A 235,625-nucleotide genomic window follows, 5' to 3' on the forward strand; every position below is an offset into this window, starting at 1 on the left:
TGTGCCACAAAACTACTCGCACCTTTATAAGAAATCAAGACTATTGTAACATATCAGAATCGATGTGCATCTAAACTCATATTGGATCCTCATGCATCACCCATACATCAGTGGTCCACAGTGCCTCCATTCTCCCACTAGAGGGGGCACTAAGCTTGGATAGATAAGGTAAAACAGTCATGTTCCGTTTAGCGTCCATATGGATGTTCTCAATAGACTTGATTATAGTTTTTGAAGTGTGATTCATATTATGCAAACCACTAATTGAACAACCTTTAAAAAAAGAGAGAGAGAGAGAGATCGGTTAAAATCATCATAAGTTTAAGACATTGTGTTTAGATGACTGCATGCAGTTCCAGTTTCCAAAGATTTCTCACATCACGAACCTCACTGAACTTAATGCCCTCGAACACAGTTTCGTGCATGACTTTGTGAAGGTTTTGTCTCACTGTGTCCCCTGGAGAGGACTTGTTTATTTATTCTGTAAGCAGAGATGTGGTATTGCACAAAACAAAACATCTGATCTGTAATCATTTCTCTGCCTCCGAGTGAAGGCAACAATATCAAAACTGGTCCTCGTCTGACCCATCTAGAACCCAAAAGACCTCAGTTTTGGATGCGACTGTCAATTGGATCGTAGCGCTATATCCGATTTCTTGGAGTAGCATTCCCCTTTAAGCCCCTAGTCCGACTGAAAGATAGCCTATTGTCTTAAGTCCACCCATCTGTGGGGGTGGCTCTGCGAAAGTTTGCAGGGGAAAGTTTTAAAGCTGTCACTGGCTGTCGGGAGAAGACTGATGGAGCACAGAGGGGACAGCTACTCGTAAGCAAACATTAACACCGAAATACAAACAAGCCAAAAAAGACTGAGAATGCAACAAAACCGCCCCGTGGAGGCAGACGATGTTCAGGCCTAAATTGAAGAAGTTTACTGGGACTGTCACAGTTTAAGTGGCTGCAACAAAGCGAAAAGTGCATCCAGCCCAAATGGAAATAATTTGAAATTAAAATCGACTCGGTGTTAGAAAGGCATTAAATGTTTATTAACTATAGGCTACCGTCCTGACAAAATGACCCGTTTTGACTGCGGGCTTCACGGAGCTTCTTTCATTCACTTCTGCATCGTACTTCTGACGGTCCTGGAAAGCTGCAAAACGTTTGGATTATCACATGAAACAGGTTAGTCGAGCTTGAAAACAAAGTTTTTAACACATTTGAATTCAAGGATCCATCCGTATTTTGCCGCGTTCTCTAGAATTGTGGCCGCTTTTCTTGTGCACATTTGCTCCACAGCGCATCTAATTCAGCCAGCAGTCCTCACGGTGGAGGGCAGGCCAGCTGTGACTTGTGTTTACAGAGTTCTGGGCTGACTGTAGCAATTAAGTCCAAGGTTTTGCAGCTTGGTCTGGGAGCTGGAGAGACCTTCTTTCCATTGAATCATCAGAGGTTCAAGTCCCATCTGCCCTTCTAAAGTGCCCTTGAGCAAAGCGAAGAATCCCAGCATAGTGCTGCTGCTGACACTGACCCCTGACCTCACCAGTGAAGGGCAGGAAACAGAATTTCACTTTGGTAATCTGCAGGGTGTGTTTATTATTCTCATAATGGAGTAGGTTTCTATTCTAGTTTGCTAAGAAAAACAGCTCTTCAGCTGTCAGGCCCAATGGTTATCATCATATAAGTGGATTTATCTTCTCATGTATTGTAGAATACACTCTGCACTTTCATCATCACAGTCTCTCCTTTTAGTTCATTGCTTGGATGTAACAAGTTAGGGCTCTCTTGAGACTGGAGAAACAAGCAGAACAAGGAGTCTGGATGCACTCTGTCTCATCCGGTGTAAATCAGCTGTGTGCACTTGAGAGGAAAAACTAAGCACTTTCAGGCAGTGTAGGCAAGGATATGTCACTGAGGGGAGGCAACCCCCCCAAATACTATCAGTTTCAGGTGATAAATGTTGGCGCTGGAATCCCAAATTTTATTTTTAAACTATCAAGAACCCAAAATAGAAAAACATTACAACACAGGCTTCCTCATGATGACAACTTTGGAGGATCTGTGAGGGTTTTTGTTTGAATTTTTACTTGCATAACCATATTAATTAAGTTACAGAAGTAAATGTGGAAAGGGGGAGCAGCCATCTTAATACCATATTCATTTGACAACTTATATTTGAAGTGCTTTAATAGGAACCTTATCACTAGAGGTGCAACAAGTAGTTGGTTAATTGATAAATTCATTGAAAGAAAATTAATCTTAAACTATTTGGATTATCAGTTAATCATTTAAGTCATTTTTTTTTCAAGCAAAAACACCTAACATGATAGCTCTAGGTTCTCGAATGTGAGAATTTGCCGCCTTTGGGGGTTTTGGACAGTTTGTTTGACAAAACAAGACATTTGATGACATCACCTCGTGCTCTAAGATACTGTGCTGGACATGTTCCCCGTTTTATGATGTTTTAGTGAGTTTTAATTGATGATTAATCAATTAATTGACAAATTAATCAGCAGATTAGTTGATAATGAAAATAATTGTTAGTGGCAGCACTACTAATCAATTCAAAAATAATTATGTGTATTTTGTTTTAAAACACTAACTGGAATCATTGTAGATGAGAGAAAATCATTTACATGTTATGAAATCCTTTCAGAAAAAGACTCCTCACATATGCAACTAGAAAACTCTCAGCTCCATCAAGGCCACATAACCCTACAAGGTTAGGTTTTACTTGGGAAATATTTAGAAATGTTGAAATGCTCTGGACCTGGATCTTCATGTAAAATACACACAATGAAAGCCAGTCGTGCTGATTGAGTGATGGTATCAATTTTTTTTGCAATAAATCAAATCCTTTTTAGGAATACTACCCTTTGTTGAAGGTTGAATTAAGACTCATGACCCCTGACTAATGGGTGTAACTAAAAACTTGAAAACATGAGAGTTTGTTTTTCTGATCTTTGTGCTCTGATGTATTCTTGAAAATATTTCTGCAGATAATCCTGTGCAATGCCGAATGCAGAGAGACCTCATCTTACCTTGTCATAAAATCATTAAATCATTGTTTGCATTCCGCTCATTGTTCGTGATTGACGTGAAGCTAATGACGGCATTTGTGTGGATTATGGAGCAGGTCTTTGCTTCCTGAAAAATTACACAATGGCAGCATGTCTGGAAATTATTATGCAACAAGGATTGCTTATTTATACTATGAGCCATGTAGAGTAAATGAGACATTATCGTGAAACAGCTGTTGTTTGGACATCTAATATTATTGTGATTTTTTTTTTTTTGGCAGACTCACATTGGCCATAATACTGGCCATTGGCCATTAATACTGTGTTTTCTTTATGTGCAAATATTATATTAATATAAAAATTCACATAGAAAATGAGCCCTAAAACATGATTTTACTTTGCAATATAATAGAATATATTCTGGTTATTGCATTATACATCTTGATGTTGGATAAAAGGCAAAACTGTCTTCATGATTACATGAGAGTCACATCCTGAAACTGCTGCTTCGGCACCATCCTTTGTTCTTTCTGTGTATTTTGGTACCACACATGGTTCACAAATGGCACTTAAGTGCAAGACACACATCAAATTTTTTCCTCTGTGCGTAGGTGTACTGAATGTTCATACTGATCCAAAACGTGGATTCTTCAGAGTGATGAACTAAATTGAACAGATGTGTAATGTTGCACAAGACTTAATTTCCTCTCAACAAAACAGTGGAGATGTATGTATGGATTAAAGGCTATAATTCCTCCTCTTAAGACACATTTTCTGCACTCTTGCTCACAAAAGTGTGTCTTTCTCACACTGCCTTTCATGCTGCTGATTCAGCTACTTCAAATCACAGGAAATTAAGTAGTATTGTTTTTATCAAAGGGATGACTTCCACCAACGTTATCAATCCTGCTGCACATGAGACAGAGTAAAAAGTAAAAAGAGGATAGTAGACAAGAATCCAGTTTGAAGCTGTGTTACCGTTACTCTGACAGACACCGTATACACTGCAGCTGTATTCAAACATAAAAATGACGGATGGGTTTGTTAAGAATTTCCCCAGTTTTGTTTACAGTTTAACAGCCAATTCATTATTTAATTATCCTCCTCTGTCCCATGATTTAATAACCCATCTTCTTTTACATCTTCTCTTCCCACCATGGCTCTGACAGAGAGATTTCTGCAGGATCTGCCTATGTATGAAGTGGTTCACCCCAGTAGAGTGGATGCCAGAGGTCACTTCCTGTCCAACTTCCTGTCTCATCATGCTCGCCGTGTACAGCGCCGGGAAGCCTCAGAGGAACCAGTAGACTTAGATCGTGTCTTCTACCAGTTGTGGCATGGCGGACACAGTCTGTACTTTAACCTAACTCTCAACCCACACCTGCTCGCTCCGGGCTTCCTGACGGAAAGGAGGTACGGTGGCCTGGATGGGGCCAAGATCCAACCTCCTGGATCTTCCCAGTGCCATTTCTTAGGGGAAGTGTGGGATGAGATCACTGTTAAAGGGAACGCAGCAATAAGTACCTGTGATGGACTGGTGAGTGGATTATATACAAACTATTTGAAATTACTTTGTTAATCTCTGTTTGCAGTTGTAATTCAGTGCATTTCATGTTGATTAGAAATGTGTCAGCTGCAACAGAGGGCAGCTTAGTTAAGTGTGTATAATGAGGCGTTAATACCAAAACTATGCACACCGATGTTCAGACCCCAGACTTATTTGACAACTCAAGGTTCATGCTGCAAGATATAGACGCCCTGGATGTATTTTTCAAAAACAGGTGCATATGAGTCTGCTATTCAGACTTCCTCTTCGCCTTGCATAAGATCCACTCCAGCCAAGAAATGTCTGACAATTTGTTATAACTACAGATTTTCTCCTCGAAGTTTGTGTCTTGAGGCAGTGGAGCATTTACAGACACACATGCAAAAACGGTTTTCTCTTTGCAGTGATGTTTGTTGCACTTCCGTACTCACCATGTAACTCTATCTGTGGCTGAAGAACAAAATAACACTTGCTGCAGTAAATCTGCATAGCAGGAATCCAAACTATAGTCCAAAACCTGCTCACCGGTATTCACAGACTGTTTGTGCAAAATGCAGTCGGCCATTTTTGCTCTACTCTGCCACGTGTGTTCATGAAGAAAAGAGTTTTTAGACAGCTAATGGATATCACAATGTTACAATAATATTGTGCCAGATTATATATGGTCCAGGACCATCAAAACTATTTCCATGTAGCATAAACACACACACTCTCCATTTCTCATTTTTTCTCTGAATTGGTAGATTATTAGAGTATGCGATTTATTTTGATCATCATTGAATTTTTTACAAACCCATTGGTGTATTGCTTTTACAAAATAACAAAATGGCAAATTTATTACACAGATGGGCTTGATGCATGGACTTCATCATTCTTAGATAAATCAATACGTCAGAATCTTGGCCACCTCGGAGGTGTGGGCCGAATGCTTTTAATTAAAAGAATCTGAATGTGCTGCTTGGAAAATAAGTTAAGCAACCTCTAACAAGGGTGTGAATGCAGAGATCTTTCTTCGCATGTCTTTTGACTATTAAAGTTAGGCAGCCATCAAAAGTTGCTATGGCCCAGTGTGAGCAGCAGTAGAGAATGCAAAAGTGCTTTAAGCAGACATGGTAATGTGCAAGTTTAACAGACACATACAGTACATGTATCCAGAGAGCTGCATTACATACAGTTTCTGCGTGAACCAGTTTCACCAGCTTCACTTCAGAGGTTAAAGGATAGGTTTGGGTTTTTTAAACTCTATCTTAATACAATACTGACATGCAAAATGGAAATGGGTCTTGGTCGTTGGAATCATTTCTACTCACCAGACGGACCCTGAAGCTATTTTTTCAGAATGCGACTACACCGTAAGAGATTAGGGACAAAATCTACATTTTAATCTTGTTCTGTGCAAAGATGTATTCGAGAATTTGGTTGAAGCTAAAATGAGGCCAGTCTGAGGCCTCAGCTCGTTGAGGAGTTTCATTCCGCTGAAACAAAAAAAGGGCATTTAGTTCTTAATAGACTGTAACTTTGGAAGATACCGGCTCGAGTTAGCATACTCAAACTGCTGAAGCATCATAAAAGCATCAACTGAACTTTGGAATATATTTTCTCACAGAACGAGGGCTGTGGATTGGTCTCCGTTTTTTACAGTGTAGTATTACGTTCAGGGGGGAATAGCTTCAGGGTCAGTAAGGAGAGTAAGAATTTGCTACAGCAACCAAGATCCATTTCCACGTACATAAGTGCACATCAGTGTTGAATTAAGACAGACTTGAATAAACCCAAACTTATCCTTTTAACTCACGCCCAGAATTAACACAGTTCACCACATGGGTAAAATGTGTTCTTAATAATGCATTTAATATTGATGATACTAATTTATGTTGGAAAGTAAAACCTTCCTGTGAGGCAACATTACAGATGAAATATTTCGCCTTTCTTTTTACACTCACTGTGCTTTACCATATTTATCTGTAAAGTGAACCCTGGTGGCAGTTAGTTGTTGTTTTATCGCCCATCACACTTCAAGCAAATAAACATTGCTTTACTGATTTAGCATTGCACTCTAGTAAATTATCAGACTCATTATGGACTGTTTTAAAAAAAAAAAAAAAAAAAATCGATGCAGCAGAGCCAGAAATGTCATCTTTTTTTTTTTTGTCCATGCATTGTTCTTCCTTGTCGAAACCTGGCGCCTACATCATAATGCAACATGACTTGTGACTGTAAAAATTCAGGTGCATGTAGCAGCAAATGTAGCCTCGAGCTGCTAGCCTCAAGCAAAGATGAGGACTGGGTTCCAGAGGTCTGGTAACCTCACTTCTTTCTAACTCCACACCCTAGATTCTTTTCATTTTTAAACTTGTAATCTCCAGCCCCAACTGACGTCAACTTAGGCAATTTATCAGACTGCACGCAACTCCCTCTTGAGCCACAAAAGGCTTTATACAACTTTTTCCTCATGTAATAGTACTCCCCCTGTGTAAAATCAATGGAGTTCCCCTTTAGAAGGAAAGGCATCATGTGAGGTGTTCGTTTGGGATGAAATCAATAAGGAGTCTGTTATAATTCCTTGAGGACGAATTCTGTTTTGCAATTTGTCACTTTTCTCTACACCAGTAAACCAGGCCTTGACACTGGAAAGTGTGCAGTCATGTCCCGAACAACCTGAGTCCTGGGAGATATGGATTCAGTGAGATGCCGGAAAAAAGCACTTGTTCAGCAGCAAAGTTTCAGTACAACATGATATACTAAGGAAACACAGCCCACTCTTGACACAATATAGGATATATGCATGAATTCATGTTGTTAAAACATTATGCTTGTCCTACTTTTCTCATGTCACAAGAAATTTGTCGGCCCACGTTCTGGAGATTGGTCTTTGTTTTTACACACATTTTCCATGATTCTTTGCCCACTTAACTGCCATGTTTTTCATCTCCGCTGACAGAAGGGGAACCAGACACAGTCTCACCACTGTTAGCTTACATGTGTCTGTCTTTGGTTTGGGAACTTCTAACAAAGCATTTCCACCAAGAGAAGCATCACTAACAGCATGTTTTTGTTCATCATACCTTTCTTTTTGAAATCTGTAAGCTACAGTGCACTAAAATTCCTAAACAAAAAGTGTGTTACTAAAAGACTGGAACCACCACATCTTGCACCAATTTATACCCAATTAAAGTCATATAGATGACTTACCAAGTCTAATGTATAATTGAAAAGTAACTGAATATCTTGACCCTGTGTCAATACTGTATATTAAGCTGCAGCTGCATGATTCACTGGAGTAGCTGGCTGTTTTACTGAGCAGGTATATTTAACAAGGAGGTCAATTAGCGTTCAAACCCAAGAATACAAGCGCAAATTAACATACAGTTTAATCCTCCCCAGTTTAAACAGTAGTTTGACCAAGAAAGATAAACCCAATCAGTGTCATTTTGTTTCATATTTGATTCAAAATCCTTTGCAGAGTTTCACATTCTGAAGCCTACAAATCATAGACATCAAAAGACACATGGTATCCACATTGATGGTGCCCTGCCAGACCGGTACTGCAGCCCGCTTCACTTCGTGCTTGTTTTGCTGACTTTTTTCCCTTTAGTCTGGTCTTCAGCAAGTGAAACACATGATCAGTTGGATTGAAGTCAGGTGATTGACGTGGACAGTTATATCCATTTAACTGTTGGGCCTTTAAAAACTCCTCGCCTGCTTTGGATTATTGTCCTAAAATTAAGGGATTTTGTATCAGAAAGGCTGCGCATCCTACACTGCTCACTTAATAGCCTATAAATGTTACTCAAACACCCATAAAGGGAATACACAGACCTATGAAAACTATGTCACTGTCAAAGTACTTAGATACTGCACAGTAGAACATTTGCCAGAACACTCTTGAAGATTATCCAGAGCCTTTTTGGCAAATTTTTAAGATTTGCATTTATGTTTTTTCTAGTCTGTAACTAATCACATTTCACACTTGTGTTTTTTTTGATGTAGGAGTAATAAATACTACTGACATATGAGGAGGGAAAGGCCTGCTGATAAGTTTTATACCGTTTGCGGATTCTTTGTGTCTCTGTGGATGATTCTCTGTCCTGCTGTTGGAGGCATTTTGGAGGAGATGACATGTCCCAGATTTTATACCTTTGGAAAACTTTTTTTTTTGACTGTTGGCTATTTTTGACATATTTGTCTGCACCCTTTATATACAAAGCTGAAGAAATGCAGCTTGGAGGAGCTGGCTGTTTTACGAGCAGGTGTACATGATGAGTAGTAAGTGTGATGAAGTATGTGTGTGTGTTCCTAAATGTTCTAAAGCATGAGAGCCAATCTCCATCTGCTTTATCTGTCAAGTCATAATAAGGTTTAAAAGATGTCATATTCACTTGAATAAACAATTTCAGTAATTCAGTAATCAGTAATCTTTAGTGCGGACTATCATGACCCGGCTCAGGAAGTCACAACAAAAAGGAGACCACTTTACCACACAAAATCACCAAATTAAAACAGATTAGAGGTGCCAATTAATCAGAATTAAAGAGGTGATAACTAATTTAAGTATGGTGTGTGGATGTCAGTGAAATCAGTATTATGTGTGAGGTTTTAATGATGTGTGCATGTAAATGTACGAGTGTGTGTATGGATGCGAAGAGCAAAATACTACAAGCAGGTGTCTGAAAAGGAGAGCCCAGGTGCACTGAGTTTCTGCAATCAGTCAGCTGCAGGGGAGAGACACAGATTAGAAACAGATACAAACTCTCATATGACACCACAGGGGCCATCACAGGGACACTTACTGTATAAGTACTTACGTATATATGTGTATAGGGATTTAGACCTAACTTAAGTATTAGAGTAATAAGTATTCAAACTCTATGATGTAAAAACCTTCATATCAGTCACTTTATGTCTGTTATTTTTCCCTTTAGTTAAACTTCTAGCAAGAGAATGAGTAATCAACCGTTTTCTTCTTCACTTTTATGAACAGTCTGAAAAAACACATATTTTCTCAAATGACAATGAGGGTGATTACCGACATAATCATACACAGAATAAGAGGCAGTGTAAATACACACTCATGTTAGTGAATCAGCATCCCCCCATCATAGCCTTCTGCAACTGATTACTGAGGGTATTGGGAATCCACAGATCATAGAGCCATGCTGTTTTCCAAAGAAATGGGAGGGACACATATCTGTCAGGATGGTGCAAAACAACACAACAATCTCTAATACAATGTTAGAGATCTTTTATGTAATAATGAGAAGCGAGGAAAAAGACATCACCTCCAGTAGTGAGCATGCGTGCAAGCCACAGGATGTTGACTACAGGTTATTTAATGCCCACAGGTGTCACTAATGAGAAGGAATTTCTGATTCCTACTTATTGAACCTTTAAGTCAGACCTTTGACTGAATGATATTGGAAACAGCAACGTATACATGTAGCTGCCCATTAATCCCACAGCAATTCTATACCCTCCTAGGTCTTTGTCATGCAAATTCGTAGTCTTTCCTCAACCACATAAATAAACCCTGTTAAGTTTATATTGTATGTGGCCAAGTAATCACATTTATCCAGCAGACTCCTACCTGTGTTCATCAAGTTCTTCTTAATTTAATCAGATTGCTAAAATAAATGGAAACGAACACAGTGAACTGCACTTTGCCTTTTAAAAAGTTTTGTTTTTTTGTGTCAGAGTAATTAATATTCCTCTTCTTAGCATATTAGCATACATGTACCAAAACACCTCCCATTTATTGTTTAGCATGTGTGCAACTTGTAATGCACTAGTACTACGCAGACACAGACCCTGTTGCTAGTTTCCTAGCGAGCATCAAGATTATTCATAATCAACCACTTACAAACACAATATGTTCAGAACCATTACTGTCCAATCTGTTCATTTATTTTTAGATGATGCATTGTGCTTTCCCTCAATTTGCATACTGTCTTTACAAAGCAAAACTGCTTGATTTTTATGAACACGAATTACAAGGTATTCAAGCATCTGCAGTTAGTATTGTCATCACATTTCAAGTGTCCTCAACATGAAAGAAAAGCAGTAAACAAGTCTGTTGTCGTACACTAAAGAGCTAATATCAGACATCCTGTTGGGATGCACAGCAGCACTTTTGATTCATACATGGATGGGCAGATGGTGATGAGGACCAGGTTAATGGTGCGGACAAAGCATTTCTCATTTTATTCATCAAAAGTGATCAATTAGTCAACCAAAACATGTCAATCACGCAATCTGAGTTACAAAATATGCACAACACTCTGTTGTCTAGCCCAAAATATCACATGAATATTCCTCCTTTTTTTACCTGAAATATTGTGTACATGAAATGCTTTTGGCTTAAAAGGAAAGGATTCTCTTCAGAATTATTGTTGTTGTTGTCCAACAATAACAAAGTGATACAATGAAAGTATCAGTGTCAGACTAAAGCTTTGGTGTGGTGCTACTTTTCTGAACCACAAAAAAGTGCAGAAGCTCAATATTTTTTTGCTGAAGCATTTGCTTAAAAAACAATCTGGAATTTATTCCTTGAAGAGGTGGGATGCCACATTGCTGCAACATTTGTGTCAGGCTAAAAATAAATAACATGAGAACTTAATGCAGAGTCACTGAAATAAAACAAAATAAGTGCTCCAGAGGTTTTGTTGGTCACAGTGGTGCGGATGCAACTTGACATTTACAGAGATTCACAGAACACACAAACACGGTGCGGGTATGACAGTTACTTACAGAGCAGAGGCAGTGCAAGGCACATAATGGAAAACAGTCTTAACTAAGTCATTCGATTAACTGTATATAACTCAACATGTCCTTGAAATCCTTGAAAGTTTGTGAATTCAATTAAATTTTCAATTCAGTTCAATTCAGTTTCATTTATAGAGCGCTAAATCACTACAAAAGTCATCTCAGGACATTTTTCACATAGAGCGGGTCTAGACTGTACTCTTTAATTTACAATGATCCAACAATTCCCCCATGACCAAGCATTTGGCAACAGTGGTAAGGAAAAACTCCTCTTTAACGAGGGGTGGGTGGGCGGGGGGACGGGACGGGATACACACACACAGAGAAGCAGAATAACAATAATAGTAGCAACAACATTAATAATAATAGATCTATGACTAGCAATAACAAATAGCAGCAATTGCTTGAGGAGGACATCCCCGCGGCAGAGGCTCACAGCCCGGATCCTGGGGTTTCCTGCGGATGAGACAGCACAAAGAACTCCGAGGAAGAAGCCAAGTTAGTAACATGCAGTAATGGTACATGAATACATGCAGATGGAGAGGAGGAGAGAGGAGTTCAGTGCATCATGGGAAGTCCCCTGGCAGTCTAGACCCGTAGTAGCATAACTAGGGGCTGGTCCAAGGCAAGCCTGGCCGGCCCTAACTATAAGCTTTATCAAAAAGGAAAGTTTTAAGCCTATTCTTAAAGGTAGAGCGGGTGTCTGCCCCCCGGACCGAATCTGGAAGATGGCTCCACAGGAGAGCTGAAGGCTCTGCCTCCCATTCTACTTTTGGAGACTGCAGGAACCACCAGTAAGCCTGCACTCTGGGAGCGCAGTGTTCTAGTGGAGTAATAGGGTACTATGAGCTCTTTAAGATATGATGGTGCCTGACCATTAAGAGCTTTGTAGGTGAGGAGAAGGTATTTAAATTCAGCTCTGGATTGTACAGGAAGCCAATGCAGCACAGCTAAAATGGGAGAAATATGATCTCTTTTTCAGGTTTTTGTCAGTACATGTGCAGCTGCATTCTGGACCAGCTGGAGAGACTTTAGAGACTTGTTAGGGCAGCCTGATAACAAGGAATTACAATAATCCAGCCTAGAAGTGACAACTATTTTTTCTGCATCTTTTTGAGAAAGAATGTGTGAATTTGAAAAATAATCATGGCCTTGAAAGTTTTTGAAAGTACACATAAATAGAAATGGGTCATTGAAAGTGCTTGAATTCATATATTTTGTGCAAGAATAGAATATTGTTTTGCTGTACTGTAAAGGCAAGAGACCACATAGTCTGTGAGCTTCTGTAAAGCCTGATAGTTCTCATTATAAAAGCTCTGTTTTGTAACAGTAATTAACCTTGAACCTATGCCATGTTGGGTCCTTGAATTTGAGGGAATTGGGCCTGGAAAGTCCTTGAAAAGTCCTTGAATTTGATGTTTAAGAAGGTGTGGGATCATTACAACATTACATTACATCAATTTACATTCCTTAGTGCAATGTGGTAATAGCAACAGTAAATATCTTATTTGTGTTTTCCTTGTGTATTGATGCTGAAAGCATGAGTCACATGACATAAATAATGAGAAAAAAAACCAACATAAATTGCTGCGGTGTCAAGTTGCGCAGACTTCCAGATACCACAATACCAAAGTACAAATCATAGGAAAAGAAAATCAGATAATCTGTAAGACATCATCAGGATAGTTCAGTGATTACTGACTTTTCACAGCATCATAGGAACATTTACTAAAACAACATAAGACAAATTTAAACAACTCAAAACATGACAGATAGAAATAGACAGTCAGCACATCTAGTCCTACATGTACATTTACAGTTTTATATCTGAAGGTTCTGAGATTTTTTTGTTCTCGTGGCAGAGGCAGAAAAGGAGATATGAGCTACAGTAACATAAGACAGGATGTGGGCTTCACCTGATTTCTGGTGTCTTGCACGGCGTCACTTCACTTGAGCTGGGTGGTGAAATCTGGGCCTGGTGTCCTCTTAACCGCAACAACCTTTAACTGACAGTTCACAGCCTGGTGTTGGTTTCAGTTCATTTTGGTTGATATATGCATGCAGACAGACAGAAACAAAGTAAAATTACTTCATAGATGAGGGCAAACATTCAATGTCCATCACAGTTTCAACAGGAGTTTTTTGCTTTTAGTCGATCCTACATTTTTAGATGTTAATCCCACTGTTTATAATTGAGGATGAGTTGCTCCATTAGAGGCAGTGTAAGGGTTTAGCTGAGGTTTGATTTATTTCTAGGGATAAGCAGGAATGGGGGCTGCTCCACAGCAATCTAAATGTGTGAGACTCTTTCTTCCCTTGACTTTACCCATGTGGTGCACAAGTTGCACCAACCCTGCTGTCTGGTCACTGGTGGCACCTGTGACTCTGAGACAGCTGAGGGAGAGGAAATAGGAGACTTAAGGTGGGTGGGAATTGAATATAGGGCAAGGATGGACAACAGAAAAAGGAGGGAGCTAATGGAATTTGGTTTTGGCACTGTGCCAACACGGTACAGTAAATTTTATGATATGTGATCTTGCCCCCTGTCACAGTCACACCCTGAACTACTGCTACTGTAGCTGCATGACCATAATCAGTGAGAGGTGGCACTTGAGCCACTGAAACTGAATTACTCCAATACCATTCGATGTCATCAATAGAAATGTTCTCAGGAAACCAGGCTGTTTTTACTGTTTCACTGTAACTTGCTGATTTTGTTTTTTGCGCGCTCAGGATAAGTCAGTCTTGTACGGTTCCACATTATGTTTTCAAGAGCTATTTTGATCAATTACAAACAACTTTTGAATACAAAATATGTAACACAACTGAGACAAACTATTGTATAAAACTCTGCAATTCAACAAAAAATGCAAAGAAGGAAAGATTCCTCTGTTTTGTGTTATTTTTAGTATTGAACTAGTATACTTTATATTGATAACAGGTTGTCTTAGGACAGCAGAGTGATTGATAAGTTCAGCATGAAGCTAAGGCAGCTGCAGAATTGGAAAAGGAACTACTTACCCTGATAACGTGTTGGGGAATTAAGATTGACCTGTGTTGCTATAATTTAGAGGTTTCCTTGTGTAAATCCACTAACAAAAATGTCTGAAAATAGCTTTTACCCTTCTTACTAACTAAATCGAAGCTACACGCTGTGACAAAGACAACACCTACAGCTTCTTTACAGCGACATCTATTATCACTTCTCTTCACTGGAGGGCTTTTACTGTGAAGTACCTGCAGGATGTGATGAGTTTGCATTAACAGCATAGTAACATATAAACGTTCTCACCTCATCATATGACAATGGTAGAGAGAAGGTGAACTTAACGAAAACAGGTTCACACATTTTTTTATCTATTGATACTGCGTTGGTTTCAGAGTTGCAACGATTTGTCGGCAACTATTTGGATAATTGACAAATAACTTTGAGTCATTTTTAAGGGACGAATGCCAAAATTCTCAGGTTACAACTTTTTTTTATATTATCATCAGAATATTTTCTGGTTTCTTTTGTCCTCTATGATAGTTTCTTTGGGTTGTTTGCTGTTGGTCAGGACAAAACAAGATATTTTTTGGTTGCGTCTTGGACTTTAGGAAACAGTGATTGAGATTTTTCACAATTTTTGGACATTTTTTAGACCAAAGAACTAATTGATAATAATAGAGATTAATTGATAATGAAAATAATCGTTAATTGTAGTCCCTGTTGGTTTGACTTAAATTCAGATATAAAAATACTGACAACAGAGTTTCTGATTCCTCTTCAGTACATACATGTATATCTACATTATGGTGACAAAAGGTCAACAGTTAATGGAAAAATACTGTTGCTAACATGTGTGTATGAAATATTGAACAGTTTTGGTAAAGCAGTGAAACAGTTCACACTTCAACTCCTCCTGTACTGATCCTAATTAAAAGAGTTAATGAAATATTTAGAGAAATGAAGAGAAAACTGACTTGCAGTCCTTCTTCTCCTCAGACAGGAATGTTCAAGTTGTCGGATCAAGAGTTCTTTATTCAGCCTCTGGAGAAATCAAACCATAAGACCTCGGCACCACAGGCGCACGCCATCTACAAACGCCACGCGTACCCCACCTCCTCGAGTCCAGTCGTGCAGCCCATCTCAGGGAAACAAGCTGCCAACGGTACCTGTGGAGTTGAAAGTAAATACCCGCCTTCCTCAAACACACACACACGCACACACATACTCAGTCACACCACTGTATAGAAAATGACACTTAAAAGTTTGACAATACTCAAAACTGAACCTCTTGACTGTTTCTTTCTTCTCTTGTAATAATGTAGAATGAGATAGCACATAAGAGAATCACTCAGCATAAGTAGCCCACATTATGCCAAGTCTTATCCACTATAAGACTTAGCATAATGTGGGCTACTTATGCTTATAAGACACTGAGCACTGAATAATGAGAATGAAGCTGATGACTGATCGAATTTTCTTGTCTTTGTCATGAGCTCCCGGTTAATAATCTCCAGAGGTCAGAAAAAGAAAAACATTAAAGTTTTAGTAGCTCATACATCAGCTACTTTAAATTCTGAGTGGGCTTAATTGACCCTGAAAGAAAACTGAGCATCCTAGAGAGATAAACAAGATGTACTTTGAAAAATCTTTCCTGTCTCTTCCTGGCATCAGTGCAGTGGTGTTTTGTTTGACTATGTATCAGTTTTAAAACTTTCAAAGGACTGATCAGGCTCAGATGTTAGATTATTTTTATTTTTTATGAGAACCAGCTGATGTGAAGGAAAGTGTTCACAGAAAAAAATGGAGCAAGTTTCAAGTATCAGCATAATTACCATAGCATGAGTCATACTGTAGGTATAGATTAGTTATACAGCATAAGAGCATAAGGCCCTTTTAGCTATTACAATAAAATAAGAGAAACAAAAGAACAGGAACAGAAAAACAAACAATAAATAAGAAATGTATTGAAGGCACAGTGTTTTGGTTTTTAGGTGACAGTGCAGATTATTCCATGAGACCCCTGTGGGCTGTAATTATGTAGGATGTTGCATTTGGATGTGTTTATCTGGCTAAAACAGACAAAACAACCATGTTCCGTTATTCAAAATGTGCAAACATTCTCCAACAAAGTTCTTAAAAATTTAATCAATTATTTTTTATTCATCATTTCTTATTTTAAGTCCCCCTCCACTGGAAAAACATGTTTTTCTTCTTGTTCCTTCAGTTGGATTTTGAACTTCACTGTGCAGAGTTTAATGCTGGAAGACTGTTTTCACATTCATCTTATATCTAATTTCAAGGGATGGGCTTACAAGCAGGATTTGTGACATCACAACTAGTTTGGAAGCCAATCCTGGTCCAGTATGCAATTTACACAAGTGTGATGTGGGAACTTGAAGCCTCCAGTGCACAAACACTGAGAATGGACTTTTCATTGAAATAGGAGACATCTTGCGTCCAGGACTTAAACTTTTTAAATGGAATACACTTGCATATTCATAGATTATGATATATTCAATGAGGGAGAGGGAGTAGATACCATTTTAAGGAATTTAACGTGGTAATTATACTTTTTTGTGGAAAAAACAAACACACATTATTGTTCCAAGCAGAGTATTTTTATATGTCTCAGTACATGTCCTGAGGGGATCTGTAAGCAATATGAATAACACCCACTGTATCATTTCTCAGCTTAAATATTTTATATAAAGATTTTTAGCCCTTGCTTTAGTCTACCAAGAAAAGCAGGTATATACAGTAGTGTATATTGTATGTGACAAGTTTAAAGTCAAACCTGCTGTGCTAACGTTGGCACACAGTGTGCCCAAGTAAGAAAGTACTAAATGTTTATTTTTGTCTCCTATCTCCAGATTCCCATCAAAGTTTTGAAGACACTGAGAGACAGCGGGAGCACTGGGAACACCGTCAGCAGAGAAGGAGGAGGATTCGTCCTCGCTCAGTCAGCAAAGAGAAGTGGGTGGAAACGCTGGTGGTGGCCGACCCAAAAATGGTGGAGTATCATGGCAGCAAAGCTGTGGAAAGCTACGTCCTTGCTGTCATGAACATTGTAAGTGTGTCGCATTCACATTAACATGACAGTCTCGTGTATCACAATCTGTTGGTTGAAGTGTAGTTTTATCAACACATTTGATCCTCTCCAAGCATTCACTATAACACAGAGAGTACGACATCTTGGAAAATACACTTCCACAATGTCCACGTAGGATGTTTAGCATAAGCAGCAAACTAGCAGCAGCAGCAGCTCAAGTTCTCTATTAATCAGTACATTTTTTAAGTAGTACTTCAGTATACTTGCAAGAGTTATACGCATAAACAATACAGCTTTACGTGTATGTTATTGCAATCTTCCTATGTGCATGACAAAACACTTGATAATAGTGTACAATTAGTCTTTTTTTTTAAAGTATGCTTTAATCTGTTTAGACATTAGCACAGTTAAGATCTCCTGTGTTTTGTCAGCGCTGAGATTTATGTGACACTGTAGTTATGTTCATAAAACAGAAGATTATAAGATGTTAAGACCTGAAGTGCAAAAATATGCTTTCAGTTTTGGTTACACACATTTAGACAGTTGTATTGATTACAATACGAGTGAATCTGTTATATCAAACGTGGCTGAAGCGCCTCGTGTAGACAAGCCGTTATTTGATTTCTTGCCAAGAATTAGAAAAGAAGATCAATACCACTTTGATTGAGCCAGGAAACGATTATCTTCACTTAGCGTATAGACTGGAAGCAGCAGGAAACAGCTAGTCTGTCTCTCTGCAAAGTTAAGAAAAATACACCCAGCAACACACCACTGCAACATGCTCTATCACATTTGTTTTATTCGTGCAAAAAAACAAAAGTTTAGTGTTACGTGCTGGAACTATTTCTCGGCCAGCTGCAGTGACTTCCTGGAATCCTGTCATAACTGTGAGGTTGCCAGGTAACCGTTTTTAAACATAGGTGAGCTAGGGTGACACCAGCTTAAGGGTTGCCAAAGAGGAGGAAGAAAACCTTTCTAATTAATTTCAGACAATACTGTTAAAAGTCTGTCTCACTAATATGTGCACTTTATATAAATCCAATGGTGGCACTTATATACACCAGAGTTTGAGAGGAGTCTTCAGGTTGACGCTATATGAGGACAGGCTGACATCTTCTTTCACTAATTAGCTATCATTCATTGAAACTGTCGGCTGTCACTTTTTTTGTGACCCATGCTTTATTTGCTCACACCGCTAAGAATCAGAAACATAAATAACCAGTTTATTCTACTTACAGTATGTTTCATGCCAACATCATATCCCACATATAATCAGAACTGGGATACTTCACATGGGTGTGTGCCCTCAACGGGGGTTGTGTGTTAGTTAATCAACTAAACAAAAGACATAATGCTAAAAGTTTTAATGATCTACACCCTAAAATTAAAGTGAAACTAATGATTGAGCTGATTTACAGGCTGCAGATCCAGTCCAGTCATTTTTGATTGATATATGGTAAGTAATGGCTTAGCCATATGTTCACTCTGTTAAAACTCTGAACACACAGACTCGTTAGGGAGTGAATCACAGAGCCACAAAATAAACACCCTGCAGCATTTTTAATTAATGATATGACAGCAAGCATCAGTGAGCAATTTGAATAGAGCTGCTTTGAGTTTTAAAAACAAATATTTGCAGGTGAACCACAGCTCTGTTGCTGAAAAACTTATTTAACAGTATTTTGTTGAGTAACTTAATAAAAAAAAAAAAAAATCCTCCTAAATGTTTTTAACACTGAGTTACAGGATATGTGAAAAACTTCCACCAGATGTTTTTGGTAACACTGATGTTTGAGACCAGATCCTGTTTCAGTTTTTCCATCCTTGTGTTAGGTAACACAATGGATGGATTAAACTCTTCTTGTCCATCTTTTTTTCAAGCATAACTCCCTCACCTTTTCACAATCACAATGTTATCACTACCTCCTAGTTTGGAGGTTAAGTAAACTGACTCCTTGACTGTCATTGATTAGCACATAAGTAGATTATTCCAAAATACAGCACATCTGCTCTGACCACAGCCACTGGAAGGGCTGTCAGAGGACAAAACATCAGGAAAAGGAATTCAGTGACAGAGAAGCTCACGGATTAACAGACAATAATACACGGAGGAAGCTGCCATTATTTCCCACTTCCTCTTATGGTTCTTTTTTTGAGTCCTCTACACTCAGGCTTTGAACTTTGAAACCCCAAATGATTTGGTTTTTGTGAAAACAATCTTGCTCAGCATGAAGGGAAACAACCTCTTAACCGTGTCCAAACAATAAGTATGGGCATCATCTTCCTCAACCACCAGCTGCTCCATTGTCTCATCGCAGACGCTGTCTTGAAGTTTTCAACTTCAGAAGGAGTTCATGTTTTTTGTTTTTTTTGTCCTGCTCTACTGTATGTTATGATTTACACACACATGTTACAGCCTGGACAGTAAATCTCAGCAGAAACAAATGGAAGCCCTTTCCCAAAAATAACTCCCTACTCACTTTCACATGTTGATCTCATGATAATTTATTATATTCTCTCTGGAATTTTTATTACAGCTGTATGTTAAACAAGCGGACCAAAATGACATAAAGAAAGATACAATGTGAATTTAAAAAGCACATTTTATCTGAAGGACTAGGTGCAACTGTAGAGCAAGTGGATTGAGAGGAAATTTGTACAATCTACAGCACATTGTTGAGAAAAAAATCCATGAGCTTAAAATAGCTGCTGCTCTATTTTTACTCACACGATAAACAATAAAGAGAAAATAAACTTAAAACAAAATGAATGCCACTGAGAAGCGTTAAAAATTGTTGCAAAGTTGATTCATTTACAAAATGTGCACCACAAATATCTGTGAATGAACACTACTGTACTATGAGAAACAAGGACCATAAAAAGAGTTTTTATGAATCAGGTCTTTTATGTGTTTCAAAGCTGTTCAGTCTGAAGTGCCTCAGTTACACAACTTGTACAGAGGCTTTAGTGTGTTGACGATTTGCCTGACATTAAGAGGAATGAATGGAGTCTGCCCCGTATTAACTAAGTGTTTCTTCTACGACTCTGTGTCGTGAGTGAGTTATCATCAGACTCCAGTGGTTTTTTATAAATGCAAGCATTTTTATTGCTTTATTAGATGCTCTCTTGTGCTCCTTGGCATCAAACTGTACAGTTCCTTAACTGTACTGTATATTTACCACTTACAGCATATTTCAATTCAAATAGCTTTATTGGCATGACCATAACAAAACATAGTATTGTATTGTATTTCACTGAGAAAGTATTGCAGGATCATGTTGGCTTCAGTCAAACAGTGAAGTCCTGAAGATATTTGTTGCATTGTGCTGTAGCTGTAAAGCAGGAGCTTCATGCATAATGAGGAAATTAATGAATGACTGAAAATGAAAACTTATGAACTGCATGAATGACAGTATTTTTTCAAGTATTTTTGCCTTAATTTGATAGTAGACAGTAGACAGATGACAGGAAATGCAGTGGGAAAGAGATTAGGGGATAATACACAACAAAAGTCCCTAGCGTGACTCAAACTGAGGATGTTAAGATTACATGGTCATAGTGTGTTTTTGTAAAAATGGATAACAAAGTTTATCTGAAGCTAATATGAGGTTTCAACAAATCTAAACAAGTCAAATCAAGTGGATATCCTCCAAAGTTAAAGTCTTTTTAGCACAAAATTGCCATTTTTGTTGGCTGGGGGTATACATAAAATGAACTAGTTCTTACCTACTGACACTTTTACAGTCGTCCCTTTTCTAGCATCCTTATGGTTGTAGTAGGGCTGAAATTAACGATTGATTTCACTATTGATTAATCAGCTGATGATTATTTTCTCGCTTAATCGTTTTGTCTATAAAATGTCAGAAAATTGTGAAAAATTATAATTTCCCAGAGACCAAGTGATGTCTTCTTTTGTCTGAGCTGTCTAAAATGGTCAATGGTATATGGACTGTACTTGTATAGCGCCTTTCTAGTCTTCCGACCACTCAAAGCGCTTTTACACTACGTGTCACATAAATCCATTCACACACATTCAAATGCTGAATGGGTACAGGGGCTACCATGCAAGGTCCCAATCTGTCCATCAGAGAGAACTAACTATTCACAATTTGGGGTTCAGTATCTTGCCCAAGGACACTTCAACATGCGGATTGGAGGAGCCGGGAATCAAACCCCTAAATGCAGAGATATTCAGTTAACTGTAATGTATGACATATAAAAGTTTCAAATCCTTCCATCCTAATTACCACAACCAGCAAATGTTTGGTATTTTTCCTTAAAGAAATTACTTAACAATTATTTGATTATCAGAATAGTTGCCGATTAATTTCCTTTTGACTGATTGATTAATTGACTAATCTTTGCAGCTCTAGTTTGTAGTAAATGCACTCAGTCATTTCTCTGTTACTTATTTGAAGTTTTTTTCTCCAGCTCCACCCATGTCTTCCCCATTTCAACTTTGTTTTGGGTTAACCACATGTCTGTTAACCACATCAAAAGATCGGCATTGTCAGTCTTAATTCAAGAACGTTTTCTGAGAAAATGCTGATAAGGTTGAATAGAAAATAATCCGATCTGCTAGCTGTGTGCTCATGAGTAAGAGAAGTGTTGGTTTTATTCCCTGATTTGCATGCTACAGAATCAGAGGGCAGTTCCTACAGCATGTAATGAGACCTTTTATAATAAAGGATCAACAGATAGAGCTTGGTGCTGCTTTGAGAAGACGTCTTTGTTGACTTAATTGCTAGTGATGCTCATCATCTTGCATCTCATCAGTGTGAAAGGTACTTAACAAGGCCTTTCACCTCTGACTTTGTTTCGTGGTTTTCAGTTCTCATTTCTCAATACGTTGACCTTGATCTTGCAGGTATAACCACACGTGACACCTTGGCTTTAGAAAACTAAAGTAAAAATGCAGAATTTAAATGATACCATTGAAGTTTTTGGTGAAATAACCAACTGAAAATAGGGTCTTAGCACACCATGTGATTTTGATAAAGGGGATTTGTTCTGACATTTTACTTTAAGTGTGAGTCACCCTCATTATAGGGTACATTGTGCTGATTCTAAAACTCTCAAAGTCTCTAAACTGCAGTGACTCAAACTAAACTCAGCGAAAGGTTTATTACATAACATATGTTGACATTTCACTAGTATACTATTACAGAAATAAAAGGGATTAAATTGACATAATTACAAGCAATAATTATAGATCAGTGGTCACCAACCCTGCTCCTGGAGAGCTACTACCCTGCATGCTTTAGTTATCTCCCCACTCTAACACACCTGGTTCTGATTATTAACTTGTTATCAAGGAGCTGAAGCTTATCAAGGGTTTGATAACAAATTGATAATTAGAATAATGTGTGGTAGAGTGGTGAGATACCTAAAACATCTCCAGGAGCAGGGTTGGTGACCACTGTTAGAGAGTGTTGGCCCTTTAAGGTCTGGGTTCTTAGGCCTTTAAGTAATAATTGGTGGAATAAACAGCTCTAAAAGTTTACATTTGGATAAATTGCGTTGTTATTAAAATGCTGCACTACATGAACCGTGTCTAATCTCTGTAGTCTGAGGTTGTTCGCTGTTTCCATCCCCAATAAACAGATTCCTCTGAATGACTCAAGTCATCTTGTGAATTTCTTGATGCATAAAAAGAAAGAATGTTCTCTATTTAGATAAAGAATATCCAAATAGAGAACAAGATGTTTCTGAAAAGGAAATGATTTCATTCATTGTTTCTTTTTGAGGACATTTATAAATGTCTTTAAGCGTGTGCATTGGCCTGAAAATGGAAATCCAGTTGTTAAATGACTCATAGAATCAGATGGGAGAGTAATAGCTCTGACATAATAGAAATACAGCATTCTTTCAATTCAAATATAAAAACCTGTTTTAAGGGTCTGACTGTTGAGTTTATTATTTATTTCTTGATCTAATCTTTTAAAATGAGTGTGATTTTTTTATTTATTTTAGTCTTTGTATTGGATTTATTATCTGAAGTGTTCTGAAGTTTCTACCACATCTAACTCATGGCAGCCACTTACCTGCCTCTGGTTTCTCTTAGCCATGGTCACACCATATAAAAATGCTTGTTATAAAGCTAATTATAAATCAACCGCCTACAAATTGTATACATTTTATTATTAAGATCATTTTGACCTATCAGCTGTCTTAAATATCATGTGACATCCAAATGTTTAAATGATTTGTGTGTGTGTGTGTGTGTGTGTGTGTGTGTGTGTGTGTGTGTGTGTGTGTGTGTGTGTGTGTGTGTGTGTGTGTGTGTGTTTTAGGTGGCGGGTCTCTTCCGAGATGCAAGTATTGGAAATGCAATCAACATTGTAGTTGTTCGACTCATCCTACTGGAGCAAGATGAGGTAAAATATTGTCTGTATTTTAGTGACATTGTGATGTGCAGTATATTTATACTTAAAAAAAAAAAGGTAAAAAAAACAACAACAGGTAGTTTGAATTAAGGGGGACGTCTAATGCACATTTCAAGGTCTATATTTATATTCTGGGGCTCTATTGGAATATCTTTTCATAATTTACAGTTAACAAAACTCCTTGTTTATCTTATATTGGCCCTTTATGCAGCCACTGAGTTCAGCCTCTATCTGGAACAGGCTGTTTTAATTCTTGTCTCTTTAAGGTCCCTCTCCTGATGAGCCCACTCTGTTCTTATTGGTTAGCTCCTGGAAGCTGCCTCTTGGCCGGCTATGTCAACAAACCATACAACAAACTATAGAAGTAGAATTTCACTTCTTTTCATCATCCTTTACTCAAAATGGAAACTCTCAAATACTTCCATATATGTTCAAGTCTGAATCTGATCCAAAATATGTGAGTGGACAACATGAACAACCCATAGAACAACCTTAGCAACAAAAGCTACAGAACTGACAGTCGTTTGTTGACATGTGTGAACAATCTGACGTCAGTTCGAGGAGGAAGTAGGGGTAACTTTACAAACGATGTGTTTAGTGTAGGCTGAAGCCCTGGCTTTTGACTTTCAGGGAGCATTTTTACAGATGTTCTATGTTTAACATAGACATCCAACATCATAGCGGCATAAAAATAACATAAAATCACAAAAAGGATGATATGTCCCCTTTAATTCAAATGCAACCCACATAGCCTAAGTTGTTTTGTTCATTTGAGTTGCCTCCTCTGCTTCACTTGAGTGAAAAGCGAACGTGACAAGCTAATGTTACATGAAGGCAGTTGAATTCTACTCAGCTGGATTTTACTCGGTCACCAAACAGCTTTAACTTTTGTCCACAATTTCTTCATCTGAGGAGTCGAATCCAAAATGATTCCAAACATTAGTTTTCTTACTTCTCAGTTTGGGGTTTGTTCAGCATGCATTGCTAACTTCTCCATTTTGCGTTCAGAGTTCAAAGATCAACAATAACCTAGTTTATGGAGGTCAACAGAGGATGCAATGGGTCTGCCCGGCAGTGTATTTTAGACCCCCCACCTCTGGAGTACAAAGCAGGGCCTGTTGTAGAGCTCTTCTAAGAGGGTCCAGTGACATAATGAAGTCCTCTGATGTGGGTGAATGCTCTGTTTTGGTGCTGCTGGATCTTAGTGCAGCTTTTGATAAAGTAGATCACAGCATCCTGATTGAAAGGATGAGGCAGTGGGGTGGGCATCTCTGGGAGTGCCCTGGACTGGTTCTCCTCCTATCTCTTGGATAGGAGTTTTTCTGTGTTTCTTGGTCCCAACATTTTTGCTGCTCTTTCCTGTGGTGTGCCCCAGGGTTCTGTCTTGGGTCCTATACTGTTTGCTCTGTATATGCTCTTCTTAAGTCATATTATTAGCAAATTTAAAGGTATCTCTTATCACTGTGAAACTGATGATATTTAGTGTCTCTTTTGCCTGATGAGACTGATAAACTATCCCTTTTGCATAATTGTCTGACTGCCATAAAGGACTGGATAGCTAACAACTTTTTACAACTACAACTTGCTTCAGATAGCATAGTTTCCAAGGGTCAGGTCCAAGGATGAGACTGTGCAGTTCGATCAACTTATCAAATTGTTAACCTTACATGTTTCTTCCATTTATGAAACCTTGCCAAACTCAGGTCTGTTTCTTGTTTTAACTTGAGCTAGAGACAATTATTCACGCTTTTATTTCTTTCCGGCTGGACAACTGCAATTCCCTTTTCAACTGCCTCAGCAAGTCATCTCTGGACCATCTATAGATGGTCCAGAATGCTGCTGCAAGGCTGTTGACCAGGTCCGGCAGGACGACTCACATCACACCCATCTTATCATCTTAACATGGGCTTCCCATCAAGTTTAGGATCGATTTTAAGGTTCTTGTTTTCACATATAGAGCCCTGCATGGTCAGGCACCTGTGTACATCTCTGACCTGCTCCATCGTTATATCACCAGTAGGTCACTCAGGTCTTCTGACCAGGGCTTACTGGTTGTCCCTCACGCTCAACTGAAAACAAAATGTGATCATGCCTTTAAAGTGGTGGCTCTGACAATGTGGAACACAGTACCTATAGACATATGATCTGTGGTCTCTGTTGACACCTTTAAAAAACAGCTGAAGACTAATTTATTCAAAGTGGCCTCTGTCTCGCCTCATAGTGTCTAGTGTTTGTATATTGTGTGTTTTTAAGATATGTTGTTGCTTATGTTTTATTGTTTGTTTCCTTTATTGTGTTTTATATTGTACTATTTTTATGGTCTTATTTCTTTAACAGTTTTACTCCTGTGAAGCACTTAGTGACCTTGCTCTGTGAAAGGTGCTATATTAAATACATTTTACTTACTTACTTACTTAATAAATAATAAAACACTGTGAATTCTGAATTCAAATATAGTACCAGTCAAAAGTTTGGACACACCTTCCCATTCAAAGTGTGTCCAAACAGTTTGACAGGTACTGTATATCAAATATTTACTTATTTTCCATGTAGCAAGTGTAGTTGAAACTTCAATTAAAATATGAAAGCCCCAATGCAAAGCAGATGAAAGGAATTACAGCTCAGACAGAGTTTTTATGTTTAAAAGCATGAATTATGAAGTCTTTTTCTTGCCACTTCGTGATACTTGGACAATTGGATAATTAAACCAAATGAGCTGTTAAATTATCTCGCTCAGATGTGTTGATTAAAGCATATGCCCCCTGTTTAGGGTTTATGGTGCCAATTAAATTAATTCAATTAAATTTAAGTAATTTTCTTCTAGATAAAAATAACTGTCTATGTGACATGACTTCAAAAAGTCAAATAAATGTCACACTGAAGATCATTTCTGTGTTTACAGCAACCAACACTTATCAGACAGTGTTTAAATGTCTGTATTTTCCCATACAGCAGCAGGGATTACATTGTAGATATGAATGGAGCAAATGTGAGTGTAACAAATGACTAAATTGACAATAATACAACAGTTAAGGCTAAAAGAAGATGCGCTTATGTGCATCACTACTTATTCTGATCATCAGGTGAATGAATGGAAAAGCATATGCACAGAAATTTCCTTTGATGGGAGAGTGGGGCAAATCAGTGGTACCAAAAGTTGAAGTATAAAACACAATGACATATAATGTTGTTGCCTTACTTTTGTCTGAATGGCTGTTATTAGGGCCCACTAGAAGGCTGCATTGGATGATAAAAGCAGTGATGGTGCACTTTAGCTGAACCTAAAGCAATTATTTTGTAGCATTTTCCATCAAATAGAACCTGTATTTTTCTCCTTGCTGTACATCAGAAATTGCATGTTTTGTTCACTTATGGTACAATTGCTGCAAAGATTTGATTTGTTTACTGTATGTTCTCTCCCCTTCATCTCAATGACTGTGGTGAACAGGATGACTTAAAGATTACACACCATGCTGACAACAGCTTGAACAGCTTCTGTAAATGGCAGAAACGACTCAACATGAAAGGAGACGATCACACGCTGCACCATGATGTAGCAGTTCTGCTCACCAGGTAAATAAAAACCTAATTGACACAGCTTTCAATTTCTTTCTCAACCGCACATAATTACATCTCCCGAGAGTGTCCATTCTTAATTTGTTTTTGTGGTGTTATTACAGAGAAGTTACTGATATACTGATTTAGATGGTTGCACACAAAAGAATCAAAGCTGCATGTATCTCTATCACAAAACTTCTCATTTTGTCTTATTTTGTGCTTCAAGTTGACAGTTGTCAACTGTAATGAACTGTATTAACTTAACATTGTAGTTAACCAATTAATAATCAGATGCCTCAATTGATATATCAGCAGGTATAAGTATGACCTAATTTAACAAATATTTGCAATGTATACTGAACTGTATATAAACAGTTGCTGCAAATTAATTTGTTTCATTTTTATTAATTTCTCTGTTGATCTTTTATTAAGGTTAATCCCCCTAAATATCACATTATTCACATTGTTAAGACAAGAGTTGATAAATGTCTACCTGAGGTTGAGGCTGAAGCAGCCCATTAGCTTAACTTAGCTTAGTTTGAAGACTGGAAGCAGGTCTGTCTAAAAATAAAAAATCTGCCCTCCAGCACCTCTAAAGCTCACTAAGTAACACATTATCTTTATTTAATCCATATAAAACTAAAATGTACAAACTGTAGATGTTATATAAAGATGGACGTGGCAAGGTTTGTCATCAACTACTGGTTTGCATTGGAGCCAGAGTTGCAGCTTATGGTCAGCCAGGACCTTCCAAGTAAGGAGTGCAGGGTGTTGCCTTTCATGCTCTGGAAACACACCTAGCTACCTCAAAGCGAAGCAAATGTTAGCTTACTGGGAACACTGAGCGGTGCACACCTGGGTTAACATTACCTACTCTAGCTAAATTGTGCTTACAGGGCAGGTATCAGATCATTTAACATTAAACTTATCGAAATAAGTCTTCAAATCTTATTAACAGAGCAACAATATCCAAAATGTCCACCAGCACAACTATTAGAGGCCTGAATTTAGCGGTCAAGACCAGGTCAAGACTTGTTGAAAAAAGTGATTGACTCATTATTTCTAGAGAAAAGTTGATGCTCTTTGAATGGGGGTCAATTGGAGCCAGTATCTTGCAGCTGTTGGTTGCATTGCACTTGAAGGGACATGTACTTCAGCCTCAAGCCTTAAGCTAATTGGCTCCCGCTCCATATTTAGCTCCCTAACATGAGACTGGTAATTGATCATCTCATGAAACTTTCAGCAAGAAAGTGAATAAAACACAAATATCAAAGCAGAAAGAGTAGAAAAGGATCAGATAAGATTTTGGAAAAAGAGAAGGTAGAAATGAGTTGGATGGGAGATCAAGAGAAGAGCAATTGCATTAGGGAGTTAGGTTAAAAGCAGGGTTGCTGGATGAAAGAGAGGAAACCAACACAGAAACAAGAGGTTCAGGGTGTGGAAATGGTTGATACTGACTTGTTGGCGGCTGGATAAAAGAGCCTAGAACCTTCGGGGAGTTTGTTAAAAGGTACAAGTTCAGTACAAATAAGTGATATCTTGCCTTTTTCCCATCTTATTTCACTCACTCGCTTCCTTCTTCGAATTTCTGTTATCACCTACCCCTTTCATGTTTTTGATGTTCACATCACCCCAAATCGCCTTCATGCTCCCTCTGTCCTCTTCTTCCTCCCTGGCTGATAAATCAGTCAATCTATATCTCTGCTCTGATTTCCAGCACTGCACATCTCGTAGTGTTTCTCCTTCTGTTTAATCCTCTATCAATATCTTGGCTTTTCACTGACCTTTTCTGTAACTTTCCAGATTTAAAGTAATAAAATCAAAGATGAGTTGAATTAATAAAATGACTGCTTTTGTATTAAATAATACAAAAATACCTGTAATAGTAGTTGGTATAATGGTCATGTAAAGATAATTAATTTTCCACTTATATACAGAGGTAGGAGCTTTTTTTGCACCCTGTCAGCTTTTCTTCTTCAATTTCTCTTTGACTTTGTTATATATTCTTTATCTGCTTGTTTTAAGATGTTTAATTTAACTGAGTGAATTATTAATACCCAAGATATCATGATTTAATGGCTGCATAATTACATGAAATAGAATTATTCTAAAGGTTTTGTGAATTATTTTGCACTCATTTCTATGCAAATAAGCCTGTCAAATTTAGTGTCTTTCAAAAGTCAAACCGTAATTTGAAATAAATGCCTGTGGGTTTCACTAATGCTTAGTTGAACAGCATCTAACAACTGATTCAATAATGTAGAAAAAAATTAGACCTTATATTTTGTGTTATATTTAGTTTTTAATTAAGATCCTGGTGGGAAGGAAGGGCTGCATATAAACAAACCCAGCATTATAATAATTACAGCAGTTACAGGAAAAAGTTTTTATTCTCTGTGAATGTTTTCATGTAAAACAAACTTTAACTATAACATTATCGGGAAATTTAAAGTGACATTGCAAATAGCGTGTGACAGTTTGTAATCCTGAAATCTGAAGGTATATATGAGCTATAGTCGCTTATTGTCAATGCTTTTTTTCGCTTGTTAATCCAGGCTGCTGATTAATTTGTTACACTGTGTAACATAAATGGTGACATATCATTATAATTTATTATCTGAATTATTATCTGAAGTTAGCAGCATGATCCCTTTTTTGTTTCCCACCAACTCTCTCCCCTGTTTTTTCATATTATCTGCTCTCCATCACCTCATAATTCAGGTATTCAATGCGTCGCCTTTTCATTTTGCTCTCTGTCTCAACCGATAGTTCACCGACAATCCCTCTTTTTCTTTTCACAGGAAGGACATCTGTGCAGCCATCAACATGCCTTGTGAGACACTGGGTCTGTCCCATGTGGCAGGGATGTGTCAGCCACATCGCAGCTGCAGCATCAGTGAAGACACCGGCCTCCCACTGGCCTTCACTGTAGCACACGAGCTGGGGCACAAGTAAGCGTCCAGTGCACACACACACGCATTATATCACATTATTTCAATTTATGTTCTCATTTTTTAAATAACCAATAGAACAGAAAGATGAATTTTGTCATGTTTCCAATGCCACCATTTAACTGATTAGATAACATAAGTGTAATGCTGTTAAGCTAATAAGCTAAAAGTGTTTCAAACTTAATGAGTTCAGTGAACCGTCAATATCATTTTAAGTCAGACTTGAGCTATTGGATGGTCAAAGTCAAGTCAATTTACTTATAGAACACAATTAAAAATAACAAATGTTGACAAGAGTGCTTTACAGAGAGATGAGAATTACCATCAAATAAAAACACAGACAAAATTATGTGGATCAAAAGAAAATGAATAAAAATAGAAAGTTTCAATAAAATTTTAAAATACAGCAGCATTGCACATGGTGGTGATGAGAATGGCCATGGACAATGAACAGCTATTCTAGTCTTTTCTGTTCCATTCGTTGGATATTATTACATTTAGAGTGTGAGTCTCACTTTTGAGTAACTGAGGTCATCTTTTTCTGTCTGTCTGGGTCAAATTGCACCACAGTCACAGAGGGAATGTGGTGAAAGCAGAACAATAGATGCTGTAATAAAAGTCCTGAAATTACGAATCAGTTGGATAAAACTTTCTCTCCAGCACAGTTTAGCTGATCATGATGTGGTACTGATTTCCTGCTTGTCTCTCACATTAGGGTTCTGTCTGTTTGAATGTGCAGCCACACACGCTGCTGAACCAGTTTATCTAAACTGAACTTCGTGTCTGTTGCTCATTAGTGCTGTTTCATCATAATTATTTCAGCCTCATAATTATCACTTCAGAAATGCGTGCTTGAGGATTTTTGAAGTCACTCTCACTTTAATTGCCCTCTCTGTGGGATCTGCTTCTATGTCACAGCTTTGGGATTCAGCATGATGGCAACGGTAATGACTGTGAACCCATTGGGAAACGACCTTTCGTCATGTCTCCACAGCTCCTGTACGGCACCTCGCTGCCCAGGTGGTCACGCTGCAGCCGCCAGTATATCACCCGCTTCCTTGAGTGAGTGCCACACATGTATTACCTTTTTGTACCACGCTGCTTTCTGAAAATATTTCTCTGAGTTTGTTGAAGTTCAAGGTTTTGTGCGCCCACAACGTTCTGAATGCAGCCATGTAATGGTTTTAAATTCAACTAATATATACAGTTTATGTACACGAAAAACGAAATCACGTTGCAAGTCCTGTGTCACATAGGATCTGGGAGAAAAGGCTGTTGCAGCAGACAACATGATGGATGGTAGGTGTCATACTGGGGCATTCGTGACTTTGTTCGTGTAATGACATGTGCATAGAGATAGTTGAAGGATAATACATGACAAGGTGCACGTCCCACAAATTGTAATTGGTGACTCAAGAGATGCAGGGATTCAGCTTTTTTTTTCTCCTGACACCCATTCCAATACCTAAACTCTCATGCATTGATCTGATCAGATACTGTTGATCTGATGTGCTCTATTTTTCTCAAATTCAAAATCTAGATACCAAAACTTTTACTACATGGAACTAATTAGAATCAGTCTTATGTAGGGTATCATGAGGCTGTAATTTCATAATACTTCTTAACTATAAGTGGAGACCTGAATACACCACCATTCTTTTCAGGCTTCATTAACCTTAACCTGAGGACAAACCAGTTAGCAGTTCCTGCTTAAGAACTGGTCTTTTACTGGTCTTTTGTACACAGAAGCCCCTTTTGGACCACAAAGTTCCAGGATTTTTGCAATCAGAGGAACTAATCTCTGGAATCAAACTAGAAAACATTTAACGCCTTTCCATTTGCGTTTCCACCACATCTGAAGAACTGTTTAGATTATGCAAATTACACCCATGGTGGATTTCGAACAACTTAGGCATTCGAAACACACTGTTCACACATGAGGAAACAACAATACAGCCATCCTGTTGTTTCATTGTATTTACTGTTGCGTGACTCTGATGGTTAGATGTAATGAATGATTAAAAGACTCCAGAGTGCCTGTCTCCACATAAAACAATTTGAAGAGTGTTTGATGGTTATTTACTTCTTTAGAACATAATGTTTTATATGTCCTTTTCACTCACTTTGTTCTCTTTACCACTGCTCCCTCTCTCTCTCTCTCTCTCTGAGTTCCTCAAAAGTTTCTTGGTCTCCAGGGAAAGCTGAGCAATAGTGATCAGAGCCACTATGGCTGCACTTGTTGTCCTCTGCGTGTCCATACCACAGCTAAAGGCGCCTTTTAGACTGTGCAACAACAATCGTAGGTTTATTGCATGTCACATTGTAAGATACCTATAATAAAATCTTGGTTGCAATCTGTGTCAGACTGTATGATATCAATATGAGGCATGTCAGATAGTGCACTCACTTTATGGTGAATCTTAGCGCTATGATGTAAATACAAAAAAAAATTGCGCTGCTCTGATGTTTTGAAACTGCAGCAAAAACACAAACTTTTTTTTTTGTTTCACCTCCATTGTCTTGGTTTTTGTGTGCCATGGTCGTATTAAGGAGAATGACCGTGTTTTCTCCCTAAACTTTATTTTTTAAAAACTGCACTTACAAAATATCCAGCCAGCGGATTCTGTGTCATTTCATGTCGTATTCTGATTGGTTGGTTTGTAGATGTGGGCTGTAGCACCGGTCACTTTATGAGAATTTATCTACAAATTTCTGACACTGTCAGAATTTTGCCTCAGGCTGTCTTTGGTCGCCAAAGCCCCACATCAGTTGTTAGTGGATGTGTCTCACAGTGCGATCTAGGATCACCATTTTGGATTTTACTACATTTCTCTCACTATTGTCAACTTTCATCCCAGGCAGCTCAAATTTGCACAATATAAAGGGGCCTTAAGGGAAAGGGCTGGAAATCTCTCTTCTCTTTAGTGGTGGAACTCGGCTCAGTCAACAGAATCCCTTTCCATTTTCAGAAATCACTTGAGGACGTACCTCTTCCTATAGAGCTATAGCTCTATATGCTCTTTCTCCATCTCTCAATCCTTAATGTACTAGGCACTTATAATGTTACTCTATGCACCTGCAAGCCTTGTGGCACTTGTGTCAGGTGGAACTAAGTGCTGAGGCACTTCTTCTTGAAGGCCTCTCCTTGATCTACTCTCTAGCTTGTATTGTACATTGTTTGTACGTCGCTTTGGGCAAAAGCGTCTGCCTAATTAATAAATGCAAATGTAAATGTGAAAGGCTTTTCTCAGTTTAAGTACATGTTTCTGCAGCTCTTCATTACACCACTTTACCTGTACATAACTCTATCTTTTTTCTTCTTTTTTCTCACAAATAAGAAGTGACCTGCTAAACTTTTTTTGTTTTGTTTTTTTTAACTACAGTTGCACAAGTTCATCTTTAATAAGATGTTATGTCAATAATTTTTTTTCTGAGCGTATCTCATTTTTTGAGCTTGTACTACTGAACATGTAATTAATTTTTCTGGACTGGCCTTGTGGTTACAGTACCGCATTTTGGTGACCACCCAGAATTCATAGAACGGTAGTTACATCTTTAACTCTTGTTTTTGGTGCCAAAGTAACATCATGACCTCAAAAAGACCCATGAAAATAACAGAATGACTTTACTGAGCAAAGGATTAAGGTCACTGTTGATTCATTAAATTTAGTAATTGGAATGTTTGTTCATTTTCAAGGAGTTTAGGAGTTTAAATGCCATTTTTTAGCCTACAGACAGTATGGTTGTAAAAGCATGTAGTTTTATCTATAGTTAGTTTGTTGGTTATTTATCCGTTGTGTCATGCACATACAAGTGTCCAGTTTACATGGACTTACAATACACCAAAATGCAGTTGCAGTGGTGAAACATTTGTCAAACACAGACAAGAACAAAAGTCTTACATCACATTGCAAACAAAGCACTTTCTGTACCATGCTCTACAAATAACATCAACCACACAAAAGGTTCCCTTCCTGAAACACAGCTCAAGTTTCTTATAATCATTCATCCAGGAAAACTCATCAGAAATAAAGAAAAATTTACTAAATATTGTAACCCATAAAGTGTTTTGTCTAATGAGCAATAAAAAACACCTTTTCTCTAAACTTCTTATGATTAATTCTTATGTATATGCTTTTATATATCTATCACAGTACTGTGTGTGTGAGGTGTGTGTGTGTGTGTGTGTGTGTGTGCCTGTCTATCAACTACACGATCACTATACAAGTCTCCAGCTGCTACCGTCACTAGCACAGTGAGTCTGGCCTCAACAGGACATGTGTTGAAATGTCTGAAATATTTCACCAGAGTTGCCCCAGTTTCTCAGCTCCAAGCATCTGGAATTCATTTAGTGGGTGTTCAGCTACTTGACAGCATTGGAGCGTCTTGACTCCATTGTGGACAAAACAGGGCCCAGCGGCAATATTTACAACCCGTGGGAGTTTGCAATACAAAGGCCAGTGGTTTTGTGTGTTTGTATGTGCATGTCTGAGTGATGGTTATTAGTATGAAGACAGACAGAGAGCTGTCTCGGTCCTGAAAAGCACTACTTTCCTCTGTTTCAAATGGAAGTTTGTGTAAAAAATGTGTGGCTTGACTATGTTACATAGGACTATAACTTTTAGCATGCTGGCATGCTAAATTAGCCATAAACTGAAATTGTTACTGTCAGTCCATTCAAAAGTTGTTTATATATTTCAGTTGGACCAAAGCATCAGACAGACTGTCTGCCTACATTCACATGCTGAAAGCCAAGTTGCTACCATGGCTTACAATTAGGGATAGTTAAATTATTCTAATGGACATCTCCTGTAAGAGTACCATCACATAATGAAGAACTAGTTTTCACAGCCAGGAGCCAGAGCTGTGCTTGGTACAGATATCCATGGTGCCCAGTAGATGAACAAAGATGATGACTTCAGTGATTCCCTGATTTTCATCTAGCACCACCAGCAGCTCAAAGTTTTCACTTATCCAGTACAACATCTTAACATCTACTAGATGTATTAGCTTAACATTTTGTGCAGAAATTCATGATTCCCAGACAATAAAGCTTTATGTCTGGGGACTTACTAGACCCAGTACTGAGGTTAACATCTGTGGTTTTAAGTAAAATATGCGACAACTATTGGATGGATTTCCTTTAATTTTGGTGCAATAACCCACGTTTCCTACGGTATAAATTGTAATAACTTCTGTGATCCTCTGACCTTTCATCTAGCGTCGATTATCAGGTCCAATACTTTGGTTTATTTCCTACAAAACTAATGACATTCCCATCAGCCTCAGCTGTACTTTGTATTGAGAGCAAGTTATCAGATATAAGCGTGCCAATATGCTAAACTCACCATGTTAGTATTGTCATTGTGAGCATGTTAGAGTGCTGACTTTAAGTCTTGTTTCCTTGCACAGGTATGGGTTTTATTACTGCTAATAAGTGTAGCAGTGCCACAGACTGAATGGAAATGTTTAATTAATTAAAATCTGTTTACTGCTGACGGAACACAACAGACATGAGACGTCAAAGAAAACAGCCACATTTAATTTGTATGTGATCCAGAATAAGTTGTCCTACATTATAACAAAAAGCATCTATGAGAAGCTTTTTCAATGACTGAGGCAAGAAAAGAGATCATGATAATGATGATGCCTTATTTCCTAGCCACCCATCCCCATCCCCTTGCTTGCCATGTCCCTGTTCTTGTTTTCTTTCTTCTTTCATCCTCTTTTTTTCTTGTCTTTTGATCTCTAGCAAGGCACTCCAAAACCGCCAAATCACCATTGATCATTTTCCTCACACACATCTATTGTACAAACTACTGATATGTGTCTTCCTATCTCCTTTCTCCCATTTTTTTTTCTCTGTTTTATCTCTTTCACTGACTGCAGGACAAGGCTTCTATTGTTGTTGGCCTTAGTTGTCCTTCAGGCTTCTACTGCTTGTGCTGCTTTGGTCCGTAGGTGTTATTTTATGTGGAATGTAGAGGGTCACACTGAGCTGAGTGGTTTAGATATTATCACACAGACAGGCTACACATAAACACTCTTTAATATCCAGAAGAGAATTCCTACAGTAGAAGGCCATAGAGGCCAAGTTGCAAAAAAAAAAAAAAAAAGAAAAAACCCAACAACCTAATTTCATGTGAATTTAATTGCTGCTTTGGAGAGCCGTGGAAGCTGCTGAACGGTTCCAGTCAGGAGAATAAATGCAATTTTCATAATTAACCACAACTCATATATTGATTGTGAATTAATTTTGAGGTGTATGGATGGATTCAGGAGACAATTCATTAACGAGCATAAACATTTCCAGGAAAGCTGCCTTTGACAAAGGCTGCAATAGAACCGAATTTGCCCTCTGAGCTTCCTTTCAGTAAAGCCCATGCAGTCCAGAGGCACTCATGGAGAACATTTTAATTGCTGCTGTTCAATAGTCAGTGTGAGGCCATCTCATATTAATGATTTTTGGTAACTGCTAAACAGTCAGCCTCTGTATTATTTAAATCTGATGTGCTGTATATCTTCTTAATATCCTGGTTAACAAACAGGGATAAAGGGTTTTTCTACAGACATGTGATGGAAATTAGAGTGTAGAAGTGTAAAACTTAAAAATGTAAACATTCACATTGTTTAGTGAGTTGGACTAAATTGGACAAATTTTCTGGCAAGACTAACCTGGGGTGAAGTAGTTGTTTATCTCTGACTCATTCTTATGACTGCCTTAGAGTTCACAGTGTGATCACAATATGGCTTCACATGTGGAAGATATTTGATTCAAGTTTGTTTTCAATTTTTTTGGGTCAAAGAAAAAAAAGGAGAATAAAAGAACACAAAACAAATTTGCACACAGTTTTCAATATAATATTTTTATTGCCACTGTACACACACAATGAACAGAAACATACCGTGTACGTTATTTGTATCTCGTTAGCAGACACACAGCCCACTGATTCGATTTTAGCTTCTCACGGTACATTTTCAGTCTTTACACTGTGCATTATCAGGGGTATTTAAGACTTACACCATCACTAGGCCTGACTTGATGTTCATTTTCAACAAAGACATATGAACTAAGAACATCTGCACACTTAACACTGTCACCAGTAAGCCGAACTTTTCCCCCACAGCTGTGGAGTGCTGAGAGCCAAAGCTCAATGATGGTTCTTCCACAACATATCAGCTTTATTCAGACCCTTTTTTTTTTTCCATTTTTCCATGCAATGAAACTTTCTCACATTTAATTCCAATTTTTTATCATCAGGATGATCCCAAATAGCATTTTTTAAGATTATTTTTGTGAAACATTATCCCGGATTAAGAAGAGTTTATCGCACAGTCAAACTCACTTGAACTTTCCATCATTTGTACTTGAACATCCCAGTGAGCTCTTTAACACGGTAGCGCCGTCTGTGAATCTGACTTCATAGTCACAGAGGACTTTAACACTGATGTCCAACATTTTTTCACTTCATCACTCTTGTCATAGTAACATTACAGATCAGGACACAACTTTTTTTTTCTCTTTTTGCTGCATGTGAGAAACAAACCTTAATGGACTGACTAAAACAAATAAACTATGACATATGAACATCTTCAGGTGTTATTGTAAATTACATTCAGCTTTACAATGCAGCATTAAATAAGGTCATGGATATTAATGAAAGTCATATCACGAAACTCACATTTATTTAATTACCACACGCTCATCACAATCCCATCCGAGCTCTCATTATGGAGATTTGAGTGTAGGCTCATTTTCTAAATGACAGCTCCAAAGGATCAAATGATTCATCTGGACATCAAAGAACTTGGTTCTTTGTTCTAGATGACATTAAACAAGTTCACATTGGAAGGCATTTGATACCAGCTGATACCAACAGGGCCTTTAAAGTGTAATTGTTTGTTTGTACAATCTGTAAATGCATGCCTTTTCTTTTTTCCAGTAGATTTTATGTATGTTGTACAGGCTTGATATTATGCATTTTTGTCATCTTTACCTCTATGAACTGATTGTCCACACAGCTGCATCACAGGAAATAATACATTGTTTCCTTTGTGCATGTACATTTAGCAAGTTATACATTATTAAAATGCTGTTGAGTTATTTTTTACTGTGTTATCATGTATCTTTGAGGTAATACAATGTGATGTTAATATATATTAACCTAATGAAACAATGTCGTGCTGGATTAGAGCATCTACCATATACAATAAATGCAAGATAAAATAGTGAATAGGAAGCTGAATATTATTCCTTTCATCAGTACAGATCACAGCCTTGTTACATTGAAGGAAATGAAACCCACTTATCCTCATCATTATATTCCTTCCCATAGCCAACCAGTCTATTAATATAACAGCGTGATACCATGAATTCATTTTCCTGGAAGAGTCCATTATAACAGAACATATTGGCCCCCAGTATTTTTTAATTGTTTTATCTATTATGGCCTCCCAAAGATTGAAATTGTGACCTTTCAATCAAAGCATTCCCTTCAAGCCAGTCAGTTTAATTTATGCCAGAACATGGAGCCAAAATACACAAGCTCTAATTACAGCCCTGCTATTAACTAGTCAGTGGAAGTGGTATGAATAGCTGTAAAAGCTTCTGGTCAACTTTAATTTTATTGGTAAGTTATAAAAACGTTTGATGCTATTGCATTTGCTATTGAATATACTAGCCTAGGAATAGTTCTTACTTTATAAGGATTACTGTTAAAGTGGTAATTCACCCTGATAATGTTTTACTTTAGCAATAAGAGATGAGGGGAGGCTGGTATTTGGATTTTGTATAGCCCAATATCACAAATCAAAAATTTGCCTCAGGTGGCTTTACAATCTGTGCAGCAATACAACATCCTCTTTTCTTAGACCCTCAATGCGTATAAGGAAAAACTCCCCAAAAAAACCTTTAACAGGGAAAAAAAATGAGAAAAACCATAGGAAGAGCAACAGAGGAGGGATCGTTCCTCCCTCCATTGGATGTTGCAAGTACAGAAGAGATCAGATAGCAAAATTTCAGAAATACAGTATGGAAAAACAGGATGACAAAATTATATATGAATTAGAAGGATGTCAAGCAACTTCCAGTGGTAAGTGGTGTGAATAGCTTTAGTTTCTTGTCAACCGGACTGTTATTTCAGCAGTTATTAAAACTTTTCTGCTTTGCTTTGCATTTACTGCTCTTATTTGGTGTAAAAGTGGTAATTCAACTTGTTAATGTTTTATTTTAGCACTAAAAGATCATTGCTGAAGTGTTGGTCCATTACTCTTTCCATATTGTGGGGAAGCTGACGTTTGGATTCTTGGTGCATTTTAATTTTTGTCTTTTCCACTATGAAAGCTGTCACTGACCATGTCTGCAAATATTACTATTCTACGATTTATTCCAAGCAAACCCTGTTGCTTCTGCCAGAAATGTCAGTACATTACAAGATTGCTACAGAATATTTCCTGGAAAAGACCTACCTGTATTTAGGTGTTAAGAATAACAAAGAATAACAGTCAACCTCAGATAAAGTAGAAAATTGTTAGATCATTTTTGCAGATTGTTACTTTTAAAAGAAACTCTTTGTGTGTATGCCACAGAGGCCTTTATGAAGTGTGCTCAGAAGACTGTTTGTTTTTCTCTATTTCTTTTTTTAACTATCCACCTCTTTCCTTAACCTCCCATTACAGTCGCGGTTGGGGTTGGTGCCTTGATGATGCCCCTGTGAAGGATAAACTGTCTCTAAACTCAGTGCTTCCTGGAGTTCTGTACAGCGCTGCCCATCAGTGCCGGCTACAGTATGGATCTGGGTCCCTGCTCTGCGATGACATGGACGTAAGGCTCTCTAGAACAACAAATACATCAAATCTCCTGTATTCTCTGAACTTTTTTCTTCTTTTGTACTCATTTGCTCTTTTCTCTTGCTTTCTTTTGTTGTCCTTTTCTCCCACATATCCTTGGTTTGACCCTAAGCTGTCATAACAACATTTTTTCTATCCATCCCCACAACATCTTCCATTCCTCCCTGATCCCATTCTGTCTTCAGTATGTTTGGCTACTTTACCATCTGTTGTACCATGTTGCTCATATCCTCTGGAGTACACCAATTCCACACAGCTTGAAGATTATGCTTTTGTTGTCATACAATTTATACAACAAAGTGCTGGTTGCCGTTTAGTCTTATTCCACTTGGAAAAGTAGCAATTAAACCATTATAGTCATACCATTTGAAAAGCCACAAGACAAACAAGTGTTTGAAAAAACTGCATCTTAATTCAAATTATTGAGTGACTCACTAGAGTTATTGAGTCATCGACCTTATAATCAAACAATATCCTGCAGGAGTCCAGAACACAATGTTAATTACAGTAGAGGTCAATGCCCTTTCTTACTGAGTCTTTACACATGACTTCTGCAATCTGCTCTGTCCACAAAATGCACTGCATGGATTATTTTAATATATCCTGGGACTGATGACATCTTTTTTATCATGGATGGACAACATGCGAGCAGATTAGGTGCAGGATTACTGTCAGCAAACCTGTTGTCCAGCTTCCACCATGTTTGCACATTAATATGTGGTCATTACTCATGTGGTCCTTATCACCACTTGAACACACCTGCTGACCGGCTCCACAGTGAATTATGTCTCCAGGATTCCTGCCTCTTCAATAATGATCCAATGCACATATTATGTCTATTTACAATATTTTTACCAGTCATAGTTCACATGCTAAGTTTGTATAAAAATATCTTCATGCTAGTGCCACAACGGTAAGTGGGTTTCAGCACTAGTACCAACACATACTATATATGCAGTATATGAATTACAGTACATGTATTGGTCCGTACTTGGATTAAATATTTTAAGCAATTATTGCTTGACACAGAAGGATGATCACTATATAATTTTATTTGTGAAAACAATGCCAAGTGTCAAAGACATTTCCAAACAGCATGAAGGAACAATAACAGAAAATGACAAAAAATAAAAACAAAAACGTGCTAATATGTGCTATTTTACCATTAGCAGTTCTTAACGATATTAATTCAGATACCACCTTAACAGTGGAATATGGCTTTTTAAATATTCAATCTTTGAGCAGCAAGTCTTTTAACTGTAATGATCTCATCTCACAATCTTACATCTCACCATTGAGGCCACCACAGTTAACACATCCTATTTTTTATAAACCTAAACAGAATGGAAACAGAGGTGGAGAGTAGCTCTGACTTTTGTGATAATTGTAAGACTGTGTTGAAGGCTGCATTCAGACTGACAGTATCTCAGCATTAGCAGACTGTAAGAGACTGCATTCCTGTGAGTGCTTTGCTAAGTAAATAGTACAACCTCTGATCTGTAGCCAGTAGGATTTTGTTTTGCCTCATGTTGAAGTACCTCTCAGCGGTTGTCTGAGGACTAAAGTATGTTCTTTCCACCTTGATTATAAGAAGCACTTTTTGATCACAAGTCAAGGATTTCATTACCATTACTGAATGTTTAACAAAGACAATTAGCATTTCACTGAACAGTGCAATCATTCTGAAGCAAAACCCTACTTTTGTGTGTTTCTTCGAACACATTAATAGAGTTACGTTACTCACAGTTTGAGCACGTCTACAGCTTGGATCGGCATGAAACTCTCCTGGATCAGTACAAAAGATGAACAACTATGTTAGAAAATATCTGCTTCTTTGATTAAAAAGTCAAAGGTACAAGACTGTGTACATAAAGATTTTGGGGCAGAAGTTAAGTATGGCTCCCAATGTGCATTTCGGGAAGAAACAAATCATCAAGCTTAATAGTCATGTACACCTCTAATGGCAGGCGTAAGCCAAAGATGACAGTGTTGAGAAAGCTGAATCAGTTCAAGTGTCATTTCTTGCCAAAAATTTAAGACGAAACATGTTTTCTCAGAAACAAAGTTGAAATGATTGAAGCAGGTGGTCATAATTTAAACCTATAGGATCGCTACATTATCTAGGAGATTCGTTATCATAAAAGAACATTTTTGAATGGGAATACAGAATGGGGGAAAAAACGTATGCGGAACCAGTGGCCCCCCACTTTACAACTCTATACGTGTCAAATCTCTTAAAATATCTACAGGCAGCTCAGCTTGGCCAGACAAACTGCCTTCCCTTTTTTAGCACAGGAAACCCCCCTCTCCTCATTCATTAATTCTAGATGACATGAACTAGATTTAAACTCACCGCTTAAGCAAAACTGACATCTTGCTGTGTAGCTGGCGGTGGTGCACAACATGGCATGAGGCAATTACAGAGATTCAGGGGAGTTTAACAAGCAGATGATTAACAAGTCTCAGTGTTTGATCTCACTGCTCAAGAACGAGGTATAGAATTGATGCACACACATTCTTTAACACATGATTTTCATATATTGACTCCTTATGGGGAGTTTCTCCTGCTTTATGTATGTGATTAAATCCTTTCTTTACCCAAAGCTTTGTGGCTGAAATGTTTGTAAGACCCCTGTGTGTTATGGCTAGGAGCAGATATAAATAATTTATATACTGCACAGCTCATGGGGCGAGAGCAATAGGAGCAGCGGAAGATTAGATAGATGGAGACCACACACGTATTTTTCCAGCAGCAATGTATTTCACTCAGAGCAGCCATATAATACACTTTGTTACCACATGTGCCGCTTTTACAAGCAGCTCCCCCACAATAGAAAAACAACTGTGGGATGCGTACAGATATACAGCACCATCGGCCTGCTCCTTTTAAAATCCACAAATTCAAGAAAACTCAATCCAGTCACAGCTTCCCCCTCACATATTTTGTTGAGTGAGAAATGTTGATGAGAAGAGCTGTGTATGTCTTGGGGTGGGTCCATTTTCCCTGTAAACAAACAGAGTTATATTCACATTTGGTGGTTCTCACCAAAACGCTTTGCATGAATCCTTGAGGCCCAACGTACGTGTTAAATACTTTCCCTTCTTCATAATACATTTCCACAGCCAATATTTATACTTTTCATCATTAATCCTGTATTTTTTACATCCATGTTTACATTATATGGCAGTCTTCTTTGTCATTTTCTAGCACATTGCTACATTTCGTGGCATGTTGCCACCATCAGCTATTGAGTTGTCATTTCACACCCATCATTTGATAAACATGATAAACACTTGATAAACATTTGATAAACACCAGTTTTTGAGGTAAACCATTCTCCAATTGACACGGTCTTTCTCTTTCATCTAGTTTCTTCCGTCCACCTACTTCTTCATGTCTCATGGCTAGCTTCCACTCCACATTTGCAGTCGGCTGGATTTATAGCATCAGCCACATGCGCACAAGTAGAACATGAGATACAAATAAAACAGGAAATGACACATAAATGTATTCCTCCATAGAAGAGAATTCTTTTATTGTAATTGCACAGAGTACAACGAAATTGAGTAGCAATCCTGACATTCACACACAACAAACAGCAATTAAAAATAGACAAGAGCTGACACAAGCTAAATATAGAAATAAAATATACATATTTGCTGTAACTTGTAAAACAGCAAGATATAAAACAATGTGATGAAAAAAGGAAAATCATTAGCAGCTGAGATATTGCACATTTGCTGAATTGCAGCGGCCCTTTACACAAGTAGTGCAGTGCAGGAAAATGTACATACAAAGGTGCTGTTGGCATGTAGACATTTGTACAGTTTTGTATAAATGTAACTGTAAGTATTGTAGTGCTGATAACAACACAGGTCCCAGACAATCATTGTCAGCATGTGGCAGTGTTCAGTTCTCACATGCCTCTGGGGTAGAAGCTGTTCTTAAGTCTGTTTGTCTGTGATTTGGTGGACCTGAAGCATCTACCAGAGAGCAGCAGGTCAAACAGATGATGTTCAGGGTGAGATGGGTTTTCTAGTATGTTGGCTGCTCTATGGAGGCAGCGAGAGCTGAATAAACAGCTGATGATCTTCTGGGCGGTATTGTTGACCCCCTGAGGGGCTCTCCTGTCCGCTGCTGAGTGCCATTAATGGTCACAATCTACAAAGGATACCTTTTTAAAATTGAATATTTGTAATCACAACATCTGACAGATGACAGGTCTGCTGTTTTCAGTAATATTGTAAAACAAATCCTCCAAATTAAACGACCTAATACATCGTTTGACTATGTGCACTCCAGAACGACACATAGGAGCATTTTCTAATCTAGTGCCCCTGTCAGCAGTCATTTGTTACAAACCACTTTTGAAAAATAATTGTGTTTCTTGATGCAGCAATGCCCAGGTTAAGGTCTGGGTAGATTTAGACACAAAAACACTTGGTTAGGTTTAGGGAAAAAACATAATTTGGCCTTTGTTAAAGGCATACTATGCAGGATTTTCCTAAAAAAAAACAATGTGTAGACTCACACAAAAATAATCCTTCGAAATCATCACTTATGACCAACTTGAAGTGTGAGGTCGTGTATGTATCTATAGAGACCACACCCTCTGCCTGTATTTTCTTTCTTTTCTTTTTTTTTTTGGAACATTTTGCTGTTTTCAGGACATTTCTGGGCGTTAACCTTTGGGCAAAAGAACAGTAGGCCATTCCGACATAATGATCTAATGATCTAGAGTGTAAATACAACCCGACACAAAAAACCTCACAAGAAATGCATGACAAATGTTTAGGAAGAATTCCAACTGAAAGGCTTTTCATTTGAAACAAATGTCACTACATTTAATACCTTGGCAGAGTGCAGAATATTTTACTGTTTATCTCACTTCTTAGTAAATTAATTAATTTATTCTAGATAACAACCATCCGCAAATCAAGTGCAATCAGTTTTCCTATTAATTGTGCATACAGTATGCCATTGCTTTACATATATTTTATAGTCTTATTGAATTAAAGCTTGCTTTGGTTTTTAAATTTACCTCCAAACTTGAGTTTGTTCCAGAAACTACAACTAAACTACTATTCTCACATTCACACAAAGCACAAACCAGGAACCAGAAATTTAAAATGCATGCCATGATGATGATTATGTCCATAATAATAGCTTGCAGCCCTCTTGCACACTTCTGCCCTTCAGCCATTGCTGCACACCCTCAACTGTTCTTGCTGCAGCTTCAGGAAATGGATTTAAGTCACTGGTTTGATACCATTTTAGATATCAATGTTCTACCTCAAAAGTGTGTAGGAAAATGCCAAAAATACTGTATGTCAACAAAGAATAAGGGGAAAGCCATTTGAACACAAAAGTAAACTTTCTGCCTTATTCATTTTATCAAGAGTTTATCATTTCTTTCCATTTTCAAGTAGTCTATAAGGGCGGAAATCCATTCAAAACCTTTGGAAAAAAGATGTGAAGAATTGTTGTGGTCCTTCATGTTTGGTCAATAGTTATTAATTGGTTAATGTATTACACCTGTGCACTCAATGGTCTCAATCAAATACTGTTTTACCCGTTGTTGTGTGAACCCAAAACTCCAGACTAAAGCTTTATGTGATGACTTTTTCACAATAAAATATTTACTTTGAATTCATCTCAGTGTTGTATTAGACAGATGTAATGCAGGTTTTTGCTTTTAGCTAAAGACCCTTCAGAAATGCACATTCTGATCTGCTGTGTGCTGGGTATTACACCGGGATGAAAATGTTGTGCTCCCCAAGATTATAATGCATTCGTCAATAATTAACAGAACTGATTTAAAAAAAAAAAAAAAAGGTTTTAGGGCGCTCCGGTGGCTCAATGGTTAAGCTGTATACCACATAACCAAAACGTCCACGGTTCATTGGAGGTCATACTCCTCTCTTTCCCCCTGTGTTTCCTGTCTCTCTCCATTGACTCGAATACAGGCAAAATGCCCCCAAAAAAAACAACTTAAAAAAACAAAACAAAACATGTTTTCTCGATCAAGGAAGCACACATGTGAACTGTCTTGTGTAAAAGGATACAGTTGTGAATTGTGACCATCTAAACAGGTGCTGCTCTTAATGCCAAGTTTCACATTGAGATTTAAACATGAAGTTACATTGACATTAGCTTTGTTAACCTGTATAACCTTCCACATCTACATACACTCCAAGGGCTACACTTCATCAGCATCAGTGGCACATTTGTGTCCTCGGTTAAAGGAATTTCGTAAGTTGCTTGAAACCTGGGTGATTTGGGGACTATGGAGGGTTTGTCTATTGATTGGTTTGTTTTTACATGTGATGCAGCCAGAGGATGATGTCAGGGCAAGCCCTGTTAAACCTCCTGACAGAGGTGGCTCAGCTAGCCATCTGTAAGGCCAGGAAAAATCAGATAGAGGTTACGGGCTAGGTTAACCATCTTTACATCAAAATTCCTGTGGAGTGTGTTGTTCCATCACTGTGACCTTTTCATGTCTTTTGAAAGTAAATCTCTGCTTTGAGAATTTTGTATGATTTTGTATGATATTGTATGATTTCCCAGCCTTTATGCTATCTGAAACAAACACTGGAGATTATTAATTGTAAAAGAAGTTAAATAATGCACACAAATCACTGCTAATTATTGCATTCGGAAAGTTCAAATGGTCAAATCATTTACATTATTCTAATCTACAGGATGAAGATTTGGACCAAAATGCAAAATGTCCTCCACATATTCATCAGAAATGTCAGGCAAAACAACAAGAATGGGCCTAGACCATTGTACCAATCTGCCCGAGAACTCCTTGATAAACAGTGCATTTGACCTTTTGGTGTTATCAGTTTTCCCAGACACACGTTTTAACAGTGTGGGAAATAAACACTTTCTCATTTGTCTCTTCATTCATTATTGCAACAAATATAAGCCAGACCTTTTTCTGTCTTTTTAACACCTCACAGATCTGGTATTGCTGTCGAACAGGGGATAAAAAAGGCAGTGCATATCTGCTTTGCCGTTTTGAATCTACAGACAGGTTTCAAAAATTTGTTCAAAAAAATATTTAATGCATGAGCTGTTACCTGTGATTACATCAGGCACACAGTTCAGGCAGAAATTATTAGGAAAGTGGCACCTTTGTTGACTTGTACTGCAGCACATTTGATTTTAAATTAAACAATGACCTTATGTTTAAAAGGAATAGTTCCATATTTCAGCTTTCTTGCCATGAGTGAGATGAGAAGATCAATACCTGTCTGTACGCTAAATATGGAGGTAAAGGCCACAAGTGGTTAGCTTAGCTTGGCATAAAGACTGGAATTGTGGGGTAACAGGTAGCCCGACTCTGTCCAAAGGTTAAAAAAAATCAGCTTACCAGCACCCTAAAGCTCTCTACTCAAAGGGGAAATACCATCTATTTTGTGATTTTCTGTTATTTGTAATATTGTTATGATGTTGGATGTCTGTTAAACATGGTCAAAGGTCCAAAACTTGAGGTGAACATATGTAAAAAATGCTCCATGTAAGTTGAAAGCCAGGGCTTCAGTCTGCTCTGAATGCTTCCTTTGGAAAGTTTCCTCTCCTTCCTCCTTGTCGTGATGACACCAGATTGTTCGTGCATGCCCATAAATGGCTGTCCTGTAGCCTTTGTTGCTAATATTTTGGATTGTTTGGGCTCAAACATGTACAGATGTATTTGAGAGGGTTCAATTTCGAGTAAAGAACAAGCAAAAATGACATCCAACTCCTACTGTTTGTTTACATAGCTTCGAAGGAACAGCTTCTGGAAGCTAACCAATCAGAACACATCTAAAAGCAGCTAAAGCAGCCAGTTTTTCAGACAGAGGCTGAACTGAGGGGCTGCATAAAGGGTCAGTATAAGATATATAAGGAGTTTGCAAATCATGTAAAGATATTTCAGTAGAGCCCCAGAATATAAATATAGATTTGGAAATGCGCATTATATGGCCCCTTTAACACATTATATCTTGTTTGTTTAATGTTTACTGTACAAAAAACAAAGTGGACTCTTGCTGTTACCACGAGGTTGCCAGGCAACCAGCAGAGACTCCAGGAAGTCACTGCTCGCTCCGTAAAACACCAACTTGGTCAGATTAAACAAGCAATATATATTGTGTTCATTTGTGAGCGGTAGAGGTTCTGGTCAATACTAGGCTAGCTGTCTCCCCTGTTTACAGTATTAACGCTAAGCTATACTTCTGGTGATAGCTTCACATTTAATCTACAGATATGAAGAGTGGTATCAATTTTCTCATCTAACTCGGCAAGAAAGCGAATGGGTGTATTTCCCAAAATGTCAAACTATTGCTTTAAAGTGCAGATTTAAATTTCAGCTTTCTGTGTGTAAAGATACACTTTACACACAGAAATGTCTTCAAAATCAGCATTTTTGAACTAAAAAACAACTTACTATGGCTACTGAACACTAGGATAAGAAATTAGATTAGAATTCAGCAGATATTGCCAAAGGCTGTCATTTCATGTAGAAGCGTCTTACTGTGATGGTTTTCTAGGAGATGGGGGATGCTGACTGTAATGCGTATCTGATCTGCTGTGTCTGAAGAGATGACACGTCTTATCACACAGAGCAAGAACACAGAGCAAGAACAAACACTAGGCTTTGCGAGTGGGGATATGTTTCATCCATCAATATTAATGACATCATTTTGTACTTGTACTGCTGAATTCAGGCGATTTAATCAGACAAATACTGTGAGCAAACATGCAGGAGCAAATCTGTATTGTCAGATGAGAAAATTAGACAAAGATCCATAGTACTTATGATATTTATCACTTAAAACTCCAGCAGAAACAGTTAAGAACTGGAGGATACCATGCATTATTTATTTGTAATGCAAAATGTTAAAACTCTGCTTTTGATGGTATTTCATCACCATTTATGCTGTATATTATTCAATACTCGTGTTTTCATTTCATTTAAGTTCGTATAGCCTTCATTGCTCGCTAGACCTTCTCTCCTCTGGCCTTCTACGGCATCTCTCTCCTCTTGATTATTTTCATTCTGTACTTCCATTCTGTATTTAGTGATAATAACCAACAACAGCATGTTTGAAAGGCACATTGTGGCAGTAAGATTTCTCTCTCTCTGCTTTCCTAGAACGTATGCAGCACTCTGTGGTGCACTGTGGGAACAACCTGCCACTCAAAGCTAGACGGGGCTGCGGATGGGACCAGTTGTGGCGAGGACAAGGTGAATCTTCCATTTCAGGAGACGTGGATTGTTATAAGGATGCAGGTTTTGATTTCTTTAGGGAAGTGCTTTGACATTGAGGGCCCTATTTTAATGATCTAAAGCGCACGGTCTGAAGCACAAGGCGCAAGTGCATGTAGGGTGTGTCCGAATCCACTTTTACTATTTTAACGGTGGAAAAAACTGTGGATGCACCAGGCGCATGGTTCAAAGGGGTTGTCCTTAGTCTCTTAATTAAAGTGTGTTTTCGGTGTAACATGCAATAAACCAATCAGAGTGTCATCTCCCATCCTCTATAAAAGCTAGGTGTGCTTGCACCTTGGCGGATTGCTATTATGATGGCACATTTTCCAAGTAGTAAGAAAGAGCGCTTCACTGCAGAGGAAACGGATCTGCTTGTGCACAAAGTGAAAGCACACAATCCATAACGAGCATACTGGCCCCTGCTGCTCCTGGAGCCTCCAGTGGCCAGTTTCAGACCACCAGTTTAAGATCCTGTTCATTAATTTGTTGTGAATGTATTTTCATTTGGTTTTTGAAAAGGTTCTTTTTTTTTTATTACAGCTTTGGTTTCTTTAAAATCGTTTTGTTCAGTCATGGAGTAACAGATAAAATCAGCTGGATTTTAATTGCCTGGAACCTGATTGCTTTACTCTCAAAAATCTTAAAGAATATTTGTTAAATATTGTTCAAAAATTAAATCATTCATTTTAATCATTTAAAGAATCATCAACACAGTTATCAGGACTTGATCAGCTCTCCAAGGTGCTGATCCTGCTGTTGGCAGCAACTAGAAACAGTCCAGATTTATTTTCTTCATTAGTTTAATCATTGTTGTCATCTCATTTATTTCCTCATGTCCTCTTGTATTGATGCAGCAGGAAAGTCGATCTGTGTCTGAGCCGCTGTTGTTCATCTGTTTAAATACCTACGTGTATTGCCACGATTTGGTCAAATAATTAGACAATTTTATCCGTCATTGCTGCGACTAGTTAATTCTGATAAATGTTATGACTAAGTATTATGACATGTATTTTTTAAATTATGCTCATGTACACAATATTAATCTTTAACATTGTAAGCCTTTTATTTGTAATCTATTGCATGTCTGTGCGCTGCTGCGTGTCCTGTGTGTGTAATAAGCAGGATTTATGTTGTTCACTCGTCTATGTAGGTGCATATTACTTTCTTGATAATGCGCCCTTAAAATAACAATGAAACATCGTGCCATTGACTTGAGACCAGGTTTTTGTCAGTCAATAGCGCAATCACTCTCTGCTGCCTCAAGATAGCAATGCGCCAACAATGCGCCTGACCACACCTCATTTTAAGACCAACACGCCCATGGGCGCTCTGATGGGCAAAAGTGCATTTGCTATTTAAACAATGTGGGTGCTGGACGGGAAAATGACAACTGCATCTGTCTTAAACTAAGACACTTGCGTTGCGCTTGGCACCACTTTGCGCTGGGTGTAAGATAGGGCCCATAGTGTTTTAGTTAATGGGAGTCATTCCTGTCTGCAGTATTTATTTTTACAAGTTGGATGTGACTAAGATCATAGAAGTCAACATGTGGAAGGGCTGGTGCAAGACTTCAGGGACCTCAGTGGAATATGATCCTGCAAACCTGTGTAAAGAGAGGACTTTCAATGATTAAATTATTGCAGAACAGCGTCCCTTAATAAAGATGAGTTAAACCAATAGATATTAGCTTTTTGCAGATACTGTATATTGTATTGATGTATATGTCAGCTGATAAGTAACAACGACTGACAGTACAGAAGTGCCAAAGATATGTTTCAGGTAATTTAGAAATATTGCCACCACAACAAAGGTTGTCCACCAGAGAGCTGTGACAAGTTTATTTTTTAACTGCAAAATGTTCTGCATAGAACATATCTCGGTCACAATTTAAGGGATCTCTATCAAAAAGGTTTGTGTGCGTTATGTGTTTATGTAAAAAAGAATATCAGGCAATATATCTCATAGACCTCTCTCGCAATAATTGGTATTAGCATTAAAATATCCTATATTGGTCAAAAGATAATTATTGTATATGGAAAATACCAAAACTAGCAAGTAACACTGCTTTAAAGGTGTTTTTAAATTGTATTATTTTTAATTAATTGAGTAAATGTGCAGAAGAGAAAAAAAACACTACTTGAAATAACTGAAAGTAAGACATTAAATTAACCTTGCAAGGCTTAAAATTATCTGCTCAGTACAGTTTCACTCTTATGGAAAGTCCAAGATAATCAGAAAATTAAAAAACTTCACTCACAATACAACGGTGCACTCAGACAGGATGTTCAGACAGCAACGTGGATGCTGCTTTTGCCCAAAGAACAAGAAAATTAAGCTTACAGTACATGTTATGTCATTTGATAATGTAAACTGTGCTGTTTTTTCACCAGTGGTGTATAAGTGGGGAGTGTGTAGCAGTTGGATATCACCCAGAGAGTGTAAATGGCGGCTGGGCGTCGTGGAGTGATTGGTCACCCTGTTCGAGGTCATGTGGGGCTGGAGTCCAGAGTGCCCAACGAGACTGTGATAACCCAGTGTAAGTTTTACATTTTATCCAGAAATACTTCAAGTTTTTTTTGTTTTTATTTATGGAGAATAAAAATCAGTGATAATGCTAATAACATGAGTGAAGCACACAGACAAGTGGTTCCCAACCTTTTTAGTATGACGTTCCCTCACAGGCAGATGAGCTCAAGTCCACCTTCATCAACACCACTCATCATGTTCCAAGTGTGTCATTTTGAATTAATTCTAAACTGGATGTTATGCAACAACATTAATTATATACAAGTGGATGTTGTTACAATAATTGTTTCCTATAAGACACAGTCATCCTGAAATTATCACTGTTCTGGCCTGTTTGTTCTCTTATTTTCTGTTTTCAGTAAGTTTAGTGAAGTTTGCATTTTTACTACCACTTAGAGAGCCCGAAGCTGCATTTCTCAACCATTTATCTATTATAACTATTTCAACTTCTCACATACTCTCAATCACAACATATGGTGTTTCTGTGTTACAACTGACTGAAGTCATTGACAAACTGAGGTGTGTCCTGTGCAAACAGCCTCAGTCATAGCTGGTAGTTTATTGAATATGGTGACGATGGATAGTACTAAAGATGACTCTCATACCAACTTGTTATCTTATTAGTGTTAATTATGGATATTTTTCTTATTAAAGCATAATTTCTAATTTTCCAAAGCAGCTGAGCTACTCCACAATCTTCCCATGTGCCCCCTGCAACTGCAAAAGTACTACTGGGTGGGAATCACTGGTGTAGAAACAACTAAATCTGTATTTAACTTTCTCTGGACAAGAAGAAGAAAAACATCACTCAGTTATTTATAAAAATTGCACCAATACTAATATATCCTTTAATATTAATTCTATAAACATGATATCAGTTGTGCCATTAAGGGTAAAAAACAGCTGAACTTTGCTTAGAAGATATGTTCAGTCTGTAATGTGTGAATAAGTGTTTTTGTATGAACAGGGAGAGATAACCTATTTTGTGAAATACATGGCAGATAGTTTGATTGACATATGGGTGATGAAAGGAGCATCGGGAAGTAATTCACACTTTTTATCCACATGTGGCCTGCCAGTAAGAGACAGAAGAGGTTATTATGTAATCTACATAGAAGTAATATATCAGTAAAAGATATTGGATAGGTATCACAGTATCAGTGTATATATTATTTAAAAAATGCAGTGCAGTAATTTGTGTTCTCTAGGCTGCATTTTTTGTATATTTGACTTTCATTTTTCTTACTTTTGCCAAAAATGTTCATTCTGTGTATTTACATAAAAAGACAAAAAAGGATATCAGTCTTTATGCCTTCAAGGGATTTTTTTTATCGTTCTCATATATTGATATCTGTATTGGCTTAAAAGTCCCTTTCTTGTTTAGACTTTGTTGGCTTAACTAAAATATGGTCTCAGTAAATCTTGAAAACAAAAGTAAAGTGTGGCAGTTTGTTTTGTCTGCCAGGGCTTGCTCCTTGTCAGAAGTTCGTGAGTTAAATTTAAAGATAAATGGACAATGTAATCAACAGGTTTCTCAAGTAAAATATCTCAACCTAATGTTAAAGTCTCACCTAAAATTTGAGAAGCATGTTAAAATGGTGATTGAAAAAGCAAACGTACATACATTTAGACTTATCAGAGATTGTTTACCTATATTATGCTGCAAACAGCTTTATGCATTCCATGATCTTTTCATAATTAACGTATTGTGTTACTTCTTGTTCACAAGCAGCATCTTCAACAATCAAGCCTCTTATGATGATTTATAATGGAGCAATTAAAAATCTAGACAGGAAGCCAATATTGAAGATTGCACAACTGACAATTATTAAATATGTTTTGTTCATTTTATTAAATTTACTAATCTTAAACTCATTTATAAATGCCTAAATACCCGGGCTCCTCTGGTGCCCAGTGACCTCTCATGGTTTCTGGCTCAGTAACATGAGATGCATCTACTGGGAATTGTAAGGAGCCCTTTTGTAAATCCTCACTTGGACAGACAGCTTTTTCTGTTCAGGGGATCAACATGTGGAACTCTTTATCCACAGATCTTAAAACGGATTATGACTGTGAACATTGTAACTCAAACTGAAACAGTTTTTAAAGGGGGATCATTCATGTAGTTATGAGTGTCTGGTGCTTGTTGTCTTATGAAACTTTTATGGTATTTGTGAGTTGTTTGTGTTTTGTGCTGCTTTGTATGCACTTTATCGTTGAGTTTCGTGTTTTTAATGTATTCATATGTATTGTTGAGGGGTTTTGTTGTGCTTTAATGTATGTATATGTATTGTTGAGTCTTGTGCAGTTCCATATGCATTTACTATTCAGTTTTATGTATTTTAAAGGTCCATCCAGGGATGGCAATTGCAAACTAGCTTAGGCTATAAATGTTGTAGTATGTGGCATTAGTTCATGCTATATACATCCCTATACAAATAAACATAAAACAAGAAAGAAAGAAAGAAAGAAAGAAAGGGGTATAATCTACATAATAGTAAGCATCTAAAAAGTAGTAGAAATTCAAAATATTTTCAATTAAGTTTATGTAAACTTTCCTGATATTGGGTTTGAATTGGGCGTGGTTATGCTCGGACATTTAGCCTAATACGAAAATCATGGAATAAATTCCACAAACCAATCATAAATAACGTGACGTGCTGCAGTAAGTGTATTGTCTCATTTGTGGTTGCCAGAGTTTCTGCGTCATTGGTAGCGTTTCTGCATCTCAACTCAGTTAATTTTGCTATATTCTTCATTACTGCAGCTATTTAGCCACTGTACATTTAAACATACACTAGTTCTGCTCAAGCACTCTTAGCGCTCTCCTTTAGCGACTTTCTTGCAAGTCACACAGTTGTTTACATGCTTTTCAGATCTGCTAAATACGTTAGCTTAGCAGTTAGCAATGGCTTCTCTCTCTCCCTCTCGCTCTCCTGCTCTCTTTTGTTCCATGTGTCTTATGTTTAGCTATTCCCCTGCCTCCTTTAGTGATACATGTAATAAATGTAATATATTTACTGTGTTGGACGCTAGGCACAGTGAGTTAGAAGTGAGGCTCCACGCCATGGAAACTCAGTCGTTAGCTACTGTATTTAGCTAGCCCCCAGTGGCCGGTGCAGGTGTCAATCAAAACATGATCTGCCAAACCTACACAGTCTTGAGAAATGGTCTAAACGGCAAAATGAGGGTTTTTTTTTAACTAGGTTTTCTAATAGTTATGGATGTTAATTTTCACTGAGGTTTTTGTGGATGCTTACTGAGACACTCAACTTTGATATCATATATGCATTTTTACTGTTTCAAGCCAAATTTACAGAGGCTTTAAGGGACAAGTCTTAAAACAGTGTTAGTTGCCCATATGGACACAGAAACTAAGGTTTTTTCTTGCTGCGATCATTCCTTCTGCTGGCCATTATAAGATCTGCTCCGAATAAGTTTCCAATGTAAGTAATGCAGGACAAAATCTGTAGTCCTCATTCCGTGCCTTCAAATGTTTTTCTGAAGATTATATGAGGCTTTTTATGAGGCACTTTTACACCAAACAGAGACAGTTGATATTGTCTCCCATCATTTACATTGGAATCTCATCAGAAGGGGACCTTTTAATGGTCAGTAACAGGCAAGCTAAACCTCTTTCAACGCTCAAGTGGGCGTCTGACAGTTGTTTTAAAACAGACTTGAAAAATTGCAAACCTATCCTTAAGGAATAAGTAGTGTTTGGGGATAATTAGCTTAGCCTTAGCCTAACTGTGTCTTATAAAAAACATCAGCTAGTGACCTAAATGAACCAAAGCTTTTCATCCTTGTTATGTACAAAGTTCGCTCAAATACATATCTGAATGCTGTCCTCTTTTCTCCGCCATATCACAGCTAAATATTATTCACTGGTAAAGAAAAGTCAATAAGCAGCATTGAAATAACATATTTGACTGTTTTACAGTCCTAAGTACAGAGGGAAGTATTGTCTGGGAGAGAGACGGAGGTACAAGATCTGTAACACAATGCCATGTCCCCACGAGCTGTCCTCCTTCAGAGACACCCAGTGTAGTCACTTCAACACCATGCCCTACAAGGGCAAGTTCTACAAGTGGGTCGCTGTCATCAACAGAGGTGAGGAGATTTAACTTGATTCAGGTTGACAGGATTTAGGTGTTTTGTGACCATGTTTAAAATAACTTACAACTTTGTGTCTTCTGTCTGTTGGACCTCTCTCCACACACGTTCAGTCAACCCCTGTGAACTGCACTGCCGTCCGCTGAATGAACATTTCTCTGAAAAGATGCGTGATGCCGTCACTGATGGGACGCCGTGCTTAGAGGGCAACAAAAGCCGAGATATGTGTATCAATGGCATCTGTAAGGTATCAACATTGAAACTACTGCTCCACATAATGAAACCATTGTGAAACTGTTTCATTACACTGCTGCTGTGTTAGTGATGCAGTAAATGTAGTTGACCCTCGCCTTGTTTTCTCTGGCTAGTGTCGAACATTTGACATTCTGCATGAAAATTAGCTTGTTGATATAAAAACGTTGGTGGCTGTTATCTCTCAAGATAGCTTTTGCCTATCACCCTGGGCTAAAATGCCAGTTACTGATACAGACACTGTTTGGATACAGAGTGGACAGCAATTACAGACTTTGGGCTATGATTTCATGACATTTTGTGACATTTTTGACAGCCGCCCACATGTTTTCTTCCTTCCTTGCCCCAAATTTTGTGTTATGGAGACTCCCATTGAACTTAAAGGCTATTCTGTCTATTCAAAATATACAGTACACATATATAAAAAAAACATTTTCTGTTTCTGTAGGCCTTAGAAATGTTTCAGAAAACAATAAATGTACAGATTAAGTTGCCTCGCTAGTCTTGACCGTAAAGCATATTTGACATCATAGCAGGTACCAATCCTATATTTTGTATTACGGCGTTGTGTAGCTGACCTGTTATTTGGATTATAGATCATGCCTTTAAGTGCACCCAGTGGGAGCAGAGGCACAGTATGATATTGAGGATTACTTGGATTTTCATTTGTATCACCATACCATATCAGAACAAGTCAAAGGCATATGAGGCAAGGGGAGGCAGGGTTATGTTCTGTGCTGTTGTTGTAGCTTTTATAAAGTAGTGAGCACATTAAGTCTTTCCAAATCTTTATGTGGAAGATAAACTGAAAAAATTGGCTTTGATCTAAATCCCCAATGTCCAACCCTCAAATTGCAGCATTATGTCTTTAATTTAATTTAGCCTTTGCTGTGTAATCACTGTAAATTTCATTCTAAATCATGTATTGCATGTGTGTTACAGAATATAGGCTGTGACTATGTGATTGAATCCACTGCTGTAGAGGATCGCTGTGGGGTGTGTCTTGGTAATGGCTCCACCTGTACGACTGTGAGGAGAACCTTTGAGGAGACTGAAGGACTTGGTACGTTTCTTACTGATATTTTAGGAATTTTAGTTCAAGAACATCTTTGCCGCAATAAGAGGGATGTTTGTCATTATATATACTGATTAAGATCACATCAAGTCTCGATCAAGTCTCTATTAGGATTGAAAAAGGAGCTTTCCAGGTCTAAATACTGTATTGATTATATTTTGTCGATACTATGGTCACAGAAAATACTTGTTTCCCTGATCTAACAAGGTGTGAGAATGAAGATTTAAACACAGCCTTTGGTTTATAGTCATGGTATAAGTGTAACAGTGAACTCTGAGGTGGTGCTTCTCACCTCCACTTCGTCCATCACTCACCAAGCACTTAATTACAAACACTTGTGGAACCTAATGCAATCCAATACGACAGCGCTTCCATAAATTCTACTTTTACGAAGCCTATACATTTTCAGTTCTTGTTGACATTGTCAGAAAGGTATGTTAATGGGGTGGACAACATATTAGGAACCCTTTTCAATTTATTGCACTCCAGTATTCCACCACCACCCACTACGACCTCAATAATAAACATCAAGTAGAATTATCACCTTGCTGACAATGTCAACAAAAACTGAAAACGTAGAAGCTTCGTAAAAGTAGAATTTATGGCAGAGCTGAGAGAGAGTTGTATTGTATTGCATTGGATTCCACAGGATTTTCTTAATAAAGTGCTCAGTGAGTGTATGCTGTAATCAGGACCACGTTGTGCATTATCACTCACATACAATGTATTCTGTTCAAGGCTATGTAGACATTGGACTGATCCCAGAGGGTGCGTGGGACATCCGGATCGAGGAGGTGGCTGAAGCTGGGAATTTCTTGGCCTTACGAAGTGACAACCCAAACAAGTATTATCTGAATGGTGGCTGGACTATCCAGTGGAACGGAGAGTACAAGGCAGCTGGGACAGTGTTCACCTATGAAAGAACAGGACATCTAGAGAACTTGACTTCACCTGGGCCTACCATGGAACCACTGTGGATTCAGGTAGGACTAACAGGGGAAAAAGTTTGTAAGTTTAAATGACAGTTTTGAGATTATTTTGCTTCCTCTCATGATGCCTATCAGCAAGCTTGTGGTTAAATTAGAACAAACAGGTATTTTCAGGTATTAAGCATTCAGATAAAGCAACTTAAACTTAAGACAGACAAAGAGAGAGAGAGAGAGTGGGCTGATGAGAGGGAAAGCAACTAAAATGAAACATGACCTACTCTGTACACTGTTAAAACACTCAGCAGACTGTCACTAGTTTAGCAACGAGCCTCCAGCCCTTCTGACACCTTTCAAGCACCACTGAGTCAGTAAATTACAGACAGCAGCACGATGACTCTGTGTTGTTTTTTCAAAACATATGCAGATTGTGTCTCGAATGAAGCTGTCCTTTATTCTTTAATGTTCTAATTTGCTCAATCCTCACAGATTTTTCAGCTGCAGTGGAAACACAAATGGGAAACATGTCTTTTTTTATCCATGATTTAGTTCCTGGAGCTACTTAATTTCTAGTTGACTCTCTTTTTTGATGTTTTTCAGGATTTGTCAGATAGTCTCTTGTGTTTTACAGCTTCTCTTTCAGGAGACCAATCCAGGAGTGCGCTACGAGTACACAATCAGTCAAAATGTGTCAGAAGATGACGACATTTCCGCCTCAGTTTTCTTCTGGAAATATGGTTCTTGGACTGAATGTAGTGTCACCTGTGGAACAGGTAAGAGAACAATTTAAGATTATACTTTAGATAGGTAGGTGGGTAGATAAAAGGGAGAGAAAGAGAGGTTCGTATCAGACTGGTATCTCTGACTCAGACAGGAACAGACAAGCTGTATTCCAAGTGCATCTTGAATCCGTCATTTGATCGATGACCTTTATTGAATCACACTGGGGCCTATTTTTATGGCAGCACAAACACAATCAGTATTATGACATATCGTTTCTGTGATTATCTGACCTTGAAATTAATTTTGCGCGCTTGGCATTCTTGGGCCTTTGATGTTGCACAAGTTATGCTGTCAGTGCAGCATCACTCATTTGATAATGTGGTCATTCTGTCGGGAAGAACGACTGGACTGAAGAGCATCTTTGATAATAATGCTGAATAAAGCAATTATACATCCTCTGACAAAAATATCAAATCCTTGACCATTCTAATTCTGAATCAGAAAGTTTACAGTTCACACACAACTATTCAAAGTCACATTTGTATATTATATAAAAAAACAACCTTGTTAAATTATTCAGGAGGTTACAAAAGAAGAAACAAATTAAAACTCAAAATGAGAAGAGATCATTTATGCCATATTTAGCCAGTAGCTAATTTCCATCTGTAATCCCTGGACAGGTACACACAGAACAATTACCAGATATTAAAAACATTCTTTTTCATGCAACACCATTACATAGTCTCTATCACACCAACAATTATACAGACAAATCTAAAAACACACATCAACATATAAATACCAGCACATCCAGTACAATTATAAGTTCTACTGGATGAATGTATCCAGTTTAATGAATGTATATTTAATTCCACAGAATTACACTATACTATACATAATTCATTCATATTCATTCATATATTCAAAATAGAGAGGCAAGAAAAAAGAACATATTCCCACATCCATTTATCCCTTTATATATTTTCATCGACCCCTCTTGACTTAACACTGAATACTCTTTATAGTGTACAAGTGAGACTTGAATGACTTATTTCCAGTAAGTTGAAAAGGGAAATGGCTCCTTCCTGAGAAAAGTTTTTGAATTTACTGAACCTTAACCCAGAATATGAAAGTGAATATATTTAAAGTTTATTTAAAGTTCTGAATGTATTATTAGTTTTCTACAAACTTTAATCTTTAGCTTTCAGCGGCACATTCAACAGAATTTTAAACAAGGTGATGAGATGTTTCTTTCCACTGTGCTTCATGGGAGTCATAGTTGACCTCTCCAATTTTTTATGTACACAAGCGTGTACCTTTTTATCAAAAAACTGGAAATTTTCAAATGCAGCGGGTGAAAGGACAATACAAACACTACTAAGCTGAACAGAAGGATGTCTCAATAATTAAGCAAGTCAACTCTAAACACATTTAGTTTGCACTGTTTACAAATCTGTATCAAGCTATTTATGAAGCTGAGACTCTTTCAGTGTGGAGTTTGGTTCTCTCTAATCTACCATAAGAGCTGCATGACGGAGCTTGAAGATCAATTTGGGACTTTACAGTGTAAATCAAAGGAAAACAATGAAACTGTTGGCTTATCCTGCTGAATGAATATAGGATTTTAAAGTCATGTGGCTAAACAGTTAACCTTTTCTGAAACTAGCATAGTATAAAAACACATTCAAGTCTGTGGTTTCAAAGACTTTCCAGAGAAAATAGTAAAACCTGATATTTTAAAGTTCATAAAAAGGATTTTATATCTCACACCAGACTGGAGTCTTTGATGTTGGTGTGGTTGCTCTATTCACCTCGCTCGCCACTGACATCAATGTAACTGTACTCATCCAGTCTTTTATTTATACTGCTGCTATCAAAGCTCTATTAAACATCACCACAAGTAAACACTGCACTGAAACAAATGATTGCATCCTTTGAGATAATACAGATAATACAGAATCAGAATTAACACACTTTGCACCTTCAAGATAACATGACTACTAGGCTTTAAATCACCTCTAAAATGACACGTTGAATATACAATATATTACAGTTCATATAAACTACTAGTATTTGATATATAATATGTCATTAAATGGTAACGTACTGTAAAAAGTACGTGTATTGTGTGTACTGTCACACTACCATGACTTACTGAGACACTTGAATAAAACAGAGCCATCATTAATCATCATGCTTTTCCTTCTATGACAAGTCACAATGTCTGCTGTGTAAACTGTCTATTTCTTTGCTTGTCAGTGCAGAACGCAGCATACGTCAATTGAAAAGGGAAACTGTTTTTTATAGATATCCCTTTCTGTGTTTGTACATTCGAGAATTCTTGTTTTCATGGAATTTCGGGGGTTACCTAGAGATGCAACTCTAATCATTGCTTACCTGTCATCCAGTATGTTGTCCTCTGTGTTTACAGTATGTATTAAAGTAGCTTCACATGTCAACTCCAGACATATTTTGTTTGCACTTTCTACAACTCTCTATTAAAGGATAAGGTACACAATTTTCTATATTTTTCTTATTGCCAACAAATCTCATGTGCAGAGCCAACAATGAGCTGATCCTACTTACAAGTATTGTGTGAGTATCCAAAGCCTTATATGCGTTATTCCTCTGTACGCCTCTGTTGTTGTCCAAACACTATTAAAAACACATCAGTGAGCCACTCCGTTGCACCAGATGACATGTTCCTTCACCCCGAAGATTATGATCACGTTAGTTTGTTTAAAAAATCATGTTTTCATTCTCCAGAGAGCATTTCCTTGTACGGCAAACACCACAGAGCATGCACGAGAACGCAGTTCCATTTACAGTGCTTTGCAAGCTTGTTGCGCTACATATCACAACCTCTTTTGACTTTTCCAGGTCTACGGCACAGAGGAATAAGATATATCAGGCTTTGGATACACGCACAATACGTAATTAGGATCAACACATTGTTGGTTTGGTGCTGCACATGAGATTTGTTAACAGTAAGAAACATATAGAAAATCTCCAGCCTTATCCTTTAATCCTTATTTAAAAAGTTGGCACTCCCATTTAAATGGCTTACAGGCTTTGCTCAATTGCAGTCAGCCAACTTATGTGGAATGGATTTCATTGGTATGGATTATTGAATAGCAATTATATATATACAGTAGTAGTAGTAGTAGTATATACAACGTTGTCAATGTGAGCACTAGCTTTGGTATCCATCTTTACTATTACAGCTCTGTAAAAAGCTGTCTTACAAAAATGAGTCCAAATGTACCTGTGACCACACCAGATAGATGTTTTCTTTAGAAAATCCACCTTCTCCTCCACTTTTCCTCACATGTGAAAAGGCTCTTTAAGGTTAATTCAATTACAGCACATCAAGGCACAATACCTGTCCTGAGTCCACGTGCCAGGAACAGGTTTTCATCCACATTCAAAATGTATTAGATCAACATATCCACCTTAGTGTGACATCAAAAAAAGTATTTATTCAATTGGCAGTTCAATTTAGCCAAAAGGTCATCTAATCAACATGGCTGAGAGTGTTTTTCTCCTGCATTTTTTCTACTTCATTTATTTTTTTCTTTCTGCCTCCATCTGATTTTCAATCAATGTAGCTGTGTTGTCCTTCAGTAGCTGCCTTTGAAGGTGTGAATTAGTCACCAGATGCGCATTGTGGATGCTCAGCAGGCTCAGAGCAGGAGGCAACAAAGAGGTGAGAGGTTTCTCCTGCTCTGATGAGGTGGAAACCCCCTTGGGAGGACAAGAGTAATGATGGAGAGCAATATCACAACAGGAGATAAATCTGTCACAGCCTTAGGAGACAAGTTCTTTTTATCTAATGCTTTGTGTAATGCTGTCTGAAACCTGGATGTGACACTTGTCAATGTGGTAGATACTGAAATGTATTTCTGTCCAGCTAGTCTTATTTTAGATGGAGGGGAAGAAACTGATTTCTGTTTATGTGATTAGAGAGCCATTCGCAATGTGTTGCATGTGTATTTAAGGATTATAGTGACAGCTTTGGCACATGTGACATATTGTATTACTTTGTACATTGAAAACATGCAACTGGTTTTATATGTATGTGTTATGTCCACACTGTGTTAGTGTTTATCCTGGTTTGGTGTGCTTAGGTAACATTTGTGCTGTGTATTCACTAATGATATTTTTAAATAGCTCTTACATTCACCATCACCTACTCATGTTTGATTAGGTGTCTTCTAGGTACTAGGCTATTATTATTCCTTGCTGGGAGCTGTTTGTGTTTGTGCATGCTTGCTCACAAAAGCTTTTTCCTCATCTCTCTGGTATTCCAGGTGTTCAGAGGCAGATTGTTCACTGTGTGGAGAAGACAACTGGGATAGTAGAAGAGCACTTCTGTGACCCCTTAGCCCGACCCGATGATAACCAAACCAGCTGCAACAAAGATCCGTGTCCAGTCATGTGAGTTTACCTCCTGGACATTATTTACAAAATGACACCTGCAGATACACACATATACACACACACACACACAGTAAAAGAGGCTTGTATTTCAGCCCCTGCAGGAGCAAACACTTTGTAGTATGAATGACATCACAAAAACCATGTAAAAATCTGTTGCTGAAACTATAAAGTGATACAAGTAACATAATAATAATAATAATAATAATAATAATAATAATAATAATAATAATAATAATAATTGCAATATTCACATTTAACCTTGCATCCTTAAAAATATAATTAGTGTCCATGTTACAACCATTTCAAGTTGAATTTAGTTCTGGGAGTCTTATCTTATTGTCTCCCAACTCACCGGTCTGCTAATTTAACTATCATGACTCCAAACAATAGTAACATGGAATTGCACCTGTACATGTGAGGACAGGTGCCTTTCTGTGGCTCACAATTGCAGTTTTAGCAAACAATTAAAGTGCCCCTCCACTCAAATGCGTTTTGCTTCTTGTTACTTCACTTGGATCTTTGAGCTTTACTGTGCAGAATGATGTATGTGCAGAGTTTGACACTAGAAGGCTGTTTTCACATTCATCTGCTGAAGGGGGAAAGTTTATGTGAGCTCACCTAAAATCTGAGTTTAAGCGGTGGGTTTACGAGCGTGATTCGTGACATCATAACTAGTTCGGAGCCAATCGTTGTCCAGTATGAAACTTACAAAAGTGTCATGTGGAAATTGGAAGCCTCCAGTGCACACTGAGAATGGACTTTTCAGTGAAAAATTGTGTCCAGCAATTAAACTTTGGAAATGAATAATATTGCATATTCATAGATTCTGAATATTTCAATAAGGGAGAAGAAGTAGATTTAATTAAAATCGTTTTATTGAACTTTTGTGTGGGGAAACATATCAGACATAAAATATTATTCAAGCAGTCTTAACACGCTTCAGCTGCACATCGAACCATATAAGGAGGTACTGAGTAATCTATAGAGTTCATCAGCTTCTGTCAGCCAAAGAAATGTCAGTATTGAAAGATTTTTGACAGCTTAAAACTGTCTATAAATAGCATGAATATAGTCAATTTCTTACATTAGTGAAATGAGTATGTAAATGACTGAGTAAACTGCTAGAGATCCAACAGAAACATGTAGTGATGAGGTAAAATTAGAAGAATAATAGGAAATTAGATTAGATTATTGTAATCTTGTGCACCTTGCTCATAGATTATACATAGGACCAAAGTGCACCAGAAAACATTAAATCGCTTTTGTTATTGTTTGCGTCTTTCAATCATGTATTGGTGTCTACAAGTGCTTTTTTTTAACCTACTGTTGATTATGGAACATTTTGTTTAAAGAGGAGGTCAAGAGGACCACAGAGGACAGTGAATGAATAAAGTTATTACCCCCCCCCAAAAAAAAGAAGCCAAATATTTACAGCACCACTCTTTGATAGTGTATTTTATTTTCTTCTTCAGTTTCCTAATTCTGCTTTGTTCTATTTAGTGAGGGAGGAAGGGACAGGAGAAACAGGAGAGGTCTCCCTGGATACAGCTGGCAGGTTGCTGCACTGAGATCAAAGAATCAATACTCAGACTTGTTTACGCCCACACGCTTTATCGCACCAAACTGCAGATTATTAGCTTGTAGTATCAGTTGTGAAATAGCTCATTTTTCTCTTTGAGTTTTAATATTTGGCATAGAGATCATTACCAGTTCTGTTGCTACAGATGCTTTAGGTGTACCAAGATTCAAGTTTGAGTTCTTAGTCTGCTCAGTTTGTGAATGTAACAATTAATGGTACAAGGACGAAGTGTGTGCTGTTGAAAGTTCTTTGCATTGTTTAGGGCATCAATGTTAAACATGTATGTTTTTTAACATTGTTTGTTGTTTGTATAGCATACGTTTGTATGCTTAATACTGTTTTCCATTGTTGGTGGTGATCCACAATTCCCATGCAAAATTTAATTTTTTAATTTTTACCTAGACAGACAGTTCACAGGAACTCACAGGAAATGATTCATGCACACATGGCACTGTGCATGCGGTAAGAGAGCAGCTGGTGGTTATTTCTAGCTGCTTGGATGTTCAGACTATCCGGTTTTCATTGGAACACGATGTACAGTACCAGTCAAAAGTTTGGACACACCTTCATATTCACTTGAATGAGAAAGTGTGTCCAAACTTTTGACTGGTACAGTGCACACAGTATGTGCCTGCTGTTTGAAATTAGAAATTTCATGGGTAATTATTGTTGTGCAATTGTTTGGCAACTATTTACTGTATGTACAGTATGTGTTTTTGTATAGTGGCTTTTGAATAGTCAAAGTTTATCTTGCAGTTAACCATTTACTGTGGGGCTGCTAATTAGATGACCACCTCAGCTACACCTAAAAAATAATGTGTGGTTCAAGTCAAGAAGCTTGAGTAATGCTGAGACAACCATCAACATAACACAGAAATGACTTTTTGGCCTTTTGCTTGTTACAATTTAGTCCTTCACTGAGTGGCAGAAAATGTGAGTCAGGTTGAGGGCTGAAGATTTTGACATGTCATTTTTCATCATTTTGATGAAGCAAAACTTGAGACATTGCTAATGACCAGCAATAATTAACATGCTGAAGACATAATATGGACATTGTGTGCTAAGTGACAATTGAAATTCACTGAACTTTCATAACACAGACATCCAAAGCCGTATGCGTGAGTCATTAGCATTTGCACCCCTGTAAAACATTGTCATTTTCCATAACAAGTATACCATTAAATTGGAAATGTTTCGTGTCTTTTGTGTCTCTGTGTATAGGTGGTGGGTCGGGGAGTGGCAGAAATGCTCATCGAGCTGTGGGAGCTCAGGCCTGGCTAAAAGGACAGTGCTTTGCATACAGGCAATAAGTGTGGAGGAGCAGAAAGCCCTGCAGCCCAGTGAATGCGAACACATACCCAAACCTGAGTCACTATCCTCCTGCAACACACACATCCCCTGCCCAGCCGACTGGACCACTGGCAGCTGGTCAAAGGTGAGTCTGGCTTGGAATATGAGCATTGTCAAAAAGATATGAAAATGCAAATTGTTCTGCACATCTCCAGAAAGTCTTATAGCTACTTTCACATTTTGTGAAAAGATCTTTCTGTGAAAGAGATGTTCTTCTTGTGATGATCTTTTTTTAAAAGTCAGTCATGCTCTTATCTTCTTCTAGCTCTTATACAGCAAATTTCTACATTCTTGCAGCATGTCATAAGACATTTTCACATCTCCAGCTTTTTCGAAATACAAAAGCTAGAAATTCAACAGATACACTAGAGACAGACCCACAGCCTTCATTTCTGTTACACACACATTTTAGAGATGGTTTTATGATATTGCTGATTGGTTATAGCTGGACATTGCCTCAGATCTATACATTTGGGACTAGGGCCATAACTACATAATGGTCATGCTCTCTGTATTTTGTGTCATGTCCATTTCTGCATTTCACACATACATTTTAATTAATTTATTTAGAAATGAATGAATTACCTTTAAGATGGTTCCTCAAATTGAAGCAAGATTAACAGGCATATTTAGCATTTACAGCCTGAGGAAAGAAGAAAAGACGCTGACCCTGTCTGAGCTTCCTGACCCCACCTCACCCTTCTCCCACTGTGTCTTTGTACCTCATTATTTTTTTTACCATGCTAGCGGTGTAGCTCTAGGGATGGCATTGTTGGTGTGGCAGTTGGTCCACCAATTAGGTCCAGACTGAAATAACTTTCAAAGGAATAACAATCATGGTTCACAGTCAAAATATCAGTTTGTCAAATACTTTGATTTGTGACCAAATACCTGCAAAACTAATGACATTCTCATCAGCCTCAACTGCTCTTTATATGTAGTGTTAATTAGCACGCAAATATGCTAAGCTAAGATTCTTACTTATCCTGCTGAATCACATCACCTGCTAGACATCAGTATGTTAATATTGTCATGGTGAGCAAGTTAGCATGCCGATGTTAGCATTCAGCTCATAACACTACTGTACCTGCCTACACCCTCCCAGAGCCGCTAGCATGGCTTTAGACACTTAGTCATGTTTCAGTCTAGGTTATGCCTTTGCTTTTGATCTGTAGGAGTTCCATAGCGTAGGGTGATTTAAGATGATCTAGCTTTTTCCATCACAGTCGTTAGGATTTGGATTGACATGCACAAGGAGCAGAATCACAAAAATTTTTTGTTTAAATGTGTACAGTTTTTCAGCTTGCATTTACTAGATTATATGTTATACACTCAGTTTTAAAGAACATTTCAAAAGTATAAGTTTGGCTTAACACTGATCTGATATATATATAACAGTTGTCTCTTTTCTTTCCTGCAGTGTTCGCTGACTTGTGGAAGTGGAGTACGTCGCCGCAATGTAACCTGCTCTAGAAACACAGGTGTTGACTGTGACCCACAGAAGAAGCCGCTTGCTGTCACTACCTGCTACATCCAGGACTGCCCACAAGTAGTGGATAATTTTGGAGGCATCGACTGGTCTGGAAGTGGCTGGTCGAGCAAAGAAGTGCTCAATGAAATTAACTCCAAACCTGTGGCCAAACCACCTCCAAAATACAGCACCACCAAAGCCCAGCCAATAACTCATAATGACTTAAATAACATTGTTGAGGGAGATTTCCACTACCATAATAACATCGAAAATATTGATAATTCTCAGGAAAATAGTGTTGAAGTTGATGATTTTTACTATGACTATAACTTTATCAATTTCCATGAAGACTTGTCAGATGAGAGCGAGGGAAAAGATTCCGAGGACAATCAGGAATTTGATACTCCACGGGAGGCCAAGCCGACCCGCAGCGTGAAAGAAAATGCATACATGGAGACTACAAGAGCCCCAACGGCGAGTTCAGCCATTTCTACAGTTTCAGAGGCCACTTCCCACTCTTCAACAACTGCAGGGCCACAGGAAACAAATCTGGACAATGTGAAGGACAACGGAAACCCAGCAACGAAAGAATCCATGCAAATGAATTCAGATAATTTGGATGACTTTCTTTCAGAGGATTATCTTCTGCCTGTTTCTACCACTCGCTCACCACCATTGTCCACAACTAAGCATTCACAAAAACAGAGACATAGCGATCTGTGGTGGCCTGAAAACATTAGCACAATGCCCAGTCTGGCTTTCACAACAAAGGACCCTACACAGGATGTGAAATGGGGGCAAGATGGGGAAGAGGCTGAAAATAACTATGATGATTTCACTGAGGAGGAAAATCATACTGAGGACTTCACTGTGACTCCAAAACATGCTGCTCCCACTCCTGGACTTCAAACCACTAGCAGTAGTATCATAGCTACAACAGCAATTGCTCAAGAGCCAGAGGATGATTTTGTGTACAATTATGATGAAGAAAGTACACAAGGACCTAAAGTCTCTGCATCCCAAGAAGATGTAGAGAGTCCAGAACCCTTAGGCTCCCCGATTCCAGAAACTACAGTTCAGGTTAAGACCTATCACTCAGTCCAACTGGACGAAAGAACTTCAGAAATACCTCAAACAACCAGTCAATCAATAATATTTCCAACTACTGACTTGGATCAAACTCATTTAAGTACCACTAGCAAGGGTAATTCATGGGTGTCTGACCATGACCTCAGTGCGACCTCACTTTCCGTCCCCGAGAAATCCACTCCTCTTCCCAATCCCCATCTGCTAATCTCAGGTAACCAAGAGGCCTCAGATGACACCACATCATTAACTGGAACAGAATTCTTACCTCCTACAAACCTGGAGGAAGTCACTCAATCTTCTCCAGCTGGTTTCCAGCCAGCTACAACCGAGCAGACACTGACCAAACCTGCTGTCAATGCAAGAACTGGAATAGATTCCACATCCCACTCCCCATCGCTTATTTTAAGTGATTTTGACTACAATGAAATTGTTCTTCCCCCAGTGGTGAGTACTACTAGCAATAAGAGTGATCCTGGCACTACACCAGCACAGTACATGGAATCACCAACACCTGCTGCGCCCATTTTGCCAACCCATTCACCTACTCTGGGGTCGCTTCCTCTACCATCATCAATCCAATCTCCAGCCTCCACACAAGTTACTGCAGCAGCCTACTGGGTCACCGGAAACTGGAGCGCAGTGAGTCTGCATGAATCCACACGTTCTGTTTTTGTGCTTATTCTGTGGGAGAGGGACAAAGCTGAGCTTTGTCTAACTATTAATGTCTTTATCTGTTTTTTATCTGTTTATTATGCAACACAGTATCTTTAACTGAATTCTTTGGAGGGAGCATTTGACCTAGAGCTAATGCAGATAATGTCAGTTTATGTAATGAATTTTTATGGCGCATTTGACAGATGTTTGCTTGTATTGGCACTCATGCTGTGTTGTACATAATATTCAAAGATTTTGTTCAGCTTCAAGGCTGATCACAACACACACAAAATACCTTCGGATTGAAGTTTCTTGTGAATGCTGGAGAAGTTTCTGCACCCAACAAAATGTAAGTAGTGTTGCTACAATACATTTTTGTTGGCAGTGCTCCACCACCTGTGGTCTGGGTGCCATTTGGAGGACTTTGGCCTGCAGCACTGGCTCAGATGCTGACTGTGACCCAGCCAAGAGGCCTGCACCTGCCCAACGGTGTTACCTGCGCCCCTGCTCCATGTGGAAAGTTGGGGAATGGAGCAAGGTGAGACTACAATGCCAGATTAAGTTTGGACACACTTTTTCATTGAAGTGAATTGGAAGGTGTGTCAAAACTTTGGACTGGTTCTGTACTTGGTATATGATGATACCAAAATGGGCTGAAATATGATGTGGTCATTGTTTTACTTGCTTGGTTTTTACTGTCTTTATCCTGGAATATAACCACATTTTTGTATATGCACTGCTAAAGATATTTTCAAAATCTTATTATGACTTGGATTTATGTATTTATTTCATTTTTAATGAGTTTTCACTACATTGTAACCATGCTAGTGGCACAGCTGTGGGGATTGTAATGTCAGTTGGTCCACCACTTTGGTCCAAACTGAAATATCTTAACAACTATTGGATGGATTGTGATGAAATTTGGTACGGAGGATTGTCCCCCAAGGATGAAGCCTAATACCTTTAGTGATCCCCTGACTTTTCCTCCTAATAGTTTTGAGTGAAATGTCTTGACAGCTATTGGATGGATTGCCATAAAGATAATCATGTCAAGACACTGTTGATTCCTTTTCCTCTAGCACCACCAGCAGGTCATAATTTCAATTTGTCTAACACTTTGGTTTGTGATGACCAAAGACCTGAAAAACTCCCATCAACCTCTATGGTACCTCAGGTTTAGTTCTAATTAGCAAATGTTAGCATGCTACCACGCTAAACTAAGATGGGGAGCATGGTAAACATTATACCTGCTTAATATCAACATGTTAACATTGTTTTAATGAGCATGTTAGCATGCTGACGTTAGCTTTAACTCAAAGTACTGCTGTTTCTACAGTAAGTGAAGCCCACAGAGCTGCTAATATGACTGTAGACTCTTAATAAACACACCCGTAAGCTTCAGACTTTTTGTGTTAAGTTCCCAGGTTTTCAAAAATAAAACGGAAAATTATGTGCCCTAAATATAATGAAAATAAACTGTCTTGGAAAAGTGAAGTGGTAAGAAACAATGAAATGCTTCGAGTGTAAAAGCTTTTTGTTTTTACAACCAGTAGTCATTCAGTCCATAGTATATCCAGATGTAGTAAGTCCTGGAATTGCTGTTTGGCATTGAAGGTATTTTGCTACTCATCCAATGAGCTTAATTCAGCTGAATTCAGCTTATTTAAGCCTGGTGGAAGAGGAAGTAAAAACCACATAGCAAATCCAGTAGCCTTAGACTCAAGACTACTGGATACACACAAAATCCACCAGCTCCCGCTGTTTGAATAACAATCATATGTCTTTTCCCAGTGCTCCAAGAATTGTGAAAGCGGCCTTAAGTCACGAGAGGTCCAGTGTTTTGACATGCGGGATCATAGGGCCCTGCGACCTTTCCACTGCCGGGCAATGTCCTCCAGGCCACAAACACAACTGCCCTGTAACCTTCAGCCATGTCTCGACTGGTACGCCTCCTCCTGGGGTGAGGTGAGTAACATAAAGCAAATAATGACAGACAGTGTGTATACTCTGGTTTCACCACCTATTGAATCTGAATAGGATACACTGGAAGGTTATGAAATGTGTATCTGACAATATACCATAAGGTCAGTTTCAAGTGTGTCTGTCCTTTTGCGATTCTTTGCAAGCCAATATTGTATAAGGATGTTAGACTGGAGAAATTTTACTCAATGCGTGCCCCATGGATTTTCAAATAAAATAGTGATATTAGTCAGAACCTTTCAGCACCACATCAAAAATGCAAACAGTACAACATGCTGTTAAAGGATTATAATCATCACTGCATTTACTTACTTGCTGAACATTCCTCCTGCTGAAATACATTTACTATATATTCCTGCAGACATTTTTCAGAACACACTATATGTTTTTAATTCATTTTTATTGATTTCTTTGTCTATTTTGTTTCCATCCATTTCAGTGGAGATTGAAATCAATGTGCAGAACTTTGAAATGGGTAATTAGTCACTGTGAACATCTTCTTCTCAATCATCTTCAACTTCTTTTGAAATAATGTTATTTTTGCCCGGGTTGAGGCATCGAAAAGGTTGCTGTTGAGGAGTGTGATATTGTGTGACATTTCAGAACAATCTGTGCTTTCGACTGAATTTCTGTGCAGCAATTATGTAACGAAAAGTACTAAATATTCACAAATGATGAATTGTCTATTGAACACAAGAGCCAAGTCTGCAAGTTGCAACTGGGATTTAAAAAAGCCAGAGACTGCCTGGAATGTTCAGAAAACGCTTTCAAAAAAAACAAACAAAGTTATGCTGTTGTTGCCAGTGACTTAAATCACACACAATTTGTTGTCGTCCATTTTTAAATCATGCAAAATATACTGTTACACTCCTTGAACTTCAAACAGTTTCAGAACACTTTCTATACATTTTATCATATTTTTTTTGACATTTTATAGACAAAACGATGCATCAAGAAAAATAAATATTGGCAGATTAATCAATAATAATAATTGTTAGTCGCAAGCCTAGATTGTAGCTACGGTGGATTGTGCTGCAGGAAGCTTTTAAATGCTTCTTTTGTGGAGTTTCAGTCAACACTATCAGACCAGTTGCAAACACTGTCAAACTGGTACTGACAGTAGAAGTGTCAAAAACTTAAATTAATTATGTTTTGTCATTGGTTAATCCATCTATTTTCTGCTGCTTTTCCAGGATGTGTTTATTAATTGATTATATTATTATGAATTATTGTTATACAATAACTAATACTAGGCCATACTGTCCCTACTAGTTTTCCATCATATTGTCATATATTGTATGGTATGATGGTGAAACAAGTATTAAATTGCTTTCTATGTGGTATTAAAAAGTCTTAAATTTGACTAGGTGAACGCTGCAGAAACTCTGTTAGTTTCCTCCCGAATTCAAGCTTAGCAATCAACCTAGTCAAGGCTCTATACTGTATGAACTTAAATACATTATTGCTTATGTCTGTCATTGTGTGTGTGTGCACATGTCTGTGTGTTGTTCAGTGCTCTGAAGTGTGTGGAGGAGGTGAGCAGCAGCGTATAGTCACCTGTCCAGAGGAGGATCTTTGCGACAGGGAGCTTCAGCCCAGCAACATTCAATCGTGTAACAACCAGCCTTGTGCTCAGTGGCTTACTGGATCTTGGGGACAGGTACAGTACACACACACACACAAACACACACACACACACACACAAACACAAAACAACTAAAAACAAGAGGGAATGATCTATCTTGACATTTGATTCATAGACCAATTTCATGGAGAACATAATCTCCTGCTCATTGATGTGGTTTTATTAGGTTTGACAAAGGATCGAAATTGCATTTTAAGGAACTTGAATACTAATCTATAAAAAAGTCATGCTGTCTGTCCAACCATCCATTTTCCAAACTTCTACAGGGTCACAAAATAATTCATATAGTGCTCTAAAAACTTCTGTGATTGAAGTAAAAGGACAAGGCCATTTTCTATATTTTTCTTATTGTCAACAAATCTCATGCGTAGAGCCAAACCAATAATGAACTGATCCTGCTTACAAGTATCGTGTGTATCCAGAGCCTTACATATATTGTATTCCTTTGTGACGCAGACCTCCGTTGTTGCCCAAAAACTATTAAAAACACATCAGTGAGTCACACTGCTGCACTGGGTGACATTTTCCTTCACCCTGACGACTACTGTTACAGTAGTTTGTTCAGAAACTACTTCAATAATACAGCATTCACATTAGTAGCACAACAAGATATTGAAGCATTGTAAATAGAACTGCATTCCCTTACATGCACAGTGGTGTCTGACGTACAAGAAACCTCTCTCCTGAGACCGAAAATGTGGTAATTATTATTAGTCTTTTAGAATGTGTCACCCAGTGCAGCTGTGTGGCTCATTGACATGTTTTTAATATTTTTTAGGCAACAACAATACAATATATCAGGCTTTGGATACACACAAAATTCTTATTAGGATGAATTCATTGTTGGTTTGGCTCTGCATGTGAGATTGTTGACAATAAGAAAAATATAGAAAATCACCAGCCGAAGCTGATGATTTGTTTAACTCCAGAAAAAAAGGGATGACGAACAGACTGGTCAAATGAATTGGGAGTAATCAAAGCAAGAGAGGGAAATATATTGACTTGACCTGGAATAATGGTAGAATGTGGAATAAACTTTTGGGTGAACATTGGGTGAAAGACTATGGACAAATCAATGACCTAGTTCAGGATCAGCAGCAGAAAATGGATGGATAGACTCTGGGGAAATACACACGTGTGTCAGGAGTGTAAAGGCAATATACCCTTTCAATTTGTTTCCCCTGCAACCTCATTATTCACCTTTTGTGTCTAAATTTAGTATTGATGACTCTTAATTGATTGAGAGTAGAAATCCTACGCATCCCAAAGTATTTTTACCTCCGTCACATCAAGTTAGTGGAGGCAGTGTATCAAAATGCACAGATGATAACATATTACTCACCTGTGGGTAGCATTTTTAACTTATAAAATTCATATTATTGCTTACGATCAGTGTGGTTAATACACAGTCAAAGAGCTGCGGTCCTCATTCATGTCTCTTAATAACCCGACTCACACTTTCCATTATGACTGCCTCCCCAATTTCAATTCCTTTTATCATCCCTCCACGTGGCTCCTGTCCATACGCAGGCACACAGACAGGCCTTTTGATACAGAGTCATTTTAATCCATGAACCACATCAGCAGTGGCAAAGCAACCCCCCAGAGTCTAAAAGTCTTTAATCTGCACACAGTCGAGGAAAAAACGTGTCTGCAGCATCCTTTATATTATTATTTATTTAAATACTGAGGACATGTGAACACAAGCACAATGTAATGCTTATAATAGCCAATGATGGACAAAAATTCAATCATATCATAATAGACCAATAGAGTTAGGAAATAAATCTGACTCTACAATCTACAGATGATAAGACTGGATGGGAATTCATGACATGAAAGACCACACCAGTATTATTGCATGTTTAGCATCATGGTAACATCCATTAAAGTATGTTGTTTGCCAAATGTTTTAAAAAAAACTCGGTAAAATTCTCCCTGCAGTGTTCAGCCTCTTGTGGTGGCGGAGTGCAGCGTCGACTCATCAAGTGCGTTAACACAAAGGCTGAGACAGAAGAAGAAGTGGATCAAGCTCAGTGCGACCATGAGCCGCAGCCAGAGAACACGCAGAAGTGTAATTTACAAGAGTGCGAGATCGCCCCCTCTGGTGAGTAAATGGTGATGTAAATTAGATGTACTGTAAATGCAATAAAAGCTTTGTGAAGAGTAATTTATCAAACGAGAGCATAATATACAACGACAGATGTTTTTTTTCTCATCACATGATATATATCGTCATATCACACAGCCCTAGGTGCAAGTGAGTTGAAGGGGGTGTGTGGAGGACATGAGAGACATGAGCAGTGATTTGTGTTAAAACTCATTCTTCTTCTTTGAATCATAACTCAGTCAAATCTGATGAGACGGACATGATACACATATTTTTTTGATTCAATGTGACTTAAACTTCCCAATGATATCATATCATAATCTCTGATGTGTATTGAAAATGAATGTCCACAGATCTGCTTAGAAATCATAGAAAAAAGACAATCCCCCTAACTCCAGAATGTGCCTGAGAATCATAAGGTTTTAGGTTTTTGTTGGTATCAAAGTATTTAATTAACAGTCGTTGGTATATTAATGGGTACATTGTAAACAGGAGCTGAAAATAGCTAAATGGAATGTTGACAGTTTGCCCAAATGTAAACAAATGTAGGCGGAAGAAACAGGGCTCAAGTTGTCGTCCACAGCTAACTCACTGAATCCACGTCACTGTCATACTTCCTGTTTACATCCAACAAATTATGGGAACTGAATTTCCAAAACTGAGATCATGATTATTCTCCAATCTGAGGTAAACAAATAGAGCATAATAATAAGAGTGACAAAATCCATACATTTATTTCTGAAACAGTGACACTCTTCGCTATCTATTCATATACAGATATTTGCCCCTGTGTTGAAAACCAGTGGACAAACAGACTAAAAACTCATAAATGATCACAATTTGAAATTGCGCCAAGGTTGATGGCAGATGAGGGGAGGCCCACAACGTCAGACTTTGAAAACCCCTGATGTGAACACAGCATTACTACTGTAAAAATACATGTTTTTACATTTTGTTTCATTTTGCATTTCAGTCAGCTTTCAGTTTATGTAATATGGTTTTTAGATATATGGTTAAATAGTAATATAACTTGGTTTAAGGGTATACAGTAGGATTACTCAGCTATTTCTCTATTTGTCTATAAAGTATTCAACTAATAAAATCAAGCAGTTACTGAGCATTTTGTTATAATGCAATTATCATGTTAGCAGAGGGCAGCTAAGGACAGTGTGTCTAGTTGGGGGTTCAGTTTGAAAGAATACGTTCACAAGACTGTTACTGTTTTCCAAACTCATGTTGTGAAGCTGGATAGATTTGTATTTTGCTGCTGGCAGCATCAGCAGCTGTTTTGACTGAACTTTAAAATTGCAAATAATTGTTTCCCAACATGCACTGTCCAGCCTGAAGGAACAATAACAACTTAGCTTTATTTAAGCCACATGCCAAAATCACCTTGCAGGCACACATTCTGTAAGTGCCTGTGAATCTATTGTGGTTGACTCTTGTCACTGCAGCAACTATTAACTGTACACATTGCAGCTAAAGCTTAACCTACAGAATTAATACTGTACATTTTAATGTTCATTACTGATCATAAAGAATCTCAATATTGTGATTTATTTTGCTGGACATCTGGGGCATTTGAAGCCTCCAGTGCACATACACTGAGTACAGACGTTACAGTGAAGTAGGAGACATCTTGTGTCCAGCAGTTAAACTTCTGAAATGAAAAATATTTGCATATTCATAGATCTGGATTTTTAATGAGGGAGAAAGAGTAGATGCCATTTTAAGGATTTTAAAGTGGTAATTATACTTTCTTTGTGAAAAACCATATTGTTATCCCAAGCAGAGCATTTATATATATTTTAATACATGTCTGGAGGGGATCTTTAAGAGTCAATATTGTCATCAACTATTTAACCTCAAACCTTAATCGGTGAGGAAAAATGGTGTGGACAGTGGACGGATCTTATAAGTAACTGTAGCATGAACCTCACTTGACTTGCAAATGTAGAGAAATGTCCTCCACTCTTTCCTAGTAGTATTTGTCCTCCCTCATGGCAGGGTTTACAGCTCTAATGAGTCAGGTTGCGTTTCTCCAATAGTTGATTTTGGTTCAACTTTCTTGCCGCAGGCCACTTTGGCACCCCTGCGGCCCTCACTCCCGCAGCCTAAACGCACTAACCCCAATTCAAAAGAACAGGAGGACTGGCGTTTTCACCCGTGCTTTAATTGATTTGTCTTTATTGTGTCTGACACGCAGTAAGTGTGCTGATCATTTATCTCATTGTTTATTATTACCATACCCCAGGAAATGGTTTGAAGTCTGAGATCAGTGTTTGGATTTTCTTTACAGCTGCGTGTTATGAGTTTGACTGCAATGAAGGAAAAGATGGACCCTCATGTCAAGTGATTGCAGCAGGACTTTCATTATAGGGCATCTGTGCAATTGACACAAGACAAAAAGGCTTGACCTTAAAGCAATAAGTTGAGGGTAAAATTTCCATTTCCGTTGATACTGGCTGTGGTCAGGGCTGCTCACAGTGAAGTTGATTGGACAGTGACTGTAAACATGCACATCAATGGGAATATTGAGGGGGAAATGTCAAACTGGAGCAATTACCAAGACCTTTAACATGAATTGGAGTTGTGATTCTTGAGAACTCCAACAAAAGATATTCAAAATCAACACAAGGAACAAAATACACAGAAGTGCATAGATGAGGGAAGTTCACATAGCAGCCTCAGTATCTGACTGATTTGATTACATCTGTATAATCACAAAGAGAAGCGATAAAGACAAAATGACTTAAAGAATTTATGATTTTTTTCAGATATTATAGGAGTGACTTGTGCAGAAAAGCTGCGGCTCATTATCAGCAGGACGCCTCCATTGTTTTGTATAATCATTATGTGCATACAGTACATTTATTTTAAGGCTAATTAAAATTAAACCACCTGATGGCACCAGCTCTTTGGCTTTATGAAGCATTGTGCCTTGCCATACTTGGTTGTCAACAGAAGCGTTGATATCACTGGGAATCCACCAGCTCTTCCACTAATGATACCGCACCACAAGACCAGTGGAAAGGCTGACAACAGTAGCCTCAAAGGTCTTCTTTGTTAACCAGGCATGCCGAAGAGTTGGAACCTTATAGGAAAAAAAGAACTTGGAGTAGATTAAGACATTTGCAATCAAAGCAACTATTCACAGCAGGAAGGCTATAGGCTGCATGTCTTCTTTTGCTTGTACCACATCATTCATGGCTTAACATTTTCATCTTTGGCTTTTAATTGTGTTGGACTCTGTCACACTGTATCCCAAACTTTTTCACCTGCATGAGATCTAATCTTGTATCTGTCTTTGATGGCTATGTCTCTTTGAAAATGATTACTAGAAAAGGTTCATTTTTGTACTGGAGCTGTATTTTTGTCCCAGTTGATGTTAGTAATGTCAGGGCACAGGACATCTGCAGAGAAGAGTGGGTTTCAGCTGCTTTTTTTATCTTTGTTCAGTTTTGCAACATAAAAGGTTTACTGTACAACGGTAGAAGTTTTTCTGTGCGGATTGAGGAGCTTATTCCATAAACAAAATCATAATACATGATAAATAATATTCTCCAGCTTTATATGTGTTCCTTTTGCAATACAACAAACATAATTTGCACACAACAGGCCACAGGCCACAACAGTTCAATGGCATTTATGTTTTATATCGAATATGAAATCACTGTGTTCCTCAGAGGGCAGCCTGTCAGAAACTGAAAGCCGGCTTTGGTGACATTTTGAAGGCATGGAGGGATAAAAGTGTTATCGAAAATATTTGAGGCGTGTGATAACGTGGCGGCCGCAAACAGCTGGCCACGTTAGTGCTGTGTGTGTGACCCCCCCATCTCAGTTAATGTGTTGTCTGTGCTTCCCAGCTGATACCATTGAAACAACAAGGAAATCAGATGGTTGCAAATGGGTTTTTTTTGGTTCCCCCCTGATGTCAAATAAAGCGTGGGAAGTTTTCAGGCATAACACCCACAGATAGTAACTTGTGTTGTCACCCTCACAGTCTTTGGGTCTTCCTTACAAAACGTGAAATTCATGTTTTCACATGTGAAATGTCTGAAATCACGTGTGTGGACGTGATAAATTCATGTGTGCTTTTTTTTTTTTTGTAAATTTCTGGCACAAATCCACAGATTAAAAACAAGCAGACTAAATCCAGAAGGGTAAATTTAATTAAATGAAGATAGTGTATATGGGAATAAAATGATCACCATGATTTTATGATGGTGTGAAAAATTTAATTAAATTAAACTGAAAATAAAGTGAATTTAAGGGCGAGTAAGTCTGAGTAATACCTACGTTGATGCAGAGCAGTAGTATAAAAAGCAGAAGTTTAATCAGTGTCATCATCTGTGTGTGACGTTCCTTGTGGTATGGCCTGCTGCCTCAAAGGAGAGCATTCAACCCCTAGATGAGGGACATCTGCAGGAAATATGTAAATGCAGAAATATATAAAACGGTATCTTTGCAAGGGAACGTCAAAATAGAGCAAACCCCTCAAACAGCTACACAGTGCACAGCCTGACATTTGATGCCTGGTTGATTTTTAAAAAAGTGAAGATCTGATTATACATATACATTTAAGCAATATAACATATGCATTATACATTATGTTGGGTATCTGAGGGGGATAAATATATGTATATCTTGATAATAATGACTTTTTGCTTTGGGTTTGAATGAATTAAATTTTAACAATAAATAAAAACTCTATGAACACTAAGGCTAAGACCTTAATTTGTATTAAATTGTATCCATAAGTATGCATTTTCATGAATAGACTTTATGGGATATTTACAAATGTTCCATCATATTCAAATGTGTTGTTGCCGTTGCTGGCCAATTTTAGATGGATATATTTTTGTGCATTTCCCTCATTTGATATTCAAATTTTGTTTCCACTTGAGGCAAACGGTTGTGTTCAGTAAAATATAATATGGATAAATAAAGTAAGGTTTTTACATGTCTGCATATGCACCAACAGTTAGAGCACAACAGCTAAAATCCACCAGTCGAAGCTACACACATGAAATTTCTGTCTCTTCATGTAATCCCAGACTGACCCGATGATGTTGAGGTCGGGGCTTTGTCGGGGTCATATCATCTGTTGCAGGATGCCTTGTTCCTCCTGCCGATGAAGAAAGTTATTTATGACCCTGGCTGTATGTTTGGAGTCATTGTCATGCTGCAGAGTAAATTTATGACTGATCAGATGCCTTCCTGATGGTATTGCATTATGGATAAGAATCTAAACATCTAAAGTGCCTAAAACTTTAGCACAGCACGTCTCTAGATGATGGCAGTCTGCACCTGCAGTAACTAATTTAACTAAAATATTGCCCATGATATTAAGACATTGTATAAGTTTATAGTGAAGGATATACAGAAATAAACCATTGAAGCAATAGACAATGGTATTTATAAAACGTGAAATATTAGCCAAATAGATGTATTTTCAAACTTCAGCTACAGTAAATTCACCATTCAATTTGTACAAATGTAAAACCCTCCACTGAAACATCAATTTCATTTAATTTGCTGCAGAGTGACCTATACATATTCTGAAACTCAAGGATACATTACAGCCTTCGGTGAAGAATTATACCAGTTATATCTGACCTTGCATTCTGTTTGGCATGCATTTTAATGAGTGCTGGTTTCTTTTGATATATAGCAGCACTCCTGCTGGATCCATGTAAATATCACCCCACACCACAGCGTGTGGGCAGATATTAATTCAGAACCATTCTGATGCTGCGTTGGAATCGAGAGAAATCAAGACTAATCAGTCACAGATCAGGAACATCTCCTCAGATTAGAGACTAAGTGTGACGGAAATGTAAAGTGATGGAGCAGAGGGTCATTTTATCCTTCACATATGAGATATATATAGTTGTAAACTTTCTCTACTAAGCAGTTTTCTTAATAGCTCATCTATTTTTTGTGGACAATGGTCAGGGAAGAATGTTTATCCGATCTGACTTGGGCAACTAGCCAATATCTGACATTTAATAAAAGTCTGGCCATGTGCCAATATACTATGTCCAACTGTGATATAATAACCAGCACTATACACCAGTAGAATCGTTGGCCAAGAATAATACTGGTCTTTGCTGTATATTTATACTTTTATCAGATCCTGGAAGGCAAAAGCTGCTCCACGTAGCCTCCCATGAAACATGGAATGAAGCTGCACACAGAAGCTGCAAACTAACTTATTCAGAGTGTGAAACTAGTGCTGTGACATGAGACATTTAAGACCACGTGTGCAGCTGTGTGAACTCTTAAGAGATTTCCATATTGTATGCCTGCTAATATATCTGGGCTGCAGTTTATTAATATCCCACTAGGAAAGTAAGGTTGGTATTTGTAGCAGTAGGAGGATAAGACTGGCAGCAGACAAAGATGGAGTTGATGCGAGTTCATGCTTCACATGGACTGAACACATGCTTTGGAAGCAAAGGACACATTTATCAGGCAAAAAATGACGTATTTTATTTTATGATGCATTAGTCACATTTTCTTTAGTCATTCAATTATTGTCAATTAAGCTCTCTCACGTGTTCACTCTGTTACAGGTCCAGTTAGGACCACAACTGCAGCAGAGTCACTGAACCCCCTGACCCTAAGCTCTGACCCCTGAAGAAATGTATATGTATTCATTTCAGTGTGCTGCGTGCCTCTGACTGTAGTACGTGAGCATGGCTCAGTGTTTCTTTGATTTGACTGTCAGTCTTGGTCACTGATCTCACCCATACATCATAGCTCTAAGGTGCAGTTAGGTTTCGTCTTTTGAAACCGGTCAGCATTTTAACCAATACATCTGACTAAATAAAGGCTTTTAATAGACTCTCCTCGCTCTGCCTGAAAGAGCATCTGAAGAAGATTTTCTTTTCCGTGACCACATTTCATTTTTTGGCGGTTTTGGCCGGTTTGTCAGAGTCCACCACCTGAAATAGCTTAAATAAACCAGGAGAAAATGACTAGACAGTTCCCCAGGAAACAAACAAACAGTACAGTATTAATTTTGACATTAACAAAAGTATTACCCAAAGAACATCTTAAATACTGTAAAACATCCGCCTCTGAGATGTGCACACAAAATGTAGAGAGTTGATTTTTTTTAATATTTAGTCACGTTGTGCACACTTTATATCTTGCCTTCAAAAACATTATGTTTGGATTGTTTTCTTCTTATAGGTTTAATCCTGATTTCGGTAAAATGTGATTATCACAGTGCATGAAACTTGTAATTAAGATAATCTAATATAACATGTATATTTATGACACATTTTTAAAGAGTTTACAATTTTTTTCACATAATGTTACATCAAGATTTAGTAACAATGAAGCCCTGCTTGTATGGGGAAAAGAAAACCTCCAATAAGCCCTTTAAGTTGCTAAATGAAATAAACGTTGGGAGTACTCCTCTCTAGGGCTTGTAAGTGTGAAGTGTGAAATGTTTTTTGGGAGGGCATTTTACACCTTTATTATATTGCACCTGTACAGAGAGATGTAAAACAGGTCCCTATTCGGACTCAAACCGGGCATGTTGCAGTTCATGATTGGTGTCTTAAACTGGCTGTCGCTCTGGAGGTAGAGCATGTTGTCCACTAATCACAGGGATTGTGGTTCGATCCCCCGCTCCTCCTGTCCGCATATCACAGTGTCCTTGGACAAGATACTGAACCCCAGATTGCTCCCGATGGTCAGGCCAGCACCAAGCGCTATATGAATGTAGCCATCATCATTTAACTTCCAAGTCACGGATATGCTCCGGCACCTGGAACAAAGCAAATCAATTAGTAATTAAACATGGAAAAAATGGAGTTGTTAAAGACGTGAAATAATGACAACTTGGATTGTTAATAGTTCTGTATAGAATACAAAACATTTTATCTTCATCTGTAAAATAATGATGTGACTGGGTTTAGAAGAGGTCTCTGTCAATATTAATCTCAAGGTTGTTTTAGACTCCGCTCTGCCTTATGCACTGAGGTTCACTGAGGTTGTCTTCTTAGTGTGATCTTAGTGTCCTGAATTATGCATACATATATGCTACTTACATAAAATGTCCTTGCATTAAAGGAATGTAGAATTTAAAGTGTTGTAGCTCCAATGGAAATGTGATCTGGTGTGTGAGGCTCTTTCTGTTATCTTCAGGCCCACATTGTTTTTTTCTTTCTGTTTTAAAAAGACATTTTACAGACCATTTGTTATATATGACAACACTGTGACATATGTAAGCTATGATTTATGGTGACTAATCTTACATGGAAATTAAAAGTTTGCATTCAGTGTACATGTTGTCTGGGAAAGGCAGAAGGGAGAATGAGAGAAGGTCAAGTGGAATGACCTGCATTGAGTCTGAAGGTCTCTCAGAATACACAGATTCCCACAGCACACAGTTACCATTGGGACCTAATGAGCTACATTGTGGTTTTTGTTTGGTTGTAGATGTCTGGAACATTTTGATGAGAAGAAGTGATGCCATCATTGTACTAATGGCACAGTTTCATAATATAAATAAAAGATTTACTAAGAATCTCATTAAAATTGATAAATTGTTTGTGTGTGTAATTGGTTAAAGCTTTAAAACTTCAGCTGGAACTATTTTCTTTAAAACTCAGTTGAAAAATACAAATGCCAAAATGTGTTATTAGTTAGATTTTTATTGGATGGTATTTAATCCTGCAAGCAAAATTTTCTGTAAATGTTATTCATTTAAAGGTGGTAGTATATCCCAAAGTTTCCCTATATAAAGATTTGGTCTAAAGAATCATCAGATTTGAAGATAGTGAGTCTAGATTGGTGGTTTTAGCATTCAAAAATCCTGAATCTAACTATAACTTGCCATCACTGTGTGTAATAATGATTAAGGACAGGTTCAAACATCAAGAAAGTGAATATGTGGGTTCACCCTCCACTTCATCTGAAGACCTAATCATTGAAAACATCTGTAAAGCCAGCCCACATGCAGCTCTGAAGGGACGCATATTTCACTGTAATGGTACACCATTTATCCATAAGCTCTTATCCAGCAGTATTCCAGTGAACTGGACCAAATATTACACCTCATAGATATGGAAACAGCAGCAACATGTCCACCTCCGTATATATCATATAAGGATATACATGACAGGAAGTACATATAAAAATGCTCTGTTTTCCATAATAATTATCTCTCACATGTTTCTTCCATGATCAATTACCTTATCAAAAACTCTTAAAATTACATTTACTCTTTCTTGCTCATTGAAAAACCCAGAATATATAAATATTGTTCAGTTCAAAAGTTTAACTGCTGGACACAAGATGTCTCCTACTGTTCATTTTCAGTGTATGAGCACGGGAGGATCTAAGTTTCCACATCACACTTGTGTAAGTTGCATACTGGACCACTAGTTGTGATGTCAAAAATCATACTTGTACTTACACATTTTAAACTCATATTTAAGGTGATCTCAGAGAAACTTTCCCCCTTCAGCAGATACATGTGAAATCAGCTTTTTAGCATCAAACTCTGCACATACATCATTCTGCACAGTGAAACTTAAACAGCGAAGTGAAGGAACAAGAAGAAAAACACTTTTTTTTTTTTTACTGGAGGAAATCTTTAAGTCAGTCAGTCATTCAACAGCTCTTCACTCTGTTCCTCATTCAGTTCATTTATTGTCTGGCTCCTTCATTTAACTTGCTGTAATTAACCCTCTGTGACCCATTGATTATAAGAAAATAAATGCATAGCAACATCCACGTAAGAGACTGATGCATAGGATGAGGGTATGAATAGCGGCTGCCCATGAACTGTTCTCCCTTCTCTCACATCAACCAAGTATTAAAGTCTCATATAGTGAAAGAGAAACATGCTGCGGAAGTCCCACGTTCCACTGTCCCCTTTTGTTGTTTACTGTTTCTATATGGGGCATGCTGGAGTGTGGAGCTGAGGCAGGATGGGTGAATGGGTCAGTGATAGCAAATGGGGTGTATAGAAGAGGAGTAGCACACAGGAAATGCTACGTATTGAGTTGCAGCTGTGACCTTCGAACCCCACTGATGTCATGGAGTGACTCTGATTCGGGTGACATTGGAAATACAGCCCACTGTTTCTTGAGAATTGCTTTATACAAGAGAAGTAGATTCAGTAGTAGAGGATGTATAAGCCATGTTGAATGGTGCAGCCCTGGTTGGAGCACAGACTGAAGCAAGCAAACACTTCTGTTCAAAATAAAATGTTATTGCCACCATAATGCCACCAATTACACTTTGGTTCTAGACAAGCTATCGTAAAAGATGTTGCTGTATTTCCATTACATTTGCTGTGAATAAGATGATGAATACTATTGATTTTGATGAACTTCTGGTGTTTCCTATAGCACCAGTCTCAGGTCACATTACCAACTTTGTACACAAGATATCACAAAAAGTATTTGACTGGTTTCGATTTAGGTGACAACTTGTGTTTTCTTGTAGTACTACCCATACTACCCATTTGCAAGGATATAAAAAAATGTATGAAGTGCAATTGATTTGGCTGAGCGCTTAAATGCTTCTCAAGGGGGAACTCCACCGATTTGAACACATCACAGTTTGTACAGGTCTTGGGGGTTACTACCAAAGATGTTTTATAACAGAAGAAGACATTTTACAAGCTGCGCCAATGGTATGAAATGGTATACACTTCCTGTCTCCGAAGTGGGCGCGGTGACCTCTCCCCCCCCTCTGAAAAATGCCATTTTAGTGCCAGAAATGTGAAAAATGTGTCCAGTATTTACTTTGGTGACTATGGGATGAAATCTGTGCTCACATTCTCCCATTGGAGCAAATAGACTCAGAACCCCCACTAGTCTCAGAAGGGCGGGGTAGTGGCGAAACCCACATGACACAGATACGGGAAACGATTCTAAGTGCACCGTCTCCTTTCTGAACTGTCTCTGGTACTACTGCAAATGTTAAAAAAAAGTGTTAATCTTGTTCTGGCCCTAGAGGGAGCTGTGTGAAATCTGATAAACTCTCTCAAGTGATGTCACTCAAGGCATAGTCGCTTTAGTGGTGTGGACTGAGAAAGAAGTGAGGTTAACAGACCTTTGTAGACCGCTCCTCATCTTTGCTTAAGGCTAGTGGTTCGAGGCTACATTAGCCCCTACAAGCATTAACACAACTGAGTCTGTACAGTTGAGTGAATCGATTTGAGTTGCTTTGTGGCTGATGTAGGGGCCAGTTTTTGAATGCATGGGGAATCTCAGGTTGTGTTCTCTGGTTTTTTAGTAAAATGCTAAATCTGTAGAGTAATCTTTTAATGACGGTGCATATTGTTTGTGCCTGAAAGTTGAAACCAAGTTACTTGTTCATATGCATTTGCAAAAGCAGCCTTTGCAGCTTGTGTGCAGAGCATACCTCTCAAAAGCTGAAGCATTGCTGTAGTTTCTGTACTTTCAAACTATATTATAACAACAAGATTTTTTAGACATAATAAGCATTTTTCTCCCAAATTGTTTTGTGGTATATCTCCTATATTGTGACATTGACAGTAGAGAAGAGGAGGGTGTAACAAATGTTCTAAGCTGCCAGGAACTGCCTGAACCTCTTAGTTGCTTAGTTACATAGTTTCTTCCCATGTTAAAGTATAAATGTATTTCTTGCCAAATGTTTGAACAAAATACAGTTATACAAACACCCTGAAGAAGGTTGTTTGTCCCGCTATGTGTGGGTTGTAACCCAGCTCTATTTTAACATGCACAAGTATTTTCTGTTTTTAAGAATTTCACCATGAAATAGCCAGCTGAATAAAGTCTTTATAACTTTTTGCCAGAAGATTGCCTTGAACTTTTCTATCTTTTTTGAAGATAGTTATTTTCGAGTTCCTTTAAAAGAAAATCAGGACTACTAAGGGATTGAGTATTAACAAACTTTTTTCTTTTAAAAAGTTTCATAAATATTACCATTTCACAGTACAAATCCATTATTTTTAATATTACTTAGAAACAGTCGACAGTTTGCTCTCAACATCAGCCATCTGCTGTCTGCAGTCACTCCGAGCTTTGGGACTCATGATTTACATACAAAAGCATTTTAATCTATTAACTAATCTAATCTGAAACTCATAATGTCACACTTCATATGCAGACTATGGTGATGATGGAGACACACATGAGGAAAGTTTCAACTTCATTTAAAGTACTTTCTGTTGGGGGTTGCAGCTCTCAGAGAACTCTGGGAAAAAATGTTTCTCTGCTAAAATGAATAGCTGTCGCTGGCATTGAAAAGCACACATTGCAACATTGCAATTTGCAGAAGCTTTCCAGCTGACCTATAATACTTAAGTCGTCTTTTAAAGCCATCAGCCATTGCCTCCGCCTCTCAGAAACTAGGTTCCAACAGGAAAGTGTGGGTTTTTCTTGTGTTTTTCTTCCTTTTTTTTACCTTGAGAGTCACTCTGGAGTGCCTCTTGTGGGAAATTAAGCGGCAGGTGGTTAAACTAACTTTATTCCTGAAGGGCCTTTGAGTTCTAACCACATAACTGTTCTTATATGAGAAAAGCTAAATACAGTAAAATCAGGCTCTGAAACGTTGAGTGCCTGATAAAGTGAAATGCTTCAATATCAGCCCACTCTTAAAGTCACTGTCTGGCCTGGTTTTTCAATTTAATGCTTCTGATGTAACTGCTTTGACCTAAAAGAACAGGCAGCACATAGTCTTTGGTTGATGGATACAAGTCTGTGTTCACAAAAGTACAAATGCCATTTTTATTTTTTTATTTTTTATATTATAAGGGGTTGCCCTCTATCAGAATACACAGATTAAGGTGACAAAAAGCCCAGAAACTCCTATTTCATGCTAGATTTTAGTGCACCTTGGGTATAAATATGCTATGAACCACTAAAAATGTGCTCATTAAAAAAACTAATTTTGCGGTTGAAACCTTCTGTCACTCCATAATTGATTGACGGGCCTTGGCAAATATGGGCTAAAACTACACAATTATTGCAATTAAATCTAAAGCAAAAGGTTAGTTTACATCAGGTAGTTAATAGTATAGAGAAAGACAAGAAACAAGGGGAGAGGGGTATGACATATTCCGACCTTTATCCATTCAGGTACAGGTATGCCCCCTTACTCCCCAATTAGTATGCATGCACTTGAATGACCTCATTAGTGTTGAAGGTTGTGTTTGATATATGCTGTTTGATTTTAATTACCCATGTTAGCAGCATAGCTCTAAGGCTGGAAATGTCAGACTGTCTGTCAGCTGGTCAATAGGTCCTCCACTTTTGTCCACACTGAAATATCTCAACAAGTATTGGATGGATTGCCATGAAAGTTTGTACAGACATTAATGGTCCCCGCAGGATCAATCCTAATGACTTTGTTGATTCCTTGACTTTTCCTCTAGCGCCTGGCATGTGGTTTTGAATGAAATGTCTCACTGTTGGATGGATTGCCTCAAATTTGGTCCACACATTTAGGATAAAATTAAATAACTATAGTGGTCCACTGACTTTTTATTCAGCGCCACCATCAGGTTAAAATTTCAATTTCAAAGAGTTCACCTGACTCTGCAGTTCCCTATGCTCACAACTTAACTGTTTTCACTTTCACCTCTCTCATATCATTATTTTCAGCCACACCAGGCAGCTGTTTTCAATGACAAAACTAAAACTAGTAAAAATTAAATGTGCACTGCCTGTCTTGCACAGAACGGCAGACAAAGAAACTCTCTGCAGTAGCTGGTGAACATATTGGAACATTTAGCTGTTAAAGAGCCATTTATTTAGCTCAGGTGCTGGTAGAGACCAAAACATAGTTAAAAGGAGAGAGAATATTGGAGAAACAAAACTCCAAATGAATCCTAATGTTGCTCCATGTCAGCTGGATATGTAAACAGGCAATTGCTTGCCGACACGTCCACCATATCAACTTTTTAAGATAATAATGTGTCAATGTTGTGTTTACAACTTGTTTCCAGTGCCATGAGTGGCCAAAAAGCATGTATTGTAGGCTTAAAGAACTACTGCTGACATACATTTTCTATAATGGATATTGGTTTGGATTGTAATGGTTAAAATTGCGTTTACACAGCCTGTTCTGGTCCTGCTGGGTGACTTTAATATACTGTAATGCCACCATTCCATCATTCAAAGGATTTGTGTCAGTAATTCATTACATTCATTTACATCATAATCTTCTTGGAAGTATACAGATAATAATAGGTTGTTTACATTTTCACAGCTTTAACTACAAATAACAGATTTTAACACATTTTCTCAGGAGCCAATATTGTCTCCCACGCCACACTAATTTGACAGCGCTGTAGAAAACCCTTTTTCAATTTGACTTCAAGGAAAAGTATTTGCAGTAGCTTGCAAGATCACATGCGCTTGTAGTGACTGTTAATACTGATTTGATCTCTATATTTCTCTCAGGAAGCTCTTGTTTGTGTTTTTAAAACATGGGGGGGATTTCTTGACAATGCTGCTCATCATCACAAGAGTTTTTCTGCATTAACTCTAATCAAGGTCAAAGTATATTTTGCTGCTCGAATCTGTAAATAGCAAATCAAAAATTAAATAAAATCCAATCCTATCCAATGACAAATTACTAATTAGCCTTTCTGCTGATTGGATCTTTTGTTTTCTCCCCATGAGCTGTGTACAGTTTTGTTAATTAGTTATTTTCATCCACTTGTTTTGTCAGTAATTTTAAACGAATGCACCAAAAAACACAGAATAAAGGCTCATTTCACCAGTTACGTTTGTTATTTCATCATCATCTACAAGCTCTAAAAAGAAATAAATCCTCAGCAGATCTCTAAACATTATTTGTATCAAACTGAGAACAAAAGAGCATCAGCAGCATGTGTGGGATTAATTATATCTGTAACAACTGTTCAACTTAATGTCTGATGATTTTAAGAGGCTCACGGCCCAGACATTGTGCCTGTGATTCATACTGAAATGATGTAACATGGTGTCGTATGCGCATAAGCTAGTCACGTCAAACTAAATGAATGCAAATCAGTCAGTTTGTATGTAATCTCTCTCTCTCTTTCTCTGTCACCCGAACAGGAGCAGCTTGCGTCCGTGATCGACTCACGTTTCGTTTCTGTCAGACTCTTCGCTGGTTGGGTCGTTGCCACTTGCCCCACGTGCAAGCACAGTGCTGCAAAACCTGCAGCCAGCGTTCCCGCTCCAGCAGCACATCTCGCCGCTGAGGTACAACAAAGCAACCACTCCGGGGTCGATCCCAGGTGAACTGCCACGTGTGCCTCATCAACACAGCAGGCACCACTGATTTTGCCGCAGAGCGATGAAATATAAATCATTATTTTAAGTGAACAATGTGAACCCTTTCCTGATTTCTTCACCTCAACAGATTTATTATGAATCAGTCCTACTCCAAATCACTGCATGGTTGTGCCAGTGAAATTATTATAAAGGGCTGAAATCCATCGGAAATATAACAAAGCGTAACCCTTCTGTTCTACAAAATGGTGAGAATGTAAATATTTGTTTGCACTTTGTATATTGTAGTTTTGGACATTTTATGAATCCAGGTTTCATTGTAAAAGATACGGTGCTATCCTATCAATGTAGCTGGCTTACTATGGCATTATTACACATGTAGATAAACCACTCATTAACCTTTATGGTTGGTACAATGCTTTCATTTCATTTGACAGCAGCATAAACTGTACAGATTAAAATAGACAGGTATATAATTCATGATGTGGTTTTAGATATAATGTGGTACAATTGTTGTGAGGCAAAAAATAAGTGGTGCATAAATGCTTCATGTGACATTTATATATATAGTTGACTGTTTGCTAACCACCGCCCCCATTAGTTACTGTTGCTATGGCCGTCACGATTTCTCTTCTAGCAAGGCAAATATGCAGTTCACAATTGTAATATGGCAGATTTACCACTCAAACATTTTTGAACAATGGGTCACTGATATAAGACTGTTACTGTTGGTTTTGCCAAAAAAAAAACAAAAAAAAACATAACCACAACAGAAGTTACCTCAGGGCACTTTTCACATAGAGCAGTTCTAAACCATACTCTTTAATTTACAGACCCAACGTTCCCCCCATGAGCAAGCACTTGGCGAGAACGGCAAGGAAAATCTCCCCATTAATGGGAAGAAACCTCAAGCAGAACCAGGCTCTAGGTGGGCAGCCATCCGCGTCGACTGGTTGGGTTGAGAAAGAAAGAGGGAGGGAGAGAAGAGAGAGAGAGACACAGAGAAGCACAGCAACAACAATAATAACAATAATAATAATGGAAATAAGACTAATAATAATTGTGGTAGCAGTGGGAAAAAAATACTACTAATAATAGTAGCAGTGGTGGGCGTCAAGTTGGACAGCAGTCGGTCTGCAGACTATCTCCTCCGAGATGAGAAAGCACAAACCTCCTGGGAAGATGCCAAGTAACATACATTAATGGTGCATAATCGCGTACAGATGGAGAGGAGGAGAAAGGAGATGGGGGAAGTCCCCTGGCAGTCTAGGCCTATAGCAACAGCAACATAACTAAGGGCTGGTCCAAGGCAAGCCTGGGCCAGCCCTAACTATAAGCTTTATCAAAAAGGAAGGTTTTAAGCCTACTCTTAAACATAGAGAGGGTGTCTGCCTCCCAGACCCAAACTGGAAGATGGTTCCACAAGAGAGGAGCCTGATAGCTGAAGGCTTTAACTCCTATTCTACTTTTGGAGACTCTATTCTGGGAGTGCAGTGTTCTAGTGGGATAATAGGGTACTATGAGCTCTTTAAGATATGATGGTGCCTGACTATTAAGGGCTTTGTAAGTGAGGAGAAGGACTTTAAATTCTATTCTGATGAGGATGTAATATCTCAGGTAACAAGTTCGGCTAGGTTTGCTGGAGTTCCCCCAAATCCGATAAAAAGCACGACCAAAACGCTAACGTTGTAACATCATCCAGACCAGCTCCCACACTGTGGATGTGATAGTTATGAGAGGGATTTTTTTTGTTTTAATTTAACCTGTAACCTCACAAAATTATGTAGCTGTCTAATGATATGCTAACTCTTAGCCTTGGAAGTAACATTGGGTTAGGTTACTACCATAGATAAGTATAATTAGCCGGATATGCCAACGTTTTGCAACTTACATTAGAGCAGAAAAACATGTTTGTTCTTGTTTCTTTGGTTTTGGAACGATTTAAAAAGGACACCACCCTTAAAACTCATCAAAAAGCATGCATAGATACATTTGCTACAGTAACCTGTGATCGGACAATCACAGCCCAGGGGAGGGGTTTAGCAAACAATCATTTGGAACGTTTAATGTCCACAGTAGCTTTTAAAAAGCCATTTGAAGTAGTTTCATCAGTCACACTTGTGCAGTGTCACACATTGGCTCCACCACACACATTTTTAAAAATCACAGAGCAAAATGTAAATGTGAAAAGTGGAGCCGCAGGAAATATTTGGTGCTAGAGGCCACACAGGCTCCAGACATTTCGGGTCAGGTATTGGCAGGCCCAGTGCCTTATCTACTTGAATATTTGGATAATTTGATGTCATTATTTGTAATAACCACTTGATTTAAATATCAGTCAAATTCATTGAAGAGCTATTCTGTGTTGTTAAAATAGATGGAATCATTAGAATAACGTCAGTGTTGTATCACAGTAGTTAAGTGAGTTGTATTAAGGAATTAGGTATATACAGTATTTTATATTTTTGCAACTGTGGGTTTTAATTGCTATTTACTTCTTATTTTTGAGGACATGTACATTTACTGACACATTTTGTCTTTTATGCTCGTTCCTGCTTACAGAACTGTTGTTAGCACTGACACATGTAGGCTGTCTTTTATTTCAGCAGGGATTAAAAAGCTTGTCAGTGCAGCCCAGGCAGCTGCAATGCCATCATAGCCTCCTCTATTTCTTTAAGCTGTTTAATGTCTGAGGTAGAGAAAACAATTCTGTGGAAAAGTTTTTTGCTATATTAAATAAAAAAAACCCAATTCTTTCAGCAGAAGAGGAAAAAAAATCAACTGTGTGTCTTTTGTACAATAAAATACTGTAAACTGAAATAAATTTCCTATAGATCATCTAATAAACAGAGCTGTTGACGCAGTACTGCAGCTAAAAACAAGTATTTCTTTGCTGGAGCAGAGTGTTAACATGACTCTTGAGTTGTGGTTTTGCAGATGTAAGATATTTCAACTAAATCTCAAATGTTGCATAACTTTTTGTTGATGTGCATGTTTTCCTTAGGCAGCAGTTACAGTTGGAGTATAATTACATCTCACACAGTCAGTCAGTGCAGTTATAATTTACTTTTTTAAAAATGTACCGTATATATACATAATGGGCTATCAGTGGCAGCAAAACAAAATGTGCCTAGAAGTACAAGTTGTTGTTTTTTTTAGTGGATAAGTTTTAAGGTGGATTTCTCTTTAGAGTTTACAGGTGCTGGGAATAAACAATTCAGGTAATGTTCATACGCTGCCTTGTTCAATTTGATATCTCAAATTCATTAAAAATTGTCCTAAAATTATTCAACTGATCATTTTCCAATCCCTGCTCTCTGTTACTGATGCTACATCAGTTAAGCTCTGAACTGTAACATGGCAAATGTTTACAGTGAGTTGTCGGTCAAAATTGCCAAAAAATGATTTCATGCAGTAGAAGTAGACAAAAGCAGTCATGTTTTCAGTCATCGACAACTGATTTTGCTGGCTGAAATGACAACGGTCAAGATAACGGTCACACTCTGCCTACACATTACTTTTTAATGTTTCCAGCTGGCCCCGCTAAAAGACACATCTAATGGCTCTACGTACATTATCATGCCAACTTAGTGCAATGATAATGCAAGAAAGGCCCGAAGCTTAAGCTGCATGTCCCATGCAAAAAGTCAGCGTCCTCCTCAATTGATGATCCATGTAGATATTTTTCCCTTTTACATGTGCTTTTTATGTTTTTGGTTTTCAAAAGGCAAAAAATTGACCAACCGGTGCTGCATGCACAACACTTCAGCACAATAAGAATACTCCAAAGAACGACACACCTGCCATGCCGCCTCACAGTTGCTAAACTAATTGGACAATCAGGGAGAGGTTTAGTGAAGCGTCAAGAATATTTGTAATTGACTGATGTGGGAATTCATGGTTATGCAACCCTTAAACTTCATTTAAGACCGTATATTTTTCTTTTTCTCAATTTAGTCTTTTAAACTTTTGTACATTTGATTATTATACTGGTTTCCAAGCACAAACTGAAGACTGTAGCCAAGTGGCTAATATGTTGCTTACCTGCCCGTATGTTCAGTAGCCCTTCAATAGAAATGACTCTATAGCAGTATTTATCGGAGCAGTCAGTTGGCTGACTTCCATCTCATAACAAAATGCCTTTGTAAACTCCATTTAAATGAACTGTTGATACAACAATTACATGTTTTAGGGGAAATGTTATCCATTTATTAATCAGTAATGTGTTATCACATATGGATATTTATCTACTGTGCTTTATACTACTAAATAAAATGTGTGAAAACAGACATTTTATAGCAGTGGTCTTTGTAAGAAAAGAAAAAAAAAAAGCAAAATACAACTCACTTACAAAGTTAATAAATGTAAATGTCAAAGAATTATTCATGAGGGACTCATAATGACAGAAGAGCTGACAACCTAAAACAGATCACCGAGGGCTTAAAAATAAAATTTCCAACAGTGAAAGTCAGTATGTTCATTTCAAATCCACAGGTCATGTCACACAACCGAATGAAAATAAAAGTCAATAAAACTTCAATTGCATTTTAACACTGATGTGAGTAAAATTGACAATGACACATGAAGAGAAACTACATCATTGCAGCATTGAAATACTGCGCAGGAGCACACAGAGGAACATACAAAATATCAAATGTTACATTCACTTCAGAATAATTTGTTATGGTGAATAGTCAGGCGTGTCAAAAGGTGTACCGAGAGAAAACTGACTTGTTAAATGTGAAATTAAATCACTTGTACTGCATTTAATGGGATAAAATAGAAGATTTAAAAAAGTGTCCTGAGATTCTAACAGTTTTTAAATTGACTCTGGATGCGCACCTTTGTGGCAGCTCATCCTCCTCTCTCTTCCTTCATTCCCTGTCTTTACCTCAGCTAAAACTATCAAATAAAGGAAAAATTCAAGGCAAGTGATTGTTACAACTCAGTGTGGCAGCAGTACTTACTATTTTCAGACACAGAGACAAGCTGGTGTTTATGGGCTTGACCAGAATTTCTGCATTTAATTAACTAATCACTGAATAATCATGAGGAAAGTAGAGAACCACCAATCTCAGCATTGGATAGAATTAATGCAGCATGTCAGTACCAGGTTAGGTGTATGTAGATTCCCCATGATGGCCGTTGTTTTAAGTATTTTTCTTGGAAAAATCAGTAATCGACAGGTGGCAGCGTCACCATCTGGGTGAACTCTTCATAGTTGACCATCCCGTCTGACTTGACGTGTGCCTCTTTAAACAGCTCATCCACTAGACAGAGAAGACAGAGAAGACAGCTTTATAAATAAACTTGACAAGATAGATCACTGTAAGTGTTATAAGTGCTTTTTTCTTGAAGTTATGGTTTAATCTAATATGCTCTATGACCAGTAAAAATTTAAATAGTCTAAATGCCTTATTATTGGGGATTTCTATTGAATTTAAAACCTAATACATGTTTTGAATATGATTAATTCAGCAATTTGTTAACTCTTTTCCAAAAATGGTAACAAAAGACCTAAATTTTACATTGAAACTATTATTAGTAGAAACAATTGTTGCTATACCTAAGCACAATGTTGAGGAACATTTACTTTCCTTGAGTACTTCCATTACATATGCTGTTTTATACTCCTACTTCAATACATTTTAAAGAGAAATATTGTGCTTTTTTCTCCACTATATTTATTTATTTACAGCTGTAGTCACTGGTTACTTTGCAGGCTGAGCTTCTGTGAAATATATGAGCAGTTTATGAAGTATAATGCCTTGTTATAGATTAAATTACCCAACAGAGTAGCTCCACCTCAACCAACTAAAACAGTAAAATGTTACTTACATTACTGTGTTAGACACAACAGTACTAGTGCTCACAGGGGCTGTTTTTCTGCATGATCTTTTTTGTTAATACTTTCGTACTTTTACTTTTGATTTAAAATTTTGAATGCAGGATTTTTGTCTTGTAATGTAATATTTTAACCTGTTCTATTGCTACTTAAGTAAAAGATCAAATTCATTTTGAATGCTTCTTTACTGTAGCTTTGGCATCTCACTTAGTCGTTTAGTTTAAAATCAAGCCAACAAAAGTCTTCTGAATCCTCAACAAACTGGTGTATTAAAGCAACAACTGAATGAGATCATCTCCACTACGGTTGCTTAGAATTGCTACAGTCAGGGTCTGGACAGCCTCAAAGACCTATTGTCTGGTCTTTTAGTATAGTGGCATCACTGTCTGATTCAGTAGTTTGGAAATCCCACAACTTGATGAAAGTCTACCCAGTGGGAAGCAGCTAAGCTTCATTGAATTTAAACTGCTTTATGTGCACAGCGCCCACGCAGCGATTGTGCGCTGACATTATTGTGAATTAAATCTTTATGATGCGTTTAGTCTGGTAACTATGAGTGTCTGTGCTTGCGCTTTAAAAAACAATCCAACAGATTTAACTGAATATCTGCATCCCTGCAGGAGTCCTTCTGCATCAAACTCTCATCTTCAAAAATGTTAGACAACTAATTTTTGATGCTTTGGCTTTTCTCTCATCACAGTCAGTGTTGACACACCAGAAGTACAGAATCCACTGTGTCCTTAAAGACAAACACTGTTTTAACTTTTAAATTATCAAATTATTGATTCTCACTGCAGGAAAACAATTAAGTATATAACTCTCAAAAATAACTCTTAAAACTTCTGCAAGCGTGAAATGAAAATGAAAATTGGCTGCTGTTCTCGAATGATAACATATCACCAAAAGTTTTCTCCAAATAATTAGTGTATGCTTCACTTTAGTTGTAGTGTAACAAACACACAAGTAACATATTTTCAAGGTAGCTATGAATGGGTTAAGAAAAGGCAAACTGCAGTGGATTTAGGGAAGCAGCTTGTGATTCCCAGGGAAGTACTGAGCTCAGCTCTAAAGCCAGACTCACTGTGGTCAGATTCACAGTGGATTGTTTTCTTTGTTTGGCTCACGGTGCCATGGGAAGATGCGGTAAATGGTACTCATGAAAGGAGAAAGCTCAAATGTGCTGTATAAATCAGCAGCAGCAGAGGTAGGCTGAGCTAGAAGCCATTCTTTTGACTGAAATATGTATTGATTTTTAGTCATTTCATGATTCCTACCATCAGTTCCTGTCTTATCTAATGTAAACAAGTAAAAACAGAAACCCCCAAAACCCCAATCCATCTTTACAAATTCCATTTTTCACCCACGGCAGTTTACCATTTGATATTCACTGCAGTCAGAAACTATTAGGACGGAGGTTTTTCATTGTTTTGGCTCTAGTCCGGCACATATTCAGGTTTAAGAGTCTTTAGGGGTGTTCACATCCATGTTGGATTCATGTTACTTTTTACTTTGAGGGATATATAAAAAGTGAGATTGTTAGTATTGAATTAAATTAAATTCATTCAATTTAACTTAAATTAAAGCTGAGAGTCAGAACTTTAACCTCATAGTCATTGTTTCATTTCAAATCCAGCGTGTTACAGAACCAAACTAAAACTGTACAGTAACTCTGAACGAAACATCCATGTTCTACTTTGAATTATATAACAATGGGTAATAATACTGCTTACTGTGTATTATAAAAAGTAGCCTTTACAAGTTTTTGCTCTTAGCTTAGTATCTGTACAGAAACTTGGTTGTTTTCTGTAGCCTGTTTGCAGCTAGATGTGAAAAACATCTTGCACATTCTGCAGATTTTCCTCTTGAGATTGCTCTTTTGTTAGATTTAGCATTTACAATACTTTACCTTCTTTGTTAGTAAGCTTCTCTCCTAACATGGTGAGCTTGGCTCGGAGCTCGGATGCCTGGATGTATCCTTTCTTCTGCTTGTCTGTCATCCTCAAGGCCTCCAGGATTTCTGCCTTAGGGTCTTCCTGTTGCATCTGTCTATGCATCATGGTCAGGAACATGGAGAAGTCCAGCTCACCTTTCTTTTCTAAACACGAATGCAGCACAAGTGAGGTCAAAGGAATCTCTTCAAATAACCATGAAACAAAGATGACTGAGTTTTGTTTGAGTTACTTTCATTTTGAGGGGACGGAATATTAAAAATACTTAAAATTCACATTAGAGACTTTTGGAAAAGGATCCCTTCCTTGTCACTCTTTGTGTGGTTTCTCCTTTTATTCCCTGTTTAAGAACTTTTTTGTAGTTTTTCCTTATCTGAATCAAGGATAAGGACAGAGGGTACTGTATGTTGTACAGATTGTAAAGTCCCCCTTGAGACGAATTTGTGATTTTTTAGCTAAATAAATAAAACTAGCACACATTTTCTATACAAGTAAATCAACAGATTTCTTCACTGTTTATCCCCACAGTCATTTTATAATTTCTAATTGTTTTGTTTTATAATTGACTCAATATGATAATAAAACTTTGTACTCATGGTTTTATAATAACCCATTAATATAATTTAATAATAGCTGTTTTAAAAAGAGCTGCAACAATTAGTCGTTTAATTGATCAACAGAAAAGGAATCAGCAACTATTTTTATAATCGATTAATCGTTCAGGTCATTTTTCAAACAGAAATGCCAAATATTTGGTGGTTCCAGTTTCTTAAATGTGAAAACTTGCTGCTTTTACTCATTTTACATTTTAATAAATTGAACATTTTTAGATTTTGGACAGTTGGTCGGACAACACTTTGTGCCCTAGGAAATTTTTTCCTGATGTTTTTAAGTATTAATTGAAAAACTGCAGATTAATCGATAATAAAAATAATTGTTTGTTGCAGCCCTAGTTTTAAATTTAACAAAAACACATGTAGGTCTCTTTAACCACCGTCCAAATCAACCATACTCAGTACTGAATAGTTAAAAACACACTCTGATTCAAACTTAACAGTTAGTTTTTGTGTTGTGCTTTACCGATTTTGTGAACTTGGAGATGTCTTTGGATTTCTCCGAACGTGGGGCTTGTACCCAGGCAGCGCATAACTGTGATCAGGTCCTGAGCATCAATCTTTCCCTTTTGTTTCTTGTCATACAAGGAGAAGCACTCCTTGAATTCTGCAAGGGAAATTGGAAAAGCACTGAATTGCATCACTTTAGTTTATTTTGTTGTGTTATTGAGTGAGAACATTTTCAATATAGTTTATCCATCAAACAATAGCAGGTTAACTTATAATACACTAGCATTACTTCACTGGAAGTAATAAGACTGAACAAGATCAGACTTTGATCCTTATGTGCTCTCATAGATCATATCGTATCGTATGTACAGATCGTATGTTTCTATTTCACCATCTAATGGTTATGAAATAATAAAGAGCATATTAGAAATAGGGATTAGCAAACAGTACCTTTCAAACATGAATAAATCATAGTAATAGACAGAAAACAACATGCGGTGTTGTGGAGTGCTCTTACCATTGATTTGAACTGGTGTGAAGAATTTAGCCTGTAAGATGACAATAGTATGGTGTAGGCAAGTTCACAGAAATTGCTGATACATAAGAAAATATATTTTTACAAAAAGGCTTAATGGGGGGAAAAAAATGTTGCTCTTACCATTTTTGTAGCACCTTTGTTTCTTTCCAGGAAGCAGAGAGTTGTCTGTAAGCTGCGTCACCTGTCCCTCCACCTCTGTTTAAAGTCCACCACCTGTAAGCCTCGACGTAATTTAATATGTGTTGCTGTGGAAACGCAGATACCAGATCCACAGCGCTGCATTGTCCTTTCCCTTATCCCCTAACCCGTAACTCTTCCAATAGAAGGAAGGGACCGATTATTACCAGTCAATAACATGTGTAAGTTTTCTCTACTAACAGTTGATTTTGAGCACATTCTGTGTTAAATAAGAAAAGGAAAGAGCAAGAAAAAAACAAATAGTGATAGCCACAGACTAGAAGGTCGATTTCATCATTTTAATTAAGATATGAGAACAAATATAAAATTTAACGTGTGAGGAACCAGTAACTAAAATAGCAACGCCACAGTATTTTCCAAGCAACAAATTGATCTAAGAAATTGGAACAGCACAAAACATTAACACAATTAAACATTAAATACAAACACAATAAAGATCTTCACTCAACATGTCAAAGAAAATCAAGAAAATAACAAGTCATCAGTTAAATTCTGGTGAATAAAAAATGAGTTTCATTGGCTTCCTTGACTTTTGAACAATGTAAAATGACTGTAAAAGTGGACATAACTTACAAACAGCATGTCAAAATCATGCAATACAGAACAGTATGTTGGCAGTGAGTGTTTGTTTGCAACAGGCGGGGTGATAATTCAGTGACAACAGTATGTCAGTGTCCCATAAACAGTAATAATACTGTAACCATATTCCCATATGGAGATAGCATATCATAGTTTACAGTTCTCATGTCTAAATGAATGACAACCTAAATTTCACAAAACAAAAACTGTCAAAGAACATGACATTAAAATACCTGAGAATTTATACTGTTTTTTAGAAAAATATAACTTTTGAAACAGTCCTCCATTTAATATTCTGTTCTAAAATCATCAAAACATGTTTTAACAAGTTGTCTGCCTGACTGATGTATGCTATTGTTCAAATAATAGTTCTTTCATGCTGTTGTTCAAGTGGGACTTGATATTTAATTTTGTGCTTCTCACTTGAAAAGGGCTATATTTTTTAGTCATTTATCCATACTCACAGCATTCAGATTTGTCAATTGATTGGTGAGAATGAGATTTTTTTCAATTTTCAGTGAATATAATTGATATTTACCTTTTGAGTTCGTTTGCAAAAGGTCAACTTTCTTGTTCACTTGGCTGGTTAAGAGGCAGTTGATCTACTGTGTTTACTGTCAGTTCATTCATGGGTAATGAAAACAAAAACTCAGCAACATGGCATAACCGAGGGATTGTAAAAGTAAAAAGGGATACAATTTTTTTTTTTTTTAATCATGAAAATAAATTTATAGATTTTTTCAAACTAAAGTATGAGATATGAGCAGAGCCTTAGTTTTCTGCTAACCTGCTGTATGTTACGTGCATGTGCTGAACATTGCTGACCTAGTTTACGATATCTCAGTCTCGGGTCTCGTCACAAGATCCAAGCAGTTTTAACAAATTCGATTGCATGTTCAAAGCCTTTGTGAATCAATGCAGAAAGAAACAGAGCAGACGCATCCACAGCGAGGTTGGTACACATCAATGACCTTCATCGACTTTGTTTGAGTGGAGCTGATATCTGCGTCACAGCATATCTGCTGGAAAAAAAGAAAGGACAAGCAAATGTAAGTGGGTTTTTTTTTTTTTCTGAAGTAAAGCCATTCACAAACAACACATTTTCTGCAAACACAGAGGGACACAAACCTGGACAGATGTGACTCAGTGGTTTTCCTTGATATGTAACGTGTAGTAGGACCAGGGTTCTGGCACATATATGAGTCCGGGGTACTTGTTGCGCAGCACCGGGTCGTTCCACAGATAGACCACCCACAGTGCCACCAGAAGCACAGTAACAGAGAAACTACAGAACAAGAACTGGCCGTTGCTGTCTGGGCTGAGGCCTTTACGTTGTTGATGAATCACCATGACAACCATGGCAAGGAAGGTGACAAGGAAAAGTTCAGTGATTTGTCCTTCAGTGACCAAGTACCTGGAACAAATGAGAGAAATAGCAAGCAATGTCAGGAATTCATGGAGAAATACAAAAATTTTATTTAGCAGCACATTGCAAGTGCAACTTTTGTATCAACTATATTATACTGCTGTGTATTATTAGAGGAAACTTTAGATGTCTGTTTTATGATGGAAATGTTTTTTTTTTATTTGTTATATTAGCAGTTACATTTGAAATAATAAAGTAATTGTGTAATTGCATATTTTTAGTTTTGTGCCATTCGTCATAGCTCTTCTACTAAATCTACATTTCTTAAGGCTTCTGCACAAAGCGTTGAAGAAGACATCAGAGTTTGTTTACGCCCCTACAAAAAGAAGCCATCTGGTTCTCTCTTTTTGTCAAGTAAGGGATACAATTTTTGAAAACATTAAAATTGTCCCAGCCAGTAAACATGGTGACTTAAATTGGTTCTGTCAAACTTTCATTTTTGACACTATGCAAGTGACCCAGAGTTGTTTTGAATAACAGTGCACACATTACAGTACAATGTTCACTGTCAATCACCTGACAAACGAAAGGAAAAGCTCTGTCTCAAAAGTTGTTTTTGTGACTGTTAGCCAGAAAGCAGCTAATATTAAAACAGGGTGGACAATCGATACAGTTAGTTACCATTTTTAAAAAAAATCCCCAATAATAGGTCATGCAAAACAAAAACATGTGGCTTGTAATGTAGAAAGATTTGGGGAAATGTTCATCAGGAAGACTGAATTTAATGGGCAATAATTTCACTGTATATTTACTAAATTCATTAGAATATATGCTGAATGCTGTTAAGCCCTTAAACCAAAGTCAAACCACAAATTTATGGAAATTTATGGAGTTTCATAGGATTAATTTCTAATCATATTAACTACTATATAATGTACAAATGCTTCAGTCTTGAAGTATTTCTTTATGAATGCATCCATTCATTTCATCTGCACATTGGTGCAAAGGTCAACACAACAAAAACTCATAACAACATATGAAAAGGCGTTTAAGGCCTCATAGCTCAAAGCTCAGTGCTATAACTGCCATCATTTTGGAAAGGTAACATGTTATTAATGTATTTAACATATATTTTGATAAACTGTTGCTAGTCCTTTTCATGATCTGTTTTATGTATATCCTAAATTCACTCTTTTCTTTGTTGACTTCTTCTACGATTGCTTTGCACACCAACCTCTATTTGCTATGTTTATATTTTCTGTCTTTATCCTTCATTTCTTTAATGTATCCTGTATTTTCTTATATCAGAGTGATTCAGAGGAGGATGACAGAGACAAAATGCAGGAAGAACAGGATTAACAAACTAAAGACATTGCCACAGAGAGTACAAAGCACTTATATAATGGACAGGGAAGGCATCTCTAAAATGTGGATTTACTGAAGACCATCATCAGATTTTGCTATTTCTTTACACATGTTGTATCACTCAGGCTACTGCAAAGGCTGATGCATTGACTAAAAAGCTTTTTTTCCCCCTGCAACAAAACCCTGAAGTCATGCATCCAAGCACTGCTGCTGTAATGTAGAACAAAGTTTTTCAAAGACGTGAGAAGGCGACTGACCAATAGTAGAGTGCGCTGGGTCCCAGCAACAGCCAACCAGAGACAGGAATCTTCTTCTGTTCTTTAACCTCGGTAAAGCATCCAGTGAAGTAGATGAACAGAATGACAAAGAAAGGAATATACCTAAAATAGAATGAGAGGCAGGTTTTTATAAACTGTAGTGTGGACTGATCAAAAATTCATGCATGTCTTTGTAAATGGGATGATGCAAAATTTAGCTAAGAGGTACAGTATGTAATTATCCACAGTTTAGTTAAAACTCATTCAACAAGCATCACCCTAAAAGAGGAAAAATCCTTTTTAAAATAGAAAACACTTATTTATACATATCACTTATCAAAACACCGCAACACAGTTTCACTCAACAGTTTGATTACCAATCTAAGTATCTAAGTACTTAAGGGTACTATCAAACTGCAGGTAACCATAGGAACAGTACTTACTGTAAGCCACATGCTTCATTACCACTTAACTGTAACACAAAGCTAAACATGGATTAAACTGACAAAAATCCAACTATAAGGGCAACAGTGAATTCTGAGGTGTCCTGAAAGAGCAAATAACGAACTCAACAACGCTCTGCGACTTCTCATCATGCATTATCATTTACATAACTCCTTATTCTGCTCACACTGTGGTGCTGAAAGAAAACACTGCAACGTTGGCCCATTAATTGTGTGAATCATTGAAATGTGTCCCTGCAGAGCAGAGGCTTGTTGCATATTACTGCCTTTTTTTTTTCTCTTTTTACAGCTTCTCACTTCTGCAACATTAATACTAAAGCTCATGAACCTGGTAGGATTAAGTGACTTAAATGACTTTTTAAACATTATTGTATTTAATAATTTCAGCCTCACTCTATCTTGTATTCATAGTTGAGTGAGTTGTGAGTTATCTTTTTTGTTTTAATCATATAAAAGCATGTTATTTCCTGTAGCTTAACACTTATCACTGTAGTATTTTTGATAGACTATATGTATACTATCATAGGACTGCTTTTAACTGTGTAGTAATGTATCCTCCTGGATTTTATTGCTGTTTGTTTTGCCAACTCAGTCCGTTCTGTCCAGAGGTGCATATTGAAACCACACCCACATCAGATCATAACGTTACGCCCGAGGCAACAGTATCAAAATTCTGCTACAGTCAGACTGAAAACATTACGCCAGGGTGTTATCAGCAAATTGAGCAACTTAACTGCCATGCAACTGTGCAAGTATGTGAAAAAAAGAAGGGAGAGACACACACTTATTGCTTATAATAAAACCCAACCCCAATCTTTTTTTTTTTTCCAAAATAAACCCTGTTAAGAGACAAAGACAAAGAGGATTCAGTCCTTCTTCTTCTGCATGCTTTAAAACTCATTATCCAGTCAGCTATCTGGTGTAAACTATCATCACAGACCTTTTAGTCTGCTCATTCTAAATGATTTCTGTGCTGTATTTAGAGATGGAAATAGTCACAGATTCCAGCACACTGATAAGTGGCTGCAGTTCTCATGGTCCCCTGTGTGTGATTTACTGAATCCACACATTTGTCTTTTCATTAGTTTCTCGCATTTCATATGTTCTCAAAGGACACAACAGCCATTAGAATCAGATTTATCATTCAAACTTTGGTCAATACTGACGCAGCAAAGCATTCCACCCTTTATTCTGCTATGTTCCAGTCATTTCCCAGTGCTGTATATACCCAACCCAGATAATTATCACAAACACGTACCACATTAAATGTCCCAGCTGTTCATCATAGTAATACAGCAGCTCAAAGGAGTCAATCTGTGAAGGAAGAACAGAAAGACAGAATCATTATCAGAAACTCATTATCAGGCACAATATACAATATGTTGTTCTGCACTGGTAGGTAAGCAGTGTGGTTCTTTCTACCTATACAACAGTGCCACCTACTGTTCTAGTACTATTTATGCTTAATTTTGACAGTGGCAGGTGGCAAATGAAAGCAAAACCCTGTATATAAAAGCAGAGAAACATAGCGAATGCAGACACTTGCATACGAGGCATGAGAGGTCATTTTCACACCTTGATGAGTGTGAAAAAGATGTGAATCATATGCTATGGCACTTGCAATCACCAGATCTCAACAGTTGAACACACATGGCAGCTTGTTAGACAGCACTGTCAACTAACATCATCAAAACATCAAATGACGAAACATTTTTAGGAAGAATGGTATTCAGCCTTCCAGTTCATAGAGTTCAGAGTATTGGAGAATATATGCCAAGGAGCTTCAAGACAGTTTATGTAGGTTTTTCCTTTGATTGACTGATTTTTTAAATGATTAATTCACCAATAAATGTGTCTGAAATCCTTCTACATTTGCAGTCTCCTCTTAGTGTGAAAGGCTTGGCATGTGATTTATAAAACTAAAACGACTTACACACTCGTATAGGCCCCTCTGGGGTAAATCCTCATTGAAAGAGTAATATGCTAATACATTAATTTTATATTTATATAAAGTCCCCTCAGAACCTCTTTGTGCGGTTTTATAGTGTAGTGTTCAATTTCAGTTAAGAACTCCCATCAGTGATGGATGGCACAGAAAAAAAGCTGCATTGCAAATACTTATTGTTACTCCATGTCCATCAGTGCACAGTGGAAGTATTATGAGGTTCACACACTGTATACCTCTTCAGGCTCTACAGCCTCATAAACTATGTGATAAGAGTCCATAATCTTGCTCTTAAAAACAAACAAACTGAATAGCTGGTGTGAAATTACACAACCTAAATTAAGCAGCATCAAACAGAGACATCTCCAATAAAATACTATATAATCTGCTAGAAATAATACTTCTTTGAAGTAAAAATTTGATCAGACTAATCTCAAATTCTGTCAGATGGCAACTGAACAGTAAAACATGCTTTATAGTGTGTTTATCTTCATATATATCAGTTTTGATATATCAAAAACAGAGTTTGGTGTAGATGTGAGAGATTAAGGTATCACTAAAATGCTCACAAAAAATAATGTATTAAAACAACAAAGGGGCACAAAGGATGACCATTATAAAACCAACTTCATAGAGTTTTATGTGAAGTCAGTGATACCATCCAAGCAGAAATCTATCCAAATCACAAGATGCACATGACTAAGGATGTTAAGCATGCTAAGAATATTAAAAAGATTGCCTTCAAGAACAAGGACACAAGAGAATTGAAGCGTGTAGAAAAAGATTTAAGAGGAAAATTACAAATGCCAAAGAGGTTATACAAGCTACAACTATAAAAGGCTTTTAAAAGCAACAATACCAAACACTTATGAGACATTATGAAGGGGACGACTGAGCTGTCAGCCACTCAGGAAAGCATTAGTGGCAGACAATGAGTTTGCAAATGAACTGAACATTTTTTTTTAACAAGGTTTGATGAAGGGAATAATTCAGATCATGTTGTTATTATTCTCAACCCGTATGCACCTCTGCAGTAAGACAGAACTGATGTTTCTGCTGAGCAGGTGAGGAATAACTTTAAAGTCAGAGGAAGGCTACAGGTTCATTAACCTAACTGAGCTTGCGCCTGTGTGGCAACCTATTTCTCATTGTCTTATAGACACTCACATAATTCCTGAAATGTAGAAGACCTCACATATTGTGCTTCTTCCAAAGAACGCATTTCTTAAGGAACACAGTGGTTATCGTCCTGTAGCGTTAACCCCTACTGTGAGGAAAACCTTTGAAATAATTGTGGTCCAGCAGCTCACCAAGACTGTAAGTGCACCAGATCGCATACAAGTGAAATTATAGCACAGAAGATGCAGTTGTAACATTAATACACCTGATATTAAAACATCTAGGCTTAAAACTACAGCTAGGGCTCTCTTATTAGATATTTTATTTTAGATTCTTAGACATCTGCATTCAACACAATTCAGCCAGACTGCTTAATAGCAAAGAGGATTCAACTAAGATTAATCCTCTTCTGACTCAGAGGTACCATTAATTTCTTACTAATAGAGTGAGTTCTGTCAGTGGTTACGTGCACATCAGTAACCAGGAATATCGTTGGCATGTTTTTTCCCCTGAAGCACCATGGAAATGAGAAATCTGGTTTCCTCTTTTAGGGTAGGGGATTAAGAGAAACCTGAATAACACAGCATGATTTCTGCTGGACAAACCTGATTTCTTGGACTGGTACCATACAGACAAAACTGGTTTTCTAAAAAAGGGTTTTATGTGTATGCAGCTGCATAACAAATACCCAACACAGGGAAAGCATCAGCAGTGCACTGGGATGAAAAGATTATGACTCCTAGCTGTGAATTCTTGTAACCAAAATAATTAACTCCAAAGTCTGACTCAAACTGAACCTGAAACTTTAACAATTGCATCTAAATAAGTAAGTTCTCAAAGGTCAACAGCAGGATATTTATGAAATTCAGACACATGCACACAGTGGACTCTCTCACTACAGAGCCTGTGCTCTCACTGTGCTGTCAGTCAAAATGCTCCAAAAAAAAAAAAATCTCTTAAAACTTCAACATCACATGGCATCACTAAACAGGTGCCTTATATAACATTTACTTTCAATACACTGAAAATATGACAATCTTCAGTCCAAAAACGAGTTAGGGAGCAAGGGAGAAATATAATTCTTATATAACTGCATGTAACTGTTAGTTTCAGAGTAATCAGGTTATTACATGTAAACATTTTTTATAATTTCTGGCCTTAACCTGATTTCTCCCTTTAAGAGACACTGAAGGTCAGACTTTGTGGTCAAATTGGGCCAGTGATGATAATCTTAACATGAAACAAACATACATGAGTTAATCTATAGGCTGTAACAGTCCTACTTTATTTTGTTTTACTTGTGCATCATGTCAACCAATTACATCTTGCTGACAGCCACATCACTGTCACAAGAATGGTGCTTCGCTTTAAGCCAGTAAATCAAGATCTGACAGAGAAAATATGCAATAGCAAAGAGCAAAGAGAAGAATAAGCTGCTGCTGGATCCTGCTTGTTTTGTTTGCAGACAAGAACAGCTCAATTCTGATATCACTGAACAGTCTCTGGAGAGTCACAGTCAACAAACAAAAACAGTTTTTTGTAAAATTTTAATAGGGACTAGTAGTTCTATCACATAACAACATAGCCAGATGAAAAATATTAACATAAAAAAATCTTCACAGTGTATCCCATTATTCCCAGTATCCTCATCATGGCATAAAAGTGTACTCTACTCATGCACTCAAACAAAAATGGAGCCTTACCAAGGAGGCAGGTTTGAGGTCTTTGATGATCGGGTTCTCTCTGACTGACAGGTGCAGCTGGTAGCCACTCAGGATGAGCCGGTGGTTGATGGAGTCTCCCACCAGGTGGATGCTGGCTCCCATGACAAAAGTGATGATGCAGAGGTAGACTGCGGAGCGAGGCAGCGCTCTGGGACTGCGTTCGATCAACTGAACAGAGCAGCAACACACATATTCACACACATATATATATTGTTCTGATTATTTTTAAGGCATTACACTATTTGGTCCTATCATATTTCAGTAGCTTGCTATCTCATACAGCTCCACTAGGCCTCTCAGGTCATCAGAGCAAGGGCTCCTGGTTGCACCCCACCTAGCTTTTGTCATCCTGGCTCCTACATTACAGAGTGGTCTCCCTCAGAGGGTCAGATCAGTTTTAAATCTCAATTCAAAACCTATTTATTCTCAAAGGCATTTTATTGATACTTCCCTGCTCTGATTTGTTCTTATTCTTAAAGATGTATTTATTATTTTTATTATAAATATTTGTTCAAATGCTTTTTATTCCTCTCTGTCATTTGTACTTACATAATCTGTGTAAATGATACCTATTTTAGTAGACATACTTCATTAATATTTTTGAATAACGTGTCTACATTTTTCATGCTGCAGTGTCCCTGTAGTTCATTTCTCAGAAATCACTTCCAACTGCGTACATGACAAGGTGTCGTCCTTGTCCTTGAATTTTCTGTAAAAGTTTTAGTGTTTGCAGGTGGCATTCTTGCCTTTGTGTGCTCGGCCATGGTAGTCGATGTGTGTTTATGTTGACTACCCTGTTCTCTCTTTATTCCAAACAAAGCACCGTTAAAAAATGTGAAGTCCATCTTTGACTTCATCTGTGTCTTTTTCTTTTTCTTCATACTGCTCTCAGAATTTGTAGCCCCCAAGAAAAAATGTGTTTAATAGATAACAAGTAGCTTGTATAATCTAAAAAAACTTGCCATCCCCTCTAAGAAAAGTAAGTAATTTGCTTGTATTCTGGATATTTGAACCTGTTTCTCTAATTCAGAGAATTCACTTAAGGTCTTGTCACTGCTACAAGAGTGACACTCAACTGAACTGAACCCCAGAGACCTTCACCTCTGAGCCTCCGAAAAGCAGGTAAGTTTCTATTGGCTTTGTTTATATTAAATATTTCTTATTCACAAGGTTACATCAAATTTCTCAGCAGTGATGGAATAAGAGTGCAATGTCAACCCTCAGTGAACCAATCAATGTCAGGAATCCTGTCAGGAATTTAAGACTTTCAGCATAATAAGCATTCAACAGTAAATGTCAGTCATAATAGATAAGAGGTCCACTAGACTCCTCCTGTTTGTTAGAAACCTGCTTGAAAGCAACTGATTGTGCTGCAAATATTTCTTACATCTCTGTTTGTTTTACTCTTTGTCACTTTAATGTGATAATGTTTTTGTCCAAGTTATGGGGCACATTTTACCTGTCTTTTGATTGGTTAGTAGGTGTGCTGTTTATATGTTCTGATGGCTACCATGGTGATCTTGGTTAAAAATGATTAAAAAAAAACAGGGAAAAAATTAAATGAAAATTTGAAAGTCCATTATCACTTGGTGCCATTTTTGGAATGTACTACGTGGATTTACTTTATAAATGTCTTGCAATTATACAACAATAAAGCAAGAGTCATTCTATCAGCCCACACTGAATATTGTATTAGTCTCTTTTAGAAATGGCAAAAAAGTAGCATACACACACTGCTCTCTCCTCCCACAGTGTTTCTTTTATTCTAACTACTATATGGATCAAATTGTTTTGCGTTCCAACTGTTGACACTTGTGATCGATGATCACATCATTGTTTCTCTGAAGACCAATCAGTAGCTACCACAGCTTGAGGCTGAAGCCAATGGAGAATTACTTAAAGCGCAATGCCACCGACAGCCACTAGATGCTGGCTCCAACTGACACCCGTTCAAAATGCGTCAACTTCTCTCTAGAAATATTAAGTTCTTCAACGAGTCATTATGGTTCCAATCGATAATTTTGGAAATTATCGCTCTGTTCATAAGATTTGTGTATACATACATACATAGTAGGCTTTGATGTCTGTCGTTTGGGTGTTGATTGACAGCTGTAATTGACACTTCACTCACTTGCTGCTCTCCCAGGCTCTGGGACTTGCAATCGGACTATTGTCACAATATTTCTGTAAGTTTAATCTTACTTGATTACAATACCTGACCCGTTAGCACAATTTAGCTAAAGTAGCTAACGTTAGCCCAAGTGCACACTGCTGCCCAGTGTTCCCAGTAAGCTAGCATCCCATAAGCAGCAAGTCTGGGATTCAAACTAGCTCCAATGCAAACCAATGGGTGATGTCACACCTTGCTACATCCATCTTTATATACAGTCTATGTTGAAGACACGCACATATATACTGTGTGGTTGCCTGTAGTTACAGCCAATTGCTTTCCAGTTCGATCACCTGTTGCAGAGTGCCGTCATTTTGAGACATGTATATCTGTATATGTGATGTTTGTTGGTGCTTGTTTGTGCGTGAAGAAGATCTGATTGATTGAAACATTGTACAGCAACATTTCGATCCATAAATAAACTAAATAAATAAGTAAATAAATAAAAGAAGAAAGTAGAAGAAACACTGTGGGAGCAGAGGACACTGTGTGGCTTCTACTTTTTATCATGATGTCTCCTATTTACTCCAGCTAAATCGTTTTTTGGATAAGCATACTTTTTTTTCTCCCTCCCCTCCAGTAATACCAGAGCACTTTGCTGTGTTCAGACGTACCTTCAGCATAAGAAATGGTGTTATGACATTGTAGGCCATGTGGAAATAGTCTCCAGCACTGGGCTTGTTCAGGGGAAACCATTCCAGAGGAAGGATGATCTAAACAAAATACCAGAAACTGTTTGTGTTCATCGCTGCAAGAAATGATGTGTGACCATCCCTTTGATCATTTTTTGCACTATTTATTTAAACTTCATTAGGTATGGCTTAAGTGAAACATGCATTGAGCCTTTCTTACCATGACAATAGGCCTTCCAAAGTCCAGTATCCAGTTCTGTAGAGTCAGACAGAACCACAGGTCAAAGTGGAAGCGCTGCCTTTTCTTCTGCTGTGCGTTTTCCTTCACACCACGAGAGCTGTAAACAGAGATTTTCATTGACTGTAAGTCATTGTTATAAAAAAGCAAAGGACAGCACAGACAGTGACCCTTTGATAGACATGTCGGGAACACTTGAGGTTTACTGTGGTGTTTACAACTGCAGTAAAGTCAGATTGAAATACATGGTTGCCCTTGCTGCTCTTTACTTATCTACTTCAATACCTTCATATAAAAAGGTAACCAAGCACTTTGTTTAGAAATTGTAATGTCTAAATGGAAATTTTAAACATTTCTGGAAATACTTTTACTTCTGCATCCACATACTTTAGCAGACTATGGTAAATACATAAAAGAAGGAAATTAAATTACACAATATAGTTTATAAATACTAGAGGTGCAACGGTTCATCAAGCCCACGGTTCAGTTTGTACTGAGGTTTTGGGTCATAGTTTTGGTTCGGTTTGTTTTGCACATTAGGGAGAAGAGTGTTATTTAAAACAAACATAAAAACTACTTTCAGTACAGCTGCGTTCTTTGTGTTTTGCCTTATTTGCAAAATAGCATTTTCAATTCAAACATTAATAATAAAATAAGAATATACAAGTAAACAGATGCTTTTTCTAAAGTAAGTGCCACTTTACCTACTATTTAAAGCAAACATAAAACACTTCCAGCATAGCTACATTTTTCACAACATGAAGTGCAACATATTCAACAACAATTCAGCCTGTGGTGGCTTCACTTGTGTGTTTAGTTACTGTTTATTCCTCCCGACAGGTTCTTCTACAAAAAGATAAGTTAGACAACATTTTCTGAAGAACGGCGGGATCTGCTTGCAGTAACAATGTCCCCTGCAGTCGAGACAACTCTCTCACTCGGTAAAGATGTTGCAGGGACGCAGAGGTGTCGTCGTGCAAGTTCTGCAACATGAGGACAGCTGCTGTCATTTGCCTGCCACAATGTCAATGGATCAGCATCCACATGAATGCTGTCTGCTGCCTTGTATGAGCTGAACAAGAGGCTTCATCCAGGAAAGGCAGGGATTTAAACCTTGGATTGAGGGCTGTAGCTGTCTGAAGATCAGGGTCTGTGTACCTTCTTTCCAGGTCTTGAGTGATGGCTGTCTTTGCTTCTTTGATGGTTGCACTGTCCTCACGTCTTGGTGCCATGGATTTGAGCATCATTTTCTTCAGTGGGAGGATTATTGACACATAGGGGGTTATTTCAGTGCTCATTAAGGCTGTTATTGTTTTCAGAGGTTTGAGTAGCTGAATGAGTGCCTCTGCCAGTTACATTTCACTGGCAGTCAATATGGCAATGTCCTTGACAGAGCTCTTCACAGCCTCTTGCATTAAGGCAGAGCAGATGGCGGGTTGCTGCTCCACATAACATTCAAGCATGTCATGTGTGGTATTCCATTGAGTTGAGACATCATGGAATTAGCTTATATCTTGGTATGTCTTGCATATCCTGCTTGGATGACAAAACACGGTGAGCTGTGGTGCTTTTGTGGAAAAATGTTACCACTTTTCTGACGTTCCTTAGGAGGCGGGACACTGAATTGATTGAGACTTCCCTCTTACAGCAAGGTTTAGAACATGGGCAAAACATCCTATCTGTGGCCCCAACTCCATCAGCTTCTTTGATAGCATTCACAATGTTTTGTGCGTTGTCTGTGGTGACTGGGATTTTGATGTTGGGCCTAGCCAGCTTCCACTCACTCACTGCATTCATCAATCCGTCAGCTAAGTGTGTGCTTGTATGGCTCTCATACAGAGGATGTGCAACACTGCACTTTCCATCTCCCAGTTCCAAATATAATGAGCAGTCACGGTCAGATAACTCTCAGTCGCTGTGGAGGTCCAACCATCACTGGTAAGAGCTGTGTAGGTGGTTTTGGCCAGTAAGTTCTCAATTCCCTCATGTCTCTTCATAGAGCTTCCGAATTACTTTGTTAGTAAACTGTGTGTGGGAGGGCACAGTATAACACGGCTCAAGCTTTTTCACCAAATGATGAAATCCTGCGTCACTAACAACCGAAAATGGCTGTAAATCTTTAGTTATGAACACTCCAATAGCTTTGGTTTTATCTTTGTATTTGTCTGAAAGGTCTTCTGAAAGGCAGCAGGAAGGAGAGTTTGTTGTTTCTTCCCTATAGAGGCCGACTCTTTCCTCATTCCAGCCATGGATACGTTTGGGTGACGCCAGAGTAGATGCCCCATCATGTTAGATGTATTACCGTTAGGATACCTGACATGTTTATTTTTATATTTTATTTTACCAGGCAAGAGTACAGTTTACAGTTTCTTATTGACAATGATGGCTTGGCATGTGTCAAGCAACGCTCACAGACGGTGTGTGATGTTCCCACAAAGCTGACTTAAAAGATAATGGTGCATCCTCAACGTTACATTTTCTTCTCCACATTGTATTCTTGCCTCTTAGCTCCCGTTCCGTTTCCCTCTCCCCAGTTCCACTTACATGACTTGTCACTGGTATACTGACAGTTCACTGGACAGCTGCTCTCCAGGGAAGGACTCTCCCTGGAGAGTGCACACACTTGCATGCACACAACCTAACAACTTTTGTTTACTTGTGGAACTGAAAAACTGTCGCTCACATGTGCAAACCTGGCCGTGATTTGTGTAGTGAACAGTTCATTTTTTCACAGTATGGTTTTGCCTCCCTTATAAATAACATTGTCACATTTAGGTTAATGATTAAATTATGTTTGCCACTATAACATTTTTCCTGCACTCTATGAAATCGCGTTCAGAGAATGTTTGCACCAGTGGATGCAGATTTGCTGACCTACTCGACTCATTGTACATTGTGTCCACTTTATACATTTCCTGATGTATGATGAACACAGTCGCTCACTGTCACCATATGTGCCAGAACAACAATGGGATAAATGCAGCTGATTCCTTCAGCCCTGCCTGTCAGGTCATGTAAAAAGGAACATTGGCATGTTTGTCAACACCAGCAAAATAGACACGGACTGCTGCTAGAGCTGTCAACCTCCATGTCTACCTGAAACATCTCCTGTCATTCAAATATCCAGACAGCATTCAAGGACGTAAACATGGGTCAAATTCTTAACCTTAATTAGGCCAGGCAGAGTTTTTGTGAAAATCTAGCGCAACTTTCCAAAAAAACATCATTTCCAGACCAGGAATGCATGCAGCCATTTACAGCTTCCTCCATGGACACACATCTAACTCCTTAATAGACACCTACACACAGTAGCTTTTTCCAGAGACACAAACTGACTTTTGCACACAGACTACAATGCACAGAAATATAGCTGGCCTGTGTAGATAATACTACTGCATATTTCATTCATATTTTGTATTCATCACTTCACCAATGTAACATATACATATACAGCTATAGCTACATCTATCAGAACCTTTACTTCTGCACATATTTTGCACCACCTCTTTATTTTTACAATCCACAAGCTAGGTCATGTATATAGCCTAATTATTGTAATATTCATAATGTACATAGATTGAATTCCATTTACTTGTCTTCTTATTTTGTTTGCATTTATTACTAGTAATTTATCTGTTTTCTCTGTTTCTTTCATAGTTGTTACAAGGGGATTTTCCCCTCCTGGAATCAATGAAGTCTCATCTTATCTTAATCACTATGCATTTTAAAGTGTTTTACATTGAAATATCTTTTGACATCATATGTATTAGAATTGAGGGCCCAGTCATCTAGCACTACGCTGCAGGATCAGTCAGGTAATGCAGTGAAAAGAAGACTGGACTGTCACTTGGCAGCAGTGAAGGCAGCCTGAAGTCAAGAGGAAGGTAACATGAATCATCCACAACGTCAGCATCTATTTATATCAGTCTACATATACTACCGCTGGAGTGTTTTCACAGTCCCTGTTTTCCAACCACAAGCACCCACTTGATTTGATAGTATTGTTAGCCTACAAAACTAACTTTCCTTCGTTTCTTAAAAAAGCCAAACGGCCAAAAAGCTTAAGATTCCGCGGCTGTTCGCTTCCGTTCGCGCGTCCATCCGCGCTGCCGCCAATATTCGCTTCTGAACGCATGAAGGCGAACAAGCAACAGAGCGGATAAAGAAATGGTAAGTTAGTAACACGAGGTTAGGAAGGCAATGAGTTAAAAATCCTTGTAGTTTCTGAACAAGCTCCTCTCCCCTCATCTAACGAAGGAAGGACAACACAGGAGAAAGTTAGCAAACGTCAGCCTAACGTTAAGCGAACAAACCTATTCTGTGATGCTGCATGTAACGTTGCATTGTTGCCTCGACGTTTTCGTGTTGTCTGCATTTTCGGCTCCGTTTTAGCTACCGTTGATCCAGCCAATAGTACTCACTGACTGTCCCGTTAGTTCACACAGACCAAAGTTAACGGAATTGAACTACAGTAAACATCTTTCTGTCAATACTCAGTTTCACTTCCTAGTTACTGCCTTGGTGCCGCCTGTCCGCTTAATCCACCAATCAAAATGCAGCAGCGGAATTTGAAGTCTCAAAGGGCAAAATTTACCCTGAGTTCTGTTTCTTAGGCAAATTCACCAAAAACACGTTTTTTGTACTTGAAAACTTTTTTTAAAAAAACTTGAAGTGAATAAAATGATTATTACGATTGCAAATGAATAATTCTGTTTTCTTATTCTGTCTTCAAATGATGAATTAACAACAACATTTAAGGCTTTTTAAGTTTTACTTGCTATTAAGTGTCTGCCATCATATTCCATCTCAATTAATTTACAGTTTCCAAATTGATTTATTTATAATTGGCTTTGATATGTATCACTTTATTAATTGATTAAAAACAAACTCTCACACTCACTGAAAAATATATAATTATTCAGGTGAAATCAGTTCAGGCCACATTTATTAGTATGTTACCATGCTAATAGTTTTGTTTTCTTTGGTTTCATGTGCTAAGGCTTTCAGATATATCTGTCTCTGAGATTTCTGATTGATTTTCTTGGCAAAGCAAAAGTTTTACTGTTACACTCTCTAATTCACAGACCTCACTATAACTACTTTCTCACGAAGATTTAGTCCCCATGAAATATTTTTACCCTTCCAATCTGTCTACTAACCCTAAGCCCCAACATTTATTCAGTAGAGTAGTTGTTAGGCTTACTAGGAAATGCATTGTTTAAACAAGTAATTATAGAACATAATTGAAGTAATGCCTTTTTGATTTAAGGTTTTGCCATTAGAGGATGCAATTAGTCCAAGAAGAATATGCCTCCTGTTGTGGGGAATGCTGTCAATTATGGTTCAATCATCTGTTGTATGCATTTTATTTAGACCAAGCTGCTCTTTGTTTCAGACCTTCCAATCTCAGCAAACATATGCAAACACATCTTACACTAATCACACCATATATGCAGTCTACATCAGCATAAAGTGGTCACTACATTTCTACCCAAGTTTATAACTTCACATTCTTAATTGCCTCTCTAGCCCGTGAGGATTACGCTTTATCTTTGTTTGGAAAAACTGTACATGCACAGGAAATAAAGATAATGCAAGAGGGGCAGTGTAGGAAACAAATGAAAATATAGTGACTCATTTACTTATCCTGTAAAACATGATCAGTGCAGCGGTACATTGAGAAGTCGGCACAAATTTGTGTTTTTAGCAGCTACTGTTAAAGCTGTATCACTTTTGAAACAGAAACAGCCTCACTTATTTATGACAAGCCTTTTGCCACAAGCAGCATCACCTTATGTATTGTTATTTACTGTACACCGAAGCCATGATCATATATGGTGGAGGTCCAACTGAAGCTCAGAGTCCTGTGAGTTATTACTGGACAATCTCTTCCTTACTGTCCACTAGGGATGTGCAGTTGGCCCAGTATTTGTATTTGTATCTGTATTTGTTGAGGCAGCAAAATTATTTGTATTTGTATCGAATAAAAGTGGAAAGAGGCTTGAAAATCCTGTTTTTGTTTTGTATTACCCTTATAATTTTAGAAAATTAAAGATGAAAATTAAAGTGATGTCCAAATTAAGAAATATGTGTCATGTAGCGGGTGGATGTGACTCCCCTCATTGAGACCTGCTAATAGACGTAACAGGGGAGCAGAGAAGAGAGACTGAGATTGCAACTATAACTGACCTGCTCGCTGGTATTTGACATGTTTTGTTTTTTTCTTCCCAAAAACAAATAATTTTAAAAATATTTGTATGAAACAAATATTTGTAAAAAAAAAAAAACACTATTTGTGCTTTGCCGAATAACATATTTGTATTCGGGCACACCCCTACTGTCCACTGCATACTGGCCTGGAAACTCAAGCTGCAATGATTGGCTATTAATCAATTAGTCAATTGAAACAATATTAATCTGCTACTATTTTTATAATCAAGTAATTGTTTCAATCATTTTTCCAACAAAAAATGCCAAATGTGATGATTTGCAGAAAGTTGAACATCTAAAGGTTTGGGACTATTCGTCAGACAAAACAAGCAAACTGAAGACGTCCTTGTGAAGAAGAAGAAATTGTGAATGGCATTTTTTCACAAATTTTCAGTTTCATTGACTAAACATGAATCAAGAAAATAATCTGCAGATGAATGGATAATGAAAATAACTATTAGTTGCAGCTTGAGTGGAAATATCAAAATATGAGGCATGTTGTGTATGTAGAAAACATTCTGCATATGCTGGAGGTTAAAATATCAAAACACCATTGTTAGGAAATGGTTATATAGATCTGCATTAGCATAAGAGAGATGGATGATTCACTACATTAATAGTAAAGCTGTCTGTGCACCATATTACTGACAAGACTAGTCTGTACATAAATACTTACCTCCTGCTCATACTTATCATGTAGGTAGCTTACAATGGAATAATGAACAAAGTTTGCCCAAAGTATAATAACATATTGATTTGTGTTTACCTTTAATTAGACCAAGCTTTCTGTCAGACTAAGAAAAGCATGATAAAATGTGATTGGCAGTATAATCATCCTGTGACTAAAATAAATCTTGATGAAACATATCATTTGACATGCAGAGCTCATACAACTCTACAACATACCTTTTAATCAACCCTTTTCAATGTGTGTGGAGCAGAATACATAACGGTTCAATTAAAGTTTCTATACCATTAATGGCAGCCTCTTCCCAAAGCAAAGAGAGAGAGCAAACAGCGTTCTTGTCAGTATTTACTTGCAGGTGCAACGTGCCTCTTGAGATATCAGCTGAACTCTTGGGTTTTCATAATATTTCATGCATGTGTAGGGGAGGTTAAAGCTACCTAAACACAGCCAACCCACCGGTTCAGTTTATATAAAATGCATCAAACTAACATACTCTATCATTTATGATATGTGAATATATGGACCAGGATTAATGCCCTTGTGGGAAAAATGTTTATTTGCCTATACACATATCTCCTTGAAAGGTGTTGAAGTATTAATTTGATTGTAAGGATTCACTATCAAAGAAGCTGCAAACAGAGCAAACATTACTCCACTGTGAATATGATGTTCCAATCTATTTCTGTTTTTTTCTTACAGTGTTATAAGCTCAACAACATTTCACACTATGACCCCAAGATACAACTACCCCCAACAACTAGAGGTTTACATCACATTTAAAGTCAAACAAAGACAAATTGAGGCCTGTTTTCTACATATTATTTGTATTTACTTTTTGTTTTTTATGTGTTTTTTCTCTCCATTTTTAACGTACTTATCAATGTTTTTTGTATTCTGTTGGATTACGTTATCTCTAATCTGTCCATATGGTGGTGCAGCTGGAGGAGTGAATGTGAATGGATGCACCACCCATGCATTACCCATGGGGTATTGTTTGTATAGAAAGAACTGAGTTAAAATTAAGTACAAACTGCTGAGGCTCTCGGACTTTGACCGTGCAGAAACATTTTAGGGTTCAGAAGTAGTAGTAGGGTGTCAGCACACATCAAAAATATCAGTAGCACTTTCAAAAAGGAGAAAAACAGATAAAAATAAGTAGAAAATGAAGACTCCCTGCATTGACTGCAATTTCAAAATACAGTTGTAGCTCCCGTTCAGTGACCAGCAGATGTCATCCTGCATGGATAAAGTTTACTGTAGCTCAGAATGATGCTGTACAACTTTGTTCAGCATCCCTGTGCACCCCCTTTCAAAATTAATCCTGACACAAAAAGAGCCAAGTCGACACTCAAATGAAAAGAAACGAAAATTATCATACAGAGGTGGAGCAGACATGTAGGATTTTGTCCAGATTTAGTTACTGACTTCCTGGGGCTCGGATCATTCAGGACTATTTCGTCAAAAATATTAATAGAGTATACTACAATATAGGAAGCATATTTAGGGATTTTATTCATGTTTATGTTTCTCAATATACAAGACAGTGACAAAACAGAATAGACGAAAATTATTTGTAGCAATGTGGAGATAGAATATACTTTTTTGTGCATTTAAACCATTAAAAAAAAATTTCTTCCCTATGTTAACTGGCATTTGGAAAAAAAGCTCAAAGTAAGTTAATGAAACTGGATTTTATGTGTGTTTCCTGTTGAATTAAGAAATCATTTTTAAGGCATTCTCACTCACTATAAGAACTGTATATGCACTGTGGACTGTGAGTTTTTATTATTTCACTCAATGGGTCAGCAAATCTCACCACTGTCCTGCCAAACTGCAGTTGTTCATTAGGAGGAGGAGTTACTTAATACACACCCCCGCCACCCCACACACATACAAACACACACACTCACACAATACCAGGTTCAGCTATGAACTGAGTAACATCTGTGCTACAACTCGTCGCTCCGGTTCAACATGGACTCACTGAAATTTCTGCTTTTCGTTGCAGTCGCCGCTTGCACAGTGAAAGGTATAGTAGGCTTTAAAATGCGCTTTAATTGCTGATTAACTGGCACAACTTAACATTTTTAACTACAGGAGGGGGTCGCTTTTTTCTTGCGGTGTTTCATGTTTATAATGTATCTGTTCCGCTCTGGATTGATTTTTGCAAGCTTCTTAACTGCATAACTGTTTTATAAAACACTGACTTTTTTTTTGGCAACATTATTTTTATTGAATGCTACTTTAGCCACCTGTAACTACACAATCATCTGTAAATGTCATCTAATAGACAGTGTAATATTTGAGGGAGTTTTCATAGATCTATTTAACATATTGAGTGTCTTCAAAAAGGTATTGGCTATGAAAATCCAGTAAACTACCCAACGTTTTCTAAGTTATGAAAGCTGGATTTGGGCTAAATAAATAAAAAAAACACACACATAAATTATTTCCATGTGATTTAAGGGTGCAGCCATAAAAAGTATGGGATTATTAGTGGAAAAATGTTTCATCTAAAGCTATTCAAAGTGAAATATGCTTTGGCGTGTATGCAGTAATGTGTGTGACAAACTGAAAAACAGAGTCATCCTATGCATTGTGTGGTTTGTCTGATCAGGACTGCTTTGTGCAGCTTTTACTGACTGCAAATTCTCATTAAGGCTTAAAGTCCCCCCTCAAATGTTTTCCCTATACATGCCTGGAGGGCCACCAGGCCAACGAGAACCCCACCATGCCAAAAAAATCTTTTTTTGAAAACCAAAAACAACCAAATTGGAAATCAATAGCGTTTGGGGGCCTCTGTGCAGCACTGTTACGAAATGTGAGTGAACCTTTGTGTTGTTGCCTGGGAAACTCTTGATAGTAGCTCCTTTTAAGGAATACGGCAGTGCGTAATGTTTGTGCGTAGCGACTGAGAGAGAGCGAGCGGCAGAAAAGTGCCAGTGAATGAGAGCGGAGCAGAGGAAAAGGTTAGCAGTAAATTGTCAATACGGCAGTGAATGTACAGTACAGGCTACAGTGTGTCGGATAATAAATGCTGCAGCTTCTCAAGACCAAGAAAAGTCACATCACGTCTGAAAAAGTGAAGGGAGTTAGCTCCAGAGTTAGCAGCAATGGGTTAGCCTAACCTGACTGCATTAAACAGAGAAACAGAGAAATATGGAAGCAGAAGGCATTCACTCACAAAAAAAAGTGTCCTCTTTTTCTGAATTAATAAGATAATTATTGGAAATTCTGAGAAAAGTTTTCATGAAAAAATAATTCTGCTCTGTTTTTCTGGATCTGCAGATGAACTGATACTGAAAATAACTATTAGTTGCAGCTCTAGTGGAAACATCAAAATATGAGTCATGTTGTGTATGTACAAAACATTCTGCATATGCTGGAGGTTAAAATATCAAAAGCCATTGATAAGAAATGGTTATAACCATGGATCTACATTTGCATAAGAGAGATGGATGATTCACTAGATTAACAGTAAAGCTGCCAAGTACAACTAATACCCCTAATACTGAAAAGTTTACATCACATTTAAAGTCAAACAAAGACAAATTGAGGCCTGTATTCTACACATTATTTGTATTATGTGCTTTTTCTCTCCATTTTTTATCATACTTATTAATGTTTTTTGTATCCTGTTATATTATTCTGTTGGATTAGATTATCTCTAATCTGTCCATATGATGGTGCAGAGTGTAGCCAGAGTGGCAGCACATATCAAAAATATCAGTAGCACTTTCAAAAAAGAGAAAGATAAACAGCAGAACATAGACTCCCTGCATTAACTACAATTTAAAAATACAGTTGTAATTCCGATAAAGTTTATTGTAACTCAAAATGATGCTGTACAACTTTTCTCAGCATCCCTGTGCACCCCTTTCAAAATCTTTAAATTAATCCTGAAACAAAAAGAGTCGAGTTGACACTCAAATGAAAAGAAAGGAAAATAGGAAAATTATCATACAGAGGTGGAGCAGACATGGTGGATTTTGTCCTGATTTAGTTACTGACTTCCTGGACCTCGGATCCTTCAGGACTATTTAGTCAAAAATACTAATAGAGTATACTTCAATATAGGAGGCATATTTAGGGATTTTATTCATGTTTATGTTTTACAATGTACAAAAAATGACAATTCAGAAAAACAGATCAGAATTACTTTTAATTTAATTCAGAAAAACAGGGCAATTTTTTCTTCCTCAAGTGAATGCATTACGCATCTGTAGAGAATTATGTGGCTGCTGAGTCTCTCCCGAGTTTTGCTCAACCCCTCCTCCACCAAGGCCACCACCGCCACCCCAATGCATTCAACCTAGTGGAAACACTGCCCTCCACTAAAAAAAGAAGCTTTTCTTCCTGTTCCTCCAGTTGGATGTTTGAGCTTCATTGTGCAGAATGATGCATGTTCATCTTCAGTGTCAAACTCTGACCTTGTGTGGACCACTGACTGCTCAGATTTTGAGAGGCTGAAGCAACATTAAAATTAAAAACTAAATAAAAAATAAAAAATATTAAAGTCATGGGGCAGAGGGCTACCACCCTACTGGTTCATCTTGTTCACACATATTGAGTTTCCAAGTGAAATTCACATTAAATATATATAAAAATATATATATTAAAATCTAGTGAGCTACCAAACGTTTACAAACTTACTAAAGACTGGACTTGGGCTAAATGTGCTTATAATGAAAAGTGACAATTCTTCTATTTGATGGAAGGGTGCAACCATAACTAAGTATCTTGGTTTTGTGTGTGTGATTATTAGTGGGAAAATGTTTCATTTAACTTTAAAGCTATTGAAACTGAAATATGCTTTGGTGTGAATGCAGTCATGTAATAACTGAAAAAACAATTATTAAAATGTGACAAAACATGTGTAGCATGTTTTGTCACATAGATTCATACTATACATTGTGTGATTTGTGTGCTTCTTGCAGCTTTTATGGATGCTATGTGAGGTGTCTCATGATTAGCTTAAAGTGGAGACTTGCAGACAGCTTGTGGATGACACAAGAGGGGACAAACAGTGACATGGTAGCTTTCATCAGGAGGGCTATTCAGACCGGGAGACAGCTGAAAGCAGGAAGTGTCACACTAAGTTCTGACTGAACAGAGATTAACACTGTTCACTCTGTTTCTGTTATATATGAACTTCTTACCCTGCTTTGTTTGTTAAAGACCTTTAAATGGTAATTAGCTCATGAGACCTTCAAGACATGCTGTGTCTCACCATTTTATTCAGATCTGTTCTGATTTCTGAATATTTTGACTGTGAAAATTAATTTAATGGTAATAATCCCCGACTCAGACTCTTCAGACTCAGACTAATTGAGGCTTCCCCCGAGAGTGAGCTGTAGAGAGGCAAATGAAGAGAAGTTGTGTTAATGTGTGCACATGCATCCACATTTCAATATCTGAGCCCATCTCTGGGGTACTTCAAGTCCTTGTCCATCTCTCTGACACTATTAAGGCTGTTAAATTTGATTAAGAGTTGGAAAGCTGGAGCTTTCAGCACCAAATTGCTAACCAGTGTTGGGTAACGTTACTTTTAAAATTAGTGCATTATGTTACAACATTACTGCCGTTAAAAAGCAACTTGTTACGTAACAACCTTACCTACTGAGAAAATTAACACGTCAGAGTACTTTGGCGTTACCAAGAATGAAAACCCCTTTGCGATTCCTTGTGCATGTTGGTTATATAAAGACGAGTGACAGATTTAAAGAAAAACCAACAGAAAGTGTCTTAGTAAGGTGTTGAGCCACCAGGTGCCAACAGAACAGCTTTAATGTTTGGTAGTGATTCTACAAGTCTCTGGAACTCTACTGGAGGGATTAACACCATTCTTCCAAAACATATTCCCCCATTTGGTGTTTTGATGATGGTGGTAGAGAGCGTTGTCTGACACGGTCGGTCCAAAATGTTCCATAGGTGTTCAATTGGTTTGAGAGCTGGTGACTGTGAAGGCGATAGCATATGATTCACATCATTTTCCTACTCATCAAACTATTCAGTGACCCCTGGTGCCGTATGGATGGGAGCATTGTCATCCTGGAAGAGACCACTCCCATCAGGATAGAAATGTTTCATCATAGGAGCCATTGTTTCCCCTCACTGTAGGGGTCTAGCATTCAGGCCTGTATCATTCTCATGGTGTGTCGACAATATGGTGAAGGATGACTCATCTGACCATATCATTTTTTTCCACATCTCTGCCCAGTGCCTATGGTTTTTGCACCACTGAACTCTCAAATGTGCATTCATCTTTGTAATGAGGGGTTTATGCACTGCAGCCCTACTATGATATCCCTCTCTATGTAATTGCCGAAGGACTGTTCTTGCTGACACAGTCTGTTCACGTCCTGCGTTGACATTCTCACTCACCTGAGGAAGAGTTGCTCCTCTGTTTTTCCTTACATGTCGCACTAATGCACGAGCATCACAGTCATCAAATGTGTGCTGTCGACCACAATTTCCAACTCTATTTACTGATGTTTTTCCCATAGCCACCTTGATACAAAATCAGAATTAACTGGACCTGCTCAGCATTTGTATATATGCCACAGAGCGTGACCGGATGTTAATTGCTTAATTGTACCCTCCAGTGCACCTGTGTGTTTCTCCACTCATTTATTCAGGTTTTTCCTAATTTTTCATCCATCTGTATATTGTGACAAGTAGTGCAGAATGAGAGACAGGAAGCAGTTCCCAGCATTGTCAAACTTTATTGACTTACAACATAGAGAATAGTCACAAAAACACAGTAGCAGAATACAGCTGTGGTCAAGAAATGTAACAGCCACCTCACTCATTACCAACATAAACCATCATGTTCTGAACACATTACAAACACTAACAAAAAGTAACATTTGCATTTTGGGACATAAAACAGCAAACTTGACAAACTACCCAGTCCAGCACTAAGCATGATGGAAAATGAGGGCCGTCGCTGCATTACGAGTAGGTGCAAAAACAGAAAAGAAACAGTGCGAATGTGTCAGGGATTTTCTTTTTATGTGGCAACAAAAGAAACAACATTTCCCATCATGCCTAGTGCTGGACTGAGAAATTTAAGTTTACTTATGTTCAAAAATGCAGATGCTACTTTTTGTTAGTGTTTGTAATGTGTCTGTTTAGAACATGGTGGTTTATCATGGTAATTGTCATTTTTGTGCTGGTTTATAGTTGTAACCATGAGTAAGGTGGCTGTTACATTTCTTGACCACAGCTGTATTCTGTTACTATATTTTTGAGTTTGTGTCCTTTGTGATGTATGTTTAAAAAGGTTTGACATTGCTGAGAGCTATTTCCTCACTAGCTAGTTTCCACTCATTACTACTACTACTTCTGTACAGATGCTTATTTGAAACAGTAACTAGGTAACTGATTACTTGAATTGCAAAACTAATGTCTTATGTTACTTGTTACAACAGCAAATCTGAATACTCTTACATGTTAGCCTCGACACTGTTGGACATATATCAGAAAAGTTCCTTGTGGAGATCTGATATGTAATGCCAGTAATGCACTTGGATGTATGACATGTACATTTTTGGACAACGACACATCTTGATGGCCTCTTGCTGATCCTCATAGTAAAATTTGATTATGGTGGGATTGGGAGGGAGACAGGTCTGCAGGGAGATTCAGCTATGAACAAAGACAAGCTTTCAGCTAATCCTTCTGTTCTAACAGAGCTTTTTATGAAAGAAAAACCAGCTGCAACAGAGCAGAGGAATGAGGAGATGCCTACAGTCAACAAGCTCTCTGCCAAATCATCGGGATAATGTGCTTCTCATAGGTGGTTTAGAATAATTGGGCTATGGCCATTAGTAAAGTGAATAGACGCTGCCAAAAATGCTCCATAACTCAAGAGGCAAAACAGGAGTGTGTTAAAATGAGGAGCAAGTCTGATTTTAGATTGCACAGTGAAATTAATCTAGTCCAGGTAGTGTATTTAAATGATTCCCTGGTCTGAGCTGCATGTGTTTCACCACCCTAGACTCTGCAAGGAATATTCCACTCTGTCATTGACTAAGCATAATTTAACCAGAAACAACTTCACCGAACAGGAAATGAAATGCAGAATTATTTTAAAGGTTTTGGTGCAGACACAGATTTTAAGGCTGGGGTGGATCCCTGCAGAGAGAATCCCAGCAAGGGTCACCTGGTGTAAGGTGGAGCTGAAGTGGTTGTAAGTGCCTGTGAGATGAACAACGCACAGAATGAGGAAAAAGCAAGATCCTAAATGTGAAGAGGTGTGACAGTGAGTCAGTGATTTGATGGATGAGTTAATGTGGGAGTAAGGAGGAGAGGCTGGACCAGAGTTATGGGCCAGTTGTAGCCCTAGCTCACATTATAAAAATAACCGGAAATCACAAAAAGCATGATATGTCCCCTTTAAAGTGATAACTGGCAAAATAATTTTTAATTTCCTAGTATCTTTGTGGCTTACTGTGCCTTACTGTGGTCTTTCTGCACCACACTGCACTTTTCCAGAGGTCACTTTAATTGATCAAACAAGTTAAGCACCGTTTTACTGTATGAATACTATAGAGATGCACACTGGTTCGGTCCATAAAAAACTTGATCACCAGTTGTTCGATACTGTAATATCTGATTCTTTTAATCTTCTGTTGGTGAAGTTTGAGCATAATTTGTGTCTATTCAGTTGTCGTCATCATCGCTCATTTAAATCACTCAGTTTTTGCAATCAGACAGTCATTAAGTTCAGTTTATATCAAAACAAAGTTGTTTGTGCTGCAGGATGACTGGGCAGTTTGGCAAGCACATTGAAAATTAATTGGCAATTGATATGACCAACAGTAGCTATCTTGCTAATTTTTTCTTAAGTGATTATGAAAGTTTATTAACTGTCCAAGTGTTTACGTCTTTTGTAGTTTCTCTTCAAAGGCCAAACAAGCGCAGACTGTACAAGGACCTGATGTCTGACTACAACCCACTGGAGAGACCAGTCTCCGATGAGTCTCAGACTGTCACTGTCGAGCTTGGCTTAAGCCTCATGCAGATCATGGATTTGGTGCGTAAATTGTAACTCTTCACACATAGCATGCATATGAACTTCACACGGGTTATAACTCATTCTTGGTTGGGTGCACATTACTATTATGGATCTGTGTTTTATTGTCTTAAATTACTTAAAGCAAAGTGAGGGACAGAGAGCCAGATGCTGTTTATGGAAGCTGATAGGGTGTATTTTACAAGCATGTATGTTCAAATTTGCATTCTTCTTAGATGTGGCACAAATAAGTTATCTGAGTGCCTTAGAATAGAAAACAACACTTCTCAGGAATGTCAGTTTATGTTGACTTAAAGCTAGGATACCTGGAATTGTGTGGAGAAACATTTATCTATGCCAAGTGATAGATGTGGATCCCATATAAACTGGACTCTCGCCACCTCTCTTTGTCATACTTTTGCAAGCCTTGTCTGTACAAGTGATAACCTGAGCGTTCATATCAAAGAAATGCCTGAAAAGTTAATTTGTGTCATCTGATCCATTCTCGGCCAAGCAGAATAACCATCATCGGGAAACCGATTATCAGAAGCTCACTGAGATATCAAAATCAATCAGTAATTATTAGTAAGTAGCGGCTAGTAAATATTGAACATAAGTCTAAATTATTTGTTCTGTCTTTGCACTCGCTTGTCTAAACAGTCATCACTGCTCAACAGTCAATTTTTTTCCCATTGAAAGAGCTCTGAGGGGTGAAGCTACTGTGGATGTTGAAATTTTAAGCAGTTTTGAGTAGCAAGAATCTTCCTTGATGAATTTTACACCAACAGAAAACAAGAAATACATAAACAAAAGTACCTGAATGATAATATTAATAAATATGACGTTTCTCCCCTAACAGGATGAGAAGAATCAGGTGTTAACGACCAAACTTTGGCTACGAATGGTAAGACTTTTTCCCTGTAAAGTCACAGAAAGGCTAAGCCGCACAAAACTGATAACATTGTAACACTTACACAGATAAATCTTACTTTTTGGTTTTTGAATGTGGTGTCTTCTTCACCTCATTCTAGTGTGCCAAGCTGCAATGTGCTCATTATTCTCCCCTGTGACCAGACAGCAGGAAACACCCACTGCAACAGTGGTCAGTGAGACTTGCAGTTGCAGTTGATATTTGTTTCCCCATCATTAGAGGCAGCAATGAGCCCGTTCTACACCCGAAAACAAACTTGAATGAGGCATGCAAAGGGGAGATTCATGATTTTTTCTATAGCTTTTCCATGGGAAGCACAGTGGATGAAACAGTCCTAAACAGGACTTTCTTACCCACTAGACAGGCTTTCTCATCAGTCATAGAACTAACACACATAGAGACAACCACATTCATTCAATATAGATACAATACAGAATTTGCCTTTTGTTCTGTGAATATTATGAGATATGTATACATTGAAATTGAATGCTATGCTAAAATTGCGAACACCTTCAATTTGTGTTTGTGATATAGAAAGTCTGACAGCCATTTTGCACACATAAGCTTCAATACATGTGGCTTCAGCCTCAAATACCACATCTATTATGTTGCTTCTAACCCTACAGTAAGCTACCAAAAACTAACTCCACTAAGACTTTTTTTGGGTTATGTCTATTTGTATATTTTTAAAGGAATAGTTCCACATTTTGGGAAATGCATAAAGACTGGAAACAGCAAAACAGTTAGCAAAGGTAATCGAAAAATCCACCTAGCAGCACCTGTAAAGCTCACGTTTGTTTCATACAAAAGTCTAAAAGTCTATTTCTTGGGAGCAGTGACTTCCTGGAGTTGCACTCAGTAAAGACAGGACTGCAGGCACGTAGCCCCTTGTAAAAAAAAAAAAAAAAGTATTTTCATTTGAACACTTCAGATTTTCTGCAGTTTAAACTATAAAGATATAAAAATCAGTGAGCTTTAGAGGTGCTGGTAGGCTTCATATTGAGCTGACAGATATGAAAGTGGTATCAAACTTCTCATGCAACTCTCAAGCAAGAAAGCAAATTAGTATATTTCCCAAAATGTTTAACTATTCCTTTAACCTGTATATGTATTGTATTTCTTCTGTTGTTATTTTAAAGGCGGCTTTCTCTTGTAGGGACACTAAAGTGAAGTGTGCACACTTAACTCTTGCCTTAAATCTGGTTTTCAGTAACTCATTAACTACAGTACATCTGTGTTGAAATGTCTTGTTTATCACACCTGCTGGTACCCAAACTTTTCCTTTTTATCTTCCACTGAAGCAAAATGCCTCTTTCTCCTCCATGTAGTCACATGAAGTGTATGAACACAGATGTTTTATCACAGCCTGTCCATTGTGTGACACTAGTTCCCTGCTGCTGCACCATTGTTGCACCATCAGTATGCTGTATCAAGGCTGTTTGGTCTGTTTTAAATCCCCCTCTGGAAACACAGCAGCAGTTTTCTCTCTCGCCACACTCTCTTTGTTCAGAGTCCTTGTGTAGACTCCAGGAAATAATGTTTAAATGTCCTAAAGATATGTTGATTTCTGGTGGAAACTTATTTTCTGAAAGTCACTTTTAAACATTATAGATGGTTCTGTTAGATTATACACTTCATTTTTTGCTAGAGAATACTAATTAAAGATTTTTGGCTGCTGTAGGATAGAGTTGGAATGAACAAAATGTAAAAGTACTGACAATTGTAGCATTTAGAGCATAGTGATAAGAATAATGTGGTTTCAGTTGAGGTTTTAGACATAATTTTAGTGGTTTGTTAAGTACAGTTGAGTGGCAATGACAAACTACTGTGGCGTAGTCATGTTTTGTTAATGCCAGTGGGTTTCAATGATGTAACAGAAGTGCAGCAAGTAGAAGCAGCTATAATTAATTTGTGAATTAAATCAGTATTTTTATTTAAATGAAAAGCAAACTGGGGAGTATGTACTTGACTCTGTGGAAATGCACTTAATTATGAATTTACCATGTAAGCTATACAGATGATTACACCCTCCCTCTGCTCTTTATTAGTGACTGACCTTTATATTTGTTCATGCTGACCACAGCCATTATTTGAATACCATGATTATCTGAATAAATTAAACATAAATTCTAATTTGAAAAAATCACCATACAAAGCCATGTCATGAAGGTTTAAAACATAATAAATATATAATAAATAAGATATTCACAGCCAGATTGCCCACCGGTGCCATTTTGATAAACTGAGCTGGACATCAGCCAAGGACATGATATGCAGACATGTGCTAGGGGCCTGGATGGGTGTTGTGTTTGTTTTTCAAAGAGTCGGATACAGTGTAAGATGCAGCTTTCTGCTCATGTCTTGAGTAACTTAAATAACTATAATCAGTGTACAAGGAAGACATTTTAGTCACAGAGTGACAAAATGATTCATTGTTCTTTGTGATACTGGTGTCATCGTTGTTATGTTATTTTTTGTCGTGTTTTGTCCCTTTACATTTTGTTTAAAAAATTAGCACAGCTCATAACTCTGATGGGTCAGTATCATAATGATTGCCATGAAATTTGATGCAGACATTCATGTTCGCCTCAGGATGAGTTTTAATAACTTTGGTGACCTCACTGACTTTCCATCGACTGCTAATTTTTGATTTGGCCTTCGTAGCCCCTTCATCTACAACCTGTAGCCGATTTATATGTTTCGTTTCACACTAAAACACATAAATAATATATAATACGATATTATTCAGTTCAAAATTTGGTGTAACAAAATTATTCTTCACACTGTTTGACTTGCAAAAAACAATGGGCCTCATTCACTAATATGTTCTTACTAAAATGTTCTTACTTTGCACACAAGCAATGCAAAATTACCGTTGGATTCATGACACATGTGCACCGGCCAATTCTGTTCTTAGAACTGTGTGTATGTTAGTGAATCAGAATCATTCTAAATTGATGCGAGGGGCGTGTCCACTATCGGTCATTAGCATACTACCACGCCCCCACTGTTGGAGCGATGCAGCAGTGGAGAGAGCTGTCACTGTCAGAGAGGGCTGTGATGGTAAATATGTAGCAAACTTTACTGCTAGTGAAATGCAAACAATAGTGTCAGAAGTAGAAGCCAGAAAAGGCAAATTTGGCTGTAAACATGTCGTTGGCACAACCGTTTGGAGCCTGATTGTGAATCCTGTATACAGCCTGTTGCACCACTACCACACAGTACGTCCATAACAAAATAAAAAGTTGGTAAATGTGTAGATCTGTGGAACTGATCTAAATAAATCTCTACTGCTGTGCCGTGTGCTGTGTTATTTTATAATTATTAAATAATGTGTATTATTATCAATTTCAAACTTTTACATGTTGTATATTTAGGCCCAATCATTTTTTAAAATACTGTTATATACTGTTTACATTGAATAAATATTGACTATATAATTTTTTAAGACTGTCGGACGTTTATGATTTGTGCATATGCATGGTCAAAGGCACTTCTAAATTTGTTCATAGAGTAAGAACAAATTCAGGTAAGAATATACTGATGATTCTGGGATTTGTGTTTAAAACGTTTGTACGCATGGTTTAAGCACAGATTTGTCTGTATGCACTGTTTGTGAATGAGGCACAATGTTCCTTGGAAATCTGAAAGTCTTAGTCCTCCCCAGATACCTTCTGCACAGAGATTGTGCTCAGTTCTTGTAGCATGTCATTGCATAATGTTACCTGCAGCTGCCATCACATACATTTATTTGGCACATTATAGTAAATTTCTTCTGCAACTGCACAATCACACTGTCGTTAAATCCCAGCTTTTTCAAACGAGGCTTGCTAAATTTGAGACGCAGAGCCCCATACAGGTTTTAAGGATGTTGTGGACATGTATGTGAAATATGAGTACATTATGTTTCTGTATGTATCCTACAGTTCTGGGATGACTATCACCTCCAGTGGAATACATCTGATTATCCGGGTGTGTCTGATGTGAGCTTTCCTGACCATCTCATTTGGAAACCAGACATCGTGCTCTCTAACAGGTAGGCATTGTGAGGACAGATCTGCCGGGTGCTGAACTGAAATTGGATATGCATGGTGTCAGATGCAGCATGCACACATTGTCTCCTGCACAATATTACGGGGGGATCTTGGAAGGATGATATATTTCTGGATTTTTGTGTCCCAGAGTTATAAACAAGATACAGTGACACTGACTATGATATATTAGACACCACTGAGCTGCCTTTTCCATAATGTAAAGGAATAATGTATTTTGTGATGTTGTGTTAAAAAAATGGAGTAAACCATTGCATCAAATGGTCCAGTAGTGCTATTTAAAGTCAAATTGTGTCGGTCTGAATAACACAAAATGCAAGAAACACTGAGCTACCCTTTAAAATGATAGGTATTAGCCTCATTACAGTGCCATCATTTACAGTAAATTCAAATTTTTAAAATTCAAATTTGATGTTTCACATATGTATGAGTGGACCAGTTTTGACATAAAGCTATTTAGGCATTCTGTATTAGTGTGAAAGAAGATGGGACATATGACAGCTAACAGGTGATTCCACAAACAAAGTGAAGGCTTTATTTCATACAGTACAAGCAACACAATGGTAACATAATGATAAATTATTGGCACATTGTTTCTAATGCAGCCAAACCAAGAGTGAGTTTATATGAATGTCTATATTACACTGTTCATTGTGTAGCTTCTGTGCTCAAACCTGCAGGGAGATGTGCTCTACCCGACAAACTGCAGGCAGAGAACAAACACACAAACTTGCAAAGAGGCGAGAACACTTTGACAGTTATGCAGCGCTGACTTTGTTCCTTAAACTGACGTTTTGACTACAATGTACCTTGTTCAGAGCTTAAAAGACAAAACTATACCACATCATACATCTAAAACGTCCAGGGCACCTGTACTGTTTGTGCAAGATAAAGGTGATGTAATTGAACCAAAAACAATGAAAATTTAATTTTGTTATCATTTATTTAACAAAAAATGAACAAACCTGATGACACCTGATGCCCTAATAGCTGGTATTGCCCCCTTTGGCTGAAATAACCTCAAATAGACATTTTCTATAACTGGTTACCAGTCTCTGACATCAACTGAGAGAACGTTTCTTCCACTCCTCCATGCAGAAAACAAGCATGCGTTGCCTGTTTTCACCCCACAGCATCTCAATAGGATTGAGATCTTGGCTTTGTCTTGGCCATTCCTGAACTCTCCATTTCTTTCTTTTGAGCCATTCCTTGGTGGATTTACTGGAATATTTTAGGTCAAGGTCATGTTGCATGGTCCACACCTGCTCAACTTTGGATTCATCTGTCAAAGGCACATTGTTCCAGAAGTCCTGGTCTTTGTCTAGGCGCTCTCTGGGAAACTTTAGTCTTGCCCTTATGTTTTTTTTTAATTATTTTTTGACAGCAAGGGTTTCCTTCTTGCACACTTCCCATGAAAATCAAACTTGTGCAGTCTCTTTCTGATGGTGGATGCATGTATTTGCATGCATGACGTGGCAAGAGCTACCTATAGGAGACTTCTTTAAGCATCTTGCGGTCTGCTCTTGGGCTGAACTTGCTAGGACGGCCTGACCTGGACATGTTGGCAGTTGTTTTAAATGCTCTCCACTTGTAAATTATTTTCCAGACAGTGAAATGGCTGATTTTTAATTGTTTGGAGATCTTTTTAAAACCCTTCCCAGACTCATACATATCTACAACCTTCTTCCTGAAGGCCTCAGAGAGCTCTTTTGATCTCGCCATGGTGATACCACTGACTTCAACAATCAAGAGCAAACCAAACTAAATGTCTGAGACTTAAATAAAACAGGCTCCTCCACAATCCTCTCTAACGATGTTTTAATCATTTGCACTTGATGTGGTGCACTTCATTCTAATTTGGGCATTTTAAATGAGGAGGTGTCCAAACTTTTTCCTCAGAAGAAAATTGCATTTATATTAATTACATTTAACAAATAATTTTTGAAAGACTTCTTCTGTTTTATTTGTTTAGTTATATTACCTCCATCTCTCAATATTGTTAAAATGAAGATCAAATATCCATATGTTTAAATATGCTGAAAAAGACAAAGGTTCTCATGGGGTGTCCTATCTTTTTCACATGACTGTATATATATATGTGTGTGTGTGTGTGTGTGTGTGTGTGTGTGTGTGTGTGTGTGTGTGTGTGTGTGTGTGTGTGTGTGTGTGTGTGATTTAGTTTTGTCTTTTAAACACTGAAGACGGCATTTTATTGCCTAAATGTCAGCTTACAGAATGAAGTCATCGCTGCATGTTAAAGTGCTCCTGCCTCTTTGCTGCCTACAGCTGATAGCATACTATTGTGATTGTCAAGTACCTCTTTTTATAAATCCTTTGAAATATATCTTGGTGGCTGCCTGTCAGAATATGCAGGAATATTCAGGCGTCTACTCCTGTTTCATAGGGTCCTTAAGGCATCAAACCCTGTGTTGTTCTGCAGAGAGAGACACAAGTAGAAAATGAACGATGGGTAACATGAGCTATTACAAAAAACAAACTTAAACCTCATTCCTGTTGGAACAACACTTAGATATTTCATCTGATAAAAGCTTGAGAGATCAATATGCATAAAATGCAAGTAGTTGCAGAAATGCTATGAGTTAAACAATATTGCACTGATATGGCTTGTCACGTGAGGTAAGCTGGTTTTCATACAAGAACATTACACTTCTAGGTTAGTTGTGCTCTGCAGTTTAAATATATGCAGTACAGTCTAGAAGAGTGCTTTGGAGCAATAAATCATTTGGACAAATGAATAAACTTGTACAAAAAAGATGGGAGAAAGAGCATTTTATTATATGCCCCTGATGGGAAATGCTATAGAGATCACTTTTAATCAGTCTTTAAAAAGAAAGATTGGGACAATTCACATTATAGTCACTCTACTCTCCCATCAACTAATGAGGGAAAAAGCAGTGTACTTCATTTGTCATTGTCCCATTGAGTAAAGCCTTGATTTGAGACTCTTTACACGGCTGCAAGTTATGTTTTTTTCTTTTTCTTTTCAAAGCAACTCTTTCAACTTCAGATCAACCCTGCCTCAACCTCTTGGGAGTTCATTTAGACGGAGTGAATTGTGGGTAGCAGGGAAAATGAGGGTAACCACTGAGCAACCGTCTCCAGGGAAATATTGCATTAGTTACGACTTCGTGTGCTGTGTACCTGCTGTAATAATGAGTTGGAGAAATATTTGTATTTTCCACCACGTCTGCTTCCCTAGTTGTTTGTGGCTCATCCAAATTTATGTTGCATCCCTGTAATTAATAACGGTTCTCACAAAGGTATCAGTGTATGAATTTATTCAGGTGTTTTCCACTGAAGCTGTACTTTGGTTGCAGAAAACATAGCAATAAATTCTGACATAGTCCCATGTTGTCCACAGTGCAGATGAAAGATTTGATGCTAGCTACCACACCAACATTTTGGTCAAGTCCACGGGCTCCTGTTTCTACCAATCTCTAGGTAAGATCCATAATCTCAGGTCTTAAGTATCAGACAAATGTGTGTGGATGGAAATGTTGGATCATTGCAGCATGTTGCTCTCTTCCTCTGCACTTTTTTTACACATAAAAAATATGTCAAAATAGTAAAAAAAACATGACTTGTTTTGGGGAACACCTGATCACCACAGCTTAACTTACACAGACTTTCTTCTAAATAAAATAAAATGAATGACATACTATTTTTAATCAAACTACTTCAGACACTTGAGGAAATTAAAGTTATCCTCCTTAATATTGTGTGATTTCTACTCCTGCACCATCGAGAGCGTCCTGACAGGGAACATCACTGCCTGGTACGGAAACAGCACCGAACAGGACCGCAAGGCCTTGCAAAGACTGGTTCAATCGGCTGAAGTCAAAAGTCAAAGTCAACTTTATTGTCAATTCTGTCATATGTACAGGACATATAGAGGATCGAAATGCTGTTTCTCCCAGACCCAGGTGTTGGTAGATGCAAGTAATAAACACAACAACAAGGTTTTAAGAATACTAGGATAAAACAAAATACTAAAAAATGAACTAAGAATTAAAATATTTACAATTTAAGCTAGGCTGGTGGTCGGGGGAGACAATTACAAGGCATAGATCAAGACCAAAAAAACAGTATAGTGCAAATATGACAAATATAGTGCATATAGAGCTGAAAGATGTGCAAGTAATATGCCATCCAAAGGATGAGTAATTAGCAGCATGTTTGTAGTGTTCTGTACAAAGTGGCTAGTGCTGAGTGAAAGTTTGTGTGTGTGTGTGTGTGTGTATATGTTTGTATGAAAAAAGTCTTTTGGCTGATGCTGTTGGATGTGTAAGAGGTGGGATGGAGAAGTTACAGTCTTTTTAGAGGCAGAGGGAAGAGATTTCAGCATCCTGACAGCCTGATGGATAAAATCGTTACACAGTCTGACGGAGCACACTAGGTGGGAGTTGTAAATGTCCAGGAGGAAGAGTAGTGAGGCACCAATGATCTTCCCAGCCGCGTTCACTATGCGCTGCAAACTCTTGCGGTTGAAAGCAGTGCAGCTCCCAAACCACACAGTGATGCAGCTGGTCAAAATGCTCTCAATGATGCCTCGGTAGAAGGAGCACATAATGGGCGCTGGGGCTCTTACTCTCTTTTGTTTCTGGAGGAAGTAAAGACGGTGCCAGGTTTTCTTGGCCGGTGATGGAGTGTTATTTGTCCAGGAGAGGTCCTACAATAGGTGGTGCTCTACACTGCCTGAGGGATATTTATACCAGGCTCTGCAAGAATAAGAGTAGGAAAAACATTAAGGATCAGAACGGCCTTTTCTCCCTGCTGTGGTCAGGAAGAAGGTACTGGATACAGGTAGATTCAGGAGACACCAGAGACCGAGGTTAGGTTTAATCAACAAAAGCACTTTGGATAAAGTCACAGTGGATATCTGTTTTTGAGTAATGAGGTCTGAAGAACATGGTTATAGTCAGAGCTTTTAAAAGTACAAAATACAAAATCAAGTCTTTTATCAATTGTAGTAGCACTTGTAACAAGACATAAGACAGTGATCAACACCAATGACCTAGAGGATGATGGCAAAGCAATGTCATTATGTTCATGTGTAACATGGATCAGCATCCACTCGGAAATTTCGCTGTATTGAAAAGATTTGTCCCCACCCACAAGGACAGAACAAAATAATTTGAAACAAAAGTTACTGGATTTATACATTGAATATGATTGAACCATATGGATTAAAAGAAGAAAATAATCCATCTTGTTTTCGGGGGTTTAGGGGCTTTTTTGGGGAAGTTTTTCCATATTCAAATTGAGGGTCTAAGGATAGAGGATACTGTGTGTTATGTTAGGGTGTATAAATAAAAATTGATTTGACTTGACTTTTTTTAAAATTATGTCTTAATAATATGCAAATATCATCAGCCCACAATCAATAGCTGACAGTCTTTTGATGCATAATCATCTTCATATAGAATATAAATATAATTATTTTGCTTTAAAAAAAAGGTTTTAGTTCCCGTGAGAAGCACATCTATTAAACTGATTAATCAAACTGACAGAATCCTCCCTCATTTAAATAAGGTTTTACTTCTTCTTCTATGTAACAGCATACCATTATGCTGTACAAACATGAAAAACTGTACAATAATTATTCTGTAATTTATTTATTTTATTATGTAATTTTATTATTTCGTTTGGAGATTTCCATTTAGAGTTTAAATTAGCAAGACAACAGCTGCTCCTGCTGAGTTTTCATGAATGGGAGCTTTGAATTAGCTCACTAAAGCATTTAGCAGAATCCTAAGACGCTTGTTTTTTTGTTTGTTTTTTACCATCACTAGCTGTTTTATATTGTGTTTGTTTTTTCTCTTGGTTCTCTTTTTTATTTTAAGTCTTGGCAGAAATCCACCCAAAATGCAAAAAGTTGGTCTTTTAGAGAAAAATAGTTCAAAATTTTGTGAAATATGCTAAATATTTGTTCTCATGTCGAGAGTTAGATGAAATCTGATTCGGTTTCCCAACGATGGTTATTCTGCTTGGCCAAGAATGGATGAGATGACACAAATTAACTTTTCAGGCATTTCTTTAATACAAACACTCAGATCATCACTTACAGACAAGGCTTGCAAAAAGGATGACAAAGAGAGGTGGCGAGAGTCCGGTTTATATAGGTTCCACTCAACATCTGTTTCTTCTCAGGTTTCTTACTACATCCATCACCTGGCATAGATTCAAAACACATCTGGTTTCTACACGTGACTCCACACAATTCCAGACATCCTGTCAACAGAAACTGACATTCCTGAGAAGTGTTGTTTTCTATTCTAAGAAACTCAGAAACCTTGTTTGTGCCGCATCTAAAAGGCACAGATATAAATTTCGAACATACATGGTTGTAAAATATCAGAATCAATCTCATTTCTGTATGCCAAATATGAAGCTACAATTGGCAGCCAATTAGCTTAGTTCAGCTTAGCATAAGGACTGAAAACATAGGGGAAAGACTAGTTTAGCTTGGCTCTGTCCAAAGGTAACAAAACCCACCTACCAGCATCTTCTAACTCATAGAATAACACATTATATCCAGTTTATTTAATCCATATCACAAATAAAATCCTAATAAACGCATCAAGTTGTGTTTTTTGGTTGGGAACAGAGCCAGGCTAGCTTTTTCCATTTCTAGTCTTTATACTAAGCTAAGCTACTCGGCTGCTGGCTGTATCTTCATATTTAATCGACAGATATGAGAGTGGTGTTGATCTCATCTCATCTAACTCTCAGCAAGAAATAGGCTAAGCATATTTTCCAAAATGTCTAACTAACGAGTTAATCTCTCTGTGTTTCAAAATGTCTTATCCCAGAACAGTAATGTAACGTCAGATGCTTCTAACACATGGATCCATCACCATCACACTCTGTTTGTGCCAGATGCTTTGAGCAGTGAGGCACTTTTCCTGATCAAACCCCTACTGACCTACAACTGCCAGACTGAGCGGTCGTAAAAGATCAATGATACTTTCTGTTAAACTATCAACCCATTTGTATAGACATGCACACACACACACACACATTAATGGGAGCCCATTGAAACAGACGGCCTTCCTGTCACAGCTGGTGGTTACTGCTCTCCTTGGCAGGCTCTTCTTCCCCCCTTTTTTCCCCTTACCACCCAAAAGCGCTGGCCAGGTTTGCCTCAGCATCTTTATCAATAGCTCCATCACTGAATCTCTTCTGGATTTATTGCCTCTGTCACAAGCAAATTGCCTCTCAACTTTGTTCCAAATGAACCTTTATTGAATGCCATATTGGAGCAGAATTGTCATGTGCAGCTTGAGCTCAACACAGCTGGATTAAATGAGTAAAACTGTATGCAGATATGACCTAGATGGGCGTTCCAAATCATTTCAATTTCCAGACACTTCTCTTTGTCATTGAGGTTCATTGCAGTAAATAGCAGTCACTGTATTTGTCTGCTCCCCATCTCTATTCATTCCCTGCTGAGGTTTATCATCTTCATGGCTCTGAGAGAGAGGAGAGACCTTGTTTACTGCCAATGTCTCATACTTTTCTTAAATATGGATGGAAATTAGTTTGGTGCCTGCCTCTCCCAAAGGATTACTGGCCACTTTCATCTCATTCTCATGATGGATTTTTTTACTCTCGTTAGTATGGATGGCACTTGGACTCCATATAGTAAACCTCTCTTGCGGCCTCTTTAGCTTTTCGGCACTGTCATTTATTTTTCAATCTCCCTCTGCTTCTTTTATTTCAGAGTAGCTGAATAGGCTTTCTAATAGAGCCACGAAATATCACTCTATCAGTCTCTGTCTCTCTCTGTCTGTCTTTACAGTAGCTTCCTACAGGTGAATTATAGTATGTATAAAAGCAACTCTTTCCATAATCCTTGGTCTTTTCATGTTTCTCACCACATCAGGGATCTTTAAGAGCACGTGCCACATCGATGTGCGCTGGTTCCCCTTTGATATACAGAAATGCGAATTGAAGTTTTTCTCCTGGGCGTACAATGGGTGGTCTCTGGACTTGAAGATGATGGAGGCGGAAATCTCTGACAACATCCCCAAAGGAGAATGGGATCTTGTTGGTAAGAGGAACCAATGGCCTGTGAAGTGCAGGGGTTTGATATTCAAAAGTGCATTACAAATGCAGATTATAATACATAAAAAGTCTCGAAAACACACACACAGCACAGGACAGAGGGTAAAGCACTGGGAGCCTTTTTGTTTAAACATCACCGTTTCTCAAAGTTTAGTCCTTTTAGATTTGATGCTGACTTCCTGAATCAGTTTATTCTGTTGACTGAAAGCATGAACTATAAATGGAAAAGAAGCTGCACCTATTGTGTGAAACGACTGAGCATAGAGTTTGAACCTACAGGTGGACACGGAGGAGGTGATGGACAGTAAAAGGAGATCACAGGAGATCAAACAAGCAACAGTAATAAAGGGGGGTAAATGCAATCAGGCTGGAGTCTAAAGAGAGGTAGCAACTGTTAAAAGAATATTAATGTTTTCACTTTCTTGTCAAGAGTTAGATGAGGAGTTCAATACCACTCTTGTCTGTCCATGGACTTGGTTAGAGGATAAAAGAGAGGCAGCCGTCAGTATTCAGAACTGGGATCTTAGAGCAGCAGAGAATGCTAAAGAGACGAACATCCAGTGTTCACAAATTTATAACATGTTCAAAGAAACACATGGATAGTTGACGGTAAAAATAATATTTTTCAGTGTTAGTTTTAGTTTTTAGTTAACAGTAACAGTATAATGTAATCCAATAAAGTAAACCAGCAATAAATCTTACCTTTCTGAAGCTTATGATGTTAAATCGTTTACCATGGAAGATTCCATTTTTTTTACTGGATGGCTTTATATCGAAGACGTGCTTTACAATATAAGGTGCTCCTGTTATTATTGCTCCCTATGTGAAGGAAATTATTTTTTCTACTTAACTTCTCACTCTTTCTCACACTTTCTGCCAGACTAGATTGTGTTTTGCTTTGTGTCACAGAGGTTACAGGGCGGAAGGAGGAGAAAAAATATGCCTGTTGCCCAGAGCCATACCCCGACGTCACCTATACTGTGGTGATGCGGAGACGGACCCTCTACTACTGCTTCAATCTGCTCATCCCCTGTGTCCTCATCTCCACTCTGGCCCTGCTTGTCTTCCTGCTTCCTGCTGACTCTGGAGAGAAGACTTCACTGGGTCAGAGAACTAAAATACACACACACACACACACATACACACACACTCACTCAAACATATTGTAGATCATCTGTCGGGCTCTGCTTCATTGCAGAAGTTAGAATAAGAGTGCAATCGCAATTCCCGGGAGGTGACACAATGCAAAGTAACATACTGTAGGCACACTAGTGCCTACAGTATGTTCCAGTAGCACTTTGCACTTTAATTTTTAGTGAGATTTTAGTGAGTTTTTTAATTGTTGTTGACACTTTATCACAGAGGGGTTGATTGATTTTGTCGTTAATTTTTGACTGTACTGTAGTTTGTGCTATTTTGTTGATATTGTAATTTTTTATAATATTTTTATTCCCTTATATATGTAAACAAGGTAGAAAAAATACACTTGAAATACCTTTCAATAGTAGAAAGGACTCAGAGCTCCACCAACACTAAAGAACCGAGAGGAGCCTTGGTCGATGTATATGCCAAGTCCCCTCTAAATTTTGTTTGATCTGCCCAAAGATCTGGATCTGTAACTTCTTGCAAGGCTTTTGAAGTGCATTATATTGTTTCTTTTTGTACCTTTTCCAATATTAATCATTCAAGGAAGAGTAGCGTTTGTATTGCTACAGTACTTGGACTTCAAACATAAGTGGAACAAAACACTGGCCATTCAATGTAAATATTACATACAGGCACAAACTGTTACCTAGCAACAACTGTGGTAAGCAGAAAAAAGGCAGGCAAGTGATTGCAGAGCAGACACTAAAATGCTCTTTTAATGTATAAAAAGTATAATTATATAATGTGTATGTACGGCAGAGACTGAAATACTGAGTACTGACTGAGTACTTTTTTAAGGACCATTCTACTTTGATCTAATTAATAGAATATTACAAATATTAATGTAAGATGTATATTCTGCAGTGCAGTGTTTCAAATCTGTAGTCCATGTGAATCAGAAACATCCCTCTATACATTTTTTACTATCCCCAGAAGACGATTTCAATTCTAAATGCCTCTCTGACCTGCTGTACTCTCCTCACTCAGAGTTTCATCAGTACAACTCACGCACACACCCTCACCAGACTCCATGATTGCATCATTGCATTGGCAGATAACATCATCTTTAGGTAATATAATGCTTAGGTATTCAGCTGTGACTCATTTGTCCAGCTTGTTTCTATACACAGTTCAACTGCACAGAACTCAGGCCAAATCAATTTCTATACATGTCTGACCCTTTAAATCATTTTTGGATTTGATGAGTGCCTTAATGAGGTGACAAATATTCTTGAAATGCATTTCTTTCTCTGGTATTCCCAGAAATGTTTACGTCAAAAATGTATTGAAGTTCATGCCAAATTCAGCAGAATGCTAAACAGCTGTTATCTGCTAGGTAATATAGGTAGCATTTTTGGGTCTTCCATTATAGTTAATTGAATATTGGGGGGTTTGGGACTGTTGGTCAGACAAAACAAGACATTTCGAGACGTCACATTGGGCTTTAGAAAATTGCAGTGTGCATTTTTCACTGTTTCCTGATGTTTTATTGATCAAACAATTCATTGAGAAAATAATTGGCAGATTAGTCAGTAATTAAAGTAATTGTTAGTTGCAGCCGTAGTACTTTCATATCAAAATGTTTACAGGCTTATTGAGCATTGTTAACATGTTGACTTGACTGAGATCTAACATACTTCAAATGAAATGGCTGAAAACTAATGAGATCATCAAATCTAATCCTTTAGAGCCCAAGTGGTTTCAACACATATAAGCCAACCTTTCTATTATTCTTCAATATATTTTCCATCTACAACAACGTCATATCCGAGCCTGTTTGTGTTCCAGGTAATCAGTCATTCTGTGATAGACAATGGTATTGTTTTCATTAATCCACTTCCTTTGTGGTCTTGTGTAGTCAGCCGATAATCAGCACTGAGTGACTGTCTTAACTGTCAGAGGACTGGGAAAACTGTTTTATCTTATCTCAGTTGTCACAGTTGTCTTGAATGTTTGAACCTATTTCATGCATAAATTATACAGGCTTGGAGAAGACAGAATCTGTGAGTGATGGTGGTGGTGGTGGTGTGTGTGTGTTTGTGTGTGTGTGTGTTTGTATACTGTATTTGTGAGTGGGGGCATTGATTTATGCAGTTTGTGCCTTCCCCTGATCATTGGAGTCCTTCATTAATCACACTGTACTTTATAGCCAGATGTGTGGGCTTTTGTATTTATGTGTTTATGTGTTTGCATTTCCTCTAATGTTTTGATTGCTCATAGCCAGATAAATGGAATATGAAATGAGAATTGCTTTTGTGATGTATACTATGCTGTTGTAGATGTTAATGCTCCTCAGTAGTTTTGAAAGGGCTTTATAGTTTACTGCATACATCAAGTATATGTCATGAGTTACTGTACAGTGTGTTTCCTTTTAAAAGTGTGTGCAAGTGTTCCTCATCTTGTTGGGACATAAATCTTTTTACACAGTCACATTGTGGTGACTCGACTCCCTTATGGGGACAAAAAGCAAGTCCCCTTAACATAAATCATCTATCTACTAAAGCAAGGAATCTCTGTGTGTCTGTATGTATGTATGTCCTTTGTGTATCTCTTGAACTGTTCATCCAATCAACATCACTTGGCTGTCATTTGGCTGCATTTTTATTTTTAAGTTAGTGTTTCTAAGGGTTGTTCATATAAGAAGATTTATCAGCAATACTACATTTATTTTTCATGGGGTTGGTTCATCCACACCACTAAGCAAAATCCATCTCCATGTAGTATCTAGCCATACAGGTAGTGAAATTTTTATCTGCTGAATTTTTGAGATGTTCGCCTTTGAGACATCTGCCCCCATCCCAGGATAATGGAAGTGAATGGAATTTAAGTGCAGAGATATCAATGGTGTAACAGCAGCGTAGTTTATTAAGATGTACTTCTTAAAGCTTGGTAAGACTTCAAGAGCCAGTGGCTTAGCAATGTCAGATCATTAGTGAAAACTCCTTGGATGATCCAACCTTAATGTCTGCTCATAGGTATATTGAGATACCTCTTTGTCTCTCTCTGCTTGTACCTTCTCATGTGATGTGACTGTGACATATGACTATCTTCAACAACTCCATAACTCAGAATTTTAGGATTTTGAGGATTGTACCTCACATTCGGCTACTGTGCCATAGGAGTAGCAGCATAAAATGAAATTGAAACAATTCAATGCATTACAAGTGCATGGAAGAAAATTGAGGACTAAATGCAAAATACGAACAAATATGAACAACAGAAAAGAACGGAGAACAATGCAACTGGAAACACTTGAATTTCATAAAAGTATTCATAACAGTAAGAATCAGGGAATAGCCTACTTAATTGTTTTCATATCATTACAAAATATTTGATGGAAAAGTGTGTTTGACTTCATAGTTTAATCACGGGGTCCTTTTATAACTGTGCGATTTGAATGCTTTACAGTTTGTGGTAACTGAGATTTGGTCTCCTTCCCAGGAATTACAGTCATGCTCTCCCTGATGGTCTTTATGCTGCTAGTTGCAGAGATTATGCCTGCTACATCAGACTCTGTGCCTTTAATAGGTAAGCCATGCTAAAGTTAACAACAGTCACTATTGGTGTCAACTACTGCATATGTGTTGTCATTTTTCATCAGGGCTTGTCTTCTATCACAGGGTAATTAAGTTTAAGCGGCCATCCAATATTTTGATTTTCTGTGTAGAGATCAGTGTCTCCATGCTAGACACAGTAAAATTAAGTAGCTTTATGCATTTCTCTCTTGTCTTTGAATTTTTCTCGTATCTGTTCTATCTTCTCTGTGCTCTGCCAGCTCAGTACTTTGCCACCACTAAGGTCATTGTTGGTCTGTCAGTAATTGCTACAGTTTTGGTCTTACAATATCACCATCATGACCCTGACGGAAGCAAGATGCCAAAGTGGGTGAGTGTCTTTTCATCTGTGACTATTAATATTAATATGCATTTGTTTATGTGTCCAGCAGGTATTGTTACAGGCAGAAATGTGCTGAGAGCTCCTCTGAACAGCACCTGAAAATTAATTGGTGTTCAGAGGTTCTTGTTAAAATGTGCTAAAGTTAACCAGCAGGTTGTGCAAACAGCACCATGTTACAGTAGAGAAATATGAAAATACAAAATTTCTTGACCCGGCTCAAAAAGTCACAACAAAAAGGGAAACCACACCATAGCAAACATTTAAACAAAAAAACTTTATTACACAAAATTACCAAATTAGACCAAATTAAAACAGATTAGAGGTGCCAATTAAATCGAGGTGATAACTAATTAAAGTATGGCATGTGGATGTCAGTGAAATCAGTACTATGTGTGAGGTTTTGATGAGTTGTGCTTGTAAATGTATAGTTGTGTATATGGGTGCGACAAGAAAAGTAACTATACTAACAGTATTCATTATAAATACTAACAGGCACACGAAACAAAATTAAAAAACACCGAACAACAAGGATGTTACTCAGGCAGCCCACTAGGGTGCCACAGACTATACCAGCCCACCAGGGCATGAGAAAGGGCATCCACCACAACATTATCCCTGCCCTTAATATGCCTAATGTCCAAAGCGTGGGACTGTAGGTACATAGAAACACCGGTTCGGATAATTCAATGAACAAAGAAAAGTAAAGGGTTATGGTCAGTGTAAACCACTACTGGGCCACCCTCCAGAACTGACACATCTCAAAGTGCTGGAGGGCCCAGACCAGGGCCAACACCTCCTTCTCATTAGTCGAGTAGTTGAGTTTGTTATGAGTTAAACTTCTTAAACCAACCCCTCAACTGCCCTTATGCATCCACACAAAATCAGCCAATTCAGCCATTTGAAGCATGGTGGATGGCTTCTGCTCATTTACATAAGTAGCAATGCATCGAGGAATAGCGTTTTAAACACAATGAACTCACAAAGACTGTCAAAAGTATCAACTTTTGCAGCTGAACACCTGCGGTGAAAATGGGATGTCAAATCACGGTTAAACTCCATGTTTGTTTGCTTATCACCCTTTACCCAATTTCTGTCGATACGCTTCAGGGACCAACTCATATGCCTTTAACACAGCTGCTTTCACTGCCTCATAATCCAAGCCATCCTCTCCACATACAGCTGACTATGCCTCCTAGGCTCTCTCAGTGAAGACGCACTGAAGCATAAGCACTCTGTCTAAATCTGGCCAATTTTTTGCATCTGCAACACGCTCAGAAAGAGTGAAAAGAGTGTTAGGGTCACGCTCATTAAACTTCGGCACCAAATGCAGATTAGCAAAAACATCAACGGAGACAGAATCCTCCTTACTAGACACCCACCCCTCTACCCCTGGAGAAAGCTTGCACTCTCTGATTAACTGTAACTTTGACTGCTCTAACTCCAATTTAAGTTTCTCAGTGTTGTGCTGCATTTTCTCCAACTCAAGCTTCTGTGCCTGCCAAAGTTTCTCTAACTCAAGCTTCTCCTTGTCCATGTGTCTCTGTGACTTCTCCTTCTCAAACTTCAAGGCTAACAGTTCCTTGTGCTGCTCAAAAGTCAAACCAGCTGTCTGCACACCTGCTGGGGCAGACACCAGCACAGGCGATGGCTCCGCTGCGGCCACACAACGCTCACTTTTATGTAACACCTCATTCAAACAAAGACAACAAAACCACTTTTCTAATCTCATCTTTACGACTTTTCTCTGCAACAATGCCATAACGGTCAGCTGTCTCCACTAACTGATCCTTTTTACAGCCATTCACAAATGCCACTGAAAAAACTCTGACAAGGATGCCATAATTACAAATACGGATACAGAAAACAATGTGTTCATTGCCATACAGGCACTAGGGCCCTTGACAGAATTTCCTCGTAACTGCCTAGCCAAAACTTGCTAAAACTCAACCCTAGTTTTCGTGTGGTACTTGTGGTGGGTACTTCCGCACAGCATTGACTGTAATAATAATAATTATATACAGGCAATGACTGTAGCCTGACAGCCCAGTGAAGCAACCATCAAATGGGGACCCACCTGCAGCTGCGGATGTGCCCCCGAGACAGCTGCTCTAGCCACTTTACCTTTGTGTATGGGTGCGAAAAGCAAAATAATCAACTAAATAGCATAACAAACCAAATTACAAGCAGGTGTCTGGAAGGGAGAGCAGAGAGAAATAATGACTACTACTATTAGAGAAATAGACTGGAAACAACCTGAAGGTTTCAGAGTCTAACCAGTGTGCTTCCTTAAATGTTTCTTTCTGTCTTGCACAAGGACGCCTCTTGATATAAGAACATAATGGAAAGTTACAGCGAAAGAATGTTAAAGCACAAAGCAAAGTGGTTACCTGCACTTTAATATAGCTTTTGCTATTGTGAACTGTTGACCAAAGACTTTTAGGTGTCCTGATACGTGATTCAAAGTACATTTGACAACTAATCAGAAACTGCTATTAGTCATGGTATAATCAGCTTTCCATTGTGATTGGTCAGTTTGTGAAGAGGGATATTGACTTGTGAAATGCCTCCCTGAAAAGCTGAGCTTATTCCTTGCAACACAAACTTGTAACCCAGACTTCAAGGATGATAACTGGTTATATATTCTTTGGAAAATACTCAGGAATACGAGTGCAGGAATACAGGCACTAAATAGCACTAAACACAGAAAAGGCTTGATGCTGCCTGAGGAAGAGATGAAACATGTTGCAATCCAAAGTAGCTGCTGATCCAAGCCTTTATCTGTAATTTACTGCCCACCTGGGAAGCCTTTTCCACTCCAGTGTTTCCTCATGGATTCCCACTGTATATATTCTTTGGAACATGTATTCTACAGTTCACTTAAGTTCAGTTAGTTTAAAGTCCCATGACATTGTATCATTACTTTGGGGACATCAGACAGTGGGGGATGAGTCTTAAAGGATAAGTTCAAAATTTTTCAAGTCTGTCCTAAAATAATAGTCTGGTGCCCAAATTAGCAAATTTGGAGGGAACTTCCTAATGGTCAGTATGAACAGGAGGAGTGATTACAATTCTCATATGTGCACCTGTTTTAAGATAGACTTGAAAATGTATGAACCTATCCTTCAAGCATAAACCAATGGGCTATGAGTTATGGAGCATGATTTGAAAAGATGGCCAGAAAGGTGTTGACTTAAGGTCACTTCGGATGAGGCTCTGTTTTTCAGGATGTAGCAGTTTTTAGTGTTGTCTCTAAAAGTGAATATGAGCGTTATCCTTATTCATTGTTGTTTGATCCCAAAGACCCATGTCTTCCTCCTGAACTGGTGTGCCTGGTTCCTGCGCATGAAGCGCCCGGGTGAAGAGCGGGTGCGTCCAGCTTGCCACAACAATGTTCCACGGAGCAGCCTGACCAGCATGGAACTCAATGTTAACGCCTCAGCCCCCCAATCCACCAACTGCAACATGCTCTATGTTGGCAGCCGTGGCCTGGAGAGCATTCACCACACCACAGCTGCCCCCTCGCCTGACTCTGGGATCCTCTGTGGACAGCTTATTGGACGAGGAGGTGAGGATGAGGTTCTCCTCCCTACAGGTCAGAGCTCCTCAGTGGGCAACGTGGAACCAGAGCTGGCCAAGATCTTAGATGAAGTGCGCTATATTGCCAAACACTTCCGTAACCAAGATGAGTACAAGTCGGTGCGCAATGAGTGGAAATTTGCTGCAGCTGTTATTGACCGGCTCTGTCTCATGGCTTTCTCACTCTTCACTATCCTCTGCACCATCGGGATTCTTATGTCAGCACCAAACTTTGTTGAGGCCATTTCCAAGGACTTTTTTGGTTGAGGACTTGATCAGAAAAAAATACTTCAATGAAAAAAAAAGCTTATACCAATCACTTTTATCACAGAGTAACCATTTGTAAACTAATTAGGCAGCAATTTGGACACACTTAAGTCTGCTAATGTGAATGAGATTCATCACCAAATATTTAACCCTACTAAAGTCTAATTGGCTATTAATTCAGGCAAAATGTATGTAAAGCATAAATACTGTAATTGAATCTATGCCTTACAATTTATAGTGAAAATGACCAGCTTTTGCCTTTTTATATGACACAGACTGATGTACTAAAACTGTAAAACATCTAAATATGATCTCTATGTACCGTTTTCACATGATTCTGTAAAATGCTTATACTACAAAGTGTTGTTTTAAGTTGTGTAATTTGCTAACAAATAAAGAATGTAACTGTTGTTTATGTTACATGTGTATTATTGTTTATTACAGTGTATCTATGAAAAGATTCTCACTAAAATCTATGCTATATATAAAACATTGCAGCCATAGTATCTTGTATTGAAATGTATTTGTTGTATCACATTATTACTCATATATTCAAAACAATTAAGTGATGTTGTTCATTGCATTTCTATTGATACAAATTATTGTTGATTAGTGTCATAAGCATAAACAAATACCTCAGTTTGACAATGTTCTCACTTGCTCTGACTCATTGTTTCTTTTTTATTTTTATTGTAACAATTTTCTTAAAGGTAATAATTAAAGGTCAAAATCTTTTCATGTCAGTCAATTTTTATTTATTTTGTTTTTGCTCTTGTCCAGTCAACAATTGTACTGTAATGTCTCAAAAATAAATGTATTTTTTGTATTTGGAAATGGGACCGAATATGAAAAATGTTTTCTTTTTATAGAGCACTGTGTTTTTATGCTAGTTTTTTACAATCATACTGCAGCTCCCTCCGCATTTTCCTATTTTGATGGCAAATGATAACCTCGACGCTTAAGTGCATTTCAGTTTGCTATCAAATTGAAACAGACAACAGAAGTAAAACAGACTGACACAGCAAGCCTTTAGAGAGCCAGCCAGTAAAATCCCAAAGCTCTTCTGGGCAGCTAAAACATAGATATAATATATAGATAGACAGATATAATACAGCATGGTGTGAAGAATAATGAGTCGTCAGTGACATCTAACTTGGCAAAAGTATTGTGCCTTAAGACAAGAATAAAAAATTGCATAGAACAAGTTCCTGAAAATTCAGAACCATTTGATTTAATGTCTTAATCAAAACTTGACTTAATTACTAGTTCACTGATGACTGGTTTAATTCCACTGCCAGTGAATAACAACCAATTAAAAAAAGGAAAATAAAATGTTTTCCAGTTGAGTCAAGAATGTATGTGTGATTTACAGTGGTTAATTTTGGAGTGAATGTCATGAATGTCATAGTTATACACAAGATATTGTGAAAAATGCTCCCTGGCAGTATTCCTTACCCTTCCCAAACTTCAATGCAATTTATAGTTTGTGTGTTGTAGACCAATTCTTTAACTAATACTCAGGTAAAGTGCAAGTAAGTTAAATGAGTGTACTCTAGTGAAGCTAGACATGGCTACTTGATTAAATGTACTTCACTGGTATCTAGGGTGGTAGCAGTATTCAGATCCTTTACTTAAATAAAAGTACCAATACAGCAATGTAAAAATACTCCATTACATGAAAAATTCTTCGTAAGTAAAAGTACATTATTAGCGTAAAATGTAGTTGCAGTAAAAGTAGGGGTTTGGTCCTGATTGATATATTATTATATATGACATCATTAGATTATTAATACTAAAGCATCAGTGTGTAAGCAGCATGTTACCGTTGTAGCTGCTGGAGGTGGAGCTAATTTCAACTACTTTATATAGGCTACAATTAGCTAGTTTAGGCCAGTGGTTCCCAACATATGGGTCAGGCCCCTCTAAAGGGACACCAGATAAATCTGAGCGGTCGTGAAATGATTAATGGGAGAGGAAAGAAGAAGAAACAAAGTTCTAATATACAAATCTGTTTTTAGTTTTTGGACTTTTTCTCTAATCTCTGATTTTTGGTGAAATATTGGATCATTTGAACATTTATTGAAATGAAACCATGTGAGTAGTTTAGAGGGAAAAATCACTATTTGGTGGAGCTGTTAACAACTCATAGACATCTGAAATGTGACCCCGACTACACACTGCTTTTTGTAAGATATGAAAAGCCAAAAAAGGTTGGAAACCACTGGTTTCAACTTAAACAATTTGTTGTCTTTTAAAAGCTTGTTATATTGTGTATATTGTGTCAAATCTTCATCTGAAAAGCAACTAAAGCTGTCAAATAAATGTAGTGGGGTAGAAAATACAATATTTCCCTCTGAAATGTAGTGGAGTGGAAGTATAAAGTAGCATCAAATGGAAATATTCAAGTAAAGTACAAGTACCTCGAATTTGTACTTAAGTTCAGTACTTAAATAAGTGTACCTAAGTACTTACGTGCAAAAAGGAATCCGTTCATGATGTCTGTCGCGTAGCAACAGTTTAGTCAAAAAATATAACCTCACAATGGAGGGAAAATAAAGTCACTGTAAAGTTTCAACATCAAGTATATCTCAAGGCTTTCACTGTGTTACTAAACTGCCACCTAGTGACTGAGTTTAATAAGCTCAGTTCATCGCACCAAACTAAACAGCCAGTAATAGAGGGATCTAGTCGCAGTGATTTGAAAAGTCTGAGACTATCCAAAGATTAAAAAAGTTCTCCAATGCTCCGTGACAAAATAACGGCACTATCCGTGTGATTATAGTTTAATTCGGCGCTGGTTTGAAGGAGTATAAATTGGGTGGAACCATAATCCAACGCCACTGGTTTTGTCAGGATGACATTCAAGTGTGCTCTCGCGAGATTTGTAAGGAAGTCTTAACTTTTCCACGTTTCAAGTGATTATTTTAACCAAAACCACGATCTTTCCCTAACCCTAACCAAGTGTTTTTTGTGCCTAGACCTAAGGAGACCTTAATCACGAGTTAACACACCATAAAACAGCGAGACAAGAATATTTAAGCGGCTCGCGAGAGTTTCGCAAATTACATGTAACGTCTACTTGTTATGTGCACCTTTGTTATGTCGCCGACTCGAAACGCATTCATGCTATGAGTTTGGATTTAACACGCCACCGGCATCTTTGGTTTGAGTTTAAAGTCTTACAGTTGTTGAAATGTCGGACGCTTTATTGCAGTGGTGTGTGGACCAGTTACACCACAAGTTTGGACTGGAGGCATGTGAAGACATCGTCCAGTAAGTGACAGTAACTCTGCTAGTTAAATCTGAACGGTCTGCCAACAAGCTAGCGTTAACACGAGATAAAACAGCTAGCTGGTAGTACTGTGAAAAATACGTAGAAATAAAACATGTTTAAATTTTTCAGAGTGATTAAATAAAATGTGGTCTGTCTGTGTATCAAAATGTCATCCATTATGGACTTGTTACGCTTTGATACAGCTAAAAAATGTAATAGGAGTAAGTAGGCAGTTTGATGGGTGTAGCTATTTATTTGCAAAATACTTATCTTAATAACATTGTTATGCAATAACATGTAAGATAACTTAAATAGCAGCCCATGTACTGTCACTCTAATAGCACATTTACTTTAAACAAGAGGGACGAAACCAGACATGGTCTCCTGCAGGGGCATCATAGATGAAACCACTGGACCCTGCTGTTTTCTTTTTCACATGCCGCCATGTCACCTTTCTCTTCAGGTCCATGACACAGACACCATATTGTTTTCTGTTTCTTTGCACACTGCTTTTTACCTCTGTTACTAGCCTAACTTACATTGTTTTATTGTATTTCTCTAGAGGCAAAGTTTTGTTGCTTACTGATGCTCTGGAATGGACACCCCCCATGAAAAATTGTTGTTCCTTCTCTAGATGTGCTCTCCAAAACTCAAAGTTTGGTTTTATGCACAGAACAACACAATCTTTGAGTGTCCAAACCACAAAATCGCAGTAATTACTGTCTGTCACAAATATTTGTGTTTGGACTTGTGTTTAGTGACCTTGTTTGATGGCAGTAGTTGCTGTCTTTGGCCAAACATGCGTCTTGTATGGAGTTGTTTCTGTACTTGGAAGCACACTTAAATTCAATGCAACCTTTTCCACAGCAAGTGCACCTCACTGTGCCATAATGCTCCCACTTGAGGGAAAGCTGGGTGTATGAAAAACCCACATGTTGCAACCTCTTGGCTGTTGTGTTGCCCCTTTCGATATACTGTAGGTCTTCCTTGCCTCTTCTTCATGTGTTATGACCCAAGCGACATCAGCTGTGGTACATTTGCTATCCTTAGGATAGGAAACCTTTTTGACAGTTGACAGAGCTGGTGAGTGTGATCCTGCCTACTTTAGCGGCAAACCAAAATGACAATTTCTCCTGTTCTCATGTCCTCTTTTCAATCTGCTCAGCCTGATCCTCCAAAACATCAACTTGTTTTTTTTTTTAGCGCCTGGTAATGCTATTCCAAAAGTGAGAAATCACATCCATCAAGCCTGGTGTCACGTAGGCAGAGAAGGGATTTCAGATTTGTCACACCTTGCACAGGATCTCTGAACTCTTTACAGTAATGTGGCAGCACATTCAGTATAACAGATTTGCCACCTGCTTATGCAGATCAGCGCAAAATCGTGTTAGATCCAGATGTGTCGGTGATGGTACAGTGATCTTCTTCCTGGCACAAGTCCTCAAGCCAGTCCTGTTGTCAGTCTCACCATCCAGAAGACAGTTCAGGGATTCGGCAGCAGCAGAAGTGTAATCAATCTTATGGCCCACCTCAACATGCACTTTGTTCACATTTCTTCGAAGGATCCAGTATGCAGGTTTGTCTGTGACAGTCCTCATTTCCCTGCATAGTTGTTGTCATAGTTGTAATGTATTACAACTATGAGAATTATAATACGCTATTATCCTTGCAAAAAAAAAAACATCTGAGTGACCAGCAATTATGAAGTATTTATGATACTTGACTTTATAAGTCATTATAAAATGCTTTATAATGTGTTATGATTGTTATAAAGCATTATGAATATTTATGAGAGCTTATAACATAATTATACAATGCTATAAGAAGATTATAATGCATTATAAGTAGGCCTATGTTTATAATGCATTATAGACATGGGTGTCGGTGTCATATAAAGTGTTATAATCACATAGCTGAATGTTTTTGAAAGTTTTGTATTTTATTTGGTTTAATAATTGGGCCAAAGAGAGGAGTTGCCACCTTACCTTTGCAAGTATGACTGTGCTCTCGCAGTTTGCCGGCTTGTGAGTTCATTAGTTTCTAGGGATTTATAACTTTTAAACTCATGCAAAGTGTATGCACTTAGTCCAAAAACAAGACAATGTACAATGTCCAGGTATGTGAGTGGAAGTAGCGCATTGGGGTCTGTAATGCAGTCTTGGGATGCCAAGTCATATGGATCTATGTCGTTGATCGTTCTTAGTTTGTCCAAATTCCGTTGCTTCACATTGTGATTCAATGTCTCTCGGTAGGGTCCCCTTTCTTCTTCTGTTCTCTTCTCCATCTCTTCCCTTCTCCATCAGCTATGACTGATTTAACAAACTGTTTTGCCAAACAAAACAAAAGGTAAGCAGGTAACCACATTAGCACCAGCATGTGGTAAGAGCACGTTCCTCACAAGATGGTGCCCCTGTCCTAACATGAAATGTGGCGTGACATACCTTTACATTCCCTATTCCCCAATTGTGTGATTCCAGTACATCACACATCCTGGGTCATGTAACCTTTCAGCTGACATAATTATTTTACATCAGTGATGTCAGATTACAGTTGATAATTGACTTCTAATTATGACATATTAGGCAGGGTAACTTTAAAATACAGGTAGTCTTCAGGTAAAGGTGAAAGTTTGAGCATACCTGTATAAATATACACTCTGTGATGAGATGTCACAATGTCATCTTCAGACAGACAGATAGATAGATAGATAGATAGATAGATAGATAGATAGATAGATAGATTCATTCATTCATTCATAAAACAAAGAAAATCAAAGCCAGTTAAACAAAGAGTCAAGACCGTTACAGACAGCACTGGACACATAGAGAAGTGATGTGTATGACAAAACACAAGGCAATAAAAACTCGACAGAGCAAAAAAGAGTAAAGCAAAAAAAGACCCAACAGTAATAAATAATCATAAAGGCCACTTAATGTCATTGAAAAGCTTCACCGCAGCAGGCCCAAAGGACCTTCTCAGTCTTCCTGTTGAGCTTTGGGGCATGATTAGCCGTGCACTACAACAGCTGTTTAATCCACTAAAGAGATTATCTAGGGGGTGTTCTTCATATTTTAGGATGGTCCTCAACTTTGTTCTTGTTCTGTTGTCTATAAGAACCTCTAAGGAATCCGGAGGTGAGCCAGTGATAGAGCCTGCTTGTAATTAGATAACTGATGGACAAACTTTGAGGGCAGTCCAGTTTTTGTTGCTCAGGATTAGATCACACAGTTCCTACAGGAATACAACAGTAAATGCATACACATACATTAAATTGATTTTAAAGAAATATAGATTTTTACACATGCAAACATGCCAAAAAAAGGGGGAACCAACAATCAGTATGCAGGTGTTTTCTTTTTTTCAACATCCAATTAAGAGATGCAACGATTATTTGCAAATGATAGATTAGATTAATCGATTAGTTGATCGACAGAAAATGAATCGGCAACTGTTTTGATAATCGATAAATAATTTTCAGTCATTTTTAAGAAAAGAATTCTCTTGTTCCAGCTCCTTAAATGAGAATATTTTATTGTCTTTTAGTCCTCTATGACAGTAAACTGAATAGCTTTGGGTTGTGGACTTTTGGTCGGGACATTTTAGGTTGCATTTTGGGAAACAATGATTAACATTTTTACCATTTTATGACATTTTATAGACCAAATGACTAATCGCTTATTTGAGAAAATAATAGACAAATTAATCAATAATGAAAATAATGGTTAGTTGTAGTCCTAATCCACTTTGATAAGATAAATTAAATGATAATTGTGTCACGTTGCTGTCTAGATACATTCTATCCATCGAAAAAGCTGAAGAGATCGAGGAGTATGTGGGAGACCTCCTTCAGGGCACAGATGGGAGAAAAAGGCACTTTATAGATGAGCTCCTCACCAGGTGGAAGAAGACTCAACGACAGGCCACAGATAACGCTGGTCTTTTTCTTCTCAAAGAATCAGTGTCACCAATAGGTAGGTGTCTGCCATTGACTGTATTTTTATTTAGTTTGCACATTAAATGCCAACCATTCACAACCCATTCATGAAATGTCTTTCTTCTTACTGAGATGTCAAAAACTTCTCTCATATGTGCCATTCACAATATTTGTTGGAGCTAATTTGCTCTCATTTCCTAGATTCACAAGATATGACCAAAGATTCCCAGAAGAAGTCTAAACGCAAAGGCCGGAATAAGCAGGAGGTGATTACTGTAAGCCAAACAGAACCAGAGCCAGAGACAGTCAAAACGCCCATTGATCTCATGAGGGTGAGTACACACAGGCTCAAATGTTTGCTCTCTTATCACCTACTTTATGAAGCTAATTCTCATGGTTTGAGTGCAACAATGACACAATATATGATGATGATTTGTAGATGACTCATTTCACAATTTGATTATATAATATATTCAGACGGGTGACAAATTAAAGGAGAAAAACAAGATAAAGTGTTTTAGTAAGGTGCTTGGCCACCTTTTATTGTATTTATATCTGCTGATGACATTGTGTAATGTATGTGTGTGTATGTTAAAACAACCTACCTATAGCCCATATAAAACCATGCCTTTTGACGGTCATTCACAAGGTGCCCACACGTGTAGTTAGGGTAAACAGGCAAAGCTGTAACCATGGTAACAACAATTGCGTGACAGGGTAACACAAACTCAGTGCTGCCTCAGCTTACATTAACTGCATCAGAAATATGCAACCCAAGCCACACTCTAGCCACCATGTGCTGCCAGAACAGCTTCAATGTGCCTTGTCATCCTGGAAGTGACTACTCCCATCAGGATAGAAATGCTTCATCATAGGGTAGAGGTGATGACTCAGAACAACTTTGTATTGATTTACAGTGACCCTTCCCTCTAAGGGGACAAGTGGACCAAAAGCTGGCAAAATGCCCCCCACAGCATAATAGAACCACTGGATCCCCTAACTCTAGGGGTCAAGCATTCAGACATGTACTGTTCTCTTGGTGTACGCCACACATGCACTCGCCCACTTGTCTAGAATATAGCGAAGGATGACTCATCTGACCATATCACTTTTTTCCACTGCTCTGACCACTGCCTCTGCCTATGGTTTTTGCACCACTGAACTCTTAAATGTGCATTCATCTTTTTAATGAGGGGTTTATGCACTGCCACCCTACTATAATATCTCTCTCTATGTAATTGTCGACAGACTGTTCTTGCTGACACAGTCTGATCACGTCCTGCATTGACATTCTGTCACCTGAGGAAGATTTGCTCTGCTGTTTTTCCTTACATATTGCACTAATGCACGAGGATCATGGTCATCAAATGTGCGCTGTCGACCACAAATTTCCAACCTTATTTACTGATTTCTTTCCCATAGATCTAAATGCAGATGTCGCTTTAGTCCCTGTTCCTATTGAAACACCAGCCAGTTGATCACTCTTTGTGACTGAAGCTCCTGCCATCTGTGCCCCAACAATGAACCCTCTTTCTTGTCACTTATATCTATTCCTCTTGCCATCTTGATACAAAATCAGAATCAATTGGGCCTGCTCGGCATTTTTATACATGCCACAGAGCATGATTGAATGTTAATTGCTTAATTGTACCGTGCAGTGCACCTGTGTGGAAACATCGGCATTCGTTATGTTTCTCCACTCATTTATTCAGGTTTTTTCTTTAATTTGGCACCTGTCTGGGTCCAAAAGTCTGACACCACATTGAATATCTCTAATCATCTCGAGTTGTATCCCTTCAACTGAAGCATGCGTTCAGATGACACTTAGGTGGATTTGATCTATTCATCAGAGGTTCGTTCAAGCAACTCAACTTGCAACCTATTATAAATATGGCTGTGCCTCAAATTTTCAGCAGACCGATGCTTACTAAGTAGCATTGTGATAGTGGGAAACATGGCATCAGAACTAAGTGAAAGAGTCAGAAATCAAATTATTATTCTAAGCAAAGAGGGGCTTTCTCAGCATCAAATCATGACTAGACTAAAGGTTTCTAAGGGGGCAGTGCATGGAACTCTAAAAAGCTTTGCAGAAACTGGATCAGTTGTATCCAAAGCACGATCAGGCAGTCCAAAAGTGACCACACCATCAGAAGATCAATACATCAAGCTTAGTTCCCTAAGAGATAGAAAAGCAACTTCATCACAGATACAGAATTTGTTAAATGAAGAACGCAAGACTCCAATCAGCAAAAGAAGGTTGCCTTGTAGTGGTCTCAGAGGATGACTAGCAGTTTCTAAATCATTTCTCTAGAGGGCAAACAAGGCCAAACGCTTGGATGGGCTAAGAAATACTAGCATTTCACAGTGGATGACTGGAAAAAAGTCAAATTTACTGATGAATCCAAGTTTGAGATTTATGGCAGTAACAGAAGGGTGTGTGTAAGGACACGAAGAGGAGGGAGAATGATACAGCAGTGTATCAAACTGACAGTGAAACAGGGTGGTGGGAATATTCAAGTCTGGGGCTGTTTTGCCTACTCTGGAGTTGGACATCTGCAACAAATTGACTCCACCCTGACAAAGGACAAGTACCACTCTATTCTTCAGAGACAAGCCATACCCTCCGGTTTACATTTTTGTGGAGAAGGATTCATACTGCAGTAGCAAAATGACCCCAAATACGCCTCACAGCTTTGCAAGAACTACTTGAAGATCAAAGAAGACCAAGGAGTCCTGACTGTCATGGACTTTCTTCCACTGACCCCAACCCCATTGAACATTTATGAGGGCACTTGAAGACGAAGAAAGCCAAGCTTTCTGACATCACCAGAAGCTCTTTGGAACATTGTCAAGTCATGCTGGGATAACATGGGTCATCAGGTTTTGCACAAACTTGTGGAGTCCATGCCAGCTCGAGTGCATCCTGTCATTAAAGCAAAAGGGGGGCATACTGAATGCTAAGATATTCTGGTCTCACTCTGGACTTTTGGACCCCACTGTATATTATGTGCTAATTTGCTAAGCTCATCTATTTCTATCCATTCATCTTGTCTTCTCTTTTCATTTCCTACTTTCACAGGCTCAAGAAAGCAGTAGTACTTCTTCAACAAAGAAGAAAAGTAAGTTTGTCAATCTCTATGCAAAAGAGGGACAGGACAGGCTGGCTATCGTACTCCCTGGTCGACATGGCTGTGACTGCCTTGCCCAAAAGCACAAACTCATCAACAACTGCATCAGCTGTGGTCGCATTGTGTGCGAGCAAGAGGGCTCCGGACCATGCCTCTTCTGTGGAAACCTGGTATGGGAGTGTTTTGAGTCCTTAGATTCCTTTTTTTAACATTTCAATGTACTGCAAACCACACCATCTTTTATGTTTAGTATTCTTTAGTCACAGTTTTTTTCTGAATCAGGTCTGCACCAGAGAGGAGCAGGAGATCCTGCAACGAGACTCCAACAAAAGCCAGAAACTAAGAAAGAAGCTTATGGGAGGTGAGAGTCTAAACTAGTCAGAATTATTAAAAATGGAATTTATTAAAAATTGAAGTGTGATGACGGTATAAATCTTTCCTTTTATTTTTGTGACAGACTGTGGAGAAAGGGATTATCTGCCACATCAAGAGGCCAGGATGAAGGCTGGTTTGGACAAGGCTGTCCAACACAAAGAAAAACTGTTGGAATATGACAGAAATAGGTATCATCAATCACACTGTTCAATATTGAAATGTTTGAAGGAATAAAGAGCTTCACAAGAACGGCAGAGAATGTGCAACATCAACACTTTTACTGAAAAATGTGATTAGAAAGTAATTATGAAACCTGGTCATAACTTAGCTGTTTACTTTCATTACATCTCCAGTGTCAGGAGAACACAGGTTCTGGATGATGAGTCAGACTACTTTGCCACTGAATCCAATCAGTGGCTGTCACCCGCTGAGCGAGATAAGCTAAGGAAAAAGGAAGAGGAGCTAAGAGAACTTCGCCATGCATCTCGCAAAGACAGGAAGATCACATTAGACTTTGCTGGTAGACAAGTGATTGATGAGGGAAACAACCTCAACGAGTACTACAACAAGTGAGTAAGATGGTCTGACACCATTTGAATCAAGCCTGCAAGGTTATTTATGCTGTACAGACATACTTAAGACCTTTTCCTTTATATAAAATATACAGGTTGGATGAGACCCTCAAGGCTATGAACACTGACACTACGTCAAAATCACCGATGTATTCTGAAAGACAAGGTGGAAGGCAGACCCTTGGAGAGCTAGTCAACCCCAACATCATGCAGAGTGCACCAGAAGTAGGTCACCTTTTTCACAGTAACATCTAGCAGTGCAAAGATTTACTTAATTTTACTTTTTGATTCTATGCATAACAATGGTGTCACCTTTTGGTATATTTTTAACACTACTAAAAATATTTATGTTTATTTTGTCTTTAGACTAGTAATTTGTAACATTAGAAAACATCAGTAAAATAAGTTGAAATTACAGCTGTTTCTCCGACATGTAAACTGAGTTTGCACTGGTATTCATACAGACTGTGCTAATAATAATGATGACAATGAATGCACTGTGCAATTTAAGTAAGGGTGCTAATTACTCCACATATTCCTAGTGGGTGAATGTGGGAGGCAGTGAAAACCATAAAAGAAACGTGGAGAAGGGACAGAGTTTGGCAAAGGACAAAGGAGCAGAAGAGCGTTCAAGGTTGCGGCTCCAAGACAAAGAGCTGCAAGAGATGTCTGATGGGGGTTGGTGCCTCAGCATGCACCAGCCATGGGCCTCACTACTGGTCAAAGGCATCAAGAGGTAAGGAGTATACAATATCAGTAATGAGTTTTCAAGATAGACTTAACTGCAGTGGGAATGTAAAAATACACATATTAAAGCTCTTACAGATTCTTGATTTCTGTCAAGGCAAAGAAGGCAGATGTAATATTGTTGTTTGTGTGTTTTTGGGTGTAGAGTAGAGGGGCGGACCTGGTACACATCCCACAGAGGTCGTCTTTGGATTGCTGCTGCAGCCAAGAAGCCCACCCCTCAGGAGATTGCTGAAGTGGAGACCATGTACCGCCACATCTACAGGAAAGGTACACATACTTCACACAGCATATGAGGAAATCAGTCTCTGAGTTCAGGAAGCAGTTTTACAGCATATACACAGGGGTTAAGTTCTCAGGCACCATGCCTGATTTCAGGCATAGAGCAGTTTTAAATTTATATAATACTTAATTCAATACATTGTACACATTTCCCCCTGGAAAACTTTTCAGGCTCACAAATCTTTTCTGGCTTTAATCCCTGCATACAGCACTTTGGGGTGCAAGCATCTTGGAAACCACTGTCACAAAGTCTGATATGATGTTTTGTAGTTTTTACATGTTGGTGAATCATTGATTGCTTTTGTTTTATCTGTAGAGCCCAGGTTTCCTAAAGACTACCCCACTGGCTGTCTGCTGGGCTGTGTCAACGTGACTGACTGCCTCTCCCAGGAGCAGTTCAGACAACAGGTTAGTGAAATATGAACAGTTGTCACAATACCAGAAGTATGAGTTTAATACCAACACTGATTTTCACCTAAAAAAAACAAAACATGCCACTAAAGCACCACAGCAAATGACAAAACTGTTCAAGCAAAGACACCAACTACAGTGTTCTATTTTAGTGCTCTTAAGGGGGAGTGATGGGAGGACAGACTTGAATTAAAGTGTGCAATGAAGCCTAACAAAAGCCTTTCCCATCTTGCTCTTCACTTTTCCTCTTCATGTGCCCTCTGAGGCAATGCTGAAGTGAAATTTCAGTTTGCACAACACAAGAGCACTTTACTCCCATTAAAAAACAAATTTGGTCCATTTGTGTCATGTGTTGGAACTGCAGTTCAGTTTCAGTTATTGTTACAACACCAGGGGTAATAAAACCTCATCATGGAAATTTTAACAAGCAGACCTTTGGCATTTATAGGCACCCAAAGGCTTATTTCATCCAACACCACACAGTGAAGGTCAAAGAATATACAATTAAACAGTTATTTGAGCAACTTAATTGTTCTCCAGACAGAAAAACTCCTGTGAGTATAAATCGCTGTGTTGTTTTATGGTTGCTTAGAGAAGGTTAAAATCTTCAGTGGATGATTGCATTTTTTGTGGTACAGTATAAGGATTATGGTTATTCTGTGTTTGACTGAGTTGTCCTTGCATGCTGTGTTCTGTGTGAACATTTATAAGATCGAGGCAATGTCATCTTTCACCAGCAGAGGTCAGCCTGCACCTTTTCACCTGCAACTCCCTGACAGCTTACATTATTTCCCACTAGAGGCAGTATGCACCATCAGCCACTGAACAAATCCAAGCCCTCATCATACTAGTTGCCTCCAACCAAAATGGTGCTATGTGCACATTACATTGGTACCAGCCTATTGTGTGCAGAATATATTAATAGAGAAAATTGCTGGTTTTGTCTCAGATGTACAGATGATATCAATAGCAAAGAGCACCCTCTGGTTAGTAATAAAACAATGGGGTGTACTAGTGCTTTTCAGTTAATTTCTTTCATGAACACTTGAATTGAAATCCACTCTTAAACAGAGTGTTACAAGGACTCTGGTTAAGACTCTGAATATATGATGTGGGAAAGCATGGAGCTCCTCCATTGGCAGTATGGTCACTGCTGCCTTTTTGGACTCATAAACTGTTTACTTGAGCTTTTACACCCAAATTAGTTTAATGAATTGCTGTGTTACCATGTATAAACTGGAAAATACAGCCCGCTCCCCATTAAGTCATCATGTGAATACAAGGTCAGTCTCTGGTTTGTTGCCAAAGGAACACCCTTAAACATAATTACATTGCCATCTTTGTCGTGGCTGTTTTGCCTCTTGCTTTAGAAGAGACTGCTCCTTCTGAGGTCCACTCTATATGTTTATTATTATTATTATTAAATTAAAGTGACGTCAAGCTGAAAGAATAAAACAAAAAGCTGGTACATTCTGTCAACTGAACATGTAAGTTATTTTGTAGGCATTGAAATTTTAATATGATAAGACTGACTTGATCTACAAGTTTAGGCTTAGTGATTATTAATAATGTTTAATCTCCATTTCATTTATCATGTATCTAATTTATTTGTGTTGCACATTACATAAATATGGGATAGTGTGCAGTGAAACTGCGTAAGCGGGGAAATGCAACACATTGCACAAACATGCCCTAGCCATGAAAAGCCCTCAAACACATGTACACACTTGTAAGCAATCTTTAATGAGATACTGAAATGGATCACATTTGGGAATTGCGTTGTTTTCCATGAGTCTGTGTTAAAAAGCCAAGCAACAGGAAAAGCAGTGATCTCGTTTTAGTATGTTGTGCTTGTGTTTCCGTGCATCTGTGCGCACATATGTTAACATATGTGTCTTCCTGCACAAGGACAGTTGTCTTATTTCAGAAGAGCTCTGTGTTTAGATTTTTAAAAAATCAACTTTAAAAATGTGTGCTGCTACATGGTTTGCATTCTGACTGCTGGGACCTGTAAATCTAAGGGCTTTCCCCTTTTGTACTCTGTCCTCATTCTCTCCTCCACCACTCATTCCACCCAGGGCTGTAAAATCATGTTTGCAGGCAGTGTGACTGCCCTTTCATCCTGTGAAAGGGTGTGTGTGTGTGTGTCCACTTGCACAGAGCAGCCATAAATAACACCCCCACCCCACACAAGGCCCCTCAGAAAAAAGAAAGGAAGGCAGATGTAGAAAATAGTGAAGCAACCAGAGAAGAACAACAGTACCAAAGGGTTAATGATGGCGCTGAACAGTTGGCTAGTACTTATTCCATTTGCCATTTTGAAAAAGCAGAGAATTTTAGCTGGTTAGCATGTAGCAGTTTAACCTTGCTTCCTTTCATGTAAGTAGAAGTGTGCGTGTAGTGCTAATGCATAGTAGCGCATAGCTGAGCTGCTGGGCTGGGCGAGTGGGTGAGGTGTAGGATTTACTGTCCTGTGCTGGCAGCTGTGGGTGGTTAAAAGGGGGGTGGTGAAGGACAGACAACCATTATTCTTCAGGCTCTTCTAAATCTGCCCCTAGTGATGTATAAAATATTTAGAGAAAGTGGAATGTGGGGAGATCAGGATAGCATGAGAGAAACAATACGAACGCAGAAAATACAGTTACTAAATATTTTAAATACTTGCATGTCGCAGATCCAGTATGACAGCAATCATTCCCCTGTTGGGGCGCTGTTGTGCAAAGCAGCACCAAAAACATGATACCCTGCTGACAGACAGTACAGAAAGACCACCCCAGGCAGAGTGGGATTTCCATCTGCTTGACTTGGACCAATTCTTTCCTTCATTAGAAACTGACTGGTGTATTGATCCATTCTCCCCATAATCTCTCACTCCTCCCAACTCCCCAGCCCCCCTTACTACTGATAATTGGCCAGCCATTATCATCTGAGCTGTATCTCTCCACCCCTACCCCCCAGTGCTCACTGAGCAATGAGTGGAGATGTACGCCTGACCTGCCTGCTGCAGAGGACAGGGGGGTTGGGGGAAAAAGATAGGTTACAGATTGAAAATTGAAATGTTTTCGCTGGAAGAGGTGGCGTGAGATAATTAAAAAGGATGAGCGGGGAACTCTAGCCAAACTAAGCAGGTTTATGGGTAGTGGATATGCTGCAGATGGTTTGCTTCACACATACAAATGACATTTAACTGTGTAATATTTAAAAATTGCACATAAAATGATGTCAGACAACATAACTGTATTTTGAGTACAACATTTATCTAAACATGCACAGGCCAGACGGATTCACAGCATAGGCAAAAGAACATCACACCCCATACAGAGATTGAATCGCACCATCAACTTACTCCTGCGGTGAAAAAATTGATTGGATCAATCCACACTCTTAATAAGGATCTGATTTCTAACTCTGTTCCTAAGACCATACCACCAGCTGCAGAGCTACATGTCTTAGTGAATAGAAGTCAGAGAGGTCTAATCTCTTGGACAGGCATGCTCAGAGCAAAACCAGTGACTATTCAGTGCCGCATTGATTATTCTGAATGTCTAAAGGGGCAAGAAAGCAAAGCAGGCTTTGTGTGTGATCTGTACATGCATTATATCATTATCAAAGGGCCCTGTGAATCCCCTGATGATGAAATGTTGACTCAGTAATGGAATCTGGAAGTTTCAACATTCACATAGGATTTAAAAATAATGCAGTCTATAGTACCTCATGCTTTATAGATAAGTATATTTTATTAACCTTGGGTCTGTTGAAGACTGATGTATAGCAGGTTCCCTGGCACTTTTTCCTATCAGATAGTCAAAACTCAGGACTCAGGTTTCACATTTCTCCTTAGTCATCAAGGATTACAGTCCACACATAGCCTAACTGAACACCCATTCAATTTACTTCTCAATATGAAAACAAAAGTAAGAAATGAGCAATAGCCTTTTTTCATGGCGGGCATTTTTACATGTCACAGTAAGAAAATCACAGATGTAAGTAATGAAATTAATGATTACTGAATTCCATTTAGCTGCTTCAGTTTCTGGGTCCTGGTATTGTAAATGCTGGCTCACAGTCATGGCTTACTGGGTCACTTGAGTAGAACAATTAATGTTATTAGTCACACCTGTGTTTTTCCCACTATGACAAGTCAAAATGCTTGCTGTGAAAAAGGACCGTTGGTGCTTAAAACCAATGACATCAAGAGCACCGAAACAGCAATTAGAACTAATCAGGCTATTAACAGATTATAAGGCCTAAAACAGTGCAACATGACAATTTATTTTGGTAAAGAGAACAAACAATAGTTAAACTACATAAAATGAAGCAAGACCACATTTCTCATGTGGGATGTCCCACTAATGTCACCTTTTGAAAAACTAAGGATTCTTGCATGCTGTCTTTTTTACAGTGAAGGCAAAATATTTAACTAAATACTATATATTGTCATCTGCTGTGTTGTTTTGGCATTCCTACTGTATGTAACAGCTTGATCTATGTATGCAGTATGTATGTAAGAGTATCGTCTGCATATACAGTACCAGTCAAAAGTTTGGATACACTTTCTCATCCAAGTGAATAGGGAAATATGTACGGTATGTAACAGTATCATCTGCATACATTTTAGTGCCTGTGTTTGAACATGCACTGAAGATTAAAATATATAAAAATTTGTTCTTGGAGTGATCCCAGAATAGACTACTGAGGACCTGCAGAAGGGATATATACTATATACGCCTGCAACTAACAATTATATGAATTTGCGATTAATCTGCAAAATTTTTTCTCGATTATTTGATTAATCGCTTTGTCTATAAAATGAAAATAATGAAAAATTACTGTTATTATTTCCCACAGTTGAAGATGAAGTTTTTAAATGTCTATACCCCATAGATAATAATTTGAGTATAATGAATGAAAAAGAAAAAACATCAGATCGTCACATTTTAGCAACTGAAACCAGCAAAGTTTTTGGCATATCTGCTTAAAAAATTATTCAATTATCGAAATAGTTGCATATTAAGTATTATCGAGTAATTGTTGCAGCTCTAGAAATATATTCTACAATTTGTGTTTTAGTTTAATTGTGGTATTTTACAACAATGACAAAAAGGCATACAAAATGTACGATGATTCATACATACAGATGCTTCACATAGATCTAAAACACTGAGCTATGAATTTTTATCTGGATTTGATATTCCCAATAAAATAACCAGTTGTTGAGTCAGTTAAATATTTCTTTCCCAATCCACATTGCACTGATTGGAGAGTTGTTTTCATTTAGATTAGTAGTCAGTGTTGCTTTGTATCTGCTTTTTCTGTTATCTCTTGGTGGCATTGCATCAGCGCCCTATATTGTAGTTTAATCTTTTTAAACTCAGTTGATGAAACAATCCATTAATTGGTTCTTCACTATAGCTTTAAGCCTCTTTATAAATGTACATTTAATCCCATTCTAGCACAACATATATAGACTTCAGCTAAGTAGATCTTGTATGCACACCAGCACATGTCAGATAACTGAAACCATAGGCTTACATACCACATCACATAGCTGAAAGCCAGGCCACTTATCTGTTAAAAGAAGTGCTGGTTTCTGTGGAATTCCATTTGTGCAAGCTCTCCCTCTGACCTCCAGAGTGGAGCTCCCGTGCTTGTTAGGCTGGCTGGAAGCTCGGACTGATGCCTGCGTTTCCTTGTGTGGTAATGTGATATTTATATGCTGAAAGCCTTCCTGCCAGCATGCCACACACACACACATACACACACGGACTCTCATAGGATATATTGGATGCATTCCAAAGGAAGGGAAGTCAGGCAATGCTATTTTTTTTCTTCCCCCTCTTTCTGTGTAACATTGTGTGAATCCTTAACAGGGGCTGCTCCCTTCTCTTCCTGCTCCCCTCCCCCTCCATCATTCCATTGTCATATTTTCCCAATTTCTCTCCAACAGTATGTTTTACAGGTCAGGACTATGAAGCTGTATGTGGTCATGGAGAATTCAGTTTATGCTCAGTGAACAGACGTGCGCACTTACATGCAATTGCGAATCTTTTTCTCTCGTGCTTCTTCTGCTGCACAACCTCAGTAACACACTAAGGCACTCTCTCACTCACATTCCTCCCTTTTCCTTGCTGGGCAGTTTGCCATGGCAGAGAGGTCAGACATCATGTGATTCTGCAGTTGTGTGTAGAATGCATTCAAGCCCAGGGTCCCCAGGCACTGGATGACAACCAACCAAACCTCAGTCACAGGTTTTCAACAGCATGAAAAATACATAGAACCATCTGCCAGACAGAAATGGCCTGCTACACTGTTTAGAATTTCTCTGCTGTCCTCAAACCACTTCATTGAATGTTGCACAGTTTCTGCTGTTGGGGAAATTGACAGCTAAGCCCCCTTTATTATCTCTACTTCTCTTGCATTTTGTTCTGCTTATTTAGTAGGACTTGTTTCTTCTCTCTGTGTGCTGATCACTGGAACAATGATAAAGGCAATATGAGAGTAATTTCAGGCAGCTTCCTTTGATGGTGTGAAAGACAGCCGTGTTGACGAAAATACGTTGGAATCAAAGAGAGGTAACTGAATACCAAACTGAGTGATGTGTTAGACTGAATGCTAAACAGGTTCAAATCGTCGTTTTCTCTATAAAAATGATGTGATGCATTATTGCTCTTTTGAGTCAGACCTCTTCAGCTTATGATTTATTTCTAAGCTATAACTCTGTAAGGTTTTTTGCCTCCTTTCAGACCTGGGAAAAAGATGTCAGTCAGTCATTATATAGTCATTACTCCAGTACAGTCCCTTAGAACAGGAACAAGAAAGCCTGCAGGGTACTCATAATATTGCAGTGTTGACTGTAACAGAATAGAGATGAGAACATAAAACCCTTAGTTAAATTCTGACTTTACTAGTTCTTCCTTTGCTATTGGTGCACTGAAAATAAGATCATAAAATATCAAATTAACAACAACAGAAGAAAAGAAAGAAATGGTTTGTTAGGTAAACTCTGACTTTCAGTCATTGGGACAAGTTCATGTTCGATATTTTAGCAGGTCTGATTATGTTGGATTAACACTCACCAAATCCTACCTGTTATGTGGCTAAAATTGCAGTAAAATTGTTACTTGCAATAATGTGTTTTGAGAATATGAATGACTTTCTTTACTCTACCATAATATATACCACATATGAATCTTTTATACACAGAACTAAACTAGTTCAAAAGAGAAAGAAAGTAGTCAAGTCAGGTCACTTTTATTCATATAGCACCAAATCAAAACAGAAGTCTCAGGGTACTTTTCACATAGAGCAGGTCTACACCACTCTCTATAATTTACAGAGATCCAACATTTCCCCCATGAGCAAGCACTTGGCGGCAGCGGCAAGGAAAAACTCCCCTTTAACGGGAAGAAACCTCGAGCAGAACCAGGCTCTAGGTGGGCGGCCATCTGCCTTGACCTGTTGGGTTGCGAGAGAAAAGTCCCACCATGATTATTCCTCTGCCATTTTTCATGTTATCGACATATTTTGTTCTCTATTGGTTTTGTTAATTATAGAATTATGTTTTTAAAAACCTTTTGCACTAGACCTCATTCATACATTCCTAACTAGCAAGCCATTATAGTTGTCTGTATGGTGAATATAGAGTATATGGAAGAGGAGAATGATAGCCTCTAAATAATACTAAATATACACAAAGTGAGGTTATGTAGTTAAAAGAATCAAAGAAATTAAATCAAATTAAGAAAATAGACTGGGATCTTTATATCCCAAGCTTTAAAAGCCTGCAATTGTGTGGTTAAAGTATGTTTAGCTGTTGCCGTTTTTGAATAGGTATGTTTGCAGTTCTGTCAGTATGGTTTTGAAGACAACTTTTGGGTCCCAGCACATGTAACTAGTCTGGGACAGCCTGTTTGTACTCAGTTTATGGAACAGTCTTTTGGTGCTCAGTTTGTGTTCTCTTTGAAATAATAGCCCTGACTGTGATAAACAATGTTTGCGTAAAACAAGACCTCTGTAGATTTAAATGTTATGATCTATTCAATGCCTTGCCACAGGCAAACTCTTACCCCCCACAATAAACTTTAATGAAGCATAGAATCAATATGTTTGACATTTATCTCCCATCTCCACATCTGGTGTTTGTTGTTGATGCCCCAAAATGGCTCCTCATGAGGCCAGAGTCTGTGCCAGTTTTCCGTTTTGGAATGAGGAAATGAATGAAGGTTGTGTGGCGTAGTCAATAAGTACTTTGCACAAAGTCAGTGGGTGACCATGTTGCCTTGCTATGATGTTTCCAGGAATTGGAAGAGATCTCGATTTAATCATTATTTTTATGCTTGTTCCCTTCCAAATGTGAGAGCAGGCATTACTCCGAGCTCCGAGTCATTACATCGAACTGATTTTGACTCTTTTTGCCAACATTCCCCAGGCATGTCTATGCAATTTCTTTATGTCACACATGCCTGTGTGTGTGCTCATTTGAGAAGAGATTTTAATCTAGCCAAGCCCTAACCCAGCAGCAACACAACCACAAATATCTCGCACAAGGGAGAGCCAGAGAGACAGAAAGTGAGAGACTCTCTGCCACTGCAGGGTCAGAGATTACAAACTCAATTGTACTTTGTTGGGTGACATGTCTGCTCAGCAACTTCCTGCTAGCGACATCAGAGGGAGGAAAATATGGAGAAAGAGGGGGAGGCAAGGGAGGCTGTCCATGCTTACAGAGCCATTAATCTTCCTCTCTTTTTCTGCAGCAAACTACAAAAACGCTTGAGCTTCCACTTGGCCATCAGGCCAGTGAGTTGGATTTGTCCCTAGTATATATTCACTGGCCCAACTGTGATATCTATTGAATACTAAAAAAATTAAAACCCAAATAACAAAACAAATCACTTACGAAGCTTTGAAATAAATAACTTAAAGTGACTATAAACTATATTTTTCATAATAACAGTGTATCAAATAACAATGTGTAATGTCAGAGGCGTTGCTCATAGTGATGAACCTACCGATAATTATCACCCAGTCTGCAGCTCCCCTCAACTTTACGGAGCTTTATAGCAAGTTTAAGCTCATTGTTCAGCTGTCTGACCCTCAACTTTACTGTTTTGGTTCACTCTCACCATCTCATAGTGTCGTTTTTGTTGCAGCAGGCAGCTGTTCAGAGAAAAAGCTCTAAAACTCCACCGTACACCACATGTCAGCACCAAACAGCAAACAGACACAGTTAGGGACTAGCTGGTGAACATTTAGTAGCTAAATGTTAATTTCCCTCAGGAGTTGATAGAGATCAAACAGAGCTAAAAGAGAATGAATACTAGACTTACATTCACTAGCTGGACAGAAACATGACTTTAAATAAATGATCTATAATATAAAAGGCCATGTTGTGTTCACAACTTGTTACCACTGCTCCCAAGTGGCCAAAAAAAACAGTTAATGCTGGTTTAAACAAATCAGGTAAAAAAAAATGTACAAGTTGGGCCTCCATGATATTTATTATAGTTAATTGTACCCTGTGGAGTTTTTGTCCACTAGTAGAGCCATGCATCAAATAAAAGCAGGGAAGAATAAGACATGGATGTAAACAATGCAGGATTGTAAAATCAGCGTTACAAATGTTTTATGAAAAAGGAAGCATTGTTAGATGTTTGTTAGACCTCAAGGATACACACAATGAGTTTTGGTGAGCAATACTGAATGTAATCATAATTTTAATTTATTTACAAGAAAACTCCACAGGGCCCCTTTTAATAGCCAAGCTCTAATCAGGCTTATTTGGGGCCAAGATGATAACTCATGTAATATTATGCAAATTGGCCGATCCAATAACATTCACCATTAAGTTCCTTATTTGAAACATTTTACACAATCTTTGCATATGATAGATCCTGTAAAATAGTTTTCTTATGTCTGATACTCATGTTATGGACTCACTACTCCAAAATATTCTAGTAATTTTAAATGATCACAGAACAGCTTGAGTGACACTGGCAACAAGTTTCTCCATCCCACTGTCTTTTTTTAATACATTAAATGGATCAGTTAAGTGGTTGTGTTCACAAGCTGCTTCTGTAATATACCAGTTAGGTGCTGCCAGCTGTTGTCACAGGCATCAACAGTTTGTTTTTGCAATCATTGTCAGTGCCAAGGAAATCAATGGCAAACACTGGCAGAGAGAGCCAGACTGAGTCACCTCCTTAAACTAAAGGAGTCTTACAATTCTGCCAATGATTTTTAATTTTTAGATTTCAAAGTACCAGTTAATGTGTTCATTATACACCACTATAGCACCTGCTGTACTCATGAGTATATTTAAGGGAGTTTGTAATCTGATTGGTCAGAAAAAGCAGAAGTGAAAAATGTTTAGTGTCTGTGACATATCAGAGGTCTTTATATTGTGTGTCCAGGATCTTTGACCATTAAAACAGTGACAGTGTCATACACAACGTTGAGCTAAACGCTGCTGTTTGTCTTCAGTGCATGGGCTCTATTAGTCTCACTCTGCAGATGTCTTAATTCCACAATACAGGGAATTGTGCCTTGGATATGAGCTGCTGTCTGTTTAAATGGCAGGAGGAGTGTGATCATTACTTTCAACAAGGCACCAGTGATGTGTGCTGAGGGAGGCAGGGAGTTCGGAGTCTGCCCCATATACACCAAGTACCTGTTTGTGATTAAGCAGAATTTCACATCAAAAGCGGTATGCTTTTCCTTGGTGTGGTGATGTCTCACTGAAGTATCTTTGTCTTTATACTCAACTCTTTTGGGCCAGCTTTTAACTGTGAAACTGAAGAGTGGCAAGGTGAAACTACAGAAAGTGTATTTGGTCTGAACGTCCACAGAGACACTTTATTTAAAAATCTCTCTAGAGATTTTAAAAATCAGCTTATTCTTACCTAAAACTACAACTCAAATAAGCATCACATGCAACTCTTAAATGTCACTATGAAACTTTTAAGCCTTATAAAGTATTGTTTTGCTGTGCTTTAATCATACAGGCAGTAACATTACAGTACAAGTAAACATGGTGGAGCATTGTTCCACATGGCTCAATTTAATAGATAGAAAAAATCATGGGTGATATGGGGGGAAAAAATAGACATATTTTCATGTATGATTGCTGGTAAAGGAGTTAACAATGATTCAGCTTGCAAGAGAATTGTTTGTTTCTTTTGGTATAAGTAACACTTTTTCTGTTGTTTACAGATATTTTAAGAGCTAGAATTACATTTTATTAGCAAATACTTTCCTAACCGAGCAGCAATAAGTGTTACAGTTCACCTTTATGCACCCTTTGAGGTTTATTGCGCTGTTTTCCTGGCTAGCTAGATTTTACAGATAAATCATGCTTTTGTGAATTTGGTCTAATTCCATGAATGAGACTTGTGTTTAGATAGATTTCAATATAAATAATGAACTTGTATAAATGCAAAGGCATGAGGTAAATCTAACATAATATGCTGATGAATAATTATAGATATTAGTGTTATTAAAATGGGTATTATTGAGAGTCACTAAGGAATTTGCAGTGTTACTCCTTTCACTGCCAGCTTCAACTATTTCCTGAAGTGCCTGTGCCATATTTTGTGAAATTTCATGAAGCATATAGTGCACAAGCTCTTTTTGCCACGGTCCACTGGGCTGAAAAGCCATCAAATGCTTTTGCAGGCTCAGTATGTGAAGTGGAGTATTGATTTACATGCAACATCATTCTCTTTCCTCTCAAATTTCTGGTGGTCAGTGTAGCAAAAATTCAGCATAAGTGCTTGAATAATGACGGCACTTCACTTTAAACTACATGCTGCCAGTGCCGGGTGTTTAAAATTATTTCATTGCGGATGAACTGCATCTTTGGTCATGTCAGGGGAATATACTTTTTTTTTTCCATTTGAATTAAGAGCTTTTTCTGTGAGTCATTTTGAGTCCAGATGTCACTGTAATAATATTGGAATTGCCCAAAAGCAACTGAGCCATCGTCTCCTCTGACCTCCTCAAGTTCAAATAGGCCTTGTAAGAAGCTATGTAGCATTTAATAGAAATTTGGATAACACGACTGGCACTAAAGCATATATTCTCAGTTTATCACCTTGCAGGTTTTTGCTTAGTTTTTTGTAGAAGGGTATAATGTAACATAGGAGGGAGATAATGAAAGGTTGGTATACACACAACCACAATCCAAACATGTGCAGAAAGTATCTACAAGGCTTTTTTACTGGTCTTTGTAGAGAAAAGATATTGATTAGGGTTTAAGGTTTTCCCATGATTTTAAAATAATTAACTCTCAGAAATGTATTACTTTTTTCCCCTGGATTCCTGTGATTTAGCGCCATAAAAGAAGTTTTATTTTTTTTCAAACTGCGAATAATTCATCATGAAATTACATATAGTGTAGCCAAATACTCTGAATATTTGTGGTAGAAGAAACATTTTTAATATTTGAGGTAGAAAAACCAAAATGTCTGTTTTTCAACATATTCCTTTTTTATAGTTTTACATCAGTGTTTATAAGGGAGCGTCTATGACTATCTTTTTAGTTAAAATCCACAGCATTTCATTCACTGCATATGTTGTAATTACAGCAGTTTAAGGTCAAACAATATATATGACAGTTGCATTGAAGCATGAAGGTGTTTTTTGCTTTTTTTTGTCAATTATTGGTATTCAAACCTGATCTTTATAGATATTTAACATGTAAATGATACAGTGTTAGAGCAAATTCTCATATTCTTTCCTAAAAAGCCTCCGTTGTTAAAAGCTGAAGATAATTTAATTTTGTATTTTTGCAGGAAATTGTGAACCCGCCCATTAAGTTGTGTCTCATGCAAAAAATATTTTAGCCCATTTGCAGAAACTGAAAGTATAAATTGAAATGGACTCTCAAAGAGCTCTTATTCAACACCTTCTATTTAACAGTTCACTGTGCTCTCCCTTGGAACATATCAGTAGGATCACCTTATCTGTTGTAAGCTGTAGTACTAACCCATGGGCTTAGAGAAACCTAAAACTTCCCTTTGATAAGAATGGAGGGACAGCCTTCCTTCTCCGCTCCGTTCTCAAACCATGCTCATTGCCAGCCTCAGAGAGAGAGAGAGAGGCAAAGAGACAGTTATTTCCTACAGAGGCTGAGTGAACACAGATGGGAGGGCTGTACCCCAGCGTTAGAATATCAAAGCAAATATTCACCTTAAGAGACAGACATGTTCATAAACTCCCCGGTCCTTCTCAATTTCCACATTATGAAATCAAATGCCCACTGTGAAATGGTTTGTTACCTTACTTAAAATACAAGCCTTTTTGCTGACAGCACCTGTGTTGAGGGGACCTGGATTTGTGGCACCGATAAAAGGAGATTGTGGTGGAAAATAAGAAGTTTTAATGCCTTAGATTCCCTGGAATTTTTCTTTGAAGTCAAGGTTTGAAAGCAGACATGGTAATTGTCTCCAGGGTTTCTTGCTGTGTGTTTGAGTATGTGTGTGTGTGTGTGTGTGTGTGTTGTAAAGGAAACTACTAAGTAGAAGGGTTTGCCTGTATTATTTTTCTGTAAATGCAGTGCAGTCGTCTGATACCTAAGCTCAGATATAATAATAACATCTACTTATTTCAACATGGTAACTACTGAACCTCTTCTTTTTATTAATTTCATTGCAGCTAGCTATCTCAGTGTTATAGAAATGATCCGTTTTTGAAATGCTACTTTCCAGTGCACATTGGGAATCTATACATTTTTTTTCATTTTGTGAGAGTCCTGCACTTGTCAAACAGAAGCTTAACTGTGAGTACAAGAGAGAACCCTTTCTTAGCTTGTTGAGTCTAAAGAGCTTTGACTGTTGTGAGGCAGTCTTGTTTTCTTCTTGCCTGAGGGCCACCGCAGGAGGTGAAGTCATAAACATGGCTGGGAAAGTGGAACTTAGCTGAGTGAGGAAGTCTGTGTGAATCTCCCTGCAAAAACACATTACTTCACTACACCTGTCAGCACTAGTTCTAGCTAAAAAAAGCTAATGTGTGGCTTGCTCTTAACCGACTTTTTTTTTTTTTTTTTTGCAGAGCTGGATTTTTATGCAAACAAGGGAGTAGAGAATAAATTTTAATACCTCCTTGCTCCTCAGTCTTCCAGGGAATTTTAATAGTGGGATGGTGGGCTGTTGACAGCTTGAAGTCATTTACATCAAGACAATAATAAAGCCTCAATTGCTGACACGCACGGTTGGTTCTTCAACTAAACACCACAGTACAAATACACCCAGGCATCATTGTTAATATCAGTAAATCCTGCCTGGATTCCTCACTTGCTAGTTGAATTTAATTTGCATAGCAGTAATATTTTAATTCAAAAATACATAGGGTTTTATTGTCACTTATTTCAAAGTGCAAACTTAGATATGTAGTAACTTTTTATCTGTGCAAAATGTGTCATTTGACCTTATCGTTATACTGAGACAGGGAGCATTTTTAAGGCAAAGGAAATGTGTTTCTCCAGTTGAGCAGACTGACACGATGGCAGTAATTGGAAAATCGTGGCCCTGGTGCTGAGCTTCTAATAATGAGACATGTCTCTCGTTGTGTTGAGGATATTAATAATGTAAAAATTCAGGAGCCAGTGTTGGACACTCCTAGATAATTAATGTTCACTCTCCAACTTGACACCAGTTGATTCTGTAGGTGAAGGACTGTTAAATTTTTAATCACCACCATGCGACTCGGTGTGCCTGAGCTCAATGAAAGGGACAAAGTGAGTTGCAAATAGCTGCCTGTTTAGATGGAAAAGGTTAGTCTTTAGTCACATAGCAGTATGCCCAGTATGATCCAAAGACTGTATCCATGCTAGCTGAGCTTACATATGTGTGCACTATTTGCTTCCATTTTAAAACGGTTGTAAAATGTGTCTGCGAATTCATTGGGCATGTGATGTTCCCTGTAGTTAAACTTGGTGTATGTTGTTTTATTTGGAATTAAGTTGTTGCAGTGAATAAAAGGGTACTTTTATTATTAAGGGATGTGTATAACTCCGGCTTATTCCTAATTGAATTATTGACTTGCCAGGTTCAGTTAGTCAGGTTCTGCTTCAATACACTACAGAGTAGTGTAGTAGAGTAGTTATTATCATTATTTATATGAAAAAGTAATCATTGTTTGGATTTTAAAATGACGTTTGAATTTCTATGATGCATCATACAAAGGTTGCAAGATTACTATAAATGCAAAAGGATGCGCCTCGGTAGAAAAAAATGTAAACATGCAATAATTCTGTATTGTTTTCCAGGAAAGGGTATGTGTGTATGTGAGAAACGACTCAGATCAATTATACTACTCAGGAGGCCACTGGCTACATTTACATGAATGGTGTAATTTGGCTGTTTGCCATACTCCAGTAGAGATCCTGTTTGAGTTGAGTTGTTTACATGAACCGTTGGTACGTGCAATTCAGTCCCTTTGTTACCATGAATAAACCAGTCAGCAAATATTCCCATTCTCCTGAGCTGTTCCGCCCACAGATATAACCGCCAACCTTGATTCAAATATCAATCGATGAAGCCACCAGTTACAGTTATGTTCTCCATATTGGTCTCAGCAAAAGCAGATCACTTTTACTACAAGGGAAAATTATGATGGACCTGATATTATTAGTAAATAGTTAGTATCCAAACATAAAAAAACTAAAGAACAGCAGAAAGGGGGTAAGAAAAAGAAATTACTGGTACGTGTTCTGTAATGGTTAGCATGGTAAATTAAGCCCAGTTTACATTTTTACACCATTACTGTCATCAGTACAATAATACAGTCAATCTATATTTACTTACACTGTTGTTGCTTTTTTCCTCTTAAGCAGAAATGCTGTTCTCACTCACTGTTTCATTCATTCTGATCAACCGTACTTTGCTGCACTTTCATGATGTTAAGCTGCTCTTAATGAAACTCAACACTTCCTGCAGATGTTTCACAGTAAATGTGACGTGAAAAGATTATTCTCTCTGAACCGCTGGAAGGGTTTTAATGTGAAACAGATGGAGGAATGAGTTGGCATTAACAGCAAACGACAGATGGAAGTAAATCACAAAACAGGGAGAATTCTAACAGAAATATATTCAATTCTTTTCATAAAACAAGGAAATTAGAAATAAAAGGGTGTATGTCATAAAAATCTGTCTCAGATAAAGAGCTGGTTCTCTCATCAGTTGGAATGAATAAATGCATTGTCCACTATTTGACAATTTATGGTGTTGTTTTGAGTTGCAATGCGCACAAATGGGGTCTTCACAATCAAAAAGTAACATAGATGATAGTTAATTACATTAATTGCCTTGAGTCACAACAGTCCCATAAGCTGCAACCTAAACACATTCGCCTTAACACCGTCATACAAGAAATGTGCGGAAACACTGTAAAAATTTTGAAAATTATAATTTAAACCAGGAAACGTCCTTTCAAAGAATAAGTCAACAAGACGAGGGATCTGACCATTCAGTGCCAACCTTTGGTACATCGTCAACAGAAGTCTGATACCAGATCCTGTTTACACTCAAGCTTTCAGTGACAGCATTTCTGGATTTGTAATTATTTTGAAGAGGTGGTCTGCAGTTAATTTCGGAGACATTGTTTTAAATTGATTTCATTGGGAAATATTGTGATATATGATACATGCAATACCAAGTCAAAAGTTTGGACACGCTTTCTCATTCAAGGGAACGGGAAGGTGTGTCCAAAAATTTTGACTGGTACTATGCATGTACAGTATGTGTGTTTTTTATATGTCTGTGTGTGCTCTTGTCCTGTGTTGTGCAGCGATGGAAAAACAAATAATATACTTGTGCGTGCAGAAAAGCTGAAAGGCAGTTACAGTAAAGTTTCCTGAGGGCAGCTGCATTTGTCGGAGGGTTAATGAATGCCAGAAACAGGCATGTGTTGTTTAGTGAACACGATAGATTAAAGAACGACCGGCAAACGATTGCTGTTGCATACAGTTCCCAACAACACCCTTTCACCTCCCACATGTAGCCCATAGCTCAGAGACAACCCATCTGTTTCTCCATTCCCAGGGTGAAACCAGCCTTGACAGAACTGGCTAAGCAGTATTTCAGAATTGTCCTTTCCAGGAAGACACAGTTGGCTTTTCTTAGTTCCCTATCTATCAAAATCTCTGCCTCTTCTTCTGCCTGTGTTTCACCCTCACCTTATACTCTTGTTATCCCTCTTTCTCACTGAATCGTATGCTTCATTTTTACTCTCCTGTTCTACCCCCCTCTCTCTTTCTCTTCATTCTGTGCCTCCCTCCCCCTTATTCCACCCTCCTCATTTTTAAAAGCCACATGCTCCCAGCCCGTCTGGCTCAGTTGCACCCTGCCAATGAAGGGGTTTTTATTGGGCTGAGATTGAGTGCAGCCAAGCAGGGCCTGGCTAGGGCTGAGGATGGGGCCAACCTCGCAGTCCCCCCAACCCAACACCCCCCCCCCCCCCCCCCCTCCTCCTCCCCTTCCCACATGCCTGTTCTGGTCTGGCCCTGTTGCCCAGAAGGAGATTACTTGTCTCTGCTGCCCTTAATTGCCGACAGCAGCTGAAAAGAGCCAGAGAGAGAGACATTATAGAGAGAGGAGAGGGAACAGTGTTGGCTTGTTGAGCTGTTACTTGACAAGCTTGGACTCAAAGGTTTGTGTTCCTGCTGTCAAATCCTGGCTCTGTATTAGTTGGTTTTATTAAGATGGATGTTGTTTTCATCAAAAGCCGGTCGAAACTCATGGTATTTTGGACTGTACTGAGGATGAATAGTACAGTATATAAGACGCATATGAAGTGTCAAGGAAGGAAAGCTGATGAAAGACTCATTACACAATGTATAAACCTCAGCACACATTACTTTATTATGAGGATGTGTTGTAAGAGCAATAGGGCCACTGTGCCCTCTCCTTGCCCTTTAAGCCACTGTTATTCTTCATAGCCAAAGGCTTCCTTCCAGCAGCCTGTGCCCCACCGTCCCTTTTTTCACTTTTTCCAATGAACTTGTGAATTTCATATTATTACAGTTGGTTATTGTTGAATCCCCTCTGGCATGATCCCAGCAAATTAAATAGTGGGCAGTTTATTGAATTGGCAGTCTCTGAAGAAGCTGTGGAGCTGTATGAATTTTTCACCTCTTCCTTTTGCTGTTTTGTATTTTACGTGTAGGTTTTCATTCAGCTGGGCTCTCATTAAAAATGTTTAGAATCCAATGCTTACAGCATGTTGCCTGCCTGACTCCCATTCATCCTGGATCAGCACTCATGAAAGCATTGCAGTATATCTAGACTAGCAGTGCTCAAATTTGAAATGTTGATGCACATGCTGATCTTTTATTCTCTGGTCAATAGCTGTATTTTAATTGAACTGACTGAATCATGGCAACACAAACTGATACTGACAGGTACCTTGTGGAGTTTTCTTGTAAACAAACCAAAATTTAGTTAAAAGCACACTGTACATCCTTGAGGTCTAATACACATGTTGATTGCATGTCCTTCCTCATAAAACATTTGCAAAGTCGAATTTTAAAATGTTTGAAAGTGTGTATTGTTTACTTTCATGTTTGCTTACTAACAGTCTTCTTCTTCTCTGTTGGTGCATTGCTAAATTTGTTGGAGGGTTACCACCACCAACTGTCTATCAGCCAAATAGCTTGAAACCATCAGCGGGATGCGTGCATGAATTTGTGTCCATGTGTGTCTGAACGATACAAATAAAATGGTCACCCATCTGTAAAAACATTGCTCAGTAGAGCTACTAATGGTCAAAAACTCCATGCAGTACCTTTTGTAACGTGAAAAAGCACTTTTCAACACATGACTGTTGACTACATTTATCCCGAGATGGCATGCTGGAAAGATTGAGGTGCATCTATTTCCTGAAAACTGTCTGGAAGCCGGCCACACAGTAGATATGCACTCCTGTTTTGTACGTGAGCCAGTTGTCAGTGATATTTATGAGCAAGCAGAAGATGCAGAGTCCTTGTCTCACAGTTGTCTGACTTCTAACACCAAGTAAATTGGCCTGAAGCTACCGACTAGTGATACTCAATTCACACTGAGGCATTTTAATGCACCTGTCATAAGAAGTACACGTGCGCCCTCGGATCTCTCCCCTGTCAAACACTTTAGTCCCACTACCCAGAATACCCTAAGGCTGTAATCCTGACCTCAGTTACTAAGAAGCTGGCGCACTAATAACTCGTATCACCCTTAACTGAATTTAGTGTGACTGTCATTGTCACCCGGAGTGTTTTCATGTAAATCCACTTAACAATTTCTTAATTCAATACCTGTGTTTCCCAGCAAGCTCAACTTTAATTGCATTTGTAAGCAAGTCCACTCTGACTACATTAGATCCTTCCTGATGAATATGGAGGGCTTTAGCAAACCTCCTTGTCACTCAACCACAATGTTTCGTGCCCTTTTGATTAACATGGAATGGAAACAATTAGGTGGGGGAGGTAGTGAGGCAAAGCAGCACATTCAACAGCTTTAAATGCTAATTAGCTAATGGAGGATGAAAGAGCAGGCAACTGGCGGGGTTTCACATGAGCACACTCGAGCTCTGGCTGCAGCTACAGTCGTTTCATCTGAATTTAGCAAGACCACCACCATTTTGTTTCCTTGAGTACCTCAGACAATACAGCCATCTTGTGTAGTGTGAGTTTTTTTGTTTTTTTTTTGGTAATGATCTCAAATGAGGATGAACTCATCTTTTCAAGGTTTGCCTCATGTTACTATCTTGCCTTTGAATCCTCTCATATTTTCACTTTTTTATCACTACTTCTTTCTCTCCTCTTAGCTATGATACATCTTCTTTTAAGTGCTTCTTATTTGATAATTCTGAGATCACAGAAATATTCTCATGGCATGTAAAATTCTGTATATTGTTTTGATGTGCTTTTTTGTGCCTTTTCTCAGCCTGTAAGTGTCAAACTTGCATACAAACCCTGGTTAATGTACAATCCATTTACACAAGACTCTCTGGTCTCTCTGTAGTTCCAATCAAATTCCCACTAGACCATATAATTATATCAGAATTTGTCTAAATCTTGTAATGAAATACATTGACTAATAGTTCCTTAAAAGTAATCACTCTGAATTAAAGCGTCATCACATGGCCTTGTCAGACCGACATTAGCCCTGCATGAAAAAACGCTGCCCTTTTATTCATTTAAATGAAACTTATCCGATGCCACAGCGAGGATGCTTACAGAGAAGGCTCCTAGCACAAATGCAAATTTCTAGTTGATTACTTTGCAACGAGAATGCCATTTTTCTACTTTTCACTTCATTATTGACGCACGAAAAAGACAAAAAAGATAAAATAATTGCCACCATAACTTTCCTTTTGTAAAATCCTGTGTCAGACTATTATAAGTTGCTGTGCAGTGTTTTGACATCTAATAAGCCTTTACCATATCGTGTCTCACATGAAGTAACATTCCCCCACAACCAAAGACAGCAGGGCTATTTGTAGTCTGAACGCCTGCTAAGTGCATTAACATATGCGTTTAAAAGAAGATTCAGGGTGCTCACCTTAGTTGGCTATTTAAGAAGCAGTGCATGGTCTTAGCAGTTAACAGGATCGATGTTTACATTGAAGTTAGATGAATGTGTCCCTTCTGGCTAGTTGATAAAGGAGGTATTCTTCTTCCTAATCTGAGGAGGTGTTAATTGCTACAGTGGGACACTAGTTCCTCAGTTAATATGAACTGAATAGGGCTGTATATCGGGTATGTTACAGTTTTATGATTGTTTTATGCAGTGTCCTTAAACGATAATGATGGTGGTGTTCTATATTTTTCTTATTGTCAACAAATCTCATGGAATGACCAAAACCAATAATGTTAGTCGCTACCCTTCAATCCAACTGAGGACATAAATGTTTAAAAAGTGCTCATACATATGTAGCTTCTTTTTTTCAAGTAAAAAGTCATTTTCGAAACAGCTGAACTCTGTAATTTTTATCATGTTACTCAAACTGGAGTAACTAGCGCATTTGTTTGGGACTATTTTCTGTCATGGAATAAACTACGAACGTCTCAAAATAAACTACACGTGTTCATCATGAAAGAATGTGTCACCTTGTTTTACGGTGTAGCTCACTGGTGTATTTTTAATAGTTTTTAGAAACAATGGAGGTCAATGGCACAGACCAATAAGATATATATTAGGCTTTGGCTACATAGGCAGCACTTGTCAGTAGGATCAATTCATAGTTGGTTTTAATCTTTTCATAGGATTTGTTGACAATAAAAAAAAAAAAAAATGTAGACCAGTTCTATTCTTATCCCCTAACACACCATTTTGGACTCATGACCTTCATCATGTTTAATCCCTTCTAAATCATAGATAATTTTGTTCAAGCACTGTCTGAGGAATTTTTAATTTGGAGACAGCCTACTTGACTGAGAGACCTAATTTTTGGGAATTTGACAAAGGAAGCAGGAATCATGGGATCTTTTAGAGTCCCCACCAATCTTTAATGACTCTGAGTGTTTACATATTTTATCTCTCACCGGTGTATTACACTCAAGTCGACATGTACTGTAATCTGAAATAAACATCTCTATTATCTCTCCCCAATTTGTCAAGGATCATACAGATGGGTTGCCGACTCTGTTGATTTCCCTTAAAAGCCCCAAATTTGTCACAACCTTCAGTGCTCCTTTGAGGGAGATAGAGAGGCTGTGAATAAGAGAGGGGGGTGGGGGGAGAGAGAGGAAAAAGCATGCTGTCATGAAAAGAGCCGCTTCCTGGCTGGCTAGATGCAATCATGGGCACTATCTGATAGCGCCGGAGGAAATTGGATGAGCTGAGAGCCGTTGGCTGCCAGTGATGGGAAAGATGACTCCTTTGTCACTGTGTCAGTCAATTCCATACTCTCACCTGAGAGACCAATCAATAACACAGGGAGAGAGTGGCTTTCTCTTGTCTCTAGGCCTCTGTGTGCTGTGGGATGCTGTCAATTATATGCTGTAAAACACCCTCTCCTTCATAGGAATGTTGTATGGCATGTTATATGTTACACATAAATATGTCATGGATGTGGTTAAATCTGATGTATTTCTGTAGATATAGAACCATGGTTTTGATACATTAGGATGTTTTGGAAGTAAAATTATGATTCTATATTTAATAGATGCACACATAAATACAGTTTACTTGGTCTTGACAGTCTTATTAGTGCACAGTCAAGATTTTCTGTTTGACAGTATGTACACACACAAGATAGTATCTGAAAATGTCTTTGTATGTGTTGGATTTTGGTGATGGTTATAATAAATTTTGTACTGCTCATAAGCAGTGCAACTGCTCTCATTAGCAGCTACATCATTAGTTGTGCAATTATTGTGCATAAGACCCTGAGAGACTCATAACTATCAGTTGCTGTCAGGCATGTAGTATTACATCAGGCATGGAAGACATCTTACATGATGTAGGCGTATAAACAGAGACACTCACTGAATGATTCATAACAGTGATACTGGGCATCATGAGACTTTAACATATTCCGTGAACAATATGTTCATGTTAGTTTTGCGTGAGATGTTCTTTTTTTTTTTTTTTAACTGTTCTTTCCCTCATTCCTCCCCCTCACCCCTGCAGTTCCCTGATACCTGTGAGGAGTCCGCTTCCCCATTCGTCTTCATCTGCACCAGCCCCCAGGAACTGCTGGTGAAATTCCCCATGAAAGGGAAGCACAAGATCTGTAAGTCCTACTTCTTTCATGTCAAGGGAAGTGGAGTGGATGAAATTAGCCTGAGCAGACTAAGGATTTTTAAAAAATATTTTTTATCATTTTCTCCTCTGTGTTTATATGCTCACATGCATACATAAATAGACATGTAAAAGAATGATAATGCAAGGCAGAGTCCCTGATTAGTATATTTTCATTAATCATCAAAATTGCACACACATATAAACACACAAAGCATTCTCCCACATTCACATGTATAGATCCTCTCCAAGAGCCATCTGTAAAGATGGGATTTTGCTGTCAGGTTGCCTGGGGGACAAGCCAGGCCTGGATGTGCAATGTTGTTGCTGTATTGTGTGATTTATAATAGGGCTCAAACACATTTTCCCTCCGCTGCCATTGCTGCTGCTGCAAAATGATGTACCTGCAAGCTCTTTTGTTAATATTTCAAAACCCTCTAAAGACTTGAGAGGATTGTTTATGCAGCTGTGCCTCTTTCAGATCTTTCCAGATCGATGGAGAAGGCTTTTTGAGAGGCTCAAGGTAAAATGTAGCAGAAGTTGTGAGCTTTTTTCACTAAAACGGATATGATGACCTTGTCTACATTTTTGTGAAAATGAGGAACAGAAGGTTTTAAAGGCTTAGCACAGACTTGGACAGTGCAAAATGAAATGAAGTGTTAAACAGGATGTCAGCAGGTCTTTAAAAATGTGTTGAATTTGATCACTGATACAGAAGACTTCTGTGAATACATTTAAAGCGTTTGGCTACATTTAGATTTTGTCGGAATTTTGCACTTTCCTGTTACACTACATTTGGTCTAAAAATATGGCCTGCTCATATGGGCCTCAAGTAATATTTTTGCATTTTCATTTTAGTGGTCTTAAATTGTTTATACATACATTCTAACTCTCATTAAGACAGTTTTTTTAAATAAAAGGCTGGATTTAATGAAACATACAGACACATTCTTACAGGTTTTCTTTAGATTTCATGCAGTCTGGACCTACATTATTTCAACTGACAGTAGCTTGTGGTTTTATGAATCAGCAGCTTACTTTGTATTGCTAGATAAATAAATGTGGCTTTGTTGAACTTGGCCATAGTAAACGCTTAACCACTAATATACCTCATGATTCATTTCTACCTACAGCCAGATTTTTTCATTTCATTTGTGATAACTCCAATTTTTCTCCAAAGGAGACAAATTAGGGATGTCACTTAACTGTGCAGTTTTTTCCACTTCAAAAAGGATCAGACTGCCAAGTCCTGCCTAAGACAAAACAGAGATGCTTAAAGAAGGCCTTTGTACTGTTGTTTTGTTTTGATGACATTTATATCATCCATAAAGAATTCTTATCAGTAGTAATTTAAGTAGGTTTTCTTTATTCTGAACCAGTGACATTTTGCATGTCATTACCTGCTGAGATCCTGTGGTAAAGTACAATGCTCTGTCTTTCTTTTTATCCAACTGCCTTACAGCTTTGTTCTGTCTCTGGCTCTCACATGCGTAATTTGATATACCTATTCTCAGCCAAACGCACACACAATCATCATCACCACCACCACCACCAGTCGAAAGTTTGGACACACTTTCTCATTCAAGTGAATGGGAAGGTACCAGTCAAACTTTTGACTTTAGTATTTTCTGAAGATAAGTATTAATTCGAGGGATTAAGTAAATTAGTCTTTTTTTTAGTTTAAATCACAATCAATGTGCTGAGATAAGATATACAACATTGCTACATAACATACCAGACATAACTTTAACTAACTCACATGTAAGAGCATTGATATGTGAAAATGTTCATCGTTATGACTTAATTCTGTGCATTTCTACAGTTTTGCATAAATTGCATGCATTTGTCATGGTAATGTGCATTGGTCACAACATGCTTCCTGTTGTATAATCTACCTGGTTATATGGATTGGTTATCCTGACCCACTGGACCTATACAGTCTTATTCCCAGGTCGCCAGCTAGCTTTCACTATCTCACTCTCTTGCTCTCTTGCCCCCTTTTCCACCTCAATTCCCAGTGCATCTTACGGGTCAAGGCATTGCCGCTTGTCTTACTCATGGGGGCTTAGCACAAGTATTTTTTTTGCTCCCCCAGCAAGATCCGCTTTTCACTTGCATTGCCAACCATCTCATGTCTTATCAGAATGAGTAAAAAAACAGGATGTACAGTTCTCTGATCTTCCTTTCCTTTCAGCAGATCCTCTTTATTACATAATGTTAACAGTTGATGTTTTTTTTTTTCATATAGGCATTAAACATTAATGTGGTAGATAGTGTCTTTGGTAATATGTAAAAATTGCTTTTAGTGGCTGCTTAGATTGCAGAATTGCTTAAGGAAAGAATCAGTCATGTTGTAGAAAAAGGAAATGGAAGTTCTGTTGAATATTAGCTGGTAACTAACTCACAGCAACCAGCCTATCAGGTTATCAAGTATCAGCTGCTAAAATATAATGCAAGCAGAAACACATCCCATTAATATCCTCTTTGTCTCCCCCATTTAAATGTTCACTGTCATTTTAGTCTTGTTTTATTGTTTATCCCCATTTGCTGTTACCTTGGTAGGAACTACTCTTCTTAGACATTACCCACTAAGACAATATAACACAACAAAATTACTTTAAACTATACATATGGTATCTTAACCATCACTTCTTTACTTCAGCTTTACTCGGCATGTGGCCTTCAGCTGCTTGAGTTTTTATATGAATGAGAATCATTTTGATTTGTGAGACTAGCAAACCAACCAAATGAGCTCAAAGTTGCAGACAAGGTGGTTGTTTTTTTGTTGGATCGTCATTACTAGCAAACCTTTTTAATTACTGTCAGTATAATAAAATTGTATACTACAGCTGGAGGCTTGAAGGGACGGTAAAGCCAGCACATCCACATAAGGATGAACATTATTGGATGCATTTGGCAATTATCAAATAATGTATTACTGCCTCTCTCTCCCAGCCAGTTTTACAGTTGGCTTTGTAGATAATATGCTAGGTTATACTAGATGCAAACTCAGGTTGATCAGTCATTACCCTGGGGAGGAGTGTGTGACATTTAAAATGGCATACAGCCAAGGCTCACTCGCTGCAATAAGGGAGGTGCATTATGGTTTATGGTCACATCCTGTGAACATTTGTATCTGTGTGTGTGTGTGCCTCTGTGTAAGCTGAAGGTCAGTATGGGTGTTGAAAGCTATTTGGCTCTCTGTCATGAACCCACATTTCCTTTAGCTCTTCCTTCTAGCTATCCTTCACATCCCTGATTTTTTTCATGTTTTTTTAATTAGCCTGACATCCTCTGTATGGTATGGATGCGTACACATTGCTATAAAAGTAAACCATATATCACTGTGCTCCTGACGTCGGTCTCCTACATATATATATTAGCTCTAATACAAAATTCCAACCCAAACCTGCTCTTCACCCTATAATAACATTTTTTAATCAACAAATTCACCTTTTAAGCTCTATTTCTTGTGAAAGTGCCAAACTGATTGCATTAGTTACCTAGCAGTCCATCTTGGAGGTTTCCATGAACACAGAATTAATGTGTTGCATGACCTGTGAGCTTGTACATCAGCTGATCCTAAAGCTGTAGACACACTACATAATTTAAAAGCCAATTACAGCCCTAATCTGACCGTAACAACTTATTTTCAACGTTATGGAGAGCCTTGCTTGGTCTGTGGAAAAATAGGGCAGATCACAGTGGACAGGTCATTATCGTGTGGCACTCAAGATGACTGACTTGAATCTTTTGCCCCACTACTGAACCTCAAACCAAGTGGGGTCATCACAATAACCAACCAACCAAACATGTTTGATTTTATGACTAGAATCTCAACAAATCTGAACAATATCCTGTAGTCTGACTGAGTTTAGACTGCTGTAATCAATTCAGTGTGTTATGCTTACTCTTTTCACAGTCAGGTAGGTAGTTTGTTCCTGGGTCGAACTATTCCTGTTCCACCTCCTTCATCTGTTTAAACTGCACAAAGCTAGAATTACGTCTATTCCTCATGACAAAAGACTATACATTTCTGTACACTTTAAACACACCCCCATAGTATTTTGGTTTATCTTTAGATACTTCCAGGTATTTGTTCACAGGCAGAACTTTGAAGTGCCATCCAACTCAACTTAAATTGGAAAAACGCCATGCTGGGACTTTTGTTACTGAATGAGCCAGAAGCTGTTTCTTGCTGTTATACAAAACGAAGCATTAGGTAACCTGAGTATTATATTTGACCTTCCTATTATGATGCCTCCAAAGAATTAAAATCCTGTTGCTTCCAAGCATGAAGAGTGCATACCCAGTGTAATGTTCCATGAGTGAGTCAAATGGCTTTAAGCCTTGTTTAGAGAGTGCTCGACCAGCAAGAAAAAAAAAGCACAAATCTCTTGTACAAGCACTCCTATCTTCAACTGACAAAAGCACTGCATTATGTCGAGTTCACACTGCATGATTTTAGCCCTGATTTTCCACTCGTTTTTGGAGATTGCCAACAAAAGCTCCAGATCAGAGGCAAATCGGCGTTTGCTTGGTGCTCACACATCAGTGCTCGATCGCTATGTGTGAACTGTTCAAAGACGCAATCTGAGAGCTCGCTGATGCCTCACAGATGCCCAAAAGATATTGAGCTGGCTAAATATCTGGACCTGTCAGGGAGTCCAAATGTTGTAGTGTGAAAAGTGTTGTGACTGGCGATGAGGGTGGCAACGAGTTACAGCCAATAAGACACGGGATGAGGCAGACACAGGACGATGACAGCAGAGCAAACTAATCTGCTGTCATCAGCAGCTGCTCCCTGAACCTCGTCTTGTCATGCATCTATTTGTATGGGGAGGGGGGGACCACAATATGAGCAGGCAGCTACGTTTTCATTGCAAAATTATTTATTTACCTTATTTACCTTTATTTACACGCATCGCATCATTTCCCGTGTCACATCTGGTGTGTGTTTTCGTGACAAAACGTAGTCAGGAGAGCTGAGAGCCTCGTCAGGGATGCTTTCTGGTGAAAGATCTTGTAACGTGTGACCCCCCCGTCTTCAATCAGTCATGTAGTCTGCAAACCAAAAAGTCTTCAAGATTCCCGATTACAAGAGAGAAAGTTGTGTAGTGTGAACAGTACAGCGATCTGATGACTTTGAAAGTCATGTAGTGTGCCCATGGCACTAGACAAAGAAGTGCAACAGTTCAGGAGCAGTGAGTATTAAAATGTGTTTGATAAGCTCAAGGCATCTACAGCCTTTTGTTCAATATTGGATTTATTTAAGAAATCAGATTGGTGGCGTATTTGTTCTATAAAGATTCACAGAGGTTTATCTAGTGTGCTATAATGTCAAAAAAGTACATTCACACATGAGCTTAACATTTAAATTAATCTCTGTAATCACATACAGTGCTGCTCACAGAAAGTGTAGAGGGAAAAGAAGTAATTGTTACCCATTTTAGAAACAAAAGGGAGCGTCCTCTAATGGCTTTTAAAGAAGAAAAGGTCATTCCCAGCTCTTCACTCAGTTTAGTTCTGAACATATAACCCTTGTGATACTACGTATGAATTCAGTGAGTGCTTTGTGAACATTGGCTTATCTTTTTCTATAAAGATTAGTCACACTGATGGCTCTCCAGCAGATACAAAAGAGCTCTCTTTTGCTGAGGTTTGATCCAACTACAGGGTAGGAAGTCATGGATATAATTGGTAAGATGAGAAATTCAGCTCCAGCAGCAGGTCATGATTAGATCTTTTTATCTTTAGTCATGTAAGTCATTGACATGTATAATCTCAAAATCACTGGAGACTGGAGTCATTTCGAAGGACCACAAGGTCGACAAAGTAGATGTTGTGCCTTAAGCTTGAGGTGCCAACATAATTCTCTTCAGATTATCTATTTGATGTACAACAGGATTCTCAGGGACCTGAACACCCATGTTTCAATAGCCATTCAAACAGTTTTTTGAAATATCACTACACTTAACTTGTTTTTTGACAGCATATATACTGTAACAATGTTCTATCATCCAAACTATTTTGCTCTGTCAGCATCATATTCTAAGACTGTGTGGAGTTATAGATTAATGAAAATGGGCAGGAAAATCCACCTTAATACATAATTTAATATATATCATGAAAAGTGTAATTTTACTCATTAGTAATATCTATCCTTAATACCCAACTCTGTTATATTTGATTCCTATTATCCACCAATGATGTAAAGAAAAAAAGAAATAAAATAAAGAGGCTTTGCTTGATCTCCAAATAAAGGAGAATATATTTTTTACCAGTTGGGTGGTAATTGAGTATTTAAACTTTCTTATTTTCATTATGAATATGATAAAACTGTGCTGGGTAATTATCAACCAATTGTGAAGCCTTTATCTATGATTGTCTTGTTAACATATAGTTGTAATCTTCTGGTTGCCCATGGTTACTGGTGGTAACAGGAAGTGCAGTTTAATACCTCAGGCTCAGACTTCTGGGGCAGCAAACACTCTTTGAGCAGCTGCTCTGTGCAAGACAGTGCAGCAAACAAACGTATGTTGTTTAAATAAAGAAGTCAGTCAATAATTGGCCTTTATCCATCGTGCCATGAGCTACTGTAATCTGATTTCATGCTTTGCACGGTTTGAGTAGTTTTCCACACAAACAGCAGAGCACAGGAGTTGCTTACCTTGCTGAAAGGATTGGAGGTGTTTCATTACTCTCTGCAATATTTAAAACTCATCCGCTGTCAAAAAGTGCCAAAAATGACCATGACGAACAATCGCCATCAGCACAAACTTTGCTAATCTGCTCCCCAACTAAAGCTTTTAATGTGAAGCGGTAGCTGTAGCAAATGTTCAGCATGCATTATCAATACATCTCTGACTTGATTATAGTAGAGTAGAGAACAATGACACTGATTACATGCATGTATTGTCTCATGTGCATCCCCTTGTGCGTAGGTAAGCAAAATGAATTTCACGCAGGAATGGCAGACTCCACCATTAATAATATAGAGTGATAATCACTGAATGTAAATACATTGAATAGCTACTGCAGAAACCAATGCCATAGATAGTAACAAAAATAAGGTTTGATTTCATAAAAATATGAAATATTAAAACTTTAACTACTGTTCTACTTCTCATATTCAGTTTGTTGAATTGACTCATCACCTTGATGGTTGCTGGATGACACCGGGAGTGTTATTTATACGGAAAAACTAACCTGCACATGCACGTATAATACAGCAACAGCACAAATAGTAACTTATTCACCAGTGAACGCTTGTCCTGTGATTTGTCTCCATTGCTCTGTTAAAAATGCAGACCACTGAAATCCAGTACACTACATATGAAGCACTCTTGTGGGAATTGCTTGAAGCAAAGTAATCTATATTCACTTGTTCCTGCCACATACCGAGGGACTAGTAGGTATATATCACAAATAAAGTATTCTCTTTATTTGTTTGTTTATGCAGTTAACATCATATCCCTTGTACACATTGCACTTCCTGCTCTGTTCTCAATGTCATTTGCATTTTACCACGCATATATTATCTGGCTGTTGCAATATGTATGGCTTTTACTCCTCCAATTGAACCACATATGGAAATAACACAGTATATTCCCAGTGAAAATATTGCATTTGAATGTTGCTCTGCTAACCATCAGCTGCACTGTTACCTTGTGATTACCTCTTTGTTTTATGTGTGAAATCGCAGCACCATGGGATTGCAAATAGAGAAAGCCAATTACCTAACAAATGTCCACCTTCTCTCCTGAGGTGGTCGTGTTTTTTTTTTTCTCCTCTATTTCTCCCCTATGCTCTTCTTCTGTCATCCACTGCTAGGAGACAGAAAGAGGTTAGAGCGACGGAAGTCCTTTTTTGGTTATTTATTCATGGATTTTCCATTTAATATTCATGCCTTTTTCAGGACTATCTGGGTGCAGAGGAGAATTTGCTGCCTAGGAGGCTGCCGGGGCCAAAAATCAGGTTTCAGCTCCAATGAGCCCAGCGGATGAAGGGAAGAGAGAGAGAGATAGATAGAGAGGGAACGAGAGAGCTGGGTTTCATGTGTTCTCTAGTAAATGAGAGGCAGGCCTTGAAGGTGACAGGCTGTGTTTATTACTGATCTGTCAGCCGGTTAATGGGGAGAGGAGAGGAGAAGAGAGGAGAGAGCTGAGCTGTTGAGCAGAGACCAGAGCACACAGGCATGGGAGCCCCAAGCAATAAACTCTGCCATACTAGATCCTCCTTGTCCTTACAGATTCAGTGACAACATTCCTGCATGCTGAACTGCTTCCACTGGCAACAGAGTATTTTGCTGTGCTCTTATGAAAACCGTATTTTTCAATTAACAAACATTAACAGATATAACATACTGCAGTTGCTTACATACTGCCTTGTACAAAGAAGACATTATCTGTTGAGAACTGTCTCCTCACCTTCATCTCAGCTGCAGCTTGGGGAGAAAATAACTTACATTTTTGGCTACCATTGGTGGTTACCATGAAGGTTATATATGAAAGAAGTGATCAATTTTTGCTGCAGATAAGGATCCAGGTGTCTATTGATTTTTTTTTTTCCAAGTATTTCTTAAAATTTCAAAATACAGTTTGAAAACTTTTGCTATATCCACATTTTTCTCTCACTGCACTTACTGGAATAAGAAAAATCTGGCATGAGTTCTCCTCTATTCCATGATTATCACCTTGTATTTTGTTGAAGAGCCAGGCACAAATGAAGATTTATACTCTACTATTATCAAATAACATTTTTTTTAAGGATTCTGCAGCCTTGACTTTGAGATCTATTCTAAGAGCTCTGTAGTATTTGATTGCACTTGAGCTAAAACATTTTATCAGCTGCCCTTGGTAATGAAACCTCTTGGTTTTCCATCTCAGTAAAGGGTGAAAAGGCTGTGTAAGGAAATTGCTCTGTGTTGTAGCAATAGATTTGTCTTTTCTTATCTTAACCAAGCATTGTTGCCTTTATCAGTCACCATTACAAAATCCATATCAATCAGCATTTGACATGTCAGTGCTTTCTTTTGTCACGTTTTCTGCATGAATAACATGATTCTTGCAGTAACCATTTTATTTAGTCATTATTTGAATTTGAGCTAATGTAATTATTATTATAGTCTATTAAAACATTTGTGTGCTTCATGCATACATGTTATTATATTTGTGGCCCGTTTCACGGAGGCTATTTGCGAGCAGTGCTTACACGCAGATCACAACCAGTGGCAGCGTCATATTTCACAAATGGATGTTGGTTGCAAATGGCAGATAAATTTAAATTGCAGATAAGTGAGTTGCAAAAATGCTGTTTGTTTTGATTAGATAAACATGTGAAAATAAGCAAAAGGGGAAATGATCCCAAGTTGAAAATAGCAGCTTGCATGTTGCAAATTTGGTTAAACAGGCCCTTGGGTTAAACATACATTATTTGGTGATACAGGCCTGAGAGATGCTTACATTGTCCTTTTCTGAGCTATTGCTGTTACTATATTGTTGCACAAACTAGTTTTCCTGGCAATGCCCCAAGGGCTAATACTGCTGAGGTTAAAATTAATTTAGTCTTCAGGAATAAAACACGGATGAAAGTGTAGCAAGGAGAGTGATGCCTGTTTTCATGCACTCAGCACAGTGGATTTGTCTGCCTTGTAACCAAATTATTTCCACGCTACAATTGATCGTCCATACTTTTCCTGGGAGAAACATAGTAAAAGCCTGCACATGCAGGTTTGGGCTCTTTACTTGTTTTCATACTTATCGGAGGCTTGTAAAGTACACAGCCAGTCATTCATTCTCAGTCACATGATCCAGGGTTCGGACGTTCAGATGTTAATGTCTCCACCACACAGTGTATGCAGTACAGTTTCTGCTATAGTCAGACTTTTTTTTTTTCTTATGTACCAGAATGGGTGAATGGAGACACACTCTACTTACTGGCTTCAGTTCAACACAGCATTCACGCTAGTGAAGCTAAAATGTGTTTTTGTTTTCTGTTTTGTTGCATCATAGTTACTGTGCTCTAACATGTAATACATACAGTATGAGCAAAAGGATACACATTTCTATTTTAAGGTTTCTCTAGAAAATTGAATTTCATGACTGTGATACCAAAACTGAGTTTAACACATCTGTCCCTGACCTTTTTTTTTATTATACCCCATATTTTCCAGTGTTTATTATCTCTGTTTTGTCCATCTTTTCTCTCTCCCTACCTCTTTGTCTCTGTTCTAAGCCAGTGATCAATCTGGGTCAGCACTGAGAAGGGGGATGCAGACAGATGTGGTTTGCAGCATGATCAATGTCCTTGATTAGTGAGAGATTACTCCTCTGTGTGTGTGTGTGTGTGTGTGTGTGTGTGTGTGTGTGTGTGTGTGTGTGTGTGTGTGTGTGTGTGTTCCACTGAAGCGGAGAGGCCTGCTGCCTTGATTTTGTTAATTTGTCAGGTTAGGAACTGAGGAACAGTAGGTGGATTATTTGCACAGTTTAAGTAGCTGAAAGAGGTGGGGATGTTAGACTAGGCATTTTCAGCTGAACCAGTCGTGGCCAATGGGTCACTTAAGGTTGTTAAAAAAGCATCAGTAACTGTTTCCTCATAGCTGTAAAGGGATTTTTGTATCAAAATCTAAAATGTCACAAAAAGTGAGTTATTTTTGTAGCTCAACTGACCCTATATGTTTCCTGATGTGATATAAAACGTTTAGAATCTGATAATTATATAACAGTCGATTTTCTTTTTTTTATTAACATAAACAAAAATAATGTAATATAAACAAAAATAATCAATATAAATCCTTTTAACATTTTTTATACCTGGTTTTTGGTCATTTTGAGCAGAGGAAACAAGTTGCACTGACATATCATCACCTTTTAAAGATGCAGTGTGGAGAATTTAGTGGCCGAACGGACTTGGCAGAAATGGAATATAACATTCATAAGTATGTTTTAATTTGTGTATAATCACCTGAAAATAAGAATAGCTGTGTTTTTGTTACCTTAGAATGAGCCCTTTATATCTACATGGGGAGAGGGTCCTCTTCAGCAGAGGCCACCATGTTGCACCGCCATGTTTCTACAGTAGCCTAGAACGGACAAACCAAACACTGGCTCTAGAGAGGGCCTTTTGTGTTTTTCGTGAATTTCACAGCCACCGTAGGCTCTCATATACGCTTCGAAAGAGAGGGGGAGGGGAAGGGTATTCAGTTGGTTGCAAACTGCAACCTCACTGCTAGATGCCACTAAATCATACACACTGGTCCTTAAAGCTCATATGATGAATTAGTTGCTACAGCAGTTGCCTATTTACACATTCAGCAGATATGGAGCCACATGAGCATTAATTAGGAGTCATGTTTCTGGCCACCCGATGATTGTTAGTCCAATTTTTACTCTCCTTTTAACTCAGTTTTGTTATCCACCAGCTCTAGGGGGAAATGTCTGTCTCTTTAGCTGCTAAATGCTCCAATACATTATGTAGGAGATGGAGCTATGAGAGTGGTAAGAGAGAATCAAAACAGTAAAATTGCAGGCCATAAAACCAAAACCATAAGCTGAAAGACACTATAAAGCTCTGTAGAGCTGCGAGGGACTGCAGTCACGACACCAATCACAGTACAAGCTACCCATTTCAAATGCAAGCACACAAACGAGAAACTGTACAGTTCTAAAATAAGCCCGTCAGTGCTGTCTTGTAGACAAACTTCGTAGTGGCATCAGTGTTTTAAAATAACCTCAAACATACTATATCTTTGCAATTTCTTGATACTTATTTTCTGACATATACGCCGATATAATATATCTGTGATAAGCTGATAGGATGATTTATTGGGGGCTCTTATTAGTTTCGATTAGTTAGATGACAGCAACTAGATTAGCTATTTCAATGTCTAAAAGTCGTTCAAGAATTAATTGGAATTTGTTATCATTGTTTAGTGTCAGCTGGGCACGAAAACCACAAAATACACTTGGAAAGCAGTAAGGGACAAAAATTTAAAAATCCAATAATTATCGCATCCTTATTTTATTATGATTATTTCAGTTATGCAAAATGTACTAAACTATTCAAGTAAAGTAAAATGGTAGTAAGTTGAACCTTTGTTGTCCCGTTGAGTCAAAATGCGGCAATTAAAAACAAAACAAACAAAAAAATACAGATACATACACTTAAACACCCAGCCGTTTTATTTATTTATTTTATCTAGTATACTGGCAACTGAGTGTATATGTGTTTGAAGATTGCACATACAGTCCCCATTTGTTTCATAGAACATACAGCGTGCCAATACAACAAAAAATGTGCTGTCATCCAAATACTTACTGACCACATCATAGCTTTCTAAAGTAATTTTGTTGAAATTTATGTTTATGTTGGGCACACTAGGAAAAATATGGCATTACCTAATAGTATAAAGAGGGACCTGAGAAAAACACAGTTGTTTAAGTATAAACATTGACACTGCTGCCATAAGGCCATGAACTATTCTTTCAAAACACATCTCAACCAATATAATCACCTTGCTGCACTTGTGAGAAAGATCAACAGTAGCGATTTCCCTTAGAGGAGGTTGTCAGCTTTCCATCAGCTGTCAGTGTTTTCACTTTGCCTGTTTTCAAAAGAGCATTTGATTCTTGCAGTTTTCCTCTCCCTCTGAAAAGAAGCAGACAGATGTAATAGCCATTAGCCTCAGGGAGAGACAGCACAGATGTGTCAACAAGGCTTGACTTTTACAGTCCAAGTGAAGTCTGAGCAAACAGTGGCTGTGTAGAGCCCTGTGTGGTTGAGCAGTGATCCAGCGACACGGTCGCACAGCGTTGCCCCGGGACTCCAAACAGACCGTGACTCTAGTTCTCATTACAAGAGTAGGTCAGACCACCCCAATACGGAAAATAAATAATGCAGGGGAAAACCTGAGTGCTGCCACCTCACTGACAACATGCACACAACCTTGTCCTTCATGAGTAAGTGGTTCAACCTTTTATATACTCCTACTGTAAGCTGTTTTTTTTATAGCCCTACTGTCAGTTAGGACTGCAACTAAGGATTATTTTAATAATCAGTTTTTATTTTCTCTATTCAATGAATCACAAAATAATGAAAAATACAGTTTCCTAAAGCCCAAGGTGACCTATCCTCAGATTGCTTGTTTTGTCTGACTAACAGTATAAAATCCAAAAATATATAGTTTACTATTAGAAAACAGCAACCCCTCACAATTTAGAAGCTAGAGCCAGTGGGTTTTTGCATTTTTGCAACAAAAAAATAGTTTATAAATTAATCAATTATCAAAATAGTTAGAAAATCAATTAATTGTTTTGGCTAGTGTCAATCTGTCTGCCGTTTGACAGATCTAAGTATCTACCTCATATGATCCAAATCCACATATTCCCTCCGTTCTTAGTTTCTCATGGCTCCCAAAAACCCTTGAAAAATCCAATTCTTTATCTTAATCTGATCTCAATTTCCTCTAGCAGTCGCAATGGAAAGTCCAAGATGAAAGAGTTGAAATTCTAATTAAGTTGTAATGGCAGCAGCAAGTTTTTTTTTTTTCCTCCACCCTGCACATTTCTCCCTAGTCAGCCCTCTCCCTCCCTGTATGTTTAGCTTGATCTCTTCAAATTTATTTCCTACATTGTAACCAGAGGCAAGAGCCCTTGACTTGCTGCCCCCACAGCCGCAGCCAAGGCAGCCATTTAAGTTGTGATTAAAAATTAATGGTTGAGTGAGAGGCAGCAGAGAGGGAACAGGGGAGGGCAGAGAAAGAAACAGACAATGCTTGAGCAAGAGGATAGGCTTTGGAGAGGGGAACAAGACCAAGCAGCAGCTGCTCCCTGATAGTGGGCTGGAAGGTCTTCCCACAACTCTGCTGTGTTTAACTGCTCTGCTCAAACCCTACCATGAATATTGCATTACCGCACTATAGGGCTCCTTGTGTTACCCCCACTGAGTGTTGAGCAGAGCTGCAGCAACAGTGCAGGAGTTTCCAAGTCAAGCCTGCCCCCACTGAGAGGGGAGTCCACATTGAGGTGTCCCCACCATACAAACTAGACCAGTTTTAGCACCACATAAGTGACAGACTGAAAAAAACGACCCTTGTTTCATTACATGTTTCCAGCAAATATAGTAAGCACAGCCACAAACAATTAAACGATATTTACTGCCATTTATAACCATTGTGACTGTCTTTTTGACTTGTGAGCTCTGCTGGAGCTGTTAAAAGCATTCCTTCAAAGACTTTCCAGCTTTGTTATGAAATGGTTTCCAGTTACTGAGGAAAAAAAAGGACAGTGATGGTTTTCATCAATACAAACATGCGTGGCCACAGTGGTTGTAAATTGTATTTTAATACGTTTTAGCTCTGTGTTAAATCAAATCTTTCTAAAGAAAGTCAGTGGAATGACAATCAGTTTGAGTCTTGCCCAGCCAATTTGGTGCATCTGTCTGATTCTCTAGCCATTTCTTTAAAAGCTAAACAGAAATACCATGGGGCCACACAAGGTCCTGACCTTGACTTCACCAGATGATGAGTACTGGCACTTACATCACAGCCTGCCCTTTTCTTCCTTATGGCCTCTTTCTCTGTACCGTTTCATTACAGCATTTCTCAAAGTCCATTACCCGGTGATATGTGGACTTATTTCAGTACTGCCAACATGGTTTTCCTGCTGTATAGTTCAAGATTGCAGCTGAAGTGCTTTGATTCCATACCCAATTAAACAGTGTAAAACATAGAATAACGTTAAAAAAAAAAAAAGCTATGGTAGCATTTTACTAAGTAATGAAATTGAGTCCACTAAAGCTTTATAGCAGGCAGATTATGAAGTAAAACTGAAAGTAAACATAAATTAAATATCCTCTTTGATTGCACCCAGACATTGTGTGTGCATGCAACTGCAGTACTATGGTAGGTCAAAGTTGCTTCAAAATAGCAAGATCTAACAGATAGCCTGGCGAAAACTTTTAATGTTCCCCATTCCCAAATAAAACTTGTCTGATTGTGCATGTGTTTTTCCTATTCACTTTGTTGTGACACTAAAGAGTACTTGTTTGTAAGATATATTTCAGACTATCTTCCTGCTGTGTCTTTGATATCAAACCCTTTCTGAAGCCTTCCCAAAAGAACCTTGTGGTTGACAAAACTTGGATGTAGTTTAACCACAGCTGTCTTAAGAGAAGATGGAAATAGGCTAGTCTGAAGAGGGCCATTTACAGTAGTTCAAATGTTCTTAGCTATTCAACAAAATTCTGCTTTAAGTAATGAACATGAGCATATGAAGCTGAACATTTTGGAGGGTTTAAGATCAGCAGCAGAAAAGGAATGACATGACTGCGCAGGCAGATTTAGATTAAAAGCATTAGCAATAGCACATCTTAATGACAGTTTTTCATGTAAAACCTTTAAAACTCACTAAACATCTCTTAAATGTAGGTGGATATGAGTAATGGTAATCAAATAATATGTGGATTGGTGTGATTGTAGCTCAGTAAGGTTGAGAGAATCAAATTGTCACAGGTTCTTGTAAATTATTCAAGTTTTTCTTTAGTTTATTGGTCTTTCATGTTTTCTCTGCCACAAAGATTTTTAATCACAATCTACAGTACAGTTTTAGTACCAAGGAGAACCTGTTGTTCAGTTACTTATTGTACTATACAAGGAGCTCCTAACATATGGTTTGGAGATCAAGAAAAGGCATTTCTTTAAATTATATTATAGCATTATACTATAGCATATTGCAGTATTCTGGTTCTCTTAATTGTTAGGTCAAAACATTGACTGTGAAAATCTGTTAAAGCTGTCATATTTGGTTGAAAAGTTACTGTATGTTTCGAAACTCTGTGTTATTCTAAGGGTCTAAGGGTAGATAAAATTCTCCAACAATAATGATTGTTTGAGAGGTGTAGGTGGTAGTTGATAATATATCTACACAGTTGGATAGATAACTCAAGCCCCTTTGTGCGGTCTACATTATCTAACTGTAAACACTGAAGGCTTGCATGTCAGAAAGGGGGCATTGTACATAAATTGTATGTTATCTCTGTAAGAGTGAGGTATGGCACTACTGGAAATGGATATCATCGAAGAATGTCAGGTTTAAGGTATAATCAGATTGGTAATATGCTCTTGCCACCTCCTCTTCATCACCCACCTCCCTATTGCTACACTCTGCTCTTTCTTGTTTTTTCCATGCTTCTCACATAATTTGTTAATTCTGTCCTATTTCCTCTGCGGCTGCCATCACTGTTCTTGCTCTAGGTGTTATTTGCAATGCTAATGAGGCGAGGCAGCAAGTAATGGTTTGTAGGGAAAATAAGCTGCCTGGAAAGATGCTGATATGGTAATATGGCTTGCCGTGGCACATGGACAATTCTCTTGGAGGGTGGCTTCATCGTTGCACATGCAGTGTCATTGTTTAAATTTTACTAGATCTCATGAGCTCTGTCAAATGAGCAAAAAAAGAGAGAAATAATGGTTTAAAATCTGTTTAGTGTAGTTATGCTTTTAAATTGCTGTGTCTTTATACAAAGCCTGACATTTTATCAAGTAGTATACAGAGTACACAGATGTTTTACTTTTGCAACATCTGAATTTATTGTCAGTAGCAGTATTCCAACAGAATTTCTCCCTGGTTTCTGATCAAAAACATCAAAAACTATGCAGAAATGTAATTTTTAAAAGAAGATAATGTATTTGTCAAACACACCAGTAGTTAAAAATAGATTATTATTACAATTATAAACAGCAACAATTGCTTTAAACCAATAACTGATAGAAAAATCACATTTTTTCCTGAAGACAGAAGTATATTGTCTATTTCTAATGTGAAGGAACCTGCACTGCCCCCTTGTCTCCAGTCTAAATTTTTGGGGAGATAATGACTGCACATTCCATAATTGAGTTTAGGAGCCTTTCATTTTCATCCTGACATCTCTAGGAACAGATGTAAAGTGTGAGAAGCCCTAACCTTGCCTTCTCTCATCACTGTAGGGACCTGATTATTCTTTAGTAAGCCAACATGCAAGGAACTATTAGTCACCATCAGGCAGTTTTCAGTAGGCAGCTCCCCACTTACTGCATCTCCCTTCTGTTCATGTGATTGAAATTACAGTCACGCCAATAGCACAGGCAAGTAAATGGATTATTGAGCAACTGTAAGTGGCTCGCTCTACAGAGCTGCCTCTGTGTGCTCTCTGGCCAGATACAAAAAAATCTAACAATAGCACTACACTGCTTGTTCCAGCTCTCAGCGGACTACAATGGGTATTTCCTTTATTGTTTTACAAATGTATTTTTTAGTGGGAAGGATTTCACACCCTGTTTACAGTTGGTTTTATTCCAGCCACATCTATTTAAAAGGTAAATACATGTATTCATTTGGCTTAACTATATTCTCTGAATCATTGGCCTCACTTAAAATCATGGTTTGCCAAAAAAATGTTGCCAACTCAGTAGAATTTTCTCTCTTATGATCTCGTCAGATTCCTACATGAAGTTGGTTCTACTTACTTTATATACAATCCATCAAATAGTGTTAAATGTTTAATGCATTTGACCCAGGGATGCTGAGATGTTTTGACAATTTGACCATTTTTGCCAGGATTGTTTGCACACAGAAACTTGTGCCATCAGAATCATTTGATTCTACACATACTTGTCTTGAATATATAATCCACACAATTTGTTTTGCAATCCCATCCATGTTTTCATCTCTCATCCCCCAAATATAGAAGACTTACTTCCTCAAGTAAGAAATATTACATGACTTGAGTGCTGCCTTTCAGATATTGCCGAAACTTGGTTGCAAACATATACTATCTCATCATCAGCATATAATGTAAGCTTGTGACTTATGAAATTGACTGTAATTTCTTGCATTTTCTCTTATTTTGCCAAAGCTTCTGGTGACAGAGCACATCCCTGACCCTTGGATTGTTCCAAATTTATATTGTCTATGAGACATTAATTCATTCTGGCAGTAGGAGCTGAGTATAATTGATGCCATCAGTTGAGTTTTCAGTGAATCCATATTGTTCTAATACCAAAATATATTCACACAGGATAAAAGATCATTCATGTTGTTATTCCTAAACATAAAGAGAATATGTGCTATCATGTTTGGTATCCCCTTCCAGTACCTTTGTATTAGTATGAATCATACAATATCTAGCATGAGTCTAGATACACACCGTTTGTCCTGGTTTTGAACAAAAATCAATCTTTATGAGCTGCATAACATGTAATTTTTGCTCTTTTTATTAAAAGCAGTAATTATCACTCTCCATGAAAGTGGGATAGATGTTTTCTCAAGTGTCCAATTAAAAGAAGTGTACCAGCATCAGATCATCTCTGAAGACCTTATTGCACCCAGCTGGAAGACCATCCCCTGGTGTTTTATTATTCTTTAATTTATTCAAAGTAATGTCTAGATTTTCTTTTGTAATTTCTAATGTCTGTTTTGATTTCTGCCTATTGATGTTCATAAATTAGTGGAGAACCAGTCTTACACACTGTAGGGGCTCCCTCTTGGCAGACGGCAAAGTTTCCTTCTTTCTGTTGATCTGACCAAACAGCTTGTCTCATCCCACTTAGTTCTTTTTCCTTTGTTTGTTGTCCCGGAGTGAAAGGGAAAGATGGAATAAAGTGGATGGAGTGAATGGGTTGTTTGAGTTGGACGAACTAGAACATTTATGGAGGGGAGGGGAACAGAAAGAGGGGGTTCATGTGTTTGTTTTAGCAGTAGTCAGTAGGTTATGTGTGGATTTTCTGTCTGTGTACATGCACTATGTGTATGAGAGGGATTTAGCTTACCCTTTTCTGAAAGAACAACAAAAATAACCATATTGGTTCAACTGGCGTATGATTATACTTACTGTCGATGAAAGCCTTTAAGCCTCTCTAGAATTTGCTCAGACTGAATTACATCAATTTTGCTCCGTATGCACCTTGGAAAACACTATGGAGTCGCCTTAGTTGTTCTTTTACAGAATGAGTTTTTAACTGACAAACACATACATATATAGTATTTTTTCAAAACTTTGGAATAATTGTAAGAAATTATATGTTTCAGTGATTTGGAAGTGTACATACATATAAATTTACAGCTAAAAGATAAATATGGTATGGAGTTTAGTTAATCTTAAAGAAGAGATGGTGGCTGTAGCTGTCATCAGTGTGCACCAGTGATGGTGTGTTCATGAATGCTGCAAGCTGTAAGTGCTGAGGTTATGTTTTGTTATATGCACTGTCTAAGTAAACAACACACAAACCTGTCAGATGTGAAATATAGATTATGGGAGTACGCTTTACTATATGTGGTTGCTAGATATCCTACAAAGAATGCATAACAATATGTGCAGAGAACATTTCTGTTTCATAGTCCAAGACATAATTCTTCCTGGCTGGTGCTCAAGCATATTATGACGGATGAAAAAAGGCCCTGAAAATTGTAGAAAGCAGCAAATCGAGACAAAGAGGCTAGAGGAGCCTCACAAGAAAACCACTCCAATGATTTGACTTTCTGCCTTATGAATGTAAGGCAATGCTGGGAATTAATTTATTTACTGAGAAAATTATTGTACTTTTTTCTGTTGGCTGCGGTACAAGTGTATATCATGTAGTGGTTTTTGGTATTAGTTCCTCCTTTGTATTACAACCTTTATTGAGTGATCTTTTTTTGTATTTATCTTATAGGGTTACATGAAAATGAATGCTGTATTCTTCTTGCAATATGTATAGTGTCCTCTGTACTTATCAGCAAACCTTTAAAGCAGTTGGAAGTTATGCTGTTGTCTCTGTCGTTCATGTATTTTTTTGTCAAATTTGTCATCAGTTCACAATTATGTGTTTTTTAATAGTTACTTTCTATGTAACTTTAATTTTTAGAAAATGGTTTAGAACATTTACATAAAGCACCGATGTAGTCTAGTGATTTATTTAGTCCAGCATTTTATTTAAAGCATGTTCAAACAGATGGCATTCATTTCATGTTAGATTCTGTGTTTGATCTGTCTGTTCTGTTTGCCAATAGCATAGCAACAAAGTTATATTTCAAACACTACAAAAAGCACATTAGACAATTGGTGCAAAGGTCAAAGGCAGTTTGGCTCAGTATGATTCAAACCGTAACCAGTCCTAAAAAGCTGATCAGACTCTGACAGCTGGTTAACTCTGTAAGCCTGCTTAATGAACCTGACATTAGGGTCAGACAGATTTCCAAACATATTCTCCTCTTTTAACTATTTTTTGTAGCACCCTGCAACAAGAGAGAAAAATACACAAACAGAAGCAGTAATTCAAGCATAATAATGACAGTCTGTTTTTTTTATTACTGTATTCATCACACTCTTACTAGAAGCCACTGGCCACTTAGTAGTCGTCTTTTTTTCAGCACAAATTTGAATGTGAAATCAGTGTGTTTAAGTAGCTTGCCACTTGAAAAGGCTTTTCACACGAGATTGCCTGCTCCCCATGGGGTTACTGTGGAGCCTCAGCAAACTGAAATGAAAAGATAGATCACCATCAGTTCTTATGTTTAGAAAGACACATCCAGTGTGAGGAAATTAAACAAAGAAAGGTGGAATAACAATGTAGTATTACAAGCTTTATGTGTTAAAGACCCCCTCCACTGAAAATCAAGGTTTTAACCTTGTTAACATGTCCATCATGCTTTTTTCATATGCTACAACACATATCAGGAGTAAAATAAGCAGTTAACACTATGGCCGAGCATTTCCACTCTGAAACTATGGCGTACCAAGGACAGTCTCAAACAGGCAGGATTTCCGACGTCACAAATCTAAGGAACCAATTATTTATAATTATAGATAATTATATGAAGACAGTACCTCCTCGGGTTTTCCTGAGGAGACAGCAACCTGTAAAGTTGAAAGTTCGGCATATTGCTGTTTAGCCAAGTTTCCATCAGGAGAAAAACATAACAGTTCCTCATCGATGAACGCTCAGTCCCAGTCGGATCAGATCCAGGGAGCAAATGTTGACCAAAAAGAGCGATAGAATGGCTGGCCTGATCACGTTAGCTTTTAGCTTGGCTAACAGGCTGGTTTGCTAACCCCTCTTCTGCTTCCATGCACACCACTTCCTCTTGCCTGTGAGGCATTGTACTCCGCTATGCCAGTCCACTGCTGCAGGGCATTGTGTCCTCAGGAGCTGCAGTCTGCTGAGCGCCGCTCCAAGCTTCAGTGGAAGTGAGGCGGGCGAGTTGTTGATGATAATGTTCAAAAGTTCAGTTGGGCTGTACCTTCTTGGCCTAGTTGCACTGGTTGTGTTATCTACATACTTACTCACGTGAAGAGAATAGTCCCTAACACTCTTTACACTATAACCAGGAGCCAGAGAAGCCGCTGCACCGCTGCGCTGCCATGAATATATTTACATATTCATAGACTCTGGAATTTTTAATGAGGGAGAAGGAGTAGATGTCATTTTAAGAATTTTAACATGGTAATTATACTTTTTTGTGGAAAAGCCATATCAGACACACATTATTGTTCCAAGCAGAGGATCTTTATATATCTTAATACTTGTCTGGAGAGGATCTTTAATTGTTAGCCTCTAATTAACCTGACATACAGTTGCTATCTAATATATGGATGTAATCTGCACTGTAGTATCAGTAGCGAGCCAGTAAACTGTATATTTATTGTATATATGGCTGTCAGAAAAGGAAATATGGATTATGTGACTCTAGAATTGACTCTCAGATGAAGCAGAGACAGTGTGCCCTCATAAGCTTATATGAGTAAGGATGGAAGTGACTTCTTCCTCTCGCTTCAGCTCGCTCTGCAGCTATTCGCTGTCTGAGCTCTTAAGTCTTTATCTCACTCTTTTTCTCTCTCTGCCTCACACAACCCTCTTCACACTGCCTGAGAGCACCTGAGCTTTCAGGAAAGGACACATACTGTATATACACACACACACAAAAGACACACACACATGCATCAACTCCAGCTGAGCCCCCATGCTTACAGTGGTGTTAGGACTACATCTTTCTCCCTCAGCTGTGGAAATAGCCTGATTACTGATGGCTGGGAACGGATATAGCCCAACACCATGAGATTTTCAACAAAGAAAAAAAAAAACATTTCATGTGCTGTTTGTACACTAGACCTTGATTTATTCTTCTCTTTTCTGTCAATGGTGATAAATGAGGAAGAGAAAGCATTGTATAAGCACAAATGTGTTGCTGTAGGGTTGGACAGGTTATCAGTATAACTCCCATGACAACTGTCTTAATTCTAGTGTTTTCTTTTAATCATGATTTAATTTTGCTGCAAGCATCGAGCCATCATTGAATAATCTGGAATAAACTCTAATTATTATCATTTATCTTAATTAAGGTCTTGGATCTTGTTTTTAAACCAAAATTATGTCCTCTACTGTTGGCGTTCTTTGACAGTAAGCCAGAAATGAAGGGAAATCCTGCCAATGTAGATGAAGGAATAGACCTCAGTTTAGAGAATAAAAGAAGCATTACCATAGCAAGCATAAAAAAGATTGCCTTTCAAACCATTTCCCCCTCTACTGCACACAGATCAAACAGCAGTGCTGCTTCAAAAGGTCAGAATCAGCTAGAAACACTTTGCATCGCTTTACCTCTGCAACATCTTCTGCCCTTTATGTTATGGCCTAATTATTTCAAAACAAATGAGAAACAATACCACATCACCACATATGCAACTACACGAATCCACAGAGAAATGTTGAAAATGTGAGTTTAGTCGAGCCTCACGTTCACACATTCTCTCATCTGCACTCCTCCACTTCCTGCACCCCCTCTCCCTCATATATGCCTTCCTCCTCTTGCTAATTATCAAGTGTGCTGCCTTATTCCTCTAGCAGCTTGTTAAGCTCTCCAGGAGCAAGTTGACCCACTTTACATGCAGATCTGTGGGCTAAACCCTGCTGATGGCTCCTTTCTCTTTTCAGTGAGCCCCCATCACTATATATTAGGGACATAAACCTACATCAGGGATACAGTCACTAAGAAAAACTGCAGTGACTGGTACCTCAAAAATGTTTGACACTGTGATCCTGCCGTATTGTTTACAACACAACACCTAATGTGAGGCTGCAACTAACAATTATTTTCATTGTAGCTTATTCTGACAATTATTTTCTCAACTAATCAGTTAATTGTTTGGTCTATTAAAAGCTAGAGAATAGTGAAAAACTAAACTAATCCAAATGCCAGGGAACAATAGGAAGGTGTAGTTTTATGTAAATGTTATAAATTTTTGTAAATTTTAAGCTTAGAACTATTACAACATAATATTTAGCATTTTCTTAATAATCTTTTACTTTTTTCCATAGTTAATATTTGGAAACTGATTCAGTCTCAGTTTAACAAAGAGGTTCTGCCATGGTTTGCATTTTAGCTCGACTGGGGTGGTATTGACATAAGGAAGGTCCTAATTTAACTTTGCTAAAGACACAACATTGATGCCATTTCATACAATCCCTGTGGTATGGTTTGGAGTTAGTCATGACACATGAGATAATGTAAATATGTTCTAAAATGTGATTTATTTCCAGCGGGTAAACGTTAATTAGACGCTACAGTACTTAGAGGTAGCTATGCTCTGGAAATGGTCTATAATAGCAAAGTGGGATTTAAGCTGTTTCTGGGCTCTGCTGTAATTTGAGTTTAATGTTAACAATTGCACTAACATCAATTGATGGAGAACAGTTAGCATATTTGCATGTTAGTTTTTGTGGATTCTTATGACAAACAGATGTGTTGGAATTTTTTGATCCAGCTAGATGAAGCCAGCGGATCACCAAAGTCAATATGATTAATCTTCTGAGGAGCATGAATGTCTGCACCAAATTTCATGCCAATTCATCCCGTGGTTGTCCAATAGTTTTCAAAATATTGGATCAGAGCCCCACCGCTAATGTGGATAAAAATCTTCCTTTGGACACACTTCACTGTTAGATATTATCAAATCAATATGTGATTTGCAATGCAGTCTATCAGTAATTATTTTGTGTCAAACATGAACTTGAATTGGTCTTACATAGTCATTAGACTAACTAAATCATAAATTTATGATTGCAGTCACACTTTGCACTTTCACCCAAAACACATTTGCGGTGGCAGTGCGCTGCCTTGACGTCTCTTTAGGAAACTGTTTCTTCCAATTTATTTGTTGAGCTTTGTGACCAAATGGAAAGACTAGAAATAATCTTTTGTTCTTTGTATATTTACTATCAATGACACAGATTACTGAAAACTATTTTAGCTGTGCTACACTTTATGTCTTTGTTTTTATAATAATTTATAATCACCAGTAGCTGTTAAAAGGTCTTTGGAGTGGATTTTTAAAATTTTGATTCTTATTGTTCCACATGTATCAAGCTTAGTATGAATTAAATTAAGAAATATATAAAAAAACAACACATGCAGCCCTACTGAATTTGGCCTGATGTTCTTGTTTCTTGTATTCCCTTTTCTTGTCACAAACTACATCAATATTTACACATTAAAACAAGCAGAGACAACAGTGCATCCTATTAGCAGTGTGAAGTAAATACATGTGCTCCTGTCACGCTCAGCTTAGATTGGAAGAGACGGGAATATCTGGCACTGGCACCAATTATAAAGCTGCTTGTATATCCAAGTCATCACTGCTGATGCCGCCTGAAGCCCTGTCAATGCCTCCTCTTTTCTGAAGGTTACACCATGTCCAACATAACTATATAATTCATCAGACTCAAGCCACCATTAACAGGGCTCCCTGTAAAAGCACAGAGCCATTCTGAAAATTTCCATCATTAGCCGTACCTCCTCTGTGTCTCCCCACCCCCACTCTTCAAAAAAAAATCAATAGCATCTGCTGCCATACAGCTAAGCCTGCTTCATTGCTGAAGGAGACAAACAGTGGGTGAGCTAAATTGATTAAGCATCAAGCTATTTTTAGAGATGATGATTTCTAAGTTTGGCCACATTGATGAAACTGTAAAATGGGAGCAGTGTGTTAAATGCGAGCAGGATGTTCTGATGATTTCTGTAAAGAAACTCTATCACCATCTCCTTGTAACTTTTAGATAAAACAAACCATGATCGTGTAAGCCATGCCTGCCACAGCTTTTGAAATAATGATGAAAGGGCTTCAGCACACTTGGTGTCTGCGCAGCAACCATTTGTCACATGCCTACAGTGGTTGTGGGTAATTAGCGTGTGACACAGAACGCTGCTAAGCTAACAAACGATGCATATAAGAGAGCTAATTGCATGTTGTGGCATATTTGCCGTAATTATCGACCCCACCCACCTCCACAGCCACCCATGCTCTATTGAAATGTTAGCCTCTTTAAGTATTATCATAATACATGTGACAGCAAACTGTTAATCAGGAAAGGGCTTTACTTCCTTCACCCTGCGTCCCCTTCCCCCAGCTGCCTCTGTTTATTTGCTCCGCATCTGTTTGAAGTGTTTCTTTGGTTGAATAACAGAGGGTTGCACTGGTGGAGGAAATGTTTGTGTATGTGCATTTATGTTCAAATAACACTATAGGTTTGCCTGAATTGTTTGGAGTCATTGTGGCCATAATATTGATGAATCGTATATATATGCGAGCTTATTTGTCGAGCTGCACACCTTTGCGTGCACATCCATCTGCGGGTACATTTATTTTTGGATGAATTAATCTCTGTGCCGAGTGTCTGTCTGTGCGTATGAGAATAACACCGCTCAATTTCCATTTTTATGAACAATCCAGTTACCTCTGTCAGGGAGACTGATGGAGAGAGGTCTGCTGGATCAATGTCATCATGCCTCTGGCATGCCAAAGAGCTTGTCCACTGTGTTACTTCTTTCTCTGTGCTTCCACTCATCCTCTCCCCCAACACACACACACAGAAAAAAAGCACAAGTACATACACTTTGTCATACATATACAATTTCTCATCAATTCACCTTCTTTCCTCACTATTTCTCAAGCTAACAGTAGACAGGATACATTCTGACATTTGACAAGCCCATCAGCATTTTTCCTCTTCTCACTTTTACAGACAGCCAGTCTGCAGAGACCCAAACATAACCTTGAGCCAACTTAACCTTGAGCTAAATGAGCTACTTAACCAGACCCAAGGGATTCCTCTGATATTTGCTGGTCATAATGTTAGCCATGGGCGCTCATGCACTTTAGCGAGAACCTGAAAATGAGAAGAAACTGTGCACTGAAGCAGTTATAAGAAAAACAACAGCAAACACAGTTGGTCACTTTTAAAACCCCAGCTGTTATTATTTTTGTCAGAACTGCTACTCTCACCCACACACACACACACATACACACACACACACCACACACCATTTGGCGGATGCTTTTATCCAAAGTAGTAAGAATTATGTGCAGTGGGGAGAGGAAGCACTAACCCTGGCAGTGTTTGTGCTCTTCTCTCATATTGAGCCGTACAGCACCACATGGAGCACACAGATAGATAAATCCTCAAGCAGTGTAAGATTAATCAAAAATGATGGTGGCTATTAGACAATGTCAGGCAAATAAAATGCGTTCCACCAATTCTTGTTGATGGCAATGAGAGAACACAACTTGCCAAATTTAATCCCCCCCTCTAGGCTTTTGTGATAAACAGCATGAAGATATTCTGGCAAAGTGTGACATCTTTAAATTTGACTGTCAAAAAAGAAGAATTCATCCCCATCACATGTCTTGTCTAAGAAATGTGAAGCAGAGGTTTTGTTCTCCTCACCCACTGAGGATATCAAACATTAGAGAGACGTGAAGCACACTGCAAAGAACCTTATGCTAGCTTTGTGTAGCTGTCATATAATCCTATGAAAGGACCTTGTAGACTGAAATAGCCATACTGCCTAAGTGCTGTACATTTGTGCGTGTTCCAGAAATCTAGTCTTGTATAAATGTGGTAAATTATTTAGCAAGGTGCATTAACATATCTGTTATTTCTCTGAGAAGCCTGCGGAATCAATAATGAGAATCTAATTGTGTTATTCTCTCTGTTTGATTGCCTCTCTGTTCTACATATGCTGCAGCCGGTCCGATGAATCACAGTCAGTCAGAACAGAAATTGGAGATCCATACTGTAAATGAAGCCATACTTTAATGGATTCACAGTGGTCCACCATCAGTGTACACTCTTAACACAAGAACTCTTCAAATACATGGGCTCTAAAGTTTCTAAATGGTATTAGTAGATTTACCTCCCAGCAATAGAGCAGAGTCTGATTTTCAAACAGCTTATTGCCCAGTATTTGAAGTGCAAATGTTCATGTATTTATGAACCAAGCTGCTATGTGCACACAGGGTGCGATTTGTGAAAAAATCAGAGGGAGGGCATTTTTATTCATGAAAATAAATCAGATCCACAGTGGGCCTACATAGATTATGAAGCCTATTAGTTTATTTCTTTCAGCTGTTACAATAACATTTATAAAATAATCATCAACTTTAATAAAACAGTTATGAAATCACAAGTTGACCTCTGCATTTGCAGGAATATTTTAATCCATTTTTAAAAATTTTAAATCATTAAGTAGCGCGATATTTTCACTCTCAGCGATGTGATGCCAAGTTCAAGCTCATGTGGACACATAGGAGATGTAATCATATACAAAACATCAAATGCTAATTTAACATGCCAGAGTTAAATCCTTCTTTCAGTGCTGTGGACAGCACCACTCTGACAGACGTGCCAATACACTTAATGTCATTCATGCAAGTCACTGTTTAATTCAGCTCTATGCACAGCACGCAGCAAACTTCCATATTGAATAGAGAATCATCACAACATGCAATAGCACAGCGTGCTGTCATCATAAAAACAGTTCTGCTTTGTTTATGGACTCGTGATTTCTTTTTCTGCTTTCCTGTGGAGGGGTCATCTGTGGTGTGGCGCCCCTCTTTTACCCACATCTCTGCATATCTCCAAGGAGGGAAGGAGGCAACCCCTGGTCCATTTAATGCGTCATCACGTAGCCTAGAGGCAATGTCACCTCTATTGTCACTCATTCTCAAGTCCATTTCCAATTTTATTGTTGTTTACACGATAGAGTGTTCTCACCATGCAGTCCGTTTTTAAAATGATGATTTTTTATTTTTGATATCTTATATGTTCTATAGGTGAAGCAGCATAAATCACTATGAGGGGGATAAAAATAACTCAGCAGAGGCAGAGATATAGACCGGGGGGGGGGGGAATCCCCACCATCACACCCCCCCCTGGCAAATCGCACCCTGTATGCACATATGCACATATGAATAGCTACTGTATGTCTCTGAGTGGCAGCAGAGAATGGCCTGCCTCACTGGGTCCTTTCCCCAGAGATGAGTCTTGTACTTGAGATGACTGTTAAACAACAAGCACTACTGTACATCACTGTGCAGAAACAAAGCAATGCACACAGCTCCCCATCCTGACCTTATGTCTAGTGTGCGTGTGTGTGTGTGCGTGTAGTGCGTGCGTGCGTGCCTGTGTGCGCACGATTCGGTGAGTGTGTTCCTTCTACCGTGTATCATTGTATGTGAGGAGAGAGTGCCTGCAGGGGTGTCAGCGAAGGTTTAAGATATTCAGCTTGCTGTCAGCACCGACACATTTCTCCCTCTGCACCGCTGCACAGATATGCAAATCCAGCCTCCTCAGAATGCAGAGCACCAGATCAGCTTCAATTTATTCCATTCTGCTCTCTCCCTCTCTCTGCGCTCGCCCTCCCTCTCTGTTCTCTCTGCTCTCTGTTTCTGTCCCCCCCCCCCCCCCCCCCTCTCCTCCTCCTCTCTCTCCGCTGTCTCCCTTCTGTTTTGGTTTTCTGTTTGGTCTTAGCTGCTCTGTTCATGGCATATGCCCCCAATGAGGAATTGTAGAGAGGTGAGAGGATTTCTACTGAGCAGCTTCAAGTCAGGGCTTAGTGCAAAGAAGCGGTTCATTCTTTCAATCTAGTATAAGGTACAAGAGGTACAAGATTGCCTGAGTGTGTGCATTTGAGCACATGTACTCTTAACGTGTGTGTGTTTTAGTATTGTGTGTACTCTTCCCTTGATGTTTTTGAGGGTTGTTTGTATTGTGCACACGCAACAATGTGTGCACTTCTCTCTTGTTAATTACCAGTGATAGTACAGCAACGGCCTACATTGCTAGTGGTAAAACACAATTAGTCAGTTGCCAAGCCACTCTCAAAAAGGCTATCTCACCAACACACAGTGTCATCAGTAATCTAGTCTCAGCATAATCTAAATGCCAATGTCTATCCTCTGTGATCCATCCCCAGCCCACACTACATTTACATTCTAATTAGATGTGGCCAAGGCTGCTTTATAAGGACCCTTTTTAATAACGCGGCTGTATTCACCTTTTCAGAGTCCCATCGCGGCTATAAAAAAAAGTGGGCTACACTTTATATTTTGTCCCTTTGACATTGTGGCTACTGAGGATTTAAGTAGCTTTTTAAAGCCCTCTGCACCCGAGTGTGTAGCCTGGCAAGAGGTTCTTGTCTCTAGAGGATGAATTATAAATGGAATGGTAAGAAATGGAGATGTGGTGTCAAAGCAGGAATAAGACAGCAACACTATATACATCAAACCCAATTTGTCCACAATTAGACACAAAAAGGGCATTTAATTGTAGTCTTAGTGGGATTGTTTTTTACATTTGCTTGACTTCATTTTGTTTTAAGCAGCATCTAACAATTATTTTCACTATTCGGTTAATCCACTGTTTGTTTTGTCAATTAATTGAGGTATCGTTTGATCCATAAAATGCAGAAAATTATTAAAAAATACACTGAAATACACTCAAAGCCCAAGTTAATATGTTAAGATGTCTTGCAAACAGTCCAAAACCCAAGTATATTCATTTTATTACCATAAAAAAATAAGAAAACCTACAAATATTCACATTTGAGATGCTGGACCCATTCCCGTTGTATTTTGGCATTTTTACTTAAAAAAAATGACTTAAATAACTGATCAATTTTCAAATTGTAATGCACTTCTTATGAAAAGAAAAATCTATAAGACAATTTCTGAAACATCTTCAAGTCCTAAACAGTGAATCCAGTTGGTGTTGACCTAGTATTTCCAGTTAGACAGACCTGGTTTCAGCCTGTTGGATTAACAATGTTATCTTGATGTTAGCAGCTCCTTTTATAATTCTGTTATATGAAGATTCTCTTTCTTTCTAATTTGCTGTGAGTTGACTGGTGTTTAAACAACATTAAGTTATGGTGTTTGGAGTAGCTGCCTATATTGGGGGTTTGGTGACAACATATTGCTCTAGTAAGAAGATGTGATCTGAAAGGAATAAAACATCTAATGGATGGCTGCCCTCATTTTCACTCTTGTAATGCTCCCTCAAGGGTGGTGAGAAGTCTGATTGGGATCGTAGATTTTCTTATCACCAGCATTTTCTTTTCAGACTGGCAATACTTGATTGTACCAGTTGAGACGAGATAACTGAGCGGGAGATTTTTTTTCACAAAATGCTACCAACGCATATCATAAATAAAAAATTAACTTGTTTGTGCTGTGCTTTAGATTTTGTCAAACAGGTGTACACAAAACACATTTCTTTATTCTTCATTCCCTAATAAAGCCAGAATAGTCAGAATTCAACCATATTATCATCTTTTGATGCTCAGTGTTCATAAGAACTTGAATACTTGAGTTTGGCATGGAAGTAAGCTATTTAACCTTTTCGTTAAAGCTGCACTAATCAATATTTTTACATTAACAGTTCATCAGTACTACTAGGTGTTGAAAAAAACCACAAAGAGTTATTACCAACTCCGCAGTTTCCTTCAGCTATACTGAATGTTTTAATGTCATTCTTCTCTTTTGCTTTGCTTCACTTTCACTGCTCTCATCAGAAACTCTGATTAATACTCTGACTGTATACCACCTGCCCAGCACCATGTTAGCAACTAGCTAGTAAATATAAAGGAGCTTTTAGCAGCTAAAGAGAGATATTTTCCTAAGGAGTTGGTGGAGACCAAAAAAATGCTAAAAGGAGTATGAACTAAGGAGAGTTAAGGTCATTAGGTGGCCAGGAACACAACGTATTAGCAAACAGTTGTCATTGTTTGCTAATATGTCCGCTGTGAAAACTTAATAAGGTGACAATATATCAATGTCATGTTTACAGCTTCTTACACTGCCCCCAAGTGCCCAGAAAAAATCAATAAATGTACATTAAATATGTAAGTATGAAGGACTTGTATTTTATGTTATTTTAAACTAATACTTGCCTTTCTTATATTGCAAAATGTATAACTTCCTTTGTAAAGAGGTGCAATGTTTTGGCTGTCATAAAGTCTCTATTAAGGAAAAGAATCACGTGCATTCGACACATGCATGTTCAAGATAGTTAAAACTGTCTTTTTGGGAATCCAATATGGCTTCTGAGTTTGTCTGTGTGGTCTTATGAACTATGAGTCTCTATGGATAATACATGATGTGGTGTCATATAAAATGCAAAACTGCTGTTACTGCTGTTCTAGTTCTAGTTTATGCATGGCCACGTACAAAGATTACTTGTTTTAGCCAATGGTGTATTCTTGGTTTAACCATATTTACAATAGAAGCTAATTTACAACATACTTATGGAAAAATAAAAGAAAAATACAGCTATTATAATACTTTTTGTGCATCAGTAGGCTTTCAAATCTAAAGTGTCATAAGCCTTTTGCTTTTTTACACTAACAGAAAAGCTCAGAGTTGTGGAAACATTAAGGCAAATCAGAATCGGGACTGGTCCTGATAAAATCCTCCCCATGTCTATTTCTAGTGGAGCATAACACCCAGAAAAGTGGATTGTGAAAATAGTTTGAAGTTGGATCCAGTAAGTGATTTAGAAATTCAATTTGTTTTATGTAAATAGAGAAAAGTTGATCTTTGTATTCTCTGGGATGTTAGTCAAGACAAAAGAAAACATTAATGCATTCTGTGGGGGAATTTCTAAATAGATACATAAACCAGTGAGATTTCTTGCACATGATCTCACAATATATTTATACATAAAACGAGAAGCAACACAGTTCACAGATTTCAGCATTTTCATCTGAGGCACTCATGTTGTCTCCAGCTGACTTCCCAGGTTTTCCCTTTAGGTTGTGAATTAAAATCAGAACCCAGTGGCCCTGACAATACAATCTACTTGAAAAGAACAAACAATAGAGACATCTGCTTTATTTCACACCACAGAAAGCCTCAATATAATTCACTCAAAAATGCAACATGAAGCAATGAAAAATCTAAATTAAATTTGGCCTGTAATTTTCCAAAACTGACTCAAATCTGAAGCTTTCTCTCAAAGAAGAAGAAGAAGAAATGTATCTCAAGATGTGATGTTTTTCCCGTGATGTGTAATCACCACTGCTGAGCTCCAGTCCTCTGAATAACACACTGTTCTGCAGTAGCCACCAGCTTATTGTGAGAGCCTGGAAGAGGAGTGATTGATAAGCTAAGGGTCCAGCCTCCTTTTCAAGAATTGCCCAGGGCTGCATGGAGAAGCTCCTCTCTCTGTTAGGGAACATTAGTACAGGCAGCTCCCAGTAACTGATGGACCTTTTTGCTCAGTCAGTGCAGATTTCACTCTGCTTGAAAAGCCTTCGCCCAGTGTTTCTTTTAAACCGGTGATGTTTAACTAACAGCACTCTTCAAAAAAAAAGGGTCAGGCATCAATGGCGTAATGACAGAGTAGGACATGTAACACATGGCATCCAGAAGGAAGACCCATCTGCTCATTAATTTGTATTCAACAGGAAATGGTTTGTGAGCAAAATTCTAGCAAAGTTGTAAAATCTGTGAGAATCTCAGAGTCTGCTCTTCTGCTTACATTTCATTATTTATTGATAACCATTTGATGTTTTCGTTACTTACTTCCAGAAGTTGCTGAAATGAAAAACAGAGGAAATATAATTTATCACTTGAATAAAATAATCACAATCACAAATGTTAAAATGTTTTTTCTGAATGATTCCCTTGCAATCAATTCATGCCACCACATGGTTTACAGCAAGTGTTCACTAGCTCAGTTTAACTCCACATCCAGACTGTGAGCAGCTTTGTTTATTATGGCTGAAAGAAGCTTCATTTTGACTATGTGTAGTAGTCTAAAGCAGCCGCAAAGTTTTAAACATTTAGATAATATATTTTTACTGCTTTCGTATTGCCTTTTGTGCAGGTTGGAGAGCCCATGAATAGGAAAAAAAAAAAAACTAAAATGAATATTACTTTTGAAAGTGACGCAACTGAGCTCCCAGCAAATTTCGAAACATATATTCCTTCAGTATTCCAAGACAGTATATCCTGAGGACTGAATAGATGCAATAAAGTTTTATTTCACACTTGCCAGGATATTTGATCGGCTGTTGACAGTCAATGACTGCAAAAAGTTCATTCATGTCCAACATTTTTTGGCTGACAGACTTGAAACTGTTCGCACATCGACTGAGCTTTCCTGGTTGTTCGGCTGTACAGGAAATTAAGCAACTTTTGGGAAGTTATTTATCGTGTAAATTCAGTGTAAATGTGAGTAAAGAGGGAGAGAAAGACATGTGAGAGCCAAGTGGCTATGGATGGGAGCCATGACATGATGTCTCCCTTGTGGATCCCAGTAGATCCAACACTGTGTTGTGGATTATAGAAATAACATGACCAGTAAAAAAATGTTTAAATTTTAATTGCAGCTGTCATAAGGGCTGCAGTAACCTTAGCAATGGCCAATTTTTGGCAGACTGAAGCACAGTCCCATTTAATGTAGGGTGATGTATTTATTTTTACACACAGAATAGCCTTCAGGCATGTAATCAATATGTATAGTATGTGACACCATTGTCTAACTCTCAGTCCATGCTCACACAATTAGATTGATTACTGCCCAAAGGCATTTTTCCCTTGAAATAATCACTATCTGTGTATTGCTTTGCTCTGTGGTTTACTAAGCTGGATGTGTTCATTATACAGTACACTCAGCTTCATACACCAGGCATTTTGCCTTGGCTCCACTTCTTTCTGTCTGAATTTGCATTTTGGTATGGCTCAGATCTGCTGAGCATACAGTTGCAGTTTGTGTAGACCCTACTTATCAGTCATACATTTATTTGGAAGTGGACCAAAACAAGTAAAGTCTTGTGTTGTTGGCCAATCAGCAACGCCATCAGAGCAGGTGAAGTTTTTATCTCACCCAAGCGCCCATGAACGTTGTTGAGGATCCACCCACTCAAGTTTTTCCTGTTCTCCATGGTGTTTGACCTCCTGACCCTCCAAATATAAGCTTCACTTTGTAACCTGTAAGGCCAATCTATACTTCAAAGTACTGGTCCAACAATCTGAAGGCAGTGAAAAGTTCTTAATCACCCAATTTTGTAACTTTCTGAAACTGACAATCTGACAGTCACACTTGCTTTCTGCAGCAGCTAGCCAGGTGCGTGTTTGAGTGAAAATGGTCTGAGCTCCCAACACTTTGCCAATTTGTTTTCTCCAAATTCTTCCCATTTCTACTTTAACCACCATTGCTGAGCCACACCAATTGCCTCTGTGCTGGCAGCGATTCAGTCATTGCACTTTCACAGTAAATACAGGAGGAGTGAGACTGAAATCGTGAACAAATTCCAAACAAAAGCCAGGACACACATGCAGCTGTACACACACTCTCCCTTTACCTCCATTGTGTTTTTGAATTGTACAGAATACAGTTTCTGTGTTGTGGTTATTAAGGTCTTGTACCAACACTGTGACAACCAGCATGTCACCCCCCACCTTTGAATTTAGCAGCTATAAAAATGAATGTTCAACTTCCGTTTTTTGAGGCTGTACTGTCTTCTGACCTTGTTCTAATTGATGGTTAATCCTGTTTAAAGTTGATGCCACCACAGTGAGGTGACCGTTTAGTCTGCCATAGCAAAACCTTGATATGCTAATGATACTGACTGTAGATGACCAAGACTGCTATAAAGCCATTAGCAAGTCATAAAATTAATTTAATGGTCAATGTTACTTGTATGAGAGGAACAAAATCTGTCCAGTTGCTTCTCTTGAGGAGATGTGGGTTGATTTAAAGCATATAATGCAGCACTTAGTGAATATCATGGGTAAAATACATTTCACAAATTATAACCAGCATGTTTTTCCTGATGGAAAAAATCAAATTGCTAGTGATTATCGAAGATCTTATAAATGCAAAACCATATCATGTACTCAAATACTTATTCAAACTGTGGGCGTATTCTCAAAATATATTACATTAAACAAAACCAGATAAACCAAAAAAGCTGTCAAAAAATAAGAAAAGGTCTTGTATAATGAGCTAGTAGCAGGTACAATCTGTACTCCAGTTTGGGATTTTCTGAGCACTAATATAAACCAGCTATCACCATGTCCTTACTGCTCAACATCCGCCCACCAACCAGCACCACCTTTGCTGTCCTCGACTTGTCAGACACTGGTTCTCTAGCGAGTTGTGACGAACTGTCATGTGCGTGACTAAACCGTCTCAACAGTGCACTGCTGGTTGGAGAAATCACTCAGCCATTACAGCCCCTCAGTGTCTGTGAAAACAGCTTCAGGCAGGGAGGTTTGGACAGACCAAGAGATGGAGAGAGACTGTTTTCTCTGCAGTGGGAAGCATGGTTGATGCTTCTCCCTAACCCCTTGCAAACAGCATGCCAACACAAGTCTCAAACAGCACCTTCTCTATCCACTTGTAAATTCACCAGCTCGGCAGCACAGGAAGGGAATGTAAATTAGGTGTGACTAACAGCAAGATGGGAATCCAGGCAGTTTTTCCCCTCCTCTCTGGCTGCTCTCCCCTGGCTACCGATGGTTTTGTACACATCCACTTTCCTGCAGTGCTCGAGGCTGTCGGCTTGGTTTCACGTGCAGAATGACTTCAGCTGGAGGTATACTAAGCTGAGTACAGATAAGAAAAAGAATATAGAAGGGCAATGTGCTGAGCTGAAGTCAGAATGAAGCTTTTTTTTAAAAGCCTATTAGATTTATCATGAATTGGGAGCCCTTTCACTTCATCTTATAAAACCATTGGAGCAGTGTTGTGCTTTCTGAAATATGGGAAATACAAGTTCTGCATGTGATTTCTCAGAAACATTTGAGCTGTATCGACTGGGGCAAGCTCTGTGAACATGTGTACACTAAATTCTTTTGATGTGTTGCTGATATTTTTCTTACTGTCAACAAATCCCATGAGTAGACCAAAACCAACAATGAATTGATCTTACTAACAAGTACTGCCTGTGTAGCCTGATCCATATTATTTCTCTGTGCCGTAGAGCTCTATTGTTGTCCAAAAACTATGAAAAACACATGATTGAGCCACATTGTGTTGGGTGACATGTTTCTTCACTACAATGAACTTAGACAATGCAGTTTCCTTTTGTCATGTGCCATCTTAGTGCTATAAATACTCGCTAGCTGGTCCACCACTTTGGTCTAGACTAAAATATCAACTATTAGAGGACTTGCCATGAAACGTTTCACAAATATTCATGGTCCCCAGAGGATAAATCCTAATGAATTTGATGATCCCCTGACTTTTACTCTAGTGCCACCAGGAGGTTGATATGTGTTGTTTTGAATGAAATATTGCAACAAATATTGTATGGATTGCCATGAAATTTGGTACACACCTTCATGTCCACCTCAGGATGAATTATAATAATTTTGGTTATCCCCTGACATTTCATGTAGTGCCATCATCAGGTCATATTTTGAATATTTCTACTTTGTTTTATGACCAAATACCTGCCAAACTAATGACATTGCCATAAGCCTCAGTTGTACACTGTATTTGGAGCTAATTAGCAAGTGTTAGCATGCTAACACACTAAATATAGGTGGTGAACATGGTAAACATTATACCTGCTAGACATCAGACATTGTCATTGTGAGTATGTTAGCTTTCAAAGCACCACTGCACTGTGCTAAAGCCTTTACAGTACTGCTAGCATGGCTGTAGACTCTTAGTGTTGTTTTAAATGCAACTATACATTTGTGACCAGTGTTTTTAAAGATTTTTATTTCTTCAGGACAAATAGGCTTGGGGCTGACAGACAGGCTAGGGAAGTCAGAAAGTATAGAAAGATGAACTAACGCATTGCTAGTTTTGGTCTTTTCATGAGGCTTGTTGACAGTAACACAAATATAGAATAATCCTGTTATTCACATCTCATCCTCAACAACCAGAACCCAAAAACAACGAAAAAAGATTGATCAGTTCATTTGAGCTTTCCTATGAAATGCAGATGTGTCAAATGCACTTGTGGAATTAATTTTCATGCCTTCTGCTTCTCCTTCCCGTCTATTCTTGGACACAGTTTGAATTCAAACCATTAAATCCTGCAGTTTTGGTTTGGACTGTTAAAGCCTTTTCACTCTGAACTTCTTTTTACTCTCCAGGCAGTATACTTGTGATAGACTCTGAATTAGTTATTGTGGGAGCCCAATGGGAATCAATGTAACAGATACTGTTGAAGGTGTTCTATTCAATCAGAGAGAGAGTGTTGCTCCACTTTTAACTTTTCCTTTCTGTGTCATCATTTGTGGGCATGAAATAATTTCTTCATGTCAAAGTGTGTCATCAGAAGGTGTATCAACATGTGGTTAAAGTGTATATGCATGGCTGTTCTAGGTTTATTATCCCGGTGCATTGGGACCGGTGTGTAATAACAGGATAGAATACAAAATCCAGCCTTTTCATTCTTTGGTGCGTAGGCTGTTACTCTCACAGAAAGAGAAACAGCAACCAGCCAATTATTCTTGTGATTATTATTGGAAGGAAGCTGATGGCCCTGCATGTTATTGATGTCAGGGAGGATGTCAATGAACCTGTATTTCAGTCTAATAAATACTCTTAGCACTACTGCCCCTGGATTTTCAAGGGATTATATGAGTGCACTTTCCATCAGCGATGAGCTGTATTCTCCCATTATGTGTAATGGGAATAATATGCATGCAGTCTTTTTTTGTGAATATGTAAGGAGAGTATTCAAGTGGAGTGCATATGTGTGGCTGAGTGTGTGTTCAGGACTGTGTTTTACGGTCTTGATGATGGAGAGCTAGCCCTCTGCAGACAACCTGTGCTTATTTTATGGCCTCCTCCCCAGCTGTAGCGTGTGGGCAATAAACCTTTCTCCAGCAATCTCCAAACAGTGCAGCAATCAATGGGAAATTATCTCAGCCAACCGATGGGCCAGCCTTTCTATTTCTCCCTCTCTCTGCCTCTCCTGCTGTCCTCCTATCTGTAACCCTTTCTCTCTGTACCCCTCCCTCTCTGTACCCCTCCCTCTCTCCTTCCCCTCTCCTTCTCCTCATCCCTTCTGTCTCATTTTTGCTGTCTCTGTTTTTTCCACCCACTCCTTCAATCACCCACCCTCCCCCCCTTTTTACTTGCGTTCCCTCCAGCTCTCTCAGCTCCGCAGCACCTACTCTGAAATGCAACAGCTCAGCAGCTCCAGAGCCATTAACAAAAGTCGCCTTCACACATGTAATATGTAACATTGCTGGAATGACTTTGCTGGAGAATATAATGACTCTGACTTGTTCATACAACCGGAGAATACTCACTTTGACAGTTGTGACAACAAGGCCCACTTACTGTACTGAATGTTGTTGTTGCATTTGTCCTTGATAGTCAGTGGCTAGTTGCACAAATCCTCCTTATTTCTCCATGATTCAATTAAGGATGTATTTTAATAAGTTTGCCTAAAGGACGTATCTCAAACAGTTCCCCTCCATAAGTAAAGACACTAAGCGCTTTCCAACTACAGTCTTGTATGCAGCGTAAATACTCTTAAGTTGCTATGGTGACAGAACTGATGTGACCGTCAATTATTCAAGTTAACTCTACTTCGGCTATACTCACACACCAGCACAGAGGGAATAGACTAATTACAGTGATTAAATGATGACTCAGAATCAACAAAAAGAAGACTGAACTGGACTAGAGAAACTGAATTGTTTTTGGAAAAGGAAACAAGTACATTTGACCTCTACATAACCTAAATATGATGTTGATAAATATGGTTTGTTAACTAATTTTAAGGTATTTCTCATTAAATAAGCAAAGATAAGAAAAAGAGTATTTAAAGCAGCTGTAATCAATATTTTTACAGTTGCAATGGATGAAATCTAACTAATGTGAAAGCTGTTGCTTGTAGTGACAAACCAACAGTATAACCCAACTGTGCACTTTCCTTGATTCTTCGTACAGAGCTTTTCAAGAGTCCTTTAACTCATTGTGTTGGTTTTACAGCCCACAACATTATTGTTTTGGTTCAATGTCACCCCTCTCATCACAGTCATTTTCAGTTGCCGCAGGCAGCTGCTTTCAGCAAAAAGCACTGATAAATCCACTGTGCACTACCTACTCAGAACCAAACAAAAATAAACCAGACAGTTAACGACTAGCTGGGGGAAAATGTGGAGCATTTAACAGCTAAAAAGTTAGTCAGGAGTTGGTGGAGACCAAAACATAGCTAAAAGGAGGGTGAATATTTTACATACTGTACACCAGGCACAGATGACTTTTAGTAAATGCTAATGTATCTCCATGTCTGCTGGAAGTGTAAATAGGCAACTACTTGCTAACATGTTAGCCATATCACTACATAGCCACTTTGAAAAGTGATAATATTTGTTGTGTTTACAGCTTGTACCACTGCACCCAGGTGGCCAAAAAATCAATCAATGGATCCTCAGGGTACTTGAGGTAATTTCCTGTGGGATAGTGCAGATTTTTTAACATGAAGTGGTATGAGATACTCATCAGTACTGATATCAATGCATTTCAATATCATATCAATATGACAAATAATACCATATGAATTGTGACTTTTCCAGGTTTTAATGAGGTGGTAAAGCAAATCAAGAATTGCAAATACACAAAAAAAGATGCTGTCCTCTGTTGTGAGTGATTAAAACTTTTTTATGTCGTGTTGTGGCTTAAAATGTCTATGCTTATGTTCTTTTTTGTCTCACAAGACACCGGCTAACTAGGAAATCCTCTTATTACCAATCTAGTAGCTTCAACTAATTAACATGCACCAATGTCTCTACCTGTGAGAAATTCACACTATTATGTGAAGTAATCTGATCTATGTCTTAAATATGTGTCATCCAACCACCCACATGTATTTTTAGAAAATGCTTTTGTTCAATTTGCATTTTTATATCAGCATCCTCTACTGACCTTGACCATTGGCCAAATGAGCACCAATACACAGCTAAATGCTCATTCGATGGCTGCTTGTTTTGACTTATGTAATCAGTTTTTCATTTATGCTTATTCACAACATTTCACAGAAATGTCACTGTGTCTTGACTAGGAAAGTTGCCAACACAGATTTTCCAGAATATTGACTCCAGCTCTCACTCTTACAACACCAAAAATGAAGCAAGAAGGGGTTGAATGAATTAAACCAGGCTCAGACTACAGGAGTTTTAAAATCCTAACCAATTTTGAAATAAGGTTGCATCACGCACATAAGGAGAAACTTCACAGATGTTCTTCTCTAATCTCAAACATGCACACACTACAAGATTTGAAAATAATTGCGCATCACTCAATACAGAATGTTATTAAAATTATCGTGCCAGAGGGAGCGATACATCACATCACGTGATCTCACATGATCTCACGTGATCTCATGGGGAAACAGATGACAGATAACTGACATGGTGCAACAACTTGCTTTAGTAATGCTTTGCAGTGAGAAAAAACAAAAGCAGAAGGCTAAACGAGTCTGGATGAAAAAATTGTTGGGGAGACGCGGTCAGCACAGGTTGTCTGTTCTTTAGCTAGAACTAGAGGTTCAGTTTTATGGTCTATCAACAGTAGTATGCTAGCTAACACCTCAAGGGCTAGAATGTTTACCGTTGCTTGGCAACACCGTCTCCATGTAGACATGTCTCTCTCATTGGCTATTGTGGTCCTGCTCGGAAAGTAGTGATGTAATCATCCAGATTTTAACTCCTAAATATCAAACATGTTTGAAATTATCGGGGTGGCCCCAATTAGTCTGTGAGCAGTTCTGGGGGTTTAACATTGGATCTGTAAACCCCTCACGTCACCAAATAAAGTGGGCTGTACATCATTACCGACCAAGGTCCCAGACTGGATTTCTCCTCTGATAGTCAGGTGGGGTGAATTGGGGATAATTCGGCCCAAAACTCCTGTAGTCTGAGCCTGGCTTCAGGGGAGTTAGAACATTAGCACGCTTCCCAGAAAAAATGGTCTGCTTATGCTGGCACAACATACTCTGACTATGGCTCTCAAGAGTTCAGCTGCCATCTCTGTATTTTATGATATAGTTATTGGGCTCTTAACATCTAATATTTATTTCCCCCCTAAAATACACGCTACAGTGGAGCTACTCTTAGCCTGTGTCTGCTGAATTTTTCAAAAAAAGCCTTTTTAACCTATGATGCATTTCTGTTATGGAAGATTTATCATTGAAGTAATCTTGGATCACCTTTTGGCAGCATTCACCCAAAAATTCCAGAGGTGTTTCCACACCTAAGCAGCACTTGCTCCTGGCAGAACAGACAGACACTGACAGCCATTCAGACAGGCTTGGAAATGGTGAGCAAACAGCACTTCTCCTAAACACCTTGTTTATGCTGCTACTACCCACTGAGTTCAGCCATAGCATGACAACATGAAAAGAAAGCACAAGTGACAACCACCACCCCTGCCTGTCACACTTGTATCATTTTTTCCCCTGCCTCAGCCATGGGGGAAACAGCCAGCTAATGTCAAGGTTTGACAAGCAGGAGGCCTGTTAGGCAGAGAAACACTGGGTTATTATTTGCCTTGCAGTCAAGGATAGGGTCAACACAGGTTATCAAAACCCAGCAGAGGTTGTTTTGCACAAAAAAAGGACAAAGCAACAGACCATAGTTTGTGTAAATGAGATCTAATGGAGGAATTTGAAATGTGATTGATATTGAAAGCTGTATTGGGAGAGAAAAGAGGTGGTTGCAGTAGATTAGGAGGTCAGCTCTGGTCAGTGGCTAAAAGGGTTTTATTTACATACCATAGCTACTGCACAAGAATTTCTATAAATAGCAACTTGATAAAATCCCTCTTTGTAATTCTCAGCTGTTTTCATCTCTCCAAAGATTCTCATCTGAGGTTCATGTGTATTACTGAACAACAAATTATAACCACAGCAATTCATTCTGACAACAATGGAGGCTACTGTTTTATGGCTTGTTAATGGCAGTCTGCTTATCAGCAAGTTTGTGCAGGTGCTGTTAACTTGCTCAGCTACAAAATCCAAGAAAGATAAACAAAAGAATCTAGACTGATACATTCTTGGCAGATAAATAAAAACATGCACAGGCAGTAACATTCCTTAGATACACCTCACATAAACATCAATAGACTGCACTAAAAAATGACTGTATAGTCTAAAGGGATTGCAGGATAAAAGATTTTATCGCGCATCAGTATAAAAAACACTGAAGTTGTGGTGAATTCCCATAAACAGGTTAATCGTGAATATCTTCACATGAGTGATTTGAAAAAGCTCTCTAACTTGCGAACGTACAATCTTATATTGATTCCGATTTATTTTGAATTTCCAGAAGGGAAAACCCACGTCTTTCCAGTCATTGTTTGATTGTTTGTTCTTTCACTAAAAAGGATGTTCACACAAAAATGATGTGTGTCTTATCTGTGGTGCAATAAAAATATTTTTTTCTTCCTGAGAAACAAATATCTAAGGGAAAGTAATTCCAGTATGTTTTAGTGCCATTTAAGAGTTTTTAGCATATTTTGATGATTATCAGGATAATATCATGAATCGCAATTATTTTTGCCAGAATAATCAGGACATAATATTTTCATATCATCCCATGCCTAATAGTCTATACGTATTAGTTACTACTGATAACACTTTCATATTTCCTGCTTTCCACAGGTTTTGATAATTTTGCTTCCTCCTGTTACAAATCATATATTTCTGCTAGAGATCAGATTGTTGTTGAAGTCCCCAGATGGTGTCCCACAAGGAACAATATTTGTCGCCCTACTATTTACTGTATACATAAATCATATTTATTTCCCAACTGAACATTGCTATGTCTGTTTTTACACTGATGACACCATTTTGTATGCCATCGACTCTACCATGAACAAGGACTTCACTGGATGAGTCTGAGAATCTTTTTATGACCTCCAGACCTCTTTTATTAATTTGAAACTTGTTCTAAACTCCAAAAAGACAAGATATATCCATTTCACAAGAGCACTGGGCTTTAATGTCTCTACTCTGATATGTTCTATTAATGGAAATCTAATAGATACATACAGCATTGTAAGTACTTAGGAAATTTGTTGATTGTTCCACAAAACGCATGATGAACGTTTCAAATTTGATTCTTATACCAAAACAGACTTTGTTTCTTCTTTCACTGTACTATCCACACTTGATTATAAAGATACCCTGTTTGCTTGTGCTGCTGCCACTACCCGTAAACCACTGGATGCCTTTCTATTTGTTACTCAAGACAGCTATCGCACTTACCGCCATGAGTCATATGAAAACTCTGATGGTCAACACTGACATGCAGCAACATCAACATACCTGTGTTTTGGTTTAGAGCACCATGCTATCTTAAGTTGCTGAGTCACGTAGCATCCTCAGTTGAATTCAAAGTGAACAACTATGACACCAGATCACAGATTAGGTTAGGTGAAACATTCCTCAACTCAGAACTGGGGAAGACTGGATTCCAGTAACATACCACCTCACTTATGGATTAAAGCAAGATGAACTCAAGTTAGGGACACTCATTCCTCTGAGAGACTTTAAAGTTATACTTATGGATATTTTTAATAATGTTTCTGACTGTTTCAGTGTGTGTGATACTTCCTCCAATGTAGGGCTGTAATATAAGACTTGAAACATAACAAGGTGCATTCACTCGTGGTTCAGTATAGGTCTGTATTTTTTAACTAACAGGATATATGGTGTGTATCACAAGAACTCATTCTTTGTACTCTATGTATGGTCTTTGTTACCGCTAGATCATACTGAATATACATCTTTACAACCAGATTAAAGGACACCTTATTTTGCTGGCAACAAAGGCTGTAGTCTAATCTCTCTTAGCCATGGAATAAAGGTTCTCATTGGCCTTTTAGCTCATCATCTTTCTGTCTCTCTCTCTCTCTTGGCTTGTCTCTCTGTGCGTCTCTCTTTCTCTCCCCTGTCTACTCGAGGCCGCCTCTAATCAGCAGGCCTTGAGCTCTCAGAAAGGTCACTCTGTCCCTTTGATGGTGTTTTGATTCATCCCTTCCTCTTCTCTCCCCTCCCACCCTTCCCTTTCACCCCCTTTCTCTCACAGGGAAGCTGGAGAGTCACTACCACCAGGGTGCCAAGAAGGGGCTGGTCCCATCAGCTGCAGAGTGACATCAGAGGAAGAAAAACTGTCTGATTGACCACAAGCTCAAGAGGACATAGCAAATCATGTTTTTCTGTAAAAATTGGCCGACCTCTCTACTGGGCTGTACTACTCTTTTATCAAGAGTCAATACTGACATTTGATCAGTATCTGCTCTATCTGTGTTTTTAATCAATGATATTTGCATTTTACCTGAATATTGCTTGAAACTGTTCAACTATTCCTTACCTGCATAATATTAAGTAATTTTGACAAATATCTAGACAGAAATAAAACATGTTTGCGTTTGCTTTTGCGCTTCTCTAATTCCAAATAAAATTTGATTTGTCTAAATGAAAATAAAAAATGTATGTTGTAATCAGGATGCCATCTTTCATTTCCTGATTTCTCAAAGCAGAAAATATAAACTTGAAATTACTAGAAACATTTTATGCAACAGCAAACGAAGCAAATATATGAGCTTTGTTTCTAATCAAAAACCTACTGAAAACAAGAGAGTTGCTGACCCTCTCCCCTCCCCATCAGAGGCAGGCCTATCATTACCCTTCTTACAGCTAAGGTCACATTTAAACCAGCAATAGTACTGGGGTAAAAAAACACAGCATTCTCATTAAATTCAATGAGACAATTGCATTGCCGCAGCAGGAGTGATGACATAGAGGGCTTTGGCAAAAAAAATAAATGCAGGGTCATCCAGCGAAAGAAGTTGAACCTGGCTCAAATTTTCCCACAGTGCAGTCCAACATCCAATCAAATACAATCAAGTGCACATTCCACGTACAATAGCTTGTGTTGTGTAAAATGTAGAACTGTGATAATTCTGTTGTTCAACTCACACACATTGAGAGAGAGGAGAAAATTCCTGCTGTCGTGATAACTTTCCCTCAAAGAGGAATAAACCTCCTTTTAAGCCTTCAGACTCATGGACTTATTATTATACTTTATACTTTTTAGATGGTATTTTATCTACTTTCCTGTACCTGAAGCAACAAGCCCACATTAACAAAAAACCCCTTGGGGATTTTTGGAAGCATGGATATTTTCAATCTAAACACAGCATAGGCGACATGGGTTATCTGACCTCTGTCTGTGCTCCCTGTTCATCACCACAAGGAGTTTTAAACAGCTCCAACGCTGCACAATTTTGATGTTAAAAGGGTGGAAACTTTTTTTCTTTAAATGGGTTATGATCTGTTGTGACTCACTATAGTGGTGGTCTTCATTTCTCCATAAACATTACTGGTTGCAACCATTTGCCTGCTCAGCCATTAATTCCACTCTTGTTGATCACAAGGATGCCTCATTACGATTGTACATTTGTGTTGTATTAAGTTAGCGTATAAAGATAAGAAATCCTGCAGGATTACTTATGAATTTTCACACTATTGATTTGTATTGAATCTCCAGCATAAAAGCATTGCAGCAACCACTTTTTAATCTATAACTAAACAATCGTGTTAAGCAATGCCATCTGGAAAACTACACTCACACACTGGGCTGTTGTGTGAATTGCTGTGACCAGGTATTTAGTCATAAACAATAGCCTGGTATGAATCATAAGACATGGGTTAAACCTGCGTTTTGAAAATGGTCATAAGATTCATCACGCTAGCATCTTTACCTCCTTTAAAAATAAGCGTGCCAAATCAAAGGTAGGACTTCAATCTCTTTAGATACTTAACATGCACAAACTAGTACCCCTGAAATCATTTATTTAGACTTACATTCAAGCACACGCAAGGTTTCTGACTTTATTTATTAAGTCTTTCCTTTGGTTTGAGGGCTGTTGTGACAGGCTCTTATTGATATTCTGCCAGTACGTTGTAATTCTGTGTTTCAGCGTTTTACCTGTTCTTGCATAACTGTGTGCTTATTTCCTTCCCAATGTGTTGAGTGGCTCTTTGACTAAAGCCAGGCTCAGACTACAGGAGTTTTGGGCTGATTTATCCGCGATCCCAACAATCGGAGGAGAAATGTGGTCAGGGACATTGGTTGGCACCAATGTCTAGATTATCTGGTAATGTCAGGAGTTAACAGATCCAATCTTAAACCTCCAGAACTGCTTGCAGACTCATTGGGGCTGCCTGGATAATTACATCACTACTTTCTGAGTGGAACCACAATAGCCAATGAGAGAGACAAGTCTACAAGGAGACTGAAGTGAATGAGAGGACTTTGAAATGGCGACTGCAAAGAAACAACAACAAGCTGTTGTACTGGTGCGTTGGACAGCTGAGATGGAGGAAAGGCTTGTCGATAAGTGGCAAAAACACGACTGCCTATATAACATGTCTTCCATGACATAACCATACAGACTATGGATGTATTATGAGACCTCTTACAGCCATATCTTATTTACATACGCCTCCCCATGAGATCACATGAGATGGTGCATTGCTCCCTCTGGTACGATAATCTTAATAATATCCTGTTGTGTGTGATGCGCCATTATTTTCAAATCTTGTAGTGTGTGCATGTTTGAGATTAGAGAGAGGAACATCTGTGAAGTTTCTCCTTATGTGTGTGATGCAACTCGATTTCAAAATCGGTTGGGATTTTAAAACTCTTCCAGTCTGAGCCTGGCTTAAGCTGTTTCTTGCCTGAGGGCGTATCTCACCACGGTTTGAAAAGCATAGCATGAATCACCAGTACACACACACACACACACCCATCCAGAGTTGTTACGTTTTTGCCTGTGCCTAGCATTGTAATTCGCTGTTGATTAGCTCAGATTTACTCTTGTTTGAGTTGCAGATTAGCTACAACTCTCTGCTCCACTCCATTCAGCATGAGAACGCATAATTGCACCAGCCCTCCCAGTAATCTCCCACCCAGAGAATGTAAGAGGTCTCTTTTGTAAAGTTTCCCCACAGAAGGTGGGTTTTTTTTCTCTCAGAGAGGCTGCTTAAGAATTTACTAAATTCAACCCCCAGTGAATCAACGATGACAGCTACTTGCCCTGTGGGTGGCCTCTTCTTCTGTCTCCCAGATCAGGGGTAATTCTCCGGATGAGAACAGACATCCAAGTTCACATAAACAAGAGCTCTGTGTTGTTACGCTGAACAATTAAGCACATGCAGTTTTTACTAAGCCTCTTTAGATAAACACCATGAGATCATGTGCTGTTGGTTTTTCATGCACAAAAGATAATGTGATGTGCTTATGTGGAAAGAAAATGCTGTAGGAGATCCATTTAAATATTGAAGGAATAGTTCGACATTTCAGGAAATATTTGCTTTCATACAGTCAGCTGGCTGTTAGCTCGGCTTAAACAGGGGGAAATGCTAGTCTGGTTCTGTCTTTCAACAAAATATACCTAAAACTCATTATTTAACAGGTTATATCTCGTTTGTTTTATATGTACAAAAACCGAAGTGAAAAAACAGCAATTCAGCTTGGCACATAAAACCACATTTTTTTGTACATATGAAACAAACATGATAAAAGTGAGCTTTCGAGGTGCTGGTAGGTGGATTTTTTTTTAGTTGGACCACTAGCTGCTGGCTGTAGCCTCACATTGAACAGGCAGATATGAGAATGGTATTAAAGCTGGGGTATGTAGTGTTCTGTTAAAGACCAGAATTTGAAAATAAAACCCTGCTCCTGCAGATCCTCCCCTCTCCTCTCTGTCCTAAGCTCCTCCCACCATTCAAGCAGGGTCATATGCATGCGCGTCATACGTGCACGCAACACAACAGTTTACCACTGTTTACTGTACTCGCTGTGTTTACTACTGCACTCACTCATGCACACAATTTCCTCTCAAGGCACAACAAAAACCTTTAGTAAACAGTAAACGGTAAACAGGACCGCCCCTCAGCTGTTTGATGTCTGCCACAAAAGTAATGAGTTCCGCTTTTTTTACTTCTGGGAGCCGAGTTTACATCCATTGAAAGTCTCTTGGACCAGCGTTGTTGATAAGATTATGCGTTGTTCAGTTTCTCCCGCACTACAGCCAGTAGTACACAGGCAGAGTGAGCGCAGATAGGCAGGTAGCCTATCAAATCATTTCATTCAGGCTGAATGAAATTATTGGACAGACTTATTACAGGCCTGCGCCACCCACAGATACTGGATTTTTTTCTTTTTATTGTCAGAGCATTTGATTTATTGATTGCTGTTGAGATGTAAAGAGAATTTCAACAAATATAACAAAAAATACTTCTAAAATATATTACCTACTCTAGCTTTAATCCTCTTATCTAACTTTGGCAAGAAACAGAATTTCCCAAAATTGCAGATGAAAATTTGCTTCACACTTACTCTGGTGTAATACATCAAATGACAACACTTATTTTTAATATTGTAAATGGTTCCCTGCAAATAAATACATTGCGACCTCTTACCAGCAAATCATCCTGATTTTAAATCAAACCAATTTACCATCTGTGAGGTTTTTTTTTGTGCTTGACCACTGTGCCTGAGGCTTCTTCAGATACTACATCACACACCAACCACCTTGCTGCTAATGATGCCAGCAGATAGGGGAGAGGGACATATCAGAGTAGATGAAGCAATGTAACAAGCAGAGCATCATCCAATTTTGAGCACCACCTGTTTCAGGAGTAGAAACTCTTTACTAAAATTTCTCTCACCGTCCTACTTTCATCCAATTAGCTAGTTTTCAATTTGATAAGACACTTAAAAAGTAATGTATTTATTCATCATTTGGGCTGAAAAAAGAAAGATGCCCAGCTGAATTTCCTTATTGAAATGAAATACAGTTGACTCCATTCCAACAGTATGTCCTCTTCCTCAGTATCAAGCCAAGTTTCCAGTTGTAGAAGCAGCGGGACCTTTGTGTGCTTGCTGAGAGACTGATTGGACTGAGGGTGCAGGGTCCCATCCCCCCATCCCCACAGGCTGGGAAAGAGGAATTAGGCTTTGGAACACTTTAGAAGAGGTGGCGGCAGGCTGGGGAACAATACAACCTGGGAACAGCTTGTGGCTCATCCATCTCATAATATGTCACAGAACGCTGCCTGTCGAGCAAGGATGGATGTACAAAGGAAATATTTAGAAAAGGATTGTCATTATTGGCTCATTGATGACAAACACAGCATAATTCCCTACATTAAATTGGTCCAAATATTTTCTCAACATCCAAGACTTCCTCATACAATACTTCATCATTTTCACCAAGCCAACAGGAAGTAATCTGAGCACTTTGTGGAACTGTAGATCAATTAAAAGCTCATTCAGTCCACTCACAGTCCTGGTAGAGATATTGGCAAAGACACATTTCCTGATCACACCTATGATTGCCTAATAGGAACTGGGCTTTATAGACTTGCTAAGTGGAGCAGAATTCCTCCCCCGCCTGCCTTTGTACCGTCTCCAATGTGTGTCATGGCTCGTTGCTTTGGTTAGTCCCGAGGTCCAAGGTGGGCCCCATCTGAGGAGGGGAAACACATGAACTTTTGAATGCTTTTGTCCCTCAAGGCAAGTGGGTAAAACACAGGGAGATCTGAGACATGGATGTCTGTTTGTGTTCTCTTTTCATGACCTGTTTTCCCCTGAGGGCTGCTTGGGCTACAGTAAATGGTAATATCTGATCTATAAATGATCTTTTCCACAAAGGACTGCAATCAGAGGAAATCTGTATCATGCAAACATCAGTAAATCTGCTCTGCACTGTGTACACCAAAATGATCCTGAGTTCTTAAAAGGAGAGCAGATGCATAAATTCAATTAAAAATGGATTTCCCATTACAAATGGCTTTCTTTCTGAGGCATTTTTAAAGATCCACTGATAAGTGATCAATTTGGTCCATGACCTTTTTGACCTTGCTGAATGAGATGGGACCTGTAACAACACAGATGTGGACGGGGGTGTTTAAAATGATTGCCACATCAATTTTGCAAAAAGGAATGCCATAGAAACCTAATAGATACCATAATAGAAA

General features: G+C 38.2%; 5 protein-coding genes across 8 annotated transcripts; 3 read left to right on the forward strand and 2 right to left on the reverse strand.

Annotated features, from left to right (window-relative positions):
* Positions 1-523: 523 nt before the first annotated feature.
* LOC121895707 (A disintegrin and metalloproteinase with thrombospondin motifs 7) lies at positions 524-91,504 on the forward strand. Of its 2 annotated transcripts, XM_042409131.1 has the most exons (24): positions 524-1,179; positions 4,184-4,551; positions 15,305-15,488; positions 17,179-17,375; positions 23,651-23,734; positions 27,192-27,316; positions 30,103-30,252; positions 31,171-31,314; positions 39,931-40,075; positions 49,245-49,337; positions 51,752-51,897; positions 55,831-56,000; positions 56,117-56,250; positions 57,198-57,318; positions 58,069-58,313; positions 58,888-59,029; positions 63,290-63,416; positions 66,220-66,433; positions 67,769-69,547; positions 69,948-70,100; positions 71,354-71,527; positions 73,056-73,202; positions 75,132-75,294; positions 90,363-91,504. In XM_042409131.1, exons 1-24 carry the CDS (start codon positions 1,071-1,073, stop codon positions 90,506-90,508), a joined length of 5,460 nt encoding a protein of 1,819 aa, XP_042265065.1. In that variant the 5' UTR covers positions 524-1,070; the 3' UTR covers positions 90,509-91,504. The 2 variants fall into 2 exon arrangements, with proteins under 2 accessions (XP_042265065.1, XP_042265072.1); XM_042409138.1 differs by lacking the exon at positions 524-1,179 and having other exon boundaries at positions 4,500-4,551; positions 15,309-15,488.
* Positions 91,505-95,421: 3,917 nt separating this feature from the next.
* On the reverse strand, positions 95,422-100,143 carry LOC121897477 (calmodulin-like protein 4). Its single transcript, XM_042411996.1, has 5 exons — positions 100,056-100,143; positions 99,915-99,945; positions 99,414-99,554; positions 98,291-98,479; positions 95,422-95,809 (listed from the first exon to the last, which is right to left on the reverse strand). Exons 1-5 carry the CDS (start codon positions 100,056-100,058, stop codon positions 95,712-95,714), a joined length of 462 nt encoding a protein of 153 aa, XP_042267930.1. The 5' UTR covers positions 100,059-100,143; the 3' UTR covers positions 95,422-95,711.
* Positions 100,144-100,397: 254 nt separating this feature from the next.
* Positions 100,398-116,535, reverse strand: cln6a (CLN6 transmembrane ER protein a). Of its 2 annotated transcripts, none has more exons than XM_042410097.1 (8): positions 116,306-116,535; positions 111,975-112,092; positions 111,737-111,835; positions 108,932-109,120; positions 105,423-105,478; positions 103,701-103,823; positions 101,841-102,126; positions 100,398-101,731 (listed from the first exon to the last, which is right to left on the reverse strand). In XM_042410097.1, the coding sequence occupies exons 1-7, from the start codon at positions 116,365-116,367 to the stop codon at positions 101,856-101,858; spliced, it is 918 nt and encodes a 305-aa protein (XP_042266031.1). In that variant the 5' UTR covers positions 116,368-116,535; the 3' UTR covers positions 100,398-101,731; positions 101,841-101,855. The 2 variants fall into 2 exon arrangements, with proteins under 2 accessions (XP_042266031.1, XP_042266038.1); XM_042410104.1 differs by having other exon boundaries at positions 100,398-101,734.
* A 4,260-nt stretch (positions 116,536-120,795) lies between these two features.
* LOC121894610 (neuronal acetylcholine receptor subunit alpha-7-like) lies at positions 120,796-151,625 on the forward strand. 2 transcript variants are annotated; one of them, XM_042407324.1, is made up of 10 exons: positions 120,796-120,919; positions 127,791-127,930; positions 128,769-128,813; positions 132,767-132,876; positions 136,275-136,354; positions 140,799-140,966; positions 141,890-142,084; positions 145,568-145,654; positions 145,902-146,011; positions 149,324-151,624. In XM_042407324.1, the coding sequence occupies exons 1-10, from the start codon at positions 120,865-120,867 to the stop codon at positions 149,864-149,866; spliced, it is 1,533 nt and encodes a 510-aa protein (XP_042263258.1). In that variant the 5' UTR covers positions 120,796-120,864; the 3' UTR covers positions 149,867-151,624. The 2 variants fall into 2 exon arrangements, with proteins under 2 accessions (XP_042263258.1, XP_042263266.1); XM_042407332.1 differs by lacking the exon at positions 140,799-140,966 and having other exon boundaries at positions 149,324-151,625.
* Positions 151,626-152,713: 1,088 nt separating this feature from the next.
* Positions 152,714-230,636, forward strand: trip4 (thyroid hormone receptor interactor 4). Its single transcript, XM_042407311.1, has 13 exons — positions 152,714-153,139; positions 156,930-157,111; positions 157,276-157,406; positions 160,154-160,372; positions 160,485-160,563; positions 160,660-160,765; positions 160,931-161,146; positions 161,245-161,374; positions 161,692-161,885; positions 162,042-162,166; positions 162,495-162,586; positions 185,197-185,299; positions 229,663-230,636. The coding sequence occupies exons 1-13, from the start codon at positions 153,060-153,062 to the stop codon at positions 229,725-229,727; spliced, it is 1,722 nt and encodes a 573-aa protein (XP_042263245.1). The 5' UTR covers positions 152,714-153,059; the 3' UTR covers positions 229,728-230,636.
* Positions 230,637-235,625: the final 4,989 nt, after the last annotated feature.

This window comes from Thunnus maccoyii, chromosome 1, assembly GCF_910596095.1.
Source record: "Thunnus maccoyii chromosome 1, fThuMac1.1, whole genome shotgun sequence".
Lineage (NCBI taxonomy): Eukaryota > Metazoa > Chordata > Actinopteri > Scombriformes > Scombridae > Thunnus > Thunnus maccoyii.

Bases quoted from the DNA above. Each gene is read 5' to 3' on its own strand.
- trip4 (XM_042407311.1), top strand. From the start codon at position 153,060: ATGTCGGACGCTTTATTGCAGTGGTGTGTGGACCAGTTACACCACAAG. The intron at 157,407-160,153 runs GTGAGTACACAC...CTACTTTCACAG, and splicing joins CGCCCATTGATCTCATGAGG to GCTCAAGAAAGCAGTAGTAC. The intron at 160,766-160,930 runs GTATCATCAATC...TTACATCTCCAG, and splicing joins TTGGAATATGACAGAAATAG to TGTCAGGAGAACACAGGTTC.
- cln6a (XM_042410097.1), bottom strand. From the start codon at position 116,367: ATGCAGACAACACGAAAACGTCGAGGCAACAATGCAACGTTACATGCA. The intron at 111,836-111,974 runs GTAAGAAAGGCT...TATTTTGTTTAG, and splicing joins TTGGAAGGCCTATTGTCATG to ATCATCCTTCCTCTGGAATG. The intron at 103,824-105,422 runs GTACGTGTTTGT...ATTCTATTTTAG, and splicing joins CAGCTGGGACATTTAATGTG to GTATATTCCTTTCTTTGTCA.
- LOC121897477 (XM_042411996.1), bottom strand. The intron at 98,480-99,413 runs GTAAAGCACAAC...ATTCGTGTTTAG, and splicing joins TCTCCAAGTTCACAAAATCG to AAAAGAAAGGTGAGCTGGAC. The intron at 95,810-98,290 runs GTAAAGTATTGT...TTCTCTGTCTAG, and splicing joins GAAGCTTACTAACAAAGAAG to TGGATGAGCTGTTTAAAGAG.
- LOC121894610 (XM_042407324.1), top strand. From the start codon at position 120,865: ATGGACTCACTGAAATTTCTGCTTTTCGTTGCAGTCGCCGCTTGCACA. The intron at 128,814-132,766 runs GTAAGACTTTTT...TGTATCCTACAG, and splicing joins CCAAACTTTGGCTACGAATG to TTCTGGGATGACTATCACCT. The intron at 146,012-149,323 runs GTGAGTGTCTTT...TTGATCCCAAAG, and splicing joins GAAGCAAGATGCCAAAGTGG to ACCCATGTCTTCCTCCTGAA.
- LOC121895707 (XM_042409131.1), top strand. From the start codon at position 1,071: ATGACCCGTTTTGACTGCGGGCTTCACGGAGCTTCTTTCATTCACTTC. The intron at 4,552-15,304 runs GTGAGTGGATTA...TCTTCTCCTCAG, and splicing joins TAAGTACCTGTGATGGACTG to ACAGGAATGTTCAAGTTGTC. The intron at 71,528-73,055 runs GTGAGTAACATA...TGTGTTGTTCAG, and splicing joins ACGCCTCCTCCTGGGGTGAG to TGCTCTGAAGTGTGTGGAGG.